This window comes from Salmo trutta, chromosome 36 (assembly GCF_901001165.1).
Source record: "Salmo trutta chromosome 36, fSalTru1.1, whole genome shotgun sequence".
NCBI classification, from domain to species: Eukaryota; Metazoa; Chordata; class Actinopteri; order Salmoniformes; family Salmonidae; genus Salmo; species Salmo trutta.
In genome coordinates this window covers 27168775-27457132 of record NC_042992.1, presented here as the reverse complement: position 1 = coordinate 27457132, position 288358 = coordinate 27168775, and the positions used below count along the sequence as shown (strand labels likewise).

The 288358-nt window shown below is 43.6% G+C and overlaps 6 protein-coding genes across 13 annotated transcripts; 1 reads left to right on the top strand and 5 right to left on the bottom strand.

Annotated features, from left to right (window-relative positions):
• Positions 1 to 2899: 2899 nt before the first annotated feature.
• LOC115175758 (potassium voltage-gated channel subfamily G member 2) lies at positions 2900 to 39420 on the bottom strand. The gene is made up of 4 exons (XM_029735240.1): positions 39004 to 39420; positions 30361 to 30664; positions 29621 to 30206; positions 2900 to 4286 (listed from the first exon to the last, which is right to left on the bottom strand). Exons 2-4 carry the CDS (start codon positions 30552 to 30554, stop codon positions 3465 to 3467), a joined length of 1602 nt encoding a protein of 533 aa, XP_029591100.1. The 5' UTR covers positions 30555 to 30664; positions 39004 to 39420; the 3' UTR covers positions 2900 to 3464.
• A 30206-nt stretch (positions 39421 to 69626) lies between these two features.
• LOC115175756 (RNA polymerase II subunit A C-terminal domain phosphatase) lies at positions 69627 to 181671 on the bottom strand. Of its 2 annotated transcripts, none has more exons than XM_029735237.1 (13): positions 181175 to 181671; positions 180010 to 180093; positions 179772 to 179865; positions 179466 to 179594; positions 179101 to 179251; positions 171970 to 172060; positions 170901 to 171067; positions 168238 to 169251; positions 160425 to 160566; positions 160039 to 160251; positions 153736 to 153898; positions 122927 to 123198; positions 69627 to 70323 (listed from the first exon to the last, which is right to left on the bottom strand). In XM_029735237.1, the coding sequence occupies exons 1-13, from the start codon at positions 181474 to 181476 to the stop codon at positions 70149 to 70151; spliced, it is 2997 nt and encodes a 998-aa protein (XP_029591097.1). In that variant the 5' UTR covers positions 181477 to 181671; the 3' UTR covers positions 69627 to 70148. The 2 variants fall into 2 exon arrangements, with proteins under 2 accessions (XP_029591097.1, XP_029591098.1); XM_029735238.1 differs by lacking the exon at positions 69627 to 70323 and adding an exon at positions 87904 to 88142.
• Positions 181672 to 182510: 839 nt separating this feature from the next.
• On the top strand, positions 182511 to 190071 carry LOC115175757 (uncharacterized aarF domain-containing protein kinase 5). Its single transcript, XM_029735239.1, has 15 exons — positions 182511 to 182730; positions 183565 to 183650; positions 183854 to 184003; positions 184096 to 184171; positions 184482 to 184682; positions 184897 to 185037; positions 185212 to 185325; positions 185472 to 185603; positions 185877 to 185960; positions 186046 to 186127; positions 186309 to 186387; positions 186568 to 186659; positions 186768 to 187020; positions 187649 to 187765; positions 189208 to 190071. Exons 1-15 carry the CDS (start codon positions 182707 to 182709, stop codon positions 189308 to 189310), a joined length of 1734 nt encoding a protein of 577 aa, XP_029591099.1. The 5' UTR covers positions 182511 to 182706; the 3' UTR covers positions 189311 to 190071.
• Positions 190072 to 190180: 109 nt separating this feature from the next.
• Positions 190181 to 205727, bottom strand: LOC115175753 (cleavage and polyadenylation specificity factor subunit 1-like). 4 transcript variants are annotated; one of them, XM_029735232.1, is made up of 35 exons: positions 205597 to 205727; positions 204990 to 205150; positions 204808 to 204835; positions 204394 to 204527; positions 204115 to 204195; positions 203851 to 203999; positions 203471 to 203617; positions 203138 to 203277; positions 202923 to 203033; positions 202588 to 202681; positions 201852 to 201939; positions 200996 to 201148; positions 200276 to 200327; positions 199859 to 199953; positions 199678 to 199752; positions 199417 to 199497; positions 198910 to 199143; positions 198566 to 198707; positions 198225 to 198403; positions 197970 to 198112; positions 197598 to 197787; positions 197083 to 197289; positions 196863 to 196952; positions 196569 to 196724; positions 196043 to 196403; positions 195845 to 195929; positions 195557 to 195698; positions 195189 to 195341; positions 194744 to 194920; positions 191596 to 191662; positions 191436 to 191483; positions 191146 to 191301; positions 190799 to 190928; positions 190496 to 190634; positions 190181 to 190373 (listed from the first exon to the last, which is right to left on the bottom strand). In XM_029735232.1, the coding sequence occupies exons 2-35, from the start codon at positions 205131 to 205133 to the stop codon at positions 190326 to 190328; spliced, it is 4419 nt and encodes a 1472-aa protein (XP_029591092.1). In that variant the 5' UTR covers positions 205134 to 205150; positions 205597 to 205727; the 3' UTR covers positions 190181 to 190325. The 4 variants fall into 4 exon arrangements, with proteins under 4 accessions (XP_029591092.1, XP_029591094.1, XP_029591093.1 ...); XM_029735234.1 differs by having other exon boundaries at positions 204990 to 205134; positions 205597 to 205679; XM_029735233.1 differs by lacking the exon at positions 205597 to 205727 and adding an exon at positions 205371 to 205578.
• A 174-nt stretch (positions 205728 to 205901) lies between these two features.
• Positions 205902 to 217594, bottom strand: LOC115175755 (protein mono-ADP-ribosyltransferase PARP10-like). The gene is made up of 12 exons (XM_029735236.1): positions 217510 to 217594; positions 216853 to 217028; positions 216371 to 216613; positions 214085 to 214315; positions 212615 to 213669; positions 212108 to 212323; positions 211522 to 211660; positions 210664 to 211315; positions 207670 to 208079; positions 207333 to 207466; positions 207061 to 207235; positions 205902 to 206854 (listed from the first exon to the last, which is right to left on the bottom strand). Exons 2-12 carry the CDS (start codon positions 217025 to 217027, stop codon positions 206556 to 206558), a joined length of 3729 nt encoding a protein of 1242 aa, XP_029591096.1. The 5' UTR covers position 217028; positions 217510 to 217594; the 3' UTR covers positions 205902 to 206555.
• A 5054-nt stretch (positions 217595 to 222648) lies between these two features.
• LOC115175752 (CMP-N-acetylneuraminate-beta-galactosamide-alpha-2,3-sialyltransferase 1) lies at positions 222649 to 255941 on the bottom strand. Of its 4 annotated transcripts, none has more exons than XM_029735230.1 (7): positions 255608 to 255941; positions 236945 to 237767; positions 234977 to 235173; positions 231871 to 232050; positions 225186 to 225231; positions 224878 to 224997; positions 222649 to 223984 (listed from the first exon to the last, which is right to left on the bottom strand). In XM_029735230.1, exons 2-7 carry the CDS (start codon positions 237233 to 237235, stop codon positions 223811 to 223813), a joined length of 1008 nt encoding a protein of 335 aa, XP_029591090.1. In that variant the 5' UTR covers positions 237236 to 237767; positions 255608 to 255941; the 3' UTR covers positions 222649 to 223810. The 4 variants fall into 4 exon arrangements, with proteins under 4 accessions (XP_029591090.1, XP_029591089.1, XP_029591088.1 ...); XM_029735229.1 differs by lacking the exon at positions 255608 to 255941 and adding an exon at positions 241097 to 241322; XM_029735228.1 differs by lacking the exon at positions 255608 to 255941 and adding an exon at positions 241154 to 241322.
• Between the last annotated feature and the right edge of the window lie 32417 nt (positions 255942 to 288358).

Genomic DNA, 288358 nt, shown 5'->3' with positions numbered 1-288358 from the left:
GTTGTTTCAAAAGTACAAATTCAAGATTTGTCTGAAATTTGGTTTCCATGAAATAATCCTGTGGTTGAAATGTCACCCTCAAAACAACAGTTTTGTATTTTCCATGTTGGGCCAGTAACTGAAAGGTTGCTAGATCGAATCCCAGAGCTGACAAGGTATACATCTGTCGTTCTGCCCCTGAACAAGGCAGTTAGCCCACTGTTCCTAGGCCGTCATTGTAAATAAGAATGTGTTCTTAACTGACTAGCCTAGTTAAATAAAGATTCCACATCACAATACGTTGTCAAAATTATGTTGAAACAACGTTGATTCAACCAGCTTGTGCCGAGTGGGAATGTATTGCTTTTTAATTCTTGAGGTCTGTGTTTCTTAACTGAGCCCTGTTTACTTGTTGCGAACATATGCGTCCTTTGTCCTGAGCTTGTCCACATTCAGATTTTGCCCACATTTTTAGATGGGTGTAGACGATTATAACTGATTGATCATCTTCCTGACCACTTCCGGAGGTAGTCGGGGACGAATTGATTGGTTGGATGAAAGTTGTGGGCAAAGCTTAGTGACAGGTCAGTTTGTGGAGTTTGCAGGTGAGAGTCAAATAATGGAATGTCTTGAAGGGAGGCAGGTTGGAGGGCATTAAACACAAGGTTGCCAGTTCGAATCACAATGCACCTTTCGTTTTCCAACCTTAGCCAACATACTGAAGGGCAGCTGAACTCCACTAACTTCGCTGGTTGAAAACAGCCTGTTGCATCATTATTAGTCCGACATTGATTCTAGTGTAAAAATGTACTAAACTCAGCAAAGAAAGAAACGTCCTCTCACTGTCAACTGCATTTATTTTCAGCAAACTTAACGTGTAAATATTTGTATGAACATAAGATTCAACAACTGAGACATAAACTGAACAAGTTCCACAGACGAGACAAACAGAAATGTAATAATGTGTCCCTGAACAAAGGGGGGGGGGGGCAAAATCAAAAGTAAGTCAGTATCTGGTGTGGCCACCAGCTGCATTAAGTACTGCAGTGCATCTCTTCCTCATGGACTGCACCAGATTTGCCAGTTCTTGCTGTGAGATGTTACCCCACTCTTCCACCAAGGCACCTGCAAGCTCCCAGACATTTCTGAGGGGAATGGCCCTAGCCCTCACCCTCCTATCCAACAGGTCCCAGACGTGCTCAATGGGATTGAGATCCGGGCTCTGCGCTGGCCATGGCAGAACACTGACATTCCTGTCTTGCAGGAAATCACACACAGAACGAGCAGTATGGTTGATGGCATTGTCATGCTGGAGAGTCATGTCAGGATGTGCCTGCAGGAAGGGTACCACATGAGGGAGGAGGATGTCTTCCCTGTAACGCACAGCATTGAGATTGCCTGCAATGACAACAAGCTCAGTCCGATGATGCTGTGACACACCGCCCCAGACCATGACGGACCTTCCACCTCCAAATCGATCCCTCTCCAGAGTACAGGCCTTGGTGTATCGCTCATTCCTTCGACAATAAACACGAATCCGACCATCACCCCTGGTGAGACAAAACCGCGACTTGTTAGTGAAGAGCACTTTTTGCCAGTCTTGTCTGGTCCAGCGACGGTGGGTTTGTGCCCATAGGCGACGTTGTTGCCGGTGATGTCTGGTGAGGACCTGCCTTACAACAAGCCTACAAGCCCTCAGTCCAGCCTCTCTCAGCCTATTGCGGAAAGTCTGAGCACTGATGTAGGGATTGTGCGTTCTTGGTGTAACTCGGGCAGTTGTTGTTGCCATCCTGTACCTGTCCCGCAGGTGTGATGTTCGGATTTACCCATCCTGTGCAGGTGTTGCTACAAGTGGTCTGCCACTGCGAAGACGATCAGCTATCCGTCCTGTCTCCCTGTAGCACTGTCTTAGGCGTCTCACAGTACAGACATTGCAATTTATTGCCCTGGCCACATCTGCAGTCCTCATGCCTCCTTGCAGATGAGCAGGGACCCTGGGCATCATTCTTTTGGTGTTTTTCAGAGTCAGTAGAAAGGCCTCTTTAGTGTCCTAAGTTTTCATAACTGTGACCTTAATTACCTACCGTCTGTAAGCTGTTAGTGTCTTAACAACCGTTCCACAGGTGCATGTTCATTAATTGTTTATGGTTCATTGAACAAGCATGGGAAACAATGTTTAAACCTTTTACAATGAAGATCTGTGTATTTGGATTTTTACGAATTATCTTTGAAAGACAGGGTCCTGAAAAAGGGACGTTTCTTTTTTTGCTGAGTTTATAGAGTGCATAGAGAGCATAATTTTTCATAAAGTCAGTATCTTCCAAAACTGAGATTTGAGAGACATAGGGAAGCGGTTACATCCCTAGATCCATTGGCTATTTGAGCGTTGGGTTTCGATTTAACGTTTGCCCACCAACACGGGATGGTAACGCCTAGCTCTTAAACTCTTGAAGGCATTCTGCCTTCTCCCTACAGTTTCCAGCCATTAGCTTTGGCCACGACTGGCTCATGTGAACTACAATTCCGACGCGGTGTTTTAACGTTTAGAAACGTCAATAATCATCGCTTGCGACACAGCTTTCAAAACATATGGCCCTTATCTTTCACCAGCGAGCAAAAATATACATTTACCGTAGCAGTTTCGTACAGTAAATCGGTGCCTCCATCCAATGAAACCACTTCCGCTACACTTCCCAAGTTCCGCTTACACACACGGGTGTTTGGCGCATGCTAGATAGCTAACAAAACTACCCTATGCAGAAGATGCCTACTTCCAATGACTCTTGCGTGTCATGTAACCATGCCTGAAAGCAGAACCATTTATTAGTCAGAGGAGATGTGCAACTGGGGGGAAACCTAACAGAATCATGGGCTGAAATTCATTCAATAAAGTTGTGTAGAAACATTACATCAGCCGAGGTCATAGTTTCCTTACATTTATTAAAATATGCAGATCCTGAGTCTAGATAGAAGCAAACTAAGCATTCAGAAATCTGTAAAATGTGTTAATCGTCAATCTTTCTTATTGCACTTATCTTATTGCAATCTTTCTTATCCTAAATATATACCAACATTATAATATTTGAATCAAAGGTGTTTTTCCACTAAAATAATATCTTTACCATACTGAATATTTGTGAGAGAGAAGCTTTCTCCCCATGCTGTGTTGTAGGGCTATTCTCCTGTGTTGTAGGGCTTCTATACTCCTGGGTAAAATGTCCTTTGACCACAGAGAACTTGTCTTTTTATCTTCTGGTCAGCTCTTCACCAATAATGTCAGCAAAAATACTTTTGCAGCTGTCTTATAAAATCTTAAACTCTATTGAAGTCTGATGGACAGAGCTATGAGGATCACAAACGCCGGAGCTCCTTTTCTTCTTAAGCTCGAGAAAAACATCCAATCCCTGTTTAGAGTCCTCTAGCTTTAGTAGTCGTTTCTCACAGAGCACTGCACAACCTCAGGCTCTCACATTGCACACACACACTCAGTCTTGAGTCTGCATGGCCCTCCTCTGTGACGCAATGGCGATGGACTTCTTGCGTAATGCGGAGGCGGCGGCCTCAGTGATGCCATGATAACTGTCGGTCTCGGCCGAGTCCTCGCTGTTCTGAGACTTGGTGGAGTCCTGGAAGTCTGGTTTCTGTCTCAGCGTTCTGTTCTGCTCCTCCTTCAGCTCCAGGTAGGCCCGGGAGAACGTGTGGAAGATGGAGGTGACGGGGAACGCCATCAGGAGGATCCCACTGAGGATGCTGCTGAGCGCCACCACCTGACCCGGGATGCTCCGCGGCACCATGTCCCCGTACCCCACCGTTGTCATGGAGATCACCGCCCACCAGTAGGTGCCAGGGATGCTGGTGAAGTCATACTTGGCGCCCATCTCGCTCTCCGCCAGGAACACCAGAGGGGAGAAAAGTGCCATGGCAACACACAGGAAAAGGAGGAGGAGGCCGAACTCGCGGGTGCAGCGTCGGACCGTCAGGCCTAAGGTCTGCAGCCCCAGGGAGTGGCGCGCCAGACGCATCACGTAGAAGATCCTCAGGGCCCGGAGTACCCGCAGCACCAGGCCCACCTTCTCCAGGTAGTTGTTCCCGCCGCTGGGCTTCTCCCCTCCCTCAGACAGAGAGTCTACGATCAAGGTAATGTAGTAGGGCAGGATGGCCACCACGTCGATGATGTTGAGGGGCGTCTTCAGGAACACACACTTGCTCGGCGTCTGGATGAAGCGCAGCAGGAACTCCAGAGAGAACCAGGCCACACACACCGTCTCCAGGACAAAGATATTGTAGCACCTCTGAGAACACTCACCCTGGAAGACAGAGGAAACCGTGTTAAGAAAAACACAGTGGAGGAGAGAGAAGAAAAAAGTGTTGTTGAAAAAGTTATGGGGTAAAAGTGTTAAGGTGAGCAACAATTATAATGCAAGACATTGTTAGGAAAGGACAATACATTCACTATTATAAAACACTATGGACAACTGTCTCCTAAATCACACAAGTCAGTTGTTCCTATCTGGCTCGAAGGACCAGTTCAAGAGCCACCTCATCTACACCAGCGTGGGGGGGGCTGGGGAGAAGAGGAGAGGGAGGGTGCCAGACTCCTCTACACCAGCGTGGGGGGGCTGGGGAGAAGAGGAGAGGGAGGGTGCCAGACTCCTCTACACCAGCGTGGGGGGGTTGGGGAGGAGAGGAGAGGAGAGGGAGGGTGCCAGAGAGCAGTGATTGAGGGAGAGCTGGAGAGGGTTTTGTACAGAGCAGCACACAAAAAAATCTGAATGTCCCTGTTAGTTGATTGGGATCAACAGGAAAAGAGATCAGTTTCTTTGATCAAACAGCCAGAGGGAGATGTCAATTTGTCTTCCTTTGTATTATAAAATAGACAGGCAGTCTGTCGGCAGTACTTTACATGATTTATAAAGGTAAGAGGAGAGGCTTTGACGATTCATTGAGGTTGAACACTGACTGAGGAAACACTATTCCCTTCCTTTAATTGACAAGACAGTTGGGCTATACAGTACAATGTACAACTCTTTTAGACAAACCACCCTGGTAGCAATATCTGGTCATACATACAGAATCTTTGTACCCAAGATATAAATTACTGGTGTCCATCCACACCAGTAATCTCTCTCTCTCCATTAAGTGAAAATGATTTCCTTCTTGGGATCAGCAGGGACAAAGCTAAAGCCAACTGTGACTACATTATAAATATATTAGACTTTCATTTACTTCTGACATGCTGAAATATCCTTACTTCCTGTAGCGTAATACATTTTCCATCTGCTCTAAATTGGTCCATAAATATTATATAACTGTAATTACATGTGATTATGAAAACAGGCCCAGAAGGAGAACTGTGAGAAAGGGGGAGGAGGGGGTGGAGGAGGGGGTGGATGCGTAAAGCCATCTATAATTATTTATTTGTATAAAAGAAATAACCCAAGCTGTTGGTCTCTCCTTTCATTGCACTCTCACTCTGGGAAACCTAGCTACGCTTCATCAACATGTTTAAGAACAAGTGAGCATAAAATAATGTCTTAATTACTTTTGCCAACTTTTTGTGACTTCCCTCTAGTTTCCTTCCGTTTCATTATACATTCTACCCAATTACTCCTTAAATGTTATTAGGGAACATGTGTCTTTGAGCAGCTGTTGAGCTCTAACCTGTTAGAGAATCATCACTTGTGAATAAGATGCAAGAGGTGCTTAAAAACCAATCCAGTGTGTCCTTGGAAACACATGGCATAGTGAGGGAGCGTAAGAACAGAGCTGGGGGGCAATTTAGATTCTCATTATTCTAGTAAAAATCATTTAATCAAAGCAAAGCTGTGTATCTGAAAGGCTTAGAAGGCAGAACAGAAATAAACATTCACAAATATATCACCCAGAGGAACATAAACCGTTCTTCCATGTTTACTAACTCAGACAACATGCAACCACGTCACTATGCTTGGTTATTCACAGAGCACAACAATAAACCCACTGGCACAGACGTCTGGTTGAGTTATTAACTAACGTGAATTCAACATGAAGTTAACAAAAGATGCCACCATGACATTGGATTTAGGTTAAAAGTTGGGTAAAAAAAATACAAAATTCCCTTGAGTTGATGACTTTTGTAAATCCAATCAGTTTTCCACGTTGATTCAACGTCATCACATCGTTGTTTTTTGTTTGTTAAAATGACATGGAAACAATGTTGATTCAACCAGTTTTTGCCCTGTGGGAAGTGTGCGTGCGCACAAGTGTAAAACATATTTACAATTTGACCTGTCGTTGTTGTAGTAACGTTGTCCTTTGGTGGGAATCTTTCTAGTTGAGTAGGCTACCTCACCGCAGACCCCTGTCCCCCTTCCCCATGCCCTACAGTGCTCTGTGATACACAGACACGGCTACAGTGGATCAAATTAAAAACGCACAATTATCCAATTCAGCAAACATGCTACTCTGACCATATCAGAGCTCCAGACAGGCATGCAGCAGCCATGTAGCGTGTTAACCAAACTTTTTCCACTCAGGCCCCCCTGCGTGCGCCACGTCTATTTCTATGGGCACAAGCACTGTTCATGAAACAATCTGTTCACACCCCTCTTGTTGGCGGAGAGAAAATGTTGCAGGTTTAAAGTGGGGTGAGGAGACGAGTGTTAATATAGCAGCTATGAACATGGCGGCCATTTTTGAATTTCAAGACTTCCCCATCTGAGAACACACATTTATTTGGTCTAGATTCTCCACCTTTTGTTTTAAATAAGAGCTGTGGTACATTCTCTATGTGAAGGAGTAGTAATCACTCATGTTTAGGAATGTATTTATGTTGTGTTTATATACTGTATCTAGGATCCTAAAATGTCAATTCATTGTCACATGTAATTCCAGTTAATTGACCTTTTCCAATCAGCTCAACCTTTTCCTGTTTGTTTTAATGTTAGACTGAGTGGAATCCCTCTGGGTACACCACATCAATCCAACATGGATAATTGGGTAATATTTGGTGGAGACGATCAATGACTACAGCCTATATTCACCCACTCAAAAAAGTCAGCTAAAGGTTAGTTGAATTTCCAATGTGTTATCACATATGCTTTCAACCATTTAAAAGCACAGCAAAGTTTAAATGGGAATGCAATGTCAGATATTTTGTTTATTTATACAACAGATGAATGTGTTAACACTTTGCTTAATTTAATAGCAGAACCAAATGACCTGGATTGCATTTGAGATTACATTAAAAAGAATATGGTGCAAGTGATTAATGCTATTCGAGATTTTGCGCAGATTATAAAAGCAATTGTGAAGATCTCCACAGACCTAAGACGACCTATGCATGCTACCTTGAAGATGCACGCTTTATAGGATTACATAAGAAGGAATTTAAAGTTACAGTAACCTCAATGTGGCCATGGATGCGTTACTCATTTTAAGATTGAGTGTTACATTCGTATGTAAGTTGATTACCTTTAGGCTATTTACTGTGTTATAAAAGTAATATTGAATTGTGTTTGGTTGACAATGCAAATATCAACATTTAAAGGAAATGTATCTACTGCTTGGATAGTTCCATCTGTACCACTGGCTTCGTCCCATTCTTTAACTTTCATTTTTGGTTGAGTTGCAGACATGAATCCAACATATCTTTTGTTAACTTGACGACAAGTTAATAGGCTATATATTGTTTTTCAAAAGTGATTCACGTCTCCATTTAAACAAAAAATCTAAGTTAAGGAATAGGACTAAATCAAACCAAACTTTAAATACACTTTCAATAATGTTTAATTTGATTTAGTCCTATTCTTTAACTATTTTTGGTTAAGATGTAGATGTGAATCCAACATATTAATTATTAATTTGTAGACAAACTCCTTCAAAATATTATAATTGATGATATATGATGTATTAAGTATGGTTACATTTCATTTGCTCTGTTAAACCTACCCTTTGGAATGACTTGGATAGCAACAGTGAATCTATTTAGTTTCAGGTGGGGATCTCATTAATTATTCTCATGATAGCACAGTCAGTGACAAAATCATATCTAAGCAGGGCTGGGCTTGGTTAAAACCCTGGATGGGAGACCAAAGTAGATGTAGATAGATCAATTCTCCACTAGGTGGTGCTGCCCAGCCTATTGTTATTTTTTCTGATAATGGATATAATATTGAAGATCTGATGTTGTTTTAAAGGTACAAGTGCAACAGAGAAACCTTGTATAAAATATGTTGACATTTCAAAATGGGAAAGCTGTTCTGAATGTGGCAGTGGTATCTAGTGGAAATCGCTCTGTCATTTCCCTTATTGCAAAAATGTTACACTGTTCGCTCAATTTCAGACTGTAGGCTGACACTTGGTAGTACATGTAGACTGTGGGCTGACACTTGGTAGTACATGTAGACTGTGGGCTGACACTTGGTATTACATGTAGACTGTGGGCTGACACTTGGTAGTACATGTAGACTGTGGGCTGACACTTGGTATTACATGTAGACTGTGGGCTGACACTTGGTAGTACATGTAGACTGTAGGCTGACACTTGGTATTACATGTAGACTGTGGGCTGACACTTGGTAGTACATGTAGACTGTGGGCTGACACTTGGTAGTACATGTAGACTGTGGGCTGACACTTGGTATTACATGTAGACTGTATGCTGACACTTGGTAGTACATGTAGACTGTAGGCTGACACTTGGTAGTACATGTAGACTGTAGGATGACACTTGGTAGTACATGTGGGCTGACACTTGGCAGTGCATGTAGACTGTAGGCTGACACTTGGTAGTACATGTAGACTGACACTTGGTAGTACATGTAGACTGGACTGACACTTGGTAGTACATGTAGACTGTGGGCTGACACTTGGTAGTACATGTAGACTGTGGACTGACACTTGGTAGTACATGTAGACTGACACTTGGTAGTACATGTAGACTGTGGGCTGACACTTGGTAGTACATGTAGACTGTAGGCTGACACTTGGTAGTACATGTAGACTGTGGACTGACACTTGGTAGTACATGTAGACTGTAGGCTGACACTTGGTAGTACATGTAAACTGTAGGCTGACACTTGGTAGTACATGTAGGCTGACACTTGGTAGTACATGTAGACTGTAGGCTGACACTTGGTAGTACATGTAGACTGACACTTGGTAGTACATGTAGACTGTAGGCTGACACTTGGTAGTACATGTAGGCTGACACTTGGTAGTACATGTAGACTGTAGGCTGACACTTGGTAGTACATGTAGGCTGACACTTGGTAGTACATGTAGACTGTAGGCTGACACTTGGTAGTACATGTAGACTGTAGGCTGACACTTGGTAGTACATGTAGACTGTGGGCTGACACTTGGTCGTACATGTAGACTGTGGGCTGACACTTGGTAGTACATGGAGACTGTGGGCTGACACTTGGTATTACATGTAGACTGTGGGCTGACACTTGGTAGTACATGTAGACTGTGGACTGACACTTGGTAGTACATGTAGACGGTGGACTGACACTTGGTAGTACATGTAGACTGTGGACTGACACTTGGTAGTACATGAGACTGTGGGCTGACACTTGGTAGTACATGTAGGCTGACACTTGGTAGTACATGTAGACTGTGGACTGACACTTGGTAGTACATGTAGACTGACACTTGGTAGTACATGTAGACTGTGGACTGACACTTGGTAGTACATGTAGGCTGACACTTGGTAGTACATGTAGACTGTAGGCTGACACTTGGTAGTACATGTAGACTGTGGACTGACACTTGGTAGTACATGTAGACTGTAGGCTGACACTTGGTAGTACATGTAGACTGTGGGCTGACACTTGGTTGTACATGTAGACTGTGGACTGACACTTGGTAGTACATGTAGACTGTGGACTGACACTTGGTAGTACATGTAGACTGTGGACTGACACTTGGTAGTACATGTAGACTGTGGACTGACACTTGGTAGTACATGTAGACTGTGGACTGACACTTGGTAGTACATGTAGACTGTGGACTGACACTTGGTAGTACATGTAGACTGTGGACTGACACTTGGTAGTACATGTAGACTGTGGACTGACACTTGGTAGTACATGTAGACTGTGGACTGACACTTGGTAGTACATGTAGACTGGACTGACACTTGGTAGTACATGTAGACTGGACTGACACTTGGTAGTACATGTAGACGGTGGACTGACACTTGGTAGTACATGTAGACTGTAGGCTGACACTTGGTAGTACATGTAGACTGTAGGCTGACACTTGGTAGTACATGTAGGCTGGACTGACACTTGGTAGTACATGTAGACTGTAGGATGACACTTGGTAGTACATGTGGGCTGACACTTGGTAGTACATGTAGACTGTAGACTGACACTTGGCAGTGCATGTAGACTGTAGGCTGACACTTGGTAGTACATGTAGACTGACACTTGGTAGTACATGTAGACTGTGGGCTGACACTTGGTAGTACATGTAGACTGACACTTGGTAGTACATGTAGACTGACACTTGGTAGTACATGTAGACTGTGGGCTGACACTTGGTAGTACATGTAGGCTGACACTTGGTAGTACATGTAGACTGTGGACTGACACTTGGTAGTACATGTAGACTGTGGACTGACACTTGGTAGTACATGTAGACTGTGGGCTGACACTTGGTAGTACATGTAGACTGTGGGCTGACACTTGGTAGTACATGTAGACTGTGGGCTGACACTTGGTAGTACATGTAGACTGTGGGCTGACACTTGGTATTACATGTAGACTGTGGGCTGACACTTGGTATTACATGTAGACTGTGGGCTGACACTTGGTAGTACATGTAGACGGTGGACTGACACTTGGTAGTACATGTAGACGGTGGACTGACACTTGGTAGTACATGTAGACTGTAGGCTGACACTTGGTAGTACATGTAGACTGTAGGCTGACACTTGGTAGTACATGTAGACTGTGGACTGACACTTGGTAGTACATGTAGACTGGACTGACACTTGGTAGTACATGAGACTGTGGGCTGACACTTGGTAGTACATGTAGGCTGACACTTGGTAGTACATGTAGACTGTGGACTGACACTTGGTAGTACATGTAGACTGACACTTGGTAGTACATGTAGACTGTGGGCTGACACTTGGTAGTACATGTAGGCTGACACTTGGTAGTACATGTAGACTGTGGACTGACACTTGGTAGTACATGTAGACTGTAGGCTGACACTTGGTAGTACATGTAGACTGTGGGCTGACACTTGGTAGTACATGTAGACTGTGGACTGACACTTGGTAGTACATGTAGACTGTGGACTGACACTTGGTAGTACATGTAGACTGTGGACTGACACTTGGTAGTACATGTAGACTGTGGACTGACACTTGGTAGTACATGTAGACTGTGGACTGACACTTGGTAGTACATGTAGACTGTGGACTGACACTTGGTAGTACATGTAGACTGTGGACTGACACTTGGTAGTACATGTAGACTGTGGACTGACACTTGGTAGTACATGTAGACGGTGGACTGACACTTGGTAGTACATGTAGGCTGACACTTGGTAGTACATGTAGACTGTAGGCTGACACTTGGTAGTACATGTAGACTGGACTGACACTTGGTAGTACATGTAGACTGTAGGATGACACTTGGTAGTACATGTGGGCTGACACTTGGTAGTACATGTAGACTGTGGGCTGACACTTGGCAGTACATGTAGACTGTGGACTGACACTTGGTAGTACATGTAGACTGACACTTGGTAGTACATGTAGACTGTGGGCTGACACTTGGTAGTACATGTAGACTGGACTGACACTTGGTAGTACATGTAGACGGTGGACTGACACTTGGTAGTACATGTAGACTGTATTCTGACACTTGGTAGTACATGTAGACTGGACCGACACTTGGTAGTACATGTAGACTGTAGGATGACACTTGGTAGTACATGTGGGCTGACACTTGGTAGTACATGTAGACTGTGGGCTGACACTTGGTAGTACATGTAGACTGTAGGCTGACACTTGGCAGTGCATGTAGACTGTAGGCTGACACTTGGTAGTACATGTAGACTGTCACTTGGTAGTACATGTAGACTGTAGGCTGACACTTGGTAGTACATGTAGACTGTAGGCTGACACTTGGTAGTACATGTAGGCTGACACTTGGTAGTACATGTAGGCTGACACTTGGTAGTACATGTAGACTGTAGGCTGACACTTGGTAGTACATGTGGGCTGACACTTGGCAGTGCATGTAGACTGTAGGCTGACACTTGGTAGTACATGTAGACTGACACTTGGTAGTACATGTAGACTGGACTGACACTTGGTTGTACATGTAGACTGTGGGCTGACACTTGGTAGTACATGTAGACTGTGGACTGACACTTGGTAGTACATGTAGACTGACACTTGGTAGTACATGTAGACTGTGGGCTGACACTTGGTAGTACATGTAGGCTGACACTTGGTAGTACATGTAGACTGTAGGCTGACACTTGGTAGTACATGTAGACTGTGGACTGACACTTGGTAGTACATGTAGACTGTAGGCTGACACTTGGTAGTACATGTAGACTGTAGGCTGACACTTGGTAGTACATGTAGGCTGACACTTGGTAGTACATGTAGACTGTAGGCTGACACTTGGTAGTACATGTAGGCTGACACTTGGTAGTACATGTAGACTGTAGGCTGACACTTGGTAGTACATGTAGACTGTAGGCTGACACTTGGTAGTACATGTAGATTGTGGGCTGACACTTGGTAGTACATGTAGACTGTGGGCTGACACTTGGTAGTACATGTAGACTGGGCTGACACTTGGTAGTACATGTAGACTGTAGACTGACACTTGGTAGTACATGTAGACTGTAGGCTGACACTTGGTAGTACATGTAGGCTGACAATTGGTAGTACATGTAGACTGTGGGCTGACACTTGGTAGTACATGTAGGCTGACACTTGGTAGCACATGTAGACTGTAGGCTGACATTTGGTAGTACATGTAGACTGTGGGCTGACACTTGGTAGTACATGTAGACTGTAGGCTGACATTTGGTAGTACATGTAGACTGTGGGCTGACACTTGGTAGCACATGTAGACTGGAGGCTGACACTTGGTAGCACATGTAGACTGTGGGCTGACACTTGGTAGTACATGTAGACTGTGGGCTGACACACCTGGTCATATACAGTGCCTTCAGAAAGTATTCACATCCCTAGACTTTCCCACATTTTGTTGTGTTACAGCCTGAATTTAAAATGGATTAAATTGATATTTTGTCACTGGCCTACACACAATACTCCATGTTTTTTGTTGTCGTCATGTTTACAAATTAATAAATGAAAAGCTGAACTGTCTTGAATCAGTAAGAATTCAACTCATTTGTTATAGCAAGCATAATTAACTTCACGATTAATAATGTGCTTAACAAGTCATATAACTTGCATGGACTCACTCTGTGTGCAATAATAGGGTTTAACATGATTTTTGAATGACTACTTTGTCTCTGTACCCCACACATACAATTATCTGTAAGGTAAATAATGACTCAACCACAAAGACCAGGGAGGTTTTGCAATGCCTCACAAAGAAGGGCACCTATTGATAAGGTAAACAAACAAAATAATATTTGGATGGTGTAACAATACACCCAGTCACTACAAAGATACAGGCATCCTTCCTAACTCAGTTGCCTGAGAGGAAGGAAACATCTCAGGGATTTCACCATGAGGCCAACGGTGACTTTAAAACAGCTACATAGTTTAATGGCTGTGGAAAATTGAGGATGGATCAACAACATTGTAGTTACTCCACAATACTAAGCTAAATGACAGAGTGAATAGAAGGAAACCTGAATAGAATAAAACTATTCCAAAACATGCATCCTGTTTGAAAAAAGGCACTAAAGTAATACTGCAAAAAATATGGCAAAGCAAATAACTTTTTGTCCTGAATACAAAGTATTATGTTTGGGGCAAATACAACACAACACATTACTGAGCACCACTATCCATATTTTCAAGCATAGTGGTGATGGCATCATGTTATGGTTATGCTTGTAAATCGTTAAAGACTGGGGAGTTTTTTAGGATAACAAAGAAAGGGAATGGAGCTCAGCACAGACAAAATCCTAGAGGAGAACCTGGTTCAGTCTGCTCTCCACCAGACACTGGGAGATTAATTCCCCTTTCAGCAGGACAATAACCTAAAACACAAGGCCAAATCTACACTGGAGTTGCTTACCAAGAAGACAGTGAATGTTGGCAGAGTTACAGTTTTGACTTAAATCTACTTGAAAATCTATGGCAAGACCTGAAAATGGTTGTCTAGCAACGATCAACAACCAATTGGACAGAGTTTGAATAATTTTTAAAGAATAAAAGTATTGGCTCGGGGGTGTGAATACTTAATTTAAATATGTCGGTATTTCATTTTCAATACATTTGCAAAAAAAATTTAAAACATGTTTTCACTTTGTCATTTTGGGGTATTGTGTGTAGATGGGTGAGAAAGAAAATGTATTCAATCAATTTCGTATCAGAGAATTCTACAGGAGAATGTCAGGCCATCCGTCTGAGCTGAAGCTGAAGTGCAGCTGGATCATGCAGCAAGACAATGATCCAAAACACACAATCAAGTTTACATGAAAATGGCTAAAAAGCAATACATTTGAAGTTTTGGAATTGCCTAGTCAAAGTCCAGACCTAATCCCAATTGAGATGTAGAAGGACTTGAAACAAGCAGTTCATGTTTGAAAACCAACAAATGTCGCTGAGTTAAAGCAGTTCTGCATGGAAGAGTGGGCCAAAATTCCTCCACAGTGAAGTGAGAGACTGATCAACGACTACAGGGAGCGTTTGGTTGGAGTCATTACAGCTGAAGGTGGCACAACCAGTTGAGTGTAAGGGGGCAATTACTTTTTCACACAGGGGCATTAGTGTTGCATAACTTTTTTAATTAAATAAGTATGTAATTGTTGTGTCATTTGTTCATGCAGGTTCCTTTTATCTAATATTAAGTTTTGGTTGAAGATCCGATAACATTCAGTATCAAAAATATGCATAAATATAGAATCTGAAAGGGGGAAAATAATTTTTCTTCACGGCACTGTATACTGTATGCAAGAGAGGAGACAGAGTGAGGGAACAAGCAATAATTTTATTAATTCAAGACTAAAGTATCCCAAAGTCTCATGAGGAGGATTCAGAGTAAAAAATGAGTTATTAGTATTCCATTTACGAACAGAAAAGCAACAATTCAAGGCAGAACAATTTAAAGATTTAAAGCAATTTCCCCTCGTTCTCTTTCACCTGTAAAGATGGTAACCTGAAAGCTCAGCTCTCCATTAAATCAGCCAGAGATTTCCCCAGTTATTTATCAGAGAGATGAAAACGGATAAAACAAGTCCTACATTTCCACAGACGTTACAGGGGGAGAAATAAGCCATTTTGACATTGATGAAATAGACATCCCAATTCTACTCTCTGAGGAGATAACTCTGTGGACACATTACATAGAGGACACACACCGTTTTTAAATCCTCTATTCATCCAGAGAGAGACAATAAGCAGACCCATAAAACTGTGTGTGTATGTGTGTATGCATGCAGCTGTTATATGGCCCCGAATCACTCTCAGAGCAGTATTAGAACGGTCAAGCTGAGTGCTTTAAAATCACCATCATCACCTTGGATTTGTCCTCTGACGCTTTTACACAAACCACAACATTGTTTCTGTTTCAATGGATCCACACCTGCACACAGGCAAAGAGATGTGAAAGTTAGAGCCTAACTGGAGTCAGGAAGACAAGGGTTGTCGGAACATCTCTGAGCAGGTGAGACAAGCCTGTCCTCTGGACGGAGGAACAAGCTAAATTCCTGAACAGAATGTAACATTTAACATGGTTGAGGATGCCAGCTCTTAGTTTAAGACTACAAATGTACAGTTGAAGTCAGAAGTTTACATACACCTTAGCCAAATATATTTCAACTTAGTTTTTCACAATTCCTGACATTTAATCCTCGTAAAAATCCCCTGTCTTAGGTCAGTTAGGGTCACCACTTTATTTTAAGAATGTGAAATGTCAGAATAATAGTAGAGAATGATTTATTTCAGCTTTTATTTATTTCATCACATTCCCAGTGGGTCAGAAGTTTACATACACTCAATTAGTATTTGGTGGTAGCATTGCCTTTACATTTTTTAACTTGGGATAAACGTTTCGGGTAGCCTTCCACAAGCTTCCCACAATAAGTTGGGTGAATTTTGGCCCATTCCTCCTGACAGAGCTGGTGTAACTGAATCAGGTTTATAGGCCTCCTTGTCGCACACACTTTTTCAGTTCTGCCCTCAAATTTTCTATATTGAGGTCAGGGCTTTGTGATGGCCACTCCAATACCTTGACTTTGTTGTCCTTAAGCCATTTTGCCACAACTTTGGAAGTATGCTTGGGGTCATTGTCCATTTGGAAGACCCATTTGCAACCAAGCTTTAACTTCCTGATTGATGTCTTGAGATGTTGCTTCAATATATCCACTTAATTTTTCTTCTCATGATGCCATCTATTTTGTGAAGTGCACCAGTCCCTCCTGCAGCAAAGCACCACTACAACATGATGCTGCCACCCCCGTGCCTCATGGTTGGGATGATGTTCTTCAGCTTGCAAGCATCCCCCTTTTTCCTCCAAACATAACGATGGTCATTCTGGCCAAACAGTTCTATTTTTGTTTCATCAGACCAGAGAACATTTCTCCAAAAAGTACGATCTTTGTCCCCATGTGCAGTTGCAAACCGTAGTCTGGCTTTTTTTAAATGGCGGTTTTGGAGCAGTGGCTTCTTCCTTGCTGAGTGGCCTTTCAGGTTATGTCGATATAGGACTCGTTTTACTGTGGATATAGATACTTTTGTACCTGTTTTCTCCAGCACCTTCACAGGGTCCTTTGCTGTTGTTCTGGGATTGATTTGCACTTTTAGCACCAAAGTACGTTCATCTCTAGGAGACAGAACTTGTCTCCTTCCTGAGCGGGTTGACGGCTGCGTTGTCCTATGGTGTTTATACTTGCATACTATTGTTTGTACAGATCAACGTGGTACCTTCAGGGGTTTGGAAATTTCTCCCAAGGATGAACCAGACTTGTGGAGGTCTCCAATTTCTTTCTGAGGTCTTGGCTGATTTCTTTTGATTTTCCCATGATGTTAAGCAAAGAGGCACCGAGTTTGAAGGTAGGCCTTGAAATACATCCACAGATACACCTCCAATTGACTCAAATGATGTCAATTAGCCTGTCAGAAGCTTCTAAAGCCATGACATCATTTTCTGGAATTTTCCAAGCTGTTTAAAAAGGCACAGTCAACTTAGTGTATGTAAAGTTCTGACTCACTGGAATTGTGATACAGTGAATTATAAGTGAAATAATCTGTCTGTAAACAATTGTTGGAAAAATTACTTGTGTCATGCACAAAGTAGATGTCCTAACCGACTTGCCAAAACGATAGTCTGTTGACAAGAAATTTGTGGAGTGGTTGAAAAACGAGTTTTAATGACTCCAACCTTAGTGTATGTGAACTTCCAACTTCAACTGTAGTAGATTTTTATCCTGCTGGTCTAGTTGTTCATGAGTTTAGCTTATTGCTGAAACATCACATCATGATAAACTGATTCTGAATCTACATCTCAATAAAGAAAGTGTTCTGGGGATTTAATTCGTTTCATTTGCAGCCATAGTGGGAAGATCTGTGCCATCAGAAGCCTGCTGGTAATGGATATTAGCTAAATGGAAGAGGATGGTGGGTGGACTCCATTCAAAAAAGGTTATTAGCTCTGGCTAATGAAGATAGTTGATCTGGATTTCACTGAAGTGTTTAGTCACAATATTGTTCTGCTTAACAATAACACATGAAAATACAGCCCACAGCATAACCTACACACCTACAGCATGGGACTACACAACTCTCCTTCACCCCCCCCCCCCCTTACGAAAAAAGATCGCAGTCAGAGTGCAGTATAACTGCACCGTTTTCTTTTACTGCAGTCATTTTTTAAGTGTAACTGCAGTTAGAGTGCAGTATAACTGCAGTTCAACTGCCGTACACTGCAGTTATTCTGCAATTGCTGCGTCCAAAATACCAGTCGACTGCAGTTACTGCACTTTTACAGCAATTTCAAAATGCCAATCTTTTTTTGTAAGAGTCCAAACATTGAGATGGGAACACACAGAAAACATTCCATAATACCGCTCCCTATCACCAAGTATTCTTGTTTGTTTGTCAAGTCTCTCTCTCCCTCTCATTGTAACACAGCAGTTGTATATATCCTTGCCTGACCTCGGTCTCCCTCAGTCACTTACAGTATTTACTCTTCTAAAGCTCATCCAGTAACCTCACCTCCACTAATAGGAAATGAGCACTCCAAGGGAAGGTCTTGGTTTGGGTAGTTAGCTCGCTAACGCTATCCCTCTTTGTACTGTAGCTAACCCTCCATGTAGCAGGCTCTCTAACCATCCATGTAGCTACTGTATCTAGGGACTACAGACAATCATGGATGTATATGTGTAGGGAAGTATTTAAACACTTGATTAGGTCCAACCTCTGATCTTTCCAAGCATTTTTTATATGCTAAAACAGGATATAAATTGTAAGAAAAATAAGAAAACATATCAAATCATACTACTGTATGTAAACGTTTCCCTCAAAACCTTCCCCACAGAGACCGACGTCTTGCATCCGGATTGGCTAAACACATTCTTCGCACGCAGTGCCACCAACGCAGCCCGCTACCAAGGACTGTGGGCTCTCCTTCTCCGTGGCCGACGTGAGTAAAACATTTAAACGTGTTAACCCTCGCAAGGCTGCCAGCCCAGACGGCATCCCTAGCCGCGTCCTCAGAGCATGTGCAGACCAGCTGGCTGGTGTGTTCACAGATATATTCAATCTCTCCCTATCCCAGTCTGTTGTCCCCACATGCTTCAAGATGGTCACCATTGTTCCTGTACCCAAGAATGCAAAGGTAACTGAACTAAATGACTATCGCCCCGTAGCACTCACCTCTGTCATCATGAAGTGCTTTGAGAAACTAGTCAAGGATCATATCACCTCCACCCTATCTGACACCCTAGACCCACTTCAATTTGCTTACCGCCACAATAGATCCACAGACGATGCAATTGCCATTACTCTGCCCTATCCCATCTGGACAAGAGGAATACCTATGTAAGAATACTGTTTATCGACTATAGCTCAGCATTCAACATCATAGTACCCTCCAAGCTCATCATTAAGCTCGAGGCCCTGGGTCTGAACCCCGCCCTGTGCAACTGGGTCCTGGACTTCCCGACGGGTCGCCCCCAGGTGGTGGGAAACATCACCGTCACTCCGCTGATCCTCAACACTGGGGCCCTACAATGGTACATGCTCAGCCCCTTCCTGTACTCCCCGTTCACCCACAACAGCGTGGCCAAGCACGCCTCCAACGCAATCATCAAGTTTGCAAACGACACAACAGTAGTAGGCTTGATTACCAAAGATGACGAGACAGCCTACAGGGAGGAGGTGAGGGCTCTGGGAGTGTGGTGCCTGGAAAACAACCTCTCACTCAACAAAACAAAGGAGATGATTGTGGACTTCAGGAAACAGCAGAGGGTGCACCCTCCTATCTACATCGACGGGACTGCAGTGGAGAAGGTGGAAAGCTTCAAGTTCCTGGGCGTAGACATCACTGATAAACTAAAATGGACCACCCACACACACAGTGTGGTGAAGAAGGTGTAACAGAGCCTCATCAACCTCAGGAGGCTAAAGAAATTTGACTTGTCAACTAAAACCCTCAAACTTTTACAGATGCACAATTCAAAGCATCCTGTCGGGCTGTATCACCGCCTGGTATGGCAACGGCAACGCCCGCAACCGCAAGGCTCTCCAGAGTCTGGTGCGGTCTGCCCAACGCATTACCGGAGGCAAACTACCCACCCTTCAGGACACCTACAGCACCCGATGTCACAGGAAGGTCAAAAAGATCCTCAAGAACATCAACCACCCGAGCCACTGCCTGTTCACCCCGCTATCATCCAGAAGGCGAGGTCAGTACAGGTGCATCAAAGCTGGGACCGAGAGATTAAAAAACAGCATCTATCTCAAGGCCAGACTGTTAAACAGCCATCACTAGCACATTAGAGGCTGCTGCCTGTAGGCATAGACTAGAAATCACTGGCCACTTTAAGGAATGGAACACTAGTCACTTTAATAATGTTTACATATCTGGCATTAGTCATCTCATATGTATATACTGTATTCTATAGTATCTTAGTTACTTAATAATGTTTACATATCTGGCATTACTCATCTCATATGTATATACTGTATTCTATAGTATCTTAGTTACTTAATAATGTTTACATATCTGGCATTACTCATCTCATATGTATATACTGTATTCTATAGTATCTTAGTTACTTAATAATGTTTACATATCTGGCATTAGTCATCTCATATGTATATACTGTATTCTATAGTATCTTAGTTACTTAATAATGTTTACATATCTGGCATTAGTCATCTCATATGTATATACTGTATTCTATAGTATCTTAGTTACTTAATAATGTTTACATATCTGGCATTAGTCATCTCATATGTATATACTGTATCTTAGTCCATTCCGCTCTGACATCGCTCGTCCATATATGTATGTAGTCTTAATTCATTTCTACTTAGATTTGTGTGTATTGGGTATATGTTGTGTAATTTGTTAGATATTACTTGTTAGATATTACTTGTTGGATATTGCTGCACTGTCTGCTAGAAGCACAAGCATTTCGCTACACCCGCAATGACATTGGATAAAATTGGATTTGATTTGAACTAGCTAACCCTCCTTGTAGTTAGCTCTCTAACCATCCTTGTAGCTACTGTAGCGCGTTACCCTTACAAAAAAAGATAGCATTTTTCAAACTGCAGTAATTGCAGCATACTGCAGTTATACTGCACTCTGACTGCATTTTTTTTGTAAGGGTAACCCTCCTTGTAGCCAGTGGCGGTTCTAGACCATTTCAACTGGGGGGCCAAGCTGGGGCCAGTTGTACTGTTAGAGGGGCAGGTTACATTAGACGTTATTGTTGTCATATCGTTTTCTTCACTCATTAGCAGGCAAAAGACCATGTTCATAATCATTCAACAATTTATTTGCATTTTCTGTCTAATAATAGGGATGTAAAAAAAAAACGATAGCAAAAATGTATGTAAAAATTATTTCATACTCCACATTTAGGGGGGCCACAAGGGGGTCCAAAATTGTTGTCACAGGGGCACTGCCCCCCCCCCCAGAACCGCTAGTGCTTGTAGCTACTGTAACTAGCTAACCCTCCATGTCGCTTGCTCACTAATCCTCCTTGTAGCTACTGTAGCTTGCAATCCATCCTTGTAGCTACTGCAACTAGCTAACCCTCCTTGTAGTCAGCTCTCTAACCCTCCTGGTAGCTACTGTAGCGCGATAACCCTCATAGTTACTGTAGCTCGCTAACCCTCCTTGTACTCCGATTAATTTCCCCTTTGAAGATACAGCACTTCCTCAGTCCCCTCACCCCCCTCTCCATCGTTCTTTCACCCCGACGTGGAGGTCTCTTTGATAGTGGGAGAAGCCTGCAGAGGTTCTCTTTAATCATTTTAAAGCTTTTTTGATGTCATTCAGGAGGTTGTCAGTTTATTCCACCACAAAGACACTCCAGCAGGAACCCTGAGGTCTCAGAGGCACAACTACTAGTTCTGAAACACCCAAAAAAGATGATGATATAATTACTTCATATTGTTACTTCTCTCAGGCCGTCAGTGGAATTGATGCAGTAGTATTAAGTGGCCAATTTCTAACCCCTATGCGACCCCCAAGAGGACAATCTCTGGCTCAATGTGCCTTCAGAAAGTATTCACACCCCTTGGCCTCTCGTCACTGGCCTACACATAATACCCCATCATTTTAAAGTGGAATTATGTTTTAAGACAGTTTTACAAGTTAATTAAAAATTATAAGCTGAAATGTCTCGAGTCAATAAGTATTCAACCCTTTTGTTATGGAAAGCCTATAAGTTCAGGAGTAAAAATGTGCTTAACAAGTCACAAATTGCATGGAATTGCAATAATAGTGTTTAACATGATTTTTGAATGACATATAATTATCAGTGGATTTCAAACAGAAGACCAGGTTTTCAGTGGATTTCAAAAAAAAGACCAGGTTTTCCAATCCTTCGCAAAGAATGGCACCTATTCGCAATAATTATGTGAATTCTGCCATCTACTGTGCAAGTGGACAATAAAGATCCCCAAAATTAAATAATGCAAGGTAATTTTTTTTTAGATATATACACATTGCAGAATAATAGTTAAGACATCAAAACTATGAAATAACACATATGGAATCATGTAGTAACCAAAAAAAGTGTTAAACAAATCAAAATATATTTTATATTTAAAATTATTCCAAGTAACCACCCTTTGACTTGATGACAACGTATTAAAAATTCAAAAATAAATGGAAATATCACATTTATATAAGTATTCAGACCCTTTACTCAGTACTTTGTTGAAGCACCTTTGGCAGCGATTACAGCCTCGAGTCTTCTTGAGTATGATGCTACAAGCTTGGCACACCTGTATTTGGGGAGTTTCAAGCTCTGTCAGGTTGGATGGGGAGTGTCGCTGCACAGATATTTTCAGTTCTCTCCAGAGATGTTGGATTGGGTTCAAGTCCGGGCTCTGGCTGGGCCACTCAAGACATTCAGAGACTTGTCCCGAAGCCACTCCTGAAAAAGAATCCAGCACCTTCTTCACCATCCTCGTGACTTCAATAGGGCTTCTCAAATCAAATGTTATTTGTCACATGCGCCAAATACAACCCTTAACTAAATTTTCTAAACTGCATTGTTGGTTAAGAAAATATTTACTAAAAAACTAAAGGAAAACATAACTTTGAAAAAAAGTAACACTAAATAATAATAATAAGAAGAATGAGGCTACATTATATACAGGGGGTACTGGTACCAAGTCAATGTGCGGGGGTACAGGTTAGTCAAGGTCATTTGTACATGTAGGTAGAGGTAAAGTGACTATGCATAGATAATAAACAGCGATTAGCAACAGTGTAAAAACAAAGGGGGGGGGGGGTGTCAATGTAAATAGTCTGGGTGGCCATTTGATTTATTGTTCAGCAGTCTTATGGCTTGGGGGTAGACTCTGTTTAGAAGCCTCTTGGACCTAGACTTGGCGCTCCGGTACCTCTTGCCGTGCGGTAGCAGAGAGAACAGTCTATGACTTGGGTGAGTGGAGTCTTTGACAATTGTTGGGGGCCTTCCTCTGACACCGCCTAGTATATAGGTCCTGGATGGCAGGACACTTGGCCCCAGTGATGTACTGGGCCGTACGCACTACCCTCTGTACCGCCTTACGGTCGGATGCTGAGCAGTTGCCATACCAGACGGTGATGCAACCAGTCAGGATGCTCTCGATGGTGCAGCTGTAGAACTTTGAGGATATTTTTATTTAACTAAGCGAGTCATTTAAGAACAAATTCTTATTAACAATAACGGTCTACCAAAAGGCCTCCTGCGGGGACGGGGGCTGGGTTTAAAAAAATATATATAGGACAAAAACATACATCACGACGAGACACCACAACACTACATAAGAGACCCAAGACAACATAGCATGACAGCAACACATGACAACACAGCATGGTAGCAGCACAACACCAACATGGTAGAAACACAAAATGGTAGCAGCACAATACATGGTACAAACATTATTGGGCACAGACAACAGCACAAAGGCCAAGAAGGAAGAGACAACAATACATCACGCGAAGCAGCCACAACTGTCAGTAAGAGCGTCCATGATTGAGTCTTTGAATGAATAGATGGAGATAACACTCAAACTGGACAGTTTTTTTTCTGCAGCTCTTTCCGGTCGCTAGCTGCAGCGAACTGAAAAGAGGAGCGACCCAGGGATGTGTGTGGGATCTGGGGATGCATGCCAAATCTTTTCAGTCTCCTGTTGGGGAAAAGGCGTTGTCGTGCCCTCTTCACGACTTTGTTGGTGTGTTTGGACCATGATAGTTTGTTGGTGATGTGGACACCAAGGAACTTGAAACTCTCGACCCGCTCCACTACAGCCCCGTCAATGTAAATGGGGTCGTGTTCGGCCCTCATTTTCCTGTAGTCCACGATCATCTCCTTTGTCTTGTTCACATTGAGGGAACAAGGTCACTGCCAGGTCTCTGACCTCTTCTCTATAGGCTGTCTCATCGTTTGCATGCTAGCTTGCTTGCCCCGGTCTGCTAACTGCTAGCTTGCCAGCCCCGGTCTGCTAACTGCTAGCTTGTTTAGCCCCGGCCTACTAACTGTTAGCATCGGCCTGCTAACTGTCTGAATCGCCGTGTCCCCAGTCAGCCCAATCACACACTGGACCCATATGTTCACTTGGCTACGCATGTCTCTCTCTTATATCAATATGCCTCGTCCATTACTGTCCTGGTTAGTGATTACTGTCTTATTTCACTGTAGAGCCACTAGCCCTGCTCAATATGCCTTAACCAACCATGTTGTTCCACCTCCTACATATGCCACGACATCACCTGGTTTAAACGTCTCTAGAGACTATATCTCTCTCATCATTACTCAATGCCTAGGTTTACCTCCAATGTACTCACATCCTACCTCACCTTTGTCTGTACTCTATGCCTTGAATCTATGCTATCGTGCCCAGAAACCTGCTCCTTTTACTCTCTGTTCCGAATGTGCTAGACGGCCAGTTCGTATAACCTTTAGCCGTACCCTTATCCTACTTCTCCTCTGGTGATATGGAGGTTAATCCAGGTCCTGCAGTACCTAGCTCCACTTCCACTCCCCAGGTGCTCTCATTTGTTGACTTCTGTAACCGTAAAAGCCTTGTTTTTTTTACTCACTGCTTTAGCACACTCTGCCAACCCGGATGTCTTAGAAGTGTCTGAATCCTGGCTTAGGAAAACCACCAAAAACCCTGAAATCTCCATCGCTAACTATAACATTTTCCGCCAAGATAGAACTGCCAAAGGGGGTGGTGTTGCAATCTACTGCAAAGATAGCCTGCAGAGTTCTGTCTTACTATCCAAGTCTGTACTCAAACAATTCAAGCTTCTACTTCTACAAATTCACCTTTCCAGAAACAAGTCTCTCACTGTTGCCGCTTGCTATAGACCTCCCTCTGCCCCCAGCTGTGCCCTCGATACCATATGTGAATTGATTGTCCCCCATTTATCTTCTGAGCTCGTGCTACTAGGTGACCTAAACTGTGACATGCTTAACACTCCGGCCATCCTACAATCTAAGCTTGATGCCCTCAATCTCACACAAATGATCAATGAACCTATCAGGTACAACCCCAAATCTGTAAACACGGGCACCCTCATAGATGTCATCCTAACTAACTCGCCCTCCAAATACACCTCTGCTGTTTTCAATCAAGATCTCAGCGATCACTGCCTCATTGCCTGCATCCGTAATGGGTCTGCGACCAAACGACCACCCCTCATCACTGTCAAACACTGGCATGATGACTCCTTGCTGTCCCCAGTCCACCTGGCCATGCTGCTGCTCCAGTTTCAACTGTTCTGCCTGCGGCTACGGAACCCTGACCTGTTCACCGGACGTGCTTGTTGCACCCTCGACAACTACTATGATTATTATTATTTGACCATGCTGGTCATTTATGAACATTTTAACATCTTGACTATGTTCTGTTATAATATCCACCCGGCACAGCCAGAAGAGGACTGGCCACCCCTCATAGCCTGGTTCCTCTCTAGGTTTCTTCCTAGGGTTTTGGCCTTTCTAGGGAGTTATTCCTAGGGAGTTTTTCCTAGCCACCGTGCTTCTTTCACATGCATTGCTTGCTGTTTGGGGTTTTAGGCTGGGTTTCTGTACAGCACTTTGAGATTTCAGCTGATATACAAAGGGCTATATAAATAAATTTGATTTGATTTGATTTAAAACACTTATGCGAGCAGGCCTTTCTAATCGACCTGGCCGGGGTATCCTGGAATGACATTGACCTCATCCCGTCAATAGATGATGCCTGGCTATTCTTTAAAAGTGCCTTCCTCACCATCTGAAATAAGCATGCCCCACTAAAAAAATGTAGAACTAGGAATAGATATAGTCCTTGGTTCACTCCAGACCTGTCTGCCCTTGACCAGCACAAAAACATCCTGTGGCATTCTGCATTAGCATCGAATAGCCCCCGTGATATGCAACTTTTCAGGGAAGTTAGGAACAAATATACACAGGCAATTAGAAAAGCAAAGGCTAGCTTTTTCAAACAGAAATTTGCATCCTGTAGTACTAACTCAAAAAAGTTCTGGCACACTGTAAAGTCCATGGAGAATAAGAGCACCTCCTCCCAGCTGCCCACTGCTCTGAGGCTAGGAAACACTGTTACCACCGATAAATCCACTATAATTGAGAATTTCAATAAGCATTTCTCTACGGCTGGCCATGCTTTCCACCTGGCTACCCCTACCCCGGTCAACTGCCCGGCACCCTCCACAGCAACCCGCCAATGCCCCCACCATTTCTCCTTCACTCAAATCCAGATAGCTGATGTTCTGAAAGAGCTGCCAAATCTGGACCATACAAATCAGCCGGGCTAGACCCTCTCTTTCTAAAATTATCTGCCGAAATTGTTGCAACCCCTATTACTAGCCTGTTCAACCTCTCTTTCGTATCATCTGAGATCCCCAAAGATTGGAAAGCTGCCGCGGTCATCCCCCTCTTCAAAGGGGGTGACACTCTAAACCTAAACTGCTACAGACCTATATCTATCCTACCCTGTCTTTCTAAGGTATTCGAAAGCCAAGTTAACAAACAGATTACCGACCATTTCGAATCCCACCGTACCTTCTCCGCTATGCAATCTGGTTTCAGAGCTGGTCATGGGTGCACCTCAGCCATGCTCAAGGTCCTAAATGACATCATAACCGCCATCGATAAGAGACATTACTGTGCAGCCGTATTCATCGACCTGGCCAAGGCTTTCGACTCTGTCAATCACCACATTCTTATTGGCAGACTTGACAGCCCTGGTTTCTCAAATGATAGATAAGAGTCCAGTGTGTCAAATCGGAGGGCCTGTTGTGCGGACCTCTGGCAGTCTCTATGGGTGTGCCACAGGGTTCAATTCTCGGGCCGACTCTCTTCTCTGTATACATCAATGATGTTGCTCTTGCTGCTGGTGAATCTCTGATCCATCTCTACGCAGACGACACCATTCTGTATATTTCTGGCCCCTCTTTGGACACTGTGTTAACTAACCTCCAGAAGAGCTTCAATGCCATACAACTCTCCTTCCGTGGCCTCCAACTGCTCTTAAAGCAAGTAAAACTAAATGCATGCTATTCAATCGCACCTGCTCGCCCGTCCAGCATCACTACTCTGGACGGTTCTGACTTAGAATACTTGGACAACTACAAATACCCGGGTGTCTGGTTAGACTGTAAACTCTCCTTCCAGACTCACATTAAGCATCTCCAATCCAAAATTAAATCTAGAATCAGCTTCCTATATCACAACAAAGCATCCTTCACTCATGCTGCCAAACATACCCTCGTAAAACTGACCATCCTACCGATCCTCAACTTCGGTGATGTCATCTATAAAATAGCCTCCAACACTCTACTCAACAAACTGGATGCAGTCTATCAAAGTGCTATCCGTTTTGTCACCAAAGCCCCATACACTACCCACCATTGCAACCTGTACGCTCTCGTTGGTTGGCCCTCGCTTCATACTCGTTGCCAAACCCACTGGCTACAGGTTATCTACAAGTCTCTGCTAGGTAAAGCCCCGCCTTATCTCAGCTCACTGGTCACCATAGCAGCACCCACTCGTAGCACGCGCTCCAGCAGGTATATCTCACTGGTTACCCCCAAAGCCAATTCCTTCTTTGGTCGTCTTTCCTTCCAGTTCTCTGCTGCCAATGACTGGAACGAACTGCAAACATCTCTGAAGCTGGAGACTCATATCTCCCTCACTAGCTTTAAGCACCAGCTGTCAGAGCAGCTCACAGATCACTGCACCTGTACATAGCCCATCTGTGAACAGCCCATCTATCTACCTATCTCATCCCCATACTGTATTTATTTATTTATTTATCTTGCTCCTTTGCACCCCAGTATCTCTACTTGCACATTCATCTTCTGCACATCTACCATTCCAGTGTTTAATTGCTATATTGTAATTACTTCGCCACCATGGCCTATTTATTGCCTTAACTTACCTCATTTGCACTCACTGTATATAGACTTTTTGTTTTCTTTTGTTCTACTGTATTATTGACTGTATGTTTTGTTTATTCCATGTGTAACTCTGTGTTGTTGTATGTGTCGATTTGCTATGCTTCATCTTGGCCGGGTCGCAGTTGCAAATGAGAACTTGTTCTCAACTAGTCTACCTGGTTAAATAAAGGTGAAATAAAAAAATCAATTTAAAAAATCGTTGTCAGTGATCAGGCCTACCACCGTTGTGTCATCAGCAAACTTAATGATGGTGTTGGAGTCATGCTTGTCCACGCAGTCGTGGGTGAACAGGGAGTACAGAAGTGGACTAAGCATGCACCCCTGAGGGGTCCCCGTGTTGAGGATCAGCACGGCAGATGTGTTGTTGCCATCCCTTACCACATGGGGGTGGCACGTCAGGACGTCCAGGATCCAGTTGCAGAGGGAGGTGTTAGGCCCCAGGGTCCTTAGCTTAGTGATGAGCTTCGTGGGCTTATCCTTATCCAAAAAACGCATTTCAACAAGCAACGACTCATTTTCAAATGTTTTGGTTCAATTCTTGGGCTTCACTGTTATCTACTCATCTTTTTCACTAACTGTGCTTGACTCACTTTCAGCTTCAAACAACACTTCTGCTTCAGCCATCTCAACCTCTCCTCCATCGTAGATTAATCTCCACAGAGAACAAGTCACCCTGCCCAAACTCATTTGCCCACAGGTGTAATCGCTGCCAAAGGTGATTCTAACATGTATTGACTCAAGGGTGTGAATACTTATGTAAATTAGATTTCTGTATTTCATTTTCAATGCATTTGCTAAATGTTCTAAAAATATGTTTTCACTTTGTCATTATGGGGTATTGTGTGTATATGGGTGTGAAAAACCCCCATCTATATTTCATCCATTTTGAATTCAGGCTGTAACAACAAAATGTGGAATAAGTCAAGAGGTATAAATACTTTCTGAAGGCAATGTTAATTACTAAGACCATGTGGGCAAATAAGATTCCTTTATTGCATGAATAAGAGCAAGACCAGAGTGCAGCAGCAGTGACTTGGCAAAGGGAATAATCTGGTATTCATGTAATTGAAGTTGTAGTGTAGCAGTCGTCCCTGACAACATCCCTGAGCCATCACACTACCTCTGTGATGAAGAGTTACTATCAGAGGGAAGACTCACTATGCGGAGGTTGTCCCTCAAACATCATCCGACTAACAGCAGAATGCAGATATGGATGTACCCAGAGTTTTTCCAGGTCTGTAACTTGGTCAGGTCAAACTCCTGGCCCAATATATAACCCAACTGAGTGTGACCCGGAAGTAAAAGCCTGTGAGCAGAGAATAAACAGGAAGTGAACTCACCCTCTCCTCCTCCTCCCTGAGGTCAGGCATGGTACTGATGCAGAGTGTTACCGCGGTGATGGCCACAAACACCACCGACAGAAAGGCAAAGATCTTCCCAGGAAGTCCAGATTGAGGGTTCTCTACCATGTCGTGGAGCCTGCGCATACACCCCGCCGTGCGGCTCTCCTCCTCCTCCCCCCCCGCCCCGGGGGGCCCAAGCCCATCCTCACAGCTCTGGGGGGTCAGGGTGGTGGTGAGCTCTGCTTCCTCCTCCTCCATCCTCAGCTGCTCCTTGAGCTCCTGCTGTCTGATGCGTAGCTTCCTGAGGCAGCACCACTCCAGCCTGGTGTCCTCCAGGCCCCAGTAGACAAGCTCCTCCTGGAAGGACAGGGCACACATCTCCCTCAGCAGTCGGAGCCGCCCTGCCGCCAGGAACGTCACAATGGTGCGGAACGCAGATGGGCTGCGGTCGAAGAAGAACTCCTGGCGCCCGTCGTCGTAGTCGTCACACACCTCCATGATCTCATCCAATGAGCTGCAGCTCCTCAGCCGGCCCAGCCGCGTCAGAGGGAACTCCTCCAGAACGGACCAGGGGATACGGTACCTGGTGGGAGAGGAAACATACGTTTCTGTGCCCGGTTTATATGCCTTTTAAACCTTGCACCAGAGGCCTCCCGAGTAGCGCAGCGGTCTAAGGGACTGCATCGCATTGATTATCGAGTTGAACATGCCAACTCCTGATTCTGTGGATACGGTACCTGATCCCGCCTACATTGATGACGGCTGACAGGTCGTTCTCCTCCTGCGCCTCATTGGGCCTCCGCAGCAGTCGTTGACGTTTAAAGAACACACCCTTCTTAGTGACCACCTCCTGCTGGTTCTCCAGGGGGAAGTGGAAGGGCGTGAACTCTTTTTCCGTGCTGCCCGCTAGGAAGGCCACCTCCTGGTACATCCCTGCTGCTCCTCTGGGGGACCCTGGTTGGGAGGAGAGGGGTGGGGGGTGTGTTTCACTGGCCGACTGGGTTGGCAGGGACCTCACCCATCCAGGAGCAGGGCTGGTCTCTGTGGAAACAAAGCAGGTTTATTGGGACAAATTTGGTCAGAATCTCACGGTTAAGCAGTTTCTAAATCACTCTTCAGGCTCCCTCTCTCTCTCTCTTTCTTATCACACCCCAACAGCAGAAACCCTGATGCAGAGAGAGGAATTGGTTAAGTTGTGGTATTTAATGTCGCTGAGGCCCTAAATGAGGTGCTTCTCTTTAAAGTATTGTTTATCAAGGTTCACTAAATTACAATAAATACAGACCAATTAACTGTGGAATTTCGACAAAGAAAATAACTAATAGGTTGGCTATACCGGAGTAAAACTTCCTGTGATTCATCTTTCATGGGCCATTCACTTTGTTTACAACAACAGAAAAAGGGCAATTAATTCTGCAGCAATAATGTCTTGTTTTAATCTTCTTCTTCCAATATATATTTTTAAGTTAGTATAACCACAGCTTCAACCGAAGAAACAAACCCCTAAGATGTGGCACTTTCTAATGGCACCTTCCAGTCTTAAAACTGACAGAATGCAGCTCTGCTCTGCGTAGTGAGGGTTAAATGATTCATACCAAGCCAAATGAGATCACAGTGAACTACTATCAGCCACAATACTCCTCTTCATGGCGCAGCATTACACTCTAAAACTTGTATCAGTTTCAATTAAGAGAAGTCATTCACAAGATCTGAAACTCAATACTATCGAGTGGCACATCGGTCTAATGTACTGCATCTTAGTGCAAGAGGCGTCACTACAGTCCCTGGTTCGAATTCAGTATGTATCACATCCGGCCGTGATTGGGAGACCCATAGGGCGGCGCACAATTGGCCCAGCGTCGTCCGGGTTTGGCTGGGGTAGGCCGTCATTTTAAATAAATATTTGTTCTTAACTGACTTGCCTAGTTAAATCAAATGAAAAACAGGACACTGTGACTGTTGCTGGGTAAGAGGAAAATATTACGAAATCTTTGAGAAATTATAGAATGTATATGTCCTTCATCAAACCCTAATCTCTCGTGTCCAATAATACAAATCCACTCCAAAGTCTCCAGAGACCAGAGTGCTTTGATGAGGTATTGATTTATTGTGATGTGTTTTACATTATGTTGCTGCAGATGGGTGAAAACATTTCAGTCCGGTCTACTGCAACTAAAGTAGAGTGCTGAAAGATGCCAGCCTAATGACAGAGATGACAGCCTAACGAGCTAGGGAGGAGACTTCAAACAGACGACAATGATTTTACCTACCTGTTACTCGTATGCATGAAAGACAACTGCAGATTTAGGAAACCTCAAAAAAACAAGATTGAGCCAGGAGTATCCATCGCCTGCTGATTAACCACAGTGAAATGAGTCAGTGCGCTCCATCCAGTGCCTGGCTCAATTGGCTCAGTAATGCTCCTTTCATACTGATGTGACAACCAAGGGGAAAATAAACTCCAGAAAAAATGTCACATCTTCTGCTGAAGCCTTATGTTCTAATGTATTTACCACTTGGTTTACCACATTCTCTTTGGTTTATTTTACAATGTACAAAAGGTGGCACAAAAATGGGGATGGATCCAGGGTCAAGTGCAGATAATTGTGTTTTTCCTATGGTGCGTATGTCCAGGGCTGGGTAGGTTACTTTCTAAATGTAATCCGATAGTTACTATACCTAACAAAAATATAAACGCAACAATTTCAACAATTGTACTGAGTTACAATTCATATAAGGAAATCAGTCAATTGAAATAAATTAGGCCCTAATCTATGTATTTCACATGACTGGGCAGGGGCGGAGCCTGACCCAGCCAATCAGAATGAGTTTTGCCACAAAAATACTTTATTACAGACAGAAATACTTTTCAGTTTCATCAGCTGTCCGGGTGGCTGATCTCAGATGATCCCGCAGGTGAAGAAGCCGGATGTAGAGTTCCTGGGCTGGCGTGGTTACACGTGGTCTGCGGTTGTGAGGGTGGTTGGACGTACTGCCAAATTCTCTAAAACGAAGTTTGAAGTGGCTTATGGTAGAGAAATTAACATTAAATTCTCTGGCAACAGCTCTGGTGGACATTCCTGCAGTCAGCATGACAATTGCATGCTCCCTCAAAACTTGAGACACTTATGGCATTGTGTTGTGTGACGAAACTGCACATTTTAGAGTGGCCTTTTATTGTCCCCAGCACAAGGTGCACCTGTGTAATGATCATGCTGTTTAATCAGCTTCTTGATATTCCACACCTGTCAAGTGGATGGATTATCTTGACAAAGGAGAAATGTTCACTAACAGGGAGTAAACAAATTTGTGCACAAAATTTGAGAGAAATAAGCTTTTTGCCCGTATGGCACATTTCTGGGATCTTCTATTTCAGATCATGAAACCAACACTTTTTTAAAAAAGATTGGTGTTTCCAATGACATAATCTGTGTGCATCGTGTGATTTTGACCAATTGTGAGTAGGCATTGCCTACTAATTGGTTGATGACGTCTTTGGAAACGCTTATCTTCATATTTTTCACTACAAAACATAGAAATGCACCATTTTCACATATGTTCATGTTTGGGTGGTGCTGGAGATGAATATGAAGTTGAACAATTTGGAAATTTCCCTTTCGAAGAATTAGAAGCATTAGAAGAAAACAACCCATCAAGCACATTTGGTGTCATCATAGTGGTCTCTGACTTGTGGTCTGACTCACGCAAGTGGAACAAACACACATTTACACCTTTTTTCAATGCTGAATTGAATGTCATCGACAAAACAGAAAGGTGTCAATGCATTTTTTTTCTGCAAACATCCTACACATCAGATGTCATTGGTTAGCATGACATCAATCTCTGGGGGCTCAGGTCTATAAATGCACAGATCACCACCCCTGAGAGGAGGAAATGAACCGTGACATAACACCCAGGAGACCTAGAGGGCACAGACCATACAGTACCATCATTTACAATCACTTACAGGTGTAGGATCTTATATTTGATCACTTTTATTGCTGAGAATTTTCCAGCTCCACAGGAAATGCAGATGAGCTTTGTGATTTACATAAATTCACTGAAAACCCACACAATTACATTAACAGTATTGTACTTTTCATGTAGCCTACTTTTGACCAGCTAATAGCCTAACCACTGATCAAACAACATTATGGACTAAACGTTAAAAATCCTGTTGCTGCAGGATTATTTTGCTCGGACAATACTGGTCAAATTAAGATCCTACATCTGTATGATGGACCGCGTAATCATACATATAGGGCCTTTGACTAGTCGTCAACATAATAAATGCTGAGACAGTAGCCTGGTCCCAGATCAGTTTGTGCCGTCTTGCTGGAAAACATCTGAGGATAGTACAATGCTTGGTCCTACATACAGGACTGCTGAGACATATGACTTCAAACTATAGATAGCCTTTCTCCGGTAGTGCTCACCAGTGGTGACCGCTGGAGGGACTACATTATCCTTCTAAAAAAAATAGCTCCTGTGTAGTCTCTGTAGTAAGATATTGTATCATAGCATTATGTCTACTCTGAATATCCTGCCATACTGGAGTGATGTGGGCTTCCAGCTTAATCTGTGATAATGTCTAACAGTGCTCGGATGGTTTGGGGAAGAAGACATCCATATATGAATGAGTAAACTTTTATCTACTGAGAACAGAGCATGGCTGCTGCGCTGCCCTTTCAGTCATGGCGGTTGTAACATTGTGGAATTGATTCTTCCCTTCTTGCTGCTGCTGGTGTGTTTGACTGAACTATTGAAACATGGAAGCATAATCCTGCTTGACTGACCACTTTCATAAATACACATGTCATTACCATAAACATTCTGAAAGCACAAAGATGGGTTCATGAAAATCGTCCGGACTTTATTTTTTACTACCTTTATTTAACCTGGCATGTCAGTTAAGAACAAATTCTTATTTTCAACGGCTAGATAATTGTGACCTATTTATGCAGCCCTTTAATGAAAGCAATTATAAACTACACCAGGGAATAGTAACAACAAAAAGGCAGATGAAGGTAGCCCCAACCTAGAGCTATTCTAAAATGTGACATGTGTATCAGATTTGAGCTATCTAGTGGACCAATACTCGGGACAGTCCTGACCAACAGTCCTGACCCTTGCCAAGGTCCCTCATCTGCTATATCCCATGCGTCAAGCTGCATGTGAAGCTGGAGAACGTGGGCGTAAACAGCATAGGATAGTTCATCCTTACAGCCGTAGATGGGAGATATACTTTCAAGGTGGAGAGGAGGATGACAACATCGAAATAGGACATTGTAACAGAAAATAGCCATTTAGGGAGGGATTCATACCCCATGAGGAAGACAAAACAGCTCCTGTAAAAAGAGCTTGATGGTCTATTCAAACAGAAAGGCATGAAATCCTAGTGAGGTTGGGTCGTTTTTTTATTAAAAGTGCTGTACTTTGTAAATTTGCAAAGGGCTTTAGAGAGAATGCAAGGTACAGTATCAGATAAATAGCCTCAAGGTAGAGACTTAGAGTCTGTTTGATGGCCACTGAAATGTACAGTAGACCACTTGTTTCTGTACAGGCACCGGTATGAGAAGTCCATCCACAATAACACTCTCTCTATTCTTCCATACATTTGCATCTTTACACAACCACACAAGGCAGTGGTTGCTTTTCTATTGTTAGAATGTGATTTGTGCAATGTATGTGATCTATAGCGGCTGTATCATGTCCTTCATGTAGTTTGGAGATAGTGCAGCTACAATGTCCAAGACACATTTCCCCCTGGAGGGCAATAATGTTTCTCTCGCCTTTAGAATGTGTCTTGAAGGTAATTATTTCTCCCTGCATGTCCTCAGATATTACATGGACTGTCTGTGTGTGGTTCCAGGACATATAGGAGAAATGGGAGAATAATATTATGTGTAGCAGCATCAACCTCCCCGACCCCCGACCCCGATCCACATCCCTATACCTCCACCCTAACCTGACCCTCAGTCAACATCCCTATACCTCCACCCTAACCCAACCCCCAGTCCACATCCCTATACCTCCACCCTAACCCGACCCCCAGTCCACATCCCTATACCTCCACCCTAACGCAACCCCCAACCCCGAGTCCCTATACCTCCACCCTAACCCGACCCCCAGTCCACATCCCTATACCTCCACCCTAACCCGACCCCCAGTCCACTTCCCTATACCTCCACCCTAACCCAACCCCCAGTCCACATCCCTATACCTCCACCCTAACCCGACCCCCAGTCCACATCCCTATACCTCCACCCTAACCCGACCCCCAGTCCACATCCCTATACCTCCACCCTAACCCAGTCCCCAGTCCACATCCCTATACCTCCACCCTAACCCAACCCCCAGTCCACATCCCTATACCTCCACCCTAACCCAACCCCTAGTCCCTATACCTCCACCCTAACCCAGTCCACATCCCTATACCTCCACCCTAACCCAACCCCCAGTCCACATCCCTATACCTCCACCCTAACCCGACCCCCAGTCCACATCCCTATACCTCCACCCTAACCCAGTCCACATCCCTATACCTCCACCCTAACCCAGTCCACATCCCTATACCTCCACCCTACCCAACCCCCAGTCCACATCCCTATACCTCCACCCTAACCCGACCCCCAGTCCACATCCCTATACCTCCACCCTAACCCAGTCCACATCCCTATACCTCCACCCTAACCCGACCCCCAGTCCACATCCCTATACCTCCACCCTAACCCGACCCCCAGTCCACATCCCTATACCTCCACCCTAACCCTATCCCCAGTCCACATCCCTATACCTCCACCCTAACCCAACCCCCAGTCCACATCCCTATACCTCCACCCTAACCCAGTCCACATCCCTATACCTCCACCCTAACCCGACCCCCAGTCCACATCCCTATACCTCCACCCTAACCCGACCCCCAGTCCACATCCCTATACCTCCACCCTAACCCGACCCCCAGTCCACATCCCTATACCTCCACCCTAACCCGACCCCCAGTCCACATCCCTATACCTCCACCCTAACCCGACCCCCAGTCCACATCCCTATACCTAGACCCTAACCCAACCCCCAGTCCACATCCCTATACCTCCACCCTAACCCGACCCCCAGTCCACATCCCTATACCTAGACCCTAACCCGACCCCCAGTCCACATCCCTATACCTCCACCCTAACCCGACCCCCAGTCCACATCCCTATACCTAGACCCTAACCCGACCCCCAGTCCACATCCCTATACCTCCACCCTAACCCGACCCCCAGTCCACATCCCTATACCTAGACCCTAACCCAACCCCCAGTCCACAGCCCTATACTTCCACCCTAACCCGACCCCCAGTCCACATCCCTATACCTCCACCCTAACCCGACCCCCAGTCCACATCCCTATACCTCCACGCTAACCCGACCCCCAGTCCACATCCCTATACCTCCACCCTAACCCGACCCCCAGTCCACATCCCTATACCTCCACCCTAACCCGACCCCCAGTCCACATCCCTATACCTCCACCCTAACCCAACCCCCAGTCCACATCCCTATACCTAGACCCTAACCCAACCCCCAGTCCACATCCCTATACCTCCACCCTAACCCAACCCCAGTCCACATCCCTATACCTCCACCCTAACCCAGTCCACATCCCTATACCTAGACCCTAACCCGACCCCCAGTCCACATCCCTATACCTAGACCCTAACCCGACCCCCAGTCCACATCCCTATACCTCCACCCTAACCCAACCCCCAGTCCACATCCCTATACCTAGACCCTAACCCGACCCCCAGTCCACATCCCTATACCTCCACCCTAACCCGACCCCCAGTCCACATCCCTATACCTAGACCCTAACCCGACCCCCAGTCCACAGCCCTATACTTCCACCCTAACCCGACCCCCAGTCCACATCCCTATACCTCCACCCTAACCCGACCCCCAGTCCACATCCCTATACCTCCACCCTAACCCGACCCCCAGTCCACATCCCTATACCTCCACCCTAACCCGACCCCCAGTCCACATCCCTATACCTCCACCCTAACCCGACCCCCAGTCCACATCCCTATACCTCCACCCTAACCCGACCCCCAGTCCACATCCCTATACCTCCACCCTAACCCAACCCCCAGTCCACATCCCTATACCTAGACCCTAACCCAACCCCCAGTCCACATCCCTATACCTCCACCCTAACCCAACCCCCAGTCCACATCCCTATACCTCCACCCTAACCCAGTCCACATCCCTATACCTAGACCCTAACCCGACCCCCAGTCCACATCCCTATACCTCCACCCTAACCCGACCCCCAGTCCACATCCCTATACCTCCACTCTAACCTGACCCCCAGTCCACATCCCTATACCTCCACCCTAACCTGACCCCAGTCCACATCCCTATACCTCCACCCTAACCCGACCCCCAGTCTACATCCCTATACCTCCACCCTAACTGGACCCCCAGTCCACATCCCTATACCTCCACCCTAACCTGACCCCCAGTCCACATCCCTATACCTCCACCCTAACCCGACCCCCAGTCCATATCCCTATACCTCCACCCTAACCCGACCCCCAGTCCACATCCCTATACCTCCACCCTAACCCGACCCCCAGTCCAGTCCACACATCAACAAGTGAATGAGATGTGGGAGGAATGCATAGACCTATATATATAGAGATTCCATACAGGCAGTAAAAGGAGAGACATTTGAGAGGGTATGAGCTGTTTTAAAAGGGTGTATAACCCATTGACTTGTATGGACCTCAATCACAGTCCATGATTGGTTCAAGAAAGAGCTCAGCTGAGGGTAGAATTCAGTAGACTACAATAGAAACCTTTTTTTTTTAAATACAATTATAGCCCCATTTGTTTTGGGGTTATACAATTATTGTCAATCAGAACGCTTGCACTGAGCCAAGACGGCCAAAAATCCAATATTCAAAGGTTCAAAACCCTATGTTTGAAATAAATCCCCTATAGATTAATTTTATCTAGGAGACAACTTTAAACCTGGCTAAGTCAGATTTTGCACATCTTGCAAAAAAGAACCCGCTGCCATAGCCTACAGTGCTTTGGGATATGAGAGAGACACACCGTTGGACAAGTAGTTCATAGTAAGGGAAGGTTTGAAATGCATTACAATTTCTTCCACACAGCATACATCGTGAATAAACATTCGCCTAGACAGTTTATAATTATATGGATAGACATTAGAGCATAGACTCAATTGTGACAATAGCCGTCTAACCTAAGTGCGCCGCGCACTCCAACATTTAGAAAAATGTTATGGCTACTATGTAATAAATGCTGAATAAATATTTTTCAAAGTGTCTGTACAAACATTGAAATACCATTCATGATTACCACACCTACCCGCTGTGTTCGGCTTGTGTCCATCGGCAGAGAACTTCCCCACATTTCGATATCAGTTATGAAAGCGCATATTGTTCAACATGAAATACACGCTCCAATCGACTCCGTCCTCCGTGTAAATGATCCTAACATGGTAATTGACTTTATACCAGGTGCACTCAGGTAACGTCACGTGCTTTACTTCCGAATCATATGGAGCAAGTTTGAAGGTTCGGTAAACTTGCTGCGCACCCGCATTAGCAAGATCAAGGGGAGAATCAAAATACTGAAAACTACTTTGATTGTTTTAAATCGAATGAAATGCAATAATTGCAAAATAATCCGTCCAAATTCAACAAAATAGACTCACGAGAGAACAGTTGGGAAAGACACGGCGGATTTGAGAAGAGCCCAGCGTGAATGATTGGGTGTTGCCGCTCTGTGATAACTCCAATTTGAGGGCTCTGCTCTGACTGTCTAGGATGCCGACAGAGACCACTCCGCTCACGCGCAAAATCGCGCTGCGCGGGTTGTGCCATGCTCTGCTTCTTCCCGGAATTGAATCCTGCTTCCAACAGCCATTTCAAGTAGCTCACACTGTGATTGCAGAAGAAAAAAAAGCATGGGGCATACAAATGTTTACATGCGCACAAATGAATGTATGCGCAGAAATAAAATATAGGTTACACATCATTTGAGTTTGGAATTGTCTTTGTGTTATAAAAGATCGACGGGATAAACACAGCTAGGACTACTACAATGATGCTACTGCATTATTACATGCTTATAGCCTCCTCTCGTTTTCCTGTAATGGTGTAGGCCTATGAAAGAAATGGTTTCAGAGTGATTGTGCATACAATTTATGGAAAGTGAAAGATGAGGGGAAGTGAAGGGAGACTAGGCGGTTGATCCTTCTTGATTGACTGGTGTGATGATAGGTGTCTCATTTACAAAGCAGGTAGCAGCCAGGCAGAGCAATGCATCATTTGTCTGTTCATTTCAGTGCTAGTGTCTGTCACAACATATATCAATACTATGGGACCCATCTGCGTCACAAGGCTGTAATTGCTTCATGTGTTTGAATGAAGAAACAAAGCAAACGTGGTAATGATAACGTCACTAATGAGGGTCTGAAGGATGGACCTCTATAGATGAACAGCCTAGTAACAGGTGAGGGTCGACACAGGGCAGGTGATGACACTGGCTTACATTAGGCCTACTACAATTCTAATGTTTACATTGATACTGTTATTCACCAGCACACCATTTACTGGAATGAACAATTGCCACATTCAGTTGGTGACTGGATGGAGTTCGCCGCTCAAGTAATATTACGGTAAATACAAATATAGAAACAGAGAGTTGGGGCCAGGAGTTTTTCCTGACCAGGTGACCCAGGTAAAACTCTGGACACTAGTTATGATGAGGTCTAACTATGCTAGCCTGAGCATTGGTACCATTCACTGTAAAGTCACCAGTCAGCAAGTGACAGGTCCTAGACCCTCACCTAGACCCTCACCTCTAGAGGAGGGGTCTGTCCTACCATTCAGTGATGATTAAAAGTGCCAACTAGCTGTCATCGCTATGCCATATTAATGATATATCAGTGAGTGAAGGATGCCTCAGGTAATGATGTGATTCAGCTTCACCTGAGGATGTGAGCCCCAGTGGAATAATTTGTTGAGGAAAAAGTTAATTGTGTTTTCTACGTTGTGAGGGACATCTCAAAGTCTCATCCCAAAGAAAACACCACTCAGAAGTCTCCAGCAAGAGAGAATACGTATTTAGAAAAGATCTGGAGCAAATGACTCCTGTTGTCTAGGCTAAAGGTCATTCATCTCCATTCCTTCTCTCATAATGTCCCTCAGACATTAAAATGTCTCTTTAACTTCATGGCGATACCAATATGTCTCAACTTTGGTGGTAGAGAAAGAAAGTTCCAGAGATTGTTCCCTGAAATTAAAGTTTGTTTGGTTTTACCTTGGCTCGAATTGCTGAGAGAGAGCTGACTGGTGGATGAGATTAGCCTTGAACGATATGAAGTGGGAAGAGAGGAAGTTGCGTTAAAAAGAGCTATAGTCTATTGATTGATTGTCAATCACTTCTAAATGCTTTTATGTCCTCGGGAGGTTTTCTGAGTGCACATTACAGGTTTACCTCTTCCTACCGCACTGTACGAGAAAGCAACAAATCAGCAGAAACTAGATTACACTGTCTAAGATGAGTAAACGTGAATTACATTACAGTGCTATTAAACGGCCGCTATGGTTTGTGACGTTGATGAATTACCGTGTTCAGAATGTCCAACATCAACTGATTCCACTGTGTCTGTCTCCAGTCCTCCTGTACAACCAACCCCTCTGAGGGAGAATCTACTGACTCCATCAGGGTCGTGAGTAATGACTTTATAAACCCCTGATTATGTTTACACACTCCCCGGGTTGTGTCGTAGGTTTAGGATCGAGTGATGGAGGAGGATGAAGAGGGAAACCCGTAGATATCAAGTGTAGAAGAGAGGAAGACTGTCGGAACTCTGACAAACAGGACCTGTGAGTCTGTTGTGAGTCCCAAATGGCACCCTATTCCCAATACAGTGTACTACCAGAGGGCCGGTCAAAAGAACTGCAAGATTGGGAATAGGGTGCCATTTAAACCAGTGTGTTTCCACTAAGGTTAAAAATGCAGCTCTGTTTGCTCTGAGCTAATGATTCATAGTGATACCGCTCTCAGTATCAGGTATTGATTAAGCAGACTAGGCTGCTCCCAGCCATTAGGGATCAGTGATACACAGGAGGAGGGTGGTTTAAACCTTTAGAATGGGACTACCTTCTCCTACAATGGCATGCTCGCCAACCACACTGGAAACATCATCAGATTAGGAATAATAAAGGAAAATAGATAAAATAGATAATGCCTGTATTCAGGTCACGGGAAAGGTTGAGCAGCATAAAAGCTTTGTTCACTGAACCACCACACTCCTTTGCTGTTTGGACTAATCTCGGTTAACCCAGAACTAAAATCTTGCGTAATTTCATCAGACGTTTACGAAGTCTGTCCACAAGATATTATGTTTGGAGAAACCATCACTACTAAGTAGACAAAACATTAGGAACACCTGCTCTTTCAATCACAGCCTGACCAAGTGAATCCAGGTGAAAGCTATGATCCCTTATTGACGTCACTTGTTAAATCCACTTCAATCAGTGTAGATGAAGGGGAGGAGACAGGTTAAATAATGATTTTGAAGCCTTGAGACATGGATTGTGTATATGTGCCATCCAGAGGGTGAATGGGCAAGACAAAATATTTAAGTGCCTTTGAACGGGGTATGGTAGTAGGTGTCAGGCACACCGGTCAAGAACTGCAACGTTGCTGGGCTTTCACACTCAACAGTTTCCCGTGTGTATCAAGAATGGTCCACCACCCAAAGGACATCCAGCCAATTTGACACAACTGTGGGAAGCATTGGAGTCAGCATGGTCCAGTATCCCTGTGGAACGCTTTCGACACCTTGTAGAGTCCATGTCCTGACAAATTGAGGCTGTTCTGAGGACGGGGGGGGGGGGGGTGTTCCTAATGTTTGGTATACTCAGTGTATGTGCCCTCATTAGTAAGGCACGTACTTCTTCAGTTCTGTTCTGTGGAAGTAAACAGAGAGACATAAACACTATGACCACATGTCAGTGTAATTATGGTGCTCTTGACCCATATTAAAATGGCCACAATCACAATTAGCTCCAGAGCAGTGCTGACACAGGGCAGCTCTGCTCCTAGCTCCTAAGCTTTTACAAGCCTTTCGCTACATCCGCAATAACAACTGCTAAACATGTGGATGTGACAAATAAAATTTGATTTGATTTCACAGTGGACCAGATGCCATATTAATCAAAACACTTTATTGTCTACGTACACATATTGTACACACGCTTACACACACACACACACACACATGCATGGACACATGCACACACACACACATAGTCTATCTTTCACAAATGCATTTCATAGTCACACATAATAATAATAAGAAATATTCATACATATAAACCAACACCCACACAAACATAAAAAGTACAAATCTCTACTCTAAATACCATTTATTCCTAAATCAGCCTTTTATTCTGGCTAAGCTTTCAAGCTTATTGCCTTCTCCCTTCATTAAAATAATAATATTTCCTCGGGAGAAGCATGGAGAGAAACTATCACTTAAATGCAGCATTCAACTTAATCATTACAAGATAATTACCCATAATAGTCACATCCATTTGAATAAAGTGCCCATTTGGATAATGGAAGTCGGAATCATAAAACATTTCTCCTTTTCAATCGTTCTCCTTTGAAATGTTGCCTCTGTGATGACTTGGAGCTGAGAGTGGATTCAGCAGGGATCATTCATAGACAGACCTTGGAGGGGAGAGCTGAGTGGAGCGGAGCAGAGGCGAGAAATGTTCATCCCTGCTTTTTACTCAAGGTCTCCGTCCATCAGAGACAAATGTAAGGGTGCTGAAAGAACAAGTAATGTGATTGACAGGCTCTGAGTCAGCTGTATTAGTCATATTAACCTTCTCCTCTCCATAGCAGGGAAGAGAAAAGAGAAGAGAGAGATGTATACATGAAAGTATGTCTGTCCTTCCATTGCCTGCTGTGAGGTTGTAGCTCAACTAGGATCTAATCCAAAGACATACTATAGGCCTATAGATGAAGCCAGGTTGTCACTCCTTGTGCTCTGTCACATGACACGGAGTACAAAGAATGGAATGTTAGCTAAACAGAGACTGGCAACCAGGCTACTATAGAGGTCTCAGAGAGAATCCCCTGTAGGTTACAGCTGAGATCTGTATGATGAGATGCTCAACAATGGGAGTTGTTGTCCCAAAGATGGGAAGGCAGGCGACAAGATTAGGTCCAAAATAAGCCCATAGAAAGGCATTAGGTTTATTTTGGACAGATTTTGGCGAGAGTGAAATATCTCACTTCGCCTCTTCCTCTCTGATTATATTGATAAAGACCCAACAGGGACCAACCCCTAACAGAGACCAGCTTTGCATATAAATCCATGACCGTCGTAAAAATGAACTCCATCCAATTCCATGAAATTTGACTTGATCAGATTAAATTAGATTAGTAGGTGAACTCATTCAAAATCACTTTCACTAAAATGGTACCATATATATATTCCATATTGTCAAACCTGAGAATAGAAGAGCAAATGTATAGTAGAAATGACTAGTGAGATGCTACGGAGTGTGTGTTTGTTACGGGTTGTAGAGCAAGAGAAGAGAAGACGAGAGAAAGAGAGAGATGAGAAGGGGAGGATGTCTCAGGGAGGTGTGTGTGTAGTTTTGTAGCACATCTCAGAGAGAAGTGTGTGTGTCGTTTGTAAAGTAAACATGAAGGTGCAAGAGAAATTCAATAAGGCAGCATCTGACAGAGTATCTGTGTGATGTTCAGAACACTTTATCTCCTGATTGGTCCTGTCTGACAGGGACACGTGTTGTGTAATACTGAAGAGCATTGTCTACACTGAGGGACGACTATCACGTAGGACTGATGCCATCTGAAGACAATGACTGAAAAGAGGAAGGAGAATGAGAAGGTATGCCTACATGGGAAGGACCTTGAGACTGAAAAATAGCTTCAATCTCAAGGCCATCAGACTGTTAAATAGCCATCACTAGCTGGCTACCACCCGGTTACTCAACCCTGCACCTTAGAGGCTGCTGCCCTATATACATAGACTTGGAATGACTAGTCACTTTAATAATGGAACACTAGTCACTTTAATAATGTTCATATACTGCATTACTCATCTCATATGTATTCTATTCTACTGTATTTTAGTCAATGCCACTCCGACATTGCTTGATCTAATATTTATATATTTCTTAATTCCATTCTTTTACTTTTAGATTTGTGTGTATTGTTGTGAATTGTTGGATACTACTGCACTGTTGGAGCTAGGAACAAAAGCATTTCGCTACACCTGCAATAACATGTGTATGTGACCGATAACATTTTATTTGCTTTTGAATTATGTTGAAGGTAGGTTTACCAGGATATACGGTACAGTATGTACAGCATATGAAGGTGAAGGTATACAGTGCATTTGGAAAGTATTCAGACCCATTGCCTTTTTACACATTACAGCCTTATTCTATAATGGATTAAATGAATGTTTTTCCTCATCAATCTACATACAATAGCCCATAATGACAATGTGAAAACAGGTTTATAGAAATTTTAGCAAATGTATATATATATAAATGAAATACCTTACTTACATAAGCGTTCAGACCCTTTGCTATGACACTCGAAATTGAGCTCAGGTGCATCCTGTTTCCGTCGAGATGTCTCTACAACTTGATTAGAGTCCACCTGTGGAAAATTCTATTAATTGGACATGATTTGGAAAGGCACACACCTGTCTATATAAGGTCCCACAGTTACAGTGCATGTCAGAGGAAAAAAACAAGCCATGATGTCGAAGGAATTGTCTGTAGAGTTCCGAGACAGGATTGTGTCGAGGCACAGATCTGGGGAAGGGCACCAAAACATTTCTGCAGCATTCAAGGTCCCCAAGAACACAGTGGCCCCCATCATTCTTAAATGGAAGAAGTTTGGAACCACCAAGACTCTTCCTAGAGCTGGCCGCCCGGCCAAACTGAGCAATCGGGGAGGTGACCAAGAACCCGATGGCCACTCTGTGGCGATGGGAAAACCTTCCAGAAGGACAACCATCTCTGCAGCACTCCACCAATATGGCCTTTATGGTAGAGGCCAGACGGAAGCCACTCCTCAGTAAAAGGCACATAACAGCCCACTTGGAGTTTGCCAAAAGGCACCTAAATACTCTCAGACCATGAGAAACAAGATTCTCTGGTCTGATGAAACCAAGATTGAACTCTTTGGACTGAATGCCAAGCGTCACGTCTGGAGGAAACCTGGCACCATCCCTATGGTGAAGCATGGTGGTGGCAGCATCATGCTGTGGGGATGTTTTTCGGCGGCAGGGACTGGGAGACTAGTCAAGATCGAGGGAAAGATGAACGGAGCAAATTACAGAGAGATCCTTGATGAAAACCTGCTCCAGTGCGCTCATGACCTCAGACTGGGCTGAAGGTTCACCTTCCAACAGAACAACGACCCTAAGCACACATCCAAGACAACGCAGGAGTGGCTTCGGGAGAAGTCTCGGAATGTCCTTGAGTGGCCCAGCCAGAGCCCGAACTTGAACTCGATCTAACATCTCTGGAGAGACGTGAAAATAGATGTGCAGCAACGCTCCCCATCCAACATGACAGAGCTTGAGAGGATCTGCATAGAAAAATGGGAGAAACTCCCCAAATACAGGTGTGCCAAGTTTGTAGCGTTATACCGAAGAAGACTCAAGTCTGTAATCGCTGCCAAAGGTGCTTCAACAAAGTACTGAGTAAAGGGTCTGAATACTTATGTAAATGTAATATTTCTTAATTCCTAAAAACCTGTTTTTGCTTTGTCTTTATGGGGTATTGCGTGTAGATTTATGAGACACACACAAAAAAATAAATATTTGAATAAGGCTGTAACGTAACAAAATGTGGAAAAGTCAAGGGGTCTGAATACTTTCCAAATGCACTGTACTGTCTGGCTATCATTATAGTAGATCCTTTGATGGACTTTGATATCACATCAAGATATTTCTGTGCCTGGCAAATCAATGATATTGCTGAGAGGAATCATAACTCACTTCCAGCTAAAAAAGGAAAGATAGTAATTCACTCACCCAACTTTATTTACAGTAAAGTATTTATAATGAAATAAATCCACTATTTACTCATGACTGCTGCTTAGAGGGAGTTTTGTTGAGAGGCAGTGTTGACCCTCCACCTTCTACAAAAAGACAGTCACAGGAAAGGTCCCAGCCTGTTTGGTAGGCTGCTGCTGTGGGCGACTTCCCCCTCCTCCTCCTCCTCCTCCTCCTCCTCCTCTTCCTCCTCCTCCTCCTCCTCCTCCTCCTCCTCCCATGTCCTTAACCATTATAATGGTTAATGTGCCTCACATTCAACGGCAAATCATTGAACATCAACGGGGAAAACAGCCATAAAATAGAGAGTTGCAGGTAGCCTAGTGGTTAGACTGTTGAGCCAGTAACCGAAAGGTTGCTGGATTGAATCCCCGAGCTGACAAGGTAAAAATCTGTCGTTCTTAACAAGGCAGTTAACCCACTGTTCCCCGGTAAGCTGTCATTGTAAATAAGAATTTGTTCTTAACTGACTTGCCTAGTTAAATAAAAATGCAACTTGTTTTAAATGTGCTGCATGGCTGAGACGTCTGTCCATAGATAATCTGTATACTACACCTTCTGTCAAGATTATTACGACACGTCTTATAAACAGAGCAGGCTGCAGATGTTAGAGAAGTCTGTCTTTCTTTCTCTTTTAATTTTTTCTTTCTCTTCCGCCTGTCTTCCTGTCAGCAGCCCATCCGCCATATGGTTCTGTACTGTATGGCATGTTGTTGTTATGAAGTGTCAAAGTGTCACAACAGCAGCGTCCTAGACCTCAGCACTGTGAACTGCTAGTTTTTCAGTGAGGCTCAAGTATTCAATTCATACACTGTGTGAGTTTCCAAGAAGTTGGGGAAGCCAACATTAATTAAGAGGCTACAACACATGAAAAGGAACATCTTAAGTCATGATGATCTGTATGTCCAAACATTAAAGCCTCGCCGTTTCTCAAAATATCCAGGCGCAATACTACCCAAGGAGCTGCTCTGCGATTGAGCCTGTCTGGAGTGGTTTTCACTTTGGGGACTATCACATTGGTTCCATTTAACCAGGAAAGCTAAAACCAGCCCAGCTAAAGAATTTGAAAGAAAACCAAATACTTTTTTAACACAGTTCTGCAAAAGAATATCTACCCCCTGACTTCCACTTGAGTAGTGCAGTGGCAGTAAATGTTATGATTTCCTATAGTAGCTAAATCTTATAATGTCCTATAGTAGCTAGATGTTATCATGTCCTATAGTAGCTAAATGTTATCATGTCCTATAGTAGCTAAATGTTATCATTTCCTATAGTAGCTAAATGTTATAATTTCCTATAGTAGCTAATTGTTATCATGTCCTATAGTAGCTAAATGTTATCATTTCCTATAGTAGCTAGATGTTATCATTTCCTATAGTAGCTAAATGTTATAATGTCCTATAGTAGCTAAATGTTATCATGTCCTATAGTAGCTAAATGTTATCATGTCCTATAGTAGCTAAATGTTATCATTTCCTATAGTAGCTAATTGTTATAATGTCCTATAGTAGCTAAATGTTATCATGTCCTATAGTAGCTAAATGTTATCATGTCCTATAGTAGCTAAATGTTATCATTTCCTATAGTAGCTAATTGTTATAATGTCCTATAGTAGCTAAATGTTATAATTTCTTATAGTAGCTTAATGTTGTCATTTCCTATAGTAGCTAATTTTTATAATGTCCTATAGTAGCTAAATGTTATCATGTCCTATAGTTGTTAAATGTTATAATTTCCTATAGTAGCTAAATGTTATAATTTCCCATAGTAGCTAGATGTTATCTTATCCTATAGTAGCTAATTGTTATAATGTCCTATAGTAGCTAGATGTTATCTTATCCTATAGTAGCTAATTGTTATAATGTCCTATAGTAGCTAAATGTTATCATTTCCTATAGTAGCTAAATGTTATAATTTCCCATAGTAGCTAGATGTTATCATTTCCTATAGTAGCTAATTGTTATAATGTCCTATAGTTGTTAAATGTTACAATTTCCTATCTTAGCTAAATGTTATAATTTCCTATAGTAGCTAATTGTTATAATGTCCTATAGTAGCTAAATGTTATCATGTCCTATAGTAGCTAAATGTTATCATTTCCTATAGTAGCTAATTGTTATAATGTCCTATAGTAGCTAAATGTTATCATTTCCTATAGTAGCTAAATGTTATAATTTCCTATCGTAGATAATTGTTATAATGTCCTATAGTAGCTAAATGTTATCATGTCCTATAGTAGCTAAATGTTATCATTTCCTATTGTAGCTAATTGTTATAATGTCCTATAGTAGATAAATGTTATAATGTCCTATAGTAGCTAAATGTTATCATTTCCTATAGTAGCTAGATGTTATCATTTCCTATAGTAGCTAAATGTTATAATTTCCTATAGTAGCTAAATGTTATCATTTCCTATAGTAGCTAAATGTTATCATTTCCTATAGTAGCTAAATGTTATAATGTCCTATAGTAGCTAAATGTTATCATTTCCTATAGTAGCTAAATGTTATCATGTCCTATAGTAGCTAAATGTTATCATTTCCTATAGTATCTAAATGTTATCATTTCCTATAGTAGCTAATTGTTATAATGTCCTATAGTATCTAAATGTTATCATGTCCTATAGTAGCTAAATGTTATCATTTCCTATAGTAGCTAAATGTTATCATTTCCTATAGTAGCTAGATGTTATTTCCTATAGTAGCTAAATGTTATAATTTCCTATAGTAGCTAAATGTTATCATTTCCTATAGTAGCTAAATGTTATAATGTCCTATAGTAGCTAAATGTTATCATTTCCTATAGTAGCTAAATGTTATCATGTCCTATAGTAGCTAAATGTTATCATTTCCTATAGTAGCTAAATGTTATCATTTCCTATAGTAGCTAAATGTTATCATTTCCTATAGTAGCTAATTGTTATAATGTCCTATAGTAGCTAATTGTTATAATGTCCTATAGTAGCTAGATGTTATCATTTCCTATAGTAGCTAAATGTTATAATGTCCTATAGTAGCTAAATGTTATAATTTCCTATAGTAGCTAGATGTTATCATTTCCTATAGTAGCTAAATGTTATAATTTCCTATAGTAGCTAAATGTTATCATTTCCTATATTAGCTAAATGTTATCATTTCCTATAGTAGCTAAATGTTATCATTTCCTATAGTAGCTAAATGTTATCATTTCCTATAGTAGCTAAATGTTATAATTTCCTATAGTAGCTAATTGTTATAATGTCCTATAGTAGCTAAATGTTATCATTTCCTATAGTAGCTAAATGTTATCATTTCCTATAGTAGCTAAATGTTATCATTTCCTATAGTAGCTAAATGTTATCATGTCCTATAGTAGCTAATTGTTATAATGTCCTATAGTAGCTAAATGTTATCATTTCCTATAGTAGCTAATTGTTATAATGTCCTATAGTAGCTAAATGTTATCATTTCCTATAGTAGCTAATTGTTAACATTTCCTATAGTAGCTAAATGTTATCATTTCCTATAGTAGCTAATTGTTATAATGTCCTATAGTAGCTAAATGTTATAATGTCCTATAGTAGCTAAATGTTATCATTTCCTATAGTAGCTAAATGTTATCATTTCCTATAGTAGCTAAATGTTATCATTTCCTATAGTAGCTAAATGTTATAATGTCCTATAGTAGCTAAATGTTATCATGTCCTATAGTAGCTAAATGTTATCATTTCCTATAGTAGCTAATTGTTATAATGTCCTATAGTAGCTAGATGTTATCTTATCCTATAGTTGTTAAATGTTATAATTTCCTATATTAGCTAAATGTTATCATGTCCTCTCAACACTGGAAACAAAGAGCAAACAAAGACAAAGTGGCTGCAGTAAGGCTCGGGGCCCTGTGAGTGGTCTTATGACTGTCATAAATCATACAACCACAGATAGATGGGCTACAGTTGGAATCTTTAGGAAGTCCACAAATTCTCTTCATGAAACTGACATAACCTTAGTTCACATTGCAATGAGGGGAAGACAGATCGAGAGAAGGAAAGAGAGGAAGACAGATTGAGAGGAAGACAGATAGTGAGACGGAAAGAGAGGAAGACAGATAGAGAGAAGGAAAGAGGGGAGGACGGACAGAGATAAGGAATGAGGGGAAGACAGATAGAGAGAAGGAAAGAGGGGAGGACGGACAGAGATAAGGAATGAGGGGAAGACAGATAGAGAGAAGGAAAGAGAGGAAGATACATCACATGGCTCTGGAGATCTGTCTGATTGGATAGGGGATGCATTTTACAGTCACACAGATCAGCATCTCTATGATAATTCATAAATCCCTACAACTGTTAATGTTGCTGTTAGAAGTTCCCTACTGTGTCTAAATTACAGATATACAGTGCCTTCGGAAAGTATTCAGGCCCCTTGACTTTTTCCACATTTTGTTACGTTACAGCCTTATTCTAAAATTTATTAAATAAAACAATTTCCTCAGCAATCTACACACAATAGCCCATAATGACAAAGAGAAAACAGGTTTTTAGAAAATATTGCAAATGTATTAAATACAAAAAACAGAAATGCCTTATTTACGTAAGAATTCAGACCCTTTGCTATGAGACTCGAAATTGAGCTCAGGTGCATCCTGTTTCCATTGATCATCCTTGAGATGTTTCTACAACTTGATTGGAGCCTGCCTGTGGTAAATTCAATTGATTGGACATGATTTGGAAAGGCACACACCTGTCTATATAAGGTCCCACAGTTGACAGTGCATGTCAAGGAATTGTCCGTATATCTCAGAGACAGGATAGTGTCGAGGCACAGATCTGGGGAAGGGTACCAAAACATTTCTGCAGCCTTGAAGGTCCCCAAGAACACAGTGGCCAAACTGAGCAATCGGGGTAGAAGGGCTGATGGTCACTCTGACAGAGCTCTAGAGTTCCTCTGTGGAGATGGGAAAACCTTCCAGAAGGACAACCATCTCTGCAGCACTCCACCAATTAGACCTTTGTGGTAGAATGGCCAGACGGAAACCACTCCTCAGTAAAAGGCACATAACAGCCCACTTGGAGTTTGCCAAGAGACACCTAAAGACTCTCAGACCATAAGGAACAAGATTCTCTGGTCTGATGAAACGAAGATTGAGCACTTTGGCCTGAATGCCTATCGTCACGTCTGGAGGACACCATCTCTACGGCGGCAGCATCATGCTGTGGGGATGTTTCAGTGGAAGGGACTGGGAGACGAGTCAGGATTGAGGCTAAGATGAAGAGAGCAAAGTATATAGAGATCCTTGATGAAAACCTGCTCCAGAGCGTTCAGGAGCTCAGACTGGGGCGAAGGTTCACCTTACAACAGGACAGCAACCCTAAGCACACAGCCAAGACAACGCAGGAGTGGCTTCGGGACAAGTCTCTGAATGTCCTTGAGTGGCCCAGCCAGAGCCAGAACTTGAACCTGATTGAACATTTCTGGAGAGACCTGAAAATAGCTGTGCAGCAATGCTCTCCCATGCAACCTGACCGAGCTTGAGAGGATCTGCAGAGGAGAATGGGAGAAACTCCCCAAATACAGGTGTGCCAAGCTTGTAGCGTCATACCCAAGAAGACTTGAGGCTGTAATCACTGCCAAAGGTGCTTCAACAAATTACTGAGTAAAGGGTCTGAATACTTATGTAAACGTGATATTTCAGTTCTATTTTATAATCATTTTTTTTATTTAAAAATGTTTTTGCTTTGTCATTATGAAGTATTGTGTGTAGATTGATGAGGGAAAAAAACGATTGAATTATTTTTAGAATAAGGCTGTAACGTAACAAAATGTGGAAAAAGTCAAGGGGTCTGTCTACTTTCCGAAGGCACTGTAGGTTAAATTGCGCTTCCCTCGATGTATAACATCTCACCATCAATGAAAATATGATTATTCCCACTATTAATTTATAATACAGGGAATGTTGAAATATAAGCCAGCTACTATAAAATGAAATGGTCTTTGACTGTCTGTGTGTGATGAGCTAGCCCCATAACAGCTAGCGGCTAAAAACACAGTAGCCATCTGAGAGAGAGGGGCTTTAAAGGGAAGGTTGTTGTATAGCTTGTTAGCTCTGTCAGAATCCTTAGCCCTTGTGAAGCAGCCAAGGGAAGCCTGGCGAGGGAGGTGATTAGCTACTTGTTGTTGTGTGGTGGAAGGAACATGAATACCAGAGGCAATAGGACTCCTTGTAATGGCTGGAATGGAATTGTATCAGACACATCAAACATATGGAAACCACGTTTGACTCCGTTCCATTGATTCCGTGCCAGCTGTTACAATGAGCCCGTCCTCCTATAGCTCCTCCCACCAGCCTCCTCTGATGGATATGGACATCAAGACATGATATCAGGACATCCTCTTTTGGCGGTGCCGGGTGGAGATTATAACAGTGCATGGCCAAGATGTTCAAAGATTCATAGATGACCAGCAGGGTCAAATAATAATAATCACAGTTTCCATCTGTGATGTGATGAGGGGTCCACTCAGGCTTTCCACCTCTTCGTGAGCTCTGCTGGCATTATTTTATTTAAAAACTCCATTACACTGTAAATTCACATTGGTGGATTTCTAAAGTCACATAGGTGCATGCTGCCATAATGTACTCTCAGCAAAAACCGCTGAGTAGTTCCACTTTAGTATTTCAAATAACAGCAGCTAAAACTCTATTGTGCCTGTGGACAAAAATACCCACGGCATTAACAACCGACTGGAGGAGTGGGTAATTGGCTGCTGAGGTCTGGGATTCTGAATCGTACGGCTCGTCACTATGGGTTACACAAGGGACAGAGTCACGGCTTGACAGACAAAGGGGGATATGTTATAAGCATGTGAGAGGGACATAATTGAGTTACAGAGTATTTATTCACTTTGACAGTAGCAATACTGGCACCCAATAGTTGCTCCTGAACCAGCACTTTAAAATGAGTGTTGAGAAGCGTACCAATTCAACATGGCACCTAAAGATACCAGAATTATAAGGAAGGCACGCAGGTGCGCACACACACACACACACACACACACACACACACACACACACACACACACACACACACACACACACACACACACACACACACACACACACACACACACACACACACACCAGAGGAGGTGCTGTCTTGTTTTGTTGAACTGACCCAGTTATTACCAGCAGCAATTAACACATGATCAGATTTACACTGCAGCTATTGAAATACAACCATGAGTTATTTTCGGAACCTAAGACTGGAATGCGCTCAATAGCTTCAAAACCCTGTTGTCTAAAGTTGGCTTTACTATATCTGTAAACAAAACAACCAGGACACAGGCTATGTCTCCAATGGCACCACCTCTACTGTTGACCAGGTCCCATATAGGTGCCAGAGGGGATGGCGCCGGGGGTGATGGCTGCCGTTTTACGGGCTCCTAACCAATTGTGCTATTTTGTGTGTTTTTTCACATTGACCGAAAAGAGCTTCTGGATATCAGAACAGCGATTACTCACCTCAAACTGGACAAAGATTTTTTATTTAATGAGTCTGACGTGAAGGATATAATGTTGCTCCCAGACAAGGCCCAAATCCCTGTCATTCACATAAAGAAAAGAAGGAAATACAAGGGGCAGAGATCAGGGTGCCTTGTGAGGATTCGTCGGCGAGTGGGTAACCCGCCTCTACCATCCGTTCGATTGGCCAACGTGCAATCACTGTAGAATAAACTGGATGAGCTCCATTCGAGACTATCCTACCAATGGTAAAAACTGTCATATTTTATGTTTCACCAAGTCGTGGCTGAACGACGACACGGATTAATATTCAGTTGGCTGGGTTTTCCGTAAACCGGCAGGACAGAACAGCTACGTCCGGTAACACAAGGGGTGGGGGTGTGTCTATTTGTCATTAACAGCTGGTGCGCGATGTCTAATATTAAGGTAGTCTTGAGGTATTGCCCACCTGTGGTAGAATACCTCATGATAAGCTGTAGACCACACTATTTATTTAAGAGAGTTTTCATCTATATTTTTTGTAGCTGTCTATTTAACACCACAAACCGATGCTGGCACTAAGACTACACACAACAAGCTGTATAAGGCCATAAGCAAACAAGAAAATGCTAATCCAGAAGTGGCAATCTAGTGGCCAGGGATTTTAATGCAGGCAAACTTAAATCTGTTTTACCTCATTTCTACCAGCATGTCACATGTGCAACCAGAGTAAAAAAAAATCTAGACCACCTTTACTCCACACACAGAGACGAGTACAAAGCTCTCCCTCCATTTGGCAAGTCTGACCATAATTATATCCTACTGATTCCTGTTTACAAGCAAAAACTAAAGCAGGAAGTACCAGTGAGTCGCTCAATACAGAAGTGGTCAGATGACGTGGATGCTACGCTATAGGACTGTTTTGTTAGCACAGACTGGAATATGTTCCGGGATTCCGGGATTCATCCAATGGCATTGAGGAGTATACCACTTCAGTCACCGGCTTCATCAACGACATCATCCACACAGTTACTATACGTACATATCCCAACCTGAAGCCATGGATTACAGGCAACATCCGCACCAAGCTGAAAGCTAGAGCTGCCGCTTTCAAGGAGCGGGACACTAATCTTGACGCTTATAAGAGATCCCGCTATGCCTTTAGATGAACCATCAAACAGGCAAAGTGTCAATGCAGGACTAAGATTGAATCCTACTACACCGGCTCTGACACTCATCGCATGTGGCAGGGCTTGTAAACTATTATGGACAACAAAGGGAAACCCAGCCACGAGTTGTCTAGTGACGCGGGCCTACCAGACGGGCTAAATACATGTTATGCTCGCTTCGAGGCAAGCAACACTGAAGCATGCATGAGAGCACCAGCTGTTCCAGACTACTGTGTGATCACGCTCTCCATAGCCGATGTGAGCAAGACCTTTAAGCAGGTCAACGTTCACAAGGCTGAGGGGCCAGATGGATTACCAGGATGTGTACTCAGAACTTTCCCCAGACCAACTGGCAAGTGTCTTCACTGACATGTTCAACCTTTCCCTGACCGAGTCTGTAATACCTACATGTTTCAAGCAGACCACCATAGTCCCTGTGCCCAAGAAAGTGAAGGTAACCTGCCTAAATGACTACCGCCCCGTAGCTCTCACATCGGTAGCTATGAAGTGCTTTGAAAGGCTGGTCATGCCTCACATCAACACCATCATCCCGGGACCCTAGACCCACTCCAATTCGCATACCGCCCCAACAGATCCACATATGACGCAATCTCAATCGCACTCCACACTGCCCTTTCCCACTTGGACAAAAGGACACCAATGTGAGAATGTGGTTCATTGATTACAACTCAGCTTTCAACACCATAGTGCCCACAAAGCTCATCACTAAGCTAAGGACTCTGGGACAAAGCACCTCCCTCTGCAACTGGATCTTGGACTTCCTGTTCACATCATTGTTATGTATGGTACGACGTGCTGTACGTCATACTATACGTTGTTATTGTTTACGACAGTGTGCTGCTTTACGGATGAATGGGTTGTCAGGATGAGTGGCACATGTCATTAAACGACAGAGTGATGTACAATGTGAAACCGTGCAGACGTGTGTTCTTCTACAGCTAGGCTAGATATAACATTGGCGACGAAGATGGCTGAATTCAGTTTACCACCGCCGGCACCATTCCTCGCCGTGCCTGGCGAACCTCCAGTCCCGTGGAATAACTGGCTTGATAGCTTTAACACTTATATCGAAGCTATGGACCTTTCTACAATCTCCGACAAGCGGAGGACAGCACTGCTCCGTCACTGCCTTGGTACAGAGGGACAAAGGATTTTCAGAGCGCTTGGATCGGCTCCTACATTCACTGCTGCAGTCAGCCTCCTACGGAACCACTTCGCCGGGAAAGAGCGAGTGCTCCTCCGACGCTACCGGCTACGGAAGAGACACCAACGGCCGGGTGAGTCCATTCAAAGCTACGTGGCTAATCTGAGGGATTTGGCTAGCTCTTGTAACTATGGGACACTTCAGGACGAGATCATCAGGGATCAGTTGATAGAGGGGACGTTATGTGAAAAGACAAGGGAGAAACTGCTTTTGGAATCGGATAATTTACAACTAGATGGAGCTATTAAAATAGCACTCCAGGTTGAAGCGGCGTTGGAATGCTCTACTATGCTAACAGACAGATCTGCAGCATACACTCGGCCCCCAGCCATTCTCACACAGCAGCTTCAGCCCGAGCAGGCGCACTACAACGATCACGCGCTGTGCATGGCCTCCCACGTTGATAGCTGCATGGACACAGACACCGGCATGCCCGTGCAGCAGGCACACAGACAAACGAACAGAAGTAGCTGTGGCAACTGTGGGGCTAGCTCTCACAATTCAAGGGCTTCAAACTGCCCAGCCCGTGGGAAAATATGCAAGAACTGTTCAAAATACAATCACTTTGCAAAAGTGTGTCGTTCTGCCCCAGCTACTAGCTCCACCCAGCACAGGCCCTTAGTTTCATCTCACTCTCAACATGAACGCACGGAAATTCGAACTGTCTCCACCACCATGTGTCATTCAGGACATGCACTGTGCAGCTGGGTGAGGTGGGTTTGCCTTTACTGCTGGATACTGGCGCTGCGGTGTCATTGCTCAACCTTGCAACTTACTACAAGTTTTTCAGTCACCTACCACTCCAACAGCCCTCCACTGCCCTGTGTGGGTACGGTAGATCCAAGATAGACATTGTAGGCACCCTCCAGGTCCCAGTACACTACGGCACCAAGCATCTGCCATCATTCACATTTCATGTTGCAAAGCGGGGTGCCAACCTCTTGGGCCTCGACCTCTTCACAGGCTTGGGATTCACGCTGAGAGATGACAGTGGGTCAGCTATCCACCAGGTTACCAGCACATGGCAACAGAACTGGCCAACTCTGTTTGATGGACTGGGCTGCCTCACAGCCTTTACTCACAGGCCCCTAGTGAATCCGGAAGTGACCCCAGTCATGCAGCCCCTGCGGCGCATTCCCTTTGCACTGCGTGAGGACGTCACAAAAGATCTCCAGGCACAGTTGGATGCAGGCATCATTGAGCCAGTCAACGCTGCCCCCTGGATTTCAAACTTAGTCATTGCAACCAAAAAGTCAGGTGGAATCCGGACCTGCGTGGATCTTCGTGCTGTGAACAAGGCCGTTGTCCCGGATAAGTACCCCTTGCCTACAGCTGAGGAGCTGACCGCACAATTCCATGGCTCCACGATTTTCACAAAGCTTGACCTTCGTCAGGGTTATCTTCAGGTACCCCTCCACGCAGCTAGCAGAGATCTCACTACCTTTGTCACACATGCTGGCGTGTTCAGATATACACGCATGCCTTTTGGACTTAACTCCGCCCCCAGCTGCTTCCAGAAGGTGATGAGCACCATCCTCGCTGGAATACCTGGGGTGGCGGTTTATCTGGATGACATCGTGGTCCACGGTCCTGACCTCCACATCCATGATTGTCGACTCCACAGAGTATTCAGCGCTCTACTGCAGAACAACCTGACCCTTAACGGTGGAAAGTGCACCTTTGCAGCTCCAGCCGTCGAGTTTGTGGGGTTCCGCCTGTCGGCCAAAGGCATTGCCCCACTCATGTCGAACATTGAAGCCGTCCACAGGATCCCGGAACCGACCTCAGCCTCTCAGGTGGCGTCATTCTTGGGCATGACAGCCTACTACCTCCGGTTTCTGCCCCACTACTCCCAGACCACAGCGCCCCTTCGCCAGCTCCTCAAGAAGGATGAGCCATGGGCCTGGACGGCAGCATGCTCAGATGTGGTCCGCTCACTGAAGAGCCAGCCCGTCGCCTTCGCCTCAAGGGCCCTGAGCCCCACAGAACAACGGTACTCTGTGGGCGAACGAGAAGCACTGGCCTGTGTCTGGGCGTGCGAAAGGTGGCACCTCTACCTCTATGGCCGTCTGTTCACGCTCCGAACCGACCACCAGTCCCTCACAACGCTACTGTCGGCATCAGGAACTGGCCACAAGCCACTTCGGCTGCACAGATGGGCCGACCGCCTCAGACAGTACGACTATCAGCTGAAGTTCACTCCAGGGAGGGATAACGTGGTGGCAGACCTCCTCTCACGCTCCTTTGACACTCCTACTCCGACCGTCTTGCCAGACGACAATGAAACAGACCTCGTTCAAATGCTTTACGCTCCTCTTCAGTCAGTCGTCTCACTGGAAGAGCTGAAGCAAGCATCGGAACAGGATCCCACACTGTCTACCCTGCGCACCTACATACGCACTGGATGGCCAGCACACGTGCTGGAAGAGCTTGCGACTTTCGCCAGGGTGAAGCACGAACTGTCTTGCTGGGAAGAAGTCTGTGTCTCTCGAGGGTTTTGCACTGTGGTCCCAAGTGGTCTGCGTGCGCGTGTTCTATCCATGGCGCACGAGGGGCACTTGGGCATAGTGAAGGTCAAACAGAGATGTCGAGACCTTGTGTGGTGGCCAGGCATCGACCACGACATTGAAGCCCTGGTCAGGGATTGTGCTGCATGCCTCCTCAGTGGGAAAACAGGACAGTCCGCCCCACCCCCCCTGCAGCCTCTCGCATGGCCGTCCCGCCCCTGGGAGCACATCCAACTGGACATCTGTGGCGAGATCCATGGTCACGCAGTCCCTCACCATCAGCGCTTCCTGGTGGTGGTGTATGACCTCCACTCTAAGTGGCCAGAAGTGGTTCCTGTCGGAACTGTCACAACACAGGCCATCGTGGACATCCTAGACAGCCTGTTCACAAGGTGGGGCCTGCCCCTCACCCTTACCACGGACAATGGGCCCCAGCTAATCTCTGCCGAGTTCTCCTCATATCTCAGCAACAAGGGAATCAAACACATCCGCACGGCCTACTACAACCCACAAGCTAACGGAGGGGTGGAACGCTTCAACCAAACGCTGAAGAACGGCATCAGAGCGCACCTGGTCCAGGGGTGCACGTTCCAAACTGCTTTGAATCAAACGCTAATGCACTACAGAGCAAGCAAACACACAACAACACAGGCCTCCCCGGCATCTCTCATGCTAGGTCGTTGAGATGGAACTGCCACTGGACAGACTCAGAACACAGAGAGTTGCAGAACCGGCGACTAGGTGCACCCAAGAAAAACAGGCAGTGACTAGGCACCAAAGAGAAATGAAACAGCGTTTCGACAAGGCACACAGGGTGAAGAAGTCGATCATCCAAGTGTCTGACTGGGTCCGAGCCCGACAGCCTCAGCGGTGCAACAAAATGGCCTCATTCTGGTCGGACCCCCTGCAGGTCAGTCGACAACTGGGGCCCGCCACATTCATGTTGAGCAATGGATCACGCTGGCACGCCAGCCGCCTCAGGAAAGTCCCTGCTCCTCAAGGAATACGAATGCACACAGAACAGACATGCAGGCCAGAGACGCCACCGGATGGACCTCCCCCACCACTACCACCCGAGCCCCAGCCTCTGTGGGCTCCCCAAGGGCCAGAGCCACAAGCGGTGGCGGTTGAAGAAAGGCCTATGCGGGCACGAACTCGCCCTGCTCATCTGGGGGACTACTTAACCTCTTTTCATTCTTAGGCTCCGATAGGGGTCTTAGTCAACCTCCAGGTTAATGGACTGAACTGGTTAGTTTGGAGGGTCCTTCCGTTTTAAAGGTTAATGTTTTATTTCTTACAGTTATCACTCTAGGTTCTTGCCCTATGGACATTTTATATATGGTACCAGTCCCTGGTTTTGGAAAGGGGGGGGAAAGTTTATGTATGGTACGACGTGCTGTACGTCATACTATACGTTGTTATTGTTTACGACAGTGTGCTGCTTTACGGATGAATGGGTTGTCAGGATGAGTGGCACATGTCATTAAACGACAGAGTGATGTACAATGTGAAACCGTGCAGACGTGTGTTCTTCTACAGCTAGGCTAGATATAACAATCATCAACAAACTATCATGGACCAAACACATCAAGAAAATCGTGAAGAGGACATGACAATGCCTTTTCCCCCTCAGGAGACTGAAAAGATTTAGCATGGGTCCCCGGATCCTCAAAAAGTTCTACAGCTGCACCATCGAGAGCATCCTGACCGGTTGCATCCCACTGTAAGGCGTTACAGAGGGTAGTGTGTACGGCCCAGTACAATACTGGGGCCAAGCTTCCTGCCATCCAGGACCTATATACTAGGTGGTGTCAGAGGAAGGCCCAAAAAAGTGTCAAAGACTCCAGTCGCCCAAGTCATAGACTATTCTCTCTGCTACCGCACAGCGAGCGGTACAGGAGTGCCAAGTCTAGGTTCAAAAGGCTCCTTAACAGCTTCTACCCCCAAACCATAAGACTGCTGAACAATTAATCAAATGGCCACCAAGACTATTTACATTGACACCACCCCCCTTTGTTTTTACACTGCTGCTACTCGCTGTTTATTATCTATGCATAGTCACTTTACCCCTACTTACATGTACAAATGACCTCGACTAACTTGTACCCCCGCACATTGACTCAGTACCGGTACCCCCTGTATTTAGCCTCATTCTTGTTATTTTATTGTTACTTTTTTTAACTTTAATTTATTTAGTAAATATTTTCTTAACTCTATTTTCTTAGGGTTAGGGTTATGCGTGAAATGAAATGTATGAAATGTATGCATTCACTACTGTAAGTTGCTCTGGATAAGAGTGTCTGCTAAATGACTAAAATGTAAAAATGTAATGTGACAAATACAATTTGATTTGACTATATAGGGAATAGGGTGCCATTTGGGACACACAGACAGTCCTGTGGGAGGCAGCTGGAGGTTCTCTCAGAAACCAGTGTAATCCTGAAGTTAACTTGAGAAAACAATCTGAATTTGAGAAACTTGCATGGTAGCAGTATATTACTGATCTATGACAGTAAAGCCTGGCCTGGCAGTTTGAACACTATTGAATGTGTTCTGTCATGCGTCTGAACAGCGTCCTATCATCTGCTGTGTTAAGGGAGCAACACTCATAGTTGATTTACTGTAGGTCCTTACCCCTGCCAACTCCCTACAAACCCCCTGCTGACGCCCACCCTGGGAATGGATCCTGAAGACAAATATTCCAAACTCAAACTTTCTACAGACACACTTTAGGATCGAACGAATGGTTGACATAGAGAGTTACTGAAGTGAGTATCTGAAGACATGGTTGAGTTCCTCTCTGTCTCAGGAAGTGATCGCTCCGCGAAGCGAAACGCCTGTTCCTTTTCACTGGGTCATCAATTCCACTGGGAAGTCGTGCACTTTTTGATAATTGACAGTAAAGAAGAATGATGCTTCAATCAAAAGTACATGTCACACAAGCCACATTGATTTGAATAGATTCAACCAATAACTTTGATGCTCCTGCTGCTACATTGTTGAACTCAGGTTGATTTTCCGTCCTCAATTTCCCGTTAACAGAAACTTTCTGTTTGAAGACCTTTCGGCTAAGCCAGTTCAGCCTGCTCTTGCTGGCCTACATGTAGAAGAGCAAAGCCTGACATTCTAACATCCCTGTGTCAGGGTGGTATCGTGGGAAGAGGTGAGAGCTGCAGGATGTAGGAGAGCGTTAGGATGGCCGACTTGCTCACCAACAATATGTCTGCACCTTCAGGAAATGTCTACGTTCACAGGGGGAAACCGCTACCTTTAAAGAGTAGAGGACAAGATACTATAAAAAGAGTAGAGATACCTACTTGTTACAAAAGCTAAACATATCATAGTTGACAGCTCATGTAATCTCGGAACCCAGAACCCAGAGACTACAGCTCATGTATCAAACCTGCCTCCCTTGAACTAATCTCTGAAATGGCAACCTGTCCAGCTTACAACTACAGGTACTGTACATGGAGACAGCAGCAGGGTGATGAGGCAGTACAGAAGGTCAGGTAACAGGAAGAAGCAGAAGGCTTCACTCCATGTTGAAACAGAGACGCCCTGTGAGACTTCATCTTTTAATCTGTGAAACCGAACCTTCATCAATGATAGTTTATGTAGTCTCCTCTTCTCTTATATTGCCAGTATTTATCCAGGAAAGACCTTGAGGTCAGAAGCTCTTCTTCTTCTGTGGTCTCCTCTTCTCTCTCCTCTCCACAGTGATTCAACGTCTAAAACACTCCCGCCCCCAGGGAGCGGCTGAGATAGACTGGTTTTTACCTGTCAACCAGACCAGAATGACCATTGGCTGGGAGGTACAGTACACCACATGACCAAAAGTATGTGGACACCTGCTCATCGAACATCTCATTCCAAAATCATGGCTTAAATAGCCAAATCTACTCATTTGAAGGGGTGTCCACATACTTTTGTATATCCAGTTTCTGTCAGTCTAGCTGGAGACAGATGTGAGTGACACCTAAAACAGGAGACGATACAGAAGAACAGAAGAAAGGAGAGGAAAAGCCAACTCGACAGAAACGTGAAATGAGAAATGAAGGGATCACCATGGACTGATCTATCTATCAATCATCTGGAACAGGAGGCATTTTCTCGACCTTAGGAGACAAGGTCTCGGGGATGGTTCCTCATCTACCCTGCCACTCTAAGACCTCCTGACTGAGGGGGATGGAGGGAGAGAGAAATGGAGGAATGGAGGCAGGGATGTAGGGAGATGGAAAACCTAATGGCATAAAACAGACAACTGTAAAGCCTGCATAATATATCTGTATAGAGATTTCTATATTGTATTTTACATCACTCCTAATGGAAAACAATCATTTGACACTGAATATAATCTCTGAAGAAATGTATCAGCCACAAAAACAAACTACGTTATATTCTATGCTCTTTGCATGGAGAATAAGAATATAGTTAAAATGAAAATTATTTTAAAATACTTTGGAAGTCATGTTTTTGCAAAGCAATCTGCTACAAAGGTATTCATTTATTATTTCTCCCCAGTTACAGTCCCTCAGGCTCCATCCCATGTCAACATTACAAACTACTAATCGACTTCTACATGATGACTCCTGCTGTGTGACGCTCATACAGAAAGTGTCTCTGTGACGATGAGAAGGAGAAACCCAGAGGTGCGTTTCAGGTTCCATACATTAGAATGAAAGGATTGTTGTGTCTAGAATGGCACCCTATTCCCTATTTTATGCACTAGCAATGCACTATATACAGTTGAAAACAGAAGTTTACATACACCTTAGCCATTTAGATATATAAACTCAGTTTTTCACAATTCCTGACATTTAATCCTAGTAAAAAGTTTAGGTCAGTTAGGATCACCACTTTATTTTAAGAATGTGAAATGTCAGAATAATAGTAGAGAGAATGATTTATTTCAGCTTTTATTTATTTCATCACATTCCCAGTGGGTCAGAAGTTTACATACACTCAATTAGTATTTGGTAGCATTGCCTTTAAATTGTTTAAATTGGGTCAAACGTTCCGGTTAGCCTTCCACAAGCTTCCCACAATAAGTTGGGTGAATTTGGGCCCATTCCTCCTGACAGAGCTGGTGTAACTGAGTCAGGTTTGTAGGCCTCCTTGCTCGCACACACTTTTTCAGTTCTGCCCTCAAATGTTTTATAGGATTGAGGTCAGTACTTTGTGATGGCCACTCCAATACCTTGACTTTGTTGTCCTTAAGCCATTTTGCCACAACTTTGGAAGTATGCTTGGGGTCATTGTCCATTTGGAAGACTCATTTGCAACCAAGCTTTAACTTCCTGACTTATGTCTTGAGATGTTGCTTCAATATATCCACATAATTTTCCTGCCTCATGATGCCATCTATTTTGTGAAGTGCACCAGTCCTTCCTGCAGCAAAGTACCCCCACAATATGATGCTGCCGTCCCCATGCTTCACGGTTGGGATGGGGTTCTTCGTCTTGCAAGCCTCTCCCTTTTTCCTCCAATCATAACGATGGTCACACAACGTGCCATTGGAACACAGGAGTGATGGTTGCTGATAATGGGCCTCTGTACGCCTATGTAGATATTCCCATAAAAAACCTGCTGTTTCCAGCTACAATAGAAATGTACAACATTAACAATGTTCTGATCAATTTTATGTTATTTTAATGGACAATTTTTTGCCTTTTCTTTAAAAAACAAGGACATTTCTAGTGACCCCAAACTTTTGAACGGTAGTGTATATAGGGAATAGGGTGCCATTAGGGACGCACACGATACAATACACCCCATTCGTTACACAAGTATCAATTATAAGTTGTGTGAGAGGGATGTCTGGCACAGGGCCTAAAGTTGGCTGGGATTGGGTTTCTTCAGACACAATACATTTTCCATTGATCAATGTCGTAGGTGCTATTAAAATCGTGTGACTATAGTTCTACTAGCGAGTAAGCCTCTCGGAGACTCTACAGAGCTTTAGTAGACATACTGACAGTGAAGAGAGAGAGGGAGAATTCATTCACATCCCAAGAAGCCACAGCAACAAAGTCTCAGCTCATATCCAATCATCTTATTGTAAAGTCACGTGGCTCACTGACAGTTTATCAACTCAATCTTATGATCGTATGTTGAAGTAATAGTTTTCTCCTGTAACATGGTGGTGAGGAAATGAGGTCCAGAGATGTGTGTGTGTGATGAATATGGTGTGTGTGCACATGCACACTCCATGTCTGGGCCAGCAGCAGGTAATGGACGGTCGGCTGTCCCTCCAACAGAGACATTGTTTGTAAATTTGTTGTTCGTCTGACTGGCTGAACAAATCTCTATCGACTGCTGCTAAATGCCACCACTGAGCTGGGTAGCAACCTGCTTTTCTTCTGGGAACTCGCTACTTGTTCTTCTTCTCAACACACACACACACACACACACACACACACACACACACACACACACACACACACACACACACACACACACACACACACACACACACACACACACACACACACACACACACACACACACACACACACACACACACACACACACACACACACACACACACACACACACACACACACACACACACACACACAAGAGAGAAAGAGAGATTGTCTCTCTCAAACAGTCATTTCAAAGACAAATTAATAAACAAATCTTTATTAAATGAAAAGTATTTTCTGTCAGGTCAAGTATGAAATAGAATATATAAATACTTTACATAGTCTTTTCATTGAAAATAAAAACACAACAAACAAAAATTGAATAGAGAAAACCAAGAGTGGGGTGAATGTCCCAACCATAATAAACTATTTAATCTTTATCTATCTAATAAGGCTAATAATGTGACAGAGTCTAAGGAGACACGGTACAGTGGCAGTTAATGTTCTGGGGGAGGACCCAGCATCACAGCGTTTTAACTCCTGACCTCTCACCTCTGAACAATCCCAGCCCTGGATTCCAACACTACCTAAGAGTAGGCAGGGAAAACCTGTTGTTGGTGATATCTGGTATATCATCAAAATAAATCAATCACAGCATGTTTTTGGACTCATTCAGCAGTTTTTACCTTAAGTGCAATTGGAAATGAACGTTCAAAGTTCAATTGAAAATGATGCTGTCCCTGCTTTCTGTTGACAAGACATTTTAATAAATAGCCCAATGTCAAAACAGAGTTTTAAAGTGCCCAAATTAATAACCAATATGCACAAACAGTTTGTGATATTGAAAACCTAAGCATCTACACATGCATGTGCAACAATAGTAATCATATTACTTGTTTTTTTTATAAACTACACAAAAAAAAACACTCACTTATAGATTAGGGGTTGGGGGGAGAGGAGAAATATTTATATCACTAACAACCAGAACACAGTCAGCTAGAGAAGCAACAATGTTTTGTCAATCACTCATACTGATTATCATGTTGAAAACAATCGCGCGAGAGGGGGGAGATGAAATAACTATTTACATAAGTATTCACACCCCTGAGTCAATACTTCGTAGAAGCACCAATTACAGCTGTGAGTCTTTCTGGGTAAGTCTAATAGCTTTCCACACCTGGATTGTGCAACATTTGCCCATTATTATTTTCAAAATACTTCAAGCTCTGTCAAATTGGTTGTTGATTAACCATTTTCAGATCTTGCCATACATTTTCCAGTAGATTTAAGTCAAAACTGTAATTCAGCCACTCAGAAACATTCACAGTCTTCTTGGTAAGCAACTTTAGTGTAGATTTGGCCTTGTGTTTTAGATTATTGTCCTGCTGAAAGGTGAATTAATCTCCCAGTGTCTGATGTAAAGCCAAATGAACCAGGTTTTCCTCTAGGACTTTGCCTGTGCTTAGCTCAATTATTTTTATTTTTTATCCTGAAAAACTCCCCAGTCCTTAATGATTACAAGCATGATGCAGCCACCACTATGCTTGAAAATATGGAGTGGTACTTACTCAGTAATGTGCTGTATTAGATTTGCCCCCCAAAAACACTTTATTTTCAGCACTAAAAGTTAATTGCTTTGTCTTATTTTTTGCATTATTTCTTTAGTGCCTTGTTGCAAACAGGATTAATGTTTTGTAATATTTTTATTTGGTACAGGCTTCCTTCTATTCACTCTTTCAATTAGGTTAGTATTGTGGAGTCACTGCAACGTTGTTGATCCACCCTCAGTTCTCTTTCCTTCCTCTCTGGCAACGGAGTTAGGAAGGACGCCTGTATCTTTGTAGTAACAGGGTGTATTGATACACCATCCAAAGTGTAATTAATAACTTCACCATGCTCAAAGGGATATTCAATGTCTGTTTTTTTACCCATCTACCAATAGGTGCCCTTCTTTGCGAGGCATTGGAAAACCTCCCTGGTCTTTGTGGTTGAATCTGTGTTTGAAATTCACTGCTCGACTGAGGGACTTTACAGATAGTTGTATGTGTGGGTGACAGAGAAGAGGTAGTCATTCAAAAATCATGTTAAACACTATTATTGTAACTTATGTGCAACTTATGTGACTTGTTAAGCACATTTTTACTCCTGAACTTTAGGCATGCCATAACAAAGGAGTTGAACTCATATTGACTCAAGACATTTCAGCTTTTCATTTTTAATACAATTGTTAACAATTCCACTTTGACATTATGGGGTATTGTGTGCAGACCAGTGACAAATAAAATCTCAATTTCATCCATTTTAAATTCAGGCTAGAACACAAAATGTGGAACAAGTCTAGGGGTGTGAATATTTTCTCAAGGCACTGTACATGCTTGGTTAGATGAGAACTTGTAGAAGGCTTACATCTGTTCTTTGAAATATCAGGTGTTCATTTCTGGAGGCTGCCATCAAGGAAAAGGCAGAAAACCACTTTTTCTGTTAACTTCAACGATTCACGACACGTCATAGGAAATATCAACAGTGACAACAGTTGGATGCTATTTAAGTGATAGTTTTACTGTCAAATCCATGTATTCGTGTGTGGCCAGCTACTTTTATAGAGACTGACCCAATTTCTGGCATTTAAGAAGTTGAAAATTAACTCTGCATTCTAAGTCCTGCACTTGGCAGTGCGTGTGATAAAAATCAACAGTATAAAACCAAAGATATTTATTTGTTTTAAGCAATTTATCTTACGTCATCGTGATGACGTTAAACTTTTATATTAACATCACCAATCTGATGTAAAAAGGACGTGTAATTCCACAAAATGTTACGGAGTGAAAATGCAAGCTTGTGTAAAGTAGCAACACAAACTGTCCACAATAGGGAAATTTGCGCAGTGTAAAATAATTGTATATGTCAAAATAATTCAATATGTCAATTTAAGGTGATAGTATATGTTGCCCACTCAAACTATTGAACAATGACATCTATTTCTCACTCATTTAACCATTTAGAGTTTAAAAACGCTCTCAAACACAATTTAACTGGGCGCTCTAAACTAGAGCCTCCATAGTGTCTGTGCAGCTGCCTGAACGTTCGATGTTCCTACTAAGAGCAGTTGAGACTGGGACACTTGCTTAACCTGGCTGAAATGTTAGTAAATCAATGCCTCTGCAAGTGGCTAAAATATAAATCCCCTGCTTGAAGTAGCTATAAGACCTAATAAGAAGAATGGTAATAAAGCAAAACAAATAGCTCTACCAATCACAGGCTCCAGTGAGTGGAGGTTGAGACAGTGACCTGGTTGGTGGGTCTCGAACCTAACCCTTTGACAGGTGAATTAGTCTCGACCATAGTTGCATCTGGCCCATTAAAGCGTCTGTGAGAGCACGGGCAGCACCATTGAGGTCATCTCCATTTTGAAGTAGTCAATTTTCTTCTTCTAGGAGTTAGCAAAAAAACAAAGGGTGTATACTGCCACCAGGAGTGTGTTTGAACAGGTATAAAGCCAAAGTTGGCGATTTACTACCAACTGCAGTTATGGAATGTTTGCTCACGAGTGTAATTCATTGGCTGATCCCTACTGATGAGTTGGATGGAATTATGTGATCCTTCCTTAACCCATAGGAAGTCCCACCCAGCTAAGTACTTAAAAATGGTGAAAGTCATGTCAGAATGACCTTTTGGGCACTAGCATCCTCTCTCTCGACCAGGTAACTTTTGAAGTTGGTGTTGGAAAGGTTGATCAAGACCATTGATGGAGCCAGGAGGACAGGCACTGCTCATTGGTGGAGCCTGAAAGACCGGCACCGCTCATTGGAGGAGCCAGGAGGACCAGCACAGCTCATTGGTAGAGCCAGGACTGCCGCCACAGTGCAGCTTATATACTTCCTGCTTTGAGCTTTCAGCCAGGCCAGTCAGAAGATAAACTGGTGATAACTAATGGTTGTAAAATGAAGATGTTGATATTGCAGTGCATCCTGGGTGTTTGTCTCAGATAGCTCAGTTGACTTCCTAAAGGTACCAACCAGAGTCATACATACATATCGATCTCTATATATGTCTCTGGTACCAACGCCACGGTAAAGAAGAACAACAGAGAGGAAAAGATCCAATGGGACACATTCAGCCGTCTTAGGCATTCTGCTGGTAACAATGTTTTAATGATTAACCCCTAAAAAACAGGAAATAGGAACACAGGATGTGACGTCAGAGTAAAATGTTTAGCTGCAGGCTCTGATTGGCCTAGTTCAAACTCTTTGGCATCATACGACCAATGAATTAAGTAATTTGTTGAATTTATATAAAAGTCTTAATATGAAAACAAACTCAAGTAATACTAAATTAGCCAAAATCTCTCCTATTTTTATCTTACAATAAAACAACTGTCGAAAGTTTCTACATTAACCCTAACAATGATCTACAACTATATTTACACACCGACGTTTTCCTACTGTACTAACCTACCTTTTCATTCTGTACAACACAATCAACCTCGTTAAAACACATCCACACACACAGGCACACAGCGTAGAGACAAAGATTCAGGCACCACCTGGATGTAAATTTGCTAGGGTAACTTCGATGCCTCACAGAAACACTCTTTCACAAACGTCCAATCAAACGCCCAGTTCATTTGTCCAATCAAATTCATCCTTGTCAAATGAAGTCGTTGAGCTCCGCATCCAGGGCAGCGGCCATCTCATCAGCCTCTGAGCTGCTTCCTTCCTCTTCCTCATTAGAATCCTTTGTGGACTCGTCCGCCGACTCCCCCTCTTCCCCCTCTTCCCCCTCTTCCTCCACCTCGGCCTCAGCAAGCTTGCGCTTCTGTCCCCTGGAGAGAGAGGGAGAGAATGGTTGATGAGTAAAACCTTTTGTCTTGACACTTACTGCTATTGACACAAACGGAATGGTCTCCTAATATGACGTTACATAATGGGTATAGATCATACTGAAGGCATGTCATTTAGCCATTACCAGAAAGAGCAATACACAACAGCAACAATGTTGAGGAAACAACCAGATATGAAAACTGAACAGTATTACAGCCATGTGGGGGTCTTTGGTAACCATCACAACGCTATTCAGACAGAACAGGGTGTTACTGATGTACCAAATCTCCTATATCCCTGTCCAACATGAAAAGGTCTCACCACTATATTGAAGATTCATCATTTGCCTTGTTCCACACAAGACTGCTCTAACAGTAACACCCCTGAGAACAGTCTGATGTAATGAGACGGTAGGACTCTTCTGTTCTCCACAGAGCTAGTCTTATTCTACTGGAGCTGTCTAGTTACTGCTGCTCTAGTTCTATTCTCCCCCAGCCGACGCCATTCACAAAAGGCTGAGAAACACAGAGAGAGAAAAAGAGGCAGTAATAGAGAGAGTCACAGACAGAGCACACGGCATGTGATACATCAGCCTTTCCTTTCTATTCCAGTTAAAGGAGAGAGAGCGACAGACAGACAGAGCGACAGACAGAGCGACAGACAGACAGAGCGAGAGACTGATGCAGCCCCGGCACCTCACACAGGAGCAACAGAGCAACGTACACCCTGCCCAGACCAGCGAGACACCCTCCCGAAGGACCAGCACCGAGAGATCCCACGGCAAGAGAGCCAACACCCAGACCACAGCATCACCAGCCACACCCCAACCAGCTGAGACCACCCCAAACAAACCCTGGCCACACCCTATACAGCCCCCCCCAGATCAGACCTATGCCCCTTCTGGCCCCCCGCCCCTGCATCAAGGACCTCAATATGACAGCAGGACATATGCCCAGGCTGTGAGCAGAGCAACAGGCCCAACCTCCACTAATACACTGCCCAAGCCCCATCCTGCAACCTAAGAGGTATGTATCAGATGCTCAACATGCTCTGCTCATACCTACTGTAATGGTCGTGGCCTAAACCACACGAAAACAATTCTAGACACTAGAGGTCGACCGATTAATCGGAATGGCCGATTAATTAGGGCCGATATCAAGTTTTCATAACAATCGGTAATCAGTATTTTTGGCCACCGATTTGCCGATTTTTTTTCTTACCCCCACCTTTATTTAACTAGGCACGTCAGATTAAGAACACATTCTTATTTTCAAAGACGACCTAGCAACGGGGGTTAACTGCCTTGTTCAGGGGGGATTCGGGGATTCATTTTTGCAACCTTCCGGTTACTAGTCCAACGCTCTAACCACCTGCCTCACATTGCACTCCACGAGGAGCCTGCATGGCAGGCTGACTACCTGTTACGCTAGGGCAGCAAGAAGCCAAGGTAAGTTGCTAGCTAGCATTAAACTTATCTTATAAAAAACGATCAATCGTAACATAATCACTAGTTAACTACAGATGGTTGATGATATTACTAGTTTATCTAACGTGTCCTGCGTTGCATATAATCGATGCGGTGCCTGTTAATTTATCATTGAATCACAGCCTACTTCGCCAAACGGGTGATGATTTAACAAGCTCATTTGCGAAAAAAGCAGTCGTTGCACCAATGTACCTAACCATAAACATCAATGCCTTTCTTTAAAATCAATAAACAAGTATATATTTTTAAACCTGCATATTTAGTTTAGAGGTTGACGGATTATAATTTTTCAACGCCGATACCGATTATTGGAGCACCAAAAAAGCCGATACCGATTAATCGGCCAATTTTGTTATTCATTTATTTGTAATAATGACAATTACAACAATACTGAATGAACACTTATTTTAACTTAATATAATACATAAATAAAATCTATTTAGCCTCAAATAAATAATGAAACATGTTCAATTTGGTTTAAATAATGCAAAAACAAAGTGTTGGAGAAAGTAAAAGTGCAATATGTGCCATGTAAAAAAGCTAACGTTTAAGTTCCTTGCTCAGAACATGAGAACATATGAAAGCTGGTGGTTCCTTTTAACATGAGTCTTCAATATTCCCAGGTAAGATGTTTTAGGTTGTAGTTATTATAGGACTATTTCTCTCTCTACGATTTGTATTTCATATACCTTTGACTATTGGATGTTCTTATAGGCACTTTAGTATTGCCAGTGTAACAGTATAGCTTCCGTCCCTCTCCTCGCTCCTACCTGGGCTTGAACCAGGAACACATCGACAAAAGCCACCCTCGAAGCAGCGTTACCCATGCAAGGGGAAACAACTACTCCAAGTCTCAGAGCGAGTGACGTTTGAAACGCTATTAGCGCGCACCCGGCTAACTAGCTAGCCATTTCACATCGGTTACACCAGCCTAATCTTGGGAGTTGATAGGCTTGAAGTCATAAACAGCGCAATGCATTGCGAAGGGCTGCTGGCAAAACGCACAAAAGTGCTGTTTTAAATGAATGCTTACTAGCCTGCTCCTGCCTACCACCGCTCAGTCAGACTGCTCTATCAAATCATAGACTTAATTATAACATAATAACACACAGAAATACGTGCCTTTGGTCATTAATATGGTCGAATCCGGAAACTATCATCTCGAAAACAAAACGTTTTTTTCCTGTCAGTGAAATACGGAACCGTTCCGTATTTTATCTAACGGGTGGCATCCCTAAGTCTAAATATTCCTGTTACATTGCCAAACCTTCAATGTTATGCCATAATTACGTACAATTCTGGCAAATTAGTTCGCAACGAGCCAGGCGGCCCAAACTGTTGCATATACCCTGACTCTGCATGCAATAAACGCTAGAGATGTGACACAATTTCATGTTAGCAGGCAATATTAACTAAATTAGAGGTCGACCGATTAATCAGAATGGCCGATTAATTAGGGCCGATTTCAAGTTTGCATAACAATCGGAAATCGGTATTTTTGGACGCCGATTTGGCCGATTATATATATATATATATATATATATACTGCTCAAAAAAATAAAGGGAACACTAAAACAACACATCCTAGATCTGAATGAAAGAAATAATCTTATTAAACACTTTTTCTTTTTCTAGTTGAATGTGCTGACAACAAAATCACACAAAAATAATCAATGGAAATCCAATTTATCAAACCATGGAGGTCTGGATTTGGAGTCACACTCAACATTAAAGTGGAAAACCACACTACAGGCTGATCCAACTTTGATGTAATGTCATTAAAACAAGTCAAAATGAGGCTCAGTAGTGTGTGTGGCCTCCACGTGCCTGTATGACCTCCCTACAATGCCTGGGCATGCTCCTGATGAGGTGGCGGATGGTCTCCTGAGGGATCTCCTCCCAGACCTGGACTAAAGCATCCGCCAACTCCTGGACAGTCTGTGGTGCAACATGGCGTTGGTGGATGGAGCGAGACATGATGTCCCAGATGTGCTCAATTGGATTCAGGTCTGGGGAACGGGCGGGCCAGTCCATAGCATCAATGCCTTCCTCTTGCAGGAACTGCTGACACTCCAGCCACATGAGGTCTAGCATTGTCTTGCATTAGGAGGAACCCAGGGACAACCGCACCAGCATATGGTCTCACAAGGGGTCTGAGGATCTCATCTCGGTACCTAATGGCAGTCAGGCTACCTCTGGCGAGCACATGGAGGGCTGTGCGGCCCCCCAAAGAAATGCCACCCCACACCATGACTGACCCACCGCCAAACCGGTCATGCTGGAGGATGTTGCAGGCAGCAGAACGTTCTCCACGGCGTCTCCAGACTCTGTCACATCTGTCACGTGCTCAGTGTGAACCTGCTTTCATCTGTGAAGAGCACAGGGCGCCAGTGGTGAATTTGCCAATCTTAGTGTTCTCTGGCAAATGCCAAACGTCCTGCACGCTGTTGGGCTGTAAGCACATCCCCCACCTGTGGACGTCGGGCCCTCATACCACCCTCATGGAGTCTGTTTCTGACCGTTTGAGCAGACACATGCACATTTGTGGCCTGCTGGAGGTCATTTTGCAGGGCTCTGGCAGTGCTTCTCCTGCTCCTCCTTGCACAAAGGCGGAGGTAGCGGTCCTGCTGCTGGGTTGTTGCCCTCCTACGGCCTCCTCCACGTCTCCTGATGTACTGGCCTGTCTCCTGGTAGCGCCTCCATGCTCTGGACACTACACTGACAGACACAGCAAACCTTCTTGCCACAGCTCGCATTGATGTGCCATCCTGGATGAGCTGCACTACCTGAGCCACTTGTGTGGGTTGTAGACTCCGTCTCATGCTACCACTAGAGTGAAAGCACCGCCAGTATTCAAAAGTGACCAAAACATCAGCCAGGAAGCATAGGAACTGAGAAGTGGTCTGTGGTCCCCACCTGCAGAACCACTCCTTTTTTGGGGGTGTCTTGCTAATTGCCTATAATTTCCACCTGTTGTCTATTCCATTTGCACAACAGCATGTGAAATGTATTGTCAATCAGTGTTGCTTCCTAAGTGGACAGTTTGATTTCACAGAAGTGTGATTGACTTGGAGTTACATTGTGTTGTTTAAGTGTTCCCTTTATTTTTTTGAGCAGTGTATATATATATATATATATATATATTTTTTTTTTTAGACCTTTATTTAACTAGGCAAGTCAGTTAAGAACACATTCTTATTTTCAATGACGGCCTAGGAACAGTGGGTTAACTGCCTTGTTTAGGGGCAGAACGACAGATTTTTACCATGTCAGCTCAGGGATTCAATCTTGCAACCTTACGGTTAACTAGTCCAACGCTCTAACCACCTGCTTTACATTGCACTCCACGAGGTTACGCGAATGCAGTAAGAAGCCAAGGTAAGTTGCTAGCTAGCATTAAACTTATCTTATAAAAAACAATCAATCATAATCACTAGTTAACTACACATGGTTGATGACATTACTAGTTTATCTAGCCTGTCCTGCGTTGCATATAATCGCTTAGTTACACGTTGCTCCAACCATAAACATCAATGCCTTTCTTAAAATCAATACACAAGTATATATTTTTAAACCTGCATATTTAGTTAATATTGCCTGCTAACATGAATTTCTTTTAACTAGGGAAAATGTGTCACTTCTCTTGCAAACAGAGTCAGGGTATATGCAGCAGTTTGGGCCGCCTGGCTCGTTGCGAACTGTGAAGACTTTCTTCCTAACAAAGACAGCCGACTTCGCCAAACGGGGGATGATTTAACAAAAGCGCATTTGCGAAAAAAGCACAATCGTTGCACGACTGTACCTAACCATAAACATCAATGCCTTTCTTAAAATCAATACACAGAAGTATATATTTTTAAACCTGCATATTTAGCTAAAAGAAATCCAGGTTAGCAGGCAATATTAACCAGGTGAAATTGTGTCATTTTACATAGCACGCAGTCAGGGTATATGCAACAGTTTGGGCCGCCACAACCTAACACTGAAGGTTGTGCAATGTAACAGGAATAATAAGAGGCCGATACCCTCTAATTATCAAAATCCAGAAAAGATCTGCTAAATTCTATAACTGCCTAAAAGGAAGTGATTCCCAAACCTTCCATAAAGCCAACACCTACAGAGAGATGAACCTGGAGAAGAGTACCCTAAGCAAGCTGGTCCTGGGGCTCTGTTCACAAACCCCACAGAGCCCCAGGACAACAACACAATTTGACCCAAACAAATCATGAGAAAACCAAAATATAATTACTTGACACATTGGAAAGAATGAACAAAAAAACGGAGCAAACTAGAACGCTATTTTGCCCAAAACAGAGTACACAGTGGCAGAATACCAGACCCCTGTGACTGACCCAAAACAATGTACAGACTCAGTGAGCATAGCCTTGTAATTGAGAAAGATTGCCGTAGGCAGACCTGGCTCTCAAGAGAAGACAGGCTGTGCGTACACTGCCCACAAAATGAGGTGGAAACTGAGCTGCATTTCCCAACCTCCTAACAAATATATGATATATTAGAGGCACATATTTCCTTCAGATTTTCACAGACCCACAAAGAATTCAAAAACAAATCCAATTTTGATAAACTCCCATATCTATTGGTTGAAATACCACAGTGTGCAATCGCAGCAGCAATATTTGTGAACTGTTGCCACAAGAAAAGGGCAACAAGTGTAAATTACAACCCACATTTATGTTTATTCGTTTTCCCTTTTTTACTTGAACTATTTGCACATTGTTACAACACTGTATATATAGACAGAATATGACATTTGAAATGTCTATTGTTTTGGAACTTGTGTGAGTGTAATATTTAGGGTTCACTTTTTGTTTATTTCACTTGCTTTGGCAATGTCAAAATAGGTTTCCCATGCCAATAAAGCCCCTTGAATTGAGAGAGGTGAAACCAAACAGAGAGAGGATAGGACATGTATTCAAGAGACCAAGGGACTCCCTCCAGGGGGGTGAAGGGTTAAACATGCCCACCTCTCCCCTCCTCCACCCCTAGCTCTACGACATCCCCCCTCCTCCACCCCTAGCTCTACGACATCCCCCCTCCTCCACCCCTAGCTCTACGACATCCCCCCTCCTCCACCCCTAGCTCTACGACATCCCCCCTCCTCCACCCCTAGCTCTACGACATCCCCCCTCCTCCACCCCTAGCTCTACGACATCCCCCCTCCTCCACCCCTAGCTCTACGACATCTCCCCTCCTCCACCCCTAGCTCTACGACATCCCCCCTCCTCCACCCCTAGCTCTACGACATCCCCCCTCCTCCACCCCTAGCTCTACGACATCCCCCCTCCTCCACCCCTAGCTCTACGACATCCCCCCTCCTCCACCCCTAGCTCTACGACATCTCCCCTCCTCCACCCCTAGCTCTACGACATCTCCCCTCCTCCACCCCTAGCTCTACGACATCTCCCCTCCTCCACCCCTAGCTCTACGACATCTCCCCTCCTCCACCCCTAGCTCTACGACATCTCCCCTCCTCCACCCCTAGCTCTACGACATCTCCCCTCCTCCACCCCTTGCTCTACGACATCTCCCCTCCTCCACCCCTAGCTCTACGACATCTCCCCTCCTCCACCCCTAGCTCTACGACATCCCCCCTCCTCCACCCCTAGCTCTACGACATCCCCCCTCCTCCACCCCTAGCTCTACGACATCTCCCCTCCTCCACCCCTAGCTCTACGACATCCCCCCTCCTCCACCCCTAGCTCTACGACATCCCCCCTCCTCCACCCCTAGCTCTACGACATCCCCCCTCCTCCACCCCTAGCTCTACGACATCCCCCCTCCTCCACCCCTAGCTCTACGACATCCCCCCTCCTCCACCCCTAGCTCTACGACATCTCCCCTCCTCCACCCCTAGCTCTACGACATCTCCCCTCCTCCACCCCTAGCTCTACGACATCTCCCCTCCTCCACCCCTAGCTCTACGACATCTCCCCTCCTCCACCCCTAGCTCTACGACATCTCCCCTCCTCCACCCCTAGCTCTACGACATCTCCCACCTCCACCCCTAGCTCTACGACATCTCCCCTCCTCCACCCCTAGCTCTACGACATCTCCCCTCCTCCACCCCTAGCTCTACGACATCTCCCCTCCTCCACCCCTAGCTCTACGACATCCCCCCTCCTCCACCCCTAGCTCTACGACATCTCCCCTCCTCCACCCCTAGCTCTACGACATCTCCCCTCCTCCACCCCTAGCTCTACGACATCTCCCCTCCTCCACCCCTAGCTCTACGACATCTCCCCTCCTCCACCCCTAGCTCTACGACATCTCCCCTCCTCCACCCCTAGCTCTACGACATCTCCCCTCCTCCACCCCAAGCTCTACGACATCCCCCCTCCTCCACCCCTAGCTCTATGACATCCCCCCTCCTCCACCCCTAGCTCTATGACATCCCCCCTCCTCCACCCCTAGCTCTATGACATCTCCCCTCTCCCCCCAGTGACACCTCCGCAGCAGAGGGCTCGTTAGCATGATGCTAATGAGGCAGGTAGGGGAGCGTGTACAGTAGGATTACATCACACACACACCTCCACAGAGAGAAGGGGGCTTTCTCATTAGTGGTCTTCTGTCAGTTTGTCCCCTAACCCTCTCACCAACCCCCTCCCCCCCACAGAGCAGCAACACTCTTGATTAGTGTGTTCATTAAAACTAGAACCGCCGAAGGCCGACGCCCACTGCCGTTTGATTTTGTGGTGCACCATATGAACCACAAGTGGTGGAGCTTATGTTCACGGCAAATGATTTGACCACACGCCTTGTGGGTTGACAAAACTCTTTTCCTTTGAATTTATCAACAAAAAAGCTGTTACTGGACTTTATTACTTACTTGTGGTTGGTTAGGTTACTTTCTAAATATAATCTGTTACAGTTACCTGTCCAAAATAGTAATCAGTAAGGTAACTTTTGGATTACCTAAACTCAATAATGTAATCTGATGTAATTCTCCCCTTAATTAAGAGGCATTAGAAAACGACAACAAGGATCCATCAAACATTTGACTTGTGGTCAGACATGCTCAGGTGGATCAAATTTAAATTGGTATTCATTCTGCTACCAGCTACTTTCACCCCTGTTTACAATCCCTCCAGTACCACTGCACACTGGAATAAAAGTACTGGCACTGACCTACCTGTATATAAGTGTTCCTTTTCTCTTCCCTCACACATCACGTGTTTTATTTCTTATCTATATTACTACCTTTATTGCACATTATCGGGAAAGAGCTCACAAGTTAGGCATTTCAACTGTACTGTTTTACACCTGCTGTACCCTGTGGATGTGACAAATCTGGAAACGAGAAACTTCAAAAGAAACGGCTACTACAGAACTAATCTACCATTTTTAAAAAATCAAATGTATGACATTGTGGTGTTTTCAATGCGTTTCAGGCCTGTAGAGTAGGGAAATACAAAACGTATCCGTAGCCTACATGTATCAACAAATCACTTTTGTACATCAACAACTGACTCTTCAATCCCGCTTTATTTGATGTGCATCTTATGAAGACTTCCTATAGCAATCATATAGGCTTCATAAGCACTACAGTTATGACACATTATGAATCTTCAGAGAGCATGATATATGGTGATTTGTAAAGCATCTATGTAGTGCTTATGAAGCCCATAAGATGCTCTTCAAATAAAGCGGGAAGGACTTCTTTCTATATTATTTCAATTATATATTTCCTCAAAGGTTTCTTTATGCAATTCATCTTTCATATTTGTGTTTTGCATTATTTATCAAGCGTTGGTGCTTATGTTTACGGCAAATCATTTGACCGTGCGCGCTTGTGGGTTGATATCCTTTTTACTTTGTGAAAAGAAGCCGTTACTGGATTCTACTACTAATCTAACCTACAAATAATATTTATAAAATGTGTTACAATCTGGTGTTTTTATTACAAGAAAAACTAAAATACATGTTGCAGTAGTTTTTACGATGCTATTCATTTAGGTTTATAACACAGTAGATGAATTTGATCCATAGGCTCCTGAGAAGCCCAGCAGTTCTACTGTTAAAGGTCAGAAGTAATCTAACTTTAGTTTAGGAAAAGCTCCTAAAATGGCAGCCCAGGTCTAGTACAGTAGCCTGCTGTGTGAAACATTTCTGTCTCTCTAAACAGAACATTCAGGTGTCGCCTAATGGTGTAGGCCTAACTATGGAATAGTCTTGTCATGCTTCCAACTGAATGACTTACTGGCATCAGGCTGTTTGGTTTGTCACCATAGAACACATATTAGGAGGTAATAGCAAGGTCATGTTGTGGCTAAGAGCAGAGTTGAATTATATCTAGTATTGTATTTGTGTTATCACAGCAGTTACATTACGTTTTATTATGGTTGTCGTATCAAAACAGGGCCATCTCAGCAGGCCGTCATCAAAAGTGGAATGATCAAACTGATCTCAACAGTGAAGGCTGGCTGCTGACAGCGAAGAATGTGTGTGTGTGTGTTTATTTGTGTGTGTGAGTTTGTGTGTGTGTTTATTTGTGTGTGTGTGTTTATTTGTGTAACAGCTCTACATTAATAGTCAGACTCAGGAGGCTGTGTGTGTGTGTGTGTGTGTGTGTGTGTGTGTGTGTGTGTGTGTGTGTGTCAGCAGCAGCGGGGAGTTCCTTCACTGCTCTCCTCTCCACATGATTACAACCAATCTCAGACACAAGCACCATGGCTATTAATACAACACACACACACACCGTGCCAAGACACACACGCACCATCTCACCCTTTAAAACAAACTTATCAATTAATCAGGTTTTTAATCAGGAATGTACTTTGTTTCATTAGACAATATTGCATTTTCTACCTTCGGATCATCCTTCTCTCCCTTCTCCTTTTCCTCCCTATCCCTTTCTCATCATTATCGCCTCAAATTAGCGAGGAGCTTGGGGCTTCAAGTACTCCTTAAGTAGCCCTCAGGAACACTGGTATTCAGCTCTAACTGCCTGCAACGCGTGGAGGAAGTGTGGAGTGGCTACGGTTAAAAGTCCAGTATTCTGTTCATCTGAAGGTTCAATGAAAGGCCAGGAGCTAAAGTGTAACTCTGGTTCCTCTGAGGATGCCGTCCAGGCAGAGCAGAGAGACTTCAATTCAGTTGAACACAATGTCTCTTTCCTCTGTATTACATACAGTATATCAACTTAGGGAGATGACTGAGTAGGAAGATTCTATTAAAAAGAACCTAGGGTTTCTATTCATATATATATATTTATGAGAGATAGAGAGCGAGAGAGGCAGAGTGAGAGAGAAGGAAAGAAAGAACCAGAGAGAGAGAGAGAAGGAAAGAAAGAACCAGAGAGAGAGAGAAGGAAAGAAAGAACCAGAGAGAGAGAGAAGGAAAGAAAGAGAACCAGAGAGAGAGAGAAGGAAAGAAAGAGAACCAGAGAGAGAGAGAAGGAAAGAAAGAGAACCAGAGAGAGAGAGAAGGAAAGAAAGAGAACCAGAGAGAGAGAGAAGGAAAGAAAGAGAACCAGAGAGAGAGAGAAGGAAAGAAAGAGAACCAGAGAGAGAGAGAAGGAAAGAAAGAGAACCAGAGAGGGAGAGAAGGAAAGAAAGAGAACCAGAGAGGGAGAGAAGGAAAGAAAGAACCAGAGAGGGAGAGAAGGAAAGAAAGAGAACCAGAGAGGGAGAGAAGGAAAGAAAGAACCAGAGAGAGAGAGAAGGAAAGAAAGAGAACCAGAGAGGGAGAGAAGGAAAGAAAGAACCAGAGAGAGAGAGAGAAGGAAAGAAAGAGAACCAGAGAGAGAGAAGGAAAGAAAGAACCAGAGAGAGAGAGAGAAGGAAAGAAAGAGAACCAGAGAGAGAGAGAAGGAAAGAAAGAGAACCAGAGAGGGAGAGAAGGAAAGAAAGAACCAGAGAGAGAGAGAAGGAAAGAAAGAGAACCAGAGAGAGAGAAGGAAAGAAAGAACCAGAGAGAGAGAGAGAAGGAAAGAAAGAGAACCAGAGAGAGAGAGAAGGAAAGAAAGAGAACCAGAGAGAGAGAGAGAAGGAAAGAAAGAGAACCAGAGAGAGAGAGAAGGAAAGAAAGAACCAGAGAGAGAGAGAAGGAAAGAAAGAGAACCAGAGAGGGAGAGAGAAGGAAAGAAAGAGAACCAGAGAGGGAGAGAAGGAAAGAAAGAACCAGAGAGAGAGAGAAGGAAAGAAAGAGAACCAGAGAGGGAGGGGGGTGGGGGAGAAAGAGAATGGAGAGAAGAGGGAGGACGGATCTCTCTTTGTCGGTCTGTCTGGTCTAGTCCCACAGCCTGCTGTGCTGCAGCAGGGTTAACTAACTCTCTAAACGGAGACTTTCCCATGATTCCTCTCAGACCCTGCTAGACTCCGCTACGACACTGAGATGACGGAACCTTCTGAAACAGCTCCTTCATTTGCATGTTCTCATTAGAACCTCCGAGATCAGCCAAAAGCAGAGAACAACTGGTCTGAGGTGTTTCTGAAATCACTCAGCTCGGGGAAGAAGAGACTCAGAGAAACACCTACATCAAAGTTGTTGTAAACATCATCTGGCCTAACACTATCGAACTCCTAGAAATCACTATGTAATGTAGTAGCAGCATGGGCCAAATCGGCCACAAGTGGATTCTTTACATTTCCTCGAAGCACTTACTCTCAGAGCACCAACTCTATCGAATTCAACGTTTTTATCCAGGGAGAGAAATGATGTATTCTAGCAGTCCCGCTGCAGATCTGTGGTGAATGCTGAAAGGAGCACGCTTGGCTAAAAGGCTAAACTATTGATTGGCTCTCAGCCCAGAGAGAGAGGTTAGACATATGACGTTTTCTGTAATGGCCTTAGAGAGACCACAAGACCAGACTGTCAAATGAACACTTGAATAGAAATAGCTTGCTATTATCATGGTAATTTACAGAACTGTTTACAACTCATTCTGCATGACATGCATCTTTAAATTACCACCGTTAGGAAGATTGCTTTCTCGACCCAAGTGATCAAGTCAGCATTCAACTGAATGTAAATCGGCTGAACACGTGTCTGTCCCACATGTCAATATCATTATGGTCTGGTTGATTTAATTAACATACCGTCAGACACTGCTTCATGCATGAATGATTCAGAACAGAAGACAATCAACTTTCTCTAATTACCTGGTGTTACGGACACAAGGCACATCCGAAATCACTTCCTAATGCTATCATCTGTGGGTTGTGATGAGGCGGTGTGCCCCGAGGCAGTTTGTGTGTGTGTGTGTGTGTGTGTGTTGATTATAATCAGGGCGTCAATAGGACATGCTCCCCAGCCCACTGCCATTGTGACGGTGAACTAACAGCCGTAGGCCACACCAGGCCATTCCACCTCCACACACTGGTGTTAGTGTGATGGTAACTGATATGAATGGCACACAATGAGAAGAGAAAACAGGATTGGGAGGATAAAGATGACCTGAAGCGCTCCGGCTGGTCTCAGAGCCGTGTATTTTAGTCACACAGACAGTCCAGACAACACCAACACAGCCTACATATTGCGGATAAGACTAGATGAGCTGGGGAAGGTATTGCAGAAGCTGGCGTGTTGCAGCAGTACACAAGCCAGTGTTTCTGTGTTGGGTATTTTCCCCCACAGATAAGGGCAGGGCAGCCAGTAGTTAGGAGCAGGCAGCAGTAGCAGCTCTGTGTGAGTCTCCTGGGCTCCAAACTCTTCCCACAATCCTGTGGCGCAGGGAGACGCTAAGGGGAAACACCAGCAGAGATGAAAGGGGATAAGAGGAGATGGGTAGTGCAGAGGAGAAGAGGTAGGTGCCAAATGCTAAAGACTATGCTAAACACCCCCCCCCCCCCCAAAAAAAAAGACTAGCTACAACTCCATTTTCTCTGTCTGTGAATCGGTCTTCAAAGTATATGCAGTTTACACAATACAGAGGAAGAGATGGTGATGATGTTACAGAAGGAAAGAGCGAGAGAGAGATGTGTGTGTCTGTGAGTAAGTGAGGAGAGAGAGGATCAGAGAGCGAGATGAGGGAATAGAGAAAGAAAGAAAGAGAAAGAGAAAGAGTAAAAGGAAGTGTGGGGGAAGCCCCGACACGACAGCAGAGACTTCAAGCAGCTCCGAGCTGTTCTTGAGAACACATCTGACAGCTCAGAGTTTGACACTGCTTAGAGAGAGAGAGAGAGAGAGAGAGAGAGAGAGAAAAAGGAGGACAAAGACGTGTGTGTGGTGTGGCCTGTGGCGTGTGTGAGTGAGGGAGAGAGCGAGAAAAAGTTAAGGGGAAAAAGAAAGAGGAAAGACAATACAGAGAGGAAGGGGAGAAAGAGACAAATGGAATCTTTTCAAGGACACCAGAGTCTAAAGAGAAAATGGAGGCTCTTCATCTGCTAAGATGTATTGCCAGTGCAAATGGAAAATGCAGAACTTATCACAGTGCACCAGCAGTTCCTGTAACTAGTCACCATATTAAAACACACTAATACCATGCAGGAAGTAGTTCTATCAACACTGGGTCCCAAATGGCATCATATTCCCTTTATAGTGCACTACTTTTGCTCAAGCCCATAGGGCCTGGCTCTTTCTGTAACCTAATTAAAGAGCCACACAGAGGAAGATGAAAGAAGGTAATTTGGCGAGGAGAAGGAGGGGACAAGTTGTGAGGGATGAGTTGGGGAGCTTTGCTTAACCATGCTGAAACCCCAATCACTGTTTCAATACAGGAGCAGGGAAGTGAAAAACACAGAAATGCCAAACAGCACGACAACACGAACCCACATAATAAAAACATTCATCCCAGACATTTGTTTTCACCCAAGTGCTTTCTCTTTCCCCACAAAGTTGTTGCGTCGATAACCATCACAGAGCGAACTCAGTGAAAAACTGCTGAAGGTGCCAAAGCAAAGCCATCTCAGTCTCAGCTGAACGTGAGAGAGGTGTGTGGAGTCACCAGTGTGTCCTCACATGAGTGTCACCATCTCCTGCTCCGCTGTCCCTCCAGTCCCTTAGCCCGTCCCCGTCACAACCAGATTAAAGGCCCCGGGCTTCCTTTCAGATGCCTGTTTTTTCCTCTCCGAAGACACAGACATCTCTGGCAGGACTGTCACGGTTCTGTCGCTAACAGATGTGGTGGTTTCTCCTCACTGGGTTGTGTCCAAAACGCAACTGGCCAAAAGTAGTGCACTAGGGAATAGGGTGCCATTGCGATGTACCCTGGGAGCTGAGCCCAGAGGATTGCACTATACCTGATGCAGGTCTAACGCGGTTCAGTACCAGGGTCAAGTCAGCTCCTTATCTTTAATGACTCATTATTTATTCATTGAGTTTGACCGGACCAAATCTTGTTCATTAATTTATCAGCTCAGCCTCTTCACGTTCTCCTGAACATATTAAAGATTTGTTTTGGTCTCTGGAGGTAATCTAGTTCATGTTCCAAAGATACGCAAAAACACATTTCACTCCCACTATCATTACTACTAGTGTAGTGTCTAACCCTGGCCTTACTGCCTATTTAAGCGAACGTGTGTTGCTTTGCTCAGCTTTCAGATTAGCATCCATTGATACACAGAACAGAAGTCTAAAATCGGCAGTGTGCCAAGTCCTCATCATTATAAAGGAAGATAAAGTGTTCAAGGCTAGATGTAGGCCACAAACAATCAGCATTCTAACCAAGACCCTACAGGGGAACAGAATCAGACTGGAACCTCAATCTGTGCTCACACAACCACTTTCATTTGTATTTTACAGGCATGACAAAGACATCTAAGCGTTAAGCAAGTGACTTTTATGAGCGACATCACTGACAACAGCTTAGGACACAAAGTCATCCGTTTCAATGCAACACGTGCCGCCTGCTTTCAAGTCGTTTGTTTTCAACAGCATAGATGTTTCACTTCACACTCGACTCCGCTGGCTTCCATGACGACTGAACAATCAGAGGTTTCCCTGAGGACCAATCACAGCTGCAAGATGGAGGGTAATTAAACCAATACTTATTTATTGTCTCCTGTCTAACTCAATATTTAAGCTGTGGCTGTTTGACTCTGCTCTGTAATGACGATATTAACATGTCTGTACTGGGTTTAGACTGGCCACAACATCAGGTCAGAATGTTTCATTAGGCTATGTAATGGAAACAGGCTTCCATGTAAAGCATGTGGACAAATAAAAATGCCCTAAAATAACAGAGGTAAAAACAAGATGGAACAGTTGTAACATTTGATTGGTCCATCATCCATATTGCCATGTCTTCAAAGCTATCGCGCTGGACTTCTCATTCACTCCCCGGAATATGCAGTTGGTCCCCACTTTAATGCTATAACAGCCTCCACTCTTCTGGGAAGGCTTTCCACTAGATGTTGGAACATTGCTGAGGGGACTTGCTTCCATCCACAAGAGCATTAGTGAGGTCGGGCACTGATGTTGGGCGATTAGGCCTGGCTCGCAGTCAGCGTTCCAATTCGTCCCAAAGGTGTTCGATGGGGTTTAGGTCAGGGCTATGTGCAAGCCAGTCAAGTTCTTTCACACCGATCTCGACAAACTATTTCTGTATGGACCTCACTTTGTGCACGGGGGCATTGTCATACTGAAACAGGAAAGGGCCTTCCCAAACTGTTGCCACAAAGTTGGAAGCACAGGATCGTCTAGAATATCATTGTATGCTGTAGCTTTAAGATTTCCCTTCACTGGAACTAAGGGGCCTAGCACAAACCATGAAAAACAGCCCCAGACCATTATTCCTCCTCCACCAAACTTTACAGTTGGCACTATGCAGTTGGGCAGGTAGCATTCTCCTGGCATCCGTCAAACCCAGATTCATCCGTTGGAATGCCAGATGGTGAAGCTTGATTCATCACTCCAGAGAACGCGTTTCCACAGCTCCAGAGTCCAATGGCCGCAAGCTTTACACCACTCCAGCCAACGCTTGGCATTGCGCATGGTGATCTTAAGTTTATGTGCGGCTGCTCAGCCATGTCATGAAGCTCTTGATGAACAGGTCTTGTGCTGACAGTTCTTGTTGCTTCCAGATGCAGTTTGGAACTCTGTAGTGAGTGTTGCAACTGAGGACAGACAATTTTTACACGCTGCGCGCTTCAGCACTCGCCGGTCCCGTTCTGTGAGCTTGTGTGGCCTACCACTTTGTAGCTGACTTCCTCCTAGACGTTTTCCATTTCACAATAGCAGCACTTACAGTTGACCGGGGAAGCTCTAGCAGGGCAGAAATTTGACAAACTGACTTGTTGGAAACGTGACATCCTATGATGGTGCCACGTTGAAAGTCACTGAGTTCTTCAGTAAGGTCATTATACTGGCAATGTTCGTCTATGGAGATTGCATGGCTGTGTGGTTGATTGTATACACCTGGTAGCAATCGGCGTGGCTGAAATATCCGAATCTATTCATTTGAAGGGGTGTCTACATACGTGTGTATATACATTCACTGAACAAAAAATATAAAAAACGCAACATGCAACAATTTTTACAATTTTACTAAGTTACAGTTCATATAAAGGAAATCAGTCTATTGAAAAAAATGTATTAGGTTCTAATCTATGGGTTTCACATGACTAGGCTCACGCACTGGGGAGCCAGGCCCATCCAATCAGAATGAGTTTTCCCCACAAAAGGGCTTATTACAGATAGAAATACTCCTCAGTCATCAGCTGTCCGGGTGGCTGGTCTCAGACAATCCCGCAGGTGAAGAAGTCGGATGTGGAAGTGGGCTGGCGTGGTTACATGTGGACTGCGGTTCTGAGACTGGTTGGATGTACTGCCAAATTCTCTAAATCGATGTTGGATGTCCTTTATGGTAGAGAAATTAACAAATTCTCTGGCAACAGCTCTGATGGACATTCCTGTGGCATTGTGTTGTGTGGCCTTTTATTGTCACCAGCACAAGGTGCATCTGTGTAATGATCATGCTGTTTAATCAGCTTCTTGATATGCCACACCTGTCAAGTGGATGGATTATCTTGGCAAAGGAGAAATGCTCACTAACAGGGATGTAAACACATTTGTGCACAAGACTGAGAAATAGGCATTTTTGTACTTCTGGAACATTTCTGGGATCAGCTCATGAAATATGGGACCAACACTTTACATGTGGCGTTTATATTTTTGTTCAGTATATATTATTATATAGGAGGATACAGTACAGAGCAGGCAGTTTTTGTTTTTGAAACAGTCTGACCCTGTGACCTGACAGAAAATGTTTGATACCACAAGAAACACTCACTACTCTCACTTTAACAGTAGGCAGAAGAGAGAAAAAGCCCAGCAAGCCAGAAGATGAAGCAGGACGAACTGACCTTGCAGAGTTGCGTTTTCAAAATGAACTTTTCTCCTGGTGGCCAAGTTGGGAGCTGCTTCACATCAATAGCTCTGAGAGAACAGGAACCAAGACATATACTTAGATCCAATCTCAGACGCTGACCTGAAAGAGTTTCTTTCAACTTCAGTACTCAGTAGCTCACGCAGGTGGTGAAACTGGCAAAATAACACATCAACAGAATGCTGCTCAGATTAGATGTATTTATTTTACCTTTATTTAACTAGACAAGTCAGTTAAGAACAAAATCTTATTTACAATGACGGCCTACTTGTAAAGGCCCTCGGCCAAACCCTCCCCTAACGACGCTGGGCCAATTGTGCGCCACCCTATGGGACTCCCGATCACGGCCGGTTGTGATACAGCCCAGGTTCGAACCCGGATCCGTAGTGACGCCTCTAGCACTGTAGACCGCTGCGCCACTCGGGAGGGCAGATTACAAAGAGGACTTAAAAAAAATAACCAAGTAAACATTGGAAAGAGAACGACGATGGGAAAACGGTATATTCTCAGACATAAGACTTGTAGAGATAATGACAGTACCGTCTGAGTGGTAACCACCCACCCTTCTACCACCAGCCTATAACACCACTCAGCCAAGAACATGCCCCCCGCCACCACCACCCTGCTACTTCAACACACCCCAGCCAGGTGGAGACCAGAGCTGGTTAAATGAGCAGCCTGGTCTCTGAGTTCTGAGGTGTCCTTCATCAGACAGCTAATTGCCCTGTTCTGCCATGTGTGATGTGTCATTCTCTAATGAGGGCTCTGACAGACACTGTTCTACAGTCACCATGGGCTCTCTGACACTCTCCTCTACACCATGGTATCAGACAGTCCTCTCTACAGTCACCATGGCGCCACCAGTCATACTAATGGCAAGCTCCCACTGACCATGTGGGAAGGAGAAATCGCATACTGTCCTTCCTTGATATGTGGCCCAATCATGTGCATTGGAGGTGGTTCGGTGAATCCCACTTGTGTAATGAGTAACCTGGCCTGCCACCTGAAGGTGTCTGTAGAGTCAGAATGATTTGAGCTACAAACTATGAAAAGCTGAGACACGACATGTGGAACATGTTTTGCTCTATGACGCTCATAAGCTACACAGTCTAAGGGTAAGGGGTTCTTCTACATAGAAGATCATAGGAAATACCAGGACATAGTGTCTGTCACAAACTCCACAGAGTTGTCCCTGACTACGTTGGATATCCATTTCCCACTGAGCAAACCCTTTCTGTACTTACAGCATTCATATAAATTCCTTTTTATTAGGTTTTTGCTTTGGCAGACATTTTTTTATTGACATTTGTCAATAAAACTCATAAATGTAACTGTTTATGTCAAATTGCTTTGTGTTTTACTTGTAGCCCTGGTTGTCCTGAAAAGAACATGGTAAAACACTTCATTATGAGGCTAAATATAAGGGCTGGACATGCAGACAAATGAAAAGCCGATTTTAGCTGGGGTCTCTTTAATGATAGGGTTAATTAAGAGGGGGAAAAGGGAATCTGCTTCCTGCACCACGGCTTGGAACAGAGAGAGAAGAGAATAATACTGGAAACTAGGTCGGATTACTTGCAGTTTTCTTCTTTGTGCACTTTTGTCTCTTCCTTTTTAGTATTTGTGAAAAGCCTTAGTAAGCATTCCATTTCTCACAGTCAGACTGCCTCATCTCTCTCTCCTCCCCCGCATACAGCTCTGCCAATCCTACAGCAACACAACTCAGAAGGAGAGAAGGAGCGCCTGGCTAGCAGTGTGAATAAGTTTGGACATGCTGCCTAGCGCTATACTACATCTTCCTGCTGGGCTACCCTGGTCTGCTGCAGGCCCCTGGTTTGCTCTGCAGCTCTGGTGAGAAAAAGAGCATCCCGTCTCTGGCAGCTGCTTGGGGCAGCAGCACCGTGCAGGGTTCAGGAGGCTCAGTTTGTCTCAAAATGATACCCTCTTTCTTATAGGGCTCTAGTCAAAATAAATGCACTAAATAGGGCAGGGATGGGACACTTTGATTGGGGCGAGGGCCACAAAACATCTGAACTAATCATGAGGGACCACAGTTCTCTTTGGGGGCCGCGTACACACAGAGCAAGGCTGTGTGTTACCTGCTAAAACATCCCCAGGGAAAATGCTCTCCTTCTCTCATCTTTACAGGATTCATTAGTACACGAGACATGTTCTGTGGGCAAAGCAGTGATTGAGCAACGACAGGCTTACACACAAGCTTTCTCCCGCACGCGCACACACTTCCTGTACAAAGATAATTCTCATCTTAGCTGCCTCTCCCAGAACACTCTATTTGACGGCTGACCTTCTAACTACCTGTATACATTCCTCCACACCTTTCCTCCGACCTTCCATCTGAACAGCAGCTCTGGGCAGTAAAAGCTCTAGAAAGGGAGGGAATGGGAGGGTTGCTCACTGAACAACCAGCGGTATTGAATCAACCGTAGCAGTAAAGGCTGACAGAGAATATTTGTACCTAACGCATCACAGCAAAGCCCCGAACAACACACTGGGTGTACCTAGAGTACACATAGAACACATAGGATTCAATTAAATCAACAGCACAACAATGTGAGCATAAGTATTGCGGTAAAAGTGCTGACGCACCACTTTTACAAACTCATTTTAATTAGTTGTTGTTGTTTTTCAAAACGATTTCCTCTTCCTTTGAAGCGTCAGTCACCTGCAGAGTTTCCTTTATACTGTGGAATATCGACATAATCGTAGCGGAGCGTTGACAATAGAACTCCTGGCAGGGAAAGCAAGATGTGAGAGCTTGGACTTTTACAGTAGTAATAAGGAAAACACGTGAAGACAAACAATTCAACATGGTTTATCCTGTTCTTAGCGTCTTATCTGAGAGTTACAGTTACTATTACAGTAGTCTAACAGTACTGTAGTCTTGTGGGGATGAACCCTATTTAAATATGTTAGCTGACGATTCACACCACTATTCCAGGTAATATCTTCAATTAGAAATTGATGTTGCTCATTTCTCCTTAGAGGGAATATTTTTGAAAATGCACCAACCAGAGCTTTACCATGAGTGGTGTAATGATTTAGTAAATTGATTTCGTTTCAACATTAATGCGGTTTATTAGACTCCCTGACTGAAACGCTGTTCTCTTCATAGTGAGGAAAGACTTGACTAGCCACATGAGTCTCTGTCGTAGTAAAGCATTGATGCTGAACAAACCATTCCAGAGCCTCTACAAATCTAACTCAACTGGACCATAAGAGACATTTCTAGAGAAAGCGGATGATATAAAGTTATGGGTGGAAGACTGAGACCAGTGATGCAGTTTGGCTCTATTGCATTCTGCCTTTCATTACACAGAGGAAAGGGAAAAATGATCATGGGAAACAAGTCTGATGTGCTGTACATCATCATGCTGCGAAATTAAGCTGAAAAACTCATTTGAACTCAAACATTTGTGTTCGACAAGATGAATGCAGCGGGTAACTCTCTCTCGTTAGAGAACTCATGTAAAGTGATTAAGATGAGGAAGTAGATTCGTGAGCTGCATTCTTATTTCAGCCCGTTAACGGCAGGCCTAACACTTCAGAAAGAACCGTATACGCTTAAAGACATCACATCCAGTTTCTTTTCAATTAATACAAACCAATCAATTAAAAGTTCTCCCAAAATGGTTTGGAAGTCCCATTGAAATACACAACCTATCCAAAGTGACATGAGGTGGCTCTTCTGAATTCATTAATTTGCTGTGTATTAAGTCCCACGTTTGAAGCATTGTGATTAAGTAAGAGCTACAGTATGCATACGCTTAAAGACTACATCCCGGTACTGGACGCAGACCCCAACACCTACGTATTTAGTACGGGACAGTCCCTGATAAACAATTTCCTTCACTAACAGCACTAAAAGGGATGTGGGCCAGTTTAATTCAGGAACAGAGGAGAACATACAAAAACCATTAGCTATCCCACCAATTATATAACACCGCATAGAAACCCCTGAGGTGATCCACGTTTCACTTTGTATGGATGTTTTTGGGGGGGGGGGGTGGGAGATAAATATGTAAATGAGGAGCATTCATATTTTAAATTCTATTTTTCATGAGAACATGAATATGAGGCGTTTAGTTAATCCCCTGTACAGAGGGCAGAGTGCCAGACATGCACATCTCTCTGTAGCAACACTAGCTACAGCTTAGGGAGGGAGGGGAGGAAGGGAGGAGGGGGAGGGAGGAAGGGAGAGAGGCAAAATAAAGAGAGAATAAAACATATGTGAAGGTGGAGAGGGAAGATGGAGAGAGTGAAAGAAAAATAAATATTTTTTACATTTTAGTCGTCATTTAGCAGATGCTCTTATCCAGAGTGACTTACAGGAGCCAATAGGGTTTAGTGCCTTGTTGAAGAGCACAGACCGATTTTTCACTTAGTCGGCTTGGGGATTAGAACCAGCAACCTTTTAATTACTGGCCCAGCGCTCTTAACGCTAGGCTACCTGCCACCCGATGACAGAAAGAACCAGAGAAAGAGTGACAGAAAACAGCCAAAGCATGCTGCTGCGATATATTTGCCTCGTCTGGCCAGTCAAAGGAACACATTTGACAAAAGGTAGAGAAAGCTGATGACAGCCTGTCTCTGTGTTTTAGTTCTGCACCGAGCAGAGTGAAGAAGCCCAAAGCAGCAGCAAAATGTCAATAACCCGCTGTCTCCGTAGTTTTATTTTACCCAAAAGAAAAGGCATACATGCCCAACATGTTTATTTATTATGAAAATGTTTCACTCTGTATTAATCGTTCTACTTGGTTGATTATGATACACTGTATATAAGTTCTGGTAATATGTTGATTATGATTCAGTGGATAAGTTCTGGTAAGTATGTTCATAATGATTCAGTGGATAAGTTCTGGTAAATATGTTCATACTGATTCAGTGGATAAGTTCTGGTAAATATGTTCATACTGATTCAGTGGATAAGTTCTGGTAAGTATGTTCATACTGATTCAGTGGATACGTTCTGGTAAATATGTTCATACTGATTCAGTGGATAAGTTCTGGTAAATATGTTCATAATGATTCTCTATATAAGTGCATTTATTATGCTCTGACTCAGATGAAACTGTGGATCCTCATAAATACATTGTGATCATCCAAACTGAGGCAGATGCATTGTGATCATCCAAACTGAGACAGATGCATTGTGATCATCCAAACTGACGCAGATGCATTGTGATCATCCAAACTGACAGATGCATTGTGATCATCCAAACTGAGGCAGATGCATTGTGATCATCCAAACTGAGACAGATGCATTGTGATCATCCAAACTGAGACAGATGCATTGTGATCATCCAAACTGACGCAGATGCATTGTGATCATCCAAACTGAGAGAGATGCATTGTGATCATCCAAACTGAGAGAGATGCATTGTGATCATCCAAACTGACACAGATGCATTGTGATCATCCAAACTGACACAGATGCATTGTGATCATCCAAACTGACACAGATGCATTGTGATCATCCAAACTGACACAGATGCATTGTGATCATCCAAACTGAGACAGATGCATTGTGATCATCCAAACTGAGTCAGATGCATTGTGATCATGCAAACTGAGACAGATGCATTGTGATCATCCAAACTGAGACAGATGCATTGTGATCATCCAAACTGATACAGATGCATTGTGATCATCCAAACTGATACAGATGCATTGTGATCATCCAACTGATACAGATGCATTGTGATCATCCAAACTGATACAGTGTGGTCCTCCTAACTGATGCAGACACCGTGAGGAGAAATACAGTAGCTAAGTAGGGCATGCAGCACCTAAAACCTAAATACTGCATTACATTACATAACAAACCCCCTCTACTCCTGAGGGCTGAGTTGGTTGGGAAGGAAAGGAAGGCAATGACGATACAGAAAAGCACCCTAGTACAATACAGTACATTACAAGCATGGCGTGGTTTGCTCCATGAGTGTTTACAGCAAAGTTCACACAAAAGTTATCTAAATAGTGATGAGCTAGCCATCTGTTGACATACACTACCAGTAAAAAGTTTGGACACCTACTCATTCCAGGATTTTTCTTTATTTCTTACTATTTTTTACATTGTAGAATAATAGTGAAGACATCAAAACTATGAAATAACACATATGGAATCATGTAGTAACCAAAAAAGTGTTAAACAAATCAAAATACATTTTAGATTCTTCAAAGTAGCCACCCTTTGACTTGATGACAGCTTTGCACTGTTTAGAGGAGACTGCGAGAACCAGGCCTTTATGGTCGTATTTCTGCAAAGAAACCACTACTAAAGGACACCAATAAGAAGAAGAGACTTGCTTGGGCCAAGAAACACGAGCAATGGACATTAGACCGGTGGAAATCTGTCCATTGGAATTTTGGAACCAAAACTTTGTGGAGGAGGAGGAGGTATGATGGTGCTTTGCTGGTGACACCGTCTGCGATGTATTTAGAATTCAAGGCACATTTAACCAGCATGGCTATGACATCATTCTGCAGCAATACGCCAACCCATCTGGTCTACGCTTAGTGGGACTATCATTTGTTTAACAACAATACAATGACCCAAAACACACCTCCAGGCTGTGTACGGGGTATTTGACCAAGGAGAGTGATGGAGTGCTGCATTAGATCACCTGGCCTCCACAAAATCACCTGACCTCAACCCAATTGAGATGATTTGGGATGAGTTGGACCGCAGCGTGAAGGAAAAGCAGCCAACAAGTGCTCAGCATATGTGGGAACTCCTTCAAGATGGCAGGTAGCCTAGTGGTTAGAGCGTTGAGCCAGTAACATAAAGGTTGCTAGATCGAATCCCCGTGCTGACAAGGTAAAAATCTGTCGTTCTGCCCTTGAACAAGGCAGTTAACCTACTGTTCCTAGACTGTCATTGTAAATAACAATTTGTGACTTGCCTAGTTAAATAAAGGTTAAATAATAAAAAATAAAAAAAGCATTTGGAAAAGCATTCGTCATGAAGTTGAGAATGCCAAGAGTGTGCAAAGCTGTCATCAAGGCAAAGGGTGGCTACTTTGAAGATTCTAAAATATATTTAGATGTTTTTAGTACTTTTTTGGTTACTACATGACTCCATATGTGTTATTTCATAGTTTTGATGTCTTCACTATTATTCTACAATGTAGAACATAGTAACAATAAAGAAAAACCCTGGAATGACTAGATGTGTCCACACTTGACTGGTACTGTACATAGAACAATATACAAATGTTGCATGATTCCGCCCAACCCCAATCATTCTTACTAACCGTACTGTCCTGCTATTGTAGAGAAAAATCAACAACATACTGTATATCTAATAATGTCTCATTCCTTCTGGATCACTACCTTTACTTTTCAACAGTAACTCACAGCACTAAAACCCTAAACCTGGATAGCTAATTATCAAGAGAATAGCTTGAGCAACAGTATGATGAGCACAGTGTTTTAAGCTTGAGATCTGTTGAGACGTGTCCCACTTTAACGTCTCTTTCATCTATATTAACGCTTAGCTTAGTTTTGCATAATGCCAGCCAATTAATGCAGGAGATTAATTTTGATTAATTCAAAACTAATATGCTGCGGAAGACCGAAAGCAGCACGCAGTGTTTTGATGATGTCTACATCATATCATCATAGCAAGAAGTCTGATGCTTTCAATATTTATTTATTGGTTTATTCGGGTTTCCATCAGCTTTTGCCGAAATAGCAGCGATTCTTCCTGGGGTCCACACAAAAACACATCAAACCCGAAATTGAAATAGACATCAATTAACATGAAGTAACCCATTACAGCACATAGTTAGCTACCGTAGCTGCTCTGGGGTGTCGCTCAACACAAGTCACTCATTTGTGGCTGGTGTAATACATTCACAAGGCTAAATGAGAAACAGAAGAATAGAACAGCAGACCCTCTCTTATGTGGAAAGGGAGGGTGGATTTGGTGTTAAATAAGCTAAACCACACACGGTTGTTTTAAATGAGCTTACCAACGTGTGTATGAGGAGATAGCAGGTCCCTCTCCTCTACCCTGGAGGAGACTACAGCTCACAGTGGAGCAAAGGAATGATTATTATTACTAACAACATGGAGACAGAAATACTGACTTAAAATGCTTACGTTTCAGTCAAATTGGGAACAGCTTGAGCAATAGCTAGCTTTACAAGGGTGGACAAATGAATGGAGTTTGAAGGCTACAGTATATAACTCGCTAAAGGAGGTTGATTCTGCTCAGTGATTGGCTAAGGTCTACCAGAAGAACCAATCCCTGCTCTGTATTGGCATTGGTCTTCATTCCTACACGTACGCTACGGTCACAAGACGCAGGCCTCCTAATTGTCCCTAGAATTTCTAAGCAAACGGCTGGAGGTAGGGCTTTCTCCTATAGAGCTCCATTTTTATGGAATGGTCTGCCTACCCATGTGAGAGACGCAGACTCAGTCTCAACCTTTAAGTCTTTACTGAAGACTTATCTCTTCAGTAGGTCCTATGATTAAGTATAGTCTGGCCCAGGAGTGTGAAGGTGAACGGAAAGGCTGGAGCAACGAACCGCCCTTGCTGTCTCTGCCTTGTCGGTTCCCCTCTTCCCACTGGGATTCTCTGCCTCTAACCCTTTTACAGGGGCTGAGTCACTGACTTACTGGTGTTCTTCCATGCCGTCCATGGGAGGGGTGCGTCACTTGAGTAGGTTGAGCCACTGACGTGGTCTTCCTGTCTGGGTTGGCGCCCCCCCCTTGGGTTGTGCCGTGGCGGACATCTTTGTGGGCTATACTCGGCCTTGTCTTCGGACGGTAAGTTGGTGGTTGTAGATATCCCTCTAGTGGTGTGGGGGCTGTGCTTTGGCAAAGTGGGTGGGGTTATATCCTGCCTGTTTGGCCCTGTCCGGGGGTATCATCGGATGGGGCCACAGTGTCTTCTGATCCCTCCTGTCTCAGCCTCCAGTATTTATGCTGCAGTAGTTTATGTGTCGGGGGGCTAGGGTCAGTCTGTTACATCTGGAGTATTCTCTTGTCTTATCCGGTGTCCTGTGTGAATGTAAATATGCTCTCTCTAATTCTCTCTTTCTTTCTTTCTTTCTCTCGGAGGACCTGAGCCCTAGGACTACCTGGCATGATGACTCCTTGCTGTCCCCAGTCCACCTGGCCATGCTGCTGCTCCAGTTTCAACTGTTCTGCCTGCGGCTACGGAACCCTGACCTGTTCACCGGACGTGCTTGTTGCACCCTCGACAATTACTATGATTATTATTATTTGACCATGCTGGTCATTTACGAACATTTTAACATCTTGACCATGTTCTGTTATAATATCCACCCGGCACAGCCAGAAGAGGACTGGCCACCCCTCATAGCCTGGTTCCTCTCTAGGTTTCTTCCTAGGTTTTTGGCCTTTCTCAGGAGTTTTTCCTAGGGAGTTTTTCCCAGCCACCGTGCTTCTTTCACATGCATTGCTTGCTGTTTGGGGTTTTAGGCTGGGTTTCTGTACAGCACTTTGAGATTTCAGCTGATGTACGAAGGGCTATATAAATAAATTTGATTTGATTTGATTCCCAGTAGGGGGCGGGGTCTGCTGGAGACACAGAAATCAGGAAATGACAGGCGGCTAGACTGACAGCTGGGACAGGGACCTTGAAAAGACCCGCCATCAAAGAGATGAGAGGACCGCACACACAAACACGATTTGGTGAGCAGAGAGAGTAACGTTAGTCGTAGAGTTTAGTAGACTGTAGGGCTACTACTCATTCCTTTACAGGGCTGGCGACTGCCCCTAAAAAAACAACTAATCCCTTTGAAAACAGCCTGTATCATCGATATGAGTCAGAAACATTTATTCCAGTGTCAAAATTGACTACAAAAGTGTAAATAGGATAATTTTGTCAATAAAGTCAGTCTCTGAGTTTGAAACCTCAGTGTGCCACAACGAGTAAATTAAGGTTTTGGTTTGGATTTCAATTATGTCAACAAATCATGCCCCCTTTTGCAAAGCACCACATGCAAATCACCCCTCCGCCCACTTCGTTTCGCTTTATCGAATGGGTCTCTGTTGTTTCATCGCCCCAAACCAATGCGTTCAATGCCATTTGAGACTGAAAAGCCCTATACGGATTGACCATGCAATGTATGCTTCCAGCAGGATGCACAGCCAACAACTTATGGTTTGCATGCCCTGCAGTAGGACCCTATCATGCTGGACAGGTGGTTGGAGTTTGTTGGTCCCCAGTGGTGGTGAGCATACCGGTAACTAGTAAGGCTGACAGCATTTCGTCAACCGGTCGATTGTTTGATCGACCAAGATTTCTTGGTGCAAAAATAAATAATTGTGGAGGCCGTGGGGATGGTACAGTCAATCACTCTAAGACATGAGCTACTGAAATTGTATATGGTTATATTACATAAGAACAATGGTGCACACTAATAAAAATCTTATTTTATAAGAAACGTGCTTTCTCCCGCAAACGATAGCGGTCGCAGTACACGGTTCTGAAAAATCAGTGTGGTGCTGTTGAATTGGCGCCTTTTCCTAGACCATGTTGCTATGTGCATAATAGCAAAGTTACCCTGCATATTGGTGTTAAGAACGATGTGGCGGAGGCAGCAGTGGAGTTAGGAGACAAGAAAATAGCCCTTGACTTAATTGTCTAAGAAAAGTGAGGAGAGGAAACCAATTTAATTACTTCTGTAATCAATAGCCTAACTTTTAAATGTGCCTGGCTTTATAAATCATCTATCCACACACACACACACACACACACACACACACACAAAAAAAAAGAAACGTCCCTTTTTCAGAACCCTGTATTTCAGTAAAGTAAAAATCCAAATAACTTCATAGATCTAAATTGTAAATGAACCATAAACAATTAATGAACATGCCCCTGTGCAACGGTCGTTAAGACACTAACAGCTTACAGACGGTAGGCAATTAAGGTCACAGTTATGAAAACTTAGGACACTAAAGAGGCCTTTCTACTGACTCTGAAAAACACCAAAAGAAATATGCCCAGGGTCCCTGCTCATCTGCGTGAACGTGCCATAGGCATGCTGCAAGGAGGCATGAGGACTGCAGATGTGGCCAGGGCAATAAATTGCAATGTCCGTACTGTGAGACGCTTAAGACATCGCTACAGGGAGACAGGACGGACAGCTGATCATCCTCGCAATGGCAGACCACGTGTAACAACACCTGCACATGATCGGTACATCTGAACATCACACCTGCGGGACAAGTACAGGATGGCAACAACAACTGCCCGAGTTACACCAGGAACGCACAATCCTTCCATCAGTGCTCAGACTGTCCGCAATAGGCTGGACTGAGGGCTTGTAGGCCTGTTGTAAGGCAGGTCCTCACCAGACATCACCGCAACAGCGTCACCTATGGGCACAAACCCACCGTCGCTGGACCAGACAGGACTTGCAAAAAGTGCTCTTCAATGACGAGTCGCGGTTTTGTCTCACCAGGGGTGATGGTCGGATTCGCGTTTATCGGTCGAAGGAATGAGCATTACACCGAGGCCTGTACTCTGGAGTGGGATCGATTTGGAGGTGGAGGGTCCGTCATGGTCTGGGCGGTGTGTCACAGCATCATCGGACTGAGTTTGTTGTCATTGCAGGCAATCTCAACGCTGTGCGTTACAGGGAAGACATCCTCCTCCCTTATGTGGTACCCTTCCTGCAGGCTCATCCTGACATGACCCTCCAACATGACAATTCCACCAGACATACTGCTAATTCTGGGCTTGATTTCCTGCAAGACAAGAATGTCAGTGTTCTGCCATGGCCAGCGAAGAGCCTGGATCTCAATCCCATTGAGCACGACTGGGACCTGTTGGATCGGAGGGTGAGGGCTAGGGCCATTCCCCACAGAAATGTCCGGGAACTTGCAGGTGCCTTGGTGGAAGAGTGGTAAGATGTCACAGCAAGAACTGGCAAATCTGGTGCAGTCCATGAGGAGTAGATGCACTGCAGATCTTAATGCCACACCAGATACTGACTTACTTTGATTTTACCCCCCCCCCCCCTTTGTTCAGGGACACATTATTCAATTTCTGTTAGTCACATGTCTGTGGAACTTGTTCAGTTTATGTCTCAGTTGTTGAATCTTATGTTCATACAAATATTTACGCATGTTAAATTTCATGAAAATAAACGCAGTTGACAGTGAGAGGACGTTTCTTTTCTTGCTGAGTATATATCTAACACACATACAACTTAGCCAAATACATTTAAACCCAGTTTTTCACAATTCCTGACATTTAATCCTAGTAAAAAGTCCCTGTCTTAGGCCAGTTAAGATCACCACTTTATTTTAAGAATGTGAAATGTCAGAATAATAGTAGATAAATCATTTTATTTCAGCTTTTATTTATTTCATCAAATTCCCAGTAGGACAGAAGTTTACATACACTTAAGTAGTATTTAGTAGCATTGCCTTTAAATTGTTTAACTTGGGTCAAACGTTTTGGGCAGCCTTCCATAAGCTTCCCACAATCAGTTGGGTGAATTTTGGCCCATTCCTCCTGACAGAGCTAGTGTAACTGAGTCAGGTTTGTAAGCCTCTTTGCTCGCACAAGCCTTTTCAGTTCTGCCCACACATGTTCTATAGGATTGAGGTCAGGGCTTTGTGATGGCCACTCCAATACCTTAACTTTGTTGTCCTTAAGCCATTTTGCCACAACTTTGGAAGTATGCTTGGGGTCATTGTCCATTTGGAAGACCCAAGCTTTAACTTCCGGACTGATGTCTTGAGATGTTGCTTCAATATATCCACTTAATTTTCCTGCCTCATGATGCCATCTATTTTGTGAAGTGCATCAGTCCCTCCTGCAGCAAAGTACCACACAACATGATGCTGCCACCCCCATGCCTCACGGTTGGGATGGTGTTCTTCGGCTTGCAAGCCTCCCTCTTATTCCTCCAAACATAAAAATGGTCATTATGGCCAACCAGTTCTATTTTTGTTTCATCAGAGCAGAGGACATTTCTCCAAAAAATGTACGATTTTTGTCCCCATCTTCACAAGGTCCTTTGCTGTTGTTCTGGGATTGATTTGCACTTTTAGCACCAAAGTACGTTCATTTCTAGAAGACAGAACGCGAATCCTTCCTGAGCGGTATGACAGCTGGATGGCCCCATGGTGTTTATACTTGCGTACTATTGTTTGTACAGATGAACGTGGCACCTTCAGGCATATGGAAATTGCTCCCAAGGATGAACCAGACTTGTGGATGTCTACAATTTTTTTTCTGAGGTCTTGGCTGATTTCTTTTGATTTTCCCATGATGTCAAGCAAAGAGGCACTGAGTTTGAAGGCAGGCCTTGAAATACATCCACAGGTACACCTCCAATTGACTCAAATGATGTCAATTAGCCTATCAGAAGCTTCTAAAGCCAAGACATCATTTTCTGGAATGTTTCAAGCTATATACACACACACACACACACACACATATGTGTGTGTGTGTGTGTGTGTGTGTGTGAATATATATACACACACGTATACAGTCGTGTATGGCGCTTGCTGGAAACTTTTGGCCACGACTGTATACGTATATATATATATATATACACACACAAACACACACACACACACACACACATATACACGTATACAGTCGTGGCCAAAAGTTTTGAGAATGACACAAATATACATTTTCACAAAGTCTGCTGCCTCAGTTTGTATAATGTCAATTTGCATATACTCCAGAATGTTATGAAGAGTGATCAGATGAATTGCAATTAACTGCAAAGTCCCTCTTTGCCATGCAAATTAACTGAATCCCCCAAAACCATTTCCACTGCATTTCAGCCCTGCCACAAAACGACCAACTGACATCATGTCAGTGATTCTCTCGTTAACACAGGAGTGAGTGTTGACGAGGACAAGGCTGGAGATCACTCTGTCATGCTTATTGAGTTTGAATAACAGACTGGAAGCTTCAAAAGGAGGGTGGTGCTTGGAATCATTGTTCTTCCTCTGTCAACCATGGTTACCTGCACGGAAACACATGCCGTCATCATTGCTTTGCACAAAAAGGGCTTCACAGGCAAGGATATTGCTGCCAGTAAGATTGCACCCAAATCAACCATTTATCGGATCATCAAGAACTTCAAGGAGAGCGGTTCAATTGTTGTGAAGAAGGCTTCAGGGCCCCCAAGAAAGTCCAGCAAGCGCAAGGACCGTCTCCTAAAGTTGATTCAGCTGCGGGATTGGGGCACCACCAGTACAGAGCTTGCTCAGGAATGCCAGCAGGCAAGTGTGAGTGCATCTGCACGCACTGTGAGGCAAAGACTTTTGGAGGATGGCCTGGTGTCAAGAAGGGCAGCAAAGAAGCCTCTTCTCTCCAGGAAAAATATCAGGGACAGACTGATATTCTGCAGAAGGTACAGGGATTGGACTGATGAGGACTGGGATTGTTTGGGGCATCTGGTAAAAAGCTTGTCCGGAGAAGACAAGGTGAGTGCTACAATCAGTCCTGTGTCATGCCAACAGTAAAGCATCCTGAGACCATTCATGTGTGGGGTTGCTTATCAGCCAAAGCAGTGGGCTCACTCACAATTTTACCTAAGAACACAGCCATGAATAAAGAATGGTACCAACACATCCTCCGAGAGCAACTTCTCCCAACCATCCAGGAACAGTTTGGTGTCGAACAATGCCTTTCCCAGCATGATGGAGCACCTTGCCATAAGGCAAAAGTGATAATTAAGTGGCTCAGGGAACAAAACATCAATATTTTGGGTCCATGGCCAGGAAACTCCCCAGACCTTAATCCCATTGAGAACTTGTGGTCAATCCTCAAGAGGCGGGTGGACAAACAAAAACCCACAAATTCTGACAAACTCCAAACACACACACACACACACATATGTAAATATATATACATATATAAATATATAATTACGTAAATATATATATATATATATATATATATATATATATATATATATGTAAATATACACTGCTCAAAAAATAAAGGGAACACTAAAATAACACATCCTAGATCTGAATGAATGAAATAATCTTATTAAATACTTTTTTCTTTACATAGTTGAATGTGCTGACAACAAAATCACACAAAAATAAATGGAAAACCACACTACAGGCTGATCCAACTTTGATGTAATGTCCTTAAAACAAGTCAAAATGAGGCTCAGTAGTGTGTGTGACCTCCACGTGCCTGTATGACCTCCCTACAACGCCTGGGCATGCTCCTGATGAGGTGGTGGATGGTCTCCTGAGGGATCTCCTCCCAGACCTGGACTAAAGCATCCGCCAACTCCTGGACAGTCTGTGGTGCAACGTGGCGTTGGTGGATGGAGAGAGACATGATGTCCCAGATGTGCTCAATTGGATTCAGGTCTGGGGAACGGGCGGGCCAGTCCATAGCATTAATGCCTTCCTCTTGCAGGAACTGCTGACACACTACAGCCACATGAGGTCTAGCATTGTCTTGCATTAGGAGGAACCCAGGGACAACCGCACCAGCATATGGTCTCACAAGGGGTCTGAGGATCTCATCTCGGTACCTAATGGCAGTCAGGCTACCTCTGGCGAGCACATGGAGGGCTGTGCGGCCCCCCAAAGAAATGCCACCCCACACCATGACTGACCCACCGCCAAACCGGTCATGCTGGAGGATGTTGCAGGCAGCAGAACGTTCTCCACGGCGTCTCCAGACTCTGTCACGTCTGTCACATGTGCTCAGTGTGAACCTGCTTTCATCTGTGAAGAGCACAGGGCAGTGGCGAATTTGCCAATCTTGGTGTTCTCTGGCAAATGCCAAACGTCCTGCACGGTGTTGGGCTGTAAGCACAACCCCCACCTGTGGACGTCGGGCCCTCATACCACCCTCATGGAGTCTGTTTCTGACCGTTTGAGCAGACACATGCACATTTGTGGCCTGCTGGAGGTCATTTTGCAGGGCTCTGGCAGTGCTCCTCCTGCTCCTCCTTGCACAAAGGCGGAGGTAGCGGTCCTGCTGCTGGGTTGTTGCCCTCCTACGGCCTCCTCCACGTCTCCTGATGTACTGGCCTGTCTCCTGGTAGCGGCTCCATGCTCTGGACACTACGCTGACAGACACAGCAAACCTTCTTGCCACAGCTCGCATTGATGTGCCATCCTGGATGAGCTGCACTACCTGAGCCACTTGTGTGGGTTGTAGACTCCGTCTCATGCTACCACTAGAAAGAAAGCACCGCCAGCATTCAAAAGTGACCAAAACATCAGCCAGGAAACATAGGAACTGAGAAGTGGTCTTTGGTCCCCACCTGCAGAACCACTCCTTTATTGGGGGTGTCTTGCTAATTGCCTATAATTTCCACCTGTTGTCTATTCCATTTGCACAACAGCATGTGAAATTTATTGTCAATCAGTGTTGCTCCTGTGAACAGTTTGATTTCACAGAAGTGTGATTGACTTGGAGTTACATTGTGTCGTTTAAGTGTTCCCTTTATTTTTTGAGCAGTGATATATATATATATATATATATATATATATATATATATATATATTTATTTATTTATTTATACATATATTTATTTACTTAAATAAATATATGTAAATATATATTTACTTAAATAAATATATGTAAATATATATTTACTTAAATAAATATATGTAAATATATATTTACTTAAATAAATATATATATATATATATATATATATATTTATAAATAAATACATACACATATATATATATATTTATAAATAAATACACACAAATACATACAAATAAATACATACAAATACACACATATATGCATGCATATGCATGCATACATACAAACACACACAGAGAAATAAGTCAGATCCTGTGTGTTGCCGTTTGAGTGTTTGTTTGATAGCCTACTGATTCATTGAGCAGCAAACCTCAATCCCACCATGTCGTATAAACAATTTTAGCTGTTTTTAAATCTTTGCTATGCTGTAAGAACAGCCTCTCTGGTATTACATCATTTATTTAGTGTTATTTACACTGTTCCAAATTGTCAGAAGAATGATATTTATTATAATAATAACCCTCTTTCTTGATCTTATTGTTATCATTACTATTATTATTATGATCATCATTATAATAAGTAATGTCATCATCATCATTAGTAGGCTTTGTATAGCAGTCTCGTATAACAACTATGAAGCTGTAGTCCTAAGAGTGCATCCTTTTTAGTCTTAATACCCTAACTTACTTGGGCCTATATTTCAATACTAGCTAGCTTGCTAGCTAGCTACCTGGCTAATGTTAGCCGACTAATGTTAGCCTACTTCAATACAATTCTGATTTGGCTTGGACACACAATAATATTATAAAAGGCGGCAAATAATATGTAGGAAAGCCTTTTGTTATGATTGTGATATCGCCAGATTGACTTTTGATGCAGTATAAGTTTTGCCAGCTAACTAAGATTGAGGGAACCACTCTATTTTAGCTAGCTAACATTAGCATTGCAAGCTATTTTTAACTAACTTTGCTAGTAACAGTAATGGCAACATTGCATCTCTCTAAAGTAAATTTCACGACAACATAATATGGCAAAATTGTTTCCTACTAAGTATTTGCATACTGTAGCAATGTCATCGTATTTCCATGCCACTCCAAATTTGTGTTATTTAGACAAGACAGTCACATTAGCCTCCGAGGTGCAACCCATGCCTAGGGCACATATAAATATTGGATGCAGAAATGGTGGTACTAGAGTAGCTAACTCATGTCTGACTACAACAGCGTACTAACTAGCTGCAACAAACTTAAACCAATCCAGGGCCATAGCAAAACATGTCATAGTTGGTTGCATAGTGTAACAGCATCACCGGCCTGAATCTAATCCAATCTGGAGCCAGTCAGTCTACACCTGCAAAGCATAAATTAGCTTCCAATCTAGATTGTTATTTCTCAAGCTATGTTTATTATTTAGGGATGATGACAATTGTTGATCCTGTTTTTCTGTTAGACAAAGTGCACAGTTGACCCGAGTTACTGCCCTGATGACAGACGGCGTCATCAACAACGACAGGTAATGTGTGTTATGTAAAATGTGAAATGTTGTATTCAAAAATACCTGGCTTGATAAAATAGTAGGCTAATTCCCCAGCCAAGCAGAGACAACTAGTAGAGCAATTTTGGTTGTGAAGTGCATTAGCAAAAAGCTTTGTCCTTTCTTTAAAACTAAATGCAATTTACCACTTGGCTGTCTATTTATACCACCCTGTCACAGGCCCTCCCGTTAACACCACCTCATAAGATTGCCTGCTGCAGTTGTTTGAGAGATGTCCAGTTTGCAGCCGAACATGCAGTATAGAGAAAACCAGCAAGGAGGCCCTCATCAGCCTCATGCAGACATGCCCTCACTGTGAGCATTCCTATGAATGGAACAATCAGCCACACGTTAGCAAGTATCCGGCCAGCATCCTTCACCTGTCAGCGGCAACCGCTTTCACAGGCTCATTATATGCATCTAAGAAGTAGAAAATAAGCAACAAATAATGCCAGTTTACATAAATGTTTCACAACTGGGTTCTCAAATGTACCAAAGTAATGAAGTGGGTTACCTTCCGTATTTGTACAAATGATGTCCAGGGCATCACCTAGCCTTGTGGAACCAGCCTGATCGCTGTGTTCACCATTCTATTTTACTTCCCATTTTATTATATTTGAAGTGAAATAGAAAAGGTGAACGCAGCGATCCGGTTGGTTCCACCATGCTAATCATAACCACCATTGATAATGTAATAAGTGCTCCGTGTCTGTCTGACAGACCAGTATCTTTGATGAGGGGCCAGAAGCTGATCTACACTGCTATGCCCATCAACATGGCTCTGGCAAAGACCTCACCTCCAGCCTCACCTCCAGCCTGCTCAGCAACGGTCATCGATGGGAATTAGGTAGGGTTTAGACAGAATTAGGTAGGGTTTAGTCAGAATTAGGTAGGGTTTAGTCAGAATTAGGTAGGGTTTAGTCAGAATTAGGTAGGGTTTAGACAGAGTTAGGTAGGGTTTAGTCAGACTTGTTCAAACTTCAACATAGTGTATGTTTGGGTGTCAGATATCACCTATCCCTAACTGCCCTATCCCTATAGAACAGTGACTATGTGTGTATGTGTTCACAGAAATGTATGGAGCCAGCACAGACTAAAAGACGGGCTTGATACTAATGTCTCTGAATGGACATTTTTACTTGTATTGTATTTTTTTGTGAACTGAATGATGTCAGTCAATAAGGGGAGGGAGGAACTCTGTGCATTCTGCTCCAGGATCAGGGAACCCATGTTGCATATGGGATACCTCACAGGGCATGACCACGTTTGCCAAGGTACACCCATTACCACCAGACAAAATGCAGATAGGCACAATATATGTATTGGCTGGGAATGACAATGAAAGATACAGACCGTTATATTAGCAGGACACTGCTTCTATGGTACTATGTTACGTTTTTTTTACTCTACATGGACCTGTTACTACATTTGATAGTCAGAATATCTTGTCACTTGGTATTTATTCCTCGTGTTACTTACGGAAGGGTCCATAAGTAGAGCATTTCACTGTTACTCTAAGCCTGTTGAAGATGCACGTGATAAATACAATTACAACATTTATTTTTTCATTTGATCTACATAAATTCAGCAATAGTATATTATTCTCATGTTACTCTGCAGGTTACTGACCTATCCAACGGTTCCTCCGGCATCTCACCATACATTTGCCAATAGTTGATTCAACCAGCAGGAGGTGTGTTTGTTGTGACTGAGTGGGGCGAAACAGCTGCGGACAAGGTTCTGACAGATGGGTGTGTCTTGGTGGTTGCAAGGACACCCAAGAAACACCCACATCAAACCATACCTCCAAGCCAACTCAAGTTTGGCTTCTGTCATGGCCACCATTATTTCTTAAGAGCAAACCAAAAAACGAGGCCAAATCAGCAGATGCAGTACCCCTTTACACACAACTGACGAAGAGACGGAACTGACTACATGCATTTCAGGTCAAACATCTAGGACATTGAACTAACTCTTCTGAAACAACCAAAGCCCCAGGGAGAAGGCTTTAGAAGTCACTTTTTCTATTCTGTTTTGTATCCCAGGAGAAACCAAGCTGACGTTGACTAATGAATGTAGAGCAGGAGTGTCAAACTAATTTCCTCTGCGGGCCGCATTTGGCCTTCACTGAAGTCTGGAGGGGCGTACGTAAATGTGATTATATTTCCTTGCCGTCAAAATTGGCAAAAAATAGACCTCTATCCATTGCTTTTGGAATTTTTGATGCTCCCTGACTGTCTAGCTTTCGTTTCGATGACTGTTAGCAAGCTGGACAGAGTGAAGAGACTATAAAAATGTAGGTCCATTATCATTTCTACACAATTTCGATTTGGTTTTAGACATTTCAATGTTGATTGACAAGCTCCGACTGGTAAAATACGTTTTGAACGGTCATCCAACTCGGAATTGCAGTCCGGGAACTCAGGCCTCTTTATAGAGATCACTAACGTCATCATCATTCAACCTTGTTTTCCCCCCCCAGAGTTCCCATTTGTGTTGAAAGCACCATAAAGCCAGGCTTTGATGACACAATTTGCCCATGAAGGACTGCCGCGCCACCTTCCTGTTAAAGTGAGCACAACAAGGTGAGTCCAAAAATGTATTGTATGTTGCTGCATAAATGATGTAATATGCCAGAGAGATATGTGTATTGTAGCTAAGAAAGTCATACTAAGTGCATGTTGTGTAGTAAGCTGTTAGTAGCCCCTGTGCCTCACCCTAATAATTTGGTCCCTTTGCCCCTCTTCCTTTCACCTACAGTTTTGACTTGGTGAACAGGGAGGATACAGTAAGAACGGTCCATGTTCTGAATTCTGTCGCTTAACAAAGTAATATTGACTACTATATTATCCACTCCTCGTTCCCTTTCGCCATAGTTTGTACATCTCAATTGTCAGTAGAAACCACATTTGTTTAAGCAAGTCAGCCATATCAGCAGTTTTTTCTCTCCAAAAAGACAGTAAATGAGGCTGAATGAACTGTTTTGCTGTCAGACAAGGCTCCACTGATAGCCAGCTGTAGCAGTGGTAAGGTGTTGGGACTGCTGTTGGGACAGCTTTACGTAGGCCCTTACAGTTTGTGGGCACCGTTGTCACAGTTATAGTTTAGTGGCGTCGCTGGCATGCATAAAAATAAAAAATAAATCTTTGCCCCACCAAGATTTACTTGCTAAAATCGCGACGGAACCTCCCTCCAACAGCCCTAGCTGACAAAGCACCGTAAAAAAATAACAGCAGCAAGGCTTTCATATGTGAGCGCTTAATATGCACTTTCTGAAAATCCCTTCCTCTCCATCTCCCCTCTCTGTTTTATAGAGCTGGGAGGACTGACTTCAAGACATTTAAGTCAGATTCACAGGCGTGAAATGACAATGTCAATATTCATAAATGTAAAACAATACCGGTCATGCTCACAGAAAAAAAGAGAAAGCAGTCAGTACATTACGCAAGCGATGCAATTGGAGGCCGTGCTAAATTAGTGTGCAAACTCAGTTTAGTGATTTAATAAATCGGGGATCGGAAGAAGAAAAAAATAAGACATCTATATTAGAAACAGCAGGGGACAATATACTATTCTATATACAGCCATTAAATGGCCTGTGTCCACAGTGCCACAGACACCACCCACACACCATCTCTCTGTTAAACACACCATACATTCTTACATTTCAGTCATTTAGCAGACGCTCTTATCCAGAGCGACCTACAGGAGCAATTAGAGTTAAGTGCCTTGCTCAAGGGCACAGACAGATTTTTTCACCTAGTCAGCTTGGGGATTCGAACCAGCAACCTTTTGGTTACTGGCCAAACACCTTAACCGCTAGGCTACCTGCCGCTCACATATCAGAAATGAATCATTCCAACACTCTCCATCAGGCCTATCTAAGGGTTTTACTTGGTGAATATTTCATGGAGAGGAAAATGAGTGAATGTACAGTATTATCAAATAGAGAGAGGAGAGGAGAAGTAGTCAATGTATTATCAGACAGAGGACGTCTTTCATTATCAGCAGCTTTCCAAGTCCTGTCTGTCAAACACCGGGGCCAGAGAACATGTTCTTAATGACCCCAGTGAGGAGGAGAGGAGAAACCTACAGTAAGGGGATATCCTCATCAATATGTAGGCCTCTGCTATGCTCTGATGGAAGCCCCAGATGTGGTGAGACAAGAGGGGCAGATAGATACCAATAACACCCAGTAAGTCCCAACCCAAGGATTTCCACTTTGAAGTAGAGATAATACAGACAGACAATCACGGACTACAAAAGGAAAACCAGCCACGTCACGGACACCGACGTCTTGCTTCCAGACAAGCTAAAACACCTTTGCCCGCACTCACCTCTGTCATCATGAAGTGCTTTGTGAGACAAGTCAAGGATTATATAATCACCTCCACCTTACCCGTCACCCTAGACCCACTTCAATTTGCATCACACTGCACACTTCCCTATCCCATCTGGACAAGAGGAATAGCTATGTCAGAATGCTGTTCATTGACTACAGCTCAGCATTCAACACCATAGTATCCTCCAAGCTCATCATTAAGCTTGAGGGCCTGGATCTCAACCCCGCTCTGTGCAACTGGGTCCTGGATTTCCTGACGGGCCCGCCCCAGGGGGTGAAGGTAGGAAACAAAATCTCCACTTCACTGATCCTCAACACTGAGGCCCCAGAAGGATGCGTGCTCAGCCCCCTCCTGTACTCCCTGTTCACCCATGACTGCGTGGCCATGCGCGCCTCCAACTCAATCATCAAGTTTGCAGACACAACTGTAGTAGGCTTGATTACCAACAACGACAAAGCAGCCTACAGGGAGGAGGTGAGGGCTCTTGGAGTGTGGTGTCAGGAAAATAACCTCTCACTCAACATCAACAAAACAAAAGGAGATAATCGTGGACTTCAGGAAACAGCAGAGGGACAGCAGTGGAGAAGGTGGAAACATACATCACGGACAAACTGAAATGGTCCACCTACACAGACAGTGTGGTGAAGGCAGCGCAACAGCGCGGTGAAGGCAGCGCAACAGCGCCTCTTCAACCTCAGGAGGCTGAAGAAATTTGGCTTGTCACCTAAAACCCACACAAACTTTTAGATGCACAATTGAGAGCATCCTGTCAGGCTGTATCACCGCCTGGTACGGCAACTGCATCACCCACAACTGCATGACTCTCCAGAGGGTGGTGCGGTCTGCACAACACATCACCGGGGGCAAACTACCTGCCCTCCAGGACACCTACAGCACCCGATGTCACAGGAAGGCCAAAAAGACCGAGCCACTGCCTGTTCACCCCGCTACCATACATTGGCCACTTTAATAAATGGAACACTAGTCACTTTAATAATGCCACTTTATGTTTTCAATAATGCTTACATATCTTGCATTACTCATCTTATATGTATATACTGTATTCTATACTATGGCTTCTTAGCCTATGCCGCTCTGTCATTGCTCATCCATATATTTATATATTCTTATTCCATTCCTTTATTTAGATTTGTGTGTATTAGGTATGTTGTGGAATTGTTAGATATTACTTGTTAGATATTGCTGCACTGTCGGAACTAGAAGCACAAGCACTTCGCTACACTCGCAATGACATCTGCTAACCATGTGTATGTGACCCCAAAAAATGGATTCGATAATATTCCAGAGGGGTGAGATATGAAGCATCTCTAGAGACAGATCTGGACTATGACTCCTGGCCCTGCATCAATACGAGATTCTCACAGCTACTTGGTGCTTCTAGGATGGGATATAGTCATCCAGGCTTTCAAAGGGGCAAGTCAAAGCATGGGTGCTTTAGAGATTGTGAGTGTGTGTATAAATGTGTAAAAGAGAGAGAGGAGAGAGAGCAAACAAGAGAAAGAACGAGTGAGTGAGCGATCAAGCGCCTTAGTACTGTCCGGTGGGCTTTAGCAGTGATTCATATTTAATCGGTTATCAGATAGTAAAACATGGTGTGGCTCTACAGCTGCTTTGATGTCAACAACCAGTCAATGGAGACACACGGAACGATCCCCACTGCACACCACTGCCCCAGGGCAGCTCTCGGCTCCTCTCTTCTCCTCCATGCCCAACGAGAGAGATGTACAGTATACCATTTGGAAAAGCCTATCCTGTGCAGTCATACTAAGGCCAAACAAACAGGAAGACATAGGCTTAGCTACCCCTTGGGCCGGGAGTTTGCAACATGGTGGAGATAGTAAACCTTGTGATAGAAAAATGACATACTTAACAGATTTTTTTATATTAATAGTAAACTATTATATATTTAACTAAGAGTAAGACTGGCCTGCTAAGGCTGAGTTTTTTAACGGGGTCCACTCTAGATTCCTGCAGCTAGTCTGGGTGTCGAGGACAGGGGTTTTACTAGAGATATCTTGAAGCTGACAACTGATAGATGTCTCGGTGATAAAACTTTACAGCCACATTCCAGTCTATCATTAGTGATTCGTGTGAGACGTATGTCTCCGGTCTAACTGGGAATGCATTCTATAGATGAGATAGTGACAGTCTGAAGGAATAGAACAAACATTTCAGTGTTCTCCCAGTGGGTCAGAAGTATACATACACTCAATTAGTATTTGGTAGCATTGCCTTTAAATTGTTTAACTTGGGTCAAATGTTTCAGGTAGCCTTCCACTCCAATACCTTGACTTTGTTGTCCTTAAGCTATTTTGCCTCAACTGTCCATTTGGAAGACCCATTTGCGACCAAGCTTTAACTTCCTGACTGATGTCGTGAGATGTTGCTTCAATATATCCACCTCATTTTCCTTCCTCATTTACATCATTTAGCAGAGGGGGGTTAGAAGGATTACTATATCCTATCCCAGGTATTCCTGGGATGCCATCTATTTTGTGAAGTGCACCAGTCCCTCTTGCAGCAAAGCACCCCCACAACATGATGTTGCCACCACCGTGCTTCACGGTTGGGATAGTCTTCTTCGGCTTGCAAGCCTCCCCCTTTTTCCTCAAATCATAACAATGGTCATTATGGCCAACCAGTTCTATTTTTGTTTCATCAGACCAGAGGACATTTCGCCAAAAAGTACAATCTTTGTCCCCATGTGCAGTTGCAAACCGTAGTCTGGCTTTTTTAATGGTGGCTTTGGAGCAGTGGCTTCTTCCTTGCTGAGCAGCCTTTCAGGTTATGTCGATATAGGACTCGTTTTACTGTGGATATAGATACTTTTGTACCTGTTTCCTCCAGCATCTTCACAAGGTCCTTTGCTGTTGTTCTGGGATTGATTTGCACTTTTCACACCAAAGTACATTCATCGCTAGGAGACAGAACGAGTTTCCTTCCTGAGCAGTATGACGCCTGCGTGGTCCCATGGCGTTTATACTTGCGTGCTATTGATTGTACAGATGAACGTGGTACCTTCAGGCGTTTGGAAATTGCTCCCAAGGATGAACCAGACTTGAGGTCTACAATTTTCTTTCTGAGGTCTTGGCTGATTTCTTTTGATTTTCCCATGATGTCAAGCAAAGAGGCACTGAGTTTGAATGTAGGCCTTGAAATACATCCACAGGTACACCTCCAATTGACTCAAATTATGTCAATTAGCCTATCAGAAGCTTCTAAAACCATGACATCACTTTCTGGAATTTTCCAAGCTGTTTAAAGGCACAGTCAACTTAGTGTATGTAAACTTCTGACCCACTGGAATTGTGATAGTGAATTATAAGTGAAATAATCTGTGTGTAAACAATTGTTGGAAAAATTACTTGTGTCATGCACAAAGTAGATGTTAACAGACTTTTGGCAAGTCTGTCAGGACAAAAAACGTGTGGAGGGGTTGAAAAACGTAAGTGTTTGTAAACTTCCGACTTCAACTGTATGTCTCACATGCACCACTAATGATAGACTGGAATGTGGCTGTGAAGCTTTATTCAGGGTGGAGCCAGCCATGGTTGAAGAAGTTTTAGGCTTGGTATATAAAGACCCGGTATTCCCTGTATGATTCAAGCACTTGGTCCGACAGTCAAGACTGTTGGATTGATGGCTTCATTATTGCAATAATCAATCAATATTAAATAAAGATGATTGTTTGAAGAAAAGAAAGTCTCTCTCAGTACTGAATTTCCACGACAACAGCAGGAGGGGGAATACATCAAATCCAGATGGCAAACATATTGAACAGTAGGCCAATACCCTGGTTTTAGATGTGAAACGTGATAGTAATTCACGAGCATAACCTCGATATACAGTATATCAGCACTGACCCTACTCCAAAGTCCTGTTTTGTTTTCAGAAATCAGTCCATTTCAGAGCAGCGTTAGATAAAACAGCACTGTTCAGAAGAGAGCAGGTCAGTCAGTTCCATATTTATTCCTGATTGAGTCAGACATGGCCAGGACACTGCATGGGGCTCATCTCCTCATGGCCACAAACACACCACCTACAGAGGAGCTAACAAGATGAAACAATGATCAGGCCTCCGCAGAGCCTTCTGGAGGTCAAGACACCCTGAAGGCAGAGAGACAGCCTCCTCGGCAGAGAGACAGCCTCCTCGGCAGAGAGACAGCCTCCTCGGCAGAGAGAAAGAGTTTAAGGCTAAATCCTGGTAAAAGCTGTAGCCTCCATGTTCCCTGCTGTTCCTTATCTCTCGGTGTATACAGTACACTGTTTAGGTTGTGTTAAGTGCCATTGTTTGTAGCTGTATTTTAGGCATGTGTTGGTAGGATTTGTGATGCTGTGTGAAATGGGAGGCACTGTGGTGTGTAATCTGGGATGAGGAGCGGAAACATACAGGAACTGCAGGCAGGATAAAATGAAAGCAAAACTACATTAGAGACACACTCAATCTGACAAGTAACAATTATGAGGCATGGTGACACCCCTCTAGTCAACACACACAGTCCCACACACGCACGGCTGGTGATGCGTTGCTTTGATCGGCTATAAGACGGAGTCTTTAATTAGAGCCAAGCAGCTGAATACATCCAGGAAACACATATTATTAACAAAGTGCATCAAATAATCGAAATGAGAAGATTAAAGGGGAAAGATGAGAAGAATCTTAAAACATCTACACAGGATAATTAATCAAAGGCTAAATCTTTTTGAATGCATGTATGAATATGTCTAGTCCTGGTTACGTTGACTATATCGCAGAAGGATGGTACAGTCCATAGGGCTAAAAGAAAAGCTCCACGTGTTAAGAACCACTCTAGATAGAGACCAATTCACTGCAGTCTTTAGAGACTCTCACACCCATGACGAGAGAGAGAGAGAGGCAGAGAGAGAGAGAGAGGCAGAGAGAGAGAGGCAGAGAGATAGAGAGAGAGAGAGAGAGAGAGAGAGAGAGGCAGAGAGAGAGAGAGAGGCAGAGAGAGAGAGGGGCAGAGAGAGAGAGAGAGTGGCAGAGAGAGAGAGAGAGGGGCAGAGAGAGAGAGAGAGAGGGGGAGAGAGAGAGAGAGAGGGGCAGAGAGAGAGAGAGAGGGGCAGAGAAAGGAGAGAGAGAGAGGGAAAGTAGAAGAGAGTAGAGGAGGGGCAGAGAGAGAGAGAGAGAGAGAGAGGCAGAGTGAGGAGAGAAGGAGAGAGAGGGGCATAGAGAGAGAGAGAGAGAGAGGCAGAGGAGAGAAGAGAGGGCAGTAGCGAGATGAGAGGAGAGAGGAGAGAGGGCAGAGAGAGAGGGGGCAAGAGTAGGAGAGGAGGAGAGAGAGAGGGGCCAAGAGAGAGAGGGCAGAGAGAGAGAGGAGAAGAGAGGAGAGAGGGGCAGAGAGAGAGAGGAGAGAGAGAGGGGCAGAGAGAGGAAGAGAGGAGAGAGAGAGGGCAGAGAGAGGAGAGAGAGAGGGGGCAGAGAGAGAGAGAGAGGGGCAGAGAGAGAGAGAGAGAGGGGGCAGAGAGAGAGAGAGAGAGGAGAGAGAGGAGAGCAGAGAGAGAGGGGGCAGAGAGAGAGAGGGCAGAGAGAGGGAGAGGGGCAGAGAGAGAGAGGGGCAGAGAGAGAGAGAGAGGGGCAGAGAGAGAGAGAGAGGGGCAGAGAGAGAGAGAGAGGGGCAGAGAGAGAGAGGGGCAGAGAGAGAGAGGGGCAGAGAGAGAGAGGGGCAGAGATAGAGAGAGAGGGGCAGAGATAGAGAGAGAGGGGCAGAGAGAGAGAGGGCAGAGAGAGAGAGAGAGGGGCAGAGAGAGAGAGGGGGCAGAGAGAGAGAGGGGCAGAGAGAGAGAGGGGCAGAGAGCGAGAGGGGCAGAGAGCGAGAGGGGCAGAGAGCGAGAGAGGGGCAGAGAGCGAGAGAGGGGCAGAGAGCGAGAGAGGGGCAGAGAGCGAGAGAGGGGCAGAGAGAGAGAAAGAAACAAAATGAGGAAAGGCAGCAGACAACAGGAAATGAATAAGGTTAGCCTAACTGCTGTAAGAGCCATGGGCCGAAAGTCAATGTATGACATATAATACACAAAGTAAGAGGAAGGAGAATGTCACAAAGGAAAAGGGAAGAGGGTTAGATAGAAAATGCAAGAGCGAGTCATTATTTGTTCAATGTTGCGCTCAAGATGTCATTACTTATTACACATATTAATGCATATTCATGACTGCTGAGGCACCAGTGACCCGTTGAGATCCCTGTCTGGCATGCTGAGTCTCCAGACCAGAAACAGGCCTGCGGCAGGCCGTCAGCTCTTTGCGGACGACTGACAGTTTACGCAGACAAACAGGCTCCCGCAGCACGGATACGGACACACACACACACACACACACACACACACACACACACACACACACACACCATCTTACTCATCTCATCCCTGCTACCCTGAGGCAGACAGCCAGGCATGACTCGGCTGACAGCGTCAGACTGACATTAAACCCCACATGGAGATGTGTGATCTGTGTCATTGACTCTGGGTTGTCTAGCAGCTCTATACTGAGATTCCTCAAGTCGTACTTGAGTAAAAGCAAAAGATACCTTAATAGAAAATGGCTCAAGTAAAAGTGAAAGTCCCCCAGTAAAATACTACCTGAGTAAAAAGTCTAAAAGTATCTGGTTTTAGATATACTTAAGTATCAAAAGTAAATATAATTGCTAAAATATTCTTAAGTATCAAAAGTATAAATCATTTCAACTTCCTTATATTAGGCAAACCAGATGGAGCGATTTTCTTGTTTTTCTAATTTACAGATAGCCGTTGGCACACTCCAACATAATTTACAAACGATCCATGTGTGTTTAGTGAGTCCACCAGATCGGAGGGAGCAGGGATGACCACGGATGTTATTTTGACAAGTGCGTGAATTGGATAATTTTCCTGCACTGGAGTAAAAAGTAGATTATTTTCTTTAAGAATGTAGTGGAGTAAAAGTAGTCAAAATATAAATTGTAAAGTACAGATACAAAAAAAAAAAATGACTTGAGTAAAAATACTTGAAAGTACTACTTAACATCACTGGTGTGGCTAGGCATATCTGAAACCTCCGAAGCTCAGAGTCAGTGAAATGATTTCTGCTGTACTGCTTATATACTTTGTATATAGTGGTTCTAGACTTTAAAAACAGAGTTGCCAAACTCAACAGCATGAACTCTGCTCTCCTCCATTTGTCCTGAGAGAAATGGGAGGCAGTGGAGCCAAGACAAAACAGAAGTTAATGGAATGAATACACAAACTTAATTACAGTACAAATGTCAACATGAGGAAGGAAAAAAAACGCTCACGTTACTCGCTCCAGCTTAGACGGTAGCTTAAGCGATATTTTCAACGGCTTAAAAAGAAATAAAGAGTGTGCCAGGAAGAAAGGTCAAAACTCTGCCCAGTAAAGTAGTATTGGAGAGTCAGAACATGAAAGGAGAGTTGGAGAAAAATTCTGACAATAACATTTCAGTGATTTTAAAGATGGTGGCATTAATTCAAGGGCTCTCCATCCCTCTGTGCTTCAAGTAAAAAACCCTCAACTTTGTGACAAATGTCACATCTATTTTGCTCAGGCAGTTCAGTTGCAGTGTGGGGGGAAGATTATTCATTTTCTAGAAGAATTGATTGCTGACGATTCTGTGCGTCATTGCCATCCTAACCCACTATTACAGCCCCTCAACTTCCTGGCCAGAGATGTTCCTTCCTGTATGTTACATCAACACATCTCGGGACCATGACGGCATTAGTAGCCAATCACAAGTCTCTATTATTACATTCAAAATGCCTCGACTTCCTGAAGAAAATCAAGCATCCGACCACGCCACTCCAGATGACAAGAGTAGCATAACATGGCGTGGAGTGGTGGCTGATTGCAATCATTGCAGAATGAAGAGTGGGGTAGAGGAGGGTACCGCCCACCTCCTTCCTCCCGCTAGGCTGCCTCTCACCTCTTCCAAAGATAGACCATCTCCCGCAGAGGTGAAAGTGCTGTACTTTTCATTGACAAAAAAAAACTACAAGAAACTGCTGGGTTTTTTCTCTTTATTTTTATTTTTTTAACTACGACCATTCACATTCAGTCATCCACATAAATCACTGTACTAACGCACCGTCAGAATCAAACCGCGATATTCAGCTCATGACTTCTGAGGCTGACCTTAACCCACCTGACTGACTGATTTCAATTTCAACATCAAGTTGAAAGTGCAGATAAGGGAGGGAGTATATATATGTCCTGAAAAGTTGGAGGTTACATAAGTAGCTGATTTAAATGGTTAGTATTGCAGTGTTGTAATTGTCTTTTTCTCTCCCAGTTGTTAATTACAGAACTTGACAACGTCATATTACTGTTCTCTGCCCTGACGGTATCCATAGCAACTGGCCATGGAAAAATTAAGTAGTCGAAGTCGGGAACATTAACCAGTATTGTCTAAATATCGCAGATCGCAAAAGTCCTAGTCAATGGCAGCTTTTTGAATAGCCATTTAGTAAACAGGGGGCACAGTAGGCTTATATCCCACACGGATTCGGAGAATTGTTATTCTACTCCTGTGGTGAAGGAGAATGACCAACAGGAGCGGAGGAAGGCAAGGTGCATTCTTAATTTACTTTGGAGTTCTGTTGGCATCCCACATATGCCTGTGTGCATTCAACTGAATGAAAAGCCGCACAAAGAAATGACCGTGCAAACATTTACTTTTATTCAAGATAACAAATTGAAAACTGTTTCTCACTCAATCTCTATGTTTTTGATGTTGTCATACTTGGATGAAAACAAACTCTTCTCTTCTGTATCGCTCCATGGTTGTTTAAAAAAAAAAAGTAAACATCAGCTGTCATTCATTCTACTGAAAAGATAGAGCTGGGGTAAGGGATATTGCCCTAGATACCTTTTTCATTTTTTTGATGAAATAACTTCAGGGGACCAGGACGCCAGAGGGGCTGAAAGTCTCAAGAGAACAGAGACGCACGCTGGTTCTATGGCTCTCTAGTTCTACAGTATCTTAGCAACAGGTTCCTGTCAGTTTAGAGGCTAAAATGAAGAAGTGGTGGAGGTGAGGGATGTAAAGATGGAGAAGAAAAGAAATGGAGGCACGCTCACCTCTTAGTCCAAAATAGAACCAGTCCAATTCAGTCCCATGTACATCCGGTCATTCCGTAGATGGTAAAGTGGCACAGAACTATCATATTCACTTTGCCAGACTCACCTTTCTTATTTATTTAACAGTACGACACCATTATTATACTAGCAGTGAGGGATATTTAATGTTGTATGAATGTCTTATACTAAGTACTCATATATAAATGCCAGGCTTCTTCAAATATAGTATTTACAGGTACTGCATCCTGATGTTACTGTAAATACCCTGCAAACAGACAGCTTTACACACTAAATCACTAGAGGAGAGAAAGGGAGAGCGAGACCCAGAGAGGGGTGGATGCATAGATGGGGGAAAAAAGACAAAGAGAGAGAGAGAGAGGGATGGGTGGATGGATAGACGAGGAGAGAGAAAGCTAGCGTTAACAAGGCAAGCTGCTTTTCATCCCTGGTCTGTTTAACGGACTTCATTTGCATGTCTATCAGCAGTGGGCTCTGAGGAGACGCGGGTCGAGTGAACGACTGTAGCACGGTCTGCCAGACGTGGCACTGATAGAACGCTCTTTCATGAAAACGGATAACGTGATTCCTTATTCTACATGTCAGAGGCATGTTCTACATTATTTATTTATATCCGAATGCTTCCCAAATGCTGGGCGGGCAGGTGGCCTAGCGGTTAAGAGCGTTGGGCCAGTAACCTAAAGATTGCTGGTTCAAATCCCGAGCTGACTAGTTGAACAATCTGTCAACTAGTCAGCTCCATTCGTTTCATATGAAGAGTGTGACTGCCTGGCTCAGTTATCAAACTAACATTAAGAGACTTGGTTGAGTAAAAAAAAAGATATATTATGCAGCTTTATTGTTTTAGTTAGAACAATTCAGATGAAAAGGGGGTGGATTAGACTGGGAAAAGTGCCTTATTTTTTATTTATCGTCACTCCTTTCGGCTCCCCTCTCAGGTTGGTACCAGCAGGCCTCGTCTTTTGTTCCATACCGTGTCTGCGAATACAACGTTTTCACCCCCACCACTCCCGGAAACCACTTTCTCAAAGCTAAGGATCCGGATCACGTACTGCACATGTCATTTACCATATAAAAACTATCAGCGTTTGTGTGATGTAGGCTAATCTCTATATTTGCTGCCATAATGTAGCCACTAGCCAGAGTTCCTGAAGAAAATAACACTACCTCGTTGACTACCTGTCTGCCTCCTGCTTAGACAATCTTTTGCAATGATGAGCCAAGAGAACGAAAGGCAAGAGAACGAAAGGCAAGAGAACGAAAGGCCTCCTACTGTGCCAAGTACCCATCAGTTTCACGTTGTGTCTGACCTCTTGGTTCTAACAAGGAGCAACAGATCTTATGACAGCAGCCCTAATGCTCCACCTCCTATCCTCCTCTTCTATTTTTCCTGGCCATCAGTCTTCTCATCCTGCTCTCTCTCGCTCTCTCTGAGTCCAACCTGGCTACTCTGATTGGCAAAGCTGCATTAAGGAGATGCTTTAATTGTTTGCAGGCTCTGTGTGCTTGTACACAGGCAGACAGTCACAGAATGGTGCTGTAGCCCTTCTGTTTCTCCTTCGGCCTACTTCTGTGCCCGTCTCTCTTTCCGTCCCATGCCAAATATACACAACAAATGCACTACAACAGTCAACTACAAGAGTTTAAAAGGTTGAACACCAGTAGAAAAGTTAGTGGTGGAGATCCACGTTCAAATGGCTTTATGGAGATAGAACTTTCTAGTTTATTTTTTTCCCGCCACTTAAAATGTACTTAAAAAAAATACATATCTTCACAGACATATAAAGAATCCTCTATAAAGCAATTATATGTGAATAACTCATTATAGAACATCTTGTAGTATCAACAAGGACTACAAATTCTAGGTTGCTAGCAACAACATCAGCGCAGCGTGCTAGTTAGCTTACTTAACCATCTACAAATTTAGAAGCAGACGGAAGATCTGTGCTATGTGAACAACAAAACATGTACTGCCGGCATTCTGGGCAGCGGTGCTATGTACCTTTCGGCCTTCAGTATCCTTGAGTCGTAACACACGAACTGTCAGATCAGCAGACTTCAACAAGGCATCTGTCCATTCCTCTCTCTTCCTCAAGGTATAACACTAAGCCCAAGCTCCTCGTCTCCTCATGTAGGCGGGACTAGGGATTGAAATAATTTCACTATTCGAATATTATCATGAATTTTTGTCAGATATCTGGATATTTGAAATACATGTTTTTTTTTTTTAAACTTATGTTTTGACCTGAGCACTGCTGCGCGAGGGAGAGAGGCTGGCGCTCCATTGCTGCAGCTGCGGCGGGGGCGGTGTGTGTGTGTGTGTGTGAGATGGGGGCGAGCAGATGGAGAGAGACGCAGTAGCCACTAGCAAAGGCAACTCAGCTACAGCCAATATTAGCTAACATGTAGCGCCTGTTTTGACTGGAGTAGCCTAGAGAAGCTAGCTAGGTAAGCTAGCCAGCTATAGCTAGCTACTGTAGGCTAATTGAAGCTACATGCTGAGCTTTCTCCCCAACCCCATTCCGATAAAACAGCCTACCTGTTGGTTTCTCATTGTAGCCTACTCTTTCTCATTTCACTAACTTTTAATTCTGTAATTTTATTCCATCCTGCATTGCATTAGAGAACTCTTACTCCACTTGCTACACATTGAGCTAATTTAGAAAAAGCCTTTTCAGTGTTAAAATAGGCCTAAACATGTTTTTTTAATGTAAAAAATAAGTATTGGAACACTACCCTCTGTTCGGATATTTGAATAAGAGTGCACGTCCCTAGGCGGGACACCATATGACTGAGGACCTGTCCCACCTGGCTTCCCTGTGGTGTGGGTGGAGGACACAGATGGAGGCCTTTACACCCTGTTTCCAGGCTCTAAACTGGGCAGCGTTAGCACAGAGCAAGACAAGCATCTGGGAGGCAGATTTCTGGAAGTGTAGACTCGCTACCCTGTCCCGCAGAAGTGGGAGACTGTAACCCTAACCCCCTCCATCTGGCTGGTTTGTTTCCAGCATGGAAACATCACCATGGAAACAGACCAAGCCTGGAATATTGAAGGAGAGGATGGCTACTTTGGTATTACCACCACTAGACTGTAGTGGTTCTGTGGTGAGTCACAGAGCACCAATCAGAAACAAACCTGCGATGGTGAATATGACCGCATCACTTACCTTCATAGTCCTTACCTTTATAGCTGCAGATGTCTTTAAAAACTCTCATCATTAAGTTGCTTGATGAAACACATACTGTTCCATTAGAAAACAGCTAATCTGGTAATGGGTTACATAACACTTCCCTGCCTGGTTTAAAGGTGGTGTTCTGGTGGCCTTACCTTGGCACGCTGTCCGCCGTCGTCGTATCGCCCTGGTCACTAGGTGGCGTCTTTGTTTTCGCCATCTCCTCTACAACAGTGGCCAGACCCTGCTGCTGCTGCTTCAGCTGGTGATGGTGGTGCCGTTGGTGGTGCTTCTCTCCCTCAGCGCTCTGTCCACTACCCTTTGGCCGCTGCCCCTCTTCTTCCTCCATCTCCTCTTCCTCCTCCTTCGTCTTCTTCCCCCGGCCTTCTCCCTCCTCGTCGCTCTCCTCATCTAGCATGTCGTCCACCTGACAAGAGAGAGGCGGTTTGGTGAGGCTTGGCTCCCCCAGGGTAGGGTGGTCTATACAGTACAGCAGGCCTCTCATTGTCCACCAGAGCGCAACATACAGTACACAAAACCTCTTCACATAGATCCCATCAGATGATTAGAGAACACACTGAACCAACCCCTCACTTTAACTCTTTTCTTACAGTTCGTTCTCTTGCACATCAGGTGGCAACAGCAGTTAACATGGCCCAGCAGCAAATTACATAACAGCTCTTCACATATGGATTCCTCTGGCCTGTTACCAAGTTTAATTACGGTCTATTCTGAAGGGAATAACCTATCAGATGCCTCTCTGCCTGCAGGGAACACCAATCAGATGCTGTTTGGACCTCCGTTATTCAGAGAGGATCATTTACCTGGAAAGTCTATAGGAATGCACTGAGTCTATAGAAAAACAGCTGAGTAAATATTTTCTTTCAATGTAATCTGATACATTATTAGCTAATATAAATGGTGCTGGATGGAATGGCGGAGGTTTTTACACGCTCCTGACCATCTGTGCCATTTTGTGTATTTTTTTGCGCCATCGTTTCCAGTGACCGAAAAGTGCTTCTGGACATCAGAACAGCTAACACTAACCTCAATTTGGACGAGTCAGAGACGAAAGACATTGATTATCCTGGAGCAGGCCCAAATCCCAAATCGCCTCTACCCTCTGTTCTATTGGCGAATGTGCAATCCCTGGAGAATAAACTGGACGAGCTCCGTTCAAGACTATCCTATCAACAGGACATTAAGGACTGTAATATACTATGCTTCTCGGAGTCATGGCTGAACAAGGACATGGATAATATACAGTGCATTCAGAAAGTATTCAGAACACTTGTAACACACTTTGTTGCATTTCAGCTTTATTCTAAAATGGATTAAATAAATAATAAATCCTCAATCTACACACAATACCTCATGGTGACAAAGCAAAAACAGGTGCATCCTGTTTCCATTGATCATCCTTGAGATGTTTCTACAACTGATTGGAGTCCACCTGTGGTAAATTCAATTGATTGGACATGATTTGGAAGGACACACACCTGTCTATATAAGGTCCCACAGTTGACAGTGCATGTCAGAGCAAAAACCAAGCCATGAGGTTGAAGGAATTGTCCACAGATCTGGGGAAGGGTACAAAAATATTTCTTCAGCATTGAAGGTCCCCAATAACACAGTGGCCTCCATCATCCTTAAATGGAAGAGGTTCAGAACCACCAATACTCTTCCTAGAGCTGGCCACCCTGCCAAACTGAGCAATTGGGAGAGAAGGGCTGTGGTCAGGGAGGTGACCAAGAACCCAATGGTCCCTCTGACAGAGCTCCAGAGTTCCTCTGTGGCGATGGGAAAACCTTCCAGAAGGACAACCATCTCTACATGGACTGGGAGGCAAGTCAGGATCGAGGCAAAGATGAACGGCGCAAAGTACAGAGAGATCCTTGATAAAGTCCTGAGCGCTCTGGAGCAGGTTCTCAGACTGGGGAGATGGTTCACCTTCCAACAAGACAATGACCCTAAGCACACAGCCAAGACAACGCAGGAGTGGCTTCGGGACAAGTCTCTGAATGTCCTTGAGTGGCCCAGCCAGAGCCCGGACTTGAACCCGATCAAACATCTCTGGGAGAGACCAGCCACACTCCCCATCCAACCTGACAGAGCTTGAGAGGATCTGCAGAAATGAAATGGGAGAAACTCCCCAAAATACAGGTGTGCCAAGCTTGTAGCGTCATACCCAAGAAGACTTGAGGCTGTAACTGCTGCCAGAGGTGCTTCAACAAAGTGCTGAGTAAAGGGTCTGAATACTTACGTAAATGTATTATGTCAATAAATTGTTTTATTTTTTTGCTTTGCCATCATGGGGTATTGTGTGTAGATTGATGCGGGGGAAAAAAACAATTTAAATCAATTTTAGAATAAGGCTGTAACGTAACAAAATGTGGAAAAAGTCAAGGGGTTTGAATACCTTCCAAATGCACAGTACATCTAGATGCGTTTATTTTTTTTATGTATCGGCAGGACAGAACGGCAGAGTCCGGTAAGACCATGGGGGCGGTGTGTCTCTCTCTATGAGCAACAGCTGCTGCGCAACCTCTAATATTAAGGAAGTCTCTAGGTTCTGCTCGCCTGAGTTTGAATACCTCATGTAAGCTGTAGACCATACTATTTACCAAGAGTTTCTCTATTTTTCATAACTGTCTATTTACCACCAAAACACGATGCTGGCACTAAGACCACACTCAACGAGCTGTTTAGGGCGATAAGCATCCAGAGGCGGCACTCCTAGTGGCCATTGACTTTAATGCAGGAAAGCTGAAATCCATTTTACCTTATTACTACGAACATGTCACCTGTGCAACTAGAGGGGGAAAAAAATTCTAGATCACCTCTACTTCACACACACAGAGACACATACAAAGCTGTCACCCACCCTCCATTAGGCAAATCAGAACATAACTCTATCCTCCTGATTCCTGATTACAAGCAAAAACTCAAACAGGAAGTACAAGTGACGGGCTCAATACAGAAGTGGTCCTATGAAGCGGATGCTAAGTTAATGGACTGTTTCGCTACCACAGACTAGAATATGTTCTGGGATTCATCCGATGGCATTGAGGAGTTTACATCATCAGTCACCGGCTAATAAGTGCATCGATGATGTCCCCACAGTGACCGTACATACATATCCCAACCAGAAGCCATGGATTACAGGCAACATCTCCACTGAGCTAAAGGCTAGGGCTGCAGATTTCAAGATACAGGACATTAGTCCGGATGCTTAAAAAAGAATTTCCGCTAAGCCATCTGACGAACCATCAAACAGGGAAATAGTCAATACAGGACTAAGATCCAATCCTATGACACCGGCTCTGACGCTCGTCGGATATTGCAGGGCTTGCAAACTATCAACTGCCTAGCGACATGCCTTCGACGATCGCTTCGAGGCAAGCAACGCTGAACCATGTGAGAGAGCATCAGCTGGGGTGATGCTGTGTAGATCAGAAAACCAGTATCTGGTGCGACCACCATTTGCCTCATGCAGCACGACATCTCCTTCACATAGAGTTGATCAGGCTGTTGATTGAGACCGTGCATTATCATGCTGAAACAAGAGGTGATGGCGGTGGATGAATGGCACGACAATGGGCCTCAGGATCTCGTCACGGTATCTCTGTGCATTCAAATTGCCATCAATAAAATACAAATTGTGGTAACAGTCGTCCGTAGCTTATGCCTGCCCATATCATAACCCCACCACCACGGGACACTGTTCACAAAGTTGACGTCAGTAAACCGCTCGCCCACACAACGCTATACATGTTGTCTGCCATCTGCCTAGTACAGTTCGAAGGTGAGAATTTGCCGATAAGCAGTTAGGTCAAAACCCTGGTGAGGACGACGAGCACGCAGATGAGCTTCTCTGAGATGTTTTCTGACAGTTTGTGCAGAAATTCTTTGGTTGTGCAAACCCAGTTTCATCAGCTGTCCAGGTGGCTGGTCTCAGACGATCCCGCAGGTGAAGAAGCCAGATGTGGAGGTCCTGGGCTGGCGTTGTTAGATGTGGTCTGCGGTTGTGAGGCTGGTTGGACATACTGCAACATTCTCTAAAACTACGTTGGAGGTTGGTAGCGAAATGAACATTCAACAGCACTGGTGGACATTCCTGCAGTCAGCATGCCAATTGCATGCTCCCTCAAAACTTGAGACATCTCTGGCATTGTGACAAAACAGCATATTTTAGAGAGTGGGCTTTTATTGTCCCCAGCACAAGGTGCACCTGTGACCAGCTTCTTGATATGCCACACCTGTCAGGTGGATGGATTACCTTGGCAAAAGAGAAATGCTCACTAACAGGGATGTAAAGAGATTTGTGCACAACATTTTAGAGAAATAAGAGTTTTGTACGTATGGAACATTTCTGAGATCTTTTATTTCAGCTCATGAAACATGGGACCAACACTTTACATGTTGTGTTTATATTTTTGTTAAGTGTAAGTTTACTGGCCTGCTATTAGGTGTTTTAATCTAATACAATTAGCTCAAGACCCTAAGGCACCTGCGAATTGGGAATGTCGATGAAATGACTGTTGGTAGAAGGGTTCTGTGTGTTTCTCACTGACAGAAAGTAACCTAACACCAGGCGTAAGCCTGTGGATTTCTGTTGCAGAACGGCTATGTGTTTCCCAAACCCACACTGCCCTGTCTGTGTTTGTCTTTGAAGAAGTTTGTCTTCCTAACGGCACTTTGCAGAATACCTCAGGAGTATGTTGACGGACAATATCGTCTCCCTTTTTCCACATGATCGATAACAGTGCCTGTGGCAGCTCCTGATGCATTTCCAAGAGGCAGGGCCATCTTTCTGTCAGACATGATGTTAAAGTACTGTATACATCACAGAGGTGCAGTTTAAAGTACTGTATGTATCTCTAACAGAGTGGGACTTTAAACTAGTGTAGACGATATATCACAACTCACCAGCAGTCAGATAGGAGGCTCTACATCACATAATGGCAGCAGGGTAGTGGTGTATCAGCTGCCTTGTTCCAGACAGCTAAATAGTTATAATCTAGCAATACAAGAGGCACTGAGATGCTACCAATGACAAAGAGCTGTACTCATTCCAATGGCTCAGAAGATACTTATGTGAAAGAAATAGCACTTACGTTATGCATCCATTATAACTATAAACAGATAAATGGTGTGAAATGAATGCAGTGCACTAAAGCTATATTACAGATATTCAATGTCAAACCAAGCATCAACTACCATCAACACGTATTTCTTTGACCGCTAAAGCGCATTTCATCAACAAATATTTTTGACAACTTAAAATCAATGTAAACCCTCACATCACAGAACCTTCTCCAAACACGGCATTGAGTCAATAAGAACCCTGCAGAGCAGTCATCTCCTCTGGCTGTGTTTGGTCCCTCGGAGGCAAGACGGCATTCGCAATAACACCAACAAACCCCAAAATCCCCAAGGAGAGTCATGCTGAGATCAATAGGGATTACAGAGACTGACAAAACAAATACAATGGTTTCTGGCTTTTATTAAAATGGCTGATAAACACAACCACTGTAATCCTTGAACAGACAGTCACAGACAACCAAACAGGCTCCTGTTGTTTGCAAAACCATATGCCTAACTTGAATACATTCAGCTTAACCCATCTCTGTACCTGCAGTGGGCAGTGTGGCTGTGCCCAAACAGTTGCCTTGTGATGGGCTCAAATCACTACCCTGCAGAAGCCAGAACGTGGTTCAGAACATCAGAGTGGTTAATAATATATTCCCCAGAACCAGCATGGTGTGTGTCCGGAATGACACCCTATTCCCTATATAGTGCACTACTTTAGACCAGACCATATGGGCCCTGGTCAAAAGCAGTGCAATGCAAAGGAAATAGTGCAGTTTGTGGTACAGCCATGGTCTTTTTGCAGAGGCATCTCTCTTCACACAATGTCATGTTTCTGTGAGTAATAAGCAGTGGTCGAAAAAGTACTCAATTGTCATACTTGAGTAAAAGTAAAGACACCGTAATAGAGAATGACTCAAGTAAAAGTCACCCAGTAAAATACGACTTGAGTAAGTCTATTTTAAATATACTCAAAAGTAAATGGAATTTCTAAAATCTACTTAAAATGTACTTCAATGCAAATCAATTTATAACATTTTTGACATGCGTTTTTCTGGATTTTTTTGTTGTTATTCTGTCTCTCACTGTTCAAATAAACCTACCATTAAAATTATAGACTGATCATTTCTTTGTCAGTGGGCAAACGTACAAAATCAGCAGGGGATCAAATACTTTTTCCCCCTCACTGTAAGTAGTAGTTTAAAGTTTTTACTTAAGTACTTTACGCCACTGGTAATAAGGGCAGAGAGAAATAAGCCGCAGCAGCAGCAGCACAGCCTCTCAGAACACCAAAGGGAGGCTGCAGGGAGCCAGAGTATTTCGGAGGCCTCGCTATTACGAGGAGCAGTGAAGACAGAATATAAAGGCAATTCAGAACTTTTCTATTGCAGGCTAAAGGCACTGACCTCTCTACCCCTGAATGAGTGAAGCGCACCAGTGAAGAGTAAAGTGTTAGTGCCTTAAGAAAATGATGACTCTAGGGTTTGGACTGCCGTTTCTGCTGTAATTTGCCATGCATATTCAGCTCTACACCAGTGGCCTAGAAGCTTTAGTAAGAAGCTGAAGAAAGAGGTTAGGGCACTCCACAGGCACACCATAAAATGCTCTGAATGTTTATTTATACTAAGCAAAAATATAAAATGCAAGATGTAAATTGTTGGTCCCATGTTTCATGAGCTGAAATAAAAGCGTCCAGAAATGTTCCATACGAACAAATGTTTACATCCTTGTTAGTGAGCATTTCTCCTTTGCCAAGATAATATATCCACCTGACAGGTGTGGCATATCAAGAAGCTGATTAAACAGCATGATCATTACACAGGTGCACCTCGTGCTGGCGACAATAAAAGCCCACTCTCTAAAATATGCTCTTTTGTCACACAACACAATGCCAGAGATGTCTCAAGTTTTGAGGGAGCATGCAATTAGCATGCTGACTGCAGGAATGTCCACCAGTGCTGTTGCCAGAGAAATTAATGTTAATTTCTCTACCAACCTCCAATGTTGTTTTAGAGAATTTAGCAGTATGTCCAACTGGCCCCACAACCGCAGACCACATGTAACAACGCCGGCCCAGGACCTCCACATCCGGCTTCTTCACCTGCGGGATAGTCTGAGACCAGCCACCCGGACAGCTGAAAAAGATTGAAGAATTTCTACACAAACTGTCAGAAATTGGGAAGCTCATCTGCATGCTCTTTGTCCTCACCAGGGTCATGACCTGACTGCAGTTCGGCGTTGTAACCCACTTCAGTGGGCAAATGCTCACCTTAGATGGCCACTGGCACGCTGGAGAAGTGTGCTCTTCACAGATGAATCCCAGTTTCAACTGTACCGGGCAGATGGCGTGTATGGCGTTGTGTGGGTAAGTGGTTTACTGATGTCAATGTTGTGAACAGAGTGCTCCACGGTCACCTCATGTTTCAACATAATAATGCACGGCCATATGCCGAAAGGATCTGTATACAATTCCTGGAAGCTTAAATTACCCAGTTCTTCCATGGCCTGCATACTCAGACATGTCACCCATTGAGCATGTTTGGGATGCTCTGGATCGACAGCGTGTTCCAGTTCCCAGCAATATCGAATAGAATCAAACTTTATTGCCCATCCAGGATGGACATTTTTCTTTGGCATCACCTTCATTAAAAGGATCACAAACATATACATTCTGACATCAGACACATTTAAACCAGTCAGTCCATCATGTTGCATACACTAACAGAGGACATATATACATTCACTCACAACTGTCCCAACTGCACTAGATAGATAAGTACATATACAATTTACTTTGTATTTAGTAGTCCGACAGCACAAGGAACAAATTAATGTTTCAACACATTCTTCTTGGCCATGGGCATTCTGAAGCGCCGGCCAGACGGAAGCCTCTCAAACTGAGGGTGTAGAGGGTGGGAGGGGTCATCAATGACAGCCAGTGTCTTCTTTTTTGGTTGCCTTGTGGAACAGAATACTCAAATGTGCCTGTGGTCAACTAATTACTTTGTTGGCTGTGTTTACTATTGTGGTCAGTTTGCTTTTGCGCCTCACGCTCAGATGACCATACCAGACTGTCATATTGAACGTGAGGATGCTCTCCACCAAGCTGCTGTACACCCTCTCCAGAACATCCTGGCTGACCCCAAACCCCTTTCATTTCATGATTAAGAACAGGTGTTGGCTTGCTTTAAAAGAAATACAGTCTGCGTTCTCTGTAAAACTCAGCTTTATCACTGTGTCCCTAGGTATTTATAACACTCAACCACCTCCACTGGTCGGTCGTTCAGAGACAGTGGTTGGGACATTGGGAAGTTGTTGCCATTGATGATCAGCTCCGTTGTCTTTTCCACATTGATGTGGAGGAAACTTGACCGACACCATTCTTGAAGGTTGTTGGTCTGTTTAAAAAAGAATTAGAGTCCTACCAGAGCCATGTCATCAGAGTACTTAAGGCTTCAGCAACTTTGCACAGCCATTGAAGAGGAGCGGGACAACACTACACAGGCCACAATCAACAGCCTCGTCAACTCTATGTGAAGGAGATGCGTCAAGCTGCATGAGGCAAATGGCGATCACACCAGATATGGACTGGTTTTCTGATCCACACCCCTAATTTAAAAAATAAAAAAAGTATCTGTGACCGATAAATATATAGATCTATCTGTATTCCCAGTCATGTGAAATCCATAGATTAGGGCCTAATGAATTTATTTCAATAGACTGATTTCCTTATATGAACTGTAACTCAGTAAAATCTCAAATTGCTACATATTGAATTTATATTTTTGTTCGGTGTAGATGGATTGGAGCTTGTATCCACTTGTTGGACTCCATTCTCAGAATCTATTCAGTCAGGCTGCCTTCAGTCCCCTGTATAGATATGACCATGAGCCAGGTACGCACACACCTCAAGACTCAATCTGTTTTGCATGAGTTACCTTGGTTACTGGCCCATTCAAACGCAACGATCCAGACAGAGACAGACATGATAATTGACAGCAGGACTTTAGAATTATCTGACGCCCACACAGACAAAGAGATGTACAGCTCTTCCCGCCTCTCGTTCTCCCTTGGACTCATTACGATTTCCTTTCAGTCAATTCACTTCGGTCTGCTTGAATTCTAATGAAAGGACGTGAATGAAAAGCAGTAGACGTGTGGATGGATGTGTATTGATGAAACACAAGCAGAACAGATCAGTTGGATCCGTCAATGTCTATAAGAAGAAAACTACATCAGCTGAACATGTTCTAGACGACACCGCATCGCTTTGATCCATCCCTTAGAGAACACTGGTCGCGTCTGAAATGGCACCTTATTCCCTACACTACGTTTGACCAGGACCCAGTTAGGGTATAGGGTGCTATTTCGCACCCACCCGATGTCTACTAGTGTGTTGCGATTGGGCTTAAAAAGTTGGGAAGGCTCACAGCCAAACCTGTAATGCGAGACACAGTTATTGGTCGGAGGACATGTCAATCAGAGTGATTGACAGACAGGCAGACGATAGCAGGCTGAGGCACACATCGCTGTCCATGTCTCCTTTATGAACTTCAGTTAACAGGAACAATGACCCAGAACTGAGAGGAAAAGTATCAGAATACTCCTAGACACGAGAGCTGTAAATATATGTTTAAGAGTCAAATTAGGAGGCAGATATAGAAAAATCGCCACCCAAGGCTAAATGTAAAATCCTGCTATGAAATTCAAAGCAAATTACTCATAGGAAACTACATGCAGATCTTGAGTTTGTGAGCTGTCTAAACTGCTACACAACCTTGGGGTTGGAAACAGCATGGCTTTACAAAGAGTTATGAGACCTGTCAGCTCTGGCTTGACCGCATTACACATAATGCACCTTTCTAATTCATATCAGGACATCACGGATGAATTGCATGATCAAAACACATTTTATTTGCGCCGAATACAACAGGTGAAATGCTTACAAGCACTTAACCAAGCCCTTATCGGTATAGTGACGCAGGCTAAAAAGAAGACTTAAAAGAAGGCCTTAGAAAGCGTATAATATGCTGCTATAGGCAGAAGTGAATGTGATTCTGATGGATCATGATGCTCAACAGGGGCACAAGTGGATCCCCAGGGAGCTGCAGGGAACTCCCAGGTTCAGCATTATCATTGTGATAATACCTTCAGCTGGGGTGGTGTCACCAGTAGTACCATGTGAAAGCAGAACTGGTGAGGTGTCGCCATGAAATGTGTTTGATAAAGTACTTCCTCAATAGTAATCTGAGAACAGGAACCTGAAACATTTATCCTAATCATTTAGTGTCTTGTGCCAGATAGGACGGAGCACCTAATGTACTGTACCGTGTGTCTCATAGTCCCATATGGTCTGTCTCTTCAACACTAGAACCGCTAAAGCAGTCATTTTGACTGCTCATCAATTCATTTATTTTATTACCCTGCCATTTAAGTCATGCCTTCCTCAATTTGACATGTCCTAAATAAGTCTATATAACACACTGTGGTTGTTAGAATCTAATGTCACAAACAGAACTGGAGTTAAAACCAGTTTAAAGGAGGGCATGTCATTATTTGAATGGTTTTCCCCCGTTGCCACTCCTCCTCCCGACAGTGGGGCCTGCTCCGCTCCTTCTCCCGACAGTGGGGCCTGCTCCGCTCCTTCTCCCGACAGTGGGGCCTGCTCCGCTCCTTCTCCCGACAGTGGGGCCTGCTCCGCTCCTTCTCCCGACAGTGGGGCCTGCTCCGCTCCTTCTCCCGACAGTGGGGCCTGCGCCGCTCCTTCTCCGGACATGAAGGTGCCGTGCCCAGTTGATAATCCCCCCAATAATTGCCTCGAACTGAACCTAAACTAATTTCACACATATAACAGATTAAATAAATGAAGTAAAGTATGATGGGGGAGAAAGTTGATGAGCAAGGGGAAGAACGATGCATTATGTAATCACCAATTGTGAATGAAGAACAGGGCAGGCCATTAGATTGTATTGATCTATTTTCATCTCAAAATGGTATTTACCCTATATCAGTCCACCAAATCACGCAGTTTTATCAGTCTACTCTGGCCAACTTGGAGTACATACACAGTGAGAGCGTGCAGAATTTACAACGGCCAGAAGACCAAGACGAATGGATGCACATGCTGCATTAGCGTTGCTACAAAATCTGGATGAAAACGACTCAGATGGTGGGGAAGAAATTAACCATGACATCTCTGATGAGATTCTTCTGATTCTGAGCCTCAGTGCCAAAAAAGTCAAAACGGTACACACCAAGCAGGTACCCGGGCCACCACCAAATGAGACGGTGACACAGGAGGGGAAGGGACGGCAACGTTTGGGATCTACATTGGGCAGCAGGTGAGCAAGTCTCGGAGAATGTGGTGATGAGACTTGTGGAACCTTAAGTTGGCAAGGGGAGAAATGTCACCATGGACAATTTCTTCACTTCACTGTCATTGGCGACCAAGTTTCTTGCAAATAAAACAAGCCTAGTTGGCACCATGAACAAAGCGAGCTCCTTCCCTCTGCGCAAAAGAAGGCACCTGCACAGCCGTTGTACTCCACAACGGTGCTGAAGAATGAAAACGCTCACACTTTACCAATGCAAGGCAAGAAAGAACGTTTCGATCGTGATCACCACGCATACGGTAGTTGCCGTCGACGGGGACACAAAGAAAAACGGATACTATTATGAACTACAACCAAACAAAAGGTATCTCAATAGTACATAATACGCGTCACCATATATAGATACAGTTCTGCAATGCATTATGCTCTTCTGTACAACACGTGTTGTTTTCCTATGGGGAAATAATCCTAATGTTTTCTCCTCTATTCTGTTCCATATGTTGGTTTGGATGTTTTGGATCAGATGGCACGGCTGTACTCTGAATGCAGGCACCCACCGCTGGCCTGTTGCGGTGTTCTACAACAAGCTTGACTTGGCTGCTATCAACACACAAGTGTTGTTCAAGCAGTGCATCAACAAAACCATGGCCAGGAGAGACTTCATCATGAGTCAGGCATACGGGCTACGTGAGAAACCAGGGCCAAGGCAGCAGCAAAGATTCCAAGCGAGCCAAAATTGCACACAGCTCCAGGGGAGGAGACGGTGCCAGGCGCACAAAGAACAGAACCCAAGAGACCTGTACCACCTGCAAGCGACGTGTTCGTGGGAAGTGTGTCATGCAAATGAAAGTGGTGAAGATTTGTGTCGACTGTTTGGACAAGGGATAACCGCTAAATGAAATCCAACTGACGCCACTGCGTGAAAACACACACCATGTAAGCGCAAGCTGACAATAATTGACTAGCATTGCCTTTGTGCTGATTTACCATGTTACCATGTTCCAGCACATACAACTATGAAACAGAAAGCATACTGTAACAAAAGCACTCCACAAATATATATTTTTTTAACAGTTTAATTTGTGGTTTGTCTAGTGTTTTGTTTTTACATATAGCCTACAGTAACAAACGAATGAAACTTAACACCTTCACGAACACAAGCAAATTATTATTTTAGCAATAGCATATATGAAATGTATTAATTACACTGTTAGAACGTTGCAGTGTGAATGCTTGAAGGGTCCCTCAAGGACTAACGGTTCTAGTTTAAAGGCAGAAGCCCTGGCTCAGTTTGTCTTGGCAGAATTTTGCTTTACAAAAGAAGCACAAGTGAATGAACTACCATTATACAGTGAGGGGAAAAAAGTATTTGATCCCCTGCTGATTTTGTACGTTTGCCCACTGACAAAGAAATGATCAGTCTATAATTTTAATGGTAGGTTTATTTGAACAGTGAGAGACAGAATAACAACAAAAAATCCAGAAAAACACATGTCAAAAATGTTATAAAAGATTTGCATTTTAATGAGGGAAATAAGTATTTGACCCCTCTGCAAAACATGACTTAGTACTTGGTGGCAAAACCCTTGTTGGCAATCACAGAGGTCAGACGTTTCTTGCAGTTGGCCACCAGGTCGGCACACATCTCAGGAGGGATTTTGTTCCACTCCTCTTTGCAGATCTTTAAGTCATTAAGGTTTTGAGGCTGATATTTGGCAACTCGAACCATCAGCTCCCTCCACAGATTTTCTATGGGATTAAGGTCTGGAGACTGGCTAGGCCACTCCAGGACCATAATGTGCTTCTTCTTGAGCCACTCCTTTGTTGCCTTGGCCGTGTGTTTTGGGTCATTGTCATGCTGGAATACCCATCCACGACCCATTTTCAATGCCCTGGCTGAGGGAAGGAGGTTCTCACCCAAGATTTGATGGTACATGGCCCCGTCCATCGTCCCTTTGATGCGGTGAAGGTGTCCTGTCCCCTTACCAGAAAAACACCCCCAAGGCATAATGTTTCCACCTCCATGTTTGATGGTGGTGATGTTGTTCTTGTGGTCATAGGCAGCATTCCTCCTCCTCCAAACACGGCGAGTTGAGTTGATGCCAAAGAGCTCCATTTTGGTCTCATCTGACCACAACACGTTCACCAGTTGTCCTCTGAATCATTCAGATGTTCATTGGCAAACTTCAGACGGGCATGTATATGTGCTTTCTTGAGCAGGGAGACCTTGCGGGCGCTGAAGGATTTCAGTCCTTCACGGCGTAGTGTGTTACCAATTGTTTTCTTGGTGACTATGGTCCCAGCTGCCTTGAGATCATTGACAAGATCCTCCCGTGTAGTTCTGGGCTGATTCCTCACCATTCTCATGATCATTGCAACTCCACGAGGTGAGATCTTGCATGGAGCCCCAGATCGAGGGAGATTGACAGTTCTTTTGTGTTGCTTCCATTTGCGAATAATCGCACCAACTGTTGTCACCTTCTCACCAAGCTGCTTGGCGATGGTCTTGTAGCCCATTCCAGCCTTGTGTAGGTCTACAATCTTGTCCCTGACATCCTTGGAGAGGAGTTTGGAATCTGATTGATTGCTTCTGTGGACAAGTGTCTTTTATACAGGTAACAAGCTGAGATTAGGAGCACTCCCTTTAAGAGTGTGCGCCTAATCTCAGCTCGTTACCTGTATAAAAGACACCTGGGAGCCAGAAATCTTTCTGATTGAGAGGGGGTCAAATACTTATTTCCCTCACGAAAATGCAAATCATTTTATAACATTTTAGACATGAGTTTTTCTGGATTTTTTTGTTGTTATTGTCTCTCACTGTTCAAAAAAACCTAACATTAAAATTATAGAATGATAATTTATTTGTCAGTGGGCAAAAATCAGCAGGGGATCAAATACTTTTTTCCCCTCACTGTATTTACGATAGAAATATGGATGACTAAAGATAAACTTCAAGATGGAAGAGAGAGTCTAGTTTAATGTCTAACTTCGGCTCGTGAAGGGGTGGGGGGGTGAGTGTGCTGAAGGGAAGGAGCCACAGTTGTACAGCGCCACAGAGAGAGGAGAGGACTCATCGTTAACGCAAGTCAAATCATTATCCATTCGCCAGCGGTGGTGAGATTCCTTCACAATGGGGCTCAAATCAACACCATCTTTAAAAACGCTGTCCTTGGAGTTGTAAAGAAACCCTTTCAGATGGAGGGAAATGTTTTCAATGTCTTCAGGAGGTAATCTGAAGTACTGTGGAGTCTGGCTGAGAGATAAAAACATTGCTATTTGTTAAGAGACTGGACTGGCTAAGCCATTTACACACAGACTGGGCAATACTCCTGCTAGAGGCAGAGGTTTGACAAAGACTGACAGAGAGACTGGGTAGAGGTAGATTGAACTCTCCTACAGACATAGTAAGGTGGATAGACTGACTGGGTAGAGGTTGATTGACTGACACTGGCCAAGGAGAATTCAGAGGGTCAGTCGATCAGAGCTCAACTTCCTGGCCCACTGCTGTTTTCTCTAGGTTATTGGAGAGAGAGAGAGATTCTGCCCTGAGCAGTCTAAAAGGGAAATGTACACGTCAACATACTTCATTGAGGGGATTATACAACCTTTACTGGCCGCCCAGATGATTGGTTGCTTGATGTGAGCAGGGGAAGATTACTGATAGAAAAACACTAAATACTGGGAGGAAGAAACATATGGTTTTATTGCAAGTCGCCAGCTTAGACAATTATCGTAGACAATCAAACTCTTTCATGCAGCGTAAACTCATTAAAAACAATCTCCCACAGTCTCTCTGTTTAGCTCCTATAGTTCACTCCCAAACGACACAGAAAGAAAGAGCTTCTCCCAGCAGGGGCATCACACTAGATACTACAAGGGCGTTTAATAGATTTCACTGTCCACTTCCCCAAACTCAGGAAAGTTTTAACTACCACCTGTCAGTCGCAACAAGTACTTACTGGGGAAAGAAGAGAAGAAAATGTACCTGAGGTAGAGTGAGACTAGTGAGGTGACAGACACCCACGCTACAGCTGAGCCTGTCTGACAGACAGAAACCTCCACTGCCACTTCTCTCTCCATCAGTCCTCTCACTGTGCTCCTCGGGGTCAGGGTCAGATCAAAGGCTTCCTCTGTAACACAGCCAAGAGCAGCCTGGAGCCAGTCCAATCCTGATCGGAGCAATTACCCCAGAAAGAAGTTAAATCGTCAAAGCAGCTCAGTATCGTCTTGTCTGTCTGCTCTTAGATTCCAGTCCAACCCTCACAGGGACTCTGCTCTCAGGTGCAGAGGTACACAAATATCTGAAATTAAAGGGCATGTAACTCTGCCTGGCTGTCTGATAGGATTTTGTTAAGAGGCACAGATGAACAGCACAGGACAACTTATTTTCTCCATTTTACCAAGAGAAATAAGGAAGCAGCTGCAGTGCTATAGGTTAAGTAAGGACTGTTACACCAGATAAAACCCCCAAATATGGGGTTTATGTGAAAATGAAAAGTTGTAGAAAATCAAAAGAAAGATGTAACCGACAAGGATTAATTGACTTGACATCTAACACCTACTAAAACAGATACCAATATGCACATCTAAGTATAGAAAGGGGCCATCTTTCCTCTCCCTCCTCACAAGTAACAGCTCCAAAACAGTCCCACCTCCTAGTATTTAGCCCGGACAGACAGTTGAGTGACTGTTAGTGTTGCTGTCAGGTTGCCAAGGACTGTGTAAATGAGGAACTGATGAGAGGGAATATTCATGGTTAGGGTTAGGGTTAGGCCACTCCCCTGGTGATGGAGTGGCCTGGAACGTCCCAGGGACTTTTGTAAATGTACTGATCACTGACGGCAACTGACCCTACAGTACAAACCTCACATAACTCAGACTGGTGTGAGGTTAGTCTGTGAGAGGACAGCTAACCCTGTATGGCCAGCTTCAGCACCTTGGACAGAGATATCAACACGTCATCAGAGAGTAATACTTATACCACAGAGTTAGAACTAAACCAAGATAGACCACCGCCTGTCGTTTCCAATGAGAACAAAGGAGTCATCGTGGGCAGAACAAGCAAGGAGATGGGCAGAGCCAAGCACGCGCTAGCAAGATCCTATTGGCGCGTTCTAGCATGCGTCTGCACATTTCCATTAAGGAACGCTTATTCTGTGAAGTGCACGCGTCCAATAACTCAATTCGCCTTTGCACTCCTACACAGCGCAATTTTTAAAAACTTTTGCATAAGGGTAAAGTCTACAAAAAAAAAAAAAAAAAAAATTAGTCCACTCTGTTCATAGCAGATTATGGTTTTGGGAACAGAAAACTGTATTGAGAGCAAATGTTTCATAGATATGAAAATGAGCAGAATGTCGGCTAAATCCATCTCGTTCCATCAGCTCCCAGTGGGCTTCCTCTCACTACCATATGTGGTAGTGAGTGGAAACGCCAAGACGATGCTTCACATTTATGCGTCCAGTGAAATATCTCTCATTGTTCCATCTGTGCTTAAACTCTCTGCAGCACACACACACACACACACACACACACACACACACACACACACACACACACACTAGAAGGTGGAGAAGATAAGAATTGTAGCCAACACCTACAGGGAAACAGATTAAAGTGATTGGAAGTGAAACCTCTACAAATCTACTCCTGAACACACATCAGTCAGTCCTAAAAAAGGACATCTGATTTCTGATGTGGAACAAGGAAAAAGGTCAGAATGAGTTAGGAACAAAGCAAGCACCATCACCTCAATCTGATCAGACACAAAGGATTATGGGGCGAGACATGCAGCGGTGTGGTATTTTAGCATCGGCTCTGCTCTAATCCACTGTGAAGTCTGTCTGCTTGATGTTAAGGGTTAACATGAGAGACTGTCATGGCTGGGTTTGTCCTTTTAGAGACTGGAAACTGATTGGAAAATATTGATGTTGGGATAGAATAAGACAAGGTGTATAGGAGGTGTTTTGTAAAATCACTAAACTTTTTCCATAGACTATTTCTTTGCTAGTTATAAACCCAACAGTGAAGAATGATTAAAGAGCCTTTGGCGTTACACATGGAATAGCAGCCTCTCTTATCTGACCCCGGCAGCTTGGTCAGTTCAGAGGGAGGCTTTAGACCAGCATCTAAATAAAACTAATCAGCCTGTTTGCATGTAGGCAAATAAACCACATGAACAGAGCCTCAAACTCTTCATCACCACCATCACAGGCAGGCGACTGGTCTATGGATTGTCTGTTATTTTTCTCAAGGTGATGGGAAACTCTTCTGCTTTGCTATGATTCCCCATCCACAACCTGGGACCCGTTTCAGTCAGAGGCACCCAGAGTGATCAAGATTTTCCCACTGCCTGTCTGACAGGTTGGTTGGCTGGCATAGGCTGATTGGTACAGCCTGGCTTGGTCCCTAGGCCGGAACTCAGAACACAGCCCAATCCTGGAACAATCTGAACCTAGTCCGGCTGGGACAAAGCCAACCAGGAAGGGGAGGGAGAGCCACTCACAGGCATTCATTATGTCTGATTACAGAGATTACTCAGAAAGCTAGAAACAACACATTTTCACAGACAAAAAGCTTTTTCTTCCCATTGTAGAAACATTGAAATCTTGGATGATCCATGCTGAATACGGAATTATTTGTATCCCCCCACTGGCCCTTGTCAAATGTGATACATTGATGTCTTTTCTGGCAGCCTCCTATTCGGTTGGTAGCGTGGAAAAGAGGGGACGGTGGGAAGAGAGGAGGCGAGGGGAAGCACGGTAGCCCAATCTCCAAAGCTTCTCTGTCTCTATCCTGTGAAGGCAGAGACACAATGGCCATCTCATTACAACCAACTCCGGGGGAGACATTCCTTGACTGCCCCGTTCCCTTCTGTTCTGTACGGAGAGGAGATACAATGAGACTAATCTCAAAGATAAAGGCTTCTCATTCGCTTGGAGGCAGATGATGTGTCGGTTTTTCGGGGACACGGCATTCTGAGCACTGGTCATGTTTTTCATTTATTTTTCACAAGGCTGGCTCTTCTCTTAGACATGCTGGGCTTTTGTACTGGTTTGAAAAGGCGAGAGCTGAAAGCTGAAAAGAGGAGTTGGCCGTCCACTGAAACAAGGACGAACTCTAAAGAATCATTATCAAGTCTGGTTGTGTAATCAAACATCCGACAGATTCACACTGACAAAATTAGTTCTCCTCCGAAAAACGTACACAGAAAGAATTTTGGTAGAGCATTCATTACAGAGAGCATGGACTAGCTGGCTAATTTCAACCATAATGGGATTCTATCAATCAAAGTAAAGAAAGAGCTGTGTCATGTCCATTCCCTCCCGTAGCACTGCAGCAGTGTAAAATCATTTCTCCATTTAAACCTATTTTTGCTAATAGCAAACCATCTTAGCGTCTAGCCTTCATTGGGTTATTTCTGGTTGTGAAGTAGCGACCGTATTCTTTCTCCTTCAGGTCAGACAGAGGTCAGACGGCTGTCCACTAGGGTCGGACCCCACTGATCTGGTCACTATGTGATCAATAACCTGGAGCATTGAGAGATCCTTGGGTGAGCATGAATCACCATGGTGACTGATGAGTTCTACTAGATGTTGTGCTACTAGGTCTCAAAGAAGTCTCTTAGCATCATCACTGGCCTTACACTACTTTACAACCACATCTTAAGGAAGGAAGTTGCTAACTAGCATTAGCGCAAATGCTAACTAGCATTAGTGCAATGACTGGAAGTCTATGGTAACAGCTAGCACGCTAGTTGTTACCATCGACTTCCTGTCATTGAGCTGACGCTAGTTAGCATTGGCTCACAAAACTACCTCCAACTTCCTTCATACTGGACGCAGAGACATTGTCAAAATCCCGAAGTATCTCTTCAAAGGTTACGTTTTTTTGTCATTGCACTCATGCAATTTACATATCTAGACTTCATGCTTTTTATCATTGCCATTATAACTTAACACAAGTAACAGGCTTACATGATGAAACTACATTAAATCAGGAAAGTATTCAAATATATGTTAAATGATATCAAAACATCAGCTCTGATGAGAATCCGAAACAAATTGGCAATACTGGCTAGCCATAACACTAACTATCCATGTCTTGTAATATAGCTCTGTTTAAATAAATGTGAAGAATTGCAACAGTGTTGCACAGGGTATAGTGAGAACCCAGTGATGTGTGAATGGAGCCCCCTACCTCTATAAGAGACCATTATAAGAACTGTAATAATCTTATGTCTGTAAGGTAGCTAGTAACTACTGCACATCCACAACATTAGTGTACATTCAGCTGTCATGTTACTGTGCATTTAAGCAATCATGGTATAAGTTCAAGATGAATCAAAAAGACATAGCCTGCCCCATGCTACGACCACCTTCAACACTGAAATATAGACCTTAAAGGAGTAGGCCACTATTTTACAACATGACGTCAGGTTCTTCACCCTGAAAGTAGGCTATGGGGCAGGATAAATTGTAATCCATATGTCTGGCTTCCTTTGAACAGACACTACAATCTTCAGCTAACTTTAGCCACCGCTAGCTAAAAATCAAATGGGAGGATTGGGTCATGTGATCCCCCATGAGCAAAATCAACACCATATATGGTTTGGATGTTTCTTAAAGGTGATTTGGCCATTAAAAAAATGCCCCCATCATTACCATTGAGTTTAAGCTAGCGGTGGCTATAGTTAGCTGAAGTTTGTTGTGGCTGTTTAAGAAAAACCAATCCATGGCTTGGTTTTTCTCCTGACCCATAGACTACTTTCAGGGTGAGGAATCATCTAACATGTTGTAAAATAGTGAACTACTCCTTCAATAGGTACTAGCCTTTTTTTGTTGTTGTCCACGACTAAAACGGAGGGGGTTGAATAACCTCCATTCTGATCACAAACAAAAATCCCTGAGTAAAGTATGAGTAGTCAGCCCATGCGAATATCAATCTTTGTAGCGTTGTTGATCAGTCGCGGCACGCAGTCTGAAAGTTAGGCTGTTGGGAGCAGAGCAGATTTACGCCCTTCAGCTGTCTGGCTCTCCCTTTCATGATTTATTCACGACAGTCGGAAAGATTTTTGTTGCGTGAAGAAGATGGAAGGGGAGGGGAACAAAATGCATAAACGAGGGGAAAAGTGGATTGTGGCTTAAATGTTCCCTTTCCTCCAGATCAGAGGGAGTACTATACAGTGGTGGTCATTACCGGGAGGGTGGGCGAGGCTGTGTCTGTCTGATGCTTATCACAGGAAGGCGCAGTTGTATCTGTCTAATTCGTACTGAGGTGTGAAAGGCGAGAGGCAGACAGAGACCTGGAACAGAGCTGATAAGGGAGGAGACACTCAAACCAAACACTTGTTCCTCAGGCAGAGCAGACAGACAGTGTTACCTGGCTCATCAGTCAGTCTCATCAGACAGACAGTGTTACCTGGCTCATCATTCAGTCTCAGACAGACACACACACATACAGTTGAAGTGGGAAGTTTACATACACTTCGGTTGGAGTCATTAAAACCCATTTTTCAAGCACTCCAGAAATTTGTTGTTAACAAACTATAGTTTTGGCAAGTCGGTTAGGACATCTACTTTGTGCATGACAAGAATTTTTCCAACAACTGTCACTTATAATTCACTGTATCACAATTCCAGTGGGTCAGAAGTTTACATACACTAAGTTGTCTGTGCCGTTAAACAGCTTGAAAAATTCCAGAAAATGTCATGGCTTTAGAAGCTTCTGATAGGCTAATTGTCATCATTTGAGTCAATTGGAGGTGTACCTGTGGATGTATTTCAAGGCCTACCTTCAAACTCAGTGCTTCTTTGCTTGACATCATGGGAAAATCAAAAGTAATGAGCCAACACCTCAGAAAACCAGACCTCCACAGGTCTGGTTCATCCTTGGGAGCAATTTCCAAACGCCTGAAGGTACCATGTTCATCTGTACAAACAATAGTACGTAAGTATAAACACCATGGGACCACGCAGCTGTCATACCGCTCAGGAAGGAGATGCGTTGTCTCCTAGAGATGAACGTACTTTTGTGCGAAAAGTGCAAATCAATCCCAGAACAACAGCAAAGGACCTTGTGAAGATGCTGGAGGAAACGGGTACAAAAGTATCTATATCCACAGTAAAACGAGTCCAATGTCGACATAACCTGAAATGCCGCTCAGCAAGGAAGAAGCCACTGCTCCAAAAAAGCCAGACTACGGTTTGCAAATGCACATGGGGACAAGGATCGTACTTTTTGGATCAAAATAGAACTGTTTGGCCATAATGACCATCGTTATGTTTGGAGGAAAAAGAGGGAGGCTTGCAAGCCAAAGAACAACATCCCAACCGTGAAGCCTGGGGGTGGCAGCATCATGTTGTGGGGGTGCTTGCTGCAGGAGGGACTGGTGCACTTCACAAAACAGATAAAATCATGAGGAAGGAAAATGATGTGGATATACTGAAGCAACATCTCAAGACATCAGTCAGAAAGTTAAAGCTTGGTCGCAAATGGGTCTTCCAAATGAACAATGACCTTAAGCATACTTCCAAAGTTGTGGCAAAACTGTCTTAAGGACAACACAGTCAAGGTATTGAAGTGGCCATCACAAAGCCCTGACCTCAATCCTATAGGAAATCTGTGGACAGAACTGAAAAAGCATGTGCAAGCAAGGGGGCCACCAAACCTGACTCAGTTACACCAGCTCTGTCAGGAGGAATGGGCCAAAATTCATTGTGGGAAGCTTGTGGAAGGCTACCCAGAACATTTGACCCAAGTTAAACAATTTAAAAGGCAATGCTACCAAATACTAATTGAGTATGTAAACTTCTGACCCACTGGGAATGTGATGAAAGAAATAAAAGCTGAAATAAATCGTTCTCTCAACTATTATTCTGACATTTCACATTCTTAAAATAAAGTGGTGATCTTAACTGACCTAAGACAGGGAATTGTTATTAGAATTAAATGTCAAGAAAAACTGAGTTTAAATGTATTTGGCTAAGATGTATATAAACTTCCGACTTCAACTGTACCCCTCATTACACATAGACTAATGAGCAGCTTGACTCACCATTGGGTAACTGATGTGATGCGACCAGTAACAGTCAATTCTCCTGAGGGAGTCAAGAGGGACTGAACACTCAGTAAGTCAAAGGGAAACTCTGGCCTTGATGGACATAACGACAGTGTAGTTCGTTAGCATTCATTAGCACAAGATGTGCCAAGTGACATGGCTGACTGGATGAAAACATAGGATATACTGCAACTCAGTCCAGAACAGTTCTAATTAGTCAGAGGAAAAATACCTGGGTTCAAATAGTATTTGAAATCTTGCTGCTGTAGCCAGTCAAATCAGATTAGAACTCAACCCGAGAGCTTCTGAGGACACAGAGAGATCACGTACTGGTGAGATGCTTACATCTCATGCTTCTACACCTGCATTGCTTGCTGGATCGAATCCCTGAGCTGACAAGGTGTCTGTCCTCGGGTTTTACTGACACACAAAACAATGTTTGATCCGCCACGACTACATGCTATTAAAACACCCTATCAGAACAGATAGGATGACTGTAGGCAGTGTAGGATTGATCAGGTACACAACGCCAACCGGGTTATAGGAGTTTTAATGGCCGGGAGGTGCAAGCAGTGTCCTATGGCATAATGCTAAGTAGTCTTGCATGAGCCTTGGGTTGTGCAAGCCGGAACGCCTTACTGGAGCAGGAGCCTTTCTCCGGTTTCTGTAGCGTGAGGCAGCTTGATGTACAAGCACACACCCTGGACAGGACGCCAGTCTATCGCAGGGCCTTACCACAAATATATCTCTTTAATGCTGAGTGCTAAGCAGCGACACACCGGAACCTATTTTTACAGTCTTTGGTATGACTCGGCCGGGGATCGCACTCCCATCCTTCCAATCTCAGGGCGGACACAAACCACAAGGACAGTGAAATTGTGGCGTAATGCTAAAGGGCTGGATAACTAAACCGCTAAGAAGCCAACAAGGCTGAATGGTCAAAGAACATAAAACAAAGTTCACCTACTCCAGATAGATAGGCTAAAGCAGATGACGGCATAACTGCTAGCAGGGGTTTATGGCAGAATGCTAAAGCCTCGCTTATCACAGTGCTAACAAGGCTGCATGAGTTCTAAAGTAAAGGTCACCCAGTTGGCATACGACACTCCACCAGGCAACCGTATACATTTGGCTGCTTCTCGTAAACTGAGACACCCAGGGATGGAACCAGCCCTGACATTTTAAATGTGAGTCAGCAGCCAGCCTACCTGACAGAGAAGACTCAGTGTGCGTCACAAATTGCACCCTATACCCTGTATACAGCGCATTCGGAAAGTATTCAGACCCCTTGACTTTTACCACATTTTGTTACGTTACAGCCTTATTCTAAATGGATAAAAATATATATATTGTCAGCAATCTACACACAATACCCCATAATGACAAAGCGAACACAGGTTTTTAGAAATGTTTGCAAATGTATTAAAAAAAATTCAGACCCTTTGCTACGAGACTCGAAATTGAGCTCAGGTGCATCCAGTTTCCATTGATCATCCTTGAGATGTTTCTACAACTTGGAGTCCACCTGTGGTCAATTCAGTTGATTGGACATAGGGCTGTGGCTGTCACGAAATTGTGTCAGCCGGTGATTGTCAAGCAAATAAATAGTCGGTCTCATGGTAATTGACCGTTAATTAACAAACACATTTAGCATCTCTTGGCTACAAGCCATTTAAAAAAGTCGAATAAATCCATGTAATATAGCCTACACCTTCACAATAAATCCATTATTTTTAATTGTGAAATCCAGTTAAAAAAAATATTGCTGAAAGAAAAATGGAGTACCACTGAACCATGAAAAACACTTTCTACACAGAGTACCTCCTAAGGGACACCAATCTAATACAGAGCAGAATAAATACACAGCTAAAACACAGGGGACAGAATAAGCATTGGACTGAGATTCGAGGGGACTTCGAAGAGAACGTTAGTTAGGCCATATGTTCTTTATGACACACACACACACACACACACACACACACACACAAGCACAAAATCATACCTCCAGGATTTTTACGTTTTTTTTTTTTTTTGTGATATATGCTGTAAAGAATGATTGATTCTGCAGCGATTTCACATAAAAAAATGTTTATGTTAATTTCATATAAAACAATAAGAAGTAATGTGTGCTCAGTTCTAGTACGATTTTAAGCAGAATGTCTTGATGCTGTCTGCAGCATGATCAATTATCTAGCACGCACATATGATAGACAGTTTGTATTTATTATGGATCCCCATTAGCTGCTGCCAAAGCAGAAGCTACTCTTCCTGGGGTCCAGCAAAATGTCTCTGAAGCCGCTGTGCTCAGCCGGAGAGCGTGGCTCAATCCTTCATTGTGATTTATTGATTCATTGCGGCCAGCAGTTCAAACAAAAAGAATAAATGATTATTCTCGAGTCAATAAAAATAGTTGTTTGAAAAGAATGAATCGTTTGCAAACTGCACATCACAACCACAGATTTCCCTGCTATCGCTTTGGCCATGGTTATCTGCCGACTTCCTCTGCTGCGGTGGCTGTACGGACATTCTTCCTCTGCTGTGGTGAGTGTACGGACATTCTTCCGCTGCTGTGGTGGCTGTACGGACATTCTTTGCACATGCCTTGCTGATTTGAAGTGACTTTCTCTTGTGTTCATGTAAAATAGGGATGGGCAACTGGCAACCCCCCTTTTGTAGGCACGTGGATCAATTTCCAAAGTCAGCTGGGGTCTGAACTACTTGCACATCATCGTCTGCACATCTATCACTCCAGTGTTAATGCTAAATTGTAATTATTCCGCCACTATGGCCTATTTATTGCCTTACCTCCATAATCTTACTCCATTTGCACACACTGTACATAGATTTTTCTATTGTGTTATTGACTGTACGTTTGTTTATTCCATGTGTAACTCTGTGTTGTTGTTTTTTGTCGCACTGCTTTGCTTTATCTTGGCCAGGTCGCAGTTGTAAATGACAACATGTTCTCAACTAGCCTACCTGGTTAAATAAAGGTGAAAAAAAATTAAAATAAAAAAACACTTGAGAGTTCCAATAGTAGAATACAAAAAGGTGCAATTTCTAAATGTGGTTGTGCATAAGCAGTTTCTCTTATGTCACTCAGCTAAAATCATTTTAGATTGGTAAATTAGCTGGCTAGACTATCGTCAAATTACCGATTCCGTTAGTCATGCCGATTACCTTAGTCAATCTCACTCAGATATCATATTAAAAACTGCAAACATTTCTTTCTCTCCTTCATATAGAACAATTTGTAGAATTTCAGAAAATTAGTTGCACAATTGCAAAGTCTTCTTCGATCCATGACAAAATGTGTAGAATTGCAGACCCGCGAACCACTGCAGACCCTCAAGATGAGTTCATATTTTTTGTGGACCCCACCTCCTTCCAAATTGCACATCTCCGATGTAAAACATTTGGAAATAGTTTTGCACGGTCTTCAGCTGTGCCAACTGTTGGTAAATGAGATGGATTCCTGTTCATTGTTCTGCCTGTCATCAAATGTCAGCTTCACATGCTGACAGGGGGAAAATAACTTTTGTTCATATGTGGTTTGATTGGGCGGTTTCCCTTGGTAACAGTGCTCAAAATTGCGAACCCTCTTTTGATTGGACTATTTTATGCGGTAAAAGTGCAGTGATTGGTCAAACTTGCAAGCTCTCGCATAATGTGTGTGGATTGGTTGATTTTACATTCAATTATGCAATCGCAGAATCCTGGAGGGACTGAAAAATATACAGTATAATGCAGCTACGGTTTGGGAGAATGTGTCTGTCTGCTACAATTCTGGCGTTTGGCTTCTAAAGCCCTCTGAGCTTTAAGTCCTACCATCCAAAATGTCACTTTTACACAACAACACCGCTGGTCTTTAGGAAACAATGCCCACATTCCTTCCTGTTCATGGGCCATCACACAACAAATCACAGCACTCCATCAACAGTGATAACTGAGGTTTGTGAGCAGATAAGACTGGCCTTTGAGTCACAATAGAAAAATCAACGGCAGGTCTGAACCTCTTGAATGACCATTCAATTGTTTTAATGCCGCCATGGAATCGATTACCATGAAAAAACCTTTAGGTGACCGCCAAAGTAGCAAAACGCCCCAGAATGCTTGATATAGGGGGGGAAATATTTTATTCCACTCAAGGTCACACGTGGGAGTTAGCCTGTCTCATACAGACAGAAGTAAATGAATTGCAAATGAACCTGAACATCCTTAGCACATGCATTTGTTTTGTCTGTTACATGTACCAAGCCCTGCTTCTTGACCGTCTCCCACGTTAAGGAACGATAGATGGTGTAAGATGGATAGACCCGTTACTCATTCTCCATTTCTATAGGAGCTCAGTACCCGTCTCTCTGTAGGAGCGTCCTGTAGATCAGTGATCGCCACATTAGCGAGTCCATTCCTCAGCCTGTCTGACAGACCTGATGCCAAATGCTGCTGAGAACAGCCTTAATAAAACTCTCCTCCACTCGGGTCGGCTGTAGTAATCCATCACTAACATGCTTCCCTGGCAACATCAAGTCTGGTCAAATCAGGTAAGATTTGACTTCATCATTAATAGTTTGACTTCCCTCAGGCCAACCACTAATATTTAACACATCAATGCAGGCCGATTACTGACAGTAATGAAAATGGCTGGTAGCTCAGTGACAGGGCACCAAGACTTACTGATATATGGATGTTTTTGACCACTCATTTACCTGCTATAAACACTAACTGTATGGCATATACTAGAGACTGATATTCAAAATCGGGACTCCTGCAGGACTCAAGAGTCTAAAATAAGTTGACATTTAAAAAACTAAATTGGTCACCACATCTTATTGGATTTAACATTGCGGAACCAATTTTTTTTTTGTAAACTTAAGTTTAATTGTAAACATTTGGAAAAGACACAAATGTCATGGACAAAATTGGCGCCCCGGAGCTAGTACTTGGTTGCACAGCCTTTGGCCACGATAACCGCAGACAAATGCATTTTCGTAGCCATCAATGAGCTTGGTGCACCTTTCTACTGACAATTGGCAGAAAACTGCTCTAATTCTTCAATATTTGAGTGGTTCCCTTCACCAACTGCTGTTTTCAGATCTCGCAATAGGTTTTGGATGTGATTCAGATCTGGACTCTTCCCTGGCCACACCAGAACAGTCCAGCAACTATTCCTAAACATTCCCAGGAGCTTTTTTTACGTGTGTTTGGGGGTCGTTGTCTTGCTCGAAGACCAAAAACATTCAATTGAGACCCAGTTTTTAGACACTGGCTTAAAACATTGGACTACACAATACCTGATAATCTGCTGATTTCATGATGCGTTGCGCACGTTCAAGTCTCCCAGCACCAGGGCCGCAAAGCAACGCCACAGCATTATCAAACCTCCCCGCGTTTGATTGTAGGGAGGGTGATATATTGTTTGAATGAGAAAAGGGCTACGTTAAAGAAGGATGGGAGAGGCTTAATGACCATTCTAACACAGGCTCAGTGAAGCTTGGTAAGAACAAACCAACTGGTTCAGAGACCCAATAGGAGGGAACACAGAAAACTGTCTGTGTGATGTTAGATAACAGACTACAACAGTTAAAAGGATGGAATGGGGAAGTTGTGATGGGTTGATAACACAGCGAACTAGGACAAAACGGGTTAGTAACGCCATACTGAAATGACTTCAGAGACATGGAGATGAACGAACATGGTACGATATTGGACATGGGATGTATAATATACCATTAAACATCTAGTTGTTACTGATATCTGTACATGCAAAAAGCATGTAGCAAAAAAGGAGCAAATTGTACTTAGATGGGAAGGCCTCTCATGGTTCATGGACGTAATGTAATAACATTGTGAAAAAAAGTGATCCACATCCCCACACAGACCTTCTGAGCACCTTCTCAGAAAGGAGATTTAGACAGAAACTGGAAAACAGACAAACTGGAAAACAGAGGGGTACCAATCCAAAATACAGAAGTAAGAGCTTTAGGTTTTGCTTTGGCATTTTATTTGTGGTGCAGCCTGAGCCTCCACTCAACACTTTAAACTAAAAAAAGACCAAAGACAAGAAAGAAAGAAAGAAAGAGTCTCCTCATGGAAGATTCTGACACAGCAGCAGCAGAAGTGCAGAACCGTGGCGACCAGGGTTACCAAACATTATCGTTCAGCTGAACTCATAAACAGACCGAGTGAATGTCTGCAGTCTCTCTTGATGCGTGTCCGAAATGGCACCCTATTCCCTATGTAGTGCACTACTTTTGACCAGAGCTCAGGTTACCCCTCTAAAGAGAATGTGTTCTGAATGACATACCTAAAGGCAAACTCAATAAAGGGAACAGGGTGCTATTCTAGACACAGCCATGATCCCTTTCTGCAGTCTCCTGGTTCACAAGAAGCCCTTCATCAATCATAGCGTGACCAATCGCAGTGATATCTAAAACAGATTCAAACTCATAACTGGAACCCATTTGTCGTAACAAGCCGTCTGACCTGTGCTAGTGTCAAGGTCAGGGGGACAGAGAAAGAGAGGTGGAGTGAAGGATAGAGGGAGAGGGGAGAGAGCGAGAGAAGCTTCATAAAAGAAGAGTATCATAAAAGTGCCTTCAGTCATATTCTAGATGGCAATAATAAAACCCAGGTCAACGTCACACAGATTCCCATCATGAGCGTCGCTCCTGTTTTTATTCAGCCCATCATTCATCAGATTCTCATTTCTTTCACCTCGTCTTTCTCCAAATTACTTCAAAAGCCACATGTCCACAAAACGACTAGAGGCATTCAGCCAGTGTAAGGGGACAGAATACCGATTAGAACAGCTCAATAAAACACTAGCCTTTATATACAAATTACTTCTGTCTGACTGTGTGTGGGTCAATAATAAGCATGGCTGAACGCCAGACAGCTCAACCTCAAAAACAGACGTGGAGGCATCAAACAGACTCCGTTTTAAACAGCCCATTCAGTTAAAACGTGTTGTGTGACGAGGAGCTTCTCTTACCAGCCAGCCAAATGTAGGAGGACTGACAGTTGGGCTTCCTGGAGAATCAATTAAAACTCTGTGGTGCCGTCATCATTTGGGGCGGCAGGTAGCCTAGTGGTTAGAGCATTGGGCCTGTAACCGAAAGGCTGCTGGATCGAATCCCCGAGCTGACAAGGTAAAACTCTGTCCTTCTGCCACGTAACCCACTGTTCCCCAGTAGGCCGTCATTGTAAATAAGAATTTGTTCTTGCCTAGTTAAAAAGTTAAATAAAGGTTAAATAAAATTGAAATCATTAGCAATGCAATCAGCACAGTCTTACAACACACGAGACCAGTGAGTGACAGACAGCAGAGAACATAAGAGCCAACACAGAGGTAGAGAAACTTCACTTAGAAGAACAATACTTTTATTGTCCCTTGTCAGAGTGCGCCAGCTTGTAGCCCCAAAAACCTGGAAATAAGTTACCTCAGGTTCATTCAGGCATCTCTATGGGAAAAATGAATGGGGAATGAATAGGGTTTTGGAATAAACGCAGGAAATAAGAGCTGAGGTTAACACCGGCTTAGGAGATGTTCTGTCCTATGAGATAACAGCAGATCTTTATGAATGATGTGCTTTGTGCATTTTACAACTACATAAACTCTTCAAAATTCACAAAGTGGCATTAGCTGATGAAGATTATCTCATAGAACAAAATGTATAAGATCTCCTACACCTGTGTTTACCACAGATTTTCCACGTTTATCCAAAAACGCCATTCATTTTCCTCATATGCTTTGTCCAACGAACCATGGCAGAGTTAAACGCCATTACTATTACTCTATTTTCTGAACATGCAGAGAACTGACAGATTCTTTTTTTTCAGGCAGACTCTGGACAGCCCTACTGAGACATATAGAGAAGGCTGCTGGAGAGGACCCAGGAGTCTGTCCCGACACATTAGCAGCCATCAGACGTCACTAAACACCATTATCTAGCTTCGAGGCTGGAGGTGCACAGCCTGCACACATTAGTGGATGTACCAGGAAAAACAGCACTATAATCACTGTGTGTGTGTGTGTGTGTGTGAAATGATTTTATTCTCAGAATCCTTTCCTTGAAGAGAGAGATGGAACATCAAATGGTGCACTGATGTTTGTATGTCTGAGTGTAGTTTTGTGTGTGTGTAGTTTTGTGTGTGTGTGTGTGTGTGTGTGTGTGTGTGTGTGTGTGTGTGTGTGTGTGTGTGTATATAGTTCTGTCTGTGTATGGCAGATATTAGGAGCTCAGATTAGCACATAACACAGAGAGCCCACCACACTACTGTAACCCAGTCAGGAGACTATAGAATCTGTCGTCACAGAGTCCTTGTGAAACACAGTAAAGGTAGTGTTCATGACAGAATGTATTTTTCATGGTCCTTCGAACCAGATCATTCAGTATGCATACATCTTTTTAAAATTGTGGTAGGTACAATGTATGTATGTGTGTGTGTGTGTGTATGTATGCATGCGTGTGTTCCTCACCTCCTTGTCCATGCTGTCCAGGTCTTCTTTACAGAATGTGTAGAGAGGGTTGGTCTCTGACATGCTGGGCTGGCGTTCCCTCCGTCGGCAGGAGGGTCCAGGCTGCTCCTCGTCTCGACTGGAGGGACCCGCCGTCTCCCCCTGCTGGTCCTTCTGACCCCCCCTGGTCACATCACAACAACAACCATCAGCCAGACTCAAACATCTCCAACTATTACCCAATTAGCCATAAACTCATTGTGAATCCCCATGAGAAAACTGGAGCCTTTTTAACACTGGTGGTCTGAAAGAAGAGACACAAAAACACCCTTTGTGTGATTATAATTACATTCAGCCTCCAGAACAGACACACTTTTCCATTATGTTCTGAACTCCTAGTAGAGGCTCAGGCTTACGGCCTTAGAGGGTAGCTGGAGTATACAGCTAATATACAACCATACTAGACATTTATACAAGTCCTGTTAAAAGGCAGGTGAAATGTGGTCGGCCAGAAACACATTACTGAGGCTGGAACGGATGGTTTTATATATATATATATAAATAAAAAACTATATATAAAACGTTCCGTTTTTAATCTAGGACAACGTCGACACGTAGCAGGACACACAATCTGTGATGTGTACCACAGAGTGGAGGGGGAGAACAAGTAGGGAGGAGGGAAAGAGGGTGGAGGGAGAGACGATGGGAGTAGGGGTGCCATTTTGGGGCTTTTAAAAACGCTGTGAAAATGAAATATTTCCCAGTGGGAGAAAGAGCGGTTTGCAGACCAGCGAGAGATCCACTGGGATAGTAGGAAATTACAGATATATTCCCTTCATTTTACACCAAGCAGGATACATAACATGTTCTAAATGAAGCCTACTCAAAATAATATTGCCCTTCATTGATGAACCTGATTGGTCTATTTCAGCAAGGTCCTCCTGGCCAGTCACATTGTGAAGGACGTTTGGACATCACAGCCACTTCTCCCAATGGCTGGTATTTGCTACTGTTTAGCATTTTACAGATAAAGGAGAACCCAGAAGCGGCCTGTCCTTGAACAAGCTACAAGAAGATCCTGAGAAGCGAGGCTTAGAGAACATGTTTTGCTAAATGTTTAGGCTATAGGATATCTTAGGACAGCCAAGCTGAGGCTGTGTGTATGGAGCCAAGGTGAGGCTGGGAAAATTAGAGCCCGACCAATAACAAATAAACTAGGATGAAAAAAGGGAATCTCATGCGGCTCTGAACACTAGTGGCCATTCTCATGATGTGTCATTATTGTCACAATGTCTGAAATCAACATTTGAAGCATAGTTACTGGACAATTGCACTTTTGGATGGCAGCTTATGAGAATTCGGTGTGGGAAAAGTATGCTTTTTAATTTCCCCGCAGTAAAACATCGGATCGGCAGATATCGGTAAGTTTGAGTACCCCGCAAAAATTGGAATCCGACCCCAAAAGAAACACCAGTTGGGCTTTAAAAAAATAAAAAAAAATGTCTCTTTAGGAAGACTGGCACGTCTCACAACTATCATGTTAGAGGACCTCATTGAGATCAGGGGTGTATCTAGCTGAGGATAAACAAGTGAGACTGGCTGGGCCCTCTGAGTGGTGATGTAGAGAGGAATGTTTCTCAGAAACTGAGAAATTAAGAGGTGAATGACACTCCACATCACCCACGATGCACTGCAGGCGGCAGCACTTCCTCCTGGCGGTCTCCAATTTGGCGAGGAGCTTCATGTGATGATTCTACTCTAAAACTCAGCTTTCTGCTTCACTGTGTGTATGTGTCCAAAACTATTCCTCCGTGTGGCTCACCATGCTCTGCTGCGAACCGTCATTGTGATGTTAATAACATGACATACACTACATGACCAAAAGTGTGTGGACACCTGTTCGTTGAACATCTCATTCTAAAATCATGGGCATTATGGAGTTGATCCCCCTTTGCTGCTATAACAGCCTCCACTCTTCTGGGAAGGCTTTCCACTAGAAGTTGGAACAATGCTGCTGGGGACTTGCTTCCTTTCAGCCACAAGAGTATTAGTGAGGTCAGGTACTGATGTTGGGCGATTAGGCCTGGCTCGCAGTCGGCGTTCCAATTCAGCCCAAGGTGTTTGATGGGGCTGAGGTCAGGGCTCTGTGCAGGCCAGTCAAGTTCTGCCACACCAATCTCGACAAACCATATCTGTATGGACCTCGCTTTGTGCACGGGGGCATTGTCATGCTGAAAAAGGAAAGGGCCTTACACAAACAGTTTCCACAAAGTTGGAAGCGCAGAATCACAGAATGTGAACGCACAGAATGTCATTGTATGCTGTAGCGTTAAGATTTCCCTTTACTGGAACAAAGAGACCTAGCCCGAAATATGAAAAACAGACCCAGACCATTATTCTTCCTCCACCAAACTTTACAGTTTGCACTATGCAGTTGGGCAGGTAGCTTTCACCTGGCATCCGCCAAACCAAGATTCGTTTGTCGAACTGCAAGATGAGGAAGCTTGATTCAACACTCCAGAGAACGTGTTTCCACTGCTCCAGGGTCCAATGGCGGCGAGCTTTACACCTCTACAGCCGACGCTTGGTATTGCGCATGGTGATCTTAGGTTTGTGTGTGGCTGCTTGGCCATGGAAATCCATTTCATGAAGCTCCCGACGAACAACTGTTGTCCTGACGTTGTTTCCAGAGGCAGTTTGGAATCCTGTAAGGAGTGTTGCAACCGAGGACAGACAATTATTACATGCTACAGGGTTCAGCACTTGCTCCTAGACGTTTCCACTTCACAACAAAAGCACTTACAGTTGATCAGGGCAGCTCTATCAGGTCAGAAATTTGACAAACTGAGTTGTTGGAAAGGTGGCATCCTATGACGGTGCCATGTTGAAAGGAAATCATCAACACCAAGCCTAGGATGTTAACCCTTTTGTACCTGGCAACTGAGGTGTGGCAGATGCTTTTGGTGACTCACATACATAATAAGGACATAGGGTTTTCTAACATGAGACAATCTCGACAAACTCTGGGTAAAGAAGCTACCTACACTACTGAAAACAGAATCACGTGCAAACACCGCAAGTAATAAACCCATCACGTTGGACTGGGAAGTAGAACTCAGTTAATACAACTACAACTTCTTGTGGCTGCTTGCTGACTTACGAGCCGTTTCCCGTCACATTCGTCACAGCCCCAGCGTTTTATCTCCTCCATTCCAGCATTAACATGCTAATTCATCTTCACCTCTAGCTATAGAGCAGAGTGAACAGGCAGAAATTCCAGCAGCAAAATCGGCTAATCATTTCATTCCAGGAGAACAATCCCAAAGCTGCCAACGCCCGCCTGACTTTACGATGCTCAGATTTTTATTTAGAGCCTGAGATTAATGTATAGATGGATTCTCGGAGAAAATCCAATTTGGCACCAGAAGGGAAAGGCCGCACACAGCATATAGGCCTCTCTGACCAGGGCATTAGATATAGAAATATACATGCATCTCCTGAGTTGTAGTGCTGAACAGGCACTTCTCCCTCTAGCAGACAATATATTCTCACTTTCGACACAGCTCTAAATGATTGGGTCAGAGCTCAGAGGGAGCATGGCCAGGTCGGTCGGGGAGCCGCCTAAACGCCTGCTGCTCTGCTGCTAGACAGACAGGTGGTCTCCGGCCTCCAAATAGAAATATGATTAACAGGCCAGAGACTGTTCTCTACGTTACAGCTGTAAGCATTGCCAGGGTTTTCAGTGGTCTTCTGTCTACAGGGCCGGTGTCTACTAAAAGGTGAGGCAATACATTTACATTTCAGTCATTTAGCAGAAGCTCTTATCCAGAGCGACTTACAGGATCAATTAGGGTTAAGTGTCTTGCACAAGTAGATGTCGACAGATTATTCACCTAGTCGGCTAAGGTATTCACTCTTAACTGCTAGGCTACCTGCCGCCCTATAGCAGCTAGAGGTCGACCGATTACTCGGAATGGCCGATTAATTGGGGCCGATTTCAAGTTTTCCTAACAATCTGTATTTTTGGCCACCAATTTGCCGATTAAAAAAAATATGTATATATTCTTTTATAAATATTTTTTAACTAGGAAAGTCAGTTAAGAACACATTCTTATTTTCAATGATAAGGAATGGTGGGTTCAATGAACGGTGGGTTCAATGAACGGTGGGTTCAATGAGGAACGGTGGGTTAACTGCCTTGTTCAGGGGCAGAAAGACAGATTTTTACCTTGTCAGCTTGGGGATTCAATCTTGCAACCTTACTAGTCCAACGCTCTAACCACCTGCTTTACACTCCACGAGGAGCCTGCCTGTTACACGAATGCAGTAAGACCCAAGGTAAGTTGCTAGCTAACATTAACCTTATCTTATAAAAAACAATCAATCATAATCACTAGTTAACTACACATGGTTGATGATATTACTAGATTATCTAGCCTGTCCTGCGTTGCATATAATCGATGCGGTGCGCATTCGCGAAAAAGGTTGCTCCAACTTGTACCTAACCATAAACATCAATGTCTTTCTTAAAATCAATACACAAGTATATATTTTTAAACCTGCATATTTAGTTAATATTGCCTGCTAACATGAATTTATTTTAACTAGGGAAAATGTGTCACTTCTCTTGCAACAGAGTCAGGGTATATGCAGCAGTTTGGGCCGCCTGGCTCGTTGCGAACTGTGAAGACTTTCTTCCTAACAAAGACAGCCGACTTTGCCAAATGGGGGATGATTTAACAAAAGCTCATTTGCGAAAAAAGCACAATCGTTGCACGACTGTACCTAACCATAAACATCAATGCCTTTCTTAAAATCAATACACAGAAGTATATATTTTTAAACCTGCATATTTAGTCAAAAGAAATCCAGGTTAGCAGGCAATATTAACCAGGTGTAATTGTGTCACTTCTCTTCCGTTCATTGCACGCAAAGTCAAGGTATATGCAACAGTTTGGGCCGACCTGGCTCATTGCGAACTAATTTGCCAGAATTTTATGTAATTATGACATAACATTGAAGGTTGTGCAATGTAACAGGAATATTTAGACTTACGGATGCCACCCGTTAGATGAAATACGGAACGGTTCCATATTTCACTGAAAGAATAAACGTGATAGTTTCCGGATTCGACCATACTAATGACCTAAGGCTCATGTTTCTGTGTTATTATGTTATAATTAAGTCTATGATTTGATAGAGCAGTCTGACTGAGCGATGGTAGGCACCAGCAGGCTGGTAAGCATTCATTCAAAAGAGCACTTTACTGCGTTTTGCCAGCAGCTCTTCGCAATGCATTGCACTGTTTATGACTTCAAGCCTGTTAACTCCCAAGATGAGGCTGGTGTAACCGATGTGAAATGGCTAGCTAGTTAGCGGGTGCATGCTAATAGCGTTTCAAACGTCACTCGCTCTGAGACTTGGAGTAGTTGTTCCCCTTCCTCTACATGGGTAACGCTGCTTCGAGGATGGCTGTTGTCGATGTGTTCCTGGTTTGAGCCCAGGTAGGAGCAAGGAGAGGGACGGAAGCTATACTGTTACACTGGTAATACTAAAGTGCCTATAAGAACATCCAATAGTCAAAAGGTATATGAAATACAAATCGTAGAGAGAGAAATAGTCCTATAATTCCTATAATAACTACAACCTAAAACTTCTTACCTGGGAATATTGAAGACTCATGTTAAAAGGAACCACCAGCTTTCATATGTTCTCATGTTCTGAGCAAGGCACTTAAACGTAAGCTTTCTTACATGGCACATATTGCACTTTTACTTTCTTCTCCAACACTTTGTTTTTGCATTATTTAAACCAAATTGAACATGTTTCATTATTTATTTGAGGCTAAATTGATTTTATTTATGTATTAAGTTAAAATAAGTGTTCATTCAGTATTGTTGTAATTGTCATTATTACAAATAGAAAAATAATTTTAAAAAATTTGTCCGATTAATCGGTATAGGCCCTTTTTGGTTCTCCAATAATCGGTATTAAAATCATAAATCGGTCGACCTCTAATAGCAGCCATCAGAGCAGACAGGATAGACAGGTCAAACAAGCTGCGTTCCAGAATGTTCTAACTGGTACGAGACCAGGTGTCCCTGCTCATCTAGGTATTGGGGGTCAAGAGGACTTAGGAGGAGCTGCTTACCAGGTACTTAGAAACACTGAAAAGTCAACCATCTATCTCAGATATCAATACATCTGAAGGAGTACCACAGAAGAAGAGGACATATCTGAATGTTATGCGTGCATTTTGTTACAAAGTCAAAAAAGTACACGTCACGCACAGTTGAGAACATGTTTGAATAGCCAGGTCAGTACCTCAGGGATGTCTGGTCACCGTGGGCAGCAGATATGGAGGCCTGGAGGTAAGATGGTGGTCTGGAAACCTGAAGCCCGCGGCGAATCAGCTTCCCCGTGACCGGGTCGTACGTCCGCACCTCAGGGGCAGCTGGAGGGGGGAGGGGGGCAGGGGGGAACAGGGGGTTCTGGAAGGACCCTTGGTGGTCAGGGAACGTGGCTGGACTGTTGCTCCTAAAGACAGACAGAAAAACACCATCAGATAAAATGTGCAAGTGTGTGTGTGTGTACTGTTGTGACTGTGTGTGTACTGTTGTGACTGTGTGTGTACTGTTGTGACTGTGTGTGTACTGTTGTGACTGTGTGTGTACTGTTGTGACTGTGTGTGTGTGTGTGTGTGTATATACCGTTGGGTCTTGGTGAAGTCCTCCGTCAGTGGATACAGTGATTCATCCACCCTTTCCCAGCGCTCCAGACATCCCCACAGCCAGTCAGGATTCACCACATAGAGACGTTTACAGCCTTGGGCCTGACGCACCTTCTCTGTACCTGGGAGAGAGACGGGGAGAGCTAGGATCAATCAACCAATCAAGAAGAGGAATTAAGAGTGGTATCTAACGACAGACAGTATTAACAACCAAGCTGCATAAATAAAAGGGGGATACCTAGTCAGTTGTCAACTGAATGCGTTCAACATTTAACCCAACCCGTCTGAATCAGAGAGGTGCGGGGGGCTGCCATAATTGACATCCAAGTCTTCGGCGCCCGGGGAACAGCGGGTTAACTGCTTTACTCAGGGGCAGAACGACAGATTTTTACCTTGTCAGCTGGGGATTCGATCCAGAGAGAGCAAACTGAACAGAGAAATATCCAGCAACTCTCGGATGACAATGGAAGTTGATTTTATTGTTAAAACCAACTTTCGGGCTGTAGCCTCCATCATACATTCAAAGCCAATTAACAATTGTCCTGAAGCATTTCATTTTCCACCAATGCATTAGGTTCCATTGACAATCAGTTTCTGTTTAATTGGCATTACGTAAGTTCAGACGAGGGCTGGGAGCAGCAATTTCCATTTGACTTGGGGCTATTGATGTCTGACACACAGACACAGAGAACTGCATCTAAGAGCAGCAGCGTACCTCATCAGAACACCGTACCTAATTAACAAGGTTAGCCCATCTAACGGCAACAAGTACTGACCTTGCTCTGCACATCAGCAGCCTTTCATTTTTGGCCATATTTTCTCCAAATGTATCGGATGCGTCTGAAACGGGTTTCTTCTGTTCTGACTGTAGCTAGCTATAAGCCAGGGATCCAGAACAAGAAGAGGTTAGCCCTGAGACTGTACTGCAACAGCGGCCAGACAAACAAATCCTCTGACTGACAAGCCACAATTTGGGCAGTCGAGCTCACTTGGTCTTTGTCCCCAGAGTTGGAAAACGTGCGATAGCAGTGCAGCAATGGCAGCTTCATCCCTCCAGCCCACTCATTTCCCCCCATAGGGATTTTACAATATGACAAACAATGTCAGTAAAACAAGTTACTGGTCACGTATACCCTTTGATCATGTATCATTGGAAAGCTTATATTCACAGCTATCCATCAGACAGTTCCAGAATGTTCAGGTCAACAGAACTTTGACATACCAGAATTGCCTGTATAAATTGCTTTAAAAAAAGAAAACCCTGATACATTTTAAATGTTGTTTGAGAAGTTTAACTAGGCCACTCAGGAACATTCAATGTCTTCTTGGTAAGCAACTCCAGTGTAGATTTGGCCTTGTGTTTTAGGTTATTGTCCTGCTGAAAGGTGAATTCATCTCGCAGTGTCTTTTGGAAAGCAGATTGATCCAGGGTTTTCCTCTGGGATTCGCTCCAAACATAATGCTTTGTATCCATTTTTATGTTGTTGCAGTATATAAAAGTACCTTGTTGCTAACAAGATGCATGTTTTGGAATATTTTTGTACAGGCTTCCTTCGCTTCCTTCATTTCACTCTGTCATTTAGGTTACTATTGTGGAGTAACTACAATGTTGTTGATCCATCCTCAGTTGTCATATCACAGCCATTAAACTCTGTTTTAAAATCACTATTGACCTCATGGTGAAATTCCTGAGCAGTTTCCTTCCTCTCTGGCAACTGAGTTAGGAAGGACGCCTATATCTTTGTAGTGAATGGGCGTATTGATACAACATCCAAATTGTAATTAATAACTTGCTTAATAACCATGCTCAAAGGTATATTCTGCTTTTTTATATAAATCTACTAATAAGTGCCCTTCTTTCCCTGGTCTTTGTGTTTGAATAGGTTCTTGAAATTCACTTCTCGATTCAGGGACCTTACAGATAATTGTATGTATGGAGTACAAATTATTATGCGATTTGTTAAGCACACTTTTCCTCCTGAACTTTAGGCTTGCCGTAACAAAGGGTTTGAATACTTATTGACTCAAGACATTTCAGCTTTTCATTTTTAAAACATAATTCCACTTTGACATTATGGGTTATTGTGTGTAGATGAGTGAAACAATTCAATTCAGGCTATAACAACAAAATGTGGAAAAAGTAAAAGGGGGTGAATACTCTGAAGGCACTGTAAGAGAGCAACTACTTGTTGTATAATGACATTGTCATATGGGAATATCCCTATGGGGAAAATGAATGGGATGGAGGGATGAAAGAAAGAGTGAGTGAGAACACAAAGCTGCCATCGCTGCACTGCTATCACACATTTTCAACTCTAGGGACATAGACCTTCAAGACAATCACTATAAAAGACATTGTCATCCCAAGTGAGCCCGAACCCCCCCCCCCCCATATTCTCTTTTTAAATCACCATAAAAGAAACCATTTCCCATAGGCCACCAGCAGTGCTTTTCTATTCATGCTGTGCGGGCTCTCAGCTGGCTGCTCCAGAGCACTCCTCCCAGCCCCGCCTGCCTCCCAGCGCTACCTGAGTGGTGAGTCAGATGTCCCCTCTCTCCAGCAGAGACAGACATGTAGGCTATTCAGACAGACAGGTATTGATCAGCCGCATGTCAGCGTGATGGAGAGGAACAACCATGTGAAGGCTATTCATCTCACTGCTGTCTACAGTGCTGACATACCGTCCCTGTGGCTTTGTCCACTTGAGCAAGAGGAAAAGAATGAGATGCTGAGAGAACCGGGGAGACTCAGGACTGTGGCGTTTCATGGCATGGTGGTCCTGACCATTGACCACCAGACTTGTCTTAAGATGCAATTAAAATAACCAATCACCTAATCAAGAAGCTATATAAATCTCAGTACAATGAATGCCAGATTGTCTTATGCTCTTGTACCGACAGCCCACACAATGGCTGCTTCTTAACATTGCCTCTTCACATGAAGTGGGCCCCTGTATGCTGCTGTGCTGTTAAGTGCTCCTTCTCTCTCCCATTTTCCTTTTCTCTGTGGTTGATTTTGTCCGGTTCTGACATACAGACCACGGACCGTTGATTGCAAAGTGAAGCTCCGAGAGAGCCAGTTCCACGACAACGCTGCCTGCTGTCTGAGGGCACGTTGGATCGGATGAGAAACAGCATCACGCTGGGCTATTGTTGCGCCTTCCTTTAGAGACATGACGTTCGCCTGCCAGTCAGACAGCCAACCAGTCAGACAGCCAACCAGTCAGACAGCCAACCAGTCAGACAGCCCCACATACTTAAATGATGCTACTCTGAAAGATGGAAGGGAAGTAATCCTCTGTTTGGCACAGCCAGACAATTGTTCCCTGCTCCTCTTTCAGAGTAGCATCACTGAAGTCAATGGGTTTCCAAGAGCAGGAAGAAGGTACTTGTGACATTTGGAATGTCAGGTGACCCTATAAAGCCTGCGTCTCTCAGACCGTCCACGTGTCTCTAATGGCTGAAGAGAGGTGCCTGTGTGATTTACGTTTAAAAATGGCACTGAAAAGGGCTGTCTGCCACTCTGCATACTCGAAATGTGAAACCAGTCTCCCATCCTAAAGTACATGAATGTTACAGGAGAATCTAAGAACACAGTTGTATTCATTGTCCATGCTTGTCTTGTTAATGGAATCTTCACCCCTTTATAACCGAAAAGAGAAGACTGGTAATGGTCTTCTATCTTTAGAAGAATGGGGCATGTTAGCAATTCAAACCAGACCTAATTTCAGTCAGTAGGAACTCTGACAGTGCCATTTGATTGAACGCCAGCAAAGTGCTTTGCGAGACCAAATTGAAATCACGGCTACAAAGCGGCAGAATTTTAAATGGAACAGCGACAAGCTAATGGCGTCTGTCTTATAGTTGTACGTGTTCATCAAAATCAGTAACACTTGGTAATTGTACAGCTTACTTGGTCACTGTGGGGCTTCACTGTGCAAGCCACAACTAGCCCCGTACAGATTCAATAGCCATAGACCCTCAGTCTGATGATCCGTTTCACTAGAATCCATCTTACAATCCAAACGACAGCACAATGTCTCTAATAGCAAAGCATGATATCCTCTACACCCATTAGGGACCGGAATATGCGAAAGCTAAAGATGAGAAAAGCAATTCAGAAACAGCTTAGGCTAGTCTCTGTTTGGATTTCTTTAATGGATTAAATTCAGGAGAGAATATGTACTATAGGTTATATGGCTCTCTGATTTCATCACTTAAGTAGGCCTAATATTGATGATGGTTCAGCTCGCTAGAGAATCTGGATTTACATTGATGGAGGAGAGAGTCTCCTAGCCTGTTTACTAGGCTAATAGGGAGGAACAGAGAGAAAACATATCGTATCACTTCGCCATCCCATTAAAACCCTTCTCTCTGCTAGATGTTGAGGTTGAAAGTGTTGAGCAGATGATGTCACTGGAACAGTTAGAAGGGCCATTATCTTTTCTCCTCCTACTCCAGCCTGTTTCTTCCCGACATGGCCTGCGTCCCAAATGGGGCCATAGGGCTCTGGTCAAATGTAGTGTACTATAAAGGGAATAGGGTGCCATTTGGGACACATCCCTGCCTTCCCCATTAGAAACCTGATACCGTAACGGAACACTGTTGAATTAGTTTCCAACCACAATTGTCCCCCACGATGACTGTGGATCTGGTCTCAGTACATTCGTATGTTTTTCCTACGCGATATTTCAGACAACATTGGCATGATTTTGACAAAACTTGGGTGAATCATACGTCTTGCCATAGATCCAGCCTTTACAAAATTACACATCGACCAGATGGTGACTCTATAACAAGAAAATGAAAATCCTAACTTTGAAAGGTCATGCCCCTCAGCCCGTTTGACCTAAAGTTACGAAATTCAGTACATACACTATATAGCCAAAAGGATGTGGACACCCCTTCAGCCACACTCGTAGCTGACAGGTGTATAAAAATCAAGCACACAGCCATGTAATCTCCAGAGACAAACATTGACAGTAGAATGGCCCGTACATTAAGAGCTCAGTGACTTTCAAAGTGGCACTGTTATAGGTTGCCACCTTTCCAACAAGTCAGTTCATCACATTTCTTCACTGCTGGAGCTGCCCAGTCAACTGTAAGCGCTGTTATTGTGAAATAGAAACGTCTAGGAGCAACAACTGCTCAGCTGCGAAGTGGTAGGCCAGACAAGCTCACAGAACGGGACCGCCAAGTGCTGAAGCATGTAAAAATCGTCTGTCCTCAGTTGCAACACTCACTACCGAGTTCCAAACTGCCTCTGGAAGCAACGTCAGCACAAGAACGGTTTGTAGAGAGCTTCACGAAATGGGTTTCCATGGCCGAGCAGCAGCCCACAAGCCAAAGATCACAATACGCAATGCCAAGCGTCGGCTGGAGTCGTGTAAAGTTCACCGCCATTGGACTCTGGAGCAGTTGAAACGCGTTCTCTGGAGTGATGAATCACACTTCAAATTCTGGCAGTCCAACGGATGAATTTGGCGGAATCCAGGAGAACGCTACCTGCCCTAATGCATAGTGCAAACTCTAAAGTTTGGTGGAGGAGGAATAATGGTCTGGGGCTGTTTTTCATGGTACGGGCTAGGCCCCTGAGTTCCAGTGAAGGGAAATCGTAATACTACAGCATACAATGACATTGCAGATGATTCTGTGCTTCCAACAGTGTGGCAACAGTTTGGGAAGGCCCTTTCCTGTTTCAGCATGACAATGCCCCTGTGCACAAAGCGAGGTCCATACAGAAATAGTTTGTCGAGATCTTTGTGAAAGAACTTCACTGGCCTGCACAGAGCCCTGACCTCAACCCCGTCGAACACCTTTGGGATGAATTGGAACACTGACTGTGTTGAATATCTTTTAGTTTATGTTTTTCAGTCAGAGCATTTCAGGACCCCTGTCTAAATCAATGTAAGCATCCATGCCTGATGGGATCAATAGCCTGGTACAGAGGTAGGCAACACTGTTCACGGAGGAGTGCCGTAGGGACTGCAGGATGATGTCCCAACTAGGCACCATACCTGACCAACTGAGCTAATTGATCAGCTCAATGATTGCCTAAATTCAACACACCTGGTCTTCCTGGTTAAATCAAAACCCTGAAATGCCTGCGGTAATCCAGGGCTGCCTACCACTGGTCTATTATGTCGATGTATTGCGATGAAAATTGGGGAGGGTACAGTGGACCTGTCTGTCAGTTAGTACGTTCGTCACACAAAATATCTCAGATAGCACTGGCTTTATTTTGACGAAAGATGGGTGAATGACCCGTCTTGCAATAGAGAACCGGCATTAACAAAATGAAACTGATTGGCCCGAGGTGGGACCTATAGTAACGAACTGAAGTGTCAGTCACACACACGATCTCAATTGGCCTAAGGGGGACAATGCATCATTCGTGGGGGATGACATGTTTACTGTTGCCTTGTTTAATTGTGATTTAACTCCGTCAGCAACAACCATTATACTGTACTCTTCTTCCTGATGTTTCTTAACAAAGACAATTGCAATGCTGTTTGCAGCTTTTTCCTTTGCAAACGGTTATTTACTTTGGGAAGGAAAATCACTTGACTTTCAAGTGAAAACATAACGCTTCAGGCTGTTTGGTTGGTGCTTTTTCTGCTCTTCTCTAGTTCGTTTGGTCTCAGGACCCAACGAAACAGAGACCTAGCACCCTGGCAGAGAGTACACAGGTCCTCTCTCTCTCAGTAGTCCAGTCAGTATCTGATAATGATTGTGAATGAGCCAACTGTTTTATTCTACCAAATGAGAAATTAACCACCGCATAAACAGACGTTTGAAATGACCTGGACCAGTGAACTGGAAACCGGTAAAAATGGGATAGTTGATGTGATTGAGAGGATTATGGACCATGGGGACAGGCGTGAACTGGGGTCAGACTGATGCATTTGAGAGGGGATCATCATGTCATTATGGATGTAATGAGTCAGACCATGCTGGCCCTTTAGTGCTGCTCTGACCTGCTGGATCAACAGGCTACGAGGAAGATCCAGAAAAATCCATCCTCTCTGACCTTCTCCTCCAATGGGCTTTGAGGAGGTGAGGAACGAGGACGCGAGGAGTATGCAATTGAGATTCTCCCTGTGTTGACAGAGACTAATTATTTCATCCATGTGTGTGGTGTTCAGACCGTAGTTTTGCCTCACCACTCAGACTTCCATTAGCGACGGCATAACCAGTAGGGCTGGGAATTGCCAGGGACCTCACGATATGGTATTATCACGATACTTTGGTGCCGATACGCTAAGTATTGTGATTTTATTGCAATTTGATGTTCACCTTGCTCAAAGGGATATTTTTTTTACCCATCTATGCCCTTTGTGAGGCAATGGAAAAGATCCCTGGTCTTTGTGGTCGAATCTGTGTTTGAAATTCACTGCTCGACTGAGGGACATTACAGATAATTGTATGTGTGGGGTACAGAGATGAGGTAGTCATTCATAAACTATGTTAAACACTATTATTGCACACAGAGTGAGTCCATGCAACTTATGTGATTTGTTCAGCACATTTTTACTTCTGAACTTATTTAGGCTTGCTATAAGAAAGGGGTTGAATACTTACTGACTCAACACATTTCAGCTTGTCATTTTCTATACATTTTTTAAAAATGTCTAAAAACATAATTCCACTATGACATTATGGGGTTTTGTGTGTAGGCCAGTGAGACAAAATCTCAATATAGTCAATTTTAAATTCAGGCTGTAACACAACAAAATGTGGAAAAAGTCAAGGTGTGTGAATACTTTCTGAAGGCTCTGTATGTAGTAACTCACCTGCTCTAGCAGCAATGAGGTGCGTGGTTCTGCCAGGATCTTTTGAGCTGAACAGGAGGCCCTTGCCTATCTTTGCTCCCAGAGCCTTGGCGTGGTAGTTCTCCCTGGTTCTCTCCATGGGGTAGTTGGTGGGGTACAGCCCAGAGAACACAATGGTGGTGCCCTCCAGGCACCGGGCCTTCAGCTCCGGGACGATCTTCCTGATGTCAGGCGTCTCTGGGCGTTCCTTCCTGAGGAAGGCGTTGTAGCAGGCGTAGTATTCCCTATGGATACGCTCCAACACCTCTTGTAAGTAGATGAGGTGGTCATCCTTGTCCACTTCCTCCATGGTGACTCCTGACTGTTCACTGTTCTGGGACTCTATCAGAGCCTCCCTCCGTTCTGAGCGCCCGTTCTCCTGCTCAGGAGGGAGGACAAGCACAGACGTCTCCCCTCTTAACTCGGAGCTGTTCTCCCCGGTGCTCTTCTGCTTAATACCCCCCTCTTCCTTTCCTCCAGCACCGCCTGATGGCTCCTCTACTGCCGCCCCTTCCTGTTTGGACTTCCTGGTCTGGCTGTACTCCCCCTCACTGTCTGATGAGGGTGGTTTACACGTAACCGAGTCAGAGTCGCTGGACAGGTCAAAGTCCAGGTTGCTGTTGGGCTCATGGAGGTCTGGAGGAGGATCTTCCTCCCCTGAGCCCACTGTCCTACTGCCATCCTCCTCCCCTCCTTGCACCTCCTCTTTCACATTCGTCCTGTCGCTCACTTGTGCTGCCGTGCTGGCCTCGGCCCCCATGCCCTGACCCCGCCCCTCCTCCACAGTCTCGCTCCACAGCCTCGTCCGTTCATTGGCTGCTGCTCCCTGAGTGGCTGAGGGGGCTGTTGACTCCACCCCCCCTTCGTTGTTGTGGTCTTTAGCCCGCTGTTTCTTACGGCCGTTACGCCGCTCCTCTGACGCAGACGGCGCCGCTGTAGGCCCTGACGTTACTGCTGCTTCCGAGGCCTCTGCCGGTCGGCTGGCCTGGCTGCCGGCTGGGGTAAAGCAACACCACAGTAAGATCCATTAGCACATTAAAACACACACACGCAGACATTTTGTCACTTAAATCACTAGACTAGAGGGTGTCTGTGAATACATTTCACTGAAGTTGTTTTGGAGGTGTAACCGAATCAAGGCAAGTTGACCTGTGGTCACTGAGGCACTGAATCAGCGTTGAAAACATGGTCTGTTTAAACTATGGTGCATGCCTCAACAAGAGAACAATGTTCTTCACAGCACTTTATCCTCTCAGGTAATCTATAAACTCTTAGGAATACATAAATACATGGGTCTGGCAGCTGTCCATGTGATGTCACGGAAATCAGCAGCACTTCCCTAATTGATCTAACAGCCTGTGTGTCATTCTCTCCTGGGAGCCCATAGAAGTACTCTCCCTCGTTTGTGGCTTGTCCTGTTTGTCTCTAATGCTAATCAAAAAAGCTCTCCACTGTGGGAGGCTCTCTGAGGGAAAAGAACCCACGCCCTCCTGAGACTACGCCTGAGAGGGTAATCACGGTTCAGATGAACCCAATCTCCTTATGGCTACCCAGGCTTGGTGTTGGAGTATGAATACAGTGTTGATGAAGAGGTGCTGTTAAGGCTTGGTAGCTCTAATTCTATCTTTATCAGATTAATGAATTTTGTATTTGGATTCTGGTCAACCCTGGCATTTGGGTACGATCATTTGCCTGACACGGTTCTAGAAGTTCAATTTGGACCTTATTTTCCACAGAGAGGTCCCCCAGTCGCCTCCCTGCCTCTCACCGCTGTGTTGAGAGGATCGTAACAACTTAACGCATCACAACTACCAAACTTAAAACTCGCTTGCCTCCCTGCCACCCCTTCTGTTGTGGATCATAACATTTACATATCACAACCATTTCTCTTAAAAAGCTTTGCGGTCCTGCCACGCAGGAGAGCGGTGCAGCAGTCAGCCACGCAGGAGAGCGGTGCAGCAGTCAGCCACGCAGGAGAGCGGTGCAGCAGTCAGCCACGCAGGAGAGCGGTGCAGCAGTCAGCCACGCAGGAGAGCGGTGCAGCAGTCTGCCACGCAGGAGAGCGGTGCAGCAGTCAGCCACGCAGGAGAGCGGTGCAGCAGTCAGCCACGCAGGAGAGCGGTGCAGCAGTCAGCCACGCAGGAGAGCGGTGCAGCAGTCAGCCACGCAGGAGAGCGGTGCAGCAGTCAGCCACGCAGGAGAGCGGTGCAGCAGTCAGCCACGCAGGAGAGCGGTGCAGCAGTCAGCCACGCAGGAGAGCGGTGCAGCAGTCAGCCACGCAGGAGAGCGGTGCAGCAGTCTGCCACGCAGGAGAGCGGTGCATCGGTTGATGCAAATTAAATCAAAACAGTGAGACTCCATTTGCATTTGTACCAGGATGAAATCACATCCCTGAAGTAACCATCAAACCACTCTCTCTCTGAACTTTGGTCACGCGACAGTTTTTAGAAGGTAGTGTTTTTTTCTTTAGTGTAACACTGACAAAACACTGAATGTCCTTATAAGGTAGTGAGGAGTGTTTTTCAGAGGGCTTGTTTTTCCTAAGTCAAAGGGTTGTTTTAATAGATCATCATGTATTGACCACTTCAAAACAGTGCCCACTGTGCCATGTTAAGCTCATTGTCTTCAGACCCTGTATACAGTACCTTTCCTTGCCTGCTGGGCCTCTTTAGACCCGGGGGGAGCGTTGATGTCTCCTGTGCCCTGGAAGTAGATGTACTTCTTCACAGTGATCAGGTTGGGAGCAAACTTCCACACGTCCTCCCGATCATCTATAATACATACCATCGAGTCACCACACGGGAACAGATTCCTTAGGGGTAGATGAGAGAGAGACAAAGAGGGAGAGAGATATAGAGAGGGGGAGAGAATGTAAAGGTAGAAAAGAACGAGAATGAGAGAAAGAGTTAAATAAGTGAAACTGGCACTCCCTCTCCTCTGACACGTGTAACACCCTAGGCAGTGTGTCTTTAGGGAATAACAAAGTCCCACAGTAACAGAGCACAATGCTATGCTCTCTCGCCATCTCCCAGTCATAGGCTACATCCCAAATGGAACCCTATTCCCTATGGGCCCTGGTCAAAAGTAGCGCACTATAAAGGGAATAGGGTGCCATTTGGGAAGGACTCTCAGAATCCTTTCAGGGTAGAAATTAATTCTGTCTGTCACGCTTACTAATCATTATCTGAACTATACAAGAAGCACATTTTCTACCATTAGGACTTTGATTTAATAAGAGAACGATGTTTTAGCAGGCTTCTATAACAGGAGTCACTGATTAGAAGGAATACTGCATGGCTATTGGCTATTTCCTCTGCTCATCTATAGCGCTGTTATGCTAGAGCTGGATGGCGCAGTTTTACAGTGCTGTATTGTCTGTGGGGACAACAAAGTGACTTTAGATGACTTGACTGATGCCAGGTTTTAATCAACACTAAGGTCTGGTAGCTCCAATCATTACAGGAATTCCCTCAGTTGAATTCTTCAGCAGTAGTGGCTGAGTGGAAATCAATTTGTCCTTGACTGAATGAATGCCTTTTCTCCAAAGTGTCTAAATTAAAGATAACATATCAGCCGTGTCCTTTTCATATTGGACAGATTTTTCTTAAAAATGTCCTGGCGGAAGATGCTACTGGTATGTGTCAAAGTGTAATGCGTGGGCTTCATAAAGCAGTGTGTGCTAGCAGCTCTGCCAGACAGAGAGCCAGGTCTGACCTCAGGTTCCCCGTCTTGGAGAAGGGGTCGATGCACTCGTCTCTGGACAGAATCCTGTGGGAGAACAGCTTCATCTCAGGGTCCAGGAAGCCTACAGTCACAGAAACACAAGAAAAACATCTTAAATGGACTCAATAAATTATAGGAGAGAGAGAGAGCGAGAGCATGAGAAAGAGACCACATTAGACATCCTATTTATTTAAAAGAGCACTGTGGAAAAGCAGGATGTATTCACCAAAGTAAAGGCGCAGTTTTGCCAAACCGCCAATCTCCATTACTCCCCGGCCGCCTGGCGCTACACAGGGTAGCTGTCCAACAACAAGGCGAACAGGTTGAGTCCATTTAGAGCCAATTCTCATGTTTTTCTTTATCTGGACGTTTTTATGTTTTGTTACACAAAATCTTCAATTTTAACTCAAATGGAACCGCAGGCATCGCTGTGCGTGTGTGACACATCTCTGTATACCCAGTAGGCTTTCACTGAAACCTCAAAGCTTTGAGATGAGAACTAAATGCAAGCTGGGTCCTCTCAGTTCCTCTTTAAAAGCTGCAGAATAATGTGTGTCTGGAGGAACAACAAAGCCTGGCTTTGATGGAGCAGCGACATCCCCACTTCACAACAAACACCTTGTTACCTGGCTGCTATTAAACCCCAGAGAAGAGGGCAGGCAGGCGGGTGTCTACTAAAGCACACAAACCCATCTACATGGAGAAACCAGATACAGTGACCTCTCTGCTCCAGACTGAAGTAAGTACTATATTACACACTCACTATTCATTTGCTTCCAGCATTCAGTGTTGACATTCATTATAGAATAACTTCTAATTGGTAGCGAAATATCGTTTCCAAACTTTAAAAAGATCCAATGTTCATCTTTATAACCAAAATGCTGATATTTAGATGAATAAAATGCTCAACCTTTCATTATAAAGTGAGATATGGTTAAAAGTAAGGTTGAGTATGAGGTGGCTATATTATTCTCTGTGAGAGGCTGGTAAACTGACCATTCAGGAGGAATCCCAAATCGTACTCTATTCCCAATATAGTGCACCAGGGACCACGTGGCTCTGGTCAAAAGTAGTGCACTATATAGTAGGGATGTAACGAGTCACCAATATGTTCAAATGTTTAACCTCTCTGGGATCGTTTGGGACGTGAGCGTTCCACCTCGCCAACAGCCAGTGAAATTGCAGGGCGCCAAATTCAAACAGAAATCTCAGAATTAAAATTCCTCAAAACATACAAGTATTATACAACATTTTAAAGATAAACTTCTTGTTAATCCAGCCACAGTGTCCGATTTCAAAAAAGGCTTTACGGCGAAAGCACACCATGCGATTATGTTAGGTCAGCGCCTAGCCACAGAAAACCATACAGCCATTTTCCAACCAAGGAGAGGTGTCACAAAAGTCAGAAATAGAGTTAAAATGAATCACTTACCTTTAATGATCTTCACCTGATGGCACTCCCAGGTCTCCATGTTAGACAATAAATGTTTGTTTTGTTCGATAAAGTTAATCTTTATGTCCAAATACCTCCTTTTTGTTTGCGCGTTTTGTCCAGTAATCCAAATGCAAAGCGCGGGCACAAAGTCCAGACGAAAAGTCAAAGAAGTTCCATTAAAGGTCGTAGAAACATGTCAAACGATGTATATAATCAATCTTTAGGATGTTTTTATCATAAATCTTCAATAATATTCCAACCGGACAATTCCGTTGTCATTAGAAAGGAAAGAGAACGAGCGTCATGGCCACACGCGAGACTAATGTCTTTCAGCATGACCACTTATTGAAACAGCTTTTATTCGATCCCCTTTCACAATACAAGCCTGAAACAACTTCTAAACACTGTTGACATCTACTGGAAGCCTTAGAAAGTGCAATCTGACCCCACAGACACAGGATATTGGATAGGCAATCACTTTAAAATGTTGGATTTTTCTCAGGTTTTTGCCTGCCATATGAGTTCTGTTATACTCAGACATTATTTTAAGGAGAAGTGTACCTTTAAAATGGTGTAAAATAGTCATATGTTTGAGAACTTTGAATTATGACATTTTGTTATTTTGAATTTGGCGCTCTGATTTTTCAGTAGCTGTTGAATAGTGTGAACCGTGGGTCGCTAGCGTCCCACCTGCCCAAGAGAGGTTAACAGTTTTGGAAATTTTAGAGCGTTTTCTATCCAAATCTACCAATTATATAGCTTCTGGGCCTGAGTAACAGGCAATTTACTCTGGGCACGCTTTTCATCCAAACTTCCCAATGCTGCCCCCTATCCCAATGAAGTTTTAAGATACGAGTGCATCGGTATGAGGGAACACGCCCAAATGTAGCATGCATCAGTCCGAAAATCAATTCAAACGTTACAAAATCTTTTTTTTTGCTCAAATTACCTCTCAACCGGTGTCGAACTAAGAATGTAACTGTTGACGGTCATTGATCTACAAATCATTTTGCATGACGAACGACCCCAGGCAATATCAGTCAAACTGTACGCTGTGTGCAGCTTTGTACGCTAATTAACGAGAGGCAGGCCTATTCTTGATCTGGCACATCTGCGCGTCACCTTCAGAATTCAAATGTTTATAATGGCTCGCGCAATATTAAGCTTTATTAGTTGAGTGACAACCAATGTATTTCGCCATGTTATTTTTTTAATCAAAATGTGCTGTTGAAAATGGTGTTTTACCGAAATAAAAGCTACCACCGGAGACAATTAATCTGGCTATAGGTAGTCTACATGCTGATCGGGGCTCACATTACATTTTATTATTCAGGTTCACCATCAGCAATAGTTTTACTTGAAACAATCATAAGTATATTTTTAAATATACAGGGTAAAGTTCATGATTTCATAACGAGGACAGCAGTCACTTGTGCTAAACGCACTGCATGGAAGATAAGCTCACTCTGAGTCTGTCAAAACTTCCAAACGGTCTAAACCACTTGATTATGAGACGGGGGTGAAATCCAAAGTGGTGCTATATAATAACTAAGATAAATATTGATACATTACTAACAAAAGACGTGACAAAAACAGGAGCCAACTTTGCCACGATTCTGGATACAAATGAAAGTGATATTTCAGACCTCTCTCTAACCAATCAATTGAACACACGTTAGGTTTTCAGTTCGTGAGTGTGTGATATGAGGTATAGAAAAGTTTATTTCTACAGAAAAACCTTCATGAACAATAGCAGCTACAGTGCCTTCAGAAAGTATTCAGACCCCTTGACTTTTTCCACATTTTGTTAAGTTAACCTTATTCTAATTTTTTTTTGAAAAATAAATACTCAGCAATCTACACACAATACCTCACAGTGACAAAACGAAAACAGTTTTAGAAATGTTTGCAAATGTATTAAAAATAAACAGGAATAGCTTATTTACATAAGTATTCAGACCCTTTGATATGAGCCTTGAAATTGAGATCAGGTGCATGCTGTTTCCATTGATCATCCTTGAAATGTTTGTACAACTTGATTGGAGTCCACCTGTGGTAAATTCAATTGATTGGACATGATTTGGAAAGACACACAACTGTCTATACAAGGTCCCACAGTTGACAGTGCATGTCAGGTAAAAACCAAGCCATGAGGTTGAAGTAATTGTCTGTAGAGTTCCGAGACAGGATTGTGTCGAGGCACAGATCTGGGGAAGGATACCAAAACATTTTTGCAGCCTTGAAGGTCCCCAAGAACACAGTGGCCTCCATCATTCTTAAATGGAAGAAGTTTGGAACCACCAAGACTCTTCCTAGTGCTGGCCGCCCGGCCAAACTGAGCAATCGGGAAAGAGGGGCCTTGGTCAGGGAGGTGACCAAGAACCCGATGGTCACTGAAAGAACTCTAAAGTTCCTCTGTGGAGATGGGAGAATCTCCCAGAAGGACAACCATCTCTGCAGCACTCTACCAATCAGACCACTCCACAGTAAAAGCCCGCTTGGAGTTTGCCAAAAGGCATCTAAAGACTCTCAGACCATGAAAAACAAGATTCTCTGGTCTGATGAAACCAAGATTGAACTTTTTGGACTGAATGCCAAGCGTCACGTCTGGAGGAAACCTGGGACCATCCCTACGGTGAAGCATGGTGGTGGCAGCATCATGCCGTGGGGATTTTTTCAGCAGCAGGGACTGGGAGACAGGACAACAACCCTAAGAACACAACCAAGACAATGCAGGAGTGGCTTCGGGACAAGTCTTGGAATGTCCTTGAGCGGCCCAGCCAGAGACCGAACTTGAAACAAATCGAACATCTCTGTAGAGACCTGAAAATTGCTGTGCAGCAACGCTCCCCATCCAACCTGACCAAGCTTGAGAGGATCTGCAGAGGAGAATGGGAGAAACTCCCCAAATACAGGTGTGCCAAGCTTGTAGCGTCATATCCAAGAAGACTCAATGCTGTAATCACTGCCAAAGGTGCTTCAACAAAGTACTGAGTGAAAGGGTATGAATACTTATGTAAATGTAATATTTCCGTGTTTTATTTCATCTCTAAACCTGTTTTTGCTTTGTCATTATGGGGTATTGTGTGTAGATTGATGAGGAAAGAAAACAATTGAATCAATTTTAAAATTAGGCTGTAACGTAACAAAATATGAAAAAAGTCAAGGGGTAAAAATACTTTCCGAAGGCACTGTATGTTGACGCCTCCATATTGATCTGAGCCTTGCTGTTGGAAAACCATTAGTGTCCGGCTTTTGGCTGTTGCAGATGCACCTCCCCAGACTTCCCTCGCTGATTTTCGTCTACGGTTGGCTTTGTTAGGCTTACCGCTCAGAGACACCCATATACATCATTCACACAGAGAGAGAGAGGTCAGCTCAGACAGATCCATCCCAGAGAGGCCCAGCTCATGTTCACCATCAGCAGCAGATTTTCATTTAGGAAATCTATATGTTTATGCAACAAAATGTTAGTGCTTCGAATCGAACCGATTTGTTCCTTTAATCAAACCGAGTCATTCATGTATCGTATCGGGGCCCATATATCTAGATACAGTTTAAGTCAGAAGTTTACATACATCTTAGCCAAATACATTTAAACTCAGTTTCACAATTCCTGACATTTAATCCTAGTAAAAATTCCATCTTATGTCAGTTAGGATCACCACTTTATTTTAAGAATGTGAAATGTCAGAATAATAGTAGAGAGAATATATTTATTTCAGCATCACATTCCCACTGGGTCAGAAGTTTACATACACTCAATTAGTATTTGGTAGCACTGCCTTTAAATTGTTTAACTTGGGTCAAACGTTTTGGGTAGCCTTCCACAAGCGTCCCACAATAAGTTGGGTGAATTTTGGCCCATTCCTCCGGACAGAGCTTGTATAACTGAGTCAGGTTTGTAGGTCTCCTTGCTCGCACACGCTTTTTCAGTTCTGTCCACAAATTGTTGATAAGATTGAGGTCAGGGCTTTGTGATGGCCACTCCAATACCTTGACTGGGTTGTCCTTAAGCCATTTTGACAACTTTGGAAGTATGCTTGGGGTCATTGTCCATTTGGAAGACCCATTGCGACCAAGCTTTCACTTCCTGACTGATGTCTTGAGATGTTGCTTCAATATATCCACATAATTTTCCTGCCTCATGACGCCATCCATTTTGTGAAGCGCACCAGTCCCTCCTGCAGCAAAGCACCACACAACATGATGCTGCCAAAACGTGCTTCACGGTTGGGATGGTGTTCTTCGGCTTGCAAGCATCCCCCTTTTTCCTCCAAACATAACGATGGTCATTATGGCCAAACAGTTCTATTTTTGTTTCATCAGACCAGAGGACATTTCTCCAAAAACTACGATCTTTGTCTCCATGTGCAGTTGCAAACCGTAGTCTGGATTTTTTTATGGCGGTTTTGGAGCAGTGGCTTCTTCCTTGCTGAGCGGCCTTTCAGGTTATGTCAATATAGGACTCGTTTTACTGTGGATATAGATACTTTTGTACCTGTTTCCTCAAGCATCTTCACAAGGTCCTGTGCTGCTGTTCTGGGATTGATTTGCACAGAAGTACATTCATCTCTAGGAGACAGAATGTGTCTCCTTCCTGAGCGGTATGACGGCTGCGTGGTCCCATGGTTTTTATACTTGCGTACTATTGTTTGTACAGATGAACGTGGTACCTTCAGGTGTTTGGAAAGTGCTCCCAAGGATGAACCAGACTTGTAGAGGTCTACAATTCTTTTTTCCGAGGTCTTGGCTGATTTCTTTTGATTTTCCCATGATGTCAAGCAAAGAGGCACTGGAGTTTGAAGGTAGGCCTTGAAATACATCCACAGGTACACCTCCAATTGACTCGAATAATGTCAATTAGCCTATCAGAAGCTTCTAAAGCCATGACATCATTTTCTGGAATTTTCCAAGCTGTTTAAAGTCACAGTCAACTTAGTGTACGTAAACTTCTGACCCACTGGAATTGTGATACAGTGAATTATAAGTGAAATAATCTGTCTGTAAACAATTGTTGGAAAAATTACTTGTGTCTTGCACAAAGTAGATGTCCTAACAGACTTGCCAAAACTATAGTTTGTTAACAAGAAGTGGTTGAAAAACGAGTTAATGACTCCAACCTAAGTGTATGTAAACTTCCGACTTCAACTGTATATCCCGAATAGTCTTGAAAGGGAAAGATGCACATCCCTACTATATAGGGTGACATTTGGGATGCAGGCCCAGTGAGATATGAAGAATCGGAGTACAGAATGCACTTGAGACACAAACTGAAGGTAAATGCTGACCTCTAGTGGCCACTCAGACTTACAGCGCTACTCAGTATTTGCCTCCAATGCTGAGACCAATCACATTGAGGCATGTCTGTTAGTGTCTAATTTTTCAAACTGGGGAGTGTATAGACAAACATTTAAATAAAACTATTCTCACCTATAATGCAGACAGCACTCAGGCATTAAGCGAAGATCTATCATTCCGTAGAGAGATTTTACAGAGGATGACATCCTAGATAATTAAAAGTATTTAAATTCACCTGGCATTTAGCATCTGAGCACTCACACACTTTTGGCATTTACGTCATTTTTTTGTTGTTGCATTCTTGATACTTTTTCCATTACTTACTGTAAAGCAAATTATATAGTAATTCAATGCAGGCATAATTATCAGAGAATGTGTGTGGGTACCTGCGATGGTGTGTGCATAGAGGCGGCTTCCAAAAGTGAAGACATGCAGCTCATAGAGTTGGGCGATCTTCTCCAGGAAGTCTTTGCAGTTCGGACGCAGTCGCGTGTGTAACATGGGCTCCCCCCGCCCCAGCTGGAAGTGGAAGATTCCCTATGGAACAAGAGCAGAGGGATGTGCAGAACCATCAAGGGTTTGTTCTAGCTACATAACCATCAGTGGTTAATTGCAGACTAGCTACAGACTCTTTTTTCTTTCAATACCAAACCCTCAGCAAAGCCTGGGGCATAGAAATATCAAAAGAACCTCTTTTCATAGGCCAGAGAAAAAAAATCTAATTGTAGCTATGTAGATCAGATACACATACCTTATTGGACATGCGCTGGCAGTGATGCTCGGTGGTGTGGATCAGGGTTTGGTCCAGATCAACCATAAGAACCAGCTTCTTGTTCCTGTGGAGTCTCTGCTGGTCCTCTCTGCCCAGCTGCTCCGCTTGCTGTGTTGGGGACATATCACAGAGACCAGGCATTTATAAAAAGGAGGCAATAACTTCAACAAAACTGTCTCTACTACATTGTAAAGTTGAATTCCAACGTCACAGAAGTATTTCTACAAGGTCACATTATCGTCAGAGGAAACTCATCTTCTAGTGCCATGACATCCTGAGCCTCACCTCAGAGCTGACCATCAACTCGGGGACACTGTGCACCATGGAAACGTTCGCCGTGGAGATGTGAGCCTGCTGCCTCCCATTATTACTCTGCATCCTGAAAAAGAGAGAGCGAATCCACTAGTAATGCATCCGCATGAGAGGTACTCTACAGCTAAGAAGCATGCCTATTTTAAAAGTGTGTGAATATGCCAATTGAAATTGTAGCATGGAATGCATGTGTGTGTGGGTGTGTACTTACTGTGTGAGGTCCTGACCACATTCAGCACACAGCCCCTTCATCACGACTGGATGGCTGCATTCTTCTACTCTGACAATCACCCCACTGGAAGAAAAGTGGCACTTGAGACCCTGGCATAACGAGTTTCCCCCATAAAAAGGGCTTTACAATGCAGGTGCCGGATAGAATGGCCACTGGCTCTCCAACATGTGTACATCTATATCTAAACAAACACGTTAATAAACACAACTTCCCCATAAGACTACATTAGTGCCACCATATTGAAAAGCACCAGGGCATAAGCCGTCATCCGTTTCTGAACAACAAAACGACAACTGAATCGACACATTGAAACTTTAAAAACAGAAACAAGGGGTGTCTTCTTCAGCTCTAAGATAATATTTGGCCCTTTTCAGTCAGGGGCGCAACTTAATAAGTGGGGGGGCATCACTTAGATTGTTTTTTTATCCAGTCAGGTAAACACTCAGTCTACCCAACCGCTCTGAAGGCATCTGCATGGTCCTAAAGCAAACCGTTGCCTCGTTTTGTATCACGTTTGCAATTTCACAATGTGTGGCCCGTCCCCAGTGAAAGTCCACCCCTGTTTTCAGTAGTACAGGAATGGTGTCATGTTATTATATTCACAATGTGTTGTTATCAGTTACATAATTGACGGTCTGGCTTGTTACCCAAACTCATAACACCAAAATACTTTCTGAAGCACAAAGTTTTCTGAGTTCTGGTTCCGTCAAAAGCTGGACCAAAAGTGCTCGAGCGTGCAAATTCGACGACTCGATACCATGTGGGTGATGTAATGTGCATACTACAATATGGGGCAAGTTCGTTTGGCGTGTGCTGAATATTTAACTTAAGGACCAATCGAAATGGTCTACTATTAAACCCCGCACTATTATGGCACCGGGACATGCAAAACGAACTCGCCCAATTGACATGATCATTTCAGCTGTTCTAGGGATCGGCGCTCCAGCACACGCACTGAGTTAGGATAGATAGCTACCATTACCACCTATCAGCTAGGCTAGTTAGCAATGCTACTGCGAACGTGGTCTATGAGCAACATCATTAGTTCTCGAACACCGTAAACTACACACAACAGCACAATATAAAAACATTGCTGACAAAGGCAATATGAGCTAAATTAACGTTAGCTAGCTAGCATACTCACCCAGGCGATATGACTTGTCCAAGTAGACAACATAGGTCCTTCACCACTCCAGCTCGGTCCGATTTCAGTTTCTTCTCTGGCAGCCTTTTGGTCTGTTTTGGCGGCTGAGACCCGGCCTCTTTCTCCAGCGGGATGGGAACACATAACGCCAACACCGAGTCCACATTGACGAGGGACCCTGGTTTGACTTTCCATTCCAGCAGCCGCATAGGGCGCGCTGCCATTGGCCAGCGGATCTCTGTCACTTGCGCGGTGGGGCCCTGTGCTGCCCCGCCACCGACGGAGTCAGCGGGCTCCTCCATCGGTTTCGCGCTTCAAATCCCTTTAAACTGTAGGCACAGGTCAAGCAACTATATGTATCCAAATCTCGTGGAATTCGGTTTATTAGAAATTATTGAAACTGCGCTAATAATATAAAAAAAAAAAGCAACGTGCGTTTTGAAAACAGACCGATGGTCCAGTTTCTTTCACTCTTCCCGCCAGTAAACAGGAAACACAAGACTTCAGCGACGACAGTCGGACAGCTTCCGGTGGCTCTGATGACAGAGGACCTCTCTACTTTTAAGTCAATTAAAATACTTTGATCACTGGAACAGTTGTCATCCATATGTTCTGAAATAAACGTGTCAGTTTGAGGTTCATGCATAGCATGTCAAAGAGAAGTCGAAGTTGAGATTATCATGTAAACAAGATGCTAAAGAAATCAAATGGAAGATGCATCATCATGCTGTTTTCTTCCCCTTCAAAGCTCTGGGGATATCCCTTGCTATGCTCTACCTGATATGATGTAAGATGGTGTAACGTATAAATCATGCATCAGCTCCTCCTGATTAGTAGAGTTGCTACCACTGACCTAAAGTCACACTGATAAGGGGCTGATCACAGTAATTCCTACATTGATGTTAATGTAAACAGTTATCTATAATACATATTATTCGGGCTATGCCAGTGATGTGATGGCTGAGGCTGGGAAGGAGGATCACAAATGATCAAGTCAAGACAGAGTCAGTAGTATTTTGCCGTTATCATTGAAAACAACATTGTTTAAATTCCACAGACCGTACTCTGATACCGTAAACCTGACTGTAAACAAGGTTGTACAGAGATTCCACACTTGAATCATTTCTGATACATGTTATGTAATTAGCCACATTAATGAATCATTTATTTACAACGTCCATTTCTGATTCAACCACAAACCACACATGCATTGTTCTGTACATTTGTGATCTAAACTCAAAAAAAGTCATTTTAAAGTATGCTTGGGTTGATTCATTTTGATGCGAGTCAAGTGAGGAATCTTTTCACTGGAGAATCTTCGGTCACGTTCGGACCATTTGTCACGTGATCAATTTCGTGCCACATATGTCCTTAAATCATTTGTAGCCAGTTCAGGAAATCAAGTATGTTCTGAAACGGGAGGAGACAGTTACATTCGAATAGAGGCTATACTTTTTTTTTTTTTTTTACAATTAAATTTTTTTAAACTACATATTAGTGAGAAGAGAGCACAGTGAGTGTATAGGCTGAACATGGCGTGGGAGACCTTCAAAGCAGTGAGTTGAACTGTTTTTTAAAAATGTTATCTTTTCCTTGCCTGGTAACGTTAGGCTAACTAGTTATACTATAGTAACATACTAGCTACACCAAATTAAAATATGCCTGTACATACCTTCAAAATCAACACCTGACATTTAACAGTTTATGCGTGAATGGATTAAATGTCATTAAACAATAATGACTAGGTTAAATGTATGTGTGCGCTATGTATGTTAATGTTGCACAGTATATTGCTAACGTTACACTTTTATTTACATATCCCACTAGCAAGGGTTGGTCTCGTTCCATTAACTAACGTTACTCTCTAACTCACAGGAAATGCGCATGGACATTTGATGCAATGTATAACGTCCATACTAAAATCAGAGGTCGACGTACAAACTCTCTAAACGAGATCAAGAGCTCGTGTGATGTCCCTAATTTTGAGACTGTAGTTTACCCTCCATTAATTATAAGTTGTCACGTGTTTTATTCAATGCCATGGGAAACAGGGTAGAATGAGTAATCGTGTGTGTGCACGTGGTCAGTGCCCTGACATAGAAAGGCTCTATCTATAAATCTACTAGTCTGGAAACAGTTTGTCCTGTGATAGATGGTTAAGGAAAACAACAGCCTGTTCTGGCCTATGGAGAGTGGCCTTGATGCAGAGTCCCCAACACCAGTCTCCATGTTATTCAATTTAACATAGTAACATGCAGTTTGTTTTTCTCTACTTTTCTATGGCTGAAGGTGTTTCCCAGCATGTCTACTGTGACTAGAAAAAACAGTGGATTAGTTTTAAGTTGATGCTTCAAAGTGACACTAATTGTGGTGTTTTTGTCATTCTGTAGTTAAGGTTGTGTTGGCCTCATTTGGCCCTGCTGCGAAGATGTCCCCACCCACATCCACAACTGTACAGATCCTTCAGCTCACAAAGGTACGATACTAACTACATCTTGTCTGAGACGATGGCCAAGCTTCTGTTCCTGTGGTGTCTGTCAGCTTGATGTACAAGTACACCACCTAGGCAGGAAGCAGAACTATACATGCAGTTAGTCAAACACTGTAACCTTCCAGAAAACAACATCGAAAGAAATGTACACACACTGTTGCTGAAATGCCCATGTCTTCTCCTGTCAGGCCAGGGAAGAGCCGAGGGTTGTTCAGGAAGATGTTTCTGGGCGTGGCGGTGAGTGTTCCCGCGGTGGTGGGGGTCCAGTACGCCTTTGCGGAACCTCGAGAGAGACGGAAGATGAAGATCTTGGTGAAGGGAGTCGGTCGCTTCTGTAGGTGGGTCTCATCCTTTTTGCATGTGGTCAAATGTTTTGAATAATTTCCTTTTTTGAGTTACTCAAACCATGTCCCTCTCTCTGTCCCTACAGGTCTATATATGTAGGACTCTATATCTCAGTAGATTATTGGTGGACCTCCAATGTGACGTTACGTTGCATGGACGAGGTAAGTTTGACAGAATATATATTGGGTGCGTTCCTCTGCCCAGGTGTTGCTGACGAATGCCAGATCTTAGAACGTCTGGATCGGTATTTTAAGTATCCGCTAACCACATGTGTTATAGCGATCTGGTGCCTGACAGCACAGTCAATGCCGTGGCACGCAGCCATTGGTTGATGCATGCAGCGTCTGAGCAGGGGAATGTGACCATTATGAATTGTGACAGACCTATGTGTCTGTGTATGTCTGCTAAACAATGGTGTGAGTCTGAAACGATCTCGGTAGTTCAATCCCATCTTCCCCTCTGTGTTGCCAGAGCAGCTCATCATTCATGGCAGGGATGTCATTGTGCCACCAAAGGGCGGCAGACAGCATGGTGGCGGGAGCGGTGCAGAACGGCGGGATATATGTTAAACTTGGACAGGGACTGTGTGCTTTCAACCACCTGCTGCCTCCTGAGTATGTCAAGACACTGCATGTCCTGGAGGATAAGGCTCTTAACAGGAGATACAAGGAGGTAAGACCTGCAGTATTTGTCTTGTCAAACATTGACGAGTAGTTAATGAAGCAATAAGTAGTGCAAGTGATGGGGGAGCCATGCTTATAGTTGTCACGGCTTTGAATGCCTCTTGGCCATTCATAATGTGAGGCTAGAACTGGCAATTCTATCATTTACAATGAAAAGTGTTGAGAAACATTCTTACATGAAATGATCTGTCACGTTCTACCAGGTAGACTCTCTGTTCAGAGAGGACTTCAACACTACTCCAGACAGGATGTTTAAGAAGTTTAACTATGAGCCCATCGCAGCAGCCAGTCTGGCTCAGGTCCACAAGGCAGAGCTGCAGGACGGGACTCCTGTTGCTGTCAAAGTGGGTTCAGGTTAACTGTACAACACATTCAGCCACAGTTAATGGTTTACTGTGTGTGATTTGCTCTCTTAAATAGGTGTCACCTCAACCTGATTAAACCAAACGGAACACTTTGGTTAAACCAGGCTAGATATCACTCCTTATTCTGAATATTAACCTCTCTCTCTTCTCCAGGTGCAGTACATAGACCTCAGGGATCGGTTTGACGGTGACATCAGGACTCTGGAGATCCTACTGGACGTTATAAAGTTCATGCACCCCAGCTTCGGCTTCAGATGGGTCCTCAAAGTAAGGGCTTAAACTTGTCTGCTAATTTGGTCGAAAAAGCTTATTTTTTTTGTGTGTGACCTTATCAGATAATATCTCGCAGAGCATGATTAGATAGACATGGTCCCCTAATCTAACCTAACGTTGGCATTCTCTGACGATATTAGGACTTGAAGGGGACATTGGCTCAGGAGCTGGACTTTGAGAATGAGGCCAGGAACTCTGAGAGGTGTGCAGAGGAACTGAAACACTTCAAATTTGTCGTCGTGCCAAAGGTTTACTGGGACCAAACCAGCAAGGTGAGACCCAGATCTATTCACTGCTGTGAATTACAATGGCTGTGTTCAAATAGGCAGCTCATTTCAGATTTTCTTTTTTTTCTCCCACTGTCTTTAGACCAATGACAGATCTTTTAACATCACTCTTTTTCAGAGCTGATCTGATTGGTCAAAAGATCAATTAGTGAGAAAAAAAATATCAGTATTGGGCTGCCTGTCTAAACACAGCCTTTGATACCTTTTTTGACCACTTTTGTATTATTGTACTGTAATAAACAAACCATTTTCCTTTAGAGAGTGTTGACTGCAGAGTTCTGTGAAGGCTGCAAAATCAACAATGTGGAAGAAATCAAAAGACAAGGACTTAGCTTGAGAGATGTAAGTACCGATCGTGACACCGTAGAGCAGCCTTTGTCTATGCTCATTAGTACTCGGATAAGCATATAAACCGTTGTTTTTTCAGACTGCTGACAAGTTGATCCGTACGTTTGCAGAGCAGATATTTTACACAGGCTTCATTCACGCTGACCCTCACCCCGGCAACGGTAGGTCAGGGGCTTGTTTACAGTTTCTGCTGAACTCTAACTTGTATCAGGGCAGTTTCCAAGAGGTTTTTCCAGATATATAAAAAGTTAAGTCGAGTTGATAACAAATAACTAACTGTTCAACAATATTTGCTAAAAATGACTTGGTGACCTTGAGTGCATGTTCTGTACCATGTCACAGTGCTTGTGAGAAGAGGTCCAGACAAGAAGGCAGAGCTAGTACTGTTGGATCATGGTCTGTATGAATACCTCAGTGAAATGTAAGATTTAAGCTATAATCATAAGCCATTTAGCAGACACTTTTCTCCAAAGCAACTCAGTGGTGTGGATATGCTTTAGAACCTACAACCTTGCAATGTAATCAATATTTTTTTTAATTGTACAGCTATGTATGTATGTATATTGTATGTTATACTATCACCTAACCTTTGACCCTGTAGTGACAGGGTAGCGCTGTGTAAACTGTGGCGGTCCATAGTCCTGAGAGACGACACTGCTATGAAGAAGTACTCCAACAGCCTGGGGGTCAAAGGTGAGAGGACAACTAATCATTTCAAACAGAAGTCCTATGCCTTAAACAAATCCAGTCTCACAACAGACTAATAAAATGCTTATAATATCCTGATTCCTATCCAATCAGACTACTTCATCTTCTGTGAGATGCTGCTGCAGCGGCCAATCAACATGCGGGAGCTGGGCCTGTCCAACATCCTGAGTCGTGAAGAGACATCCTATATGAGGGACATGGCTGTCAATCACTTTGACAACATCATGGCCGTTCTTAAGTCCATGCCACGCCCCATGCTGCTGGTGTTCAGGAACATCAACACGGTCCGCAGCATCAACATCACACTAGGAGCTCCGGTGGACAGATACTGTGTCATGGCCAAGAGGTTAGTAGTACCAGGCTGGGAGCTACGGTGGACAGATACTGTGTCATGGCCAAGAGGTTAGTAGTACCAGGCTGGGAGCTCCGGTGGACAGATACTGTGTCATGGCCAAGAGGTTAGTAGTACCAGGCTGGGAGCTCCGGTGGACAGATACTGTGTCATGGCCAAGAGGTTAGTAGTACCAGGCTGGGAGCTCCGGTGGACAGATACTGTGTCATGGCCAAGAGGTTAGTAGTACCAGGCTGGGAGCTCCGGTGGACAGATACTGTGTCATGGCCAAGAGGTTAGTAGTATCAGGCTGGGAGCTCCGGTGGACAGATACTGTGTCATGGCCAAGAGGTTAGTAGTACCAGGCTGGGAGCTCCGGTGGACAGATACTGTGTCATGGCCAAGAGGTTAGTAGTACCAGGCTGGGAGCTCCGGTGGACAGATACTGTGTCATGGCCAAGAGGTTAGTAGTATCAGGCTGGGAGCTCCGGTGGACAGATACTGTGTCATGGCCAAGAGGTAGGTAGTACCAGGCTGGGCGCTCCGGTAGACAGATACTGTGTCATGGCTTTAGAGGCGAACAGACGACTGTTTCAAATAGTAGCAGTTGTAGATACTTACTAACCTGTTGTCCTGTCTCCAGCGCTGTGCAAGGCTGGGGGCGGCTCTGGGCAGAGAGGCCGGGAGTTCTTCCCAGGTTCAGGGTGTTCCGATGGGTGTGGACCTCCTGGGAGAGCCTCAAATTCGAGTGTGCCCTGAGGTAACGAATCATCCTCAACACTATACACTCAGTAACCACATTTCCATCCAGTTTTTGAGTAAAATCATACGGTATAAAAAAAATCATAATCATGACAGCTGTGATGGAAACGGGAAGTTTCGGTACAATTTTACGAATGCCGACGGTAAGATTAATATGTCAGAAATGCCTTTATGCACAAATATAACATGGAAGTAAATTTGGAGTCGCGTGTGATGGTGTGGTCTTCTCACTACGACTGGGGAAAGCATGCAGTTTATTAGGCTACAGATGAGAACTTATATCACAGGGCGGTGAAAGTGCAGTGATCTTGATGCTCCTTTCCTATAAATATTGAGGGTCTTATTCTGATGACATGATGCTTGACTGCAGTTTGACAAATCCCAATATTCTCACATTTATCCATAATGTAGACTAGCCTACCCGCACTGTATCTAAGAGCGCAAGTGTCAACACGTCTCCTAGGTCTCACCCCGCTTTGCCTCCAGATCTCCCTGGATTCTTCAGGGGCATGAAAACATTGCTCAATTGGTATCAAAGGACCTAACGTGTGCCAGGAAAACATTCCCCACCAGCCTGTACCGTTGACACCAGGTAGGATTGGGCCATGGACTCATGCTGCTTACGCCAAATCCTGACTCTGCCATCAGCATGACGCAACAGGAATCGGGATTCATCGGACCAGGATGTTTTTCCACTCCTCAAGTGTCCAGTGTTGGTGATGGCGTGCCCACTGGAGCCGCTACTTGTTTGTAGCTGATAGGAGTGGAACCTGGTGAGGTCCTCTGCTGCATTGTGACAAGGACCAATGAGTTGTGTGTTCAGAGATGCCTTTCTGCACACCGCTGTTATTTACCTGCTTGTTAGCGTGCACAATTCTTGCCACTCTCCTTCGACCTCTCAAGCAGTTTTTTGCCCACAGAACTGCCACTGACTGGATGTTTTGTTTGTCGCACCGTTCTCTGTAAACCCTAGCTAGACCAAGGTTTCCCTGTACTCGGTCCTCAGGACTCCAGGGGGGCTGCACGATTTGGTTTTTGCCCTAGCACTACACAGCTGATTTCAAATAATCAAGCTTTGATCATTTGAATCAGCTGTGTAGTGTTGGGACAAAAACATGCAGCCCTTAGGGTCCCGAGGACTGATTTTGTTCGGAGATGCTGGAACCGGTATCCCTGGCACTGATCATACCACACTCGGTCACTCGTTTTGCCCACTCTTAACGTTCAAACAGTAACTGGATGCCTGCTTTTATATAGCAAGCCACGGCCACGTCTGTCTGTAGGAGCAAACCATTTTCTGTACCTAATAAGCTGGCCACTGCATGTATAGGAGTAGACCCAACTGGGTAGGTCTTGCTCCAGACATTACCCAAAATACATCAGCATTTTTTGTTCCTACAAGATTGCCTAAAACATTAATTAAAATCATTATCTTCCCAGGTCAGAAATGGCGACGATGCGTCTGACACGATACCTGCTATCCCTGTTGTCTTACTTTAACCTCATATCTCTGGATGAGGAAGTCTACCAATACCTGAAGTAAAGGCTGCATACCTGAGACTGACTCCTGATTGAAGCTCAAGAAATGCAACCCGTTTGACAGGAAGATAACTAAGTAGTTTAATATGATAGTTGTCAGTTGGGCTGCTACAATGGTGCTATGCATTTGACACATCTAGAGTACATGTCAAATCTGCTTTGGCAGGATGTGTAGACTTTAAAGATATGACTCGTCTTAGTCAGGGAAAAAGCACCAAATACAGCTCCAAGCCAAAGACTTGACTCGCCAGGAGTCATGGTATTGAGGAGCGCTGTCTCAATGCATCCAAGGAATGTCAACTGGCATGACATTAACATACTTTAATGATTATGTGAACCGTTTATTTGACCTTGTTCACTGGGGATGAATGATTGCAGTATGTGTAGGTAAAAAGCCTGAAGTGATTCCTTTTAGCCAAGATTCTTGCTGTTGCCATAAAGATTTATGAAGGAGCAATCTGACTAGAATGAGTGTCAGCCTTTTCAGATTTATATCAAATCTTATTAATAGCACATGTTTAGTCACAGAACATTCCAGATTTTTTCTTGTTGCATTACCTGGATAATAGGGTTTATAGATGCTGAGATTACTTTTACTGCAAGCATGTAGTTTGGTCAAGTCAAATGTTCATCCCTTTTTAGGAAATATTTGGTTCTCACTCAAGCACCCACCTAATGTATAAAATGCTAACTGCTAATGCTGCTGAAGAAATACCTTTTAAAATTGTATTCTACTTTAAATAAAATGCCCGCCTCCCCTTGGAATTCTTTCTCTTGTAAATAATGCATTGATGTCCATGATAGATATACATGTTACAGGTGTAGATCTCAAATTATTTGAACCTAAAAGACCAAGCTGATTATAAAGGCAATGTTCAATCCACTTTTTTTTTAATAAAGTTTACTTACAAAATTGATTCAACGCATAAGTTTCCATACAGAACATAGATTCCAAAAAGCCATTTCATATAAAACAGATGGAAGATCCTGGGTCTCACACGTAGTCAAAGATGCTGCTCTCAGAAATGAGCAGTCACCCTGTCAACCTCAAGGAGATCATCCAAGATCTGAAACGGAAAGAAATACTTAATTCAAACATCTCATAACTAATAGTGATTTGGACCACAAATGATTAAGATGGGGACGATACATTAAGATGCTAGTTTTGTAGAGAACTAATAATACTCACTATATCAGAGGTGGTGCCAATCTTCTTGGCCAGCTCACTGCGCTCCATGGTGCTGAGGTACAGGTACTTGTTGAGCAGCTCTCCATCCAGAATGTTCCGCACCGCGTTCTGGAGCTGCCGCCGGTCAGCATGCAGCATCCTGGAGGACAAGATCCAAAAACAGACTAAAACTATCCAAAGTGTCAGCTTTAAATTAAAAAAAAAAGCCAATCGAAAGCTTAAAGTATTTAAGTGTTGCCTGCTTTAGAGGCATGGGGAGAATGATAACCACAACAGTTATCAGTGACCTTTGTGGTAAGTTACCTGAATGCCTTGGGGTTTAACCCTGCGTGGTGTGGCAGCATGGTGGTGAGAGCATTCTGCAACATCAGCAATCTGCGGTAGGTCTTCTCCTGCATGGGCAGCAGCAGCCCGATGCCGCCATCCAGAGTGGCTGTAGGGAGGGAAGAAGAGAAATTACTGCTAAAGCTCCTCTAAATACAATTTTTTTTAGCTACTGACAATATCATGTTCATCCTTCTGAGAACATTATACCAAGAGGAGCATTTGATCAGGCCTACTGAAGCAAGATTTTCAACAGACAACCCTTCACAGCTTCTTCTACCCTGTATCGGTCAATACAAAATCTCAAAGTCAAAATTGTGTCCTACCAAACCATGTGATGTGCTTGTTGTCCCAGGCCAGGGTCTTCTTGGTGGCTGTGTCCAGTGCCCCTCGACAGGGCATCCTCCAGAAGGCGTTGACATGAGCTCCCACGTTGAAGTCTGCCCTCCTCAGCAGACGCATGCCCCCGAAACTCTCCTTAGCTACAGCAGGACGCAAAGTACCAGTTCAGTGATCATGACACGGAGCTGCAATTTGTCATCACACATGACCTCGGCCTTTATTTGATATTGTGATGTTTGTGGGACAGTATTACCCCGTTTACGTTATCACTTACCTTCAGGCAGATACATGTACACCGATATGTTCTGATCTCGGTCGGACACTGAAACAGAAAATAAGTTTACTTTGAGAGGTCTAGGCATATATAGGCTCCATCCAAAGAGTTAACCAGGATAACACTACCAGGCTAACTACCAAAGTTATATAAACCTTACCCAAGAATCCCAGCTGGTTGTTATCCACCATAAACTCTACACTGTAGACCTCCAGAGGCTTGGCGTCCTGGGGAACCAAACACAGAAACAAAACCATTAAGACAGGGGTCCCAAATTACATTCAGCCATGGGCTGATTTTTCCTTGAGCGATGGTCGGGGGCCAGAACATACAGTAGTTAAATCATTTGTACATTAAATTGACCACAAGAATCCAAAACAGAACATATTTGACAAAGACAGAATCATTTCTAACCTTGGGATATGATCAGATATGCCTCTTTATAAGTAAGAATACTTGGAAAAAGATTTCCTAAATTAAAATCACTGAGCTCATATCCTGGTGATTTTACAGTCTTTCCAAGAACAAAAATGTGCAATTAATTAATTAATTTTATATATATATATATATATATATATATATACATACATACATACATACACACACACATACATTAAGATGCTAGTTACATTAAGATGCTCCAAATGCCTGGAGGTACCACATTCATCTGTACAAACAATAGCACGCAAGTATAAACACCATGGGACCACGCAGCCGTCATACCGCTCAGGAAGGAGACACATTTTGTCTCCTAGAGATGAACGTACTTTTGTGCGAAAAGTGCAAATCAATCCCAGAACAACAGCAAAGGACCTTGTGAAGATGCTGGAGGAAACAGGTACAAAAGTATCTATCCACAGTAAAACGAGTCCTATATCGACATAACCTGAAAGGCTGCTCAAGGAAGAAGCCACTGCTCCAAAACCACCATAAAAAAAAGCCAGACTACGGTTTGCAAATGCACATGGGTACAAAGATCGTACTTTTTGGAGAAATGTCCTCTGGTCTGATGAAACAAAAATAGAACTGTTTGGCCATAATGACCATGGTTATGTTTGGAGGAAAAAGGGGGAGGCTTGCAAGCCGAAGAACACCATCCCAACCGTGAAGCACGGGGGTGGCAGAATCATGTTGTGGGGGTGTTTTGCTGCAGGAGGGACTGGTGCACTTCACAAAATAGATGGCAGCATGAGGCAGGAAAATTATGTGGATAGATTGAAGCAACATCTCAAGACATCAGTCAGGAAATTAAAACTTGGTCGCAAATGGGTCTTTCAAATGGACAATGACACCAAGCATACCTCCATAGTTGTGGCAAAATAGCTTAAGGACAACAAAGTCAAGGTATTGGAGTGGCCACCACAAAGCCCTGACCTCAATCCTATAGAAAAAGTGTGTGCGAGCAAGGAGGCTCTGTCAGGCGGAATGGGCCAAAATTCACCCAATTTATTATGGAAGCATGTGGAAGGCTACCCGAAACGTAAGACCCAAGTTAAACAATTTAAAGGCAATGCTACCAAATACTAATTGAGTGTATGTAAACTTCTGACCCACTGGGAATGTGATGAAAGAAATAAAAGCTGAAATAAATCACTCTACTATTATTCTGACATTCTTAAAATTAAGTGGTGATCCTAACTGACCTAAGACAGGGAATTTTTACTTTGATTAAATGTCAGAAATTGTGAAACTGCGTTTAAATGTATTTGGCTAAGGTGTATGTAAACATCCGACTTCAACTGTATACATATATGTATGTATGCATGTATGCATACACACAAAAAAAGGACACCCTTTCAATGAGTGGATTTGGCTATTTCAGCCACACCCGTTGCATCAAATCGAGCATGCCGCCATGCAATCTCCAAAGACGAACATTGGCAGTAGAACGGCCTTACTGAAGAGCTCACTGACTTTCAATGTGGCACCGTCATAGGATGTCACCTTTCCAACAAGTCAGTTCATTACATTTCTTCCCTGCTGGAGCTGCCCGGTCAACTGTAAGTGCTGTTATTGTGAAGTGGAAACGTTGAGAAGCAACAACGGCTCAGCTACAAAGTGGTAGGCCACACAAGCTCATAGAATGGGACCGGCGAGTGCTGAAGTATGCAGCACGTAAAAATCGCCTGTCCTTGGTTGCAACACTCACAACAGAGTTCCAAACTGCCTCTGGAAAAAACATCAGCACAAGAACTGTTCATCGGGAGCTTCATGAAATGGGTTTTCATGGCCGAGCAGCCGCACACAAGCCTAAGATCACAATACGCAATGCCAAGGGTCGGCTGGAGTAGCGTAAAGCTCGTCGCCATGGGACTCTGGAGCAGTGGAAACGCAGTCTCTGTAGTGTTGAATCACATTTCACCATCTGACAGTCCGACAGACGAATTCTGGTTTGGCGGAATCCAGGAGAAGGCTACCTGCCCAAATGCATAGTGCCAACTCTAAGTTTGGTTAAATGGTCTGGGGTTTTTCATGGTTCGGCCTAGGCCTCTTAGTTCCAGTGAAGGGAAATCTTAACGCTACAGCATACAATGACATTCTAGGTGATTCTGTGCTTCCAACTTTGTGGCAACAGTTTGGGGAAGGCCCTTTCCTGTTTCAGCATGACAATGCCCCTGTGCACAAAGCGAGATCTATACAGAAATGGCTTGTTGAGATCAGTGTGAAAGAACCACTGGCCTTAACCCCATCGAACAACTTTGGGATGAATTGAAACGCCGACTGCGAGCCAGGCCTAATCGCCCAGCATCAGTGCCCGACCTCACTAATGCTCTTGTGGCTGAATGGAAGCAAATCCCCACAACATTGTTCCAACATCTAGTGGAAAGCCTTCCCAGAAGAGTGGAGCAGCAAAGGGGGGGACCAACTCCACACTTGGGGGAGGGCAAATCAAATCACCCACGGGCCGAATTTAGCCTAATGAGGAACCCTGCATTAAGAGAAGAGTCCCTTAAGACTCAGAACACTGGCATGAAGAACGGCCCTGATCATTTAATCATCCCCTCCAGCACAGCACTGCTCTCTAGAAGATAAACTCAACACACAAAAAATGCTGGGATCCCACAGGGGAACAATGCTTTCTTTCAGTGCTTTCTCACAGTGCTTTCTTACATCCCCGATGAGGTTTCTGTTCATGGATGAACAGTTAAAACCATAAACAACAAACTAACATAGAACAAAACCACTCAGAGAATGATCAGAGAGTCAGAAGATGCTAAATCACGTGCCACTTAAACACAATACTTTGAGTTGGTTTGACATCTCCCCTGTGTTACTACTTAAGTAGTCCTGTAGCCTTGCTGTCTTACCCTGCTAATTAGCGAAAGAGTCTTACTCTCAGGCTGGTATCTGAGCAGAGAGATGCTCTTCATGACGTCAGCTGCCACGATAAAGTTCTTGATGCTAAACATCTGGTGGATGTAAAGCTGGGTGTCGATGAAGGCCATGCCTGTCAGGTCATTGTCCTTCAGGCTCCACAGAAAGATCTAGACAGAGAGAAGAATAGACAGATGCATCGATCACAACCAGGACTTTGTCTCAGGGTTACAGGAGAGATTGTGATCCTTAAAAAGGGCTTTCTGACCAGTTCTTATAATAAATGGCTAATTTAATATAAAAAATACACTCGAGTGCAACATGTTGGCCACACAATGAAAACAATGTTAATCGGAACAGAATTATATTGAGAGGTGGGTGGGAAATACATCTAGATTGGGATATCTGTAGCGGTATAGTCAGAGATGGGTCTGTCACCTTCTGTCCGATGGCAGAGACTAGGTATCCGCTGCAGTGACACAGAGCTGTGACCGGTCCCTTCTGCTCCTTCTCATACAGAACCTTGAATTTGTTCTTCGTCAGGGGCTGACCAGGTTCCGGGACCACCTCAATCACATCCAGGATCAGGATCTGGACAACAGTAGAGAGAGAAATAAGTCCACACTAAAATCAACATTATGATTTCAAAAAGCATCATCTGTCTGTCGGACTCCGTAATAGGTCCTGAGTTTCCCGACTAGGACAAACTCTTGACCCTACTTTAGACTACAACTTACAGCACATAACTAGGGCCCAAAAGCTATTCCTGGCTCTAGTCTGCAGTCAGAGTAGTGTTGGTGACTCACCCGGCCCCTACAGGTGACCTCCTCCCCCTGCATGAGACAAGTCCCAGCAGCTATGTATCCCTTCAGCCCAGACACCGTCTCCTGACTCCTCAACGCCACTGTCTTCATACACGTCACATGTTCCCACTCCTCCAGGTCAATCCTGACCAATATCAGAGAGAGGGAGGTCAGAACAGACACCCACTAATACGCCCTAGATGCTTAAATATAAAAGATAGCCATATGCATCAGCTCTATAATGAACATCCCTCATGTTAGAGGCCACGCTGCAGTAGCTACAGTTGTTACCGTGTGTTAGGGATGGCCTCCCAGCTGACAGGAGATATGAGCTGAATGGAGAAATTCTCCTGCTGAGGAGGAATGTAGCGCTCGTCTGAAGAGACACACAACACAAAGGAATTTGAATGGCGGAAGAATGAGCGAAGTATTAAACCAATGAGAAAGTGATGTGCACATCATGGAGACTAATGCATATACTGGTCCCACCTCTGTCTATGGTCTCAAACTCCTTCTCCTCTCCGGTCATTCTGGGGATGCGAGTGCAGGGGTCCTTCACGCTGGTGCACACTGCATACACCTTGGACTCCACATGGTAGGACACATAGTGAACGGTGCACCTCAGAGGAATCTTCCTGACTGGCCAGGGGGCGTCATACGACAGGTACGTGGGTAGAACACTGATCCTCAGCTCGCCCTGCTTGTTGAAGTAGAGGAAACCTTTGGGGCAGTTGATGTTGTGGAAGGGGGAGAAGGAGTCGATTGGTCCGTCGATTGTCATGGGGTGGAGCCTCAACGCCCCCCGTGATGTCACCAGCATCCAGTGAGGGGAGGGGCCACAGATGAACACCTGACACACAAACAAGAAAACATCATGAGAACCCACAGAACTACAGTATAGATATATAAAGTCTGTGTGGACAGCAGTGCCTCTCCTTCAAGATGTATCCGGCAGGGAACCTGAGTATCTTTACCCATGATGTAGATATAGTCCTGTAGGAAGAGAACCTCTTACCCCAGAGTAACCGGAGATGTCCTCAAAGTATCTGAACCTGGCCACACGACCTTTGACCACCACTGGCCCCTCCTCGCTGGGACCAGCCTGTCCTTCAGCCTTCTTATCTTTCTTCACCTTCGACTTCTTCTCCCGGAAGTTGATGTTGTGGGGCATCTGAGACGAGACAGGAGAACAGTTGGAAGACATAAATGATCAGTGTTGAATGGACATTTTAAGACTGGTTTCCTAGACACAGATTAGTCCTAAAAAGTTGACTAAACTTTGCTTGTCCAATGGCCTTGCTCTTCTTACCTTCTTGAAGCGGACCTTCAGGTTGCTCTGAGCCTGCTGCTGGTCATATGGGAATGCTTCATAGATCAGAAGCTCCTGTTCAACATGGACCTGAGGAAAGAAACGCAACATAAAACCTTAGATCTATCTAAAGCAATTTCCCAAATTGAGATCAATGAAGTACCACTGCTACATATTCTGGTGTTGTCATTCTACTATAATACCTGTACTGAAAACTCACCAGGAGGTAGGGTCTGCAGTGGTTGTTGCCGAGTGACACCAGGGCCACTTCTTTGACCAATGGGATCTCTCCCTGTCGTGTCACTTCCTCCTTTTTCCCCTCCCCCTGGGCTGCTGATTGGCCGGCGGAGCTGTCAACCAACACTCTCTGGCCAACAGGGAAGTTCTTGACCAGGAACACCAGTCTCCAGTCAGGTAGCTGGTAGATCTAGACAACAGGAGGATGTTGTTTTACTATTAGCTCTGTCCTGTAGAAAATGTTCACCTGTCGGTTGTGGTGACACTCGTTGCTATGGCCACTGAGTTCTTGTGAATTTCTGAACATAAGTTTAAAGTCCTCAGGCTTTTATCCAACCTCTAAATGGCACCATAGTATAAATGTTGGCATTAAACAGTATTAGAATTGTAACAGCCATGTAAATTAAGTCAACTAAATGATTATGATACAATACAAAAAGTGTATTGATACAACAAATATTAAAATTGTGCTGATAAAATAGAGACATTGATCCTAACCTCCATGACACCGTTCTCGCGGACCATCATGCACCAGTGTGTAGGTTCAGCTCGTCCCGACCTCCCCTCGGACCCCCCACCCAGGGCCCCAGAGGGGCGGTAGCCGGGGTGGGACTCGTCCTTGGTGGGGGTGATTCCTGCTGGGTTACAGTCTCCATATAACATCTCCTCCTCATCATCCACCGTGTTACTAAAGAGGAGACATGGAAGAGAGAGCTGTACTAATAAACTCTGAGGTGAGACAGTGCTTCCACTGTCTAAAGAAACAAGGTGCAGCCCAAAAACGTAGTGTACATGGGGACAGCTGGCGTATCTTTCATTCTTCAGTTCAAAACAATCTACTTTATTCAAAGACATATGATTGGCTCTTACCTGAGATCCTGTATGATGGTCTCAGTCTCTGATTGGCTCTTGAACATGGTGTCTTGATCCTTGGTGTGACAGGTCTGCTTGTTCTCTGTGGTAAACATCCCGCTGACGTCACGGAACGTACACAGAGTAATCCCTCGGGGTTGCTGCACGGGGAGACAGAGAGTCACCGGTCTGAGAATCTGATTTTTCACTTATCCATCGGGTTGTAATACTGCCTGGCTTAGTAGTACAGTACAGGATATGACCGTGACTCACAGCAGCTATCTGTGGTTTCTGCAGGGCCAGGCGGTGGGTCTTGCCCATGTAGGAGTCGGTCTTCAGGACGAACATGGTGACCACTCCGTCTGCCGTCATGATGACCACATAGGGGTCCGCTACGGAGCACTGCACTATGGGAGAACCGAGGTCCACCGGGATGAAGTGCAGCTGGGTCACTGGAAAGAACAATCAATCAAATGCATTTCTGAAACCATTTTTACAGCAACAGTTGTCACAAAGTACTTTCCAGTCAGTGAAAGAGTACAAGTGAGCGGTAGGGACACAGAGTATTAGGGATTAGTTTCTTATTTTATTGAAAGATGGACAGATCTCTCTACCTCCTTCCAGTAGCCGTATGCCCATGGGGGAGACCTGGATGATATATTTGTTGTCTCCGATGTTCCCAGCGAACACAGTGGGCCCCTGGGTGGCGAAACCACTGGTGTCCAGCTCCATGATCTCCTGGCCCGTCTGCAGGATCTAGAGAACCACACAGGAGGGGTTCCAGTTACCTTCAATAGACCTCAATCATTACTCTTAATTAACATTACAGACTCAATCTAAAGATGCTGGAGCTCCGTAGGGGAGGAAAAAGCTCCCTTTCAGACTGCTGTGTAGAGCAGAGTGTGTCTCGGGGTGCAGTGTGTACTGTGTAGAGATGAGGTGGCAGGTGTGGGTGTACCATGGTGGAGTCCTCTCTACTGAGAATCAGGAAGCCATGTTTTTTCTTGTCGCCCTCCACTGGCGCAGGCTCCGGCTTCTCCTCCGCCTCCTCAGGGGTCTCACCCTCTTCCTCCGTTGCCGGAGGCTTGTCTTTCTTCTTGCCTTTCTCCTTCATCTCATTGGAGATGACAGTCCACATGTCATGGCAACCTGGCAGCTCAAAGGTGGTGACCACCTGGGGACGGATGCTCCTCTGGAAGGGCCACACAAAACAGTCATCAATAGTCGCAGAACAATGGCAAGAGGGAAAAACTGGATCATCAACTCTCATAGCTGACTCTGAAAATAGCAGCTCTTCACATTGTTTTCCGGCAGCTACTTCTAACGCGCCACAAACAATCAGTGGTCTTTCTCTGTAGCACCGTCACTGAACCTGAGGTAGATGGGCCTCGCCACCACAGGTCTTAGCACAGTGCAGCCACACACATGCACAGAAATACAGAGACCGGTTGAGGAGAGTTTTTACCTGAAGCACGGACAGACCCCCGTTCTTCCCAAAGCCAGAACACACCACTATCTCCAGGTCAGGTTCTGGGTTGGTCTGGAACTGTGGACACAGAAACACCAGAGACAGGGCTTAGTGCGTCTTACTGTTAGCATAGCAACAGCTTGAGAAAATAACTTGGTACAGGTATTGGATATTAAATCAGTGCTTTCACAAATACAACACAACCATGATGGACATCATGACTGGAGGTTAGAAACCTCTTTTGCGAATGAAAAGTACCTCTTCAGAGAGGAAGGCTGGCTCCCCCATGGACGCACCAGCACATGGTCCGATGTTCAATATGCTGTCACACACCTGGAAGCAAATACAGGAAAACCATATTGTAAAGTCTGCAATAACCAAGACTAGAATATGAATAATGAACTGATGAAGCTTCTACTGGGGTAACAAGGGGTCCTACCTCAAAGGAGTAGGTGGCCAACTGAGTGCCAGACGCCACTTCGCTCCCGTACACCTCAATTTCATCCACCTCATCAGGCAGTTGGTTCTTACCAGCTGGACAGAGAACATGGGAGGAAACACGTTATTTATAAATATAAAAACGTTTTACAGGTGACCATATCACCTCAGTTAGTTCCATACATATGTAAAGGCTAATATGCAAGACACAACCAAGACATTGTAATACATAGCCTAGTGGTTAGAGCGTTGGGCCAGTAACCGAAAGGTTGCTAGATTGAATCCCCGAGCTGACAAGGTAAAAATCTGTCGTTCTGCCCCTGAACAAGGCAGTTAACCCCACTGTTCCTAGGCCGTCATTGCAAATAAGAATTTGTTCTTAACTGACTTGCCTAGTTAAATAAATAAAATACAATACCTGTCAAGTTGGTAGAGGAATCAATTCTCTTCTTTTTACTGGGAGGTTCCTCCTGGAATGATCAAATTCAAGTTAATTCTGCAATTTATATCAGAATACAGACATAGAAATGTGTATCAGCAACTCATTTAGCATTTATGTAGACAAAATGGACACTGTGCCGGTAGGTAGCCTAGCGGTTAGATCGTTGGACCAGCAACTGAAAGGACACTGTCTCGAACACCTGTGCCGGATTTTTTTATTTTATCTGTCGATGTGCCCTTGAGCAAAGCACTTAACCCTAATTTGCTCTAGGGGCACCGTACTACTATAGCTGACCCTGTAAAACAAAATTTCACTGCACCTATCCAGTGTGTGTGACAATAAAACATCTTATTTTTTCAGGGGTGAACGATAATATGCGACATCATCACATATTAAGTGGCATATTTCCACATCTGCTAGTCAAAGACCAGTCACAACAGCAGTTGAAGTGCTAAAAATCTGTTTATATGTGGAACACGAGCACAGAAGAGGGGCAGCGACCGCTACTTGTTTTTGAAACATCCTCTTTTGGTGACATTTACAACTGACTACATTTTGAAGCTCAATTTGATCAACTTTGCCTTGACTAAAATCTATAAAATCTTTACATTTTTGACAGAATCACTCACAGCAATATGCCACAGGGACCAGACTGAGGAGAATATCTACATAGGAACTAAAATCAAACCAATTCACCTGCTTCTCCTCATCGGTCTCCTCTTCCTTCCCTTTGTCCTCCTCCGCTGGTGGTTTCTCTGGATTCTCCTGGTACTTCTCTGTGTATTTCAGCAAGAGGCTGTTTCCCAGCCGGGACCCCAGGAACAGATACCCAGGCTCCATGGTCATCATCTAGGGAGAAGAGACGGGGGTGAGGAGGAGGAGGAGAAGAGACGGGGGTGAGGAGGAGGAGGAGAAGAGACGGGGGTGAGGAGGAGGAGGAGAAGAGACGGGGGTGAGGAGGAGGAGGAGAAGAGACGGGGGTGAGGAGGAGGAGGAGAAGAGACGGGGGTGAGGAGGAGGAGGAGAAGAGACGGGGGTGAGGAGGAGGAGGAGAAGAGACGGGGGTGAGGAGGAGGAGAAGAGACGGGGGTGAGGAGGAGAAGAGACGGGGGTGAGGAGGAGAAGAGACGGGGGTGAGGAGGAGAAGAGACGGGGGTGAGGAGGAGAAGAGACGGGGGTGAGGAGGAGGAGGAGAAGAGACGGGGGTGAGGAGGAGGAGGAGAGACGGGGGTGAGGAGGAGGAGGAGAAGAGACAGGGGTGAGGAGGAGGAGGAGAAGAGACAGGGGTGAGGAGGAGGAGAAGAGACAGGGGTGAGGAGGAGGAGAAGAGACAGGGGTGAGGAGGAGGAGAAGAGACAGGGGTGAGAGGTGGGGAACCTCTATGCTTCCACAGCTCCTCCATGACCAGTTCTCTCTTGGCCAACCATTGGCAGCAGACTGAGAATATCACTGCACTGCATTCTTCACACATAAGTGAGTCTGTGTGTGTATATACCACCCCTTCTATGCCAACAACTCTCTCTCTCTTCCCAGCTTGCTGTATCCTACTTACACATGTGGTGAGGACGCTGGCAGCAGCCTTGTCAAAGTGGAAGGCCCGGACACTTCTCATGCCATCAGTGATCAGGGTCAACACATAGCTGAGGAGAGAGGACAGGCAGTCAAAGCATGACTCTTACAAGGCTATGAAAAAATACAATGCCATTCTAGCTGTTGCTACACAATGCCGTTATTGCTACTATGCCACACAAATTTGAGGGCACAAAAAATAGCTTTAACACGGTCTAATAAAGCAGTTATGGCTAATAAATATACACTGAACAAAAATATAAAAAACGCAACATGTAAAGTGTTGGTGCCATGTTTCACGAACTGAAATAAAAGATCCCAGAAATGTTCCATATGCACAAAAAGATTATTTCCCTCAAATTGTGCACAAATGTGTTTTCATCTCTGTTAGTGAACATTTCTCCTTCGCCAAGAGAATTCATCCACCTTACAGGTGTGGCATATCAAGAAGCTGATTAAACAGCATGATCATTACACAGGTGCACCTTGTGCTGGGGACAATAAAACACCACTAAAATGTGCAGTTGCGTCACACAACACAATAGGGCCTAATTTATTTATTTTAATTGACTAATTTCCTTATATGAACTGCAACTCAGTAAAACCATAGAAATTGTTGCATGTTGCGTTAATTTTTTTGTTCAGCATACATAGCTAATAAATTCCATCACAACTGTTACGGGCTCTATTCCTTCACAACTGTTGTGGGCTCTACTCACATCTCTCCTCCCTTTAGAGAGATGACCATCTTATCAGAGCCGATGAAGGTGGACTGTGAACAATCTAGTGTGATCTTCACCTCCTCCTGTATACCTGAAACACCAACGATTTATCAACCTTATTAGAATACATAATAAAGGCTTTTACATGCTTACAACATGTTATAAAGATTTATATCTGCAGGTATATTGCAGTGTAAGAGTTAAATTACTTTCCTAGGCATGGTATAAATGTCTTAAGAATATTAAATAGACTGAATGGCTTTCTTTTCCATATGCAGAGTGAGCTTGAGAACACTGATGTAGGTGTACTATTGTCCTCAGTCAGTACTTACGCAGGGGGAAGGCGGTGGTCCCAGTGGTCTGTGTGTTGAGTGACACTCCATATGGAGGAACACTCTGGTTGAGGTATAAAAGGGAGTTGACAGCAAACACCACCACACCACCTAGAAACACCACACCACCAGTCATATGATCTAGAAACTGATCATACAAGTCTCTTCATATGCAACTCAGAATATAAGAACCCAAAAATGGAGTGAGTGATTACCAATGGGCTTGGGCACAGCCATGACCTGTGTGCAGTCAAAGGGCAGGTTGCTGAGGGACCAGATGACAGGGTGAACCTTCTGCATGATGTTGAGAGAGATGGCTACGATACTGCAGGTGTCCTGTCTCACTGCTACACGCCTGGAGGAGGAGGACATGGTCAGACTAGAGCTGCACACCACAATATTACCAGTAATAAACAGGTTTGAACAAGACATGGCTAAGTTCCTAGCCTTCTTCACGTTAACTCGTCAGCAGACTTTTGTTTATGGGGGTGGTCTCAGACAGACAGACGGAACAGAGAGGAGGACAGGTGCCGTTGTGGTGTACTGACCCAGGCCATGTCTGGTTGGGCTCATACAGGATGAGCAGTGTGGGTTCATAGTAACCGTGGAGGAACTTCATATCAACAATGTTCAGAAGCTTCTCATCCAGCTCACGGACATCGATGATGTAGCTGGGAAGAAAGCTGGACTTGGGCCTTAAATCAGTGGTAAAATAAAACATGAGTCAAGATGACTGATAAGAAATCATCAAATGCAAAACTCCTCAAAGAACAGTTACTACAACTCAAGAGCGCATTCTATGGGTATCCTAAATATCACTACGAGGTGCTATGATTTTAGGACTCTCTGGAAAAACAGTGGCAAATGTTACCGAGTGGTCTATCCTAACTAAATAAATCAAATGACGAAATGAAATATGCCTACATACCCTTCCACTACTCCCTCCTGTTCATCAGTAAGCGTGTCCTTTCTGAATGGCAGCACCACCAGCTGGGTGCCATACACCAGCATCACAGCACAGCGGTTCTCTGGGTCCACACGGACCATGGGGATGTGCAGGTTCTGGACAAACCCATCCTGGAGACAGAAAAATTATGGAATAAGATACAACCTTTTCATATATGCTCATCTTAATAGTAATTTGCAGATTATGTCTTTGAATGTTTTTCAAGCACAGTTCATTTCCTCTTACCCTCAGCTCTGGCTCCTCAAAGAAGTGAAGGGAGAGAGTCTTCAGATCATGTGTTCCTGGATCATACTCCACCACTGACAGCTGGAGTAAACAAAACCAGGACACTGTAAACAGCAGTCAGAGACATTTTCTAGGACAGGTTGCTTGCACCTACTACATAGCTACTGCCACATGGTAATTGATAACATTGAAATGTAAAGAATAAGTAGGCTAAAGAAACCTGGAAAATGAAAGCTGTGAGTTTAAGATTAGCAAAACAATCAATCTAGACTCAGGTACCTTAGCATCTTTGAAGCTGAGCAGGAGAGCATCTCTGTTGGCTCCTACCAGCTGAACAGAGGCCATGGACATGACGTTACCGAACAGGGAGAAACAAGCCACCTGCTCAAGCTTCTCCTTACGACTCTTGACATCTGCAGAGGACAAGGAAAAGATCAAGACTATGTCAAAGAAGAAATCAGATGTCAGAGACAGTTTGTCAGAGACTAATGTTGGCAAGTGCATGTCTGAGGAAGGCTGACAACATAATAATAGCATACAGTGTGGTTCACTAGTCTCTCTAGAGTCTAGACTGACAGGTTGCCTCCCACAATGTTGCCAATGTTCCAACAGTATAGTGCTTTTGCCCCAGGTCTGGGATTAGCTGCTCATTGACCAAAACGTTGCTAGATTGCAAGGCAGTTTTGGACATACCTGGTGATTTGTCTGTCTTTGAAGCATTCTGAAATATGAAGACAAAGATGTAAATAAATAAACTGGATGTCATGAAGGAAAAAAACACTCCCCACGACCGGTAGCTACAATTTCTTTATCTGACTGTAATTTTGATCAGTGATTGAGGAACGAAAGACGACCACGGCTAAAAGCTACTTTACCTCCACATCGTGAATGATCCTGTAGACGTAAAGCTGAGATGTTCCAGCGACGACCAGGTTCTTCTCCTCGTTGGAGATGAAGTTGCAGTAGACAGAAAACTCGATGGCGGTGGGGGAGTGGGCTTGGCGGTACACGGCATACATCCTGCAAGCAGCACACCCTAAGCACATTAACGTTACAGCAGAGTTAATAGCTACATATGAATCTGAATACGCATTATATTAGAAGACACGTCTAAGGATATTGCACCAGTACTACTTAGTTAGAAAAAAATATCAAAGTTAGCTAAACATATTGGTGTCAGGCTTAAATACAATCCAGGGTTGATTGTTAGCAAGCTAGCTAGCACAGTGGCTCGCCTCTCTGCGAACGTTACTTGCCTGGCTCGTTGCGGGACGAAGCAAACGTTACCTTATTTGGGAGAATACTGGCTATATTCTTTTTCTATTTAGTTGGGTAGCTAGCTAGAGTTTTAAAATAACGTTAGCTAGCTAGTTGGCATAGCCGTTTGGCTCACTTGCCAATGGTCCACTAGCGTCGGTTAGCTGGATAGCTTGCTTGCTAACGTGCTTCAAGCAGGTGTTCAGATTTATCACATAAACCTACCTATTACGAACAAGCTACGATAGTTTCCAGTTTGGGTCTTGCCTTTCTCACTTTTATTACAGCATAATTCAGTTCACAAAAATAGTGTGGTTAAGCAATGACTGTAGCTATACATTTATTAAAGGCTGAAATTATTTTCATTCAAACATTTCCCAGGCTGCCATTCGACCCAAATGCGCAGCTAAACTGAATTCGTCAAGAAAAAGCAACCACGCAATAACAGTTCCTATCTTCATTGAAAGAATGTGTGTACGACTCCAATCTCACCCTTGTTGCAGTTGTGTGTAAACAAAAAGAAATAAACAGACAGGACAAGAGTTTAATTGAACATAAATCAAATTAACGCCACCGTTTTACCCAAAGTAAATGTAAAGGACAAATAGGGTATCTATCCCTCAGATGGAATATAATAAATATAAAAGTCAGGCAACATAATAAGTAAAGTCAATGTTTGGCTCTGCAAGACACATTACCAGTTAAATGCATTTACACAACCGTGGGGTCTAATCCTGAATGCTGATTGGTTAAAACCGCATTCCACAAGTAAAATTCCATGTAATACCATTGGAGGGGCGTTATGCGTTTCATTGATTATAAAGATCAAACTAAACAATTAAATATACGGTTGTAGTCGAGAATATTGCATTTGGCTAATTCATGATTCAATTTCACTGTGAAAGAACACTTTGCAATCATTATTGGTATGGATAACAATGAGTATTTGTAATCATTATACTGTAGAAGGCTATATTGCGTCATAAATAAATTAGAGAAACTAAATTAAGATGCATGATTAAAGAAACACAATGCACAGAATTTTTCAAATAAAATTCCCATGAATCCTCTTCCCAATAGGGAAAAATGTAAAAACACTATGCCGAAACAGAGTTAGTGCTTTTTTTGGATATTAATCCTTCCTTCCTTCCTTCCTTCCTTCCTTCCCTCCCTCCCTCCCTCCCTCAGCAATTAATCTTCTGACATGTGATGAGATACTCAGGGTAGGCCTGTGTGTCGTTGAAGATAACAAACAGAGAGGGGTTGTCCATCTTATCTGCCACGCTGTCATATCTGAGGGGTATCTCAGAACTCTCCTTCAGAGGAGCAGTCTTCATGGAGTGACTGCCCTGAGTGAAGTCCCCAGTAAGCACCTTGGTCACAAACACAAACTTGTGTCCGTCTGCATTGGGGGGAGAATACTGATCCTGGACAGACAGGGCCGAGTTCAGAGCAAAGTAGACCCCCTGACCATACACAGTGGCTGCAAAGAGAAACCAAAACATGAGACTAAATTATTACAGGAAGAGATACACAGGCCAAATTATTACAAAGTATAACCCTTGACCGTAGACGATGGCTGCAGAGACCAGGATATACAAGAGGCCACATTATTACTAGTCTGCATGAAAATAATGCTAAAATGAAGTGAAATAAAAAAAGCTGAAACTATCATTAGAAAAGCCTTACCATTCTTTCCACAGAAGCTTCTGTTGAAGCCATGAACGCAGATCTCTTTCACGCTGGTCTCACTTGTGCCATGGTACAGCGTCCGCTCCACTTCTGGGTCATTGGCACTCTGATTTATACTAGCCTTCTTCAGTCTATACTGGTTGTAAAGGAGCCTATTCATCAGCTTCTCAACCTGGGAAATGCGATTAACAGAGGAATGGCTTCTGACGTCACTGATACAATGCAAAGTTAATGGTTAGTTGCTGTTGACGTCGATAGATCCTACATACCTTAATGATTTTGATTCTGTTGTGGTACTCATGTATGGAGTCGTAGAAGTCTTTCACAACATCCTGGAACTCATCAGAATCCTCGTTCACTCTGGACGTTTCAGGCAGGTTGGAGAGTAGACTGTAGTCCTCATCTGAAAAACGGTGCAACATATTGTAGCAATATAAGTGCAATATAGCATGACGGAAAACGCTGCAACATATTAAACAGCTTTGTTAAGATGACAGGGATATTGCGTCAGTAATTAAATAGCATCTCACAAATGTAATTCTTATTTACCAAAAAATAAATAACATGAGAATAAGCTCACATACACTATTTGCAAATTCTCTTTACCTTGTATATCCGAGTACAAGTCTTCTGAGCTCAGAATCTTCCTGGAGATGGTTACTGACTTCCCAGAGGCCACGTTGTACTCTTGCATCTTCTCAAAGTTGATGATGTGCGGCAGGTTGTTGAGCAGGATGTCGATCTTTTTCTGCCTCATCTTCCAGGCGTTCTCCATAAACACTGTCGCCTCCGGAGCGTACGCGGTCTTCGTCCCTGACGACGCTGGGTCATGCCACAGCCATTGCACCGTCCGCAGGATGTCAGCGTCTGACGTCGTCGTGGATATCCTCCTCAGCAGGAGCTTCATGTCCGGCATCGCCCCGGTAACGAAGTCTTTGAACCCGGAGATGGTTGCAGTGGTTCCCTGGATGGTGACCTCCACGGCATGTTTCCTCTTGATGAGGTCCAGACACCTCCTGATTGGTTGAATTTATTTGTAAATATAAAAAATGTTTAGCTTGCGGGCACCAATATTGCAAATTCCATATGATATCTTTTAATATTGATATGAGCAAGGCATATCGTAATCTAGGTTTATTCTTAACCTACACCATTCTGTAAAAAGCACATTGTACATGACTGTTCCTGCAGGCATAAAACAGATCTTTTCACAGGCTCAAGTTACCATAGTTAATTGCCTGCTGATGGGCCATCAACAGTGAATGGGCTTCCCATTGTTTTTTAATTTCACCTTTATTTAACCAGGTAGGCTAGTTGAGAACAAGTTCTCATTTACAACTGCGACCTGGCCAAGATAAAGCAAAGCAGTTCAACACATACAACAACACAGAGTTACACATGGAATAAACAAACATACAGTCAATAATACAGTAGAAAATGTCTATATACAGTGTGTGCAAATGAGGTGAGGCAATAAATAGGCCATGGTGGCGAAGTAATTACAATATACCAATTAAACACTGGAGTGATTGATGTGCAGAAGATGAATGTGCAAGTAGAGATACTGGGGTGCAAAGGAGCAAGAGAAATAAATAAATACAGTATGGGGATGAGGTAGGTAGTTGGATGAGCTATGTACAGGTGCAGTGATCTGTGAGCTGCTCTGACAGCTGGTGCTTAAAGCTAGTGAGGGAGATATGGGTCTCCAGCTTCAGTGATTTTTGTAGTTCGTTCCAGTCATTGGCAGCAGAGAACTGGAAGGAACGGCGACCAAAAGAGGAATTGGCTTTGGGGGTGACCAGTGAAATATACCTGCTGGAGCGCGTGCTACGGGTGGGTGTTGCTATGGTGACCAGTGAGCTGAGATAAGGCGGAGCTTTACCTAGCAGAGACTTGTAGATGACCTGGAGCCAGTTGGTTTGGCGACGAGTATGAAGCAAGGGCCAGCCAACGAGAGAGTACAGGTCACAATGGTGGGTGGTATATGGGGCTTTGGTGACAAAACGGATGGCACTGCATCCAATTTGCTGAGTAGAGTGTTGGAGGCTATTTTGTAAATTACACCGCCGAAGTCGAGGATCGGTAGGATGGTCAGTTTTACGAGGGTATGTTTGGCAGCATGAGTGAAGGATGTGTTTGTTGCGAAATAGGAAGCCGATTCTAGATTTAATTTTGGATTGGAAATGCTTAATGTGAGTCTGGAAGGCGAGTTTACAGTCTAACCAGACACCTAGGTATTTGTAGTTGTCCACATATTCTAAGTCAGAACCGTCCAGAGTAGTGACGCTGGACGGGCGGGCAGGTGCGGGCAGCGATCGGTTGAAGAGCATGCATTTCGTTTTACTTGCATTTAAGAGCAGTTGGAGGCAACGGAAGGAGAGTTGTATGGCATTGAAGGTCGTCTGGAGGTCAGTTGACACAGTGTCCAAAGAAGGGCCAGAAGTATACAGTATACAGTGTTGTCTGCATAGAGGTGGATCAGAGAATCACCAGCAGCAAGAGCAACATCATTGATGTATACAGAGAAGAGAGTCGGCCCAAGAATTGAACCCTGTGGCACCCCCATAGACTGCCAGAGGTCCGGACAACAGGCCCTCCGATTTAACACACTGAACTCTATCAGAGAAGTAGTTGGTAAACCAGGCAAGGCAGTCATTTGAGAAAACAAGGCTGTTTAGTCTGCCAATAAGAATGTGGTGATTGACAGAGTCGAAAGCCTTGGCCAGGTCGATGAAGACGGCTGCACAGTAATGTCTCTTATCGATGGCGGTTATGATATCGTTTAGGACCTTGAGTGTGGCTGAGGTGCACCCATGACCAGCTCTGAAACCAAATTGCATAGCGGAGAAGGTACAGTGGGATTCGATATGGTCGGTAATCTGTTTGTTAACTTGGCTTTCGAAGACCTTAGAAAGGCAGGGTAGGATAGATATAGTAGGTCTGTAGCAGTTTGGGTCTAGAGTGTCTCCCCCTTTGAAGAGGGGGATGACTGTGGCAGCTTTCCAATCTTTGGAAATCTCAGACGATACGAAAGAGAGGTTGAACAGGCTAGTAATAGGGGTTGCAACAATAATTTTAGAAAGAGAGGGTCCAGATTGTCTAGCCCAGCTGATTTGTAGGGGTACCGATTTTGCAGCTCTTTCAGAACATCAGCTACCTGGATTTGGGTGAAGGAGAAAGGGGGGAGGCACCGAGTTGCAGTGGGGGGTGCCGGGCCGTTGACCGGGGTAGCCAGGTGGAAAGCATGGCCAGCCGTAGAATTTTTTTAATTGAAATTCTCAATTATAGTGGATTTATCGGTGGCGACAGTGTTTCCTGGTCTCAGTGCAGTGGGCAGCTGGGAGGAGGGGCTCTTATTCTCCATGGACTTTACAGTGTCCCAGAACTTTTTTGAGTTAGTACTACAGGATGCAAATTTCTGTTTGAAAAAGCTAGTCTTAGCTTTCCTAACTGCCTGTGTATATTGGTTCCTAACTTCCCTGAAAAGTTGCATATCACGGGGGCTATAAAAAAATGCAACTGACATCGATATAGATTTTCCATGTCGGTGCCCATCACTATGAAAAAGTGCACAGTGTACACACAGACACACACACGTACCTGTGGTACTGAGACAGGCTCCTCAGGCTGCGGTGCGCTAGCTTCTCCTCATGCTTTCTCAGGGTGACCTTCTTGTTCAGGGCAATGTCCACTCTGATCAGGTCACAACTGTAGCCAGCGAACACAAAGATTGTTGCCGTGTTGGCTGACTGGATGGCCTCCTGCAGAGACACCTGGACAGCCTGATCGAGGTGCGAGCCAGCAGCAGGGAGGGAAGAGGTAGCCATGGCACCACCATCATGCCGAGTCATCTTCGTCATCTTCTTGGACAGCTCCAGAACCTTCTGCAGCTCCTCCTCCTCGGTCAGGGACCTCTTTGTGGTTTCCATGGAGTACTGGATGGCCAGAGACATCTGGGCCTCCTCGTCCAGGGTAGAGGAGAGTTGCGTGGCCCAGGACAGCCTTCCATCCTGGGCAACCAGAGGAGCAAGAGCAACCTCATCACTACCCCCTCCCTCCACTAGCGGCTCTGTAGCCTGCTCCTCCACGTCTGCGTTGTCTCTGTCTGGGCCCTGGTCAGTGCTGAGGGCCATGGGTTCCCCGGCCGTATACAGATCCTCCTCAATGTCAGTGGTTCTGGTCAGACTAGAGAGTCCAGAGTCCACCATCTCATCTATGGCTGAGAACAGCCTCTTTGCCACCTCTATAAGACCTGGGATCAGTACATACGTTTTAAGTGATTGCAAAACAACAATGCCAATAGAATAACTCCCTTCTCTGAAGATTATTCTGGCCACTGTGCTTCCATATGCTCTTCAGGGTCTAGGCTGGGTTACTGTACAACACTGACAATTTATGTAAAACGTTTTTTTGTTTTCAAATACATGTGATTGCTATGAGAATAATGAAAGTATGTACCCATGTCTGGACCTGAGAGGTCGCTGGAAGTCTGGTTAGTATGAATCAGAACTGATGTGGAAGCCTGTAAGGAACCATCTGAGGACCTTCTCTGGAAGCTCTGATGGGACATCATATTCCACGCAGCCTCAAAGATGTCCTGTAGGGAGATCACAAAGCTAGAATACACCAGAGACATACTGTATATAGACATACAGAAATATACACATATATTGGACAGAGGAGGCTGGTGGGGGGGAGCTATAGGAGGATGGGCTCATTGTAATGGCTGGAATGGAATAAATGGAACGGCGTCAAACATGTGGTTTACATATACTTGATACAGTTCCGTGAATTCCATTCCAGCATTACAATGAGCCCATCCTCCTATAGCTCCTCCCACCAGCCTCCTATGATCTCTGAAATACACCATTTGCCTAACCATGCTTATCCAAACAACATAGAGGAACAAGTTCATGGCACAGAAAACAAATTGCATTATACATCCATGTGTAGATCTTTATCATTCGGCAACCTCCTTTGTCAAGTGAATTAGTAATGATAGTAAAAGCAGCAATATTAATATTGTCATGATTGGGCCAGCTACCTCGTTCTCAAGGGGTTCCCAGTGCACCTTCTCCATGTTGATGTAGACCTGGAACTTGGCCTGCATCTCCCTGAGGATGCTGGCCCCCTCTCCCTCCTGGATGAGGAACCGCGCCACGCCCGGTTCGTTCACTGTGATGGTTCTGGTCACGATGGACGACACCACGCCCCTCAGAACCTCATCAGCCATTTGACACGCCCCTGCTTTGCCGTGGATCTACCAATCACAGACATGACAAGTATGAAACTCTGTATAAGACCATTATTCACAAAGACATTGGATACCCTTTTCACACTAGCGTGCCAAACTCAACCGTACTGTTCTGGCTCAGAAATGTTCTTTTCACATTGTCATCTCCAGCATGTGTAACCAGGCCAACCCAGTACAGCTCAGCTTGACTCGGTTGTGTGAAAAGGTTATGAGAGGATTACTGCATATACTGTGAATTAATTTATATAAAACGCAAGGGAATGTTTATATGATATTTCAAAAAGGTAAAACACCTACTCTGAGTCCACAGACGCCATGTGCGTCCAGAGGGAAGATGGACACCTGGTCCATATCAGCCAGTAGCTGATGATGGTGGGTCTGGATGTACTTCAACATGCCTGGCTCCATAGAGATGATAGCCTCTGTTTCAATGGGTGTACTGAGGAACTCCACTATCTTAGCCTGCTTCTCCTCCTCCAACCCTCTCAGAGTCAGGACATCTAGCTGTCCCCTCTCTGACACCTTAGCAGAGCAGAGACCCAGAGACTGGAGGAATCCAGTCCACTCCTGGGCGTACAGCATACACTCATACTCTCTGTCCACGGGGATACTGAAGTCAGACAGCAGGGTCTTCAGCAAGCTACACGCCTGGCTCACCAAGCTGAAAGACGGAGACGTTACCACAACAACGCAGTCCGACACTGTGTACGTGGACGGCAGTCCCTTGTCCTTCAACGTCTGCAGCAGCTTGTCTTTCACTTCCTGTTCGGCCAGGAAGTGGGCCTTCTCGGGGTCAAAGGTGAGATGAGCCTGGGCCACACCCCCGAGGAACTCCAACATAGCGTTCTTCAGCTGCTCCAGCCCTAGCCGGTCAGACCCGGCCATGTGGACCCCGTCTTCCCTGATCTGGACGCTACAAGCTGGGTGTGCCAGCTGAAGGCTCTGGAGCAGGGGACTGAGCTGGAGCAGCGCGAGTTTCACTGGGTCAGGGACGGAGATGTGGCTCGACATGGGCTCTAGGATCGATGTTAGGTCCTCCATGCCTCCCTGGGCTGCTGTTGCCTGGGACGCAGGGTGGGACAGCAAGGGGACCAGGGGCTCAGAGGTAACCTGATGGGAGGACTGAGAATGGTCACTGGTACTGGCTGCAGGGAGAGAACCAGTCTGCAATTGCCCACCCCTGTCTGTCCGCGGTGTGTTCGTTGTGTTACTATCGGATGTTCCATTCAGAGAGGTCAGGGGAACGGTCAGAGGTGAGGAGGTGTCGTCTGATTGGAGGAAGGAGAAGTAAGGCCTGACCATCAGATCCGTCTTCTCAAGTTTGTGTGATTGTTTAAGGACACGTTCCACTGCTGTTAGATGTAATAAGGAAAGAAATAAAACACATTCAACAGCTACATAGAACTTGCATGCTTTAAAGCCATCCAATTCAAATCTGGATCTCGAAGCCAGTTCCAGTACATTCTTCCCTTCTTATCAGGGACCTGGGATACCAGGTGGGTGCAATTAATTATCAGGTAGAACAGAGAACCAGCAGTACTCCAGACCCTCATGGTAGGATTTGAATACCCCTTCTTTATAGCTTTTATGTTTCATTAACATACAACATTAGTACTTTAAAATGAATACAACAGCTACAACAGAAATGCTTGTATACAAATGTACAAAGTCCTTTTTTTCTACAGTAGAAAACATAACTTACATTCAAAACAGACATTCAGTAGAGACACAGTACATTAAAAACATAAGTCTATGTTCAAAACTTACAGTCAAAGTCCAGGAAGGAGACCCTGGCAACCCCCTCTGACATCATGGTGACTTCCTTAACTCCACCGGCCCCGCCCCGTTGGCTCTCCAGGTACAGACTGAGCATGTCTGCTGTGATGCTGGGGTGCAGGTTCTCCACTAAAATGGAGTCCGTCTGATCTATCTGTTCCAGAACGATCTGCACTCCATCCAGAGGCTTCTTAGAAATCTTTGTGAAAAGCTTCTGGAAGTCTGTGCATACAAAATAAGGAAGAATACACACATTAACTATACTGTATCCAAAAGCATAGCCACTTAAAATACATTCATATTTATATTGTTTGCCAAATCATTTCAATTACGTACTTAAAATCTATGGTTTTGTTTATACTTAACTTTTATGCAAAGTTCAAACTTCCTAAAAGGTTTTTAAAAAAAGTGATACTGATAGGCTTAAAGCTGGAATACTTAAAGAGATATTTTGCAATATCCTGAAGTGAGGTCCTTTATCTACTTCCCCAGATGAACTTGCTGATACCATTTGTATGCCTCTGTGTCATGTATGAAGGAAGCTAGTTAGCAATTGTGCTAGTTAGCAACTTTCTTCAAAACCCACGCAGACACAAAAGGTATCCACCAGTTCACCCATCTCCTGAAGTATCCATATATTTTTGTGTGGTGGCGCAGTCCATCCAGTAGTACTGAATTTCGGCCTCAGCTGAATACATCCATGATAAAAATAGCCTTTATTCCAATGCATTAGATTATCATTGTTTGCTTTTGTCAGCTGTTTAGAGCGCTCATTGCTTTGTTTTCAGGTGGCCAGAAGTAGCAGACCATTTATTTAGCTTTATCATTTTCTATCAATATTAGTTCTTTCCTGGAACAGCTGATGATCGTCGACAATATCACCAAACAATTAGCCTACAGTTAGACACCAATGCACATACAATCCATTCAACAAGTAGGCTATACGCTAATGACAGTAGGGCTATAGTTGACAGTTATAAGCATTGGATTTTGCAATGGCATAAGCCTACATTATTTTGGATTTGTGTGCCCTTGAGAACAGTTTTCACGGTGAAACATAATGAAATGTTACGTAGGCATTGTTAAACTTCTAGTGCATGTTCCGAGATCGCCACGATCCATGATTCGTACAGGGTTTAAGTTCAATGTTTTTCTTCAAATTGTTAAATGCTTACTAGTGACAAATAACACTGTCAAATGTCAAGAAAGAAAGGTAGTGTTTTATGTCACACAATCTGGGAAGACTGCAACTCATGGACAACTCATGAACGAGGGTGTAAAACATGTTTCGATTCAAATAATGTATTTCATTGAATGTAGACTACCTATTCTGCGTGTGTTCAGGTGTCTAAAACTGCCTTGTCTGAGAGGGTAGTCTACCGGCTGTGGTGTAGACCTAGTGGAGTGTCGTTTACCCACCCTTTGAAAGAAAAAAGAAATGCATTGAAAGTATAGGGAACGTAACTTTTTCCACCGCAACCAGCAACCAGTTTACCCTCCTACTTTTTTTTTTAAAACACTACATCACTGGCTACCAGTAGGCCCATTTGAACTTCATTTTAATACACACTGTAGCCTAGTCTAGTAATTTGACCGTGTGTTAGGGTGACCATCACGTTTTTACCGGGACAGTTTCAGCCCATTTCAGGTGTCCCAACTTTTCAGGCTACAAAAAAAAGTATATTTGTCAGCAAGACACATAAATTAATGTCGGCCTAATCGATGGCAATCGCTTAATGTCATTAGGAACACTTTCTGTCATTTTGTAAGAGATGTCTATTTCCAGTCATCAAATGCCACAAGTATACATCCAGTTGGAATGCTGGAATTATTTTGGAGTGGACGAACATGCCTACTTTTTGAAGTGATTTGTTTGACAATCAGATGAAAATATGGCTTGCTGTATTCATGCCACATTAAAAGGTAATACATTTTTACCGTTTAAATTATGTCTTTATTATTAGGCCTAGAAAATACATTTTGTGCAAGTGCGTGCACTCGATACAGACACCCCCTAAAAGTCATGGTGTAAATCGAACTCTGCATGTCTGTTTGTGATACGACAACATCAACGAAGTTACAAACAAACTGTTTTTTTTTCCCTTTCTAACATCATTGCACACACGATAGAAGAGCACAAAATGTACTGCAATGTTTTTACAACGCTGCACGATATTCCTCAGCACGCCAACAAAAACAAGAGTGGTGGGGCGGCTTGTGATGCCGTTTCCCCCTACTGTGGATTCCATCTTTGAACTTGATAGGAAAACCCCTAACCTTTATTGAAGGCCTGATGGAAGTGTACTAAGACCAGGTCCCTGCCAGGTGAGGGGTACAGAGTGTAATCGTCTATGTCCATTCCCATCATGTTCTCTACATATAGCTCCACCAGCTCCTGACTGGTGGTTGGGTTAACCCCCCGCAGCAGCAGTCTCCATGGATCCTTACACGCAGGCTTCCTCACGGTCAACTCAGCGTTGTGCAGGACATGGGGTCCTTTAGACAGGACCCTTGCTGCAACTGTCAATCAAACACAGATATAATCAGAATGCTATGGATAGCAATGGAAGAATTGTTTTTGGTACAACAGTATCATTCATTTGTGGACCACAGGAATACTAGCTGTTGCTTAGACATCAGCTAATGGGGATCCAGATAAAGAATGAATCGTGAAGATGTTGTGTAGGTACATAGGAAACGTATCAGCCTTCAACATGATATCAGATTACAAGGATTACACAGACTGAATATATTCTTACCCTCTGCCTCTTCAAACACTAATATGGCCCGGCTCCCTTCCAGCTCCACAGACACCAGACTACCTCCTCCAGAACGACGCTTGTTCTCAAAGTACAAATACAGCAGCTCATCCTCCACCTCCTCAGGTACTCCCAGTACCTCCACTGTCCGGTTCTCTAGACTTTCAACAGACATCCTGACATACATACAACACAGGAATAATCCATGGGATTGATTGACAATCTTTACAACTTTTATCTTGGCTTTCTAAAGGTGAAGAGAATAGACTACTGTATTGCAAAGCACAAGATGAAAGTAAATATCATAGCCAACAGTCAGGGCCTAGTGTGAGCACACCTGCAGCCAAGTGTGTATTGGTCACAAAATATGTCCTATTTGGCTGCAAAAGTAGAGTTAAGTTATTGACTTAAACACAAATACATCGGTGAATATAATACAATGTGGGGGATTTATAGTACATTAGTTCTCATTGCCGAAGAAATAGAAACCATCCTCGACGTACAACAACGCAAGCAGCACGAAAGGCAAATTACACAATTGCATAATAAAAAGGAATAATAACTCTCGCTGGGTATAAATATAAACTCGTCCAGTTAGTTGTCGGGTGTTTTTTTTTTAAAACACACTTTTATTTGCAGTTTGTCAGGAAAACTTACCTTATATACAAGCATTCTCAGATCATGACGCACGGAAATGTTTTCACTAGCTACTTCCTGGTTGTTCGTCATGCCACCGGGTAGCGGCGCTTTTGTGCCAGCTACAGGATTTATGCATTACATTTACAGTAGCAAGGCCATTTGAATATTTTATTTTAATTTAACCTTTATTTAACTAGGCACGTCAGTTATGAACAGATTCGTATTTACAGTGATGGCCTACCCCGACCAAACCCAGATGACGCTGGGCCAATTGTGCACTGTCGTATGAGACTCCCAATATCAGCCAGATGAGATACAGCCTGGATTCGAACCAGGGACTGTAGTGACACCTCTTGCACTGAGTGGCACCTTAGACCGCTGCGCCACTCGGGAGTAAGTAGGCCTAATTAGTCAGAATATCCTAATTGGTTAAATATTCATGGCACATGAATGGAGGGGGAGAGAGTCAGAGGACGCTGATGATTCTAGCTGGGTCATGTTCATGACTACAATGTAGTTCTACACTATAATTTGTAGCCTAATGTATGTATGTATGTTTATACCTTGATCCTTCAACAAGAGAGTCTCAGGAGAGCAAAGATGACATTGCCATTATGCTCTTGTGAAGCAGAGCCACTGGCAAATAACACAGTTTATCCATTATCCATTAGGTCAGGGTTTCCCAAACTCAGTCCTTGGGCCCCCCCTCCCTGGGTGCACGTTTTGGTTTATGCCCTAGCACTAGACTGATTCACGCTTTGATAATTTGAATCAGCTGTGTAGTGCTAGGGCAAAAACAAAAATGTGCACCCAGGGGGGTCCCTGGACCGAGTTTGGGAAACCCTGCACTAGATGATAGTGCCCTCTAATGTAGGGTTTCCCAAAGTCGGTCGTGTGTGTGTGTTTTTAAAAACGTGGAGCGTGTTATTATCACTGATATTGAATTAATTGACCATTAATAATAATACTCATATATGGTGTTACTGGTCTCCTTTTTTAAACAAATCTTTATTAAAATGAAACATGTAAAAAAAAATGTCTCAAAACTTGTAATGTAAAACATGGGAATAGCTCAATCGCAAACACCTTGTGTCCTCTCTCCGCGTCTCCTTCTCAAAACCCATTGGAGGAGAAGGTCAGAGGGGCGGGACCTCTGCTTTCTTATCCAATGGAATTTGAGGAGATGAGGAGAGAGGATGTGAGGAGTACGCATTTGAGATCTTCCCCATGGCTCAAAAAATGTATGAGGGGAGGGATAAGACTTTGGAGAAATGAAAATACCCATTGACTGGCAGAGTTGCCTCAAGGCACATAACTAAAGTCCTAATGTCCCAAAGATAAATCAATCACAGAGGCATCCTTCAGCTTATCTTATGATACTTTAAATACAATAACGCAGGAATATCAGTTATCTTACCATGTCATTTCTCCTGTGAGATTTTTGTTGTCATCTAAAAGGTGAAATTAAATTATGCAAGAGTGTAAAATATATTTAAAATGCATGAATGAGTGAAATAACACAAGATTCAAGCACCCCATGTAAAACTAAAGGGTGAGGGGTTCTGAATCTTATTGGCTTCAATGATATCACATTTAATAAACTTCAAACAAATATTCCCCTCAGTGCTAGGCAGTGGTGGAAAAAGTACCCATTTGTCATATTTGAGTAAAAGTAAAGATACCTTAATGGATAATGACAAAAGTGAAAGTCACTCAGTAAAATACTACTTGAGTAAAAGTCTACAAGTATTTGGTTTTAAATATACTTAAGTATCAAGGTAATTTCATATTCCTTATATTAAGCAAACCAGACAGCACTATGTTCTTGTTTTTTTAATTTACAGATAGCCAGGGTCACACTCCAACACTCAGACATTATTTAGTGAGTCCGCCAGATCAGAAGCAGTAGGGATCTACTCTTGATAAATGCGTGAATTTAACCATTTTCCTGTCCTGCTAAGCATTCAAAATGTAATGATTAATTTTGGGTGTCATAGAAATTGTATGGAGTAAATAGTACATTATTTTCTTTTGGAATGTAGTGAAGTAAAATTTATGTTGCCAAAAATATAAATAGTTAAGTACAGATACCCCAAAAAACTACATAAGTAGTACTTTAAAGTATTTTTACTTGAGTACTTTACACCACTGGTTCTAGGTCACTACAGTTTCCCATCATCGTTAAAGGTCTGATACATTTCTCTTTATCAGAGTCCAACTAGTAGAGATGTATTTGAGAAGCCCCTAACATCTGAAAAGCCTGTAATAAATAATAATACTGTATTTGGTCATGAGTTATTGCAGAGCTGGCATGAACAGCAGCTCCAGAATTGTAATACTGTACATGTTAAATAATTTATCAAAGAATATTGCACTGATCCCTCACAAATATAACAAAGGCACTTTGGACCTACTTAACTAGTAATAGGAATATCAAGGATAAAAGGCACTTAATACAATTTTTATAAAATGACACCCTTCTGTTTTATGGGGTTACAACTGTACCGGTGGCTAAATGTGAATATGAAATAGTTTTGTTTCAGTCATCTATATAAATCAACCAGCATCAGTTCTGTATCAAAACCATACCCACTGGGCACACCACGTAATCTCAACGTGGACAATTGGGTAAAATTTGGTTGAGACGTTGATCAATGAGAATACAACCTATATTCACTTGATCAAAAAGAGCCAAAAGGTTGTTGAATTCCCAATGTGTTATCACTATGCTTTCAACTGTCTAAAAGGACAACCAAATTCCAACGGAAAAACAATGTCTAGTTTTTGGTTGAGTGGTCACCTACAGTACCTTCAGAAAGTATTTACACCCCTTGACTATTTCCACGTTTTGTTACAAAGTGGGAGAAAAATGTATTTGTTATCTTTTTGGTCAATGATCTACACAATAAATACATTTATGGGAAATAAAACAGGCATATATTTAGATAAGTATTCAATCCCCTGAGTCAATACATGTTAGAATCAACTTTGGCAACGATTACAGCAGAGTCTCCAAGATCTTTGCACACCTGGATTGTACAATATTTGGCCTTGCATTTTAAGGTTATTGTCCTGCTGAAAGGTGGATTTGTCTCCCAGTGTCTGTTGGAATGCAGACTGAACCAGGTTTTCCTCTAGGACTTTGTCTGTGCTTAGCTCTATTCCTTTTCTTTTTATTCTAAAAAAACTCCCTAGTCCTTGCCGATGACAAGCATACCCATAACATGATGCAGCCACCACCACGCTTGAAAATATGAAGAGTGGTACTCAGTGATGTGTTGTGTTGGATTTGCCCAAACATAATGCTTTTTTATTTTTTTATTTCACCTTTATTTAACCAGGTAAGCTAGGTGAGAACAAATTCTCATTTACAACTGCAACCTGGCCAAGATAAAGCAAAGCAGTGCAACAGAAACAACAACACAGAGTTACACATTGAATAAACAAGCATATAGTCAATAACACAATAGAAAAAAAGAAAGTCTATATACAGTGTGTGCAAATGGCATGAGGTGGTAAGGCAATAAATAGGCCATAGTAGCAAAGTAATTATAATTTAGCAGATTAACACTGGAATGATAGATGAGCAGATGATGATAATCAGATGATGGTGTGTAAGTAGTGATACTGGTGTGCAAAAGAGCAGCAAAGTAAATAAAAACAATATGGGGATGAGGTAGGTAGATTGGGTGGGCTATTTACAGATGGACTATGTACAGCTGCAGCGATCGTTTAGCTGCTCAGATAGCTGATGTTTAAAGTTAGTGAGGGAAATGTAAGTCTCCAGCTTCAGCAATTTTTGCAATTCGTGACCAGTGAGATATACCTGCAGGAGCGCGTGCTACGGGTGGGTGTTGTCATCGTGACAAGTGAGCTGAGATAAGGCGGAGCTTTACCCAGCATAGACTTATAGATGACCTGGAGCCAGTGGGTCTGGCAACAAATATGTAGCGAGGGCCAGCCGACTAGAGCATACAGGTCGCAGTGGTGGGTGGTATAAGGCGCTTTGGTAACAAAACGGATGGCACTGTGATAGACTACATCCAATTTGCTGAGTAGAGTACTGGAAGCTATTTTGTAGATGACATCGCCAAAGTCGAGGATCGGTAGGATAGTCAGCTTTGTATTCAGGACATTTCTTTGCCATATTTTTCAAAGTTTTACTTTATTGTCTTATTGTAAACGTGATGCATGTTTTGGAATATTTGTATTCTATACAGGCTTCCTTCTTTTCACTTTGTCATTTAGTTTAGAATTGTGGAGTAACTACAATGTTGCTGATCCATCCTCAGTTTTCTCCAATCACAGCCATTTAACGCTGCAACTGGTTTAAAAATCACATTTACATTTAAGTCATTTAGCAGACGCTCTTATCCAGAGTGACTTACCATTGGCCTCATGGTGAAATCCTTGAAGCGGTTTCCTTCCTCTCTGTCAACTGAGTTAGGAAGGACAACTGTATCTTTGTAGCGACTGGGGGTATTGATACACCATCCAAAGTGTAATTAATAACTTCACCATGCTCAAAGGAATATTCAATATCTGCTTTTTTTACCCATCTACCAATAGGTGCCCTTCTTCGCAAGGCATTGGAAAACCTCCCTGGTCTTTGTCGTTGAATCGGTGCTTGAAATTCACTGCTTGACTGAGGGACCTTCCAGATAATTGTATGTGTGGGGTACAGAGAGGAGTTAGTGATTCAGAAATTGATAAACACCATTATTGCACACAGAGCGAGTTCATGCAACTTACTGGACTTGCTAAGCACATATTTACCCATGAACTTATTTAGGCATGCGATAAAGAGTGAATCAGCTTTTCATTTTTATAAATTAGTTTAAAAAATAAATAATAACAATTCCACTTTGACATGTGGCATTGTGTGTAGATCAGTGATACATCTAAATGTTATCCATTTTAAATTCAGGCTGTAGTAACAAAATGTGGAAAAAGTAAAGGGTGAATAGTTTCTGAACGCACTGTAAATGTGTCTCACTGCAGTTAAGACCATTTAAAAGCACAACAAAGTTCAAATGGGAATACAATGTCAGATATGTTATTTATACAATAACTTAATGTGTTATCACTTTGCTTCATCTAATAGCACAACCAAATGACAGATTGCAGTTAAGAATACATGACATTAAAATGACATGGTGCAAGTGATCAATACTGTTTATTGTAGAAATTGTGAAGCGGTCCACAGACCTGCGATCTTCAACGTGCACTCTTTTTTATAAATAAATATATACACACACAAAAATAAATATATACATTCTTATATATCCTCAATTTATGGCAGACACTTCAAAACCTTGTTTTTTATGATTTTTTTGTGTTACTTTATGCAATTTATGAATGTGCTATTCAATGCATTTCTATGCGCTTTAGTAGTAAAGGCCAAAATCAATAATTTATCCCAAAAAAATGTTTATACCTAAAGGAGTTCTAAAATTCAAAATCAAATAGCTAAGGGATTCATAGTATGACCATCTAAAACAATTCCATATTTCAGCTTAGCGCAACCCCCCCCCCCCCCATACATTATTAACTTTTAAAATTAACCAACAGATTCAAACCATTTGCCGATATGTATTGTCTATTTTTAGTTTAACCCTGGGTTGAATTGAAACAAATTGCTGTTGATGACTTCGCAAATGCTATATAGGCCTAAATAGCATCATTGATGGTATGCGATTGATAAAGTATGGTTACGTTTCCTTTGCATTGTTAAACCTACCCTTTGGAATGACTTCCAACAGCGAAAGTTCATCTATTTAGTTTATACATTTTAGTCATTTAGCAGACGCTCATATCCAGACCGACACAGATATTTAGTGCAAGAAGGTACAACCACATATCACAGTAGGGACAACCACATATCACAGTAAGTACATTTATCCACAATGAAGTAGCTATCAGCAAAGTCAAAGCTACTCAGGAGGAAAAAGTAAAGTGTTAGTTCACAACTAACACTTTACTTTTTGTGTGGGTGTGGGGGTCTGATAGTGGATATAACATTAAAGATCTGACATTGTTACAAAAAAGGTACAAATGTAACATTTTATATAAGTTGTCTTAAAAATAGGTTACCATGACATAATCCTTATTGAAATTTCACCCTCAAAACAATCGTTTACATTGATGACTTTTTGCAAATCCAATACATTTTACACATGCATTCCACATCACGATACATTGACAAATTACGTTGAAACAATGTTATTTCAATCAGTTTATCCCCAATGGGTAATCCCTGAGTCGACAGGATTTAGGCTGATGAGGCTTGATGGTGTCAGGCCAATGACATGTCCAGATATCAGAAGCCTTTGAAAATATTGATCTTGTGTTTGTCAGCCAGAAGCAGGGTGACGTTGTACTCATGGTCCGCATCATGCACCCCGGTTTCGCGGAAATTGCCTCCGTTGTAATTATTTTCCCAGTAGTGGTGCCAGTTCCCATACTGGTCCGCTCCAAACCCGTACACACTCACCTAAATGATACAATACACCATTATGCAGAGATACTCATCCACCCTGGATTTGGCCATCAGTGTGCCACCCCCCCCTCCCCCAAACTGGTTTGGTGCACGATGCCACTGATTACCATGTGACTTATATAGTCATATACATATGTGCTTTGACCCAGATAATGCCATGTACCACAGAACTGATGAGGTGGAATGTTGCTGTACTGATTGATGTGTTTATATGGTGTTCTGGTACGCTGACACATATTAGATCTACAAAATCAACTACAGGACATTGGCAGTGTTCCAGTGTGTCTCGTTCAAAGACAGGTGCAGTTGCCCCTCCCTCTGCATCACTTGGGTAAACTGTATAGATTCCTGTTTTTCTACATTCAAAAGACGAATAGCCAAAAGGCTGTTGGCAACCATGGGTGCATTTTTATTAAACATAGCAGTTAACCTATTTCCTGAAGTCTTAAAATGAAATGTTTCATGTAAGTATATACATATAACTATACCTGGAGGCACATGTATCAACTTTGAAACATGTTTCTCTTTGTTTGGGCTAATGGCTTCTGCCTAGGACATGGTAATTGCCTGCAATTCACACCTCCCGTGTAGATGGAGATAATTAGCATAACACTCGGTGCTCTGCCCCTCTTTTCGGCCCAAAATGTATTTGTAGAGCAGCGTTGCTCTAAGTTGCTAATACTGCACAGAGTATGGCCATTTCACCAACACAGGCCGTGACTTCGATTCCATCGGCAGTAAAAAAAATATAGAATTTTGGGACACTTTTTACCGCTTTAAACTCAGCACGCTCAGGGTGTATACGCTCAGGGTCACGCTCAGGGTGTATAGAACTTTGGCAGACAGACAAATGGAAGTGTAAAGCTCGTGAAGGTGGGTGGACTCACCTTATCGCAGATGTGCACGGCGAACAATAGGCTGAGGAAGCCAGTGGAGGGATACCGGCCTTTACTCTCCAGCCATGTGTCAGAGACATATTTAAAGAAGGCTGGGCTGTATATCAACACCTGCAAAAAAAATAAAAATAATTTGACCTTGTGAGAAGTTATCAACCAACCAATCACTCTTCAAAATTTGCATTCTTTTGTCTCCAGGTAAGGTAAACTAAAGCAGATCGACCCATACGTAGGGCTTTGGTCAAAAGTAATGCTCCACTATAGGGTGCCATTACAGACAGAACTAAAGGTTCACTCACCCTGTTCTTGTTTGCTTTAATCCTGGACTGGACTGGAACGTATGTTCTGCGGGAAGCAAAACGCATAATATAAGTACTATCAAAGTATTATCACAGACACTATATATACACAAAAGTAGGTGGACACCCTTTCAAATGAGTGGATTTGGCTATTTCAGTCACACCAATTGCTGACAGGTGTATAAAATTACAAACACAGCCATGCAATCTCCATATACAAACATTGGCAGTAGAATAGCCGTCTTGAAGAGCTCAGTGGCTTTCAACGTGGCACGGTCATAGGATGCCACCAAGCCAGTTCAGTCACACAAGCTCAGAACGGGGCCGCTGAGTGCTGAAGTGCGTAAAAATCGTCTGTCCTCGGTTGCAACACTCACTACCGAGTTCCAAACTGCCTCTGGAAGCAACATCAGCACAATAACTGTTCGTCGGGAGCTTCATGAAATGGGTTTCTATGGCCGAGCAGCCACACAAGCCTAAGATGCGCAGCCACACAAGCACTATGCTCAATGCCAAACGTCAGCTGGAGTGGTGTAAAGCTCGCCGCCATTGGACTCTGGAGGAGTGGAAATGTTCTCTGGAGTGATGAATCATGCTACACCGTATGGCAGTTCAACGGACGAATCCAAGTTTGGCGGATGCCAGGAGAACACTACCTGCCCCAATGCAAAGTGCCAACTGTAAAGTTTGGTGGTGGAGGAGGAATAATGGTCTGGAGCTGTTTTTCATGGTTCGGGCCCCTTAGTTCCAGTGAAGGGAAATTTTAATATTACAGCATACAATGACATTCTAGATAATTCTGTGCTACCAACTTTGTGGCAACAGTTAGGGAAGACCTTTCCTGTTTCAGCATGACAATGCCCCCGTGCACAAAATGAGGTCCATACAGAAATGGTTTGTCGAGATCAGTGTGGAAGAACTTGACTGGCCTGCACAGAGCACTGACCTCAACCCCATTGAACACCTTTTGGATGAATTGAAACGCAGACTGCGAGCCAGGCCTAATCGCCCAACATCAGTGCCCGACCTCACTAATGCTCGTGGCTGAGTGGAAGCAAGTCCCCGCAGCAATGTTCCAACATCTAGTGGAAAGCCTTCCCAGAAGAGTGGAGGCTGTTATAGCAGCAAGGGGGGGTGACCAACTCCATATTAAAGCCCATGATTTAGCAATGAGATGTTCGACTAGCAGGTGTCCACACACCTTTGGTAATGCAGTGTAAAAGGGGAGACCAAAGTATCTTTGGTACTGTCAGTATAAACCACCATCTTTGATAAAGTTCACCTTATTTCTGACAGAAACAGAGGCGCCGCTAACTTTGTTTACTTTGTGGTTGCCCGGCTATCGACATTGGCTAACAGACTACTGAATATGAGCTCCTCATGACAAACTAGTAGCCTATACCAGTAATATGTTCAGTAAAAGGTTGTCATGTCTGGAAAAGAAACCCAATTTCAGGTTAGAAAATGTTACAGTTCATAGTGAATTTGTGACACTGATACTGTTTTGGTTACTGTTTTGATACTTGGTTTAACTGTTTGTGTTGGAACAGTAACAGTTTGTCACATTATTTATGTTTTTACAGATGATCACAGTGACAGTCCTAACGATAAAGATGACCAGATCCAGATGCAAACAGCAGAGGCTTGTTTCCCATCAAGGTCAAAGGTCGTGCATAAGGTCATACGCTATTATGATTTAAAACCACACTCTTAAGATGTGCTAGGTGTGAGGTCATATAACCAACGCTGATTCGGGAATGATTTGATTTGCACTGCAGGTAGGCTAGGCTGTATGAAAAGAAAAGCTGCACAGTGTAGATCCAATTAAATAAAATATAATATACTGAACAAAAATATAAAAACGCAACAACTTCAAAGTCAATTGAATAAATTAATTTGGCCCTAATCTAATCAATTTCACATGACTGGGAATACAGATATGCATTTGTTGGTCACAGATACCTTAAAAAAAAAAAAGTAGGGGTGTAGATCCGAAAACCAGTGTGACCATTTGCCACATGCAGCGCGAGTTGATCAGGCTGTTGATTGTAGCCTGTGAAATGTTGTTCCACTCCTCTTCAATGGCTGTGCGAAGTTGCTGGATATTGGCAGGATCTGGAACACGCTGTCTTACGTCAATACAGAGCATTCCAAACATGCTCAATGGGGGACATGTCTGGTGAGTATGCAGGCCATGGAAGAAATGGGACATGTTCAGCTTCCAGGAATTGTGTACAGATCCTTGCGACATGGGGCCGTGCATTATCATGCTGAAACATGAGGTGATGGCGGTGGATGAATGGAATGACAATGGGCCTCAGGATCGCATCACGGTATATCTGTGCATTCAAATTGCCATCGATAAAATGTAATTGTGTTCGTTGTCCATAGCATATGCCTGCCCATACCATAATCCCACTGTCACCATGGGGCAATCTGTTCACGTTGACATCAGCGAAGCGCTCGCCCACACAACACCATACACGTGGTCGAGAGGCCGGTTGGACGTACTGTGAAATTCTCTAAAATGACATTGAGACGGCTTATGGTAGAGCAATTAACTAATTCTGGCAACAGCTCTGATGGAAATTCCTGTAGTCAGCATGCCAATTGCACACTTCCTCAAAACATCTGTAGCGTTGTGTGACAAAACTTTTTTTGTCCCTAGCACAAGGTTCACCTGTGTAATGATCATGTCGTTTACAATCAGCTTTTTGATATGCCACACCTGTCAGCTGGATGGATTATTTTGGCAAAGGAGAAATGCTCACAAACAGATGGAAATACATTTGGGCACAAAATGTGAGAGAAATAAGCTTTTTGCACGTATGGAAAATTTCTGGGATCTTTCATTTAGGCTCATGAAACATGGGACCAACACTTTACATGTTGAGTTTATATTTTTGTTCAGTGTCGATACCAAAGTTGACAGCTATGCTGCCTTCATCAAGATTCATGCTATACTGTGTTATAACTAGAGCGCTAAGACTTCTTGACCATCAGACCAATAACATATATACAGTCCCAGTCAAAAGTTTGGACACCTACTCATTCAAGGGTTTTTATTTTTACTATTTTCTACATTGTAGAATAATAATGAAGACATCAAAGCTATGAAATAACGTATGGAATCATGTAGTAACCAAGAAAGTGTTAAACAAATCAAAATGTATTTGAGAATCTTCAAATAGCCCCCCTTTGCCTTGACAGCTTTGCGCACACTCGCTATTCTCTCAACCAGCTTCACCTGGAAAGCTTTTCCAACAGTCTTGAAGGAGTTCCCACATATGCTGAGCACTTGTTTGCTGCTTTTCCTTCACTGTGCGGTCCGACTCATTCCAAACCATCTCAATTTGGTTGAGATTGGGGATTGTGGAGGCCAGGTCATCTGATGCAGCACTCTATCACTCTCCTTGGTCAAATAGCCCTTACACAGCCCAGAGGTGTGTTGGGTCATTGTCGTGTTGAAAAACAAATGATAGTCCCACTAAGCGCAGACCAGATGGGTTGGCGAAACGCTGCAGAATTCTCTGGTAGCCATGCAATTTCAATGTGCCTTGAATTCTAAATATAATCAGACAGTGTCACCAGCAAAGCACCCCCACACAATCATACCTCCTCCTCCTTGCTTCACAGTGGGAACCAGACATGCAGAGATCAGCCGTCACCTACTTCAACTGTATGTATGTATGTATGTATGTATGTATGTATGTATGTATGCATGTATGTATGTATGTACAGTTGAAGTCGGAAGTTTACATACACCTTAGCCAAATACATTTAAACTCAGTTTCACAATTTCTGACATTTAATCCTAGTAGAAATTCCCTGTCTTAGGTCAGTTAGGATCACCACTTTATTTTAAGAATGTGAAATGTCAGAATAATAGTAGAGGGAATGATTTATTTCAGCTTTTATTTCTTTCATCACATTCCCAGTGGGTCAGAAGTTTACATACACTCAATTAGTATTTTGTAGCATTGCCTTTAAATTGGGTCAAATGTTTTGGGTAGCCTTCCACAAGCTTCCCACAATAAGTTGGATGAATTTTGGCCCATTCCTCCTGACAGAGCTGGTGTAACTGAGTCAGGTTTGTAGGCCTCCTTGCTCGCACACGCTTTTTCAGTTCTGACCACAAATTTTCAATAGGATTGACATCAGGGCTTTGTGATGGCCACGCCAATACCTTGACTTTGTTGTCCTTAAGCCATTTTTCCACAACTTTGGAAGTATGCTTGTGGTCATTGTCCATTTGGAAGACCCATTTGCGACCAAGCTTTAACTTCCTGACTGATGTCTTCAGATGTTGCTTCAATATATCCACATCATTTTCCTTCTCATGATGCCATCTATTTTGTGAAGTACACCAGTCCCTCCTGCAGCAAAGCACCCCCACAACATGATGCTGCCACCCCCGTGCTTCCCGGGTTGTGATGGTGTTCTTCGACTTGCAAGCCTCTCCCTTTTTCCTCTAAACATAACAATGGTCATTATGGCCAAACAGTTCTATTTTTGTTTCATCAGACCAGAGGACATTTCTTCAAAAAGTACGATCTTTGTCCCCATGTGCAGTTGCAAACCATAGTTTGGCTTTTTTATGGCGGTTTTGGAGCAGTGGCTTCTTCCTTGCTGAGCGGCCTTTCAGGTTATGTCGTTATAGGACTCGTTTTACTGTGTATATAGATACTTTTGTACCTGTTTCCTCCAGCATCTTCACAAGGTCCTTTGCTCTTGTTCTGGAATTGATTTGCACTTTTAGCACCAAAGTACGTTCATCTCTAGGAGACAGAACGCGTCTCCTTCCTGAGCGGTATGACGGCTGCGTGGTCCCACGGTGTTTATACTTGTGTACTATTGTTTGTACAGATGAATGTGGTACCTTAAGGCATTTGGAAATTGCTCCCAAGGATGAACCAGACTTGTGGAGGTCTACAATTTCTTTTCTAAAGTCTTGGCTGATTTCTTTTGATTTTCCCATGATGTCAAGCAAAGAGGCACGGAGTTTGAAGGTAGGCCTTGAAATACATCCACAGGTACACCTCCAATTGACTCAAATGATGTCAATTAGCCTATCAGAAGCTTCTAAAGCCATGACATCATTTTCTTGAATTTTCCAAGCTGTTAAAGGCACAGTCAACTTAGTGTATGTAAACTTCTGACCCACTAGAATTGTGATACAGTGAATTATAAGTGAAATAATCTGTCTGTAAACAATTGTTGGAAAAATGACTTGTGTCATGCACAAAGCAGATGTCCTAACCGACTTGCCAAACTATAGTTTAACAAAAAATGTGTGAAGTGGTTGAAAAACGTGTTTTAATGACTCCAACCTAAGTGTATGTAAACTTTCGACTTCAGCTGTATGTATGTATACCCCAATTCCGTGATATCCAAATTGATATTTACAGTCTTGTCCCGTCGCTGCAACTCCCGTACGGACTCGAGAGAGGCGAAGGTCGAGAGCCATGCGTCCTCTGAAACACGACCCTGCCAAGCCACACTACTTCTTGACACACTGCTCACTTAACCCGGAAGCCAGCCACACCAATGTGTCAGAGGAAACACCATACAACTGGCGATCGTGTCAGCGTGCATGCACCTGGCCCGCCATAGGAGCCGCTAGAGCGTGATGGGACAAGGACATCATGGCCGGCCAAACAAACTTCTTATAGCTTATTAGACACATTTCCACTTCATGAACACATACTAAATAAATAAAAAACAGCCATTTCTTAGTGAAACGCAGAAGTAAAAATGAAATAAAAACAGTAGTATTTCCACCATATAGTCAGACACATTCTATTCACAGGCTTGTACACAGCACAGAGGTTGTTGATACATCTGAAATATCTATTCTAACAAACACTTCTGGTGGACAACCAGAGCCTTACATCGAGCCACTCCCCATAGACGGATCGATTGGAGAAAGACATTACGCGTAAATATATACATTTATATAATGCATTTCCTATCCGAATGAGCGGTGGTTCATGTGCAAAGTATTACTATTCCTTTAAGCGTAGGTTCCAAACGTAACAATGATAAGTTGAATCTCTGTCTCTCCCTTTCCCTTTCTATTGACCCCTCCCTTTTGTAACCAAGCAGTGATGCTTTTGTTCGTCCACTAGGGACCTGTTTTCATTGTATTACGTCTAATCAATAATCTATACCGTGTGTATGTATGTTTTCTGTTTAATTATTTAGTTAGTAAATAAATAATTAAGCCAATTTGTGTATTGCTGATTCATCATTAAAGTTAGGGTTGTTGCAGATAGCAAAGAGTATGTGACGTTCAGAATGAGACTGATATTAGGTAACGATTAATAATTGACTGTTATTGATATAAGAGATATCTATATCTTTAGAGTTTAATTCCTTAAACAACTTTTCGCGTGGTGCCCCAAATTCCTAATGAGTTAATTGTGACATGATTCATTTAGTCGAGTAACAATTAAAAACAGTTGATCAAATAAATAAACAGTCATCAGATTAATGATAGTCACAACAGAAAGTTTACACAGCTTGAAGGATAAATGATTCCGGACCTCAGTGATGAGAATGTTGTTTATACTTTCATCTTTGCAGACAATTCCACAGGCGTCAACTACAGTTTCTATTGAAGGTTTGCTAAGGTGCACTTACATACTTTATGTGAACGTGTAGCGCATTGTTATTGGTCACTCACTCGTTGATGGAGCCGGTGGTCAAGGCACTGGTGATCCACTGCAGGTCCAGAGTCTTGAAGGGGATGAGCAGAAGACTGGTGGTGTTGTCCAGATCTATTGCGCTCTCTGGGTACATGACATGATGCGTAGTCCGACTCCCAACATCCTTCTCAAAGCCAGAGGTAGGAGCCATGTTCATTCTGCAGGAGCAGGGTTACGGTTAAGGTAGTATATTCTGCAATATAACATATGGAGCAGAACACTGCTGGTGTTGTCCTGATCTATGGCGCTCTCTGGGTACATGACGTGATGTGTAGTCCAGCTCCCAACATCCTTCTCAAAGCCAGAGGTAGGAGCCATGTTCATTATGCAGGGTTACGGTTAAGGTAGTATCTTCTGCAATATAACATATAGATGATAGTACTTCCAGATACTAATCAACATAGCTGTTTTGAGGGTGGGATGCCTGGAGGTAAAACATTTTTTTGAATTTGTATCTAAATTAAATGTATTTCATTTGGAATGTGAACATGGTGATGAATCATGTGGCAGTCTATGGCATTCCTGCTTTCCACATGATCATACAATTCATATGTGTCCCAGTAACAGTGAGTGCAAAGCTGTGATTCTGCCTGTTCAATTAATCTAGTTAGCTCTGCAGAGAGGATCTCTCTCCCTCTCTGTGTGTTAAGTGAGTGTGGGATGAGTGTCACGATTGTCGTATGAAGGAGCGGATCAAAGCGCAGCGTGTGTATTGTTCCACGGAAGAGGTGAAACATACACTACCTCAAAATAATCTCCCACAAAACCTATTGGGAAAAACAACAACTTAAATATGATCCCCAATTAGAGACAACGATGACCTCTAATTGGAGATCATCCCAAAAACAACATAGAAATACAGAAACTATAACCCCACATAGAAATACATAAACTAGACAAAACCCCAACATAGAAAAAAGAAACTAGAACTAACATAGACATAAATAAACTAGACAAAACCCCCTGTCACGCCCTGACCTACTCTACCATAGAAAATAAAAGCTTTCTATGGTCAGGACGTGACAATGAGCAGTATAATCCATTTCAGCCAAGGACTTTCCTCCTTATTTACATTGATAGTTGGTCTGGTTCCTCATGAAAAACAGTGCAGAAATCAAATCTAAAGCTGGACTTACATGTTGACTGCATGAACTTTACAAAAACCATGTGATCAAAGGTCATGCAGTTAATAAATAAGTTGCTTTCAAGTCACTTCTCACCAACTGCACTATGCAGCCATTACCTGAATTGTGGGATGCACCATTTGTCAACCAATTATTAGGGTGTTTTTGGTTAACCCATACGAACGTGACCAAAAGTGACTGAAACAGGAACCAACTTTGCCTCGATTCTACATGGGACACAAATGAAAGTGATGAGACCAATTAATTGTAGCCTATACATGTTATGTTTTATTTGAGTGTTTGATATGGGGCTATAGGAACATTTGACTTTTAGAAAGTAAAACTTTTATAAACGATAGCAGCTATGTTGACACTGCCAAGTTGAACTGAGCCTTGCTGTTGTTAACCACCCCAGTGTCTAACTTTCGGCTGCACCTCTCCCGACTATAACTCGCCGACTTTCGTCTACAGTTGGCTTCGTTTGCCTTACTGCTCGAACAAACCCCTATCTTATTCTAATGTATTGGCCAGTACCTCCAGGATTCCGTGATATCAAAATGTTTAGCAAAATCAACAATTCCCTGCAAATTTTTCCATTCACTGCACTATTTCACCAAAAAACAGTCATCGCATAAAACTGACCCATCACTGTAATACAAAGAGGGCTCGAAATTGACCAATCATAGCACATTTATCGCATAATGTGGTTCCATCAAGCCACACGTAAACAAACTTTTTCCCCTCATCAGCGCATTTCCGCAACAAGTTTGCCAAAATCATTGCATATTGCTATGCAAAATTGTAGAATTGACGCTGCAAAATCAAGCATTTTCTCTTGCAAATATCACAAAAAAAACCTGCGAAATCTTGGAGGGAATGGTTGGACGTTGGTAAACAAACTGAAAAGGTTCATACCCCCACCTATGTGCTGGAGTGTGTCTAGTCTCACCACGTATAAAACCAAGGGCTATTAACTGCCACCTGCAGGTAGCCTTTCCTGTAGTCAATGACCAAAAGCGCACTCTTTGGCCTCATGGGTGGAATGTTAATTAATAAAGATTTCAGAAAATCCGGTGTTTCTATGTAAAACAGTTTTGTTATATTTCAGTCTTCTGTGATCTATATAAAGTGCAATATTTGTATGCAAACTCAATTTCAAATTTAAACTATATCTGAAATGGTACAGGTGTCTTTTATAAGCTCATAACGATGTGTGTGAGGTATATACTTTTGTTTCAAAATAGATTTATTTAAGACTACCAAAAATCACTGTGGTCCTAATTTAGCCCACTGCAATAAAAGGTTTTAAAAGAACGTTTTCTCAGGAGTACATTTCATTAGCTGACCCCTTCTGCTGACCTGGATGGAATTCTGCGACCCAACCCATATCAAGTCCCAGTTGACTACTACAAAATAGCAAAAGCCCTCAATTGTGCTGCACATCATGCTAAAACAGCTTTTGGGCTTTGACTATCAAATTCTATGAGACAAACTGACATGGGAACAACAAGTAGGGCAGCTGACAGGTGTGACACGATGTGAGGAACTGTCTATGCTAGGGTGATATTGATGACATCAAACTAAATGGAGCGTCGACACCTACATGTACCTCATACCACGATCAGATCACAATATAATTCAACAAGTGAGATGATATTCATAGCCTATACAAACACCTCCATGGAACAAACTTATACTTTCATGTGGTATTGTCATGATCATTGTAGTCTATAAAACGCTTTGTATACCGTTTGTATACTGGCTCAGGTGTAATCTTATCAAAGGTTGGGGTGGGAATCAAGAATCTGGACTACAATGGTTGCACTTGCAAATAACATCAAAACCTAGATCTTGGTCAGACATGAATGCTATACAGAACAAAACCTTATCTGGCTTGCAGCTCCATTCCTTTTATAATACTCTGAGGTGTGACAAACAAAAAACAAGCTTGCTCAGTCACCTGATGATGACATCACTGGAGTCGATGAGGGGTCCGTAGCGGGAGCCCTTGAGGTTCCCAGAATTCCCCACCACAGCACAGGTCCTACAGCGCTCAGGCCCCGCGTCCTTGTAGAGGTCGTCATCATCAGGGATGACCTGGAACAACTTCTCCACCACCTCGCTGAAGTTGGCCGGGTCCTTATGTCCCTGCAATTGCTGGAGAGAGACGGAAACCGTCAATCCTTTAGCTGTGTCTTCAACCACTCTGGACAGAGCAGTGACAGAAGAGGTAGACACACAGCATAGACAGCCCAGCTACCACAATGTTCTGAGAACCATATGTTTCTTAGCGCTTGGTGAGAGCATGATTGTCCTATGGTTATTTTGCATACAACCTTCCCACAACGTTTCCTCGTGGTTCTATTTAAACTCATGTTCTCAGAATGATCAGAAAACGTTAAGAAACAGCGTTTTTCTGTGGGAATTCCAGTATTTCAGCATAATGTTTTCTGCAGGTTTCCTCATCATTCTATTTAAGGTCATGTTCAAGAAAACTCCATAAAAAAAACACAAAACATTAGTTAAAAAAATGTTCTAAGAATGTTATTTAAAAACATATACATTCTATTCTCAGCATCAAAAAACAATCCTATTAAAGGGATAGTTAGGGATTTTGGTAATGAGGCCCTGTATCTACTTGCCCAGAGTCAGATGAACTCATGGATACCATTTTTACATCTGCGTGCATTTTGAAGGAAGTTGCCAACTAGCACAATTGCTAACTAGCGTTAGCGCAATGACTGGAAATCTGCTAGCAAATACCCATAGACTTCCAGTCATTGAGCCAACACTAGTTAGTATTGGCTCTCAAAACTACCTCTATATTAGCCGAGGCTCTTATCCAGAGAAACTTACAAGAGCAATTAGGGTTAAGTACCTTGCTCAATAGCACATCAGAGTTTTCACCTAGTTGGCTCTGGGATTTGGCCCAACACTCCGCTTGGCTACATGTTGGCTACATGTTGCCCTACTGGACGCAGACACATACAAACGGTATCCACTGCTTCATCTGACTCTGGGGAAGTAGGTAAAGGGCTTCATTGCCAAAATCCCAAGGTATCCATTAAAGTATGTTCAGTTGTGTTGGCCATGCCCACTAATTGGATCTTAATGAGTGCTTGTTTCCTTTGAAATAGAGTCTGTTTTGAATAGACTAAAATGACCAGCTTTGGTGGAGCAGTGGATTCATTCAATGGACAGACAGCAGAAGATCATAGGTTTGGATCTGGGGCAATGCCACAATCATTTTTTCTCTTCTTTTTTTTTTTTTTTTTTTACATATTTAATGCCTAAGCAAACTAATTTCAACTAACCTATAACTGTCAATATTGTGACAGATTAGGTTCAAAAATAGAATGTCTCTGAAAGCCTGAGCAACAGGGAGTGGAAGTTTTTTTCCCTCTGTTTATTGGATCTAGACTTTTCTAGCAGTATTGAATGGTATTCATTCAGTTCTTTCTGATGCAATCTTAGCCACCTCATAATAAAGCATAGCTGACTAGGATATCGCATTGTTAAGAAAACAAAGTTCATTGCGTTGGTACGTACATATCATTAATAATGTAGTCATGGACACATTGTTTTCTTCCTTGTCCTGATTATCATTAGGATGGGTTGCCTGATGTGACTGAACCAAACTCACCTCTGATTATTCACCTGTAAGTCTCAGAACATCTCATCTGCCATCACATGTACATGTCAGTCAGCAGACTGTCCCTCCAGGTCAGAGGGTGGACTAACTCAAACTCTAACCCTTGCTTTATGTCCACATCCCGGTTCAACTAACCCTTGCCTCAACCCTAAAACTAACCCTTGATTCATGTCCACATCCCAGTACAACCTTAACCCTAGCTTCAAGTCCACAACCCAGTTCAACCCTAACCCTACCACAAGCTCAATCCTAACCCTTGCAGTAGTAACATCTCACCTGCCACCAGTGGTATGTGTCGTCAGTCAGCAGGCTGTTCCTCCTAGACATCAGAGGGTGGACTGACTGGTTGAACCGCTCAGTGAACCAGGGGTCGTCCTCCAGCTCTGTCATACACTGTCGACAGCCACACTGGCCTTTAGAGAAGAAGTTGTCCGACTTATGTATGGCATATTTGAAGAAGTACAGAGAGGGATCTCTCAACGTGAAACTGAAGAGGAAAGTGGTGAAAGTTACAATAAAGGCTAACACAGTAAATGCCCTGAAGTTCTTCTGCATCGATAGATACATGGTGTAGTGGTAGACAAAAATGAAATTTTCAGGGAAGCGGAGGGAAGGGAAAAACAGAGAAGCCTCTTATTGAAAATTCAGATTTCCAAGGGATGTCTGAGAATAATTCCTCCCCTGGAGATTTCTTGGTTATAACAGGATGAACACTGGGTTCCTCTGATGAACAGAAACAGGCCGTGTCTTCATCACAATTACAGGCTCCACTTCAAGCCGTTGGAAAACAATAACATGTCAGTAAAAATGTGACCAGAATACTAGCTCCTTATATTTTGTAGGGAAGCTTTCTATAGAAAATGTTTTGGTCAGACAAAAATCACTCCATTGAAATCCATAGATGAGGAATCCTTGTGCATGTCCATTACTCGTCTGCTGACCAATAGTATGGTAATTCCACTGTGGTACACAATCCAGGATGGTCCTGTCAACTTAACGATGGCCAGGTAACTATATCCATCTGCTCTTCTGCTGTTGACAGCGTGAGGTCAGTGACTGGTGCGTCTAGCGTTCACTGCCTGTCCAGTCAACTATCCATCTAGAAGGCAAACAAGACATTTATAACAAATACACACTGCTGGGTAAATTAACAATCATATGTGCTAAAACAAAAAGTCCCTTCAACAGCTTTCAATTTGAAGTATTCCCAGAACCAACTCTAGCTTTATACTAAAAACAGAGAAGCAGGAAGACCTCCTGGGATCTACTTCCACATAAAAGTACAGAGCTCCACTATGCAGCAGGCAGGGTTTACTGTTAACATGTCACAGTATTGTTCACATTCAGCCAAGGCAAGTCTATAGCCACATTCCACACAGAAATCTCTCGTCAAATTATAGGCAGAGTTGATAAAATAAGGGGTTAGCAGAAAAACATACTGACTTCCCATTTTTGCTCATTACAAATCTGTGTCATGTCAATTTAGTGCAGATCTCCAATACAAAGGGACACAGCATTCTACCAGGAAACCCTGGGTCTGCCCTGAGGGAGACAGAGGAGCAGGGGTTGTGAAGGTTGTCTGGGAGAGATGAAGAGGAAGATAATGGAATGGAGGAATGTCTGAGGCTGTGTGGGAGGGATCGTGATCGTTCTGTGGGCGGGTAAAACCCGGAAAAACATCACCCTCTCATAATCACATCTGAACTGCCGGCCTTGGCACATATCCACATCACCTGTAAGGTGTAAACAGTAGGCCTATCGTGCTACTGCTACTCGGAGTCATAAGTCTTTGTAAGACATATGGGTATAATCCAACATCTAAAATGTGTGACTTCTCATTTGAACTTCCATTAGATGTTTATTTGGAACATGTGGTAGGTTGTCATTTTGGGAAGGCAATTTGACAGGTGTGTTTGAGTGAGAGCGAAAGAGTGTATGGTGTGTGTATGTGAGAGTGTGTGTTAGGTGTGTGTGTGTGTGTGTGTGTGTGGTTAATGCACACTAATGTAAGAGGTGGTGTATTAAACTCAGGGAGCCCTTGGAGACATAAGGCCAAGTACCGTAGATGACAGACTGAACAGGCTGTATGGTACAACAGGGGAAGGGAGGGAGGGGGGTTGCAAGTGAAAAAAGAAAGAAATAAGGGAGAGCGAGCGAGCAGGAGAGAGAGGGAGGAAAAGTGTGAAGGCTGAGGAGTTATAGGTTCTTTTCTAATCTCAGGTTTATACAAGTCATCAACTTTACAGGATGGCGCAACAGATAAGTTGTGTTCCCGAGAAATTGCTTTTTCTTTCCTGCTTCCTGTGAGCAAGTTCAGCTCTCAAACTTCTGCAGAGATGAGCTCTTGAATCCCTTTTTTTTATTACTTGCTTGACAGCACATCTGTACTGTACAGGACATTCTAGCTAGAAAAATAACCCCATCAAAATATAAAGCTATTACACACTATGTAGTGAGTTTCCTCACCTCAAGGAAATTACAAATCAGATTTATGACATTCTATTACAGTCATTTACAAGACTGATCAGGTAATTTTTACATTGAGTCAAAATTCCAGTGCTTTCTGCTTGATAGCAAATTCTAATTGTGTAAATTTGAGGAATAGTAAGCATTTCCCAAAGTTAAAGCTTTTAGACCTAAAAATATGGCAGACTTACAACAAGCTATCTAGGCTTTTTTCCCCAGTGGTGGAAAAAGTACCCAAAGGTCATACTTGAGTAAAAGTAAAGATACCTTAATAGAAAATGATTCAAGTAAAAGTGAAAATCCCCCAGTAAAATACTACTTGAGGTAAAGTATTTGGTTTTACATTTACTTAAGTATCAAAAGTAAATGTTCAAATATACTTAAGTATCAAAAGTATAAATAATTTCAAATTCCTTATATTATGCAAACCAGACTTCACCATTTTGTTGTTTTTCAGCCAGGGGCACACTCCAACATAATTTACAAACAAAGCATGTGTGTTTAGTGAGTCTGCCAGATCAGAGGCAGTAGGGATGACCAGGGATGTGCGAATTGGACCACTTTCCTGTCCTGCAAAGCATTCAAAATGTATGGAGTACTTTTGGTTGTCAGGGAAAATGTAGGGAGTAAAAAGTACATTATTTTCTTCAGGAATGTAGTGAAGTAAATTTGTAAACATATAAATAGTAAAGTACAGATATCCAAAAAACCAACTTAAGTAGTATGTGAAAGTATTTTTACTTAAGTACTTTACACCACTGCTTATTAGTCCCAAATAGCACCCTATTACATTATGGTGCACTATCAATGACATTTAGTGCTATACAGAAACCCAGCCTAAAACCCCAAACAGCAAGCAATGCGAATGTGGAAGCACTACTATGGACCCTGGTCAAAATTAGCAGACTATAATGGAGACGCACTCAGCCTTGGACACAGGATAACATGGATGTTTCCGATTTATTTTTGGGAGCGGACTAGAGAACTCTTCTCATTTTAGAGAGCGGTAGTCAACAGTTCTCCCACTGGTTAAAAATATACGTTATTTTCATCAGACTGGCGTTAACCGTCAATGTACACCGTTTATTTTTCACTTTAACCAGATTTAAACCACAGGTCAACATAATTTCACGGGTTAGTGCAATTCATGTTGAATTTACATTTGTTCGCAACTCAAAATTAGACGTTAATTTGACGTGTCATGAGGTTTTTGCCCAGAAAGGAGGAGTATGCTCGGTGTTGGCAGAACTTGGCCGGTGGAAGCCAGAACCACCATGTGCCACATGAGAGAGCTCCTTTCGTAAATGTTGTTGTGAACTGCGCTGCACTTTTTACCCCCCAAGCTTTGACATATATATATATATATATATATATATATATATATATATATATATATATATTATATATATATATATATATTATATATATATATATATTATATATATTATATATATATATTATATATATATATATAATATATATTATATATATATATATATATATATTATATATATATATATAATATATATATATATATATATATATATATATATATATATATATATATATATACATACATACATACATACATACATAAAATGCCACCGAAACTAGCACGTAGTTTGTTGACTAGCGTAAACAGTCTAGGACACTGATTTCCCATGAAATAATCAAGTTTTATTTTGTTTGGATGAACACAGACAACGCACTCCAGGAGTGACCCGCTGCACAAAACCCCTTCCCAAAAACTCTCCCCCATCATCCGCACAGACAGCAACTAAGTTGCACAACATTGTGTGATAGGGTGAGAGACTTTCCAATGGGTAAAATATTACGCTAACTGTAAGTCGCTCTTGTCTGCTAAATTACTAAAATGTAAACGTTGTAAACTCCTCAGTGGTATTGTGCTCCATACAAACCTGTCAAAAACGATATTAAGAAAAAAAAGTGTTTCTAACTCACTCACTCTCCGGTCACACCAGGGCTAATACAGCTTTGACAGATACACAAATGACTGACCTGGTTCAAGTTGTTTTTGAAACGCCCGTTGAAATGCAGCTTGTTTGAGTCCAACAGCACAGCATGTGTTTAGAGGAAGTGCATAATGAGCGAGTAATTACGTGAAGAGCAGAATTAGAGTTTAAGTATGACATCAACTCGGGCCGCCACGCCAATGACGTGTTTATAGTGACATTCCTGTGACGACTCTGACTAACGCCATAACCTATTGGGCAACATTTGAACACACATAAAAATAAAAAAAAGGACAACATAACGTATGAACGCCTGCTCACTTTGCAATGGCCGGTATTTGGGAATACCCAAAAGCATTGCGCAATACAGTGTTTCTTGGTCCTCAAATACACCCAACAGTATACTTTTGTAACCCCGGACAAGCACAACTGGTTCAACTTGTCAACGAATCAATCAAGCCCTCAATGAGATGAATGAGGTAAGTTTGTCAATGGCAACCACGAATCTGTGTTACTGTTAGGGGTACTCGAGGACCGGGGTTGGAAAAACTGGTGTAACGCTTTCACAATGATTGGTATCGTAATTACAGCCACATAGCTGTCAATACAAACATCATGTCGAATAATGGTTTTGATATGATTTTGTTAAGATTCCCATTGGCGACAGTTAGTCTTACTGGGGTCCCGATACATAACGAAAAAAACACTAGACAAAATACTTTTAAATTTACATACGTTTTTTTAAAAAAAGTAACATGTAGTGTATGTGCTTTTATCAGTTACACATACACGTCAGTACATATACACAACAATGTATGTATGTCACATGGGGGAGTGGCGCGAGGTTTTGCTTTATTTGTTTTAAAATCAGGTTGGCTGTTCACAATGGATAGGCTACCATACAACGAAGAAGGAACAAGTGCAGCAACATTCATTGCTTAATAACAGGTATTTGGGTAACACCTTGTGCAAGATAGGGTTCTGAACAGAGGGAGTGACAGAACATTCTAATTTAATTGTACCCGAGGGTTGCAAAACCAAAGGTATGTAATGTAATGTTTGTGGGAGTTCAGCACGCTAGTATTCCATGACGTTAGCATGAAGTCATATAGTTTGTCCCCTGAAACTAAAAGGATGTGTCTTAATCAGGACGTGAAACCGTGAGACTGTACACGATGAGTAAATGACAATAACAATGTTTCCTAAATAGCCCCCTATTCCCCATAGGGCTCTGGTCAAAAGTAGTGCACTATATAGGACATTTTACCAATTGTGGCAGCCTCTCTTCAATTATGAAGAGACACTGCAATTTCCCTCTACTCCGCAGTAAATGGCCTGTATTCGTTGTTTTTTCTTTATTTACCTTTGAGTGTTTTGTTTTAGCCTGACTTATTACAGTGTCCTTATTCATTTTGAAGACCAATTTGTGTTTTTTTGTAATTTTATTTTTTGTTTTTTTTAGTGTATGTTACGCTGTTGCTAACATTATGTATACTTTACATTTCAAATGGATCTATACCTTCCTACCTCCCTAAAACATTTCCCCCGTATTATATTGGATGTATAACATATCATCTACCAACTCAGTATCTGCTCTGGGATTGGGAGTTCGATACTTGGCGAGTCATACCAAAGACTGTTGCTACAGCATTTGTTGTCCATCTAATTGGTTTTTAATGTTGCAAAATACATCTTGTGAATGTTCTAAGGCAAGTCATGAAAACAGCAACCTCCCCTCAATGGCAAAGTAATACAGTAACAAGTTGTGCTTAGCAGCATTTTCTTCTCCTAGTAGTGAACCCACTGCTCTCCTAGGTTGCTTCCTTTACTAACTTTATTTTCTATATAGTGCACTACTTTTGTTAGGGCTCTAATCAAAGTAGTGCCCTATATAGGGAATAGGGTGTCATTTAGGACAGAACCCTCCTAATGGGTAGGGTGTTTTTTCTCTGTGTGTTCTGTGTATGTAGTCTGAGATGGAGAAAACACATGGTAGTACAGCCCAGGGGCCAAACCATGGGGCCCAACACCGCTGTAGCCTAACTCCACAGGGGCAATCTACAACAACGTGAAGGCCCTCCACAATAGCAATGGACTAATCCGTTCAGGAGGTTTCCCCTATTGCACCCATAGGGATTCCACCTTCCTTAGTCTGACTTCTGAAATCCTTCATCCCCAATAGTCATTAGATATTTAGAAAGGGGGCTCTGCCAAATACATATTATCAATAATAATCTGGTTCTAGTGTAAAACTAAAACTACACAACAGTTAAACTAAACTACTTGACTATCTGTACTTTTTCAATCCTAAAGCTTCAGTTAGTCAGGTATGATTTATACAGTAAGAGGAACGAACAAAGGCCAGAGGCAAAAGAGATGAGAAATCATTAGGTTTCTGTCCTAAATGGTACACTATTCCTTTAGTGCACTACTTGACCAAGACCTTTAGGGGCCTATGGATTCAGACCCAGACACAAAGCTCCCTATTGAGTTTTTGGGGTGAAAAGACAAACGTTCATTGTCATAGAGAACAAAGACGACGACTCCACAATGTCATTATACCAAATCCTTCAACATTCACTCTGTTTTGTTCAAGACAAAACCAAACAATCTTCCAAACACAAACAGACATGTTATGCTTGTAACCTGCTGCATATAACACACCCAATATTCAGATCAGATGCAGTGGCTAGACCATTTCAACTGGGGGGGCCAAGCTGGGGCCAGTTGTACTGTTAGAGGGGCCAGTTACATTAGACGTTATTGTTGTCATATTGTTTTGCATGTGGTACGATACTGTTGTATTCCGCCTAAAGCCGTCCCTCTAGAAAATGTGTGGGTTAAAATAGTGTTCCGCGTTGCCACGATCTAATAATGGATGTAAAAAAATCTGATGGGTGTCACCACCACATAACACGTAACAGCCATGTGAGTTGAACTAGTCTCACAAAACAAAATTCATGTTGTGACGATTATGAAAAGCTGAGATCTGAGAGAGAACTCCTAATTAACACCACACCTCTGAGGCATGACAATTAGACGCTTTCTAACAAACCTACCAACAGAAAGCAGGACAGAGGTGGAAGACGGACACATTTGGGAGCACCAGGACATAGTTTCAAGTTTCAAAGTTTATTCGCCACGTGCACAGGATACAACAGGTGTAAAACAATACAGATAAATGATTACCTTGAGAGCTCTTTCCCAACAAGGCAGTGATAATAATAATAATGTTGTCACGTTCTGACCTGTAAAGGTGTTATTTGTTAGTGTTTAGTTTGGTCAGGACATGGCAGGGGGGTATTTGTTTTATGTGGTTCAGGGTGGTTGTGTGTATGTGTCCATGTAGAGAGGGGTATTTGATTTATTAGTCCAGGGTTTTGGTTATTGTTCTATGTTAGTTTATTTCTATGTTCTGTCTAGTCATTTGTATTTCTATGTTTAGTTAATTGGTGTTGGGGCCTTCAGTTGAAGGCAGCTGTCTATTGTTGCCTCTGATTGAAGGTCCTATAATTAGGGGTGTGTTTGTATTGTGGGTAGTTATATTCTGTTTTGTGTTTGTCACCTGACAGAACTGTTAGTGTCGTTTCTGTTAATTGTATACGTGTTCCCTGTGTGTATACACTTCCCTGTTTGCGTCTTGGTCCTCCACACACGACACTCGTTACAAATGTAGATAATAAAAATAAAATGACACACAAGATGAGAGTTAAAGAAACACAAGAATACACATACATCCAGGTTAGTACCAGTACGTTATTTAATGTGCAGGGTTACTGGAGTGGTTTTATACATACAAAATGACGTAGTAGGATATACACAGTGTACAAAACATTAGGAACACCTGCTCTTTCCATGACATAGACTGAACAGATGAATCTAGGTGAAAGCTATGATCCCTTATTGATGTCAATTGTTAAATCCACTTCAATCAGTGTAGATGAAGGGGAGACAGGTTAAAGAATGATTTTTAAGCCTTTAGACATGGATTGTGACATTCAGAGGGTGAATGGGAAAGACAAAATATTTAAGTACCTTTGAATGGGGTATGGTAGTAGGTGCCAGGCGTACCGCTTTTGGTGTGTCAAGAACTGCAATGCTGCTGAATTTGTCACACTCAAGTTTCCCCTGTGTATCAAGAATGGTCCACCACCCAAACGACATCCAGCCAACTTGATACAATTGTGGGAAGCATTGGAGTCAACATGGGCCAGCATTCCTGTGGAACAGTTTCAACACCTTGTGGAGTCCATGCCCCGAGGAACTGAGGCTGATCTGAGGGCAAAAGGGGTGCAACTCAATATTAGGAAGGTGTTGCTAATGTTTGGTACGCTCAGTGTACATGTAAACAGGAGAAATAGTGGCCAGTAGCAGGATAAATAGATAAAACAGTAATGGTAATCAATTATCCATGGACAGCAGTGTAATGGAATAATACGTCTAATCATTTTAGCAGAAGTGTAGGTTGTCTGAGTAGGTGGAGACCTGTGGATGGACATAGAGTCAGTGTGGATAGGCTGTGGGAGCGGGAGAACAGTAGTTGGTTTGCCATTTAACATGTGTGCTATTAAACAGAGTCAGTCTACAATAGGAAGTATAAATGTATTTCATTTTATCTAACAGACAGGGTCCGGGTCTGCGTGACCTTGTCAACATGACCTTATATATGAATAAAAGGTTTAGGAAGAAGCTTTATGTAAGCTGTGGCCTATTCACATGACCGATGACACACATGGGAGTAATGACTAAAGAATGGTTCCACCCTACTGCGTCCTAAATGGCACCCCAGCCTACTACTTTTGACCAGGGCCCATAGGGCACTGGTCAAAAGTAGTGCATCATAAAGGGAATAGGGTGCCATTTGGGATGCATAAATAGCGCGAAACAAGTCAGGGACAGAATATCTGTCCACCAAAACGAGAGGAAAAAACATCCATTACATCTAATTTCTCGCAACTATCTATAAAATGTGATGTACAAAAGGATAAAACATCTGGTGGTATCTACAGTTCTACATAATGCATCAATCCCTCCTGAAACAGAGCAGCTGTAGAAAGCCTTTTAAACACATTCTCTCCTTAGACAGCTGGCTGTTGCCTGTCTGCACCGTGTTCATTTATTTGGAGACAGAAGTTATGTAATATTAAGTCATAATTGAGAGACATGGTTCACTTTGATTAAATTGGTAAACCTAGTTCCAAGGAAAACAGACATTTGGCAATTCTCTCAACATACCAGCAATTTATAACCACTTATTAAAAACATTCCAAAAGGAGACAATATACAATTGCTGTGTCATACCATGATTTCTGCGAAAGATGACAATGACACATCAATATGTTGTTGTTTTCATGACCCAGGCGGTGAACTGGTATGTGGAGTATGTCACGTAGGATACTGTGATTTAAAGATATGGCACAGAGCCAAGACTGTAAATAAAAAAAGAGGGTGAACCAAAAGCCCGGAGAGAATTCTTCTTGAGAGAAACTCTGTGGAGGGAAAATAGTGTCTGTGACTGCTCTGAGTGGTTAAAACGGAGACAACTCTGGTTATGCTGTCTGGGGGGAGACTCTGGATGCATCCCAGATGGCATCCTTTTCCCTAGAGATGTAGGTTTTTAATTTGAGCCAGTTTGCTACAGCAGGAAAATAATCCTGCAGAAACAGGAAATGTGAATTATGTGGATTGTAATGAATGGACATTTTTGTAGCGGTTGATACATATTTCATAAACGAAAATTTAAGTCTGACATTTCAAAGTGGAAATTATAAACTTCAGAAACCTTTTTAAAGCTCAAATACACTACACGTTTTAATTTCCTGCATTGCAGGAAAGTTCTCCTGTAACCGGGTGATGAAATTAAGATCCTACATCTACATATTGTGAACTGCTTTTCACCAGAGCCCTATGGGCCTATATACACTACTCCAAAAAATAAAGGGAACACTAAAATAACACATCCTAGATCTGAATGAATGAAATAATCTTATTAAATACTTTTTTCTTTACATAGTTGAATGTGCTGACAACAAATTCACACAAAAATAATCAATGGAAATCCAATTTATCAACCCATGGAGGTCTGGATTTGGAGTCACACTCAAAATTAAAGTGGAAAACCACATTATAGGCTGATCCAACTTTGATGTAATGTCCTTAAAACAAGTCAAAATGAGGCTCAGTAGTGTGTGTGGCCTCCACATGCCTGTATGACCTCCCTACAACGCCTGGGCATGCTCCTGATGAGGTGTCGGATGGTCTCCTGAGGGATCTCCTCCCAGACCTGGACTAAAGCATCCACCAACTCCTGGACAGTCTGTGGTGCAACGTGGCATTGGTGGATGGAGCGAGACATGATGTCCCAGATGTGCTCAATTGGATTCGGGTCTGGGGAACGGGCGGGCCAGTCCATAGCATCAATGCCTTCCTCTTGCAGGAACTGCTGACCCACTCCAGCCACATGAGGTCTAGCATTGTCTTGCATTAGGAGGAACCCAGGGCCAACCGCACCAGCATATGGTCTCACAAGGGGTCTGAGGATCTCATCTCGGTACCTAATGGCAGTCAGGCTACCTCTGGCAAGCACATGGAGGGCTGTGCGGCCCCCCAAAGAAATGCCACCCCACACCATGACTGACCCACTGCCAAACCGGTCATGCTGGAGGATGTTGCAGGCAGCAGAACGTTCTCCACGGCGTCTCCAGACTCTGTCACGTCTGTCACATGTGCTCAGTGTGAACCTGCTTTCATCTGTGAAGAGCACAGGGCACCAGTGGCGAATTTGCCAATCTTGGTGTTCTCTGGCAAATGCCAAACGTCCTGCACGGTGTTGGGCTGTAAGCACAACCCCCACCTGTGGACGTTGGGCCCTCATACCACCCTCATGGAGTCTGTTTCTGACCATTTAAGCAGACACATGCACATTTGTGGCCTGCTGGAGGTCATTTTGCAGGGCTCTGGCAGTGCTCCTCCTGCTCCTCCTTGCACAAAGGCGGAGGTAGCGGTCCTGCTGCTGGGTTGTTGCCCTCCTACGGCCTCCTCCACGTCGCCTGATGTACTGGCCTGTCTCCTGGTAGCGCCTCCATGCTCTGGACACTACGCTGACAGACACAGCAAACCTTCTTGCCACAGCTCGCATTGATGTGCCATCCTGGATGAGCTGCACTACCTGAGCCACTTGTGTGGGTTGTAGACTCCGTCTCATGCTACCACTAGAGTAAAAGCACCGCCAGCATTCAAAAGTGACCAAAACATCAGCCAGGAAGCATAGGAACTGAGAAGTGGTCTGTGGTCACCACCTGCAGAACCACTCCTTTATTGGGGGTGTCTTGCTAATTGCCTATAATTTCCACCTGTTGTCTATTCCATTAGCACAACAGCATGTGAAATGTATTGTCAATCAGTGTTGCTTCCTAAGTGGACAGTTTGATTTCACAGAAGTGTGATTGACTTGGAGTTACATTGTGTTGTTTAAGTGTTCCCTTTATTTTTTTGAGCAGTGTATTGGCGTGGACGAATCAGAATTAGTTGGGTAACATAGATAATTAAGATGTTTTATTAGTATAATATGCTTATTTGAAGTACTTGTCATTAGAAAGTGTCCATTGGACTCTGGTGTATTTTCAGTTGCACGTCTACCTTAGCTGGGGCTCAGACACTTGGGGCCCAGAGAGGGGAGAGGTCAGATTTGTCATCATGAGAATGTATCTTTACTTATTCTTAAACCATGTGAAGGGATGGCGTGGTTAATGGGGAACCAATGACTTGTCTCCACAATGTCTGTGAGCAAGTCACTCCCTCCTTTTCTTTATTGTGGGGAGGATTATGGCAGTAAATGGACCCTTGTATGTCCTCTCTTAGATCTCACACTTATCCTGTGATAATATATGGCCTAGAGGCTAACTCACCCCAGTGAGCCTGTCCAGGAGTAGGGTCAAGAAGGGGTTTGCTTGAGATGGGAGTATCTAGAGTTGACAATTGATATATGCCATTGGATGAAATTGAGTTTTCATTCTATACCGTACCAGGGAGGGACGGTACTAGGGGGACCAGATACTGGGCTATACAATGAACCTTGTTGACATAGCAGTTACTGTCTGATGTGTTTTATGGATATCTGTCATACAAAACTTAACCTTTGTGAACTGTTACTAAGTATCTGTGGTTTGTCAATGTACGTTGAAGGGGGTGTATCGTTGCTATAAAAGATCCCTGTAGCCATTGTGTAATGACCTTCCTGGTTCATTCGAGAGAGTGCATTATTGAAGGTCAAGTACTTCTGCAAAAGTATCTTAAGTATTAAAGATGTAGTTTAACTCGGACTGGTGTGTTTGTAACTCCTCATTTGGTAATGCGGAAATTAGCCACCACAGTATATATACAGTTGAAGTTGGAAGTTTACATACACCTTAGCCAAGTACAATTAAACTCAGTTTTTCACAATTCATGACATTTAATCCGAGTAAAAATTCCCTGTTTTAGGTCAGTTAGGACCACCACTTTATTTAAAAAATGTGAAATGTCAGAATAATAGTAGAGAGAATGATTTATTTCATCTTTTATTTCTTTCATCACATTCCCAGTGGGTCAGAAGTTTACATACACTCAATTAGTATTTGGTAGCATTGCCTTTAAATTGTTTAACTTGGGTTAACCGTTTTGGGTAGCCTTCCACACGCTTCCCACAATAAGTTGGGTGAATTTTGACCCATTCTTCCTGACAGAGCTGGTGTAACTGAGTCAGGTTTGGAGGCCTCCTTGCTCACACATGCTTTTTCAGTTCTGCCCACAAATCTTCTATAGGATTGAGGTCAGGGCTTTGTGATGGCCGCTCCAATACCTTCATTTTGTTGTCCTTAAGCCAATTAGCCACAACTTTAGAAGTTTGCTTGGGGTCATTGTCATTGTCCATTTGGAAGACCCATTTGCGACCAAGCTTTTACTTCCTGACTGATGTCTTGAGATGTTGCTTCAATATATCCTACATTTTCCTTCCTTGTGATGCCATCTATTTTGTGAAGTGCACCAGTCCCTCCTGCAGCAAAACACCCCCACAACATGATTCTGCCACCCCCATGCTTCTTGATTGGGATGGTATTCTTTGGCTTGCAAGCCTCCCCATTTTCCCTCCAAACATAACGATGGTCATTATGGCCAAGCAGTTCTATTTTTGTTTCATCAGACCAGAGGACATTTCTCCAAAAAGTATGATCTTTGTCCCCATGTGCAGTTAATTGCAAACTGTAGTCTGGATTTTTATGCCGATTTTGGAGCAGTGGCTTCTTCCTTGCTGAGCAGCCTTTCAGGTTCGATATAGGACTAGTTTTACTGTGGATATAGATACTTTGCTGTTGTTCTGGGATTGATTTGCACATTTAGCACCAATGTACGTTCATCTCGAGGAGACAAAACGTGTCTCCTTCCTGAGCGGTATGACGGCTGCGTGGTCCCATGGTGTTTATACTTGCGTACTTTTGTTTGTACAGATGAACGTGGTACCTTCAGGCATTTGGAAATTGCTCCCAAGGATGAACCAGACTTGTGGACGTCTCCAATTTTTTTCCTGAGGTCTTGGCTGATTTCTTTGGATTTTTCCTATGATGTCAAGTAAAGAGGCACTGAGTTGGAAGGTAGGCCTTGAAATACATCCACAGGTACACCTCAAATTGACTCAAATGATGTCAATTAGCCTATCAGAAGCTTCTAAAGCCATGACATAATTTTCTGGAATTTTCCAAGCTGTTTAAAGGCACAGTCAACTTAATGTATGTTAACTTCTGACCCACTGGAATTGTGATACAGTGAATTATAAGTGAAATAATCTGTCTGTAAACAATTGTTGGAAAAATAGCACAAAGTAGGTGTCCTAACCGACTTGCCAAAACTATAGTTTGTTAACAAGAAATTTGTGGAGTGGTTGAAAAACAAGTTTTAATGACTCCAACCTAAGTGTATGTAAACTTCCGACTTCAACTGTATATTACCTCACCTGGTTTAAATGGTGTCTCTAGAGACAAAACCTCTCTCATCGTCACTCAATGCCTAGGTTTACCTCCACTGTATTCACATCCTACAATACCCTTGTCTGTACATCATGCCTTGGATCTATTCTTCCGCACCCAGAAACCTGCTCCTTTTACTCTCTGTTCCGAACGCACTAGACGACCAGTTCTTATAGCCTTTAGCTGTACCCTTATCCTACTCCTCCTCTGTTCCTCTGGTGATGTAGAGGTTAACCCAGGCCCTGCAGCCCCCAGCATCACTCCCATTCCCCAGGCGCTCTCATTTGTTGACTTCTGTAACCATAAAAGCCTTGGTTTCGTGAATGTTAACATTTGAAGCCTCCTCTCTAAGTTTGTTTTATTCACTGCTTTAGCACACTCTGCCAACCCGGATGTCCTAGCTGTGTCCGAATCCTTGCTTAGGAAGGCCACCAAAATCCTGACATTTCCATCCCTAACTATAACATTTTCCGAGAAGATAGAACTGCCAAATGGGGCGGAGTTGCAATCTACTGCAGAGATTGACAGAACTCTGCAGGCTTACTTTCCAGGTCTGTGCCCAAAGAATTCAAGCTTCTACTTTTAAAAATCCACCTTTTCAGAAACAAGTCTCTCACCGTTGCCGCTTGTTATAGACCACCTTCAGCCCCCAGCTGTGCCCTGGACACCATATGTGAATTGATTGCCCCCCATCTATCTTCAGAGCTTGTACTGTTAGGTGACCTAAACTGGGACATGCTTAACACCCCGGCCCTCCTACCATCTAAGCTAGATGCCCTCAATCTCACACAAATGATCAATGAACCTACTGTCACGCCCTGGCCATAGAGAGGTTTTTGTTCTCTATTTTGGTTAGGCCAGGGTGTGACTAGGGTGGGCATTCTATGTGCCCTTTTCTATGTTTTGTGTATTTCTTTGTTTTGGCCGGGTATGGTTCTCAATCAGGGACAGCTGTCTGTAGTTGTCTCTGATTGGGAACCATACTTAGGTAGCCTTTTCCCAAAGGGTTTTTGTGGGTAGTTCATTTCTGTTTAGTGTTTGCACCTTACGAAACTGTTTCAGTATTTTCTTTGTTATTTTTGTTTTAGTGTTCAGTTATTAAAATAAACATGAACACTTACCACGCTGCATTTTGGTCCGATGATTCATCTTCTTCAGACGACGAATGTTGTTACACCTACCAGGTAAACCCCAAATCCGTAAACACAGGCACCCTCATAGATATCATCCTGACCAACCTGCCCCCTAAATACACCTCTGCTGTCTTCAACCAGGATCTCATCGATCACTTTTCGCCGGTAATGGGTCTGCAGTCAAACGACCACCCCTCATCACTGTCAAACGCTCCCTAAAACACTTCAGCGAGCAGGCCTTGCTAATCGATCTGACCCAGGTACCCTGGAAGGATATTGTCCTCATTCCGTCAGTAGAGGATGCCTGGTTATTCTTTAAAAGTGCATTCCTCACCATCTTAAATAAGCATGCCCCGTTCAAAAAATGTAGAACCAGGAACAGATATAGCCCTTTGTTCACTCCAGAAATGACTGCCCTTGACCAGCACAAAAACATCCTGTGTCGAACTGCATAAGCATCGAATTGCCCCCGCGATATGCAACTTTTTAGGGAAGTTAGGAACCAATATACACAAGCAGTTAAGAAAGCAAAGGCTAGCTTTTTCAAACAGAAATTTACATCCTGTAGCATAAACTCCAAAAAGTTCTGGGACACTGTAAAGTCCATGGAGAATAAGAGCCCCTCCTCCCAGCTGCCCACTGCACTGAGGCTAGGAAACACTGTCACCACCGATAAATCCACTATAATTGAGAATTTCAACAAGCATTTCTCTACGGCTGGCCATGCTTTGCACCTGGCTACCCCTACCCCGGTCAACTGCCCGGCACCCTCCACAGCAGCCTGCCAAAGCCCCCACCATTTTTCCTTCACCCAAATCCAGATAGCTGATGCGCTGAAAGAGCTGCAAAATCCCCTACAAATCAGCCGGGCTAGACAATCTGGACCCTCTCTTTCTAAGATTATCCGCCGCAGTTGTTGCAACCCCTATTACTAGCCTGTTCAACCTCTCTTTCATATCGTATGAGATCCCCAAAGATTGGAAAGCTACTGCGGTCATCCCCCTCTTCAAAGGTGGAGACAATCTAGACCCAAACTGTTACAGATCTATATCTATCCTTTCCTGCCTTTCTAAGTCTTCGAAAGCCAATTTAACAAACAGATCACCGACCTTTTCGAATCCCACCGTATCTTCTCCGCTATGCAATCTGGTTTCCGAGCTGGTCATGGGTGCACCTTAGCCACGCTCAAGGTCCTAAACTATATCATAACCGCCATCGATAAAAGACTACTGTGCAGCCGTATTCATCTACCTGGCCAAGGCTTTCGACTCTGTCAATCACCACATTCTAATCGGCAGACTCAACAGCCTTGGTTTCTCAAATGACTGCCTCACCTGGTTCACCAACTACTTCTCAGACAGAGTTCAGTGTGTCAAATCAGGGGGCCTGTTGTCCGGACCTCTGGCAGTCTTTATGGGGGTGCCACAGGGTTCAATTTTTGGGCCGACTCTTTTCTCTGTATACATCAATGATGTCGCTCTTGCTGCTGGTGATTCTCTGATCCACCTCTACGCAGACGACACCATTCTGTATACTTCTGGCCCTTCTTTGGACACTGTGTTAACTAACCTCCAGACGAGCTTCAATGCCATACAACTCTCCTTCCGTGGTCTCCAACTGCTCTTAAATGCAAGGAAAACTAAATGCATGCTCTTCAACCGATCGCTACCCGCACCTGCCCGCCCGTCCAGCGTCACTACTCTGGACGGTTCTGACTTAGAATATGTGGACAACTACAAATACCTAGGTGTCTGGTTAGACTGTAAACTCTTCTTCCAGACTCACATTAAGCATCTCCAATCCAAAATGAAATCTAGAATCGGCTTCCTATTTCGCAACAAAGCATCCTTCACTCATGCTGCCAAACATACCCTTGTAAAACTGACCATCCTACCGATCCTTGACTTCGCCGATGTAATTTACAAAATAACCTTCAACACTCTACTCAGCAAATTGGATGCAGTATTTCACAGTGTCATCCGTTTTGTCACCAAAGCACCATATACTACCCACCACTGCGACCTATATGCTCTCGTTGGCTAGCCTTCGCTTCATATTCGTCACCAATCCCACTGGCTCCAGGTCATCTATAAGTCTTTGCTAGGTAAATCCCTGCCTTATCTCAGCTCACTGGTCACCATAGCAGCACACACCCATAGCACGCGCTCCAGCAGGTATATTTCACTGGTCACCCACAAAGCCAATTCCTCCTTTGGCCGCCTTTCCTTCCAGTTCTCTGCTGCCAATAACTGGAACGAATTGCAAAAATCACTGAAACTGGAGACTCATATCTCCCTCTCTAACTTTAAGCACCAGCTGTCAGAGCAGCTCACAGATCATTGCACCTGTACATAGCCCATCTGTAAATAGCCCATCCAACTACCTCATCCCCATATATTTTGTATTTATTTTTTGCTCCTTTGCACCCCAGTATCTCTACTTAAACACTGGAGTGATAGATGTGCAGAAGATGAATGTGCAAGTAGAGATACTGGGGAGCAAAGGAGCAAGCTTGAACACTTGAAGAAACTTCTTGAAATGTTCCACATTGACTGACCTTCACTATATATACCATATATATATATGGTATAGTGTGCCATTTTGGATGTCCACATAATGTAGTATTGTGTGGACAGCATGCAGAGAGAACAGCATTATAACCTGCTACATTAGAGATAATACAGTCAACAGATGTTGGTCTGTGCTTACTATCATTACTGTGCCATTGAGCAGTTAAGAGTTAATGGGGGTCATATTGTCAGAGATTTTACAGAGATATTAAGCCATGCAGCGTTACAGCTGACCTTTATACTAGTAAATATTTATGTCTGAAAACCATTTTTGGATTATTCTAATTTGTATTTACATGTTTTGCTTATAGCCCAAGAACACAAGGTTCTCGAAAAGATAGCAATGAGGCAGTAGAAAGGTTCATATATTTTGCACTGCTGATACTACTAACTAGATAGTTATACTCCTCACGTATAGGCTACATTGTGTTTAGGAAATAAATACATTGTTGCAACAATTTCACCTAATCAGTACGCTTCAATTTATGGCTGTATGGTTAGGCTATATCTAACCTGGGTACAGTTTATGAGGTGACAGTATTTGAACGTTTTTTTCAATAGACCTATTCGATCAGATGTTTAAAAAAAGTTTCCAAATTGAAGTTAACACATTGGTTGTTAATATCTTACAATGAATGGGAGAGTTGCCCTCTACCCTTACTGTGTATTGAGTAGCCTAAGCTATATATAAAAACATATATTATTTGTACGGATAATGTGACTAATTAGTTCAAATCAAAGAACCAAAAAAATGCATATTTGTTCATGCAAAACGCTTCAGTGGGTGGATACTTACTTTCAAATCCAAGAACGCTGTTAGGAATGGGAGACCCATTATCCGGAGAATCAGATAAGCACAGCGGTAACGTTATCCAAGCAGGGAGCTGCTAAGGGAAACCATCCTGTTATAAATCAAATACAGTAGGCTATTTTACAAGACCGAGCCGTTAACGTCGAAACGTTCACTCCCTTATGCGACTAAAAGGTCGTTTTGCTGCAAGTGGAGGGCTGGAAGCGGCGACTCCGTTATTATTCAGTGATATGTTCCCGACGCATGGAGCGGTTAGTGGACCGCTTCTCGTCTACTGGCGGCGATCAGGCGCTCTAGGATCAAAAGGGGTTTGCGTTGCGCTGTTGTGCCTCGCCAATCCACATGGCTTTAGGTATAGCGGTTTGGACAGAGGTATGTATAATGGAGGTTGCCATCATAGGATGGGTTGGAAACATTGACATAAGCAAATGAAATGAGTAGGCCTTGGCTACCACTTAGATCATTAAAAACAAAGCTGTAATACTAGTTATCCCACTGGGCAAAATCTTTCAACGTCATTTCAATGGTTTTTAAAGATGCCGTTGAATCAACGTGGAAAACTGATTTGATTTGCAAAGTCATCAAAGTAAGGGTAGGCCTACAAGGTATACACACTTTTTTTATATACACACTTTTATTTCAGTGCCTATAAAAGTAGTGTAGTGGAGTTATCAATTATGTAGTATAATATAGAAATCATGAACTAAGTTGCCTGCCTACACAATTGCAAAGCACGTGAAATATTGCCAGCCTGTAACCGGTAGTGTAGTAAAGAAGTTTCAATCTATGATATCTACCAATAAATGTTTATTAAGGCAACAATGGGTATGCAAACCAGGTATTGAACAAGTTTGGTCCGAAGTCTTGTTTGAATCTTTGCGATGCGCAATTCATTCATAATGCGCTGTTTAAATGAACATTTCTAAATGCTTCCCCAAAAATCCTTCCCAGTTAAATGTTGACTGCAAATTAGGCCTATCTGGCAGAATGATATCATGTAGATTTGTATCAGGGATGGGCAACAGGTGACCCGCAGGCCTCCCCCTTTTGTAGATTGGTAAATTAGTCTAGTGGTATGGATGTGGGTACACAGACCCAAGAGCCACTGCAGCCATTCATGATGATTTCCGTTATTTTTTGGCCTTAGCCCCATCAAAGTTGCCCAACCCTGATTTGTGTCAATCGTGGGGGCATTTGTTTTGCAAACTCTGCCATCACATGTAGACTGTAGGCCCAGAGCCTCATGTACACTGTAGGGCCAGGCTCTACAGGGTGGCAAAGCTGGACATGGACCCCCCAGATAAAATGTGTGACCCCCCACAGTTTTGTTTTCCCATAAACATAACAAATAGTATATGAATTACCCTGCCTGATTTTGCTAATGTAGCGCTGCCGCTCTGCCAGTAGAGCAGACAATGCATACCCATTGTTGCCTTAATAAACATTTATTGGTAGATATCATAGATTGAAACTTCTTTACTACACTACCGGTTACCGATGTTGACATTCTGTGAGCTGATCCATGTGACAGTTTAGAGCTGCTTGCGCTTGCTGCAATATTCCATTCAAACTAGGCTGGCAATATTTCACGTGTTTTGCAATTGTGTAGGCAGGCTACTTTGTTCATGATTTCTATATTATACTACATAATTGATAACTCCACTACAATACTTTTCTCGGCACTGAAAAAAAAGTGTGCCAGGTGTTAACTCTTGATCTGAGAAGTGTGAGGGAAGTGGGGCTGTCATGAGGGGGCGGTAGGTAGTCCAGCAGTTAAGAGCGTTGGACCAGTAACCGTGTCCACGTGCCCTTGAGCAAGGCATTTAACCCTAATTGCTCCAGGACTGACCTCAATACTGTCAGAGAGAATTCGGCACTGGTCAAAAAGTGATTGATGAGGTATTTTATGGGTCACGTGGTTATGCCCATATATGTACATCCTGTCCAGAAGTGTTTGTGTAACCTGATAGTGCATCTGTTTATGTTAAAGCCGGTGTTTACATTAAAGCTGTCAAGGTGATTGATGTGTAGTGACCTTGTTGAACTGTGGAATGTGTTTGAACATTTGATACTTCTGTTTAGGGTAAAGCATGTGTTTGCATTAAAGCTGTCATGATTGATGTGTAGTGACCTCGTTGAACTGTGGAATGGGTTTGAACATTTGAACATCATCACTCCCTCTCCCATCACTGCCCCAACATCATGATGAGCTCTACAGCAGAGTCTCACAACTCAATCGCTGGTTGAAAACTGTTTTCTGCCCCTCCCAAAAGATAGAATTTGTAGATAATTGTCCCTCTTTCTGGGACTCACCCACAAACAGGACCAAGCCTGTCCTGTTGAGGAGTGACGGACTCCATCCTAGCTGGAGGGGTGCTCTCATCTTATCTACGAACATAGACAGGGCTCTAACTCCCTTAGCTCCACAATGAAATAGGGTGCAGGCCAGGCAGCAGGCTGTTAGCCAGCCTGCCAGCTTAGTGGAGTCTGCCACTAGCACAGTCAGTGTAGTCAGCTCAGCTATCCCCATTGAGACCGTGTCTGTGCCTCGACCTAGGTTGGGCAAAACAAAACATGGCAGTGTTCGCCTTAGCAATCTCACTAGAATAAAGACCTCCTCCCTTCCTGCCATTATTGAAAGAGATTGTGATACCTCACATCTCAAAATAGGGCTACTTAATGTTAGATCCCTCACTTCCAAGGCAGTTATAGTCAATGAAATAATCACTGATCATAATCTTGATGTGATTGGCCTGACTGAAACTTGGCTTAAGCCTGATGAATTTACTGTGTTAAATGAGGTCTCACCTCCTGGTTACACTAGTGACCATATCCCCCGCGCATCCCGCAAAGGCGGAGGTGTTGCTAACATTTACGATAGCAAATTTCAATTTACAAACCCCCCCCCCCCCCGACGTTTTCGTCTTTTGAGCTTCTAGTCTTGAAATCTATGCAGCCTACTCAATCACTTTTTATAGCTACTGTTTACAGGCCTCCTGGGTCATATACAGCGTTCCTCACTGAGTTCCCTGAATTCCTATCGGACCTTGTTGTCACGGTTGTCGTTGGTAATGGAGGACCAAAACGCAGCAGGTATGTGTAAGCTCATCTTGACGTTTATTAACTCAGAATGAACGTACAAAAATTAACAAACAAGTGAACGAACGATCAACAAACAGTCTGGCAAGGCACAAGGCTAAACACAGAACAATCTCCCACAAACACACAGACAAACACACCCAACTAATATAGGACTTCCAATCAAAGGCATCACCACACAGCTGCCTTCAATTGGAAGTCTACCCCAATTAACTCAACATAGAAACAGACTACCTAGACTAAATATAGAATACATGAATCTCAAACAGTGCCCAAAAAAACCCCGGAATACTAAATCAAATGCCCTTACTACAAAACCACCACCCAGAACCACATAAAACAAATACCCTCTGCCACGTCCTGACCAAACTACAATAACAATGAACCCTTATACTGGCCAGGACGTGACAGTACCCCCCCCCCTAAAGGTGCTAACCCCGGAAGCACCTCAAAAGTAACAAAAACCCCAAACAACAACAAAAAAATCCCCCTAAACTAAAGGGAGGGAAGGGAGGGTGGCTGCCGTCAACGACGGCACTGTGCTACACCCCCCCTCCCCAACCCACCTATATCTGGAGGTGGCTCTGGTTCTGGCAGTTCCGGGCAGACGACCCACCCCGGCAGCTCCGGGTAGACGGGCCACTCGGGCTGGGCCGGAGGACAGTCGGGCCACTCCGGCAGACCCGGAAGACAGTCGGGCCACTCCGGCAGACCCGGAAGGCAGTCGGGCCACTCCGGCAGACCCGGAGGGCAGTCGGGCCACTCCGGCAGACCCGGAGGGCAGTCGGGCCACTCCGGCAGACCCGGAGGGCAGTCGGGCCACTCCGGCAGACCCGGAGGGCAGTCGGGCCACTGACTGGCGGGCGGCTCCTGACTGGCGGGCGGCTCTGGCGACTCCTGACTGGCGGGCGGCTCTGGCGACTCCTGACTGGCGGGCGGCTCTGGCGACTCCTGACTGGCGGGCGGCTCTGGCGACGTACGACTGGCGGGCGGCTCTGGCGACGTACGACTGGCGGGCGGCTTTGGCGACTTACGACTGGCGGGCAGCTTTGGCGACTTACGACTGGCGGGCAGCGATGGCGACTTACGACTGGCGGGCAGCGATGGCGACTTACGACTGGCGGGCAGCGATGGCGACTTACGACTGGCGGGCAGCTCTAGTGACTTTTGACTGGCGGGCAGCTCTGGCGACTGTTGACTGGCGGGCAGCTCTGGTGACTGTTGACTGGCTGGCAGCTCTGGTGACTGTTGACTGGCGGGCAGCTCTGGTGACTGTTGACTGGCGGGCAGCTCTGGTGACTGTTGACTGGCGGGCAGCTCTGGTGACTGTTGACTGACGGGCAGTTCTAGCGACGTCGGACTGAGATGACGCACTTGAAGCCTGGTGCATGGTGCTGGTACTGGACGTATCAGCCTGGGAACACGCACCTCAGAGCTAGTGCGGGGAGCGGGAACAGGACGAGTCAGACTGGGCTGACGCACTAAAAGCCCGATGCGTGGCGCTGGTACTGGAGGTATCGGCTTGGGAACACGCACCTCCAGGCTAGTGCGGGGAGCGGGAACAGGACGAGTCGGACTGGGCTGACGAACTGGATGCCTGGTGCGTGGTGCTGGTATTATCTTCACCAGACAGCTAGCATGCACCTCAGGACTATTAACAAACGCTACTCCAGGTGATAACATTAGGACACGCTCTGTAGGGCGAATGTCGTGCCTAAAACACCAACACAGTAGCTCTCTCATCCTTTTCTCCTCCAATTTTCCCATCCACTCCCTTATAGCCTCTGTTTCTCTTTCCTCCACTTTTCCCCTCACTAGCTCTGGTTCCATCCTCGGCTCCGCCGATCTGTCCGTGTGCCCCCCCCCCAAAAAAATTATTGGGGCTGCCTCTCCGGTTTAAACGCCAGTCGCGGTAGCGTTCCCGGTCCTCACCGAATTCCCCTTGCTCCTTCCTCTGCTGCTTGGTCCATTTTTGGTGGGAGATTCTGTCACGGTTGTCGTTGGTAATGGAGGACCAAAACGCAGCAGGTATGTGTAAGCTCATCTTGACGTTTATTAACTCAGAATGAACGTACAAAAATTAACAAACAAGCGAACGAACGATCAACAAACAGTCTGGCAAGGCACAAGGCTAAACACAGAACAATCTCCCACAGACACCACACCCAACTAATATAGGACTTCCAATCAAAGGCAACACCACACAGCTGCCTTCAATTGGAAGTCCACCCCAATTAACTCAACATAGAAACAGACTACCTAGACTAAACATAGAATACATGAATCTCAAACAGTGCCCCAAAAACCCCCGGAATACTACATCAAATGCCCTTACTACAAAACCACCAGCCTGAACCACATAAAACAAATACCCTCTGCCACGTCCTGACCAAACTACAATAACAATTAACCCTTATACTGGCCAGGACGTGACACTTGTAGTCATAGCAGATAATATTCAAATTTTTGGTGACTTTAATATTCACATGGAAAAGTCCACAGACCCACTCCAAAAGGCTTTCGGAGCCATCATCGACTCAGTGGGTTTTGTCCAACATGTCTCCGGACCTACTCACTGCCACAGTCATACTCTGGACCTAGTTTTGTCCCATGGAATAAATGTTGTGGATCTTAATATTTTTCCTCATAATCCTGGACTATCGGACCACCATTTTATTACGTTTGCAATTGCAAAAAATAATTTGCTCAGACCCCAACCAAGGAGCATCAAAAGTCGTGCTATAAATTCTCAGACAACCCAAAGATTCCTTGATGCCCTTCCAGAATCCCTCTGCCTACCCAAGGACGTCAGAGGACAAAAATCAGTTAACCACCTAACTGAGGAACTCAATTTAACCTGTTAGGGCTAGGAGGCAGTATTTACACGGCCGGATAAAAAAACGTACCCGATTTAATCTGGTTACTACTCCTGCCCAGTAACTAGAATATGCATATAATTATTGGCTTTGGATAGAAAACACCCTAAAGTTTCTAAAACTGTTTGAATGGTGTCTTTGAGTATAACAGAACTCATTTGGCAGGCCAAAACCTGAGAAGATTCCAAACAGGAAGCGCTCTTTCTGACTATTTCTTGGCCTTTTTGATCATCTCTAACCAAAACAGGGGATCTCTGGCATAACGTGACATTTTCTAACGCTCCCATAGGCTCTCAGAAGGCGCCAGAAGGATGAATGGTGACTTTGCAGGCCATGGCTGAAAAACATTAGCGCATTTGGATAGTGGTCGATCTGAGGACAATGAGACTGGAGGCGCGTGCACCAGCCGACACCGTGTTTACTTTCTCTCTCTTTGAACGAAAGCAACGACTCTCGGGTCGTAATATTATCGCTTTTTTACCAGAAAAATCGCATAAAAATTGATTTTAAACAGCGTTTGACATGCTTTGAAGTACGGTAATGGAATATTTTGACATTTTTTGTCATGAAACGCGTCGGGCACGTTACCCTTCTTTACCCTTCGGATAGTGTCTTGAACGCACGAACAAAACGCCGCTATTTGGATATAACTATGGATTATTTGGAACCAAACCAACATTTGTTATTGAAGTAGAAGTCCTGGGAATGCAATCTGACGAAGAACAGCAAAGGTAATCAAACTTTTCTAATAGTAAATCGGAGTTTGGTGAGTACCACACTTGGTGGGTGTCAAAATAGCTAGCCTGTGATGGCCGGGCTATCTACTCAGAATATTGCAAAATGTGCTTTCAACGAAAAGCTATTTTAAAATCGGACATAGCGAGTGCATAAAGGAGTTCTGTATCTATAATTCTTAACAATTATTTTATGTTTTTTGTGAACGTTTATCGTGAGTAATTTAGTAAATTCACCGGAAGTGTTCGGTGGGAATGCTAGTCACATGCTAGTCACATGCTAATGTAAAAAGCTGGTTTTTGATATAAATATGAACTTGATTGAACAAAACATGCATGTATTGTATAACATAATGTCCTAGGATTGTCATCTGATGAAGATCATCAAAGGTTAGTGCTGCATTTAGCTGTGGTTTGGGTTTATGTGACATTATATGCTAGCTTGAAAAATGGGTGTCTGATTATTTCTGGCTGGGTACTCTGCTGACATAATCTAATGTTTTGCTTTCGTTGTAAAGCCTTTTTGAAATCGGACAGTGTGGTTAGATTAACGAGAGTCTTGTCTTTAAAATGGTGTAAAATAGTCATATGTTTGAGAAATTGAAGTAATAGCATTTCTAAGGTATTTGAATATCGCGCCACAGGATTACACTGGCTGTTGAGTAGGTGGGACGCAAGCGTCCCACTGGCACAGAGAGGTTAATAAGTGCCAAAACTCCAAAAACCAAAATATACGAAATAATAAAAGTGGGTACAAAACCCGTCGCACACCAGAACATAACTTGCACATAACATGCAATCAAACAATCACCGACAAGGACATGAGGGGAAACAGAGGGTTAAATACACAACATGTAATTGATGAGATTGGAACCAGGTGTGATGGAATACAAGACAAAACCAATGGAAAATGAAAAATGGATCAGCGATGGCTAGAAGGTTGGTCTATTGCCGAACAAGGAGAGGGACCGACTTCGGCGGAAGTCGTGACAGCGTGCCTGATTTCTTTGAGTTTCTCGTGGATGTAGATCACCTCCTTCAGTTCATGTAGGAAAGCCTCGGTTACACCGTAAACCCTGGGAATAGATGGCACAAGACCCATAGACTCCAGGGCTCTGACCATCGATGGTATAAAACTTCTGGACCACAGTCTTTTCACCAGTTCCTCAAAGTGGTTGAAGAAGAAGTACTTGGCTGGGTCATATAAACACGGATGTCGTCGTTGGCTGGGGTGATTGATCTGACAACCATGACATTTTTCTCTTATATACTCTCCAATCACCACATCTAAAAGTCTGGTCTGTATATTCTTCTCCTGCGACTATGATATAGAGTTTTACTCTACAGGCCGGGTAATCAAACAGATAACCCCATAATTGTCCATTAGACATCAACACTTGATCTTTCAGCACAGTTGCGGGCGGTATTAGGGTTCTATACATATTTAGAAAACGCTTTTTTGGTGCATCGTATATTGATGCTTTATACTCTTCCCTTTCTCTATGTTTTAACCGGGGTCCTGTTTCCGTTGTTAAGGTCGTCACGGGTGTGTCAGTAATCAAGAGCGTTGGTAGATCGAATCCCCGAGCTGACAAGGTAAAAATCATCTGTTGTTCTGCCCCTGAACAAGGCAGTTAACCTGCTGTTCCTAGGCCATCATTGTAAATAAGAATTTGTTCTATAAACCTGTTAGGGCTAGGGAAAAGTATTTACACGGCCGGATAAAAAACGTACCCGATTTAATCTGGTTACTACTGCTACCCAGTAACTACAATATGCATATAATTATTGGCTTTGGATAGCAAACACCCTAAAGTTTCTAAAACTGTTTGAATGGTGTCTGTGAGTATAACAGAACTCATATGGCAGGCAAAAACCTGAGAAGATTCTGAACAGGAAGTGGCCTGTCTGACAAGATCTTGTACTTCTTGTCTCTGTTTACTGAAGACTGAGGATCTTTGCTGTAACGTGACACTTCCTACGGCTCCCATAGGCTCTCAGAGCCCGGGAAAAAGCTGAATGATGTCATTCCAGCCCCAGGCTGAAACACATTTGCGCTTTTGGCAAGTGGCCGATAAGAGGATAATGGGCTTAGGCGCGTGCACGAGTCGATCCCGTGCTTTATTTTCTGTCGTCTATTTACCTAAACGCAGATTCCCGGTCGGAATATTATCGCTTTTTTACGAGAAAAATGGCATAAAAATTGATTTTAAACAGCGGTTGACATGCTTCAAAGTACGGTAATGGAATATTTAGATTTTTTTTGTCACGAAATGCACCATGCTCGTAACCCTTATTTACCATTCGGATAGTGTCTTGAACGCACGAACAAAACGCCGCTGTTTGAACATAACTATGGATTATTTGGGACCAAACCAACATTTGTTATTGAAGTAGAAGTCCTGGGAGTGCATTCTGACGAAGAACACCAAAGGTAATCAAACTTTTCTAATAGTAAATCGGAGTTTGGTGAAGGCTAAACTTGCTGGGTGTCTAAATAGCTAGCCCTGTGATGCCGGGCTATCTACTGAGAATATTGCAAAATGTGCATTTTAAAATCGGACATATCGAGTGCATAGAGGAGTTCTGTATCTATAATTCTTAAAATAATTGTTATGCTTTTTGTGAACGTTTATCGTGAGTAATTTAGTAAATTGTTAGTAAATTCGCCGGAAGTTTGCGGGGGGTATGCTAGTTCTGAACGTCACATGCTAATGTAAAAAGCTGGTTTTTGATATAAATATGAACTTGATTGAACAAAACATGCATGTATTGTATAACATAATGTCCTAGGATTGTCATCTGATGAAGATCATCAAAAGGTTAGTGCTGCATTTAGCTGTGGTTTGGGTTTATGTGACATTATATGCTAGCTTGAAAAATGGGTGTCTGATTATTTCTGGCTGGGTACTCTGCTGACATAATCTAATATTTTGCTTTCGTTGTAAAGCCTTTTTGAAATCGGACAGTGTGGTTAGATTAACGAGAGTCTTGTATTTAAAATGGTGTAAAATAGTCATATGTTTGAGAAATTGAAGTAATAGCATTTATAAGGTATTTGAATATCGTGACACGGGATTACACTGGCTGTTGAGTAGGTGGGACGTAAGCGTCCCACTGGCCTAGAGAGGTTAACACCCCGGCCGTCCTACAATCTAAGCTAGATGCCCTCAATCTCACACAAATCATCAAGGAACCTACCAGGTACAACCCTAAATCCGTAACCATGGGCACCCTCTTAGATATTATCCTGACCAACCTGCCCTCTAAATACACCTCTGCTGTCTTCAACCAGGATCTCAGTGATCACTGCCTCATTGCCTGCATGCGTACTGGGTCCGTGGTCAAACGACCACCCCTCATCACTGTCATTTGCTCACAAAACACTTCAGCGAGCAGGCCTTTCTAATCGACATGGCCTGGGTATCCTGGAAGGATATTGACCTCATCCCGTCAGTAGAGGATGCCTGGTTGCTCTTCAAAAGTGCTTTCCTCTCCATCTTAAATAAGCATGCCCCATTCAAAAAATGTAGAACTAAGAACAGATATAGCCCTTGGTTCACCCCAGACTTGACTGTCCTTGACCAGCACAAAAACATCCTGTGGCGTTCTGCATTAGCATCGAATAGCCCCCACAATATGCAACCTTTCAGGGAAGTCAGGAAGCAATATACTCAGTCAGTTAGGAAAGCGAAGGCAACTTTTTCAAACAGAAATTTGCTTCCTGTAGCACTAATTCTACGATAATCGATAATTTCAATAAGCACTTTTCCATGGCTGGCCATTCCTGGCCAACATCTCAGCACCCCCTGCAGCAACTTGCCACCCCTTGCTGCTGGTGATTCTCTGATCCACCTCTACGCAGATGACACATTCTGTATACATCTGGCCCTTCTTTGGACACTGTGCTAACAAACCTCCAAATGAGCTTCAACGCCATACAACACTCCTTCCGTGGCCTCCAACTGCTTTTAAATGCAAGAAAAACTAAGTGCATGCTCTTCAACCGATTTCTGCCCGCCCCCGCCCGCCCGTCTAGCATCACTACTCTGGACGGTTGTGACCTAGAATGTGGACACCTACAAATACCTACAGTTGAAGTCGGAAGTTTACATACACCTTAGCCAAATACATTTAAACTCAGTTTTTCACAATTCCTGACATTTAATCCTAGTAAAAATTCCCTGTCTTAGGTCAGTTAGGATGACCACTTTATTTTAAGAATGTGAAATGTTAGAATAATAGTAGAGAGAATTTTTTTATTTCATCACATTCCCAGTGGGTCAGAAGTTTACATTTACATGTACATTTTAATCATTTAGCAAACACTCTTATCCAGAGCGACTTACAGTAGTGAATGCATACATTTCATAAAACATTTTTTTTTTGTATTGGCCCCCCGTGGGAATCGACCCCACAACCTTGGCGTTACACACACACCATGCTGGCGTTGCAAACACCATGCTCTACCAACTGAGCCACAGGGAAGGCTTCATACACTCAATTGGTATTTGGTAGCATTGCCTTTAAATTGTTTAACTTGGGTCAAATGTTTTGGGTAGCCTTCCACAAGCTCCCCACAATAAGTTGGGTGAATTTTGGCCCATTCCTCCTGACAGAGCTGGTGTAACTCAGTCAGGTTTGTTGGCCTCCTTGTACGCACACGCTTTTTCAGTTCTGCCCACAAATTTTCTATAGGATTGAGGTCAGGGCTTTGTGATGGCCAAGCCAATACCTTGACTTTGTTGTCCATAAGCCATTTTGCCACAACTTTGGAAGTATGCTTGGGGTCATTGTCCATTTGGAAGACCCATTTGCAATCAAGCTTTAAGTTCCTGACTGATGTCTTGAGATGTTGCTTCACTATATCCACATAATTTTCCTACTTCATGATGCCATCTATTTTGTGAAGTGCACCAGTCCCTCCTGCAGAAAGGCACCCCCACAACATGATGCTACCACCCCCATGCTTCACGGTTGGGATGGTGTTCTTCGGCTTGCAAGCCTCCCCCCTTTTTCCTTCAAACATAACGATGGTCATTATGGCCAAACAGTTCTATTTTTGTTTCATCAGACCAGAGGACATTTCTTCAAAGAGTGTGAACTTTGTCCCCATGTGCTTTTTTTATGCAGTTTTGGAGCAGTGGCTTCTTCCTTGTTGAGCGGCCTTTCAGGTTATGTCGATATAGGACTCGTTTTACTGTGGATATAGATACTTTTGTACCGGTTTCCCCCAGTATCTTCACAAGGTCCTTTGTTGTTCTGGGATTGATTTGCACTTTTTGCACCAAAGTACGTTCATCTCTAGGAGACAGAATGTGTCTCCTTCCTGAGCGGTATGACAGCTGCGTGGTCCCACGGTGTTTATACTTGTGCACTATTGTTTGTACAGATGAATGTGGTACCTTCAGGTGTTTGGAAATTGCTCCCAAGGATGAACCAGACTTGTGTATGTCCACAATTTTTTTTCTGAAGTCTTGGCTGATTTCTTTTTATTTTCCCATGATGTCAAGCAAAGAGGCACTGAGTTTGAAGGTAGGCCTTGAAACACATCCACATGTACACCTCCAATTGACTCAATGTCAATTAGTCTATCAGAAGCTTCTAAAGCCATGACATAATTTTCTGGAATTTTCCAAGCTGTTTAAAGGCACAGTCAACTTAGTGTATGTAAACTTCTGACCCACTGGAATTGTGATACAGTGAATTAATAGTGAAATAATCTGTCTGTATGTAACGAAGCCTCTTGGGAAGATGGGGGTGTGTGGAATCAGGAGCAGGAGAGCAGATGGGTTTAAGGGAAACAGACGTTTATTCCAGGCGTTTCCAACAGCACAGCACAAAATACAACGGGAAGACTGCACAAATGGAGCCTCCACCCACAAGAGAGAAATTTCAGTACACACAGCGGAGAAACCTCTACGCCACAAACTAACGAGCCAAACTGCCCACGGTAAACACATACCGTATGAAAATGAAACAAAGCCCGTGGTGCAGGCACGCACCCCTTACAGCACAAAGCAGTAACAATCCCGCACACAGCCTAACCTGCAGCGGGGAAATATATACCCTCCACAATCAGAACAACTAGACACAGGTGTGTAAAACTAGACAGTACTAAACGAAAAAGGAAAATGGGATCGAGGTGCAGGGCGATCCGGATGGAGGCGATGAAACTCACTCAGCAGAGAAGGATCCAAGACGTCCCCCACCGGCACCCAGCATCTCTCCTCCGGACCGTACCCCTCCCTATCCACGAGGTACTGCAGGCCCCCCACCCGACGCCTGGAATCCAGAATGTATCGTACCGTGTACGCCGGGGCCCCCTCGATGTCCAGGGGGGGCGGAGGGACCTCCCGTACCTCAGATTCTTGAAGCGGACCAGCCACCACCGGCCTGAGGAGAGACACAAGAAACGAGGGGTTAATACGGTAATAACGGGGAAGCTGTAACCTATAACACACCTTGTTTATCCTCCTCAGGACTTTAAATGGCCCCACAAACCACGGACCCAGCTTCCGGCAGGGCAGGCGGAGGGGCAGGTTTCGGGTCGTGAACACTGGGGCCTCGCTGTAGTGGCGGTCAGCGCTCGTCTTCTGCCGGGCCTCGGCCCGGTTTAGGTGCTCCTGGACGGCCTCCCAGGTCTCCCTTGAGCGCTTTACCCAGTCCTCCACCACAGGAGCCTTGGTCTGGCTGTGATGCCATGATACCAGGACCGGCTGGTACCCCAACACGCACTGAAAAGGCAAAATGTTAGTTGAGGAGTGGCGGAACGAGTTCTGGGCCATCTCTGCCCATGGAACATACCTCGCCCACTCCCTTGGCCGATCCTGGCAATACGACCGCAGAAACCTACCCACATCCTGGTTCACTTTCTCCACCTGCCCATTACTCTCGGGGTGAAAACCAGAGGTCAGACTGACCGAGACCCCCAGCCGCTCCATGAACGCCCTCCACACCCGGGACGTGAACTGGGGACCCCGATCAGAAACTATGTCCTCAGGCACCCCGTAGTGCCGGAAGACATGAGTAAATAGGGCCTCCACAGTCTGTAGGGCCGTAGGGAGACCGGGCAAAGGGAGGAGACGACAGGACTTAGAAAACCAATCCACAACGACCAGGATCGTGGTGTTCCCCTGGGAAGGTGGGAGATCGGTCAGGAAGTCTACCGATACGTGTGTCCAAGGCCGCTGTGGAACGGGGAGGGGTTGTAACTTCCCGCTTGGCAGGTGTCTAGGCGCCTTGCTCTGAGCGCACACCGAACAGGAGGAGACGTAAAACCTCACGTCCTTAGCCAGCGTGGGCCACCAGTACTTCCCCCTAAGGCTTCGCACCGTCCTATCTATACCTGGGTGACCAGAGGCAGGTAACTGATTCGGTGGGCGCATCCATCTATCGCGGACACCAAGTGGTACATACCTCCGAACCGCAGGACACTGAGGCGGTGTAGGCTCCGAACAGCATGCCCGCTCGATTGTCCGCATCCACCTCCCACACCACCGGTGCTACTAGATAAGAGGCTGGAAGTATGGGGGTGGGATCGATGGGCCGTTCCTCCATATCATACAGACGGGACAGTGCGTCCGCCTTCGAGTTCTGGGAACCTGGTCTATATGAGAGAGTAAATCTAAATCGGGTAAAGAACATGGCCCACCTTGCCTGATGAGGGTTCAGTCTCCTCGCCGCCCGGATGTACTCCAGATTACGGTGGTCAGTCCAGATGAGGAAAGGGTGGTTAGCCCCCTCAAGCCAATGTCTCCACAGCGGTTTTACGACTGCTAGCAGCTCCCGGTCCCCCACGTCATAGTTCTGCTGTAAACAATTGTTGGAAAAATTACTTGTGTCATGCACAAAGTAGATGTCCTAACTGACTTGACAAAACTATAGTTTGTTGACAAGAAATTTGTGGAGTTGTTGAAAAACGAGTTTTAATGACTCCAACGTAAGTGTATGTAAACTTCCAACTTCAACTGTATATGTGACCAATACAATTTCATTTGAGAGAAAACAAATTGAGAACAGGAAAAACGGGAAACACGCTGGTACAACCTGCCAAGACAAGATGAATTGGCAACAGACACAAAGAAAACACAGGTATAAATACACAGGAGATATTGGAGTGAAAAATTGGGAGACACCAGGTTGGGGTGGAGACAAGCGCAAGACAGCTGAAACAGATCAGTGTGACACTTTAGGGGAAGAAAACCTTTGAGGTAAACAGGGAAGAAAGGGCGAGGGCAAGGCTGTTTAATTAGTGAACATTCATAGCTTCAAGTGAAATAACTCTGGATGATGGATGTGAAACCATATATTGATGTTTCTAATTAGAGATGACAGTTAAAGGGACTTGCCCAGGTACCAGGAGCATTCTCACAGAGAAATGTGACTTTGATCTTGTGATAGCCTAGTTTAAGACACAAAAACAAGTGACTCAGTAAGATAACCAGGAATGTGTTTAATATCTTGGCATTGTTTTTTTAAACTGACTCCAACCTAAGTGTATGCAAATTTCTGACTTCAACTGTATATACATAGTTTGTGCCTCCTGTATTGTTGGTAGAAATGCATAGTCACTGTCCCACACCAGTATAGGTCTATGTCACTTGGAAATGATTAACCCATGTACCCTGTGGTTGCCTTGACTAGATTCTGTATGGCTCCAGTCTGGTCTTTGTTGGCTCAACTTAGCTTATTCACATAGATACCACTTAGTTCTGTTTCTTTATGTCTAATTCTCTCTGTGTTGGACCACTCCTGCACTTCCATAGTCTTTCGACCTTCATTCTGTTTACATATGTCTTATGTTTAACCTTATATTGCTTCTTCTTCCTACTTCCAAAGGAAATAGTATGGGCACCGGAAAATTACTAGGCGACCGGAGACTCTCCAACATGGGTACTGGAAAATTACCAAAGAGCTGGATTTTTCACCCACACTAAGCATAGATGATAACAGAGAGTAGCAGTGTTGTAAAAGAGAGGGGGGGGCAATGCAAATAGTCTGCCTTTGGGGTAGAAGCTGTTTAGAAGCCTCTTGGACCTAGACTTGGCGCTCCGGGACCACTTGCCGTGCGGTAGCAGAGAGAACAGTCTATGACTAGGGTGGCTGGAGTCTTTGACAATTTTTAGGGCCTTCCTCTGACACCGCCTGGTATAGAGGTTCTGGATGGGCCGTACGCACTACCCTCTGAAGTGCCTTGCGGTCGGATGCCGATCAGTTGCCATACCAGGCAGTGATGCAACCAGTCAGGATGCTCTCGATGGTGCAGCTATAGAACCTTTTGAGAATCTGAGGACCCATGCCAAATCTTTTCAGTCTCCTGAGGGGGAATAGGTTTTGTCGTGCCCTCTTCAAGACTATCTTGGTGTGCTTGGACCATGGTTGTTGTTGGTGATGTGCACACCAAGGAACTTGAAGCTCTCAACCTGCTCCACTGCAGCCCCGTCGATGAGAATGGGGGCGTGCTTGGTCCTCCATTTCCTGTAGTCCACGATCAGCTCCTTTGTCTTGATCACGCTGAGGGAGAGGTTGTTGTCCTGGCACCACACGGCCAGTTCTCTGATTTCCTCCCTATAGGATATCTCGTCGTTGTCGGTGATCAGGCTGTTGTGTCATCAGCAAACTTAATGATGGTGTTGGAGTCGTTCCTGGTCGTGCAGTCATGAGTGAACAGAGAGTACAGGAGGGGACTGAGCACGCACCCCTGAGGGGCCCCTGTGTTGAGGATCAGCGTGGCGGATGTGTTTTTACCTATGAGAGAGAGAATGATGTGCACCAAAAATCTATGTCTCCCAATGTGTAGCATACAGGCAGGCCTCTGGCTTCACTACTGAGCACCAAGCAGCATGTAGTGTACAGCCCTCTGGCAATACCTTTTTCACTGAGCACCAGAGTCATCTGGCTAACTGGCATCGCTCTTCTCATCTCATCGCACTGCTGAAGGATTAAAAGTATTGTGCCAAGCCTCTCTTCATAAGTGCCTCCTATTCTTCTGCTTCATCCTTATCCCGGTGCTTTAACAGTCCCTTCCAGATGGATGAATATTGTGGGTTGGTCTCTCCTCTCCTCTCCCCTTTGGTCCTGTACTGTTGCTTCTTTGCTACTGTACACAGGCTTTCCCTCAAACCAGGTGCTGGTTCTACTTAAAGTAGTAATGCATAATAAAACTGACCCTTCCCTGGGATGAGATGATACTGTATATCAGAGAGCATTGAAAAGTCAATTTTCACCAGCGATTAGCTGTTGTTGAGTTGAAGTATGTCTTGTTAATGTGACTCTGTCTGTAGCCTGCTCCCAGACACATAACGCAAGGATTACTGCATAGTCAGTCACACTTTAACTGAATCTCCTACATTCTCTAACAAACCCGCTGTAAGGAAATCCGCTATAAGGACTCCATTCTGTTACGGAGAACAAAGATACAAACTTAATGTATTTACACGCTGTTTTTTTGTTGCCATGTTTTGTGGTGACTGTCATTAGGATTAGGCAGCATGAGATCCGTGCGACTGAGGCCCTGAAAACGTCTCAGCCAGCCTGGCACCGAGCCCCATGATGAGAGAGGAGAGGAGGATGAGAGAGGAGACCCCACAAGTCTTTTAAAGAGCAGATTATCAATTCTAGCTATCCACTGGGATGGGCTGTTATTTGACATTTTTGTCCAATTATATTCCACTTGTAGGAGGGAGAGAGAAGGGGGAGAGAGAAGGGGAGAGGGAGAGGAAAGATGCATTTTAAAGTAGAATTTAATGTACAACATACATCATTCCTAAGAACCAGTGAAGAAAGCTCCCTCTTGTCTCTTAAGAGACATGAGAGAAGGACGACCCTCCAGGGAGGTACAGACACGTAACACTGGGATTAGTTCCTCTGCTGAGGAGGTGCTACCCCAGCATCCTAAACAACAGCATTCAGATCACAGGGGAACAGGTGTCTACACCCGAGATTTAACCCTGTGTTCAGGCACACGTCTCTCTGGGTGGGTTAGTGTGTGTGTGTGTGTGTGTGTGTGTGTGTGTGTGTGTGTGTGTGTGTGTGTGTGTGTATCCCTCCTTTGATGTTAGGGCCAGGAACATCATCTCTGTGGAGAGGAGAGCCTCAGTCAGGATTAGGATTGAGGCAATTACAATTTTTTTCATTATTGAATTTGATTCATTTGTCAGTGTAAGGGCCGATGCTGGAGAGGAGAAGCAGGTACGGGTATTAGAACATTTAATATAGAACAGACATCCAACAGGACAGAGACAGCGTCAGAACCGGGTATGCCAAGACAAACATTAATCCTGAAGCAGGGTGCAGGTGTGCAGGCGCAGAAGGTTCAGTCAAGATACCTGCTGTTTAACAACACTGCGTTCGGCCATTAAGCTAAAGCCTAGGTATTGGCTTGGGGAGCTAACACAAATCTTCACTGAAACACCCCATTTAAAACAGCATTAGGAATCTTTTCAGTTTTTTTAATGGACATACAGTATATGAAACGCCAAGTTGAAGTTGTTACTGGGTGAATGGTTGTTCTACAAAATTACAAGTCTGTAACTTCCTCTAACAAACAACAATATTGATTAATATGTGGACTTTGTACCCTATACAGTTCAGTATGTTGATTCGATTGTTACGGCATTGTCACGACTTCATCCGAAGTCGGTCCCTCTCCTTGTTCGGGCGGCGTTTGGCGGTCGACGTCACCGGCCTTCTAGCCATCGTCGATCCACTTTTCATTTTCCATTTGTTTTGTCTTTGTTTTACACACCTGGTTTCAATTCCCCAATTACATGTTCATTATTTAACCCTCTCTTTTCCCCATGGTTTTTGTGCGTGATTCTTTTATGTATGTTCGGTCCGTTATTGTGGGCTCGGTATTACGACATGTTATTGGAATATTTGAGTAAAGTTACTTGTGTTACTCATCTCTGCTGTCCTGCGCCTGACTCCTCTGCACCAGCTACACCCAGACCACTACAGAATCACGCACCCAAAAATGGAGTCAGCAGGAGCAGACAACCCCCCTTTGGCGGTCGAGGAGCAAGTCCAGCAGCATGCGACCATATTTCAACGTCTCTGCACCGCCATGGATCGCGTGCTGCAGACGATGGACCGGTGGGAGAGAGGAGGAGTTCTTCCAGCGCCTCCACCGGCACCACTCGGTCCCAGTGGGATTCGGCTCGCGCTCCCGAGGGAGTATGATGGGACGGCTGCCAGATGCCAGGGGTTCCTACTCCAGCTGGAACTCTACCTGGCGACCGTCCACCCGGCTCCTTCGGGATGTGAGAGCGTGTCCGCCCTCGTCTCCTGTCTCTCAGGGAAAGCCCTGGAGTGGGCCAACACCGTATGGGGGGAAAGAGAAGTGGTGTTGGACCATTACGCGGAGTTCACCGGCCGGTTTTGGCCTGTTTACGACCACCCTCCTGAGGGTAGACCGGCGGGTGAACGTCTGTTCCACATAAGGCAGGGGATGAGGAGCGCACAGGAGTTCGCTTTGGACTTCCGGACCCTGGCCACCAGCGCGGGATGGAACGACAGGGCCCTGATCAATCACTACCGGTGCAGTCTGCGCGAGGACGTCCGTCGGGAATTGGCCTGCAGGGACACCACTCTGACGTTTGACCAGCTGGTGGACCTGTCCATCCGGCTGGATAACCTGCTGGCTATCCGCGGACGTCCGGATCGGGGCCTGTCAGTTCCATCCCCCAGCACCACCGCTCTGACGCCCATGGAGCTGGTAGGTGCTGCACTTAGGGCGACCGGAGGAGGGGCCGTTCCCTGTACCATCTGTGGCCGCAGAGGGCACACTGCTGGTCGGTGCTGGGGAGGTTCCTCTGGGAGTCGAGGCAGCAGGCAGGGCACTCTCATGTCACCCCAGGTGAGTTGGCACCAGGCTCACTCAGAGCCCCCTGTTGCTCACATGTTTATATATTTTCCTGAGTTTTCCCCGCATTCCCAGCATAAGGCGCTTGTAGATTCAGGCGCAGCTGGGATTTTTATTGACAGAGCATTTGCCCATAGTTTAAGGATCCCCATTGTTCCTGTGGATATGCCCTTCTCTGTGCACGCCCTAGATAGTCGACCATCAGGGTCAGGGCTAATTAGGGAGGCCACCGCACTGGTCATGGTTACGCAGGAGGGTCACAAGAAGAGAATTAGTCTTTTCCTTATTGATTCTCCTGTGTTTCTCGTGGTGCTGGGCCTACCCTGGTTGGCCTGTCATGACCCCACTATTTCGTGGCAACAGAGGGCTCTCAAGGAGTGGTCACGAAAGTGCTCGGGGAGGTGTTTAGGGGTTTCCGTCGGTGCTACTGTGGTGGAAAGTCCAGACCAGGTCTCCACCGTGCGCATCCCCTCTGAATATGCTGATTTGTCTCTCGCCTTCTATAAGAAGAGGGCAACTCAATTACCACCCCATTGACGGGGGGATTGTGCGATAAATCTCCTGGTAGACGCAGCACTTCCCAGGACTCACGTGTATCCCCTGTCACAGGAGGAGACGGCGGCTATGGAAACATATGTCTCCGAATCCCTGGGGCAGGGGTACATTGTGGAGGTGGTGGTCAAGGAAAGTAACCTTTTCAACATTCACCACAGCTCAGAAAGACAGGACAACCGAATCTTCCCAGAATAAAATCTATTCCACACATCACACACAAAACCAAACAGTGAAAATACTGTACTGCCCTACCAAGCAAAAAGACAGTAACTGGTGTCATTTTTTCTATATTATATACATGCTTAATCATGTGGACAAGTATCCTGCCTCTATTGTATTATGTTTTGGAGAAAATGGGGGTCATGATAGCAGTAACTGCAAAAAGTTACTGTTAAACCAAGGTAAATAAAAACTATTTTTCTCAGTTCCACGCTATGAGGGTTACTGCCTTTTTGCTTGATAGGGCAGTGTAAGCAACATACATTTACATTTCTACTGAAAATACTATAGAAATTCTCATTAAAACATAAAATAATCAATAATCAATCTTATACAACCCCTGTAACTAGCAGGCAGTGTGTATGTACCTCAGCAGTTATCCTAACAGACGCATCTACATTCAACCCTGTCTCATCCTGTTGTGACAGACAGAGATTACACATATTTAATTCAAACAGGCCCTGTAAGGGCGAAGTGGATACTAGCTCCTTTGAATGTTAATGATGTAGAAATACCTGAACCAGTATCTGTGAGTTAGAAACCTCTAACGCCCAGGAAGCTCAGATTCAAACTCCCATTCACCAGCTCTGCAAGCTTTATAATGTCAAAATGATGTTCATTGATCACCAAATTTGGAGTTTCGCTGAGCAACTATCTTCATTTACTCCCATTACGGCCAGTATTGAACAAAAAAAATGTTTATTTGGTTGCTTGTACATTTCTATTTAGACCTTTTTTGGAAGTACATACCGACCGTAACAGGAGTAAATTAAGATAGTTGCTCAGCGAAACTCCATATTTGGTGACATTATAACTAGGGATGAACGATATATCGGTAAGCATATCGGAATCGGACGATATTAGCTAAAAATGCCAACATCAGCATTGGCCCGATGTCTAGTTTAACGCCGATGTGCAAAACCGATGTCAAAGCTGACGTGCATACCTATATAAACGTAGGTACAGTAGATTACATAATAACGCCACAAAAAATACAGCACTACACATGCAACACAGCATTCCTAACCTAGCCCACAATGTCTGCTGTGTGGATCTATTTTGAAGTTTCAAAGGAAGATAACAAAAAGGCCGTATGCAATGTTTGTGCTGCTATTATTTCCCAAGGAGGGGAGAAAGTGAAATCGTTCGTTACCACAAACCTAATTACTCATTTGAAAGTGCATCACCCCCAGACGTTCAGCGACTACTTAGAACAAAAGCAGAAAAAAACTAAGCACACACATCCAACAACTAAACAAGTTCAAGTCGTGCAGTCATTTGAAAGAGTAAGAACATTTCAGTGAGGCAACTCAAAGGCGAAATCCATTAACGCCAAGATAATGGAAGTCATTGCCCTTGACAATCAACCGTTCTCTGTTGTGGATGATATTTTAGATGTAGCCCTACCGAAGTTACACAGTATTGTTGAAACGCACATACATGAGCTACTTGCTATGGGCGTCACTGCTATTAGCTATATGACTGACATTTGGACCAGCGATGTCAGCCCCATGAGCATGCTGAGTCTGACAGCACAGTGGATTGACGAGGATTTCGTACTGAGGAAAGCCATATTGCATGCTCAAGAATGTGCTGGTTCTCATACCGCTGCTGCCATTTCAATGGCATTTGAGAACATGTTTCAAACTTGGAAACATGAACACACTCCTAGCTCCATTTGAACAACTGACTGGAGAAATAAGCTCATCAATTGCATCTGCAGCAGACGTGATACCGTCTGTCATGGCATTGAAGCGCCTGCTCAACAAAACTGCTGACACAGACCGTGGGGTTAAAACTTGCAAAAGTAGAGGCTGTGAACAAGTAATTTGGTGGCATTCTCTCTGAGCCTCTTTACTGTGTCGCCACCATGCTCGATGCTAGGTACAAGGACCGCTACTTCAATGCAGACAAGAAACAGGGTTTACGTGAAATGTTACAGACACAGCTGGACAAGATGGAAATGGACACGGTGACAGTGAGCACCGAGGAAGAGAGGCCACAGACAGACAGAACTGAATCTTCACTGCTTGACATGTATGATGAAATCCTGGTTGAGAATGAAACGACTGAACAAATGAACAACGAAACAGCACAGAAAGTGAAATAAATAGGTTTTGATTATGTTTTACTGGTAATGGGGACATATGTAAATGCCAACAATATGACTTTTTGGTCAGGTTGTGTGTGTGTTTCAACTATTTAACGGTTCTAGAATGCTTAAAAGGCCGCTAAAATGTTAAATATTGGTTATCGATATCAGTTTTTTTGCCAAGGAAAATCTGTTTTAATCTGAGCTTCCTGGGGTCTCTAACGAAGAGATACTGGTTCAAGAAACACCCAGCGCTGTTACTGTTACCGTCCAGTCTTCAGGGCTCTGTGTGAAGCTACTAGCGTCTAGTCTAGCGTAGTGCTGCTGCCTGCTTTCCTCCTTTCCAGGGACTCCCTCCTTCCCATGTGTACACGTCAAACACACTTTGATGTTTCACCCTTCTGGTAAAATAAAATTTTAAGCATTACCTCAAACCCAATCAAATCAAATGTCTTATGTCACATGTGCCGAAGGTGTAGACCTTACAGTGAAATACTTACTTACAAGCCCTTAACCAACATTGCCGTTTTAAGAAAAATAAGTGTTCAGTAAAAACTAGATAAGTAATAAAATAAAAGTAACAAATAATTAAAGAGCAGCTACTGCTGCTGAAATTCAAGTAGTTTCATCTTTTTTGAGAGAGAGAGAGAGAGAGAGAGATGGTCTTGAAAAAGAAAGAGACTCCTGGCTGTCGCTCTTTTGACAGGAGAACAGTTCTTACAGGAGTAGGAAGAGAGGGGAGGAGAAGGAGGAGGGAGGAGGGGTTCTCTAATGTTATGTGAAGATGCTGCTGTTGAGAGAATAGATACCTTCAGAAAGTATTCATACTCCTGGACTTATTCCACATTTTGTTGTGTTACAGCTTGAATTCCAAATGAATTAAATCTATGTTTTTTTCTCACCCATTTACACACAATTCCCCATAATGACAAAGTGAAAACATATTTTTGAAAAACTTTTTTTATCCTGAAAACCTCCCCAGCTCTTAAAGGTTACAAGCAGGGGCACAACTTTCACTGGGGACATGCCCCCCCACATTCTGAAATTGCATTTTTGTCCCCCCCGTTTTATCATTGGAATGTGATACAAAACGAGGCAACGTTGTGCTTTAGGGCCATGCGGACGCCTCCGAGCGCTCGGGTAGGCTGTTTGGAGGGTTTATCCGAGTGGATAAAAATGTAATAAAAATTATGTCCCCCCCACTTCTAAAACCAAAGTTGCACCCCTGGTTATAAGCATATCCATAACCAATGTTCCCTCTAAGCTGCAAGTGTGAGCTGCTCCTCCAGGACTGCTTCGCAGAAGAAATGCCATGCCAATCAGAGACGCAACAGATTGAACTTCTCTGAGTTCATCCCATTAGTTTGCCCTATATACAGTGCCTTGCGAAAGTATTCGGCCCCCTTGAACTTTTCGTGTGAATAGGAAGATGTGGAGGAGAGGTTGCTCAAAGAAGACTGATGGCAGGAATGACATAGTCATCAGTATCTGAAAAAACCTAGTGGGTGGTATTCCTTTCCAAACTATTTTACTACTGAAGAACTAAGACTTAGAAATCAGTGTTGGGGTCAATTCGAGTTGAAGGCAATCAATTCAGGAAGTTATTTGAATTGAAAATCCCATAATGCAAAATGTTTTGAAATAAATCCGCTGATCAAAAATATAAACGCAACATGTAAAAAGTTGGTCATACGCACAATAAACTTTGTTTACATCCCTGTTAGTGAGCATTTCTCCTTTGCCAAGATAATCCATCCACCTGACAGGTGTGGCATATTAAGAAGCTGATTTAACAGCATGATCATTACACAGGTGCACCTAAAATGTGCAGTTTTGTCACACAACACAATGCCACAGATGTCTCAAGTTTTGAGGGAGCGTGCAATTGGCATGCTGACTGCAGGAATGTCTACCAGAGCTGTTGCCAGAGAATTTAATGTTAATTTCTCTATCATAAGCCGTCGTTTTAGAGAATTTGGCAGTACGTCCAATAGCCCTCGCAGCCGCAGAACACATGTATGGCCTTGTGTGGGCGAGCGTTTTGCTGATGTCAAAGTTGTGAACAGAGTGCCCCATGGTGGCAGTGGGGTTATGGTATGCGCAGGCACAACCTACGGACAACGAACACAATTTCATTTTATTGATGGCAATTTGAATACACAAAAATATTGTGACGAGATCCTGAGGCCCATTGTGAGGCCCATTTTTTTAAGGTATTTGTGACCAACCGATGCATATCTGTATTCCCAGTCATGTGAAATCCATATATTAGGTTCTAATGAATTTATTTCAATTGACTGATTTACTCATATGAACTGTAACTCATTAAAATGAATGAAATTGTTTCATGTTGCCTTTATATATTTGTTCAGTATAGCTTCTACATTTCAGTTTATTGAGAAGTCATTGAAAATAAATGCCCTTTTTTCAATTATTGAATTGAATTGAATTTCACTTCCTCAATTGACTTCCTTCAATTACTATAAAGTAAAAGTAGGATAAGACTTGATCCAAACCCTGTTAGAAATGACTGCTGGTTATGTGACAGATAATCCAGTGAAGTCCCAGACTGAACCACCATGCTGCTTCCATCACGCTGCTCCATCGGCTGACTGGGGACGGAATTTTCTATTTACTGCTGAAATTAAGAATTGGGAGAGGGAAATGCCAAGTGCATTCCTAAATGCCTTTGATTGATTACAGATCTAGGTTATATAAGAAAACTAATCATAAAACTGAAATAAAATAATTAACGTTTGAAAAACTAAAACCAATGAAACTATTATCTTTGACACAAAAACGAACTAAAATAAAATACATAATTAATTATGTTCAGTTTAAAAAAAAAAAAGTATAAAATTGGGGTTTTCAAACTTTTTTTCTCCAAACACCCGCATCCTGCCCCACGTTCTGCGCATGTTTCTTTACCTGTACTTTATGCAACAATTTTTGTGGTCGCCTTCCCTTCACTTTTATGACTGAAAATCGTGAATGATAATTCTTCAAGTTTTACCATGAAACATCCACGCAGCATCTTCTTGAGTTAAACAGTGTTGTTTCGAAGTAGCCTATGGTGTTGTTTTGAATTATGTACAGCTGTGGAGTGTACCAACAATTTTCTTTAAGCATATTAAATAATTAATCTTTCGTTTCTGTGTTTCATAATTTTCCTTCAATTTGCAAGAGGTGGAATGTACAGTAAAAGTCTAAATTTGACACACCTACTCATTCAAGGGTTTTCCTTTATTTTTTACTATTTTCTACATTGTAGAATAATAGTGAAGACATCAAAACTATAAAATAACACAAAAACATGTAGTGTTAAACAAATCAAAATATATTTTAGATTCTTCAAAGTAGCCACCCTTTGCATTGATGACAGTTTTGCACACTCTTGGCATTCTCTCAACCAGCTTCATGAGGTACTCACCTGGAATGCATTTCAATGAACAGGTGTGCCTTGTTAAAAGTTAATTTGTGGAATTTATTTCCTTCTTAATGCATTTGAGCCAATCAGTTGTGTTGTGACAAGGTAGGGGTGGTATACAGATGATAGCCCTATTTGATAAAAGACCAAGTCCATATTATGGCAAGATCAGCTCAAATAAGCAAAGAGAAACCACAGTCCATCATTACTTTAAGACATGAAGGTCAGTCAATGCGGAACATTTCAAGAACTTTGAAAGTTTCTTGAAGTGCAGTCGCAAAAACCATCAAGTGCTATGATGAAACTGGCTCTCATGAGGACCGCCACAGGAAAGGAAGACCCAGAGTTACCTCTGCTGCAGAGGATAAGTTCATTGGAGTTACTAGCCTCAGAAATCGGCAATTTACTGCACCTCAGACTGCACCTCACAGAGTTCAAGTAACAGACACATCTCAACATCAACTGTTCAGAGGAGACTGCGTGAGTCAGGCCTTTATGGTCAAATTGCTGCAAAGAAACCACTACTAAAGTACACCAATAAGAAGAGATTTGCTTGGGCCAAGAAACACGAGCAATGGACATTAGACCGGTCGAAATCTGTCCTTTGTTCTGATGAGTCAAAATTTGAGATTTTTGGTTCCAACCGCCGTGTCTTTGTGAGATGCAGAGTAGGTGAATAGATGATCTACGCATGTGTGGTTCCCACCGTGAAGCATGGAGGAGGAGGTGTAATGGTGTTGGGGTGCTTTGCTGGTGACACTGTCAGTGATTTATTTAGAATTCAAGGCACACTTACCCAGCATGGCTACCACAGCATTCTGCAGCGATACGCCATGCCATCTGGTTTGCGCTTAGTGGTACTATCATTTGTTTTCAACAGGACAATGACCCAAAACACACCTCCAAGCTGTGTAAGGGCTATTTGACCAAGGAGAGTGATGGAGTGCTGCATCAGAGATGGTTTGGGATGAGTTGGACTGCAGAGTGAAGGAAAAGCAGCCAACAAGTGCTCAGCATATGTGGGAACTCCTTCAAGACTGTTGGAAAAGCATTAAAGGTGAAGCTGCCAAGAGTGTGCAAAGCTGTCATCAAGGAAAAGGGTGGCTACTTTGAAGAATCTAAAGTATAAGGTATATTTTGATTTGTTTAACACTTTTTTGGTTACTACATGATTCCATGTGTGTTATTTCATAGTTTTGATGTCTTCACTATTATTCTACAATGTAGAAAATAGTAAAAATAAAGAAAAACGCTTGAATGAGTTGGTGTGTCCAAACTTTTGACAGGTACTGTATCTCGCTGGAGAAAGCATCCGAGCGGGCGAGCGAAACAGGGCCGCTCTGTCTCTGTTTGTGTAGCCCATCTATCTGATGCTGTCTGGTCAAAAAGAGTATGACATTGTTGCCACCCGTTACATTGAATGCAAGGGAAACCAGCGCGCATTTGGTCTCCCGTGATAAAAAAAGTATAAAATAATAACCAATCAGCGTTGAGCTCAACTGTGAATGGTCCTGGCAAACCAAAAAAAAGTGTTAAGGGACCCAGAACAGATTTGGCTCCACACCAATCACATCACAACAAAAGCAGAAACAACAATTCAAGTTTTATCTCGTTGTGCATTTGTCCTCCAGTGGCTAGCTAGCTACAATTTGCCCTTTCCTAAATTAACCATGGATGGAGATAGGGATTTGGACTTGTGGTTTTACTTAATTCACCGTACTGGCCAATGATTATAATGGTGATTCTGATCCAACCATAAATTCATACATTGTGTCCCTGGCCTGAGAGGATGGAAGTTCAATATGTAGCTAGATGTAGTAGGTTAATGTTAACTAGCTGGCTCATCATTGTCCATGGAAGTTAGGCTAGCGAGCAAGTATTTTAGCCAGGTAATCTAGGACAACAAAAACTAAAAGCATGTGCTGTATGACAGAGTCATAGACCATTTCGTCAACATGAAAGAGAGGAGGAAGGCATTGGTGTTTCTCTACAAGTAGGGTGAGTCAACATGTTTTTTCTTCTTACACACACACACACACACACACACACACACATGCGCACGCGCGCACACACACACACACACACACGCACACACACGCACACAGAGAAATCAGAAACATGGACAGCCACATCATATTTAGTTTACGTTGATTGGACTAAATAGTTGTTGGTATTTTGGTATCTTTTAGTTATTAGACTGTATTAGACTAAGCAGAGGTGATTTGATCATGTTGAAGTTGAAATGGTGCTGGAATAGTGGAGGCAGCTCCTGTTTTCTTTGCGACTTGTTACTTTCAGTGGTTCTAAATCAATAGTTGTTAAGTTGTCTGAAAATGTCAGAAACATGAACTTGCTTGACCATGCTGTAGGTCTTGTAACTGTTTGTTACATGTAATTTGCTTTGTGGACTCCACCAGATAGATGTTGCTCTCTGGTTTTGTGATGAAACAAAGGTGTGGTTGAATTTCTTCTGCCTCTGTGTCTTCTTATTGTCTCGGCCTTTAGGCCTATATATCACGGTGGGAAGACACATGAACTAACAGGTTATAGAGCAAACTATGCAATTATCGCAACAAAGAGGTTGTAATATGCATTTTTGTCTGGCTTCCCCAGTGAATTTACCCACACACTGCCACTGACAAAGAGCAAATGTTAGAACAGATGGTGTTAAACTGTAGCATACCTGTATTTAGTTTCAATCATAGCACATATTTTGCCTAGTGGCGCACGATGTCCAGTTTTGGCCACGAGAGACAAATGCGACCATTTGCACAATCCTCCTAAAATCTCATACAGTAATGTTATGCTATGCCATTATATTTGGCAAGGTTATGCAGAATACAAGCATTATGTACTCTTGCAGACATCGATTGACCTTTGATCTAACTTATTTAAATGAGCACCATTCGCCAGAGTAGCCTCGTCTGTTCTCAGGACAGCCAAATGAGAAGAACAGAGAATGTGCGTAAAGTAGAGAATCCCCAACATCCACAAAAGCTTCGGACCTTTAGCTGTCAGGAAGAGTCATCCAGAGAAGTCGGATCTGCAGCCACTCTGAGCTTCTGAATCTGGCAGGTAAATGTTGCCAGTAGATGGTGATGTTTCAAATAGGCATAGCTTGTGCATTACTATCACTAGCTAACAGGAAATACATCTCCTACTTTCCGCACCTAACACTAAAACAAAAAATATATATTAAAATGAAAGACACGGTTTTTTTTTACTAAAACTAAATAAAAACTAGTAAATCAGGTCTGAAAACAAACTAAACTAATAGAAATCAAAACAACTATAAAAACACAAAACTATAATAACCTTGTTGCAGATAGATGGATCCAGTCCACTCTGTTTTAACTGTGGGGATTGCCTGTTGAAGCAAACTGCTGGAGAACATTGCTCTTACGATGTTTAAATCACTTAGATTTTTTTTTAATTCTCTCAGCACCTTAAAATGACTCCAGGTTATATGGTGCATTTTCCCTGGACTACAATTTCGATTGACTGAATCTGGTCTCTGAACTGTTCAAGCCAAGGTCACAAGTCTGATAGCTCTGAGGTCTACTAGTTGAGCAATTACAGTAGCTAGGGGACAGTACTGTTTGCTTTGTAGCTGCTAGTGTTCTATTGATCTTGGTTTGAATCCCTTTCATGAACTACCATTGAATTCTAGATGCTGCCAGGTTTACAAACCTCTCAACCTTCCAGCAGATATATTCCATGGCAACATATTTCCTTCACTTAGCTGTGTCTGAAATTCTAACAACCTTTTGAGAAAGGCAGTTCTCAGACACTATTGGTTCTCTTTGGCACAACAAGATTAAATGCATTTATCTTATCATCTTATTTCCATTCCTTTATTTCCCATCTTCTCCCATTTGGTGCCTACACCTACAGACTGAAGACGGAGCTGTTGCCAAAACGATTGTGTTGTAGGATCCACTCTACAGATAAATTCTTTCAAATAACTGTAAAATGAAGCAGTACTTTCCTACCGTATCACCAATGGGGACATGTGAAACATTTCTCACAGAGTATCTCCTCCATATCCATTTACAAATTATAATATAGAACGTATAACATTTCTGACCCATTAATTACTTTTAGTAAATTGTGCTGCTTGACCTCGGAGTGAGTGGTGGTGTGTTTCATGTTTGTTAAATGTGAGGAATAGATCCTCAGGCCAGGAGAGAAAGTAATACACAATGTGCTGCACCACAGGAATGGAATTCATATTGTTAGCTCGTGTAAGTAAAGCACTGTTTGTTGATTCAACTCTTTTCATTCTCACAGAAGCATATCACACACACATCAACACACTGGGGGAAGGGACATCTGTGATTCAATGTTCTAAGTAGATTGAAAGCCAACATAGAAGTCAGCTTGGAGAAAGTTTCAGCAATTGAAAGTAGTTGTTGAAGGACATCAGTGGGGCGAGGCAGATTGACAGGTAGACGGGTGTCCTGACTGCTGGGTTGAAGGTTCAGCAAACAGAAACCAGAAACTAGTCACTACCCACTGGGCAATCACTGGCTGAATCAACATTATTTCCAGTAATAATGGAGGTGTAGATTCCATCTTACATTCCAGTGTTCCAACTAAACACGGCTGAATGGGACGTCTGTTAACGTGACTCCGTGCAGTCAAGGGCGATGTCCGCTTTAGGTAGAATGCCGAGAGCTCCTTGTGGATTTTACAGCTCTAACAATAGTTCCACCTCTGACACCGCCAAAACAACCGCTATGCGGATGTCGGCTAAAGCAGATCTGTTTGAATAGAGCACTTAGGCGACATTCATTAACATACATTGATAAGAACTTAATCAATAGACAATGGTGAAATATTTACCCTTACTATGAGCAATTAGCTTTATAACTGGGTTTGTTAATATCTTTATAGACTCATAAGTAGCTCTGTTTTATAAATCCATTAAAAAGATGCACTATAAAAGGTTTTGTTTAATTTCAGCCAGTAGTTTTGAAGTAGTGTTCACGAGCCAAAACGGATCCCTAAAAATTGTGCACAATTGTGTACAACGTCATCCATTTCATATGATGTTACACACTGCAAATTCTAATTATTTTGTAATCCTGCAATTCGTATATGTTACGAATTTCTAAGTGTTTAAGATCCCGTTCAATCTCTTTAATTCATCATTCTGTCATGATATCTGCATTAAATCATGTGAAGTAATTATTGAACATTGTAAAGAGTACTTGTAAGGAATAATTGATATGCACAGACAGTAACTGAGTCCTAAATAGCACCCTATTCCTTATATAGTGCGCTACTTGTGACCAGAGCCCTATGGTCAACAATAGTCTACTACTATACAGGAAATAGGGTACCATTTGTGTTCACCGGATATAGTATGACCTAATTATAATATGATGGTATGATGCAATCTCCTTCGCCTCGCAAGCTTTATGGTCTATATTTTAGTTGTCACTGTATTAGACTAAGCACAGGGGATTTGATGATGTTGAAGTTGAAATGGTGCTGGAATAGTGGAGGCAGCTCCTGTTTTCTTTGCGATAAGTCTGTGGTTCTAAATCAATAGTTGCTTAGTGGCCCGAAAATGTTGGAAACATTAACTTGCTTGACCATGCTGTAGTTCTTGTAACTGTTTGTTACATGAAATATGCTTTGTGGACTTCACCAGACAGAGGTTGCTCTTCGATTTTGTGATGAATTTATTCTGCCACTGTGTCTTGTCAGATTTATAGTGTGACCTAATTGTAACATGATGGCGTGATGCAATCTCCTTCGCCTTGCAAGCTTTATGTTCTATAAAACATTAAGCATGAGACTTGTCATCCTTTACATCAGTAAAATATCTGTTCTGTTCTCTCTGTTAAGCCTCTCTGATATATTACAAACCCAAAGTGCGTCCAAAATGGTACCCTATTCCTTTCATAGTGCAGTACTTTTGACTAGGAATGTAGTGCTCTACATAGGGATTATGGTGCAATTTCAGATGCAGCCGCAATGATTTAACCCAGCTAGCTACCAAAGAGATTCATTAGACACCAAGGCCTTTTAGAAGAGAAACACGCTGGGCCTTAAGAGATTTCCATGAATGAAATGCTCAGTCTAATAGGTGCGGTTTCATTTTCCTCACATACATTTTCAACTTTTTTCTCTGTCAAGGTTTGTTTATTTTGAATCTCTTTTTATCCATCATTTTTCAAATCTTATTGTGTTTCTCTCGCAGGACAGGAGGGAGTTATAGGCCAGGCTAACTGGAACTTAATAGGCTTAATAGTGCCTTGCAAAACTATTCAGACTCCTTAGATTTCTTCACATTTTGTGTTAAAAAGTGGGATTAAAGTTTATTTAATTGTAAAAATAAATAAATCAACAATATACACAAAATACTATGTTATGTCAAAGTGGAAGAAAAATGTGATAAAAAAATATGAATAAAACATGTAATAACTAACATATAGTCATTACATAAGTATTCAGCCCCTTTGCTTAGGCAAGACTAAACGAGTTCAGGAGTAAAATGTGGCTTACCAAATCACATAAAAAGTTACATGGACTCACTCTGTGAAATAATAGGGGTTGACATGATTTTTTAAATGACACACCCATCCTCTGTTGCCCACACATACAACATTTGTAAGGTGCCTCAGTCAAGTATTGAATTTCAAGCACAGATTCAACTACAAAGACCAGGGAGCTTTCAAAAGCCTCATAAAAAAGGATAGTGATTGGTAGATGGGTAACAATATCAAATCAGACATTGAATATTTCTTTCAGCATGGTCTAGTTAATATGCTGTGTATTATGTATTAAACTACCCAGACACATCAAAGATACAGTCGTCTTTCTGAACTGAGCTGCAGGACAAGAATGCAACTGCTCAG

What these genes read in the sequence shown, in the direction of transcription:
- LOC115175755 (XM_029735236.1), bottom strand. Translation starts at nt 217,027, where the DNA reads ATGTCTGTTGAAAGTCTAGAGAACCGGACAGTGGAGGTACTGGGAGTA. An exon ending in ATGGCGTCTGTGGACTCAGA is followed by an intron (nt 212,324 to 212,614) that starts GTAGGTGTTTTA and finishes TGTGATTGGTAG; the next exon opens with ATCCACGGCAAAGCAGGGGC. An exon ending in CCTCTCAGGTCCAGACATGG is followed by an intron (nt 211,316 to 211,521) that starts GTACATACTTTC and finishes TACTGATCCCAG; the next exon opens with GTCTTATAGAGGTGGCAAAG.
- LOC115175757 (XM_029735239.1), top strand. Translation starts at nt 182,707, where the DNA reads ATGGCGTGGGAGACCTTCAAAGCA. An exon ending in CGTTACGTTGCATGGACGAG is followed by an intron (nt 184,172 to 184,481) that starts GTAAGTTTGACA and finishes CTGTGTTGCCAG; the next exon opens with AGCAGCTCATCATTCATGGC. An exon ending in GGACTCCTGTTGCTGTCAAA is followed by an intron (nt 185,038 to 185,211) that starts GTGGGTTCAGGT and finishes TCTCTTCTCCAG; the next exon opens with GTGCAGTACATAGACCTCAG.
- LOC115175758 (XM_029735240.1), bottom strand. Translation starts at nt 30,554, where the DNA reads ATGTACCAGGAGGTGGCCTTCCTAGCGGGCAGCACGGAAAAAGAGTTC. An exon ending in ATCAATGTAGGCGGGATCAG is followed by an intron (nt 30,207 to 30,360) that starts GTACCGTATCCA and finishes CTCTCCCACCAG; the next exon opens with GTACCGTATCCCCTGGTCCG. An exon ending in TCAGGGAGGAGGAGGAGAGG is followed by an intron (nt 4,287 to 29,620) that starts GTGAGTTCACTT and finishes TCTGTCTTCCAG; the next exon opens with GGTGAGTGTTCTCAGAGGTG.
- LOC115175752 (XM_029735230.1), bottom strand. Translation starts at nt 237,235, where the DNA reads ATGTATCTATCGATGCAGAAGAACTTCAGGGCATTTACTGTGTTAGCC. An exon ending in ACCACCGGCTCCATCAACGA is followed by an intron (nt 225,232 to 231,870) that starts GTGAGTGACCAA and finishes TGCTTCCCGCAG; the next exon opens with AACATACGTTCCAGTCCAGT. An exon ending in TTAAAGCAAACAAGAACAGG is followed by an intron (nt 224,998 to 225,185) that starts GTGAGTGAACCT and finishes TTTTTTTTGCAG; the next exon opens with GTGTTGATATACAGCCCAGC.
- LOC115175756 (XM_029735237.1), bottom strand. Translation starts at nt 181,476, where the DNA reads ATGGAGGAGCCCGCTGACTCCGTCGGTGGCGGGGCAGCACAGGGCCCC. An exon ending in GACTTCACCAAGACCCAACG is followed by an intron (nt 160,252 to 160,424) that starts GTATATACACAC and finishes GTCTGTCTTTAG; the next exon opens with GAGCAACAGTCCAGCCACGT. An exon ending in ACGGCGGACAGCGTGCCAAG is followed by an intron (nt 70,324 to 122,926) that starts GTAAGGCCACCA and finishes CTCTCTCTCCAG; the next exon opens with GGGACAGAAGCGCAAGCTTG.
- LOC115175753 (XM_029735232.1), bottom strand. Translation starts at nt 205,133, where the DNA reads ATGTATGCCGTGTACCGCCAAGCCCACTCCCCCACCGCCATCGAGTTT. An exon ending in TTCCTCTACCAACTTGACAG is followed by an intron (nt 199,954 to 200,275) that starts GTATTGTATTTT and finishes TTCTCTGTCCAG; the next exon opens with CTGGTAAGAACCAACTGCCT. An exon ending in TGAAGGTCCGCTTCAAGAAG is followed by an intron (nt 196,725 to 196,862) that starts GTAAGAAGAGCA and finishes GTCTCGTCTCAG; the next exon opens with ATGCCCCACAACATCAACTT.